The sequence below is a fragment of the Neofelis nebulosa genome, chromosome 9, assembly GCF_028018385.1.
Source record: "Neofelis nebulosa isolate mNeoNeb1 chromosome 9, mNeoNeb1.pri, whole genome shotgun sequence".
NCBI lineage: Eukaryota > Metazoa > Chordata > Mammalia > Carnivora > Felidae > Neofelis > Neofelis nebulosa.
In genome coordinates this window covers 82,935,950-83,222,046 of record NC_080790.1, presented here as the reverse complement: position 1 = coordinate 83,222,046, position 286,097 = coordinate 82,935,950, and the positions used below count along the sequence as shown (strand labels likewise).

The window sequence follows — 286,097 nt, the reverse complement described above, 5'->3', positions numbered from 1 at the left end:
AGATCCCCCAAATCAATTACTTTATAACCCTGGAGCAAGTATATATGGGATCATTTCCTAGTCCTTCTGTAAAGAGACCTATAGTCGTTTACTCAGGGAACCATCCACTGGGAACAGAAGGGTACCCAGATATTTCAAAGACTGTTGGACACAGGCAGGGTCTGATTTGACCTTAATACCCAGAGATCTGAAGGATCATCATGACTTACCTGTTAAAGTGGGGATATACAGGAGCAAAGTAATAAATTGATTCCTAACCCATGTTCATCTTCCTATGGGTCCATTGTCTCCAAAGACCCACCCAGTGGCCATTTCCATAATCTCCTAATCTATAATTAAAGCATATGTGTTGGAGGTTGGCAGAACCCCACACTTTTTCCTGGACCCATGCTAGCATAGCTTGGAAATCCAAGCTGAAGCCTCTAACACACCCCCTCTGTGGCCAAGATATTAAATTAAAAACCCATGGTACATGGCAGAGATTAATTCCACCCTTAAAGACCTAAGTGATATGGTGAGTGTGGTCCCAATAATATTCCACTGAATTCACCAATCTGGTTCCTATAAAAAGCATATAAATACTGGAGGTTAATAGTGGATTATTGCAAATTCACACAAAGGGTTGTCCCAATTGCAACTGCTACTTATATGTGGTACTATCTGTTAGAGCTGATAACATGGACTCAGGTACAATATAGGCAGCTATCCACTGTTGGATGTGTGTATTTTCAACCCTACTCAGAAGGAGAGCCAAAAACCAGTTTGTATTCTCATGGGAGGGACATCAGTATATCTATATGGTCTTGCCCCAAGTCTATGTTAACTCCCTATTCCTCTGTCATAATCTGAAGATAGCTGGGTCTTATAATCTTATGATTATGGGTCTTATGTATAAAACATCATAATGACATCGTTCTAATTGGTTGGATGAGCAAGAAATGGCACGTTTTTGGAAGCCTCGATAAGATGCATGGACAGCAGAAGTTGGGAGATGAAACAATACGAAGGTTCAGGGATCTGCAGCATCAGTGAAGTATTTATGCCCCGAAGATCTGGGGCATACCGAGACAATCCCTTCCAACTGAAAGGACAGAATGTTTTGTTTTGTACCTCTCATCACTAAGAAGCCACCCCAAGGCCTGGTAGGCTTCTCTGGGTTTCCGAGGCAGCGTATTCCACACTTGGGAATGTGTCTCTGATCCAGTTATCAAGTAACACAGAAGGCTGCCAGCTTTGAGTGGGACTCAGGTCAGAAGGGCTCTTCAACAGCTCCAGGCAGTGGGATAAGCAGCCTTGCTACGTCAGCAGACCCTGCGGCATTAGAGATACCTAGTGATAAAAGATGCTTTATAGGTTTTACGGCAGGATGGTGTAGAAGAATCACACCATGTGCCGCACAAAATGACACACCGTTTTAAAAACAGCTTTTAAAAATTTTGGCATGCTGCTGGGACCTCATAGCTTCTCACCACAAGACACCAAGTGACTATGTTGCCAAATTGTCTATCATGGGCTGAGTTCTTTCTGATCCCATTGAACCAGAAGTTTAGGTAGGCCGAGCAACGAGCAAAATATCGGATTGGTACATCTGGGACCAGGCAGGACAGGGCCAAAGAGCATAAGTAAACTGCACAAGCAGGTGGCATGGACCCTTTATTTCTAGAAGCCTTTAGGGATAGAGAAGACTTCCGTCCTTTGCTAGCCCAAGGGTACTTCACCATCCCTTGTTGATATTCCTAACTTTGTCTTCATCTTTCTAAATAGATTCTTCATTAAGAAATCCTTACTTACCAATATTTGAGGATTCCGTGGTCCCTGATGAATGCAAGAACGAATAACCTGCCTGAGACTACTGACGTGAGAAACCGCACTGACCTGTAGGACCCTTAAATTTTCATTGCTTGAGTCACCTGTTCTCTTACACATGTATGTCTTAACAAGACATCAATGGTCCTTGATATTTTCTGGTCACCTAGCCTTATCAGCATGCCATCAATGTAATCGCCAACGTATCCAGTCAAATGGCAAAATAACCAAAATCCTTGTAGTTGTAATACATGTGTTCGATGACTCAAGCTTTCAATGCTCAGGCAGTTTATAAGTCTGCCTTATGCTTTATTTCCTGCTTGTGTAGGTATTTAAAGATAGCTGGTGGTAACCAGGACTGTCTCGTGTCTATCCTGCACATGTGTGAGGACTTGTAAATCCCCAGGAATAGGTCATAGCTTTTTCAAGTTTCTATGGATTTCTCATTTCCCAGATTTTCCTTTCAAATTGTTGGCTAGTAATTGTTTACTGTGGCTGGTATCTCAGAGCCTTAGGCAGCTGTGATATTGAACAATTCCTGCTGATTGTATTTGACAAACACACCGAAGATAGAGTTTTTCCCACTGAACAAGGACTGAATCAGGCCAAATAACACAAGCCCTATGAATTGGACTTTTCCAAGGAGCTGTCAGACAATTCTCTGGTCATGGAGCTTTTTGAGAATGGGAGTAAGCCCTATGAAACCCCACAAAATCTGCCATTCTTGCCAAGAACTAGTAGTTTTTCTCGGATAAACAAATGATCTTCAGATTGTTGGAAGCTTTCAGCCCATTGTCAGAGCTCTGAAGATAATTTTGATAATTTTGCCAGTATTTTCATTGTTTTTTATGAAGGGAAGGATTCATGCAGTTTCTCCCTCGGCCATTCCCTAGTCATTTATCCTGGAATGAATTCATTTACCTTGATTTGCATCCTTCTAGAAGCCATGCTATTTATTTATAGTCATGGTATTTACTTATTTATAATCACAATATTTCACAAAACACTGTCCTGACAAAACTCATATTTTATAGTAAAATAAATGATACAGTATGCTGAAACCAACAGAATTCACCTATTTTATCATATATCCCACTACCCAGAAGCAGGATAGTGGAATAGTCAATTGAAGACTCAGTTATGGAGCCAGCTGGGAGAAACCACTTTGCGAATTTGGGTTATAGTCTTAAGACTGTGTGGTACATAGGCTGAACTAATCATCAATATGTGACTTTGTGATAATTGTTACTTGAATACATGGATCCAGGAATCGGAGATAGAAGTGGGATTGGTTCCTTGTCTCTCTCTCTTTTTTTAATGTTTATTCATTTTTTTTTAAATTTTTTTTTCAACGTTTTTTATTTATTTTTTGGAACAGAGAGAGACAGAGCATGAACGGGGGAGGGGCAGAGAGAGAGGGAGACACAGAATCGGAAACAGGCTCCAGGCTCCGAGCCATCAGCCCAGAGCCTGACGCGGGGCTCGAACTCACGGACCGCGAGATCGTGACCTGGCTGAAGTCGGACGCTTAACCGACTGCGCCACCCAGGTGCCCCTAATGTTTATTCATTTTTGAGAGAGAGAGAGAGAGAGAGAGAGCATGAGTGGGGGAGGGGAGAGGAGGGAGGGAGACACAGAATCTGAAGCAGGCTCCAGGCTCTGAGCTGTCAGCACGGAACCTGATGTAAGGCTTGAACCCATGAACCATGAGAGTCTCAAACCAGGCCATATTTACCCTGGGCTGCTCTCAATGAGTGAGCACAGCAGATGTATTTGAAAAGTCATTTTTACATACGATGAAAGATGGCAGTTGTCTCAGGATCATTTATTGATAGTATGTTTCCAAGTATGTGTGAGTTCATTTCTGGAGTCTTTTGGTGTTGTCCTAGTGGTCAAGGTATCTATCCCTTCACTAATTCTCCCTTAATTGCTACAGATTTATAAAAAGATTTGAGACACGATTTGACTAGTCCTTCAAATCTTCTCCTCCATCCTCCTCCTTTACAAAAAAAATAAAAAATAAAAATAAATAAATAAAAATTAAGTTTATTTATTTTGAGAGAGTGAGCAAGTGGGATGGGGCAGAGAGAAAGGGGAGAGAAAGAATCCCGAGCAGGCTCCACAGTGTCAGTGTCGAGTCCCATGCGGGGCTTGAACTCATGAGCCACGAGATCATGACCTGATCTGAAGCCAAGAGTTGGATGCTTCCCTGACTGAGCCACTCAGGCACCCCTCCTTCTACTTCTTCTTTGTCTTTGTCTTTGTCTGGTCTATCCTGAGACTGCACTTTTATATAAATTTATAAATACTTTTTTAAATTTAAAATTTTTAAGTCGAGAAATTCCATATTAGGACATGTTCATATTTTAATTTAAATTTTATTAAATATAGACACATTCAGGGAGAATTACTGTATTATGTTGGGTCTTCCTATCTATCCTCTCACCTTAATTGTTGTCTTCATTAATATCTTCCCCAAAACTTAGTAATTTTCTCCCAAATGGGCTGGAATGCTACTTTTTAAAGGAAAAAAAAAATCCAATGATGCCAAATCATGGTGTAAGTATGGAATAACAACACACACACTCTTCCTGGATAAATGGAGGATAGGGGAGCTATTTTTTTTCTTTTCTTCTTTTTTTTCATGAGGGCCTTCTATATACTCTTTGCCTGGGGTTTTACATGCATTATTTTATTTATTTCTCACCTCAGTGGAAATATTTTTGTTTCCATTTTGTATATCAATAAGCAAGGTTCAAAGAGTTATGGTAGTTTGTCTAAGTTCCCACAGTTGGAATGTTACAGAGCTGTAACTGGATACAACTTTAACACACCCAACACTGATGCTTTTTCCAACATACCAAATGAAACGAACAGTCAATAATGAAATAGGAGAAACCTTTGTAATCTTAGGACAGTTTTGCAAAAGCTGGGAGTAGCTTAAAAACAAACATAGGGATAACTCATGGGGTAAGAAAGTTTTAAACAGGCAATAAGACAAACTATAGCCTAAGACATTGGCTGTCACAATCAGGAATAATCACATGAAGGCCACTGAGCTGGATCAGTATACCACTTGGGTTCGTTAAGTGTCAAATCTATTGAAAGTATAAGATGGGGGCACCTGGGTGGCTCAGTCGGTTAAGCGTCCAACTTCCGCTTAGGTCATGATCTTGCGGTCCGTGGGTCTGAGCCCCACACTGGGCTCTGTGCTGACAGCTCAGAGCCTGAAGCCTGCTTCAGATTATGTGTCTCCTTCTCTTTCTGTCTCTCCCCTGCTGGTGCTCTGTCTCTCTCTCCTTCAAAAATAAATAAACATCAAAATTTTTTTTTAACAAGCCTAAGACAAAGGAGTCAGATTTGAATTAGTTGCAAATCTGAACAGTAGGCAGTAATGTAGATGAGGCTTATCAAGAAACTGGAATTTTCTCAGTTATAGCGTTTCCCGTGAGTTTTTAGCAAATGGGAATTTAAGTTCACAATATTAAGGTGCAAAAAAATATGTCATTTTGTTTCTAGATTAACTTCAACCTGCTCCAAGCACTACCGTTTTAGGCTTTCATTGTCTTTGAATTATTTTGTTGTCTGTCAGCTCATCTCAATTCTGTAAACTGTAGAAAACTGATAGCATTGAAAATAATTCGTGTCTGTAGATATGCAAGTGCATTCTGTCAGGTGAAAAGATAACTGATTTTTCTTCCCACCATGTGAAAAACTTATTTTGCATCTAGCAGTTCATTTTTGTATTCCTGACTGCCTCTTAAATGTGTGGTGTTTGGAATTCTTTAGACACATTGTATTGGTTCCCTCATGAATTAAGGAGTTAAATATATCTTTAACAAGTGTGCATTTTATTTCTGAGAGTTGTGACGTTACTTCTTAAAAAAACATTTGCCCCTTTCCAGGGTCTAGGTCATCTGACTCCAACGCCTACATGTTTCACCATAAAACGATGCTAACTCCTTCGTTATGGTAACAGGTAAAGTTTTTAGTGCAGTAACTACATCAGACACTCCGCTAACAGCTGGGAGAACATAAGCATGTTGCCTAAGTAAAGTTTTACAAAACCACAGGAAAGGATTCAGATTCGTTTTACTCCTGCACTCCAGCTCTTTTTTCTTTTTTTAAAAAAATTTTTTTAACGTTTATTTATTATTGAGAGACAGAGCATGTGCATGGGAGGAGCAGAGAGAGGGGAGGCACAAAATCCAAAGCAGGCTCCAGGCTCTGAGCTGTCAGCACAGAGCCAGACTAGGGGCTCGAACTCACAAACAGTGAGATCAAGACCTGAGCCGAAGTCGGACACTTAACCGACTGAGCCACCTAGACGCCCTTCCTGTACTCCAGCTCTTAAACATGATCTTAGATTTCCTCCTCCAGCTCTTTCGTAACCCCCCAGATTTTCTGCTTGATCAAGACTGATGCAGGGATCCATATTTCAGAGTTGGCCTCATGCCAGAGTCGCACTGCCTTCACGGGGTAGGTAGAGTAGATGTCTTTGCTCTTTATTTAGTGATGTGGAACTAACTGGGGAAGTTAAAGGGCTTGATCAGCATCACGTAAGTACTGAGGGAAGCAATCCAAACCTTCCAATTCTGAGATTCTGAATTCTATGTTGCTCTGTTGGAGGAAGAGGCTGTCAGGTCACCCCCCAGGCAGGTGGTAATGCCCAGCAGGAGAGCCGACTTCCGGGTGACCCGTCTCAACGTAATAATCCTGGAGTGTTCAGCAGCCCTGGAAGGACTGATTCTGTGGTGTTAAGCCAACACTTGACCACTGCTCTAAGATTTTTATATCTTACCATTTATTAGGGACACATCGATGCAGCAACATTTCCCAAGGCTTTGTTTATATCTGACATCCAAAGAGTTTATGGTCTAGAAGAGAACAGTGGGTGGTACACCAAGCCTTGCAAATAATTTATCAAATTTAAAGTTACCTTTCTGTGAATGAAAGTTTCCTGAGTCTACCCTAAATGCGAGGAAGGGTCTAATGTGATATAACCATAATCCTATCTTTTTTTCCCCCGACAAATTCATCCTACCTCTTCAAGCCATTATGAAACTTCTAGCCTGCTTGAAGGTACTCTCCAAATAACTATTTCCTTTCATCCTGCCTGGAAGAATTCCTGCCAACTCACCGTAGATGTCTTTTCCTTTTCAAATATTCATTTTCGTTCTTGCAATGGGTGTCCAGATATTTTTAACAAGAGCTGCCCGGAGCCCCGCGTGTCACAGAGTGACACTGCAGAAATTCCAGCTGTATTGTCTAAATTCAGAACTTGAAATTCAGCTCCAGGGGCGTGGGTGGAGTACAGCAACCATTGTTTGCTAAGCCTCGTGCTCTCACGACTGCTGGTTTGGACTGCCCTGCTCTGTGTGCCTTTCCCGTGGGCGTGGGCGTAGCCCTGGTGAGGACCTGTCCTTTGTCCTCCTGTTTTAAGACTATCTCTATTTTGGAGGACAGAACATTTATCCTCCCTTTCCTTTTTCAGACTGGTGTTTTTACGTCTGCATTCGTAACGCTGGGACATCCCCCCCTGCCCATACACACAACCCCTTTGGAAGATGGCACAGCGAGATAATAGGGCTGCCTCCTGAGCCAGGTCTAGGACAAGCACAAACTCCAAACAAGGGCAGCCTTCGCCGGTGAAACAATACACCAGTGAAACCCAGAGTCCAAGTTTCACTCGCTCTTAGTTACCCAGAGAAATTCCTGTGAGGAAACAAAATAAATGAACCACTGTGGGGTCCTTCCTTCCTTTTCCACGGGTCCAGGGCCACGGTGCTAGGTGACCCCTTATTTTGAAAGTTTCTATGTGGCTCGATTTCTACTATTTTCTTTCGTTCAAAGATAAAGTCCAATAGGAATAAAAATATTGGAATTATAAAAATCAGCTAAAGGATAATTCGCGTTCTCCTGTCATTAGACTTAATCTAAGATACAGACTCCCGGAAGCAACGATTTGGCCACAGGCACTGTTAGCTTCAATTAGCATTTGAACAGCAAGCCAAACAGCAAGGAAACTTGTGGTTGTGGAAGCAGTGCGTAAACAAGACCAGAACGATTACCTGATATAGTGAAGTGACCTTAAGAATGCAAATGATGGTGGCCAACAGCGAATTCATTTTTTAGGTTACTCAGTGTTTTAGGTTACCCAATGCTGTTGCAAGCTATGAAGGTGCTACTATAGTTTAATGGATAAAATTAGTGCCTCTGGGGGGCACCTGGGCGGCTCAGTCGGTTAAGCCTCCGACTTCAGCTCAGGTCATGGTTCGTGATTTCGAGCCCCGTGTCGGGCTTTGTGCTGACAGCTCAGAGCCTGGAGCCTGCTTCAGAGTCTGTGTCTCCCTCTCTCTCTCAAAAATAAATAAACATAAAAAAAAAAAAATTAGTGGCTTTGGAGTCAAACAGCTCTAAATGCCATTTGTGTCTTTGATGAACACTTGGATCAGCTGTGTGCCCTTGATGAAAGAAAGCTTTTCTGACACTCTGTTTCTTCACCTGTAAAATGGGGATAATAATCATATTACTTATTTCATAAGACTGTTATGAGAATTAAATTTTTTAAAATGTATCTGAAAAGTTCCTAGTAAAAGCCAGACACATAATTCGTTTCCAATCAATGGTATGCTTACCAAGCATATACGTACCTCTTTAACTACTAAAGTTGTTTAGCAGTTTAACAGTAGTTGGTCATTCTCCCAACCCCTTCCCACCCTCTCAGTGGGTTGCTGGTTTGTATTTCCATTGTGGGTAAGCAGCATGTGGAGATTGCTTGGTTGGGACCTCATTTGGGAATCAAGAACAAAGTTCTTTGGAAACAACTTATAATTGATATTCAAAAAAGCTCAATGTAAAATCAGACACAAAACATTTTAATTGTTATCAGAAAACAATCTTAATGCCAAGAATGATCAATTCTTCTCATGATATAATCATCCTTTAAGTTTGTAAAAACAGATTTTCAAACACATCACCTTCCACTGTATTTATTTGTCCATTTTAAAGCCAAGTTCTTTTTTGGTAGGATGAAGGTCCTCTGTTTCTTTCCATTGCATCTTTCCCCAGTGAGAAAAAGTTAAATTCTTAATTCTCCTCAGGGAGAAAGTTTAGGTCAATGGTTACAAACCAAATAGACCTGGTTCCCAAGGTCTTTGTTGGAAGCAGGGAGACCTTGGACCTGTTACTCGATCTCTCTGAACCTTCTTTTAAGATGGGACGACACTGCATCTATGTAGGCAAAGTACTTTGAATACTGCCTGAAATATAGTAAGCACTCTATGAATATTGGCTATTATTACTGTTCTATTCAAGACTGATCTCTTAGAACACAGGGTATATACCTTGATTTTAGGACCACCCATTTTAATTCAAGATCTGTATCACTATGTCTGGAAACAGAGTAGTGACTGTCTTGGTTCAGTTTACAACGTGGCTCATATTACTTTGTTGAATAAGCCCTAACCGGAAGAAGGCTGAGCAATGGAAATTTCGATTTCAAACCCATCATACTCACTTTGAGCACCCTTGGCTCAGAAGCTGGTTAGACTCTCAGAAAGAAAAAGAATTTATTCAATCAAATATTGTGCGCAGAGAAACAACATATCACTTGTTAATTACAGAAGTGACTAGCGCTGATCCAGGCATCTCTTTTATTCCCCTCGGCTTATGGCCCAATTAACAATTAGCAGTGACTGATGTCCTAAAAGGAAGCTTTCTGTCTGCACTACTGGCTTTTCTCAGGAGGAGTTACAAATAGGATACTTGACAGAGTTTAGTCATGAAAAAAAAAAAAAAAATTAAAACTACAAGAAACCACCTGTATTACTCATACATGAAATATATTTGCAAAAATTCTAGATAACACCAACACACTCACTGACTTTATTTATAAAGAAAAAAACAAAACAACTACTCTCCCTAATTTCAGGAAGTTATCAAATGTAATAGAAACTACTTTTTTCCATGCTGAAAATCCTTAAACACTTATTTAACTAGTTAATATTTATAAGTTAAAATAATCACTCTTTTGCAGAGGAGGTCTCTTATGGAAAAGACTCCAAGCTGAGGAATTAAACCGCATTGAATGTTTCCCCGACAAAGAGCAATTTTCCCTTTTTTCACAGGGTGCCTGTCATGATAAACAGAGGTAGGTCTTCTAAATTCACTGTCTCTTTGAGGATGAACCATGATTTGGATTGGACACCATGGTAACCATCCTCCAAACAAGAAAACACAATAATTTTGAGGTAATGACAAAAAAATTCAATAAGCTTTGCCGGAAAACCATGAATCCATATCCAGATCTGATCTCTGGTTTTGCTATTGATTGATGGATAGCCCCAAATATCCTCTATAATGTCATTCAAACTACTTCTCAGAAAAGTCTCAGGTGTCCATTATTTATACCTCTTTATGTAATTAATTGAATGTATGTCCTCTGTCATGAGTACATACATTTTGGCCTAAATTAGTATAGCTGTTAGTGATCAAGCTCTTCCTACAAAACAAGCACTAAGCTAAGAATTTTACAAATACTATCTCATTTAACCCTCATGATCATTCTCTGAGGTAGATAAGATTATCACCTTATTTATCAATCAGTACATTTCAGCTTAGGGAAGATAACCAGGCTGCCCACAGCCCCACAGCTAAAAGTGGTCTGACTTCAGAGCCTGAGCTCTGAACTACACTGATTTAAAAATCGAAATGATCTCAGTGGCAGGCATCCAGATAGGCAAGGAAGTCTTCTAGAAGCTTCCCTGCAGGCTGAAACCAAAATGGTAGGCTAAAGAGCCTAGCAGTAGTAGTCACTTCTTACATAGAGGAATGATAATTCTATCACTGAATTCCGGTGGCATTTCCAGACCTACTTCCCATGGCCCTTTAACTTTTTCTAAGAAGAGAAGCACAAAAGTATATGGCCTTCACGAAAGAGAGGGAAAAGCATGGGGGGAAGCATGACAAAGTGTCTGGAATGTCATCACCACTCTGCCATGGCGCATTCCTATCTACAGCCAACGTTTGTTTCTCTGGTAGGAGGCTGATAAAGACCGGGGAGGTCCCATGGCATCACGTCAGGTTTGGGCAGGGTGAATAAACATATCTGCCACATCCCAAACACCAGCAAACATGTAGAAAACCTTTCAGGTAGAAAGCTGCCATATAGGATACATGAAAGGAAATGCGACTTTACCCCATTTCAGAAGTTACTGAAACCTAAAGACCACTGAGGCACACAATAGGAGCACGTTTGAGAAAGGAAGAAAAAAAAGAAAAAGAAAAAAAGAAAAAAAACTTATGGAGGGAAGACAGGATTCTGTGGGTTGTGTGTTGGCTTCTCCGAGGTTGAAGATAAGAGGGCAAACTGCGAGGCTCAGTGGACCAGCGGCCAGGCCCAGGAGAGCCCCTCTGAGGGACTCCAACCTCTCCCCGAGCTGAGTCGGGAGTAAGCAGCAGAGCTCCCTCAACACTCCAGAGGGAACTTTCTCTGCTGCACGGCCCGGTGCCTGTTGGAAAAACTCATGATGTGAAACTGATACCCAAGAGCATTCTTGGGGCACCTATCACACGCTCAACCAAACCCCAGCGTGGGCTGTCGCCAGGAAATGAAGATCAGATCACACTGCATTTTGAAACAATCCTGGGTGACTAAGCAAAGAGGCCATGTCCACCATGAGCTCTCCAAGCTACCAGAGCCACCAGGACCACAAGGGCCCTCAACCTACCATACATTTCAGGAAGGCGTTCCAGGGCCAATTTCTAGACTCAGGCAGCAAGGGCCAGACACTGTCTACATGAACAGACGGCTTCGGGGCAAATGACTCATTTTGGCTTCTACCAATTAAAAGGGCAAGTTCCCTTCTATTCACTAAGTCTCACCATCCCTCTCCCACAGGGCACCAGCATCTCAGAGAAAAACAGAAGGATCAGATAAATTCCACTAATCCTTAGACTTTGCTGTCTGCTCTGGGAAGGGGCCTTCACAGTTTGGATTTCTTTTGTTATATGGAGAATCCAGCAAGGAATACAGTGTTCTCTACCTCTCAGGAATTGGCTTTGCATATGGCTTTGTAAAGGTGATTTCTGACGCCCCCGTTCTGTCGCTGTATCTTCATCTATAGTGTGAGGATAATGACTCCATGACTCCCTCTCATGGGTCATAAGGTTTTTCCGTTGCTTTGCCTGCTTGTTTGTTTAAGCAATAATGGGAAAACAAAAACGAAAAACAAAAACAAGAAACAAAAAACCAAACCCAGAGATCCCTGAGTTTTATAAATGCTTCTGTCCCTTTGGGCGGATTACTACTATCTGGTAGTAGATAATTTAAAACATTGAGACAATTTAGAAGCAGGCTTATATTTCAGATTCAGAAGAAGAGAAACAAGTGGGCTCTTTTGATTGGCATTTCTACCACTGCAGCAGTGACCACTGGCAGTTAAATGCCCTTCACAAAATATAAGTCCAGGGAAGGCCGTATATCCTTTGTCAGGCAATGGTGTCCACGGATTACACTAGAGAATAAGCCCACAACCCTTTAAACCCCTGAAGCTGCACCAGCCAGTTTCTCAACACCTCATCTTTGTAACCTGGAGAATAAGAACGTCTGACCATATCTTCTCCGACCTCCTTTTCAGCTGTAACAAAAGGGCATTGTTGCCCCAACATTTGTAGATGATCTACCATGAACAAGGCACTGTAACAACTAAGACAAAAAATGGATAAAAGCCAAAAAAAAAAAAAAAAAACCGCAAAAAACAAAAAACAAAACTTGAAAAAGGGTAAGGCCAAGAGATAAGAAACACAACTGATGAATGGATAAAGTTTAAAATGGACAGACTATCCTCCCTGTCCTGCAGACCTGGGTAGTTACACACACGTGTATAAGGGTAATTACCAGAGAAGTTCTGTGACACACCCAGTGCGGTGTGGGCACAGCCAGGAGGAAGGGGATCACTTCATTGCTTCTGATTAAGGGGATCAAAGCCAGTCTAGGCAGCCAGGTGCATTGGAAAACAACCTTTAAAGATGCATGGGATTGAATCAGTTGGGGATGGCTAGAGAAGTCAAAAATAGTAATGATAAAGGACATTATGGTTAATTGTTATAGATCAGCCATTTGGCACAATAAATAGCACTTAATAAATATGTGTTCATCTATAGGTGGCCACCAGAGAGAAAAGAGGAAGAGAGGGAAAGAAGGGAAGAAAGATAAAGTCATCTAGCAAAGTCAGTGAGCTGGAGTGTGAGAGGTTCAAGGTCAAGTCTGGGGGAATGATTTACTTTCCTGATGGAAATTAAACTGGGAAAGAGTTTCAAACTCTAGGGCACAGTACCGCAGCCTACAAATGCACATGTAATAAATACCTGTTGTTCGTGTCGTTGCTATTACATCCTGTTTATGGCTATTTTGTTTTTAAAATAAATATTCCAGTTATAAAATAGATTACAAGTCCATTGTTCACAAATTAATCCACTACTACATATCACATCTATCTATTATTGCTACTGATTAAATATAGCATTGTTATGGCAAATTTTACCTTTTCCCAGAAAAATAATTATCACATAGTGCATATCAAAATCAAAACTGAATACATTCTCTTGGGAGGGAGAACAACCAGCTTGTGAAAGCAGCAACTCGCCACATGACCTTGGGAAGGGTGTCCTTAGGTCCTTATTTGTAAACACACAGGGTTGGGCCAGATGATTTCCCAGGCCTTTCCCAGTTATAACTTGATTATAAGCTGCACAGGCATACAGTTAAGGTGAATTACTGACCAATCATACTTGTATCACAATACAGTTCATGGATCACAGACTTTTAGGAATTTTAGTAAGAATTCCTGTGATGATTAATATTTATCACCCTTGGGGACTTCATCTACAAAGTACACCAGCTAAGAATACAGCAGAGCCTGCAAGTTTGTTCCACGTTTTTCTCCAAAAAAATCTCCGTGCCCCTTATAGATGTATGGCTCAGAGGCTCCAAAAAATAAACTCAGTAGCCCTCTTCGTAACTCAGAAACTCCTTCTTCCACAACAATAGGAAGATGGACTCTTGAAATACATGGAGACTACTGTGTGGATGATGAAACTATTTTCTTTGGAGCAAAGGACTGTGGGACCTGTGATGTTGCCTAGTGGGTCTGTGCTCCCCTGACCATCTGGATCTGACTGCTGAGGTCTCCTCTCCACTCTCCTCTCCAGATTCAAACTCCTCATCTACCGCGTGGAACAGCGGTTTGGGCCGTAGCGCCTCCCTTCTGCCTCTGCCATCATGCTCTTCTTGGCTGGTGTTTCTCTGATAACCGAAGTGGGATGATTTCCCTCCTCTGGGTAAGCTCTTCATTGGGATGATCTCTGGCGTCAGCCGTCTTTCCTGAAGTATCCCTGCTCGAGAGTGTGCTTTGAACATGATGGGTGGGAGTTCTGAATCGCTGCTGTCATTGTCTAGGAAAATACGACAAGAGGAGGAAAGAACACAACTTAAGATCAGAGAGAAGACTTCATATCTGCATGGCAAGAACTCAGAGTGAAGAAGAGTCCTTCTTGATGTTCTAACTCTTGCATTCACCTGGCTGATCTTCTCTGCCCCAACGAGGGCACCCAATAGAAGCCCTGTTATGGGCCATGTTATAAATAAATAGAAATGCCTGGAAACCTGTGTATTGGGCTAGACTCCTGCAGGTAAGTAAGAGAGGTTTTGTTTTGTTTTTTTTTTTACAAAAGCAGACCAAGTGGCCAGTAGGCGCAAAGATGCATTGCACTGTCAAAGACCAACACTAAACCGAAGGTTCCATGGTTAACAATGATATGAAAATTTTTTTTTTTAATTTTTTTTTTCAACGTTTTTTATTTATTTTTTTTGGGACAGAGAGAGACAGAGCATGAACGGGGGAGGGGCAGAGAGAGAGGGAGACACAGAGTCGGAAACAGGCTCCAGGCTCCGAGCCATCGGCCCAGAGCCTGACGCGGGGCTCAAACTCACGGACCGCGAGATCGTGACCTGGCTGAAGTCGGACGCTTAACCGACTGCGCCACCCAGGCGCCCCTGAAAATTTTTTTTAAGTTTATTTATTTATTTCGAGAGAGAGAGAGAGAGAGAGAGAGAGAGAGTGAGAGATCGAGCAGGGGCAGGGGCAGGGAGAGAGAGAATCCCAACCAGGCTCTGCACTGTCAGCATGGAGGCTCAAACCCATGAACCGTGAGATCATGATCTGAGCCCAAACCAAGAGACAGCCACCTAACCAACTGAGCCACCCATGAGCTTCTAAACGGTTGGTTTGTTTTTTAATCAGTGCTTACCAGAAAGCATGAGATCTGAGTTTCATCCCTTTGACCTTGAAATAGCCAATCGTGGAACAGGGAGAGGAGAGAGCCACAGCAGAGAGTCATGTGTGGCAAAACAAGAGTGATTAGATGTCCTCCTTTCAAGGGAGGTAAAAGGGTGCACAGTTTTTCACTGGCACGTGACAGCAACGACAGTGGTAGGAATGTCCATGTATTGAGAACTCACCATGCACCTGCCATTGTGCTAACCATTTTACATCTGTTGTGCCATTTAGTCCTTATCGTAATCCTTGGAGACGAGTGAAATTAGCATCCTTATTTCAGAGGTAAAGCGGCTGAGGTTTCGAGATGTTAAATGACTTTCAGTATCACACAGTGAAGAAGATGGGACTGCAGTGTGCACAGAGTCTGTCCCACTGTGCATCTGCTCTCTGCCAGGCTGTGCCTGGCTCCCTGATACATGCCCTATGCGGGTCGGAAGGGTACACCAAGAGCGGAGGGAAGCCATTGGGTATCTACATGACATCCCCTCTCCGATGACCTTCTGAAAGGCCTCCTGGATGCCTAGGACATTGCCTTTTCCCTATTTCCCTGTGCACACATCTTCAAGGGAGTATTTTTCACAAATCTCTTTTATTCTCATTTCCTCAAGTTGTAACCTTATAAACTTGTCTTTCCTTTAAATATTCTCTCCAGACTCTAAGTATTTTAAGAACTTTAAATCTGAAAGCAGGGCTCTTTGTCCCACTCTCCATTCCCTCCTAAAAAACAAAACACAACACAAAAGAAGAACCCCACAGTAATATGCTCAGAGGTTTACACATGACAAAAGGTATTTAGTCATCAGAAAAATTTAAAAAAACCTGTTCGATGATGTTTTTCTAAATGTGATCGAATTATCCTGAGAAGGTAGCCTGGAAGTTGAGGGGGATAGGGGACAGGAATCAACTGATTTGAATTTAAAAAAAAAAATAGTTAAGTGTATTTGTCCATTTTTTTTATTACTTCCCTTTAATTTGTGCTCTACCATCTGGCCTGGAACACGAGTTCCTCTTGATTCTTTGCTGCTTGGAATATTACTTAAGAAAACAATGGCCTGGATGCTTCTGCCCTCAAGAGCAGTCCTTTGGCTCGCTTTCCTCTGCCCTGTCCTGGTTTCCAACCCCTCCTTCTGAGTGTATGCTCCCCTCAGCCCAAAGATCATAGCCGATGTTTCCTGACCACCTCTGCTTATTGAAAAGTGGCTTCCAAGCACTCCGAAGGGTCTTGAGCAGGTGACTTGCAAGATTCCGCTCATCTCAAGTCAGTAGATCTGTCCAAAAGGGGAGGAAGAGGGCAGCTGAAAGTGGAAGAGGAAGGAGGAAGAGTGGGGGCTGGGCTCTGTCCCAACTGCACAACCTCCCGCAGGTCAGCACTCAGGCCGGCAGTTCCAGGGAGAGATCAAGGGAGACCTTGCCGCAAAATCTGAATATCTGTTATTTTATCTTGCATTTTAACATTTGGACTTGGGCACCCGGGGGCAAGGTGAAGGAGAAGCGGAACAGTGCTTCTGCATAGGGCAAGGCAGAGCCTGATACCCAGGGGTTGACACTGGACCACCTCATACAATGTGTGCTCTTTAGAGACCCGGATCTGGGGTACAGCCCCCTCTCTTGCCTCTCCTCATGGTTTTGTTTTAATTCTGTTTAATAATGGTAATTTAAAATTTCCCGTTTTAATCTTTTCCCCCCATTGTAACCATTTTGGAGCGTACAGTTCTGTGGCATTAAGTACATTCACATAGTTTTGCAGCCAATACCACCGTCTTCATTTTTTCCCAATCCACATGGATTGTAAGCTGTCTCAGAGCAGAGGAGGGGTGTCTAGGAAGGCCATCTCTAGTCATAACTCCAAGTGAGCCTCGGCTCCTTGAAAAGAGCATTGGAAGAGTATGTGGAGCCCCAGACATTTAGAGTAAGGAATGCTCCAACACTGGAGAGCAGGGGACAGTGAGGAAGGCAAATGCTCCCCAAGTCACAGCCTGGTTAGTCAGGGACTGCCTGCTGGATGCCAACACTCCCTCCGTGTCCTCCCCTAGAGGCCCTCTGGCCATTCCTTGGCTTGTCCAGGTGCAGAAAGACTTCAAATTTGGGGAGAATGTGGATTCAAATAATTGTGCCCGGAGACACGTTGAGAACTATCTCAGTCTAACCCTGATTATTATAATTCTTGAAAACTTATTAGGGATAAGTGATCAAATAAGTGCCACTTTGAAAGGATGTACGCACCCCTATGTTTACTGCAACATTATTTACAATAGCCAAACTATGGAAGCAGCCCAAGTGACCATCGATTGATGAATGGATAAAGAAGATGTGGTGTATATACACGCAATGGAATATTCAAATCCTTTATGATTCGCTTGTATGTGGAAATTGAGAAACAAAACAAATTAACAAAGGAAAAAGAGACAGAGAAACCAAGAAGCAGGCTCTTAGTTATAGAGAACAAACTGATGGGTACCAGAAGGGAGGTGGGTGGAAGAATGGGTGAAAAAGATTAAGAGTACACATATCTTAAAGAGCACTGAGTCATGTATAGACTTATTGAATCACTATATCATGCACTTGAAACTAATAATAGTGTATGTTAGTTATACTGGAATTAAAATTAAAAACTTAATGAAATAAAAAATTAAGTTTGACTTCATTACTTACCCTTCTCATATCTCTAGGTGAACAACTATTTAAAAAAAAATTTTTTTTTAATCTTTATTATTTATTTTTGAGAGAGAGACAGCGTGTGAGCAGGGGAGGACCACAGAGAGAGGGAGACACAGAATCTGAAGCAGGCTCCAGGCTCTGAGATGTCAGCACAGATCCCGACGCGGGGCTCGAACCCATGAACCGTGAGATCATGACCTGAGCCGAAGTCGGATGCTTAACCGACTGAGCCACCCAGGCACCCCAGTTAACAACTATTTTTTGATAACCTAATAAAATTTTGAACCAGTTATGCACAGTTGAAAGAAAAAAGTGCATTGGGACTAAGACTTCATTCCATGCCTAGTTTAATTCATGTAGAACCAACATTTCTGAAGTGTTGTCTTTTCTTTCCAAGAACACCTCTATCTACCCATGTCAAGCCTTCTTTGATGTTCTTCAATAGTATTAATTGTCAATGGCTAATATTTCTTGCATATTTACTTGGTTCCAGGCACTGTTCTAAGAGTTTTGCATGCATTGCCTGGCTTCAGCTTGAAACAGAACTGTTGTATGTGGGAGGTACCAATATTCACCCCTTTACAGAGAGGAAATGGAGAAGTGGACTTTTATGTTTTCTTCATATAAGTCCTATATATATTTTCCTAGGGTTTTATTATGTTTACAGAAAATAAGAGTGAGATGTCTTTTAAGGCATCTATCTGAAGAATAGAATCCTTTGACCTAGTCATTTGATGAGTAACGTAAACACATTTCCAAATGTTAAACAACCTCCACTTCTGGAATAAATCCCACTTTGTAAGGTGTAGTATTTCTTTAATGTCCTGCCATATTGTATTTATAATGCTTTATTTAAGATTTGCACATGTGTGCTCATGTGAGTTTGCTATGTGGTAATCTCCTGCTACGGGAGCATGTGATATTGAAACGACATCATAAGAAATGACCATGAGAATTTCATATTTCCTATTCATTCAAACAATGTAAATAGCAACAGATTACTTGTAGCAGGAAGGTTTTTAGAAATTAATTATTATAAACCCTACAACGGTGCTCTTTTGTTTGTTCGTTTGCTTTGGTTTGTGGATTAGCTCTTTTATGACATAAAATGACACTAGTTCCAAGAGTGTGATCTAGGAATAGATGGCTAGATCAATGAAACACAACTGAGAGTCCAAAACTCTCTCAAGATAAATGACTGTAGCACAGCAAAGGTAGCATCTCCTCTTGGAGGAAAAGATGGGTTTGGGACAGGTGCATGGCCACTGAAAAACAATCTGAAGTGTGTGTGTGTCTAAATCTATGCAAAGAGAAGTCTCAGAGGGTTTGAGATATAAAGGGGATAATTAAACTATTAAAGTTCTAGGGAAAAACATTGAGTAAATCGTATTTTAATTTTTCTGTGGAAGACTGAGCAGACTTGACTAATCAGAATGTATATCTGATGGCAAGTATATCTAAAAACTAAAAGATAAATGTGAAACTGGAAGAGAAACCATTAGCAAAAAATATGAGACAATGGATGATATCCTTGTTATACAGTGTTCTTCCAGTTCATTGTAAGAAAACAAACAACGGAATAGACAAAAAAAAAAAAAAAAAAAAAAAAAAAAAAAAAAAAAAAGTGGCCAAAGGCAGAAACAGAAACTTCCCAAGAAGTAATAAATAGTTGCTTCCAAGAATGTGAACGATGTTCAACCTCACTAAAAATCAGACTCAGATTAAAATTAATATGATATACAAATGTTATCTTATTCCATCATAGATTACTCAGAAGTTTGACAATAGCCCAGTGATGGTTAAAATGACTGAAAGCAACCTTTCTCACAGACTGTTGTGAGAGTAAATTTAAATGTATTTCATTTTTGACCCCCAAATCTTGGTTCCAAGAAAACGCACTAAGGGAATAATTGATTATTTGTGCAAAAATCACAAAGTGATTCACAAGTGAGCCAAGGTGCTTATTAAATAAATATCATTGCTTACCTTCTATAAAAAGTCATAATACCTTAATATTTGTTAATAAGCATTTAGCGAAATAAGCTAGGATTATTTTATATAATTAGCTATTATTCAATCATAAAAGTGATTATTAACATTATATATATTGACATGGAAATATGTCCACAGTAGATGGTTGAATAAACTAGACAATTTATAAAAATTCCAAAACAATGACGATACTATGATTTTGATGATGCTGGGTTTTTTTTTTTCTTTCTTATATCAGATACAGGTGGGATAGGGATTAGGATAGTGCAGAGAGAATTATAGAAGAATGTTTACCAAAATGTTCTATAGTAATTATATCTTGGTATTGGGGTTTCACGTGCTTTTAATTTTCTTATTTTATGCTTTTTATCTACTGATTAGTTTTTATTTTATATCTAATATTAGTTTTTTTTATTTTATTTTATTTTATATCTACTGATTTAGTTTTTATTTTATTTTATTAGTTTTTAATTTTATTTTTACATTTTTAAATCAGAAGTAAATAAAATTCCATTTTAAAGAATAATTATATTCACTCTTCAAAGATTTAATTCCAAAATCCTGAGTTTAGTTTATTTGAATTTCCAATGTGTTTTTGTCTTAAAAATTTGAAAAAATAGATAATATGGCATATGATATATTACATATCACCTTTTGCTAATGGAAAAATTATTTTATATATACATTTGAAAAATAATAATGGCTTTTACTAGAACAAAAGGCAGTTTCAATAAATCTAAGAATTCTACGTAAGAATTAGATATTAAATTGGAAACATTTAATCAGTAAATTTGGTAAATCATTTTATTTATTTATTTATGAAATCATTTTAGTAAAATCTAACCAACTTTGGAGAATCTTGCTAACTTTTAAACCTTGGGTGAACCCCAAATATTTCGAAAAAGTGCCCATTTTACATCAGCAAATTATGACCCCTAAGCTATACCCAGCCTGTGCCTCTTTTCCTATGGCCTGTGAGCTAAGAATAGTTGCTACATTTTTAAACGGCTGAAAAAAAATTAAAAGAATATATTATGTCAGGGAAAAATTACGTGAAATTCAAATTTCAATGTTCATACATCAAGTTCTGAATTAGATTTAATGAAAACGTTGTTTTCTCTTTTTCTTGTCATATAAGTACCTACAAGATATTCTCAGGTTTGCCTTTTGGCCCACAAGCCCCCAAATATCTGCCCTCTGATAGAAGAAGAAGAGCCAGGCAGGCAGATTACCTGTGAGTTCAGCAACCCTCGTGTCTCTTCCTGCCGGCTGAGGGTGGCCATAGGGAAAGGAGAGGTAACGAATGTTTTTGGTACCAGCCTGTGGGCAGCAAGTGGAAAGAAAAAGCAGAATTAGGCCTGTGGTCCTGAGTGTCACGTGGAAAACAAAGTAACGGGTGCAGACTCACACCGGGCACCTCATTTGGATCACAGGTTCTCCTGTACTCCTATTACTCTGGTTTAAACAACATAGAATGCTATAGCCTTCAATATGTGTTTCCTTCCCCTCTCATGATCAAAGAGACAATTATGAACCCCTCAAAGGGACTTTTTGTTTTGAGAAAAGCATTTAGTTTTTAAATTTTTTTTTTTATTTTTTAGTTTACATGTTTATTTTTTTAGGGCAAGAGAAAGAGAGAGGGAGAGACAGAATCCCAAGCAGGCTCTGCCCCATCAATGCAGAGCCCGATGTGGAGCTCGAACCCACAGACCACGAGATCACGACCTGAGCCGAAAAGACGCTTAAGCGACTGAGCCACCCAGGCCCCCAAGCATTTGTTTTTTAATAAGGAAGACAGAATTATGGATTGTTGACATATATATTTTTACAGGAAAAAAAAAAGTCCATGGTCAGGAGATGGTCTGCGTTCTATTCACTGATAACGGGGATAATTATAATTAAGGGGGATAAGCCAATTAGCCTTTTTGTGTGAGTTTCACTGTCTAGAAAAAGGGGATAAAATGCCTATGCTACACTGTTCACAGGAATAGTTTGAGGACAAAGTAAAACACTAGAGAGCACTTTTATTCTTTGAAAACACAATATGAATGCTATGCCATGATATTGTTAATAATTTCCCAGGTACCTTTTAATGTGACCCAGTCAGATGCATACCTGAGGTAGGCTTTACTACAAGATCACAGGTCGACTATTTAGTTTGATTTTATTTTGAAAATAACAAATCGCAAAACTAAAATGTTTGAACAAGGCCACTTAACCCATCTCCTCTGGTGGTTGTTTACTATTATTACTATCGGCATCGTTATTATTACATTTGAGCCACTGAGGTTAGGGTAGAAATTAGAATCTGCTCCAGACCTACCCTTCGTCCAGACGTTCCAGTGAGATTGGTGGGATATGGCCTCAAAGAGAATAGTTCAGATGCACAGTGGGTGATACGAAACATGAGGCCCACGCGTCTTGGCAAGAACATATTCTTCCCTATATCTTCCTGGGAGAGAAGTAAGCTTCCTAGAGCCCGGTGCCCCAGTCCAGGGAGGTTTCCCTGGACTGCTCAGTACCTGGCCGCCATGGCATCCGGTCTAGACGCACAGTCCAGTGAGCGTGTTCCAGTCACTGACCCATCCTGGAGGCTCAACCTGACCAACCAACCCCGAGGCTCTGGCCCCAGAGGCAGGTTGTCTAGTGTCCGACAGCCTCTTAGTTTTGTATTCCTCTGGCCACAAGGTGGTGGTTTTGTCTCACTGCCACTGGCAGTCACCCGAGGAGGAGGCCCTGTGAGGGGCTGGCCCAGCTCCCAGAGCGATTCTACAGACCCCACTTACCGGCTTTCCCCATGGCAGGCTGTGGCCTTTCCTCATCCTCTCCCTTAAGGTATTCTGGCGGCGGATCAGAATCTCTTTAGCCTGCTTCTCGCTCGTTTGGGGTTTGAGGTTGTATTTGTTGTAGGACAAGGTCTGCAGAGAGAAGGGCATGTCAAATACATAAGGACATCTGCGTACAACCTTCAGCTTTAGGAGGCCATGGAAATGTCGCAGAATAAGATGACCCAAAAAAGAAGACACTGAAGATGCCACCTGAGCATCTTCAATTACAGAGGAGCGAGCTGTGGCCCCGAGAAGAAAGGTCTGTGACCAAGGCCACCCCCATCAGGACGGAACTGTGGTTGGAGCCTGTGCTTTCCCAGCTCGCGGAGCATTGTCCACCTGCACTGCCCCTCTGGTGTCCTTGCAGGAGTCCCGCCCCGACGGGCTCATGGACTTTGGCTGCTCCATACCCACCCTCTTTCGCAGGTTGTGTTCTTTATGCTCGGACGGTGGTGTCTGCGTGTTTGGATCAAAGGAATCAGAAAAATGTCAAAACTCCATTGGAAATCTCATTAAGGTTGCTATTCTTAAATTTTGCCGATGGAAGATGCATTCAAGATGTCAGCCAATGACTATCACCATTACCAGTTCAGAAAGGAAGAGGTCTTTTAACCAAACTGTAGGAAGGACGTAATCCATAAGCTCCGATAAAGAGCAGTCCTTTAAATGGAATCAATTATCTTTATAAAAAATTTCTTCCTTATTGCTTTTTTTTTAGAGAGAGACAGGGCACAAGTGAGTGAGAGGCAGAGAGAGAGAGAGAGAGAGAGAGAGAGAGAGAGAGAGAATCCTATGAGGGGGAGAGAGAGAGAGAGAAGAGAAGCAGGGCTCACCTGTAACAGGGATCCTGTTTTTAACCTAAGCGGGGCCCATGTTCAACTGAAGAGGGGCTTGAGCTCACCCCAAGCAGGGCATGAGCTCCCCCAAAGCAGAGCATGAGCTCACCCAAAGTGGGCCTGTGCTCACCAGATGCAGGGCTCGAACTCACCAACCTTGAGATCATGACCTGAGCCAAAGTCAGATGCTTAACCGACCCAGCCACCCAGACACCTCATCTTACTGTTATCAGGCCACTGAAAACCTGTCTTGAACCACAGACCAACCTTGGTTCTCAGATGTTTACAAAGTGCTTTGCTGGAGTTTCGTCTCTCCTTTCTTTTCAGTCAAAGTGCAGCAGTGAATATACTGTTTCCCCTGGGTCAGTGGGTCCCACAGGATAACAGGGTCAGGGCTACAAGCATTACCACTCCCGGTTAATGGATGCTGTAATAAGCATTTTCAATTCAACAGCAAAACAGCAGATGCTCTATGTGCCAGGTGCCATGGTAGGTGCAGGGTTTTAAAAAAATGGATACATTTGAATTATGGTCTTCAAAAGGCTCATGGTTTACTTGGGGAGTCCGACAAGCATATACTTTTTTGTGCTCAGGAAGAGATAAGATTTTGGGGTCTGCAGGGACTTACAGAGTATAGGCAAAGGACACTCATCCAGTCTTGTGAGGGAAAGGTGCATTGCACTGAGCTGTGTCTTGAAAGACGAGTGGATGTTTCCTCCAAGAAGAGGGAACACATGAAACAATACATAGCTATAAAAAATATGTGATGGGAGGTAGGAGGACTTGCTGGAGACAAGCTGGGAATTTATTTTCTACCTCAAGAGAATTTAGTATTTTATTCAAAGTATGGTGAGAAGTGAGACAGGTACAGGAAGGGGCTGGGGACAATTGCCAAGGAAGAAGATTCTGTCCTCTAGGCCAAAGGTCCCTTAGGTTAGGTGCATACATTCCAAGAGTTACAACAAGATGATCCCCAGTGTGAGAAAAAACAAAGAAACAAAACAAACAAAAAAACCCTAATACTTAGGTTTCCACTCATTTTTATAAAAAATACAAAAGAAATTAAGCCTTATTAGTGCTTTTCACGCAGGTTTATAATAGACCCCTGCGTGGTCAGTACATGAGATGGTCCGCTTTCCTGTTACAACAGAAGGGGGTGTTTGTAACAAGGAGGGGTTGACAACAGCGTCCTCATTGGTTCACTGGCTTTTAGTTTATTGTTTGTGTTTTAGTGTATATACAGCCAGTGAAGTAGATTTATGGCTGTCATTATCTACTAACTAATCCTCACAAAATAGACACTTGTCTAAAAGTAGATTTACAAAGAAGGCATAGGTTGGAGGCCAAGGGAACAATGAGGAGTCAGCAAAGCCAGCTTTCACTGTCTCCTTTTTTTTTTTTTAATATTTTAATGCTTTTTATTTATTTTTGAGAGAGAGAGAGAGAGAGAGAGAGAGAGAGAGAGAGAGAACACAGCGGGGAAGGGGCAGAGAGAGAGGGAGACACAGAATCCGAAGCAGGCTCCAGGCTCCGAGCTGTCAGCACAGAGCCAACGTGGGGCTGGAACCCAACAACCATGAGATCATGACCTGAGCCGAAGTAGGACACTTCGGCTGAAGCGAGCCTGAGCCACCCAGACACCCTTCACCATCTGCTGATAGGAGATCTTCACCAGCCACTCTTGACAAATTAACCAACCTGATAAACGCCTGCCTTAAAAAATTAAGTTTTGAAGACAGTTTGAAATACGGACTCTTATCCACTATCACTAATGATGGACCTCAACCTAAGTGCTCTTTATACACGGAGATATTAAAGAATGACATACGACACTATCAAAACATATTTTAAAATTAGGCATCTAGAACACCAAGACAGACTTACAATTTTTCATCAATGTTAACTTCATGAAAAAGTGAATTCGGGGTGCATGGATGTTTGTATACACACACTCATATATGTGTATCTGTACATATATATGTATATGTATATGTATATGTTGCTGTTAGGAATTTCCCACACCTTGACTTGAGGGCTGTACTTTAAGGAACATTTGGACACTTTTTGTTCTATTTTGTCTCATATCACATCACCCATGTGCTTATTCTTGCCTATCTGCAGGGAGCGTAGTTGGTCCTATGCATATAATGTATATGCAAGCTTCTTCCCTCTGTTCCTTCCATTTCAGCCTTTTAATGAAGGAGTTGGTAACTGTTTAAAGACCGTATTTCCCCCTAAAACTTGAGCTCTATGGGACAAAGTGCTAGAAGTGCATTAAATATTTGTGGAAGGGAACTCAAGTTGCATAAATGGTTTTCCTCCTTTGAAAGTGTGTGGGAATTCAGCGTGTGACCTGATCATTTAGGCCACATCAGGGGACTGCCCATCAATCTCTAAGTTATCCTTAAAGTCTGAGCTGAGGTCAGTCTCTTCCCTTGTAGGTTTAAAGATAACTTTTCTCAATTCCCATCCCCACTGTGTTCCAGAGAGCTTCTGTGTCCCAGAGGGCTGTCTCACTGGAAACCTCTAGAAGCTAGTTCTTCAGCTTGCTCAGCAGTGACAATCTGCTGAGGGCAGTGGCTTCAAACAGGAGTGGCCGGAGCCCTCCCAGGTGCAATAGACCCGGCAGGACCAGCTCAGCTTCAGATCAACTATATATCAGGATCCCCTAGAGTCAAACTGTGCACTCATTCCAGCCTTGCTCTGAAATGACTCCTGACTCCCAAGATGGCCTCTTCTGAGGTGTGGACTGTGAGAAATGTTCCAGCCACCAGCCCCACACCACATGAGGCCCACTGACCTATCACCCAGGCTAGAGACTACAGCCGTCACCTTTTGTGACAATCTTCAAAACTGTAGATTGCCCACTAGAAACAAAGGAGACAGACAGCTGTCCTGCATTGCATCTCTAGAGCAGTTTTTCCTTCAAGAGGGCAAGAGGACCACAGGGAAAAGAAGAGTCATATGACCTACGTAAAAGATGGTGAAGAAAGGAGACAGGAAGGGGAAGGACTGGTGAATTTCACTCTCTCAAAGTAACAAAAGTGGAGGCAAAAGCCATCTCAGGAGCTTGAAACTCCCTTCCATTTATTATTTACGTTCTCCCCATGCCACCTTCATGACCTATCTGCTTATTTGGGGGCAACAAGAAAGGAGGATGCTACGTGGCTTAGAAGGGAGAAGCCTGAAGACAGACTGAATAAGCACCCTTATAAAAGAAGAAAGGTGGCTATCTGGGAACCTGCATAAAAGGAAATAAAGACAGAATGGGTATTTGACCTCATTTTAAGCTGGGTTGGAGTCCCAGGATCTCCATCTCCATTTCTGGGCCTTTCCTTCAATTCAACATTCATAAACACGGGGAAAAGGCTATGCTTTAGTCAGCCTTCATCGAGCTCTGGCCCTCACTAAGCTAGCCGACCTTCTTCAAACCAGGAAGTTCTTAACAATTTATCTAACTATTTATCAGAATGTGATAGTCTTACTGAAACAGTTTCACTTGGAATGATTTGAAAGCTCTTGCATTTACTCTAAGCTTGCTATGATTGATGCTGACCTATATTCCTTCAGCAGGTGCAGAGTCTTTGCTGACACATTCCCCTTAATCACTGACCTTTCCAAAACGGGAAGCCAGAAAACATTCACTTTAACTGTATCGCTTAAGTCTGGAGTCATGGAAAGAGCACTGGGTAGACTGCTGGAAGACCTAGGTTCTTAACTTGGATTTTGTGTGTGTGACCTTCAACAGGTCAGATAAACAACTCTCCTAACCTCAGCATCTTCTACTTGAAAACGAGGGGCTTTCACTTGATGGCTTTTTTGGTCCCATCAAGACTATGCTCTATAACCAAGGGCCTCACAATGACCTTACTTATAATCATATCGTAAGAATTGGGATAGTCAAACTTAAAAAAAAAAATTAAAAACAAACAAACAACAACAACAACTCCTAAGTAGAGTTCACAGGCTTAAATGTCATTTGACTAAATCAAAATTTCAGAAGGACTCACCCACCGCCCCCCGGGAATGTTCTGACTATACACTTTGCACCAGTTCCCAAGTGGTAGTACAGACTCCATACCTTTATACAGAATTGAAAAATAATATGCCGAGCACATCTCCTTTGATGTAGGCGTTCAGCATTGTAGTTGCAACAACCACCTCAATTTTCTAAGCTCTATTACAGTCAATCAGATCAGGACAACTTGACTGCCATTGGCATCCCGCTACCATCTTTCTCTGTGGGGCGGTGAGTGAGATCCACTGCTTGTTCATCTCCGGAGGCAGAGGGAGGCCTGTTGCTTCTGGAAAGTACCAGGCTGCAGGGCTAGGGCAGCCTGACCCCTAGGGCCAGCAATTGGATTTGCATTCTTTTCTACACCACACGTGCCAATTTTTTTTTTAGCAGAAAAGTAACAATTAACTTTCTGTTCTCGCAATTAAGCAGAAAGAAGTCGTTTAGCAAGAAGGCTGCTGCAGAGGAGATAATGTGAATAAGAACTGATTCTTGAATGACCGGTTCCAAGGACAGGCCCGGGAACAAGGCAGATAGTCTATACACACCCTTTGTCGAACTTGGTACATATTGCGTGTCAGGATGTTTCTCATGGATTCCACGTCTTCAGGGGAAAGCCTTTTGATTCTGTGTATCCTCTGGGCCCTGCAAACATCATTGGAGGGAAGCCAAGCGTTATTCTTGCATCTTGGCAAGAGTGCCCCAGAAGTATCAACATACGTGTGGGCATTCTAAGTTCCAGAACCCCTATTTTTACATCATTTTTTTCTATTGTTTTAGTCAATTCATGTGAAATGTCGGTACGTGTGTCATGACTTACATTTTGAAGATAAGGTTTCCTCCCTATAGCTTTTATGTGGGAATTATTCTTTTTTTTTTTTTTTTAATTTTTTTTTCAACGTTTTTTATTTATTTTTGGGACAGAGAGAGACAGAGCATGAACGGGGGAGGGGCAGAGAGAGAGGGAGACACAGAATCGGAAACAGGCTCCAGGCTCCGAGCCATCAGCCCAGAGCCTGACGCGGGGCTCGAACTCACGGATCGCGAGATCGTGACCTGGCTGAAGTCGGCCGCTTAACCGACTGCGCCACCCAGGCGCCCCTATGTGGGAATTATTCTAATTCCTTTATTTAAAAGGGGTTTAAGGGGGCGCCTGGGTGGCTCAGTCAGTTGAGCGTCCGACTTCGGCTCAGGTCATGATCTCGCGGTCCGTGAGTTCGAGCCCCGCGTCAGGCTCTGGGCTGATGGCTCAGAGCCTGGAGCCTACTTCCGATTCTGTGTCTCCCTCTCTCTCTGCCCCTCCCCCGTTCATGCTCTGTCTCTCTCTGTCTCAAAAATAAATAAATGTTAAAAAAAAATTAAAAAAAAAAAAAGGGGTTTAAGGTGGTTACAAATCTGTTATTTTTTCCTCCATATTCATTACAAAGAGATATGTTGGTTAAATACAACAGTCAACTGTTAGAATATAAATTTTTAAAAAGATACTATAAAATTAAAATCGAATGTTTTACGGTTAGAGTCCACGGCAATAAGATTACTCAGTCAAGGCTGTACTTCTCTCATTTCAAACAGGTGACAAACAGCTCATGGGCATCATCTGCACACCACGTTTTGGATATAGCTCTGATCTAAGGGAGTGTTAAAATTTTGGAATTGGCCCTTCAGAGATTTTATATTTGGTTAAAGAACAGTTGTAAGAAACTAGAATCATATTTAGGCCATTTATATTCTGAAAGCCAGGCGAGCTCTGAGACACTGGGCACTCTGTGAGACTCTAGAAGCAGTTGACCGCTCCCGGCCTCCGCATGAACAGCTCCCCAGGGCTTCCTTCACCATGAGCCCTCCCCCTGCCGCACCCCCGAAAGGATTTAAAAATCAAGTCATGTCCAGGTTATCAGTCAATGCACAATTGTCTTCTGAGGATGTCAAAGGCATGACATCGCTATGTGCGGAATTCTCATGTGACAAATATATTTGATTTCAATCATTTCAATCTCCTGGCAGGAATTTCTAAAAAATGTTTCAGCGAATAAATAATGTATGTTCACTATAGAAAGTAAGAACAAAAAAGAGAAAACTAAGGAAAATTAAATCTGTCTTTTAATACTATCCCTTCCATTAATATCTTGGTATAAAACCTTACAGACTATTGATTTCTTTTTCGTTCCTTACCGCAGCTCTTCTCAGTGCATAAGGGTGCTGAGATGCCACTATCGCCATGCAGAGGTGTTAGGATAATTGATCATGAAGATAAGTAGTTATTGGTTTCAATACAGGCCACTTTTAAAGTATTTTTTCCCAAACGTTAGTAGCAATAGAGCCATAAATAGCAAGGACATTTTGCAAGTAAGTATTTTGGTACACTTTGTAAGTACATTTTGTAAGAACATTTTAAAAGTACAATTGGTAAAATGTCTTTAAGGACTTGGATACCAGATATCACAGTATGCCAGAATTTATTTAGCAATACTATTTGTAGACTGACTAATGCCCTTTCTACAAAATCCTTGAAATCAGAGTTTCTGTATCTCAGAGCTGCAAATGTCAACACTATTGATATTCGGTTACCACCCTTGGTGATCTAAACAGTCTTATCAGGGCATTTCAACCTAACTGTTTTAAAAGTCCTTGGAATAAAATCTATTCTGATTGAGGTACACCTACACATTCCCACAATCTGAGCACATTCTTTTGTTATAATGGAAGCAATCTCTTGCCAAGCAGAAACAACAGCTAATCAAAAAGTTACATTCCTATGTTCATAATGAGATTCACAACCAACTAGGAAAAAGTCATAAGATGGTCAAATTAAATTTGAGATAGCAGGAGATCTAACTTGGCACTCTCCCCGGTTTGTAATTGCCCACTTTGGGAAAGACCAGACTTAATTAAGGTCCATTCAGATGGACCACTATCTTTCATTGACCCACACTGGGAAGTTACAGATATGAAATTATACAGAGGAATTATTAATTTAGGCAAGGGGATACCTGGAGTTTTCTACATGCCACTCATTAGCAAAATCATCCCTGAAATGATCTTATTATCAGGAAAGGTACAATCCTTAGAAAAACAGAATGTTAATAATCTCTAGATCAAATAAGTTAAATTATAAGCTGAAAGACTTGTCACTGGAACATTTATTCATTATCCATAAAGGAAATTTCCATCACCTTAAATGAAAGCCCCGTGGTAATTTCATAGCTATTGAATCAAACTGGGAAAATCTGAACCTAAGTGTATTTCAATAAAAGCTTCATAATTCTCTTAACTTTTAAGTTTATTTATTTATTTTGAGAAAGAGTGTATGTGTGCATGCAGGGGAGGGGCAGAGAGAGAGGGAGAGCAAGAATCCCAGGCAGGCTCTACGCTCAGCTTGGAGCCTGACACGGGGCTAAATCCCATGACCATGAGATCACGACGTGGGCCAAAATCAGAGTCGGACGCTCAACCAACTGAGCCACCCAGGCACCCTTCTCTTAACTTTTTTAAATCAGATGCTATAATAATGTAAAAAGAGGCTTCAGTTCTAAACACAGCAATATAGATATGAACTCGTAGATGTTCTTATTCATGCCATAAAATGAATTCGTAAAAGATCAAATATTATCCCCTGATTCATTTGTAAGAACCCATTCTCTTGTGATAGCTTTACACGTGAAATCCATGAGAAACATGCTAAGGTGACTGGAGAATGTGCCCACTGATCAACTAATGGCACCTAACTGCTCTTCTCTAGTGTGGGTTCCTTGTGTCTTTGTAGAAAGGTCACGAAGATGGCCAACATTTAGAATGAGTGAAGAGTGGCACAGAAGAGGGCCCAGCTCTGCACAACACCATGTTCCATTATGGAGGTGAAAATGGCACCATTATCGTCATCCCAGAATCTTTGGTATAAGAACGCAGAAATGCAAACCTATACCTATCAACGTGTGATCGATTCAAAAATCCTTAAACTACAATAAATTAATTTGTGTTTTTTTGCAAACGACATGTTAGAATTATTTGGGAGTTTTTAAGTATGATGTTTTGAAGTTGTACAGTTGTAGTTTGTTATGCCTATAAATGTATATACTTTAATATCTCTTTAATATTGACCACATATTTTTGAAAGCTTTGACACTTTCAAGAGGTTGAGCCTTTATCGTCTGATACTTCTAAAAGCTTACCACTCCTTGGTAAAACGAGGTGCCTTGTATTGAAGCCAACAATCCCGGTACATACTCTACCTATCCCATGGGGTTGTTGTGAGGGTCAAATAACATAGTGCACGTAAAAGTAAGGGCATTTCGTAGAGTTAACACCATCTGCACAATGCTATTGACAGCTTCTGGTGGCGGTGTTCTCCTGAAGAGTTTGCAAAGCTAAACCTCTTGTAGAACAATTGCTTCAACTTCTAAAGACACAAATGTATCTGCATTTTGTTGTTATCGTCTCATACAGAATAATAAAAAGTGAGCTGGGTACACACTTCTTTTTCCTATGATTGTACGAAGGTTTGTTTTTAAGAAATTGGCTGCTTTGATCTCAGGAGAGGAATTCCTTCTGCTTGATGTCGTCCAGATTTCTGATGAGATCAAATAAATGCGATTTAAATACAGTTTAACTTGCATTAAATATCAGTTAAAAGAATCTCCTCTCCTACCCTAGTTTACTAACTGGTTTGGGCTACAGGAGGAAAAAAAAAGTCTCTAACTTATAAGTCTCTCTTACTAATCTTGAATCAGTGTCTAAAAAATAAGTGACTCGACAGACAGGATCCCTCCCAATAAAGCTGGCTTGAAAACTGTCTTGAGGTTAGAAACAGGGGCAATTGCTTGCAACCAGTGCAGTGTAATACAGAGATTCAAAATATGGTTTAACACATGATAGATTGCATTTGAGATAAGTGCCCCTACATTCTTAGACCGAGAGCTCACATAACTAGTAAGCAAACCAACTGAGGAAGTTCCTAATGGTCTAAAGCACCTGAACTTATCCAGGCCTCCTGCAATGCATTAACTCCCATTAGAGCAAGCCAAATGCCTGGAAACCAGAGGGTCACCTCTTATACTCTCATAGCTTCCTAGATTTTATGATTATGTGTTTGTAAGGCCTTTAAAAGAAAAAAAAGTTTATTTATTTATTTTGAGAGAGAGAGTAAGCACACTCGGGGGAGGGCCAAGACGGACAGAGGACCCTACGCAAGGCTGCCAAGAGATGTCATGACCTGTGAAATCATGACCTGGGCCCAAATCAAGAATCGGACGCTTAACCAACTGAGCTACCCAGGTGGCCCAGACCTTTTTTTATTAATGCCATGACCCTGCTAGGGTATGAGCTCCATGACGTGTTTGTTTTACAGTCCCTGGCCCATAATAAGTGCCCAAGGAACAGGTTTGGGCCTAAGGTGACGCCAAAAATGTTCAGTCAAATTAGTAGGATTGAAATGCAATAATTTAGAAAACAAAGGTCAATGCAGAGAAGAAAAAAGCCACGATGAATTAAATATCAGCACTTTAAATAAAGACAGAATCAATATTCCTGATTTTTTCCTCTGCCTTAGGCTCTAACATGGCTCCGCATGACATTGCCGATAAATATTTGTTAGCTCGCTGCCGTTTTAATATCAGAAGTTTCCTTAAAGCAAGCCATGCAGTGGGCAGCACCGAAACCAACCAACCAACCACAAAAAGAGTCTCACTGAGAAATAAGGCAGAAAGCTTTCTGTTCATACCAAGATGCCCTCCAGGACGCTACTTTAGATTTTTTCCAGGCCATGGAAGAAAGGTGAGGGTGTTTCTGATTCATTAGCAAGTAAGGGATGTGAGATAACACTCAGGCATGAGTGAAAATTTTATTGCTACCTGTTCTTCACCTGCTTTTCAAACATGAAGATACAGTTGAAGCTCACGATCAAGTGACTTTACCTACAGAAGATGACAGAATGCAGGTGTTCCTTATCTTAAATATGTTGTGAGTAGTTTGCTCAATTCATAAACTGCTTCTTGGAAGAAACCTGGAGATCCTTGACGGGGTGGGGGAGGGTGGTAAATTTAAGTAGCCCACCAACCACCACACCTCCGGCTTCCACCACTCATCCCTGAATCCCAGCTAGCGTCACAAGGTGCTGACCAGGTCTCTCCTCATACGAGGATGGAAGAGAAATGACTTATGGGAGAAATGCATATAATTTTTACTATAGGATTAGCAGAATCAAAAGAACAGCGGCTAAAGGGTAGCAATTAATCAAAAAGAGAAAGAAAGAGTCTTGTAAACCATGCCATAATTCTGTAAATTCACTTGCCCCTCCTTCCCAAAGAAAGGTGTCATACAACTGTTGCACACAACTTTTGCTAGAAAGTACTTTTCAAAAACTGGGTGACATAGGTTGAGCGTGGGCCAGACTACAAGCTGCCAAGACTCAGGTCATCCTTTTTTCACAATTCCTTTCTTTCAGTTTCTGCCTCTCTGATCCTAGTGTTATCTCTCAGCTGAACAATGAACGTGTGCCCTTGGAATTCTGGCATGTAAAGTCCAGATCAAAGGGCATATAGAACTTACTGGCACGGTACAGAAAAGGCTGCAGTACTGAGGATCCCAGTTTCTACCATCTCAATAGCTTGCTTCATTTCCAGCTTCTTGTACAAAGAGACAATGCTTGATTTGGGCTGGTTCTTTCGGATTAGGATTTTCCGTAAATATCTGTGATCAAACTTCTTAAACCTAAAAACAAAGACCAACAGTTTGACAATCTTTGATCTCTGTATGTGCTATGGAAGTATATATTTTTCTTAAAACAGACTAACTGTATTCTGAACACAAGGACAGTGCTGAGAATTCAGTCTCTGGACACATTAAAAAAATCATAGAATATGTATATATATATATATAATTTTTTTTTTTAAGTAAAGGAAGAATAGCCTACTGGCCTGAATACATTGAAAATCAACTAAACAAAAGGAGGGGACAAGCTGCAATCAGGGCAGAAAAGGATGCATAAGTGGGGAGCGGGGGAGGCCCAGCCCAGCCCAGCTCCAATTGTAAAAGAAGAAATGAGGGGTTGAGGCTTTTGAACAAATGTTTCATTCTAATAGCCTCCTGACAGTGGCAGCTGCTCTTACAGTAATACTGGCCTATTCAGCCAGAACCCAATAAATTTAAATGGCCCGGTAGTTACAGTAGTTTTGCCCATTATGCTGCAGATCATTTTGAATCCTGACAATTAAGGAGGGGCTGGGGGGAGACCCCACATCTATCCTGACAGTCTGAATGATGGAGAATCTGAATAGGCTAGGCGCTGATGGCCGCCGACTGTTGTAGCAAACCTCTGGCTGGCCCATTAGACTGAGCTGCACGTATGCATATGGTGCCTTCAGAGTTGGCCATTTGTTTGGGGTAGACATTGTCAACACTTCCAATCATTTTACATTCAAAGAGTAATTTGTCTGCCTGCTTTATTTTCTGGAAGGGAACATAACTCCCTGAGCTGCCGGCTTATTATCTGGTGATTGGTTTCCTGGCCTGTGAGGCGGATGGATGCTTTATCACTCAAGTCTCCTCCGGGTTACAGGCTGTGATACCTTATGATCTGTGTTTAGCTCGTGCCTGCTCTTGCTCCAAATGGGTCAAACCCTCAGCCTTCTTGTTTTCTCTCTTTCTTCACAAGAGGCTGTTGTTCCTATTTATTGCTCAATCTACCGACATCGCTCCCCACCCATCAGGACTTCTCTGACACTCTTCACACTGCGCTCACCTTGACTACTGTTCAATGCTAGTTGGTGCTGTTGCCCTTGCCTTACTTGCCCCATGGCTTCTCCTGATGTGCTGCGGGGTCATTTCCTCTGTGCCTTCCACTTCCTGATTCACACATGCTTCCCTTCCAGCCTCCCTAGAGACTTCTTCCAAATCTCCTCCTCTTCCTTACCTGCCCCAGAGGAACGGAAACTTCTCAGAGTCCTGTCCTCAGCTTCCCCTCTTCACACCCATGTTGTTACCTCACCTAGCTATTATTTAATTAAACATTCTTCTATAGTCTATGCATCTAACCATGGCATTGTTAGTCCCCTAGACTCGCTATCTGGAAATCTGAAAGTCATTCTTATTGCCTCTTTCCTAGCCCTCCTGGTTATATCCAGAGCCAGTCACCATTTCCACCTCAGAAATATTTCAGTGCTATTTCTGCTAATTCCTCATCCTTATGATTCTGAAAGCTCTATGGTTCATTGAAATCAGAAGAGGTCCTAAAGCCAGACCTGAATTCAATCAAGGTTCCACTGTAGAATAGGTTAGTTGATCTCTTGGAGTTGGTTTCTTTATCTTCAAGGAGAAAAATAGTGCTAACGCAGGAGATTCAGGATGTCAGGTAAGATACCATATATGAAACAGATAGCACAGTACCTGAGGCTTATTTTATGCTTGCAAGATGAAACTCTTAGACATCCATGTGAACATCCCTTACAGGTCTCCTTCCCCACAGTATCTGTTTCAAACCCAGCTTCCATATCTCTGTTGTTGTTTGCCTCCCCAAAGCCAAGTATGGTCATGTTATTCTCGTATTTAAAAGCCTTTTGAGGGGCGCCTGGGTGGCTCAGTCGGTTAAGCGGCCGACTTCGGCTCAGGTCATGATCTCGTGGTCCGTGAGTTCGAGCCCCGCATCGGGCTCTGTGCTGACCACTCAGAGCCTGGAGCCTGTTTCGGATTCTGTGTCTCCCTCTCTCTCTGACCCTCCCCCGTTCATGCTCGCTCTCTCTCTGTCTCAAAAATAAATAAACGTTAAAATAAATAAATAAATAAAAGCCTTTTGATCTATTAAAGGTCAAATAGAATTTTATAGGATTAATGGCTCTCTAGGACTCCTTAGCATTGTGCCACAGAAGCGTATCTCTGTCTTTCCAAGCTCTTGTCTTACCATGTTCCTTTCTCGGACTGTGTCCAAACCATGCTATGCTCTTTGTTGCCTTCACATTTGGAAATACTCTGCTGTTACTGCTATTGCTTGGCATTTTTTCCATTCTTCTTTGCCTGTAGAACACCTCATTTATTTTCAAAATGCACTCTTGTTTCTGTATTATAGCAGTTCTGTGCATTTACCTCCGTTATAGTGTTTCTTATACAGATCATCAGTATTTGTTGGAGCTCTTTCTCTCTTTGTTCCCCCAGGATCCTGTCTACCAAATTGTGAGGATCTTGAGTGCATTGGGTGCATCTTACTGCTCTCAATATCTGCCTTGGTGTCTAGAAAATTTGGTACTGATTTGGCTAAATAGAATAATATTAAATGATTTTTCACTGGAAGAACTATAGGATTTAAACTTAAAAAATCCATGACCTAGGTTCTAGATTGGTGAACATTCCCATAACTTAAGTTCTATTTTAACACTAGGAGGACTGCTAAAACTATAGTTTTTATCTCATAAAGAAAGCCCACTCAGAATGCAAACTGGTGCAGCCACTGTGGAAAACAGCATGGAGGTTCCTTTAAAAGTTAAAAATAGAACTATGCTCTGATGGCAGAATTGCACTAAATAACCCCCAAAACACAAAAACACGAATTCAAAGGGATACATGCACCCCGGTTTATAGCAGCATTATTTGCAATAGTCAAACTATAGAAGCAGCCCCACTGTCTATCGAATGATGAATGGATAAAGAAGATGTGGCATATATACGTGTATATATAATGGAATATTCGTCAGCCATAAAAAAGAAAGAAACCTTTCCATTTGAAACAACATCGATGGAGCTAGAGAGTATAATGCTAAGCGAAATAAAAAAGAGAAAGACAAATATCCTATGATTTCACTCATATGTGGAATTTAAGAAACAAAACAAATGAGCAAAGGAAAAAAAGAGAAAGAGAGACAAACCAAGAGACTCTTAACTATAGAGAACTAACAGATGGTTACCAGAGGGGTGGGGGTGGGGGGGATGGGCGAAATTGGTGATGGTCATTAAAGAGTATACTTGTTGTGATGAGCACAGGGTATTATTGTATGGAAGTGTTGAAATCACTATATTGTGCACCTGAAACTAATAATAACACTGTATGCTAACTAACTGGAATTAAAATTAAAAAGTAGATTAACCATACACACACACACACACACACACACACACAATAAATAAATAAATAAATAAATAAATAAATAAATAAAATGTAAAAAGCCCACCCATAAGCTCCCAGTTTCTCATGTAGGTGCCACTACTCCTTGACAGCCAGAATTTTCAAGATCTCGTTTCTCTTGGAATCACCAACATTAATATGTTGGCAATCTCTAGAAAGAAGACATCTACCATTCGGTTAATTCAACTACTACTAACTCCTACGTTTGCTAAATAGCTATGTTTAACTTATAAACTCTTATCTTCCTTATCCTGAGTGAAATTCTCCTCGGGGCCACAGAAGAAATACGCTGTAGACTAAATCCAGGGAGAGAATGTGTTCTGAAATGTGAGATGGTGGCAGAGGAGAGGGACATTTAACATTCTTACAGAATCATATGTGGAAAGGACCCTTGAAGGTCTTCCTCCACAACCTCCCTCCCCAGGGGAGGACTCTCCTTCCCAGGATCCTGACGATTCACCAAACTCTCTTTATAGCCTTATGAAGTCATGGTTGAGCTTCTCTTCTCACTGGGGAACTTCTTGTTTTAAACTTAGATTCAACTTGTCTCCTTTCAATCTGAAAGTTGTTCTCTAGTCTAGTTCTGACGCAGCCTCGGCTAAGTCAGCAGCCCCTTCCCCCTGAGTGCTCTCCTTTTTACAGGCTGGGCATTCCCAGCGCTCCCACCTGCCCCTTCCGTGCCACGGCTCCCAGGCCCTTCATATTCTTGGTCCCGTTCCTCTGGATTCTTTCTAGTCAACTGCTCAGTTTTCAGTGTAACGTTTTGAGGTTCCCCAGGCCACAAATAATCCTTCCTAAGTCAGCGAAACTGTCGGCCTCCTTACTTGTCTCTCACTTGGTAGTGGCTCCAGTGCCCACACACATCTTCAATTCCAGCTTTCAGGTGATCCATCAGCTGCCAAGCCAAATACAGGAAAATGATTGCTAGTGAAACGTTAACCCTAAAAGACACACAAGGAAAGCTAATACACTTCGGAAAACAAAGGAGGCTTTAATTTCCTGGAGTGTAGCCTCTTTTCTATCACCCCATTCATGTAACTGAAACTTATAGTGCCTTCCATCATAATTCAACTGAGTTTCAGGATTCACAGATCCCGTCGATAAGCTCCTTAATAATGTGCCTAACTTTCAATGAAAACAGGATACCTGCTATTTGCTTTGAATAATATTTTTCTAGAATGATTTAGAAAATGTCTCATTACTGAAATCACATGAATGTCATAACTAATTGTTCCTTTTAATTTCACCGCATTGTCAGTATCCAACTTATAGTTTCTGAAAATATAATTCTACAGATATCCTATAATAATAAAAAAAATAATAATAATATATAACAACAAAATTTATCTATCTGCCTCATCTTTACCTGGTTATTTTGTCTCAGTATTTATATTTCACCATGCAAGCCAATTGTACTAAATTTGCTTTACCCAAATTGCTTATAGGAATTTCATAAAAAAACAATAATCTCTTCAAAACTTATGAATTAGTCTTTATAATTTAAATTTGCAATCAATGAAATTTATGCTGACTTCTAAAATTTGTTTTGCAAAGTACATTAAAATACTAAATTAATTCTGAAATACTTAATTGATGTATTCTCAACCAATAATTGTAACTTTATTTGAGAAAAAATAAGAAAAGAGGGAATATCTATGTTCTATTGTCTTAGGTATACTATTTAATTTCTAAAAATAATGAACAGAGGGGATAAAGACAGAAACAAAAATCCTCAATCAAGTTAAATCATTTCTTATTTTAAAACACTCACTCCCTATCCCTTCTGTCGAGTATTTTCAAATGGTCTTGAAAATTTTGGGTTTAGATTTGGATGACTTTGGCCATAAAATTCAGGGCTGATTTTGAAAGGCTTCATCAGTTTCTCCAGCATTAGAACCATGAACTTTCAGGGATAAAAGAAACCTAAAGATTATCTGGGTCAATAATCCCCTAAAAGCCTGAATCTCCTATGCCAAGCATTCCCAGTCATTGTTTGTACACATCCATTTCACCTTTGGGTACGCCATAGCTATTTCCAGAATGCTCTTCATTAACTGAGCTGAAGTCTCTTTCCTTCTGTCTTCCATGTATTCGCTCTCATTTTTATTCCCTGGAGCCATACAAAATGGCATGCCTCCAACAGTGTGTTGAATTTAAACCAACAGGTAGAAGCCGTGCCCAACTTCATTTTCATCTTTGTCAGGGTTGAATGTTTTCACTGAAAACTGCCACTAGGCTGTTCCTGCAGAAGTAGTAGAAGCCTTTACCCTTTCGTAATTAAAAATTCCGAAAGAGCAGAGGATCCCATATTCCATTGGAACAATTATTTCAGAAGTACATAGGACAATTCATAATATTAGTCACCATGATAGTTTTTTGAGGTGTCACTTTGGCAAGGCTTGTCCCCAAGTATTATTAACAGTAATCTAGATGTTGGTGTAAGAATATTTAGTAGATATGATTAAAGTCCATAATCAGTTATCTAAAAGTGAGGAAAACTATCCTAGATGATCTGGGTGGGTCTAATTTGCTCAGTTATAAGGCCTGAAGAGTAGAGCCGAAGCTTCTCCGATAAAGAACACTCACAACTGCATAGCAGTTGTGGCTCATGCCTGAGAGTTCTGGTCTACCCTCCTTAAAGGCTTGTCCTACAGATTCTGGACTTGCTTAGTGAACCAATTCCTTACAACAAAGCTCTTAACATCTATATCTATATCTATATCTATATCTATATCTATATCTATATCTATGTATATGTGTATGTATATTGATATCTATATCTATATAATCTATCTATATCTACATCTATATGTATGTGTATATGTATATGTATATGTATATGTATATGTATATCTATATCTATATCTATATCTATATCTATCTCCTACTGGTTTTGCTTCCCTGTTGAACCCGGACAGAAACACTGCTAACTTGGACGAAAAGGGACAGAGAAAAGACAAAATGAAAGGGGATGGTTGGACCCCAACATTCTGCAGGCAAGAAACAAGCTGATCAAAGGAATGAGCTAAAAACATAGGCTATAGGTTATAGGGTGGAAGCTGAGAACCCAAAGAGTAGAACGCAGATTGGACTTCTAATCTGGTGGAACAGAGGTTGTTCCTAGCCCTTGAAACCAAGTGGACTTAGAAATTTGGATATGAATCCTTTTTCCCTTTAATTTCCCCTTTTTGTTGAAAAGGAATATCTATAACCATTACCCTGTGAGTGCTCAACCAGTGTATTTTGGGAGCAGACAACTTGTTTCTCGAGTTCCACAGGTTTGGCATTAAAGAGGAGCTGTGCTTCCGGATGGATTATACCCAGAGGCTCACTCCTCTTCCCTCATTTAGACGACTGGGATGCTGAGATTTGGGGCTTTTGAACTGATAAAATTTAGATGAGATTGTGGCCTTTGAGTTGACACTATAATGGGTTGAGACTTTGGGGATGTCAGGATAGAGCTCATGTATTTTGCATGTGGAATAGATGTGAATCTTTGAGGGGCAGCAGATGTGATAGGCAGAATAATGGTTCCCAAAGATGTCCATGTTCTAATCCCCAGAACCTGTGAGTATGTTAGTTTATATGCAAAGAAAAATCAAGATAGTAGGTGGATTAAGGGTTGCTAACCTTAAGATAGAAAGAATATCCTAAATTATCCACATGGGCCTAATATAATCATAAAGGTCTTTAATGTGGGCATGGAAGGCAGAAAAGTCAGTATCAGAGTGATGCAGCATGAGAAAAGACCTGACCGGCCATTGCTAGCTTTGAAGATGGAAGGAGTCCACGAACCAAGGAATGCTAGAAGCCTCTAGAAGCTGGAAGATGCAAGAAAACAGATTCTTGCCTAGGACCTCCAGAAAGACATGCAGCCCTGCAACATCTTGATTTTAGCCTACTGAGACCATTTTGAACTTGTGATCTCCAGAACTATAAGATAATAACTTTGTGGGGTTTTTTTAAGCCACCAAATTTATGGTAATTTCCTACAGCAGCAATCAGAAACTAGCACAAGCAAGGAAAGAGGCTATGTTCAGTGACATGGACACAACACTGCACCAAAGCTCTAGATTACTCCTACCAGTGGCAAAGGAAAACATCCTATTAAGTTGCTAATTATGATAGAAAACTTACACGAATATGAAGCTCTTCGTTGATGGATTCTTTTTTATTGGTCTTTTTAACATCCAGGTACCTGACCAGTGGCCCAATTGTAATTCCCTAGATCACAAATGGCAAAATAAACAATATTATTGTAGTGAAGATTCTCATTAAAGAGAGCAAATCTATTAGCAAAACTATTAGAGCTTCTACTGTTCATATCTTTGTTTTGTACTACCTGCTACTAGATAAATGCTCTACTGTTTACTTTAATTCTTATTTAATTAGTTCTGATTTAATTTTTTTCAATGAAGCAATGAAAAAAAGCAATGAAAATGGACATTGCTTTAAAACAGGAATTTAGTGCCATCCCTTAAAATAACTTCTCGCTAGTTTACTCCAGAGATATCTCCACCTAAAACAAAAACTTGTACTATCTAGTACTAATTGGAATCTTGTTTTCAGCAAAACACAGTAGAACGACTATCATTTGCCCGTTACCCAGGAATATTTTGATTAATATGTTTTATTGATTAAAAAGAAACATATTTTAGAGGTTAAAAGATGAACAAACATGATCTAGAAATATTTAAGAATTTAGCTGGAGTAATTGAGCACATGTTGAAAAATTAGAGTGTCCCTTTTTTGGGACACTATACTATTACTATACTAATTTAATGCATAATCCTGAAAGAATCTACTTATTTCAAATATGAAAGAAGTCTACCAACCTGAATAAATACAGTAAAATATATAACTACAAGAGTAGCAGTGACAAACATTTTCTTCCTAGGAAAAAGAGACAGAGGCAGCAAAAATGCAAGTGAAAAACTTCCAGCTCCTCGGACACCACTGTAGAAAATTATGCACTGGTCCTTGATGGAGAAGGGGAAAGTCCGAAACTGGTTACTGACATAGAAGAGAGCAAATACGCCTAGAAAGGGAGAAATATATATTAGAGCAGAAGGTTATGAATACATAGATATTCAGTACTAGGGAACCCAAGTCGTGCGCGTGCACCCAAGGCAACCTAATTCCATCATACCCATGACTGTCCATCCCAAACAGAATATCTTACAAAAGTTTTCACTTTTTGAGTAGTTGTGAACAATAGTGCTTCAGATTGTTACTTTCCTACCTTGTGTGTGTGTGTGTGTGTGTGTGTGTGTGTGTAACGAAATAAAATCTTGATACTTTCTCATATAGGAAATATGATATATTTTCTAATCTATACTCATAGCTTTTGCTCTGCCTTTCAAAACTAGGTAAAGCAAGGGTATTGCTTTGGGGACAGAAACATTTTTATCATCTCGTGTTCTCAATGCGCAACCAAAGGAGGTGTATAATTTTAAACATAAGAGGACTCTCTTAGTGATTGTGGTCTCTTCCGGGGTAAGCAAAACTTTCGTGGTTGGTTTGGTTCTTCCTGAGGTTCAGTGCAAACAAGAAAGCTGGCAAGGGCTTAAAGGGGGGGTTCTTACTGTCATTAAGTGGAAGGTGGAGGATGGCAGAGCTTGTTTAAAACACAGAGGTGTTTTCTACCACACTGACTTTCCATCCCCTTGTGGCCACGTGTCCTAGCTTACCACCGACACAGTGCTTCCTGGTGGGAAAGGTCCCTTCACTAAAGCTCTGGCTAAAGAGGAGGTTTTACTGTGGACCAAAGCTCTCGGTATCCTCCCATGACTTCTAAGCACACATGTCTCACAGCAAGCAAAACTTTTTGAATTTTTTAAAAAAATTCATTTATTATTTGAGAGAGAGAATGAGCAGGGGAAGGGCTGGGGGGGGGGGCGGGCAGGGGCGAAGGGGAGAGAGAGAATCCCAAGCAGCCTCCTTGCTGTCAGCATGGAGCCCAACAGGGGCTCAATCTCACGAACCCTGAGATCATGACCAGAGCCGAAATCAAGAGTCAGACGCTTAAGTGACTGAGCCACCCAGGTGCCCCACAGCAAGCAACCTGTGATACCCAGCACATGGACAGTGTGAGAGACAATAGAATTTAACATCTTTCACTGTGTTTTGTTTGTCCGGGCTCCTCCACAGACTTACTAGTCATGTGACCTTGGCTAAGGTTCTTATCTTTTGATGTGCTGAGTCTCTTTATCTGCTCAATGGAGGTAATGGTAGTATTCCTCTCAGAAGATAGATGGAAGATTTAGATAAATTTACTATCTATAAACCATAGAAAACAGGGACTTACAATGTTATAAGCCTTCCTGAGTGTGAACTACTATTAGCCACAAGGAGTCAGGCTGGGATGCTGGGAGGGGGAACTAGGTTCTGACAGCTGGCTTTGTCCCTCACTATGTCATGGCCAAGTCAGCCATTCTCTCGATGACTCTTCCACCAGCTAGAACATGAAGGAATTGTGTTGGATTGTCACCAAAGGCCAACAATATTGAGGTATCCATGATATTAACACTCTCTCAGATGGTTTATATTCCTGTAGGCTGGGCTGAAGCTTGGTGGTGTTACTTCTCTTGACATTAGAGAGTGTTAGAGTACTAGAACAGAAGGGAACTCAAGAAATTTGTTCATGCCTACCATTTTGTGGCTGAGGAGGAAGATTTGGAGCAGTTAAATGTCCATCCAAGGTCAGATAGCTGGTTAGTAACAGTGCCATGATTTGATTTGAAATTATAAGTTTACCTAATTACATAACATAGTTTTCTTAATTCTTTCTCCCCTGGCACCCTAACAGGCATATATATTCAGAGTAAGTTTTATGACTATTTTAATATTTCTGCATTCTTGTTATTCTTTCCTAGATTCTAAAACCCACTTGGGATTAATTTAAAATTGATATGTTCAAGGTAAGTTCTCAGTCATTTCCCATAATTTATCTTTCATTATAATTGGTTTAAAATGTTAGTCAAAGTCAATTAAGAAAATGCTTCAAATCCTGGTCAAAATCATTTTAAAATCAAACTGATTCTAATCAAAAGGCAGCACATATAATGTGGTCCCGTACTTAATGTTCTTGCTAGCCCCAGAAACATGAATGTTCAAGGTAAATAAGTAGCCTTTGGACAAGATATCTCATTTTGGGGGGCACCTGGGTGGCTCAGTTGGTTAAGCATCTCATTTTGGCTCAGGTCATTATCTCACGGGTGGTGAGTTCGAGCCCCACATCAGGCTCCACACTGACAGCACAGAGACTGCTTGGGATTCTCTCCCTCCCCCTTTTTCTCTGCCTCTCCCCACTCATGCTTTCTTTCTCTCTCAAAATAAATAAATAAACTTAAAAAAAAAAGATATCGGGGCGCCTGGGTGGCGCAGTCGGTTAAGCGTCCGACTTCAGCCAGGTCACGATCTCGCGGTCCGGTCCGTGAGTTCGAGCCCCGCGTCAGGCTCTGGGCTGATGGCTCGGAGCCTGGAGCCTGTTTCCGATTCTGTGTCTCCCTCTCTCTCTGCCCCTCCCCCGTTCATGCTCTGTCTCTCTCTGTCCCAAAAATAAATAAAAAAAAAAACGTTGAAAAAAAAAAAAAAAGATATCTCATTTTTTAAAATTAGGCATATTTCATAGGGGTGATGCCAGTTACATGATAGAGTTGCCTGCATTAGTTAAAGTAAGTACTTTTAAAAATACAGATCTACTTTCTGATCCTTGCGTTTTTCTACATCAAACACAACCTTCAACCAAAACCACCTGTATTATTTAGGGGAATGTTTCCTAACAGTACTGCCTTCCATAAAATACACTTAGTGAGATCTCACTTTTCCTGTAATAAAAGTGTAAATGCTCACAGTTTATAATCTATATCTGATTGAAGGTGCAAGAGGGGAAAATTGACAAAGCAGTGAAGAGCAAGGGAGAAATTCATTGAGTTATATTTAAACGTGTAGATGCGAAAGTTCTCTCCTCAAATAAGCAAGAAAAACAAACTTCTTGCTCCAGCCTTGCTGCAGTGCACAACCTTATCAGCCACTAATTGCTCTAAACTGACTGAGGGAGCAAACAGACACCATTCCAGGTCCCTACAAGGTGCCTATACTCCCTTAACCAGTAAAACCAGTTCGCTTCACCTCACTCCTTAGGCCATTACACTGCATAAAGGAAGAAGAGAAATAAACAAAAAGCAGCAGGCAGGAGCCCCTTGGGGGCCCTACTGCCTCTTACTAATGGCTCTCCAGATCTGGCAGAAGACCAGGGTGAAACAGATGAAGGCCCAGTTCCATTCGTGGTTCTTTCCAACGGTGGATACGCCCATGAAGATGAAGATCAGGGTCTCGCTGACGCTGCTCAGCATCTTCATGAAATACTTGATGGTCGTGTAGGACGTCTGAGACACGTTTTCCTCTACATACTTCTTCATTGTTACCGCGCAGGCAGTGATCCTGCAGAAGGAGCAGAGTCTTAGGAGCAGCCAGAAGATTTTGCCCCTCCACGCATAACTCCCTATTGGTAATGCCACAGATACACTCTTCCCATTTTTACCCAGAGAAAGCATCTTCTCCATTCCCCTTTCTGGGTGCATTTTCCCCATGGGGTTTTCTTTCTTACTCTTCTCCCTCCCCAAGGGGCTTGCACAAGTGGAGGGTGTTGGGGAAGGTGGGCGTGGCACGACTTCCTCACAAGAACACGGCATCAACCATGCACCAACCCGAAGCAGAACTGTTTCTGGTATAAGAAATGATCCAGTGAGGCTCTCGTTTCCCCCACCTGAGCAACGTTTCTTACAAGAATTTAATGAGAAATTTTTCATTTAAAATGTTTTTGTTCTAGAGCCACTAAGAAGTCCGGGGTGGGCGGCAGTTGGGGGCGGGAGAGGAGATACAACTTTGCCTTGTCTAAGTAGTAGGTGAGACAATAGTGAATCTAGATTTTACACTATTATATTTAATTAAAATAGATATTTCTATACAATAAAATTAAATATTTCTGCCTGAGTAGCTGGGTATGAGAATAATGCCATAGAGAAAACAACATGACCAGATATGGCGAGCCAAGTTAAGAAGCCTCATTCCGAGATCTATGGAAGGATAAACATTTACAAATATTTTCATTAGGAAAAAGAAATCTGGACTTCTGGTCTTATCCCATCTACCTAGTTTCATTCCACACTGATAAGTCCTGGAGCTGTGGTGTGATTTAAGGGAAATAGCAGAAGGCAGAGCTCAGGAATGACAGTCCTTCATGGCATGCTTCCCTCTACCCTTTAAAATAATGAATTTTTCGGGGCGCCTGGGTGGCGCAGTCGGTTAAGCGTCCGACTTCAGCCAGGTCACGATCTCGCAGTCCGTGAGTTCGAGCCCCGCGTCAGGCTCTGGGCTGATGGCTCAGAGCCTGGAGCCTGTTTCCGCTTCTGTGCCTCCCTCTCTCTCTGCCCCTCCCCCGTTCATGCTCTGTCTCTCTCTGTCCCAAAAATAAATAAAAAACGTTGATAAAATAATGAATTTTTCAAGGAAAAACAAAAAAGAACTATTGAAATAAGACTTTAACCTTGAACTTCTAGTTCTTCCCTGGATCAGCTCTTCTGAGCCTTTGAAATTGACCTTATAATTGCCATGCTCTGCTATGCTAAGGTAATTCAGGAAAAGAGCAAGTACAAATGCTCAGAGAACATATTTGTTTGGCAAAGGACCTGAATCCGATTGTACAAAAGCTAAAAAAGCCTGAATCCAGCAATACCTTTAAGGATTGGTGCCCAAAGCCCTGCCTTTTCAGATGCAAGTGCACACAATGTGGTCCCAAATTCTCTTTTATTGCTGTGAGAGTTGGTCCTTGGTTTATACTCACGCCAGGATGCCAGAGAGGTAGAGTGTCTCAGCGGCTAAGTAAGACAGGTAGCTGAACATGAAGACGATGAGTGGTTCGATTGCAGATATATTCTGAGTGAAACGTGTGATGAACGCAGAAATGAACCCAAAAATGACGCCAAAAAAGACTCCCCCAACCCCCACAATAACGAATCGGGCACATCCAGCCAAAATGTCGACAGGCTCAATGTCTTCAAATTTATGCATCTTTGTGAAGGCAATTAATATATTGTATAAGACCTAGGCAAAAAGAAAATTAAAGAAAAGAAACAAATTAGAAATGAGAAATACTTGACACAGATTCTTAACTTCGTGTCTACTTAAATAACACATAGCAATGAGTTACACAGCCATGAATATCAACAGGGCTAAAATCTAACTTTTAAATGTATTCCAAATAATTTAAATGTATTCGGTGACACTGGATAATTGTCTAACACAGCTTTCAATCACTGAACACCCACTCTGTGCCAGTCTCTTCGCTCAACACTCTGTGTCAGTTACCAGTTTATTCCCTCCCCGCTCAGAGGGCACCTTTCTATACGGGCTCTGTTACAAACAATGGAATTCCTTCAGCAAAATTTCTTTCTCCTTTCAAGAGAGCACCATGTCACAGGTTTCTCATAGAGGGCGCTGAAGGGACCCTGCGGAAGGTAAGAGTTTCCAGCAACTTCCGGTGGGAGGGGCAAGAGTCAGCCATGTGACTGGGAGGACTTCCTGTGGGTCCTGTCCGGGCCAAAGGGCATGGAAGCGGTTCCTCTGTCATCTTACACCGCTCGCTGAAGACAATCTGGCATGGCCCTCCTGCGGCATGGCTGTGGTCACGGGTCCTTGTGAGCAGCCCTCTGTAAACCCTCTCCTGGACCCCTGTCCGCACAGCCTGCTCCTCTGACCTCCCTGTGCCCCGGCCTGAGCCCAGTTTGCACTGCATGCCGTGCGCCACCCACTGCTGATGCCTGCTCCCTGCCTGCCCTCCTGATGGTGACTTGTTGTTTGCCCAGCAGCTCCATACCACCTCCTCTGGAGAAACCAGCCAGCTTCTCTGCTGCCCAGTGGCCCATCCACACCTTCCCCGGTGAGAACTGAACCCCTTCCGAGTCTGTCCTTCTTTAGGGGAGCCATCCCTCAGTCCTAGCATGCCAGGGAGCATCCCCTTATATCTTACAGCTATTTCTTTATTAGCGTTAACATGTTGATATTAAAATCTCTGTTTAACCTACTGTGTGGTTTCTATTTCTCAGTCGGGCCTCACCTGCTACACTTTCCGTACATGGCGTCTCACTGAATCCTCCAAAGGACTTGAGCCCCCATGTGATACACGCTTCCAATTTGCCTGTTAGGTCTCTACTCACGTCAACACTTATTTGAAATTACAGTGATCTAGGGATCACTAATTCATGTACTTGACAGCCCAGAAGTTAGACTGAGCTTCTGAAAAGAGGCAGCTGCCACACAGTTAATGAGACACACAGAACAGGTAAAGTAAGATCTCTGCAGAAAACGAAGGCCTTTGAGACTATCAGGCCCTGAAGAGTCCTGATAAACCATAGCACCTACCTATACTAGAAAAAAAAAAAAAAAAAAAAAAAAAAAATATATATATATATATATATATATATATATATATGTATATCAGAGCAGGAGCAGAAGCTATAACTCAAGGAAACAGGGTCAGTGATTATATTCTGTGTGCAGAATCACAGGAGTGGGCAGTCCCTCCGTCTATATCCCATTCATTTCCCCAGCTCACACTCTGTTCTCGCCTGACTTCTGGAATGATCCCCCACTCTGCAAATTGCAAGACTTGCCCAAGCCTGTGCCTTCCACTTCACTCTGACCTGTCCATTCCCCCAATTGGTCTTGGTCTGTCCTTACTGAAACACTCAGTGTCCTTCAAGGTTCCCCGACAGCTTTTGTATTCTGGCTTTGGCTTCACCCACAGGGCTTACCAGAACTCCTGGCTGCTTTGTGTACACGCTGACCCCCTGCCCGTGGTCTTCAATCTGCCGTTCCTTCCCCAGCCCTTTTCCCAGTCCCGGCCCTTCCAGGTCTGCTTTGCCCCCCACCCCAGTGACATCACCTTTATGATAAAAGATTGTCGTTATCTGACAGAGATGGGCAATGAAGAAGCCTAGGCTGGCTTCTTGTTAGGTTCACAATCATAAACCATCAAGGTATATTTAAAGCAAAGCCCCATTTCATTTTATTTGCATTTTTTTTTTCTAAGGAGTGCCTCACATTTGTTTGAGTGAGGTCATTCTCCTGTAGCAGAAACAGAACGAGCGGCTGGACTATAACGAGTATCTCTGTCCATGGGCACCCTAGGGTCACCATGTAAACTGTTAATACATTTCGTTGTCCATTTCTGTGTGGAGATAAAACATCTTATCCAGATTTACTTGATGGTATATGTCAATTATATCTCAATAAAGTTGGAAGGAGAAAGAAAAAAAATGGGATCGACAAACAGGTTTTTTTTTAAATTTTTTTTTTTAACGTTTATTTATTTTTGAGAGAGAGAGAGAGAGAGACAGAGCATGAACAGGGGAGGGAGAGAGAGGGAGACACAGAAGCTGAAACAGTCTCCAGGCTCTGAGCTGTCAGCACAGAGCCTGACGCGGCGCTCGAACTCACCGACCGTGAGCTCATGACCTGAGCTGAAGTCGGACGCTTAACCGACCACACCACCCAGGCACCCCGACAAACAGGTTTTAAATTTCGGTTGATATATCTGAAAACTTTTGCAGCAGAATTGTTTAAAAATGTGTGGCCTGTGGGGCACCTGGGTGGCTCAGTCGGTTAAGCATCCGACTCAGTTTTTGGCTCAGGTCATGATTTCACGGTTCGTGGGTTTCGGCCCTGAGTCGGGCTCTGCAATGGCAGCACAGAGCCTGCTTGGGATTCTCTCTCTCTCCCTCTCTCTCTGCCCCTCCCCTGTTTGCATACATGCTCTCTCTTTCAAAATGGTGTAGACACTATTCTTCTCTGGAGTCCAGTTGTTAACAAGTAATTTCTTCTACTTTTGTACTTAAGTCTATTTCTTGAGATAAGAGGTAGGAGTTGGGGCAGGAGCCAGTGACACCTGGGGTAGGGTGGGTCCTTATGCCCATATCATGTCCTTTCCTGGCAGTCTATAAAATGTACCATTGTACTACATCTCTGAATGATGAATTGGTGTTCTTTATCTAAGAAGAGTTTAATTATTCCATTCTTTCAAGTTTTACATATTTAGCTGATTACTGCTATAACTATGGGCATTCCACAGAACACCACACAACTTGCTTATGCTGTGACCAGTACTTAAATACTGTTCTCTGGATGCTGCCCATCCCCCCTTCCAGGTCCCCTCTCCTGGCAAAAAAAAACCACACACAGGGTGCACCTCATTGGGCCAAGCGTGGAGAGATTCCTTCCTACAATGATACCTCAGATCTTGCTCCCTGCCTACTTCTCTTGGAAAACCATTCCATTCTTCCTTAACCTGGTTTGGATCCTTGGGTGCCAAATATAGCTGTTCACTGGGAAAATTCTCTTGTCTGGCCCTCCTTTTTCCCTACAGAATCTCTGGACTTGAATTTCCTTTCTGAACCACAGACTGTGTATTACCTTCTTTAAGATAAAAGAGTTTTGCTACAAGATATTGCAGGAGTGGTGACTTTTCACATTTAGTCTTTGTATATTAAGTTATGAAGAAGGAGAGTTAAACAGAAAAAAATCAATTCAAAAGATAATAAATGGAAAAAACCCACAAGTAGTTCTCTGTTTTTTCTGGAAATTTGTGAGTTGAAAGCTGAAAGTCATTTGTTGTTTTGGGGTTTTCCTAATAATGGGTCTTAAAATATGATGGTACTTCTGTGTATAAGGAATTCTCATGCACTCTGCCATTTTACAGCCTCCAATTTTGTTCCATTTAATCTTCCCTTAAAGATCCTTTTGGACCTTTTTTTTTTTTTTTGACTCTTTTATACTGCCCTGATGTTACGGAAATGACAATGGGTTGTGTGGTTTCCTGTTCCTGCATGGCCCTCACAGCTGTGAGCACTTACCTTTAAATAGAAATTTCAGCCTCGACATCCTCTAGCCCTGGGAACAATAATACCTTTAATAAAGAGAATTTCAAGAAGAAAACAATATTATCCAGTACAGAATGGCTTTGGCTTTGGAATGTGAGTTGGCAGAGAGGACAGTCCTCAAAGTAGCTCTGTCGTCACTAATCCTCACATAGGGTGCTAGATACAGCACTAATGCACTTTGTTGAATGGGGACAAGGGACATGAGGAGGGTGTGCAGTGTCCCCTCTGCTCACAGGTTCACAGGCACCTTCCCTTCCCAGTACAGCTTTGACACATCCCCCCGAGTAAGAGTTTCCTAGAGTGGCTGCACCAAAATACCACAAGCTTGGATGGCTTCCGTCAACAGAAACTTATTCTGTTGAATAAGATTAAGTGCCCCGGAGGCCAGAAGTCTGCCGTCAAGGTGTTGACAGGGCCACACTCCTTGTCAAGGCTCTAGGAGAGGATATGCCTTTGCTTCTTCTTGGTTTCTGGTGGGTTGTTGGCAAGCCTTGGTGTTCCTTGACTTGTGGACACTCCATTCCAGTCTCTGCCATTGTCTACCTATGGCCTTCCCTTCTCCTCCACGCCTTCACATTGTCTTCTTACAAAGAGACTAGTCACTGGACTTAGGGCCTCCCTTAGCCCAGTGTAGCTCATTTTTACTAATTGTATCTGCAAAGAACTATTTCCAGATAAGATCCCATCTTGGGATTCTGGGTGGAACATGAATTTTGGGGGGGCACTATTCAATCCAGTACAGCTTCTATAAGCAAAATGACCTTCCAATGAAATTAACTTGTATTATGGACTAGCAGATTTTCATTGTAAATCTCTCAGGGCACAACTTCATTTTGAATTTCATGAAGTCCTAATCTGTGGCCTGTCTTCTCTTGATCCACTCTATTTCTTTAGAGAGCTTAGGGCACACGTTTTCAGGGTCTGGATTAGTTCCTGCCTTTTAATGTAATTAGTGGCCAGTAACCTACAAGCTTGCTTAGATATTGGAGTGTGGGCAGAAGATTATAAATAGGCTTGCTTCCTCTCCCAAAGAGATGCTTCTAGTGTATCATCTGCTAGAAGAGAAGAAGATGGGGAAGGTGAAAGGGAAGAAGCAAAAAGCTTGGTGCAAATTGGCTCAAGCGAGGACACACATACCCACCACGAGCCCTGTACATCTCTGCAATTAGGAAAGGAATTGCCTTAAAAAGAGAGAGGGAGAGTCTTGCTCAAATTTCAAACCAGATTTGCTTAAGAATACGCATGCTGCTGGGGCACCTGGGTAGTGCAGTCAGTTAAGCATCTGACTCTTGATCTCAGCTCAGGTCATGATCTCGAGGTTTGTTAGTTCGAGCCTCACATCAGGCTCTGCACTGATGGTGCAGAGCCTACTTGGGGTTCTGTCTCTCTTTCTCTCTGCCCCTCCCCAACTTGTGCATGTGCACTTTCCCTCTCTCTGTCTCAAAATAAATAAATAAACTTAAAAAAAAAAAGAATATGCATGCTGATGTGCAGAAATTTTAGAAAATATAAAAGTTCAGAGGAAAATCCCCACAAACCCAGTCCTTCCTAGAGAAAGCCACTCTAAATATTACATATAGATATTATAGTGTATATGTAAATATATTTATAAATACATATGTAAATGTGTAACATTATATAAACACACATGTATATATCCTTTCTAATCCTGCTTGTCTGTCTGCCTGTCTATCTATCTATCTATCATCTGTCTATCCATCCAACCATCTGTCCATCCATCCATCCATCCATCGTCTATCTATCTGCCTGGCATCTACCATCTACTTCTCTATTTTGGGCAGTCAGGACCCCTCAGGTGTCGGACTTCAGGGAATGAAACTGAGCAGCCAGCCACTGTACCTTGATTTCCCCTGCTGCCCTTAGGCAAGGACCTGGCGTGGCAGGGCACTGTGGCAGACCTAATCTTGGAAGGTGCAGGATTCCTCTGATGGGTGTTCTTAGCCCTGAAGACTCCCGCTCTCTCAGAAACTCTCTCAGAAATACAGTCAGACATTCCCACCCAGTTTCCTGGGGTCATTCTGCACGGTGGTCTGAGGCTCCCTGTCTCTCTGAGCTCTGTCCCCATCTTCTCTTACGGGAGTTTCCCCTATTAATCTTTTGTGCATCTAATGCCCTTTGAATGTCCGGTACGTGGCTGACCTGGACAATATCTAGTGATCTGTGTGTGTAACCACCATGTTTTTACCAAACAGTTATAACATTGGTCTCTTTTATTTAAGCAAAGGGAAGCCAGGTTCTAAGAAAAATCCTGGCTGAGTGAAAGAAAATTGTAACTTAAGTTCTCAAAATGCATGCAAAAGAAGCTTAGTGGTTGTATCCCAACTCAGTGGAGTTTATTTAGTCCAGCTTTACCTTCTGTTTGACCTTGGAGCAACCCACGTGCAGGTCCTAGAAGCCCTGCATGTTGCACTTTGGAGATGTGCTCACATCCGAAGAAGTGGAGCCAAGATGAGGAACCAGACATTCCACAAGGCCCCAAAAAGGCAGGTTTGAATGAGTGTTAGTGGGACTTGGGAGTTGATTTGACTCTCAAATCCAGAGGAAACACGGGGGATATGATTAAGACTCAAAGATTTGCATGTTGTTGCCACAAACAAAACTCCTCTGCATAGCTCTCCAGGTTATAAGTAGCTACCCAGTCTGTTGCAAGGGTCTGGGAAAGTCAGTTGGGCCAGCCCTGTCTCTGGACACCAGTATGCCCTGCCAGAAAGATGCCATGGTAGTTTCAGAAGCTAAAGTAGTACATATAATTTAAGAAGACTACATTTACAGACACAATCCATATGACTACATGAAAAACAATTCTTATCTTTCAAATTACACGGCTCTGGATGTCATTACAGTCGTAAAAGATTTTCTTTGGACTCATTTCAATCACAGTCGTGTGTGTATTTTTCACATGTTGGAGAGGAAATCTCGGCCAATGCTAAATCTCAAACATGCCCGTGGCATTCATGGAAACAAGATTAGATTTACCCTCTTCACTCAGGGTGGAGGTGCAATATTGTGATATAACAGGAAAAAAATATATATATATACACATATATGTACATGTGTATATATATATATGTATATATGTTTTTGTCCCAGTACTTGGTACAGAATTCCTAAAAAATCTTGTCATTTTCTGAGTGAGCCGAACATCCTTTGTTTTTCATAGTGGACCATTTTCAATGACAGCTGAGTTTATGCTAATGAAGTAACTCTTGCCTGGGTCCCAGATAGGTTCTGGAGGTGGACTGGTTGCCAGAAGAACCAAGCAAGTGTTTAGAAGGCTGTACCTTTCATCCCCACCCCATGACTTACAGGGAGAGGAGAGGGGTTAGTGATTGAGTTCAATAACCAAAGGCCAGTGATTTAATCAACCACGCCTATGTAACGGAACCTCCGGAAAACCCTAAACAACCAGGGTGAGAAAGCGTCCAGGTGGGTCCTGGGAGGGTGGCATGCCTGGAGAGGACATGGAAGCCCTGCACCCCTCCCCCCATGCTTTGCTCTCTGTCTCTCTTCCATTTGGCTCTCCCTGAGTTACATCCCTTATAATGAACTGGTAACCAAACAAACTGCTTTCTTGAGCTCTGTGAGCTATTCTAGCAAATTACCAAACCTGAGGAGAGGGTTGTGGGAACCCCAATTTTACAGCCAGTCAGTCAGAAGTATGGGTGGCCCAGACTTGCAATTGATGTCTGTAATGGGGACAGACATCAATTAGGGGACCATTGTATGGGACTGAGCCCTTAACCTGTAGGATCTGTGTTAATTCAGAATTAGTGTCAGAATTGAATTAAATTGTAGAAAACCAGGGTGGTGTCTGGAGAGTTGGAGAATTGCCTGGAAGAGGGAAATGCACCCATACATTTGGTGTCAGAAACGATGTTGTAAAATGAAACAGAGAAGGTGGCTCAGGAAATGGTTCTCCTATGTTGCCTTTAAGGAGCTCACCAAACCTCCCAAGGTCATAATTATGACGACCCTTTAACAAAATACCACTGCGTAAGTTTGCAAAACCCTTTCAACACACAAAATAATGGCTAAAAGCACGAGCCCACCAACCAAGTCTTAGCAGAGATGGAGAACTATTTTCAAATGTGCTGATGTTTTTTTTTTTTCTTTGTCAGATTTAATGAGGAGTAATTTATGTATGGTAAGTTTCATCTAAAATGAATATATTCTGACCATTGCATATACCTATAAAATCACCACCGTGGTCAAGAAATGGGAACAATTCCACGAACCCAGAGAGGTTCTTTATTACTCTTTTGAAGTCCTTCCTTCCCTCTATCCCTGACCCCAAGAAACCACTGATATACTATTGCCACTATAGATTAATTTGTATTTGATATAAATTGAATAACAAAGTATGGTCTCTTATGTGACTGGCTTCTTTAGCTCAGCAAAATGTTTTGGGGAGTTACCCATGTTGTTATAGGTTTCAGGGGCTCATTCCTTTTTAGTACTGAGAAGTATTCCATTAGATGGTTACAGTACATTTTGCTCTTCCATTCACCTGTTGAAGGACATTTGTTCCCCGCTTCTCCCACCACCCAGTTCCTACTATTGGAATATATATTGCTGCTATGAACATTTACCTACAAGTCTTTTGTGTAGACTTATGTTTCCATTTCTCTTGGATATATACCTAAGAGTCAAATGACTAAGGAGTGTGGTACATACAAGTTACAATTTTAAGAAACTGCTTAGTCCATACAGTCTGCTGTAATAGAATATCATAATCTGGGTGGCTTATAAACAACAGAAGTTTTTTTCTCACAGTTCTGGAGAAATTGGTGAGTCGAAGATCAATGCCCTGGTGTCTTGTAAGAGCTCATTTCCTGGTTCTTACACAGCTTTTCCTCCCTGTGTCCTCACATGGCAGAAAGGACCAGTTAGCTCTCTGGTGTCTCTTTTATAAAGGGCATTAACCCCATTCATGAGGACTCCACACTCATGACCTTATCACTTTCCAAAGGTCCCACTTTCTAATACTATCAAATTGGGAATTAGATTTCAACATATGAATTTGGGGGAGGGGCATGAACATTCAGTCTAGAGCTACTGCCAAACTGTCTTTCAAAGTCATTGGATCATTTTCCATTCCCACCAGAAATGTATGAGATTTCCAGCTGTTCCATATCCTTGTCAACACTTGATATTGTCAATCTTTATAATTCTAGAGACTCTAATGGGTGTGTAGTAGCATTTCATTGTGATTTTAATTTGCATTTTCTTGAGTATGAAAGATGTTGAACAAATTATGTATTTATTGATTACTTATATTTTACACTTTATGATATATCTTTTCAAATCTTTTACCATCTTTGAGTTACTTATATTCTTATTATTAAGTTATACAATTATTTATCTTGGATGTAAGTCTTTTCTGAGATATATGTATAGTGAACACTGACTCCTATTCTGTGGCTTACGTTTTTGTTTACTGAACTGTGTATTTTGAGTAGCAAAATTTTTTTTTGATAAAATCCAATTTATTATCTTTTTACTTCTGTTGCTTGTGTTTTTTTCTGCCTTTGTCTACTCCAAGATCATGAAGATTTTTTTTCTTCCATGACATTTATAATTGCAAATTCTACTTTTAGTCTACGATACAGTTTGTGCTAATTTTTGAATTTGGTTTGAGGTACAGGGTAATTCTCATATTTTTCTACATGGATGCCCATAGTATCGGCACAATGTCTTTCTTTTTCATTGGTTCGTTTGCCAAAAATTAATTGATCATATACGTGCAAGTCTATTTCTGGACTCTCTATTTCCCCCATGATGTCATATCTATTGTTTGATCAATATTTTGATTTTATTGCTTTATTATTATTGTGGAATTATAGTAAACTTCAAATAAATCTTTTGTCTTTGTTCTTCTTTTTAAAAATTGTTTTGTGCATTTAATATCGTTTGAACTTGCAGTCAGATTTTAAGATCAGCTTGTCAATTTCTACAAAAAAAATTCTGGGAGTTTTATTGGATTTTATTGAATTTACAGGTCAATTAAGAGAAAGCTGTCCTCTCTAATAATATTGAATATTCCATTAACAAATATGATATTATTTATGTCTTCTAAATCATGTCAGCAATGTTCTATAATATTCAGTGAAAAGTTCTTGTCTTGCACATCTTTGTTGAATTTGCTTCTATGAATTTTCATTTTGACAGTACTTATAAGTGGAATTTTGAAATATCCTTTTGTTGCTAGTATTTAAAGTCATTTGCCACTACTGTATTAAAGTGCTGTTGATTTTTGTACATTAGCCCTATGTCCTGTGACCTTGCTAAATTTACCTATTAATTCTAGTAGTTGCTTTCATCTTGAGGATTTCCTACATAAGTCAGCATGTCTGCCACAAATAAAGATATAACAGTATTCCACAAATACTGCTTCCTTAGTGATCTTGTATTAATGCTTTTTTATTTCTTGCTTAATAAATAGAAGTGTTGAGAGTGAATACCCTTAAGTATGAGGTTAACTCTGGTTTTTCATAAATATGCTTTGTCAGATCGAAGAAGTTACTCACTCTTTCTATCTTGCTAGGAGTTTCTTATCATAAATGGGTGCTGAATTTTTGTCCAGTGGTTTTCTTCATCTAATGATACAATCATTAATCCTGTTTACAGTGTGGATTACATTGATAGATTTTTTTTTCCAATGTTAAACTTGCATTTTCTGGTCTGGTACATTTGGTCGTCTGGATTTACTATTCTTGTTATATATTGCTGAATTTGATTTGCTAATTTTTTCCTTAAGTATTTTTGGACTATATTCATAATGGATATTGGTGTGTAGTTTCTTTGCATTATCTTTGCCTCATTTTGGTATTAGGGTGGAATTGACCTTGCAATGTGAGTTAGAAAGTGATCACCCCTTGTGATATCTATTTTAGCTGATATTAACATGGCCACACCAGCATTCTTATGCTTACTATTTGCCTGGTGCATCTTTTTCATTCATCTACTTTCAACTTATTTGCATCTTTATAATTATGTTGTGTTTCTTATAAATAGAATACATTTGAATCTTGTTTTATAATCAATTCTGGTAATCTCAGTTTTTCACTGGAGCATTGGTCCATTAATATTTAATGTAATTATTGTGACGAGAGGAAAAACTCTCTAAAAGCCTGATATACAAGGTAAACCATTTTAGATTTCTTTCTAATTGATGTAAGTATGACTATACATAAGCTTTGTTCAAACCAAAAGCCTGATTTATGGCTGGCCATACATGCAGTATACACTGGCTTTGTGAATGAGCAGCCTAAAGGAAAACCATCTTGTCTTGAGATATCTGTCAATGTTCTTACTCCCTGCATTCCTTTATGATAAAAAGTGTGATTCTCACTTATATGTTAATCTGTAATCTTTTGAGCTTTTACAAGATGTAAAAAAGTACATAACCCTGTAAAAATGGTTCATTCTCCAGAGTACTTTCTTCCCTGTGAAGAGCGTGTTTCCTGGGCAGCTGTCCTAACTTGGGCTTCAATAAAATTCTTTCTTTTAGAGATTCTAAAAGATTCAGTCAATTTGCATCCACCATTGTTATGATTAGATTTAAATCAACCACTTTATTACTTATTCTCTCTTTCCTTCCTCTGTTTTTCCCCTTTCCTGCATTCATTTTATTTGAATATTTTCTAGAATTCTATTTTAACTTTATTCTCATCCATACTTCTTTGCATTATGTTTACTGCTCTACAATATAAAGTTCTCACTCTTTTACATGATGCTTTGCATTAACATTATACCACTTCACATAAAATACAGAAATCTTATAACCATGTAGGTCCATTAAGTGTACCAACTTTTAATCATCCTTGAGAACAAAAGTGAGAAAGCTATTTGTTTCCACAATAAATCTCTGGATTCCTCTGATACTGACAGTTGAGGCCTTAATGATCAGTTATTGCATATTTTGTGGCTATGAACCCTCCTGGACATTAGAGTCATACTCCCGACCATGCTTATGGCTCCTTGTAAGGGTAACTTCTATGACATTGCATCTGAAGAAGAGGTAGCTTCATGTGACTTTCAGCATGAGACTTCCCATTCAAGAACAGGAGTAGACAGACCCCAGAGAAGCCCATTTATAGATGGGGACTGCCAGTGAAACCCTCTCCTAGTTTGGAGCTACAGCAACTGCATTTTCTGAGATGTACAGGGAGACTTGACTAGGTGTTGATGAATAGATACCATGAGACTAATTAAGAGATGATAAAGGGCCACAAAGAAGTATGGGTTATGAGGGCCAGAAACTGAATAATGAACACTAAGGATTAGAGTTTGGAGTGAAACTGGAATGATCTATAAAAAGCGGCAGATTCTGAGCAACTGACCAAAGCTGCATCCGTGGTGGGGCTCTGGAATGACAACGTGATAGTTATTAGCACCCCATATTTCTTTTTCTTTTAGGCACCTGATAGGATTGCACTTCAAGCTCCACCAAGTGTCTATGCCTGGCCAAGTTTTGAGTTTGAATACGTTTGGGGAAGAAGTGATTTATATTATTTATGAGATGGGGCACTTGCTAGCCGAGATGAGATTCCATAAGTCTTTTTTCCCACTGGTGCAGTGCCCAGCAATGTTTAATATGGTGCCTGCTCTTTAAGCCCAAGGTCTTGAGCAACCATGATGCATAGAGCCTTCTTCTGGCAAGTAGTGTAAACAAGAAATACGTCTGTTGTTTTAGGCCAACAAAGGTTTAGAAGGATGTTTATTACCACAGCATAACCTGGCCCTTCCTGACTATCAAAAAAGATCTATGAACTCTTGCTTCTGTTAAAATCAAACACAAATGGAAACCAGACTTGAAAATTCCCTAAGCAGACAAAACCAGTCTAGCCATACTAGCAACACTTAATTTAGCTTATTTTGTAAGACTTTCTTGGCTAGCCTGACCTGGGTCCCTTTTTGCCTATGCCTCTGAAAATCATTAGCAAAATTTAAATAATTCCCTAAAATTGATATGAAGTAACCACTAACCAATTTCCTTTCAATTTAAGAAAATTCTAATACTGTAACCAATCACTATAAAGAAAAGTATCTGCCTTTATGCTATATAAGCTGCTTTCTAACAACATACTTATGATCTTCATTCCATGTTTTGATTTGGGTGCTCCTGGTTTGCGAACTGCATTTTTGGGTGTATGCACAATAAACTTTTACTAATTACTACTGCAGTGATTCATTGGTTTTACTTCTGATTTTTTCCCTCAACTTTGGTGCTTCTGAAATCCTTAAAATGAGGTTGGTTCTAGTTATGGCTTTTATGAGACCTGGTTGTAAAGTAACCAGATTTATGTGTGGAAGTCTTAACTTCCAGTACTGGAGAATGTGACTAGATAAGAAGAGATAGGGTCTGTAAAGAGGGAATTAAGTTAAAATGAGGTCTTAAGAGTGGGGTTCTAATCCATTAGGACTGCTGTCCTTATAAGAAAAGGAAGGGACACCAAGAGGGTGCACAGAGGAAAGACCACCCAAGACACAGCAAGATGGCGGCCAGTTGCTAGTCAGGAGGAGAGGTCTCACCACAAACCAACCCTGCTGCACCTGGACCTCAGACTTCTCCAGGACTGTGAGAAAATACATTTCTTTTGTTTAAGTCTCCCAGTTTGTGCTATTTGTTATGGCAGCCCTAATGGACTAATATGGGATCCGTGTCTCCCTGATTGTCTCATGTTTCTTTTTAATTCATCCTCATTACTTGAGCTTGCTGTAAACTCAGTTTCGTAAAAACAAAAGCCTAACTAATTACTGATTCTACACACATGTGAAAAGCACAGAAAGTTCAGAACACAACACAGTACAGTAAAAATGATCCTTACTATATGTCAGATACTGGAAAGGTATGGAGAATATCATAAGGAAATGTATCCATCGACCTTAGAGGAAATTAAATAATGAATCCAGCTAACTTTCTATTTTGTTTGAATAATGAATCCAGCTAATTTTCTATTTTGTTTGAAGGGCCATGGGCACATTAAACTCTATCATAGAGCATTTCCTTGACAACCACTTGCTCTGACTGGCAAAGGAAATCAACTAAGAAAACCAACAATTACCTAGCAGGCACTGCATAATGACAGAAAAGACAGAAAGGAAGCTTTAACGTCACTCCTAAAGAAAAGAAATAGAAGATCTGCAACCATGGACAGGAGATTTAACATGAGATTTACCAACCCTCCTAGGGTTGATATCCCTGAATGTTTGTTACTTAGAACCTCAGAGAACAGAGACCAGGAAGTTGACCTGAGTAGACGTCAGAAAATTTAATAGAGAGAAGTACCAGTGGCAGGATTTTACTGATTAAATTATTATTAAATTAAAAAATGCTTTTCAATGGTTTCTAGGTATCTCAAACTCAGAAGGTCAAAACTAACTTAATAGTAATCACCCAGGCCCCAGCAACACCTGTTCCTCATCCATAATCCCATCGAAGGAAATCCCCAGCCTAGTACCTCTGAGTCAATGTCATCTTGTCTCCCTCACCCTCCCATCAACTTAGAGCAAATGCCCACAGGACTATCTTTCACCAACATTGCAGGAAAAGCAATTTAAAGGCTATTTAGGGGCGCCTGGGTGGCGCAGTCGGTTAAGCGTCCGACTTCAGCCAGGTCACGATCTCGCGGTCCGTGAGTTTGAGCCCCGCGTCAGGCTCTGGGCTGATGGCTCGGAGCCTGGAGCCTGTTTCCAATTCTGTGTCTCCCTCTCTCTCTGCCCCTCCCCCGTTCATGCTCTGTCTCTCTCTGTCCCAAAAATAAAAAAAAATAAAAAAAAAAAAAAAAAAAAGTTGAAATTTACTCATCACCTACTATGTGCCAGGCATCTATGTGTATTTTTTCACATCCTCCTCAAAACCACTGTCTGAGGTCAGATTAATCATCCCATTTTATACCTGAGAAAATGGAGACACAAATGGATTGAGTCACTTGCTCAAAAATTGTACAGCTTGTAAGGTTCACCTCCCCCTTACGCACAGAGCTCCCTACATTCTTGGCCAGAGGAAACTGTCTACTTGTATCTGAAGCCTCTCACCTCCTATCCTAGGAAGCTGAATGAAATGAAAGGAAATAAAGAGCTCAAAAGAGGACAAGAAAAAGTTGCTTATCGCCGCCGCTCCCCCTGCCCCGAAGAGTCTGTTCAAGTTTGTGCACAGCACTTCTATGGGAAAAGCTGAGCCTACCAAGTCCAGCCCGATGGACTGCATGATGTGGCATCCCTTAGGATGTGAAGAGAGCTCTGTGGCTTAGAAGCGCTCGTGTACATGGACTTCTATTAATAACACCCGACTCTGACACCAATTTTGATGTGTGTGATTTATCCCACAATACCAAGCAATGAACTCCACTGGAGATAGCAGAAGATCCCATAGATTAAGGACTCAGTCCACAGGAATGTCCTCCCCACCCTCGCTTCAGATGCCAACTACACGTCCTGGTTGTCACCTCTGCCTCCCACAAATAGGCTATAGATCGGAGGTCCTGACACCCCCTCCTCAGATTCTAGTAATTTGCTAGAGTGGTTCCCAAAACGCAGAGGAACATTTTACCGACTAGATTACCAGCTTGTTATAGAAGGATATAACTCAGGAATAACCAGATGTAAGAGATGCATAGGGTAAGATATGGAGACAGGATATGGAGCTTCCATAAAAATTAAAAATTTATTTTGAGAGAGACCAAACCCATGCAGGTGCACACATGTGGGGGAGGGGCAGAGACAGAATCTCAAGCAGGCTCCGTGCTCAGTGCAGAGCCCAACATGGGGCTTGATCTTACAACTGTGAGACCATGACCTGGGTCAAAACCAAGAGTCTGATGCTCAACCAGCTGGGCCACCCAAGTGCCCCAGTCCTTTTGGTTTTTCATGGAGGGTTCGTCACATAGGCATGCATGATTAAATCATTGGCCATTGGTGGTTGAACTCAATTTCCAGCCCTTCTCTGCTCCCTGGAGGTCTAGGGGTGAGGACTGAAAATTTTAACCCTCTAATCACATGGTTGGCTCCCCAGGAGACCAACCCCCAACATTAGGTGACTGGGGGGTTCCCAAATTTGCCTCTTTAACATAAAAAGGCATACCGTGTTGCAAGTGCCATCAATGGAAATTCTAAGGGTTTTATGAACTCCGTGCCCTGAGTGGGGATGGAGACCAAATATATATTTATCATAAGTCACAATATCACACACACCAAACATCCTTTACTTATTCCGTGACAGACACCATTTTCATGGTTAGGTGTGTTAACTCACTTTAATTCTCGCACACAACCTGATCTCCATTTTACAGAAAGGAAACTGAGGCCCAGAGGATAACTCACCTAAAGTCACACCGATGCAAGCTGTGCGGCCAGCAACTGAACTAAGGCATATGGCCTTGCTGTCTGTGCTCTTGGCCACACTTTACTGCCTCTTGAATGATGTTATTGGAGCTAAGACCCCTTTAAGGGAGGAAAGTCATAAACCAGAGAGAATCATGAAGGAAAATCCAACCCCACACAAATGTTTTCTCTCAGATCCAATGCAGCTTCCTCTGGCAAGCTGCTCCCTGTTGTCCTAGTTTGGTTTAAACCTGTCATCTCATCCTCACAACCAGCAAGGCTAATGGCTGTCCCTCCTCCATCAAGTGACTGCCCTAAGGGTTACAGGCCCACCATTCTTCTTCTCGTGCCCCATGCCTAGGCAGCCCCAGCATGGACAGGTGCTCCCTGAAGGTGTGAGAAGGAAGGATATTGGGACTCCTCTTTCCCACTGGTTTCATCCAACCTCTAGCATTTAGGGTCAGGGAGAAATTCTACTGTTAGGTGGTGGCAGCATGTCAGGAGAACACCCCTGTTTGCTCACAGCTTCCTTGACAAATCGGAATTCAAACTGAGTGTCACTAGGGAGTCAGGGAGGGAGAGCTGTGGTCTCCGGAGATGGCCAGAGCTGCAGGTCCCAGGGCAAGCACAGCCTTTGCACAGTCTCTCCTAGTCCCCATCCTCCATTCATTTATTCACTCTTTGTGCAGCATTCATTCCTGTGCATGACTCAGCACGCCTGCAAGGCTCAGTGCTACATGCTGGTCCTATGATGACAGCACAAGCTGCTAGGAAAGAAATCATGGGGGTCACCTGGCAACTGTTTGGCAAAGTTAGGCTGGCAATGGTATGACAAGATGAGATGAGATCAGAGGAGGGCAAGGAATTCCAGCATACATCGTCTGGAAATTTGGGATATAAGGCTAGCAACAAGCATTCATAATAAATAGGGGGGCTAACTGAATGAAAGGTAAAAGCTCTCCGTGAAAAACTGTTGCTGGGGATGGCTGGCTTGCAAAAGCAGTGGGAGGGGAACTTTTCACATCCCTCCAAAAGGGATGCTGAGCCACATAAAATAAGTTGTATTCAGGGGCACCTGGGTGGCTCAGTGGGTTAAGCACCTGACTTCGGCTCAGGTCATGATCTCGCAGTCTGCAGGTTCGAGCCCCACGTCGGTCTCTGTGCTGCCAGCTCAGAGCCTGGACCCTGCTTCTGATTCTGTGTCTCCCTACCTCTCTGCTCCTCCCCTGTTCATGCTGTCTCCCTCAAAAATAAATAAACATTAAAAAAAAAAACAACCTACACCATTCTGAAGGTTGTCCTCAAAACAAGTAATTAAAAAAAAAAAGGTTGTATTCAATAAATGACTTCCTGACAATCTGTATCTTTGTAATAAAAATGACAATGAAGAACATTAAGCATGTGGAGATCTGATAATTCACCTACAAGTCTCAAAGGAGCAAGAAGAGTCAGTAGGAGATGTGAACCCAGATGTCTGGGTCTGGGGTGTGGCTATCTCTGCTTTTATTTAAATTTTTTGTTTAATGTTTATTTATTTTTGAGACAGAGAGAGACAGAGCATGAACAGGGGAGGGGCAGAGAGAGAGGGAGACACAGAATCGGAAGCAGGCTCCAAGCCATCAGCCCAGAGCCCGATGCAGGGCTTGAACTCACGGACAGCAAGATCGTGACCTGAGCCAAAGTCCGACGCTCAACCGACTGAGCCACCCAGGCGCCCCTGCTTTTAACCACTACATACAGTCCTTTCACACCATGAGTGATGAGGGAGCATAAGGTAAGCTGAGAGCAAAGTACAAGCTTTCCCTCCCCCCCTACCCCCCCACCCCCGCCTCCTCAGGTGGGATATGTGTGACATTCCTCAGGCACTCCCGGTTGCCCAAGAACGAAGGAAAAGACAAAAAACAAATGGCTAAGCTGAGAGTCTCCATCAGTTTGTAAATACCTTGGTAATATTAGAAGAAAAATGCATTCTTATCAATAGCCTAAAGTCCAAGAACTCCCTACTGTCTTAATGTTAATGCTTTGCTAGAAGGAAAAAACAACCTTAGCTCGACAATAGCTAGACCTCAGTATCCTGTGAGTCTTCTTTAGCATATGAAAACCTCTTTGGAAACTTCCCTTTTGACTTTACCTCCCCCACCCCAGTAATATATAACCAGTCATTCTTCACAACCCCAGTTCAGCTCTTTCTGCCCACAGGTACTGTCCCCGTACTTTAATAAAATCACCTTTTTGTACCAAAGATGTCTTCAAGATTTATTTCTAGGCCGTCAGCTCCGAACAACCCCACCTCTCCAAAATCTCATCAATGGGGACAACAACCCCCCTCCACGCTAGGCTGTTCCGAAGCTTTAATAAGGAAAAGTATGTAAAACACCATCAATGTGAATGGCCCAAGGTCTGGGCTCAGACATTTTCATTTGCCCCCCTTTACCACTCTCTCATTCACTGTGGTCCTAGAGGACAGACTCTAGCACAGCAAGATGCCAAATGAAGATATCACTAGGGAAAGGAAAGGCAGAGGGAAAGAAAGCTGGAGGGAGAGAGGGAGAGGTGAGGGACAGCATGGAGTAGCAGTCAGGAGCAGACGTGCTCTGGGGCCATCTGCTTGGGTTCAGGTCTCAGGCCTGGCTTGTACTAGCCTTTTGGACCTCTCAGATGAGTTGGAGGAGGGGGGCGATGGGGAAAGACGGGACACAAAAGAAACCTTGGCAATATCGCCTTGTTGCTTATTCAGCAAATCGACCCAGGAGAACCAGGGAGGAACAATCTGCTTGCAGTAAGAACCATCTGCCTACAATAAATGAAGCAGTGCCATGTTTAAAACCAGGTACCTACGAACAAGGAGCCAACTACCATGCCGTGTCCATGAGCTGATATGATATAACAATAACAGCCAGGACTCACGGGGCACTCACTATACAAAAAGCTTAATATGAATTTTCCAGTGACCCTATGAGCTAAGTAATATTATCGACCCAATTTTATAGAAATGAGGCCCAGAGATAATCAGAATCTTTCCTGGAGCCACACCTTGGATTTGGCCAAATAAGGCAATTCTGTTTAGGAGGAAGAATGCTGGCTTCATGGCCAACTGGACCTGAGCCCAGAGTACTCATCGGTAACACATGGATTCTCTCCTAACCCTTCTGGCTCCATAAGTTGAAAACTCAGAAGGATGGGGCACCTGGCTGGTTCAGTCCAGTCAGTAGAACAGGCAGCTCTTGACCTTGGTGTCATGAGTTCGAGCCCCATGTTGGCTGTAGAGATTAATTAAAAACAAAATCAGAAAGAAAGAGAAAGAAAGAAAGAAAGAAAGAAAGAAAGAAAGAAGAAAGAAAGAAAGAAAGAAAGAAAGAAAGAAAGAAAGAAAGAAGAAAGAAGGAAAGAAAGAAAGAAAGAAAGAAAGAAAGAAAGAAAGAAAAAAGGAAGGAAGGAAGGAAAGAAGGAAGGAAGGAAGGAAGGAAGGAAGGAAGGAAGGAAGGAAACAAGAAAACTCAAGAGGCAAGAATAAAAGGAAAAAGGTTGGAATGAGACAGTCCTGTGTGTTCATGTCCAGACTGTCCTGGCAGCATGCCCTTGTTCAATTTATTTTAACTTCCTTTGCTTTGTTTTCTTCATCCGTGAAATGTGTTTGTTAATTCATGCCTCATAGTAAAAAGCAACAATTTAATAAAATAGTAAGTGTCAAAGTGACCCCATGCAGGGCCTGGATATAATAGCTGCACCTCTCTTCCTGCTATGGCTTTGGCCCTGAGATTCAACTGGGGATACTAGTTATCATTTTAGAGCTATTTGGGTTTTGGCTCTGCTCCCTCTGCCTATCACGAAGGGTGTGCTCTGGTGAAATATCCAACAAGAGGGAGAAACACATGGGGCAAGAGACCTGGAGAATCAGATTCATTGGTATTTCGACAGTTCTGGAACAGCTCCTCTTTAGTAAGAAAGCAATTCTTTAGTGAATAAAGATCTGGAGAGTTGTCCAATGTAACCCGCAAATCACAGATCGCTTTCCAGATGACTCAGACTTTCTGCTGAAAGAGCATGCTTATGACTGCTGCCCTCAGGAAGGCCCCTTCCTCAATGAAAGGGTGAGTTCAAGGCCCTTAGCTCAAAATACAACTGGACTGCATTAAATACCAGTTGCTTTCAAACTGCTTTCTAAATCTGGCCCTGGAGCTTCTCTGGTTTCACGTAGGGGCACAGAAGTGCCCGAGCACACACTTAATACTCACTGTGCTTTGGGTGACCACAGAGTGACCCAGGAGTGACGTGTGGGCAACCCCCCTGGAGCCAACACAACAGCAGCTTTGCCCATTGGAGGTCACAACAGTGCCTTCAGCAGATACTCTGGTCAGTTGAAAATTATAATTTTATTTTGAAATGATCATTTAAAAAAAAATGTCCAAGTGGAAACAATTTAACTTTGGGAAAATCAAACAACTGTCACTGGCCAAGAAACCCCAACCAGAAACCGAGCTGTGATTGGCTTTAGATATAAATTCTAGAGAAATTTCAGGGTGAAGTCAGATTCTCAAGTTCAGAGGCAACACCAAAGAAGCAACAGACTCCAATGTTAGAAATAGGATGTCCTGTGAAAATTATAAGAGGTGGGATTTAGAAAGTCATTTGTGAAGGAAAGTTTGAAGAATTACCCCGGAATGGACAGTCAAGAGGTGGCTTTGATGTTATCACAGATAAGCGCTCTCAGTGGCTCAGCCAGTGATGGGGGTTACAGTAAGCAAGTAATACCAAATAACTTAGATTTAAATGAAATCAGATTATCTTTAGGAGATGAAGTGTGAAATTAACACATCACGGTTTAGAGGGGCCACCTAGGAGTGGAATAGGGCCACTAACTCCATTATAACAAAACCAGAGGTATGAAAATATCTAAAGACCAAATGGTGGCGAAAGGTGATCTCAGAGCTTCAACCAGCCCAGTCTGAGGAGAGAACCACCCATGTTCTAAATGTATTATTGTTTTAGGTCAAGATACATCAGCTGCTCTCAACCTAAAGGTGAGAAACCATTAGTTCTCAAACGTTGGTAATCACCTGAGGTGTCTAATGTTAAAGTACAGATTCCCAGGGTCCATTCCCAGAGAGTCTGGGATGGGGTTTGGACATCTGAATATTCATCAGTCCCACCTAAGTGATTCTGAAGCACATGGCAGGAGGTCATTCCCATGGCAGTTCCATGGGCAGTCCCAATCTCTCCTCCCAGTTTCAGACAACTTGGCTTCCTGTGGAACTTGTCCAGAAGGAAAGAATGTGTAGCCCTGATGAGTCTAGCATCTTGCTGAACAGTTAGAGATTCTCATTATGAATAAGTTAATTGATGTCTGACTTCATGTATGGTTTTTTTCTCCTTCACTTGGTGAATCCATCCTAGATATCTTGGGTTACATTTTGAGAGCCTTTTGCTCCCTGCACTATCTATTTTTTGCATAAAGTCCTCACCATAAAATATTGTGTGCCTGATGAATTAAATAACTAATGGTAAAAGGGAAAAACATTAAAAAAAACACAATGTTTGCATGATCTCTGGTTGGGCATAATCTCTGAAAGCAAGATATGAAACCCACAGTCAACAAAAGAGTACATTAGGTTTGAGCTCATAAAAATTTATAACTTTTATAGGATAAAAGATACCATAATCTAAGAAAAAAAATTTTTTATTTATTTTGAGAGAGAGAAAGAATGAGTGGAGGAGGGGCAGAGACAGAGGGGACAGAGGTTCTGAAGCTGGCCCCATGCTGACAGCAGATAGCCCAATGTGGGGCTTGAACCCACAAACCAGATTGTGATCTGAGCTAAAGTTGAATGTTTAACCCACTGAGCCACCCAAGTGCCCCTAAAAACATTTAAGTGACACAATAAGGGAAAATATTTGATTTGTATGTAATACTCAAAAGTTTAAAATTTAGATAATTCAATGAGTTTCTACAAATCACTTGAAAATTAAAAAACAGCAAAGAAAAATGGACGAGATATGATACTTGCATACAATAACTGGGACATATAAAAAATTCATTATTTAAAAAAAAATTTTTTTTTAACGTTTATTTATTTTTGGGACAGGGCGAGACAGAGCATGAATGGGGGAGGGGCAGAGAGAGAGGGAGATGCAGAATCTGAAACAGGCTCCAGGCTCTGAGCCGTCAGCACAGAGCCAGATGCGGGGCTCGAACTCATGGACCGCGAGATCATGACCTGAGCCGAAGTCGGATGCTTAACCTACTGAGCCACCCAGGTGCCCCCAAAAATTCATTGTTTATAAGAAATTTCAGTTTAACTGAGCGTCCTTCATGTTTTTAAAGTCTGGCCACCCTAAGAGGATATGAACTTCCAATTTACAGAATGAGAAACACTAATAATCCAAGATCGTTGCAAAGATGCTTCATATCATCATACAAACTAAAACAAACAAGATTAACCCTTTTGTGCTCATTCAATTGGAAAACACTAAGAAGAAATAACTCTTATAGACATCGATAAAAGAAAACATGCATTTAACGTACTGTCTATGGAAATGTAAGACCATGTAGGGTTTCTGGAAAATTCTAGCAGCTATGGTATAACAACTAAAATTAAGGTCCAATATTGTGTACTACCTTGACATTTGGTAAAATGCGGAGGGTCCTGAGTGGCATAACTCCAAGTTCTGCTCCTCAGCCTGACCGCTCACTGGCCAAATAGCCCTTCCTATCAATGGGACCAGGCCCTATACTTGCTCATTCCTGAGTATCAGGCGTCAGTCTCCTGACAGCCTGTGGAATGATTTGAAACAAGCCAATCACATCATCCTGGGGGAACCAGGAGGTACCTCTCTTCTTGTTACCACAAAGCCTTACTCCCATATCCCTGATTGTTCTCTCTGTTCCCAAGTGCAGCACCCATGTGGCCTTGCATGGTGTGCAATGTCCTCCTCCCCTGGGCTATGAGTGTATGTATCTAACTGTTGTCATCTGTTTATTGTTGGGTGTCACTCCTTATCCCTGGGGGAAGAATCCTTCCCTCACCAACTGGATGAGCAGCATCTTTTAAATTTTTTAAGGTACCCACTTTTTAACCCAGAAATTTCATTTCCAAGAACGTACCCTATAAAAATACTCACGCAGAAACAATAATATTCATCGCAATGTTGTAGTTTTCAAAAGTGAAAATTTGGTCACAACCTGAATTTCTATCATCAGGAAACGGTTAAATAACTTACCATCAATATAATCTGGGAAATACTCCATAACAAATGATATAGAATGAATTGTTATATTTAAGCAATGCATATAATATAACCCCACCCAGTTTATGCAAAATAATATCTATCTAGACACACACACATGCACGCGAGCGCTCACATATGCATATAATAAAGACAGGGAGGGTGCCTGGGTGACTTAGTTGGTTAAGCATCTGTCTCTTGATTTTGGCTCAGGTCACGATCTCACCATTCCTGAGACACGGCATAGGGTTCTGCTCTGACAGCATGGAGACTGCTTGGGATTCTCTCTCTCCTTCTCTTCCTGCCCCTTCCCCCACCTTGCATCGCATGTGCTTTCTCTCTCAAGATAAATAAATAAACATTAAAAAAAAGAAAAGACAGGGAAGGAAAATGCCAAACTGATCAAAGGGCTTGCTTAGAGAGTGAGGAGAGGGGAAAGTGGAAGCTTTTGTGTTTTTATGCTGTGTAATTTTGTACTGTTTGGCACTTCTACGATAAAAATGCATTCCTGTATCACTTATGTGGTGTGATGTAAATTTAAAGATAAGAAAAGTTAGGGGAGCCTCGGTGGCTCAGTCAGTTGAGCTTCCGACTCTTGATATCTGCTCAGGACATGATCTCAGGGTCTGGCCTCAAGCCCCCCATTAGTGCAAAGCCTGCTTAAGATTCTCTCCCTCTGCTCCTCTCCCCCACTCATACAGTCTCTCTAAAATAAGTTTTGGGGTGCTTGGGTGGCTCAGTCGGTTGGCCGTCCAACTTCGGCTCAGGTCATGATCTCGCGGTTCGTGAGTTCAAGCCCCGTGTCAGGCTCTGTACTGACAGCTCAGAGCCTGGAGCCTGTTTCAGATTCTGTGTCTCCCTCTCTCTCTGACCCTCCCCCGTTCATGCTCTGACTCTCTCTGTCTCAAAAATAAATAAGTGTTAAAAAAAAATTAAAAAAAAATTTTAAAAAATAAGTTTTTAAAAAAGATAAGAAAAGCAAATCAAACTATATATAAAAGTTTCACAGTCTAGGGGAACCTGGGTGACTCAGTCAGTTAAGCATCCAACTTCGGCTCAGGTCATGATCTCGCAGTTTGTGAGTTCGAGCCCCGCGTCGGGTTCTGTGCTGACAGCTCGGTGCCTGGAGCCTCCTTCAGATTCTGTCTCTCCTTCTCTCTGTCCCTCCCCTGCTCATGCTCTGTCTCTCAAAAATAAATAAACAATTTAAAAAAAAAAGTTTCACAGTCTAACACCTGGTAAATGTTTGAGGTAATGTAATGAAACTAAGCAATGGGCTGACTTGCCTGAATATTCCAGCACCAAAGACGTCTTCTGGGCCTCAATGCCCTGTGTTGACAGCCTGTGAAGTTTTTCTCAGCTTCTCCCCAGAAGGAGTCCTTACGCAAAAATGCCTCATTCACATATTCTGTAGGAGTCATGTAATCAAGGCTGCTAACACAATTTTGCAAATCCTTTTCAACTCCCTTCCTATCTCATCTTTTATTTAAATTCATTATTGCATGCAACATGTTAAACACAAAACAAACGAAAAGCATATGAAGGGAATGAGGGTGAGGTCCAGTGAATGAGAGAAAAGAAAAATGGTAAAGTACGGATTATCCTAGTGAAAAGACCAGAAGAGCCTTTGACAACAGTTTCTTCTGGGAACCTGCTTTTAACTAAAAAATGATCTGTCCTCTCCTTTTCCTCTGTTTAAAGAAGCTATTTGGTTACTGAGTGACAAGCAGCATTAGTGAGCAATTATTTATTTGTAGCAGATCCTAAGAGAAGTCACCAGAACTTGGCTACACTCTATTGACCAAAGCCTGTTCCTGTCCTGCCCTGACGCAGTCATGCTCAGCCTTCTCCATTTGCCCAGAGGATGGACTGCTGTCTCCAGCTTCACCTGACTCCTCATCTCCCCGGGGACATGCTTTGACATCTCACCACACTAATGCCGTCATTGAGAAGGGCCTCCCCGAAGATCATCATGTAGAGCGGCTCATTCACACGCGCCTCCTCGAACACAGCCAGCACGGCCACAGGGTCCACAGCCGAGATCAGGCTACCAAACAGCAGGTTCTGAAGCAGGTTGACATCACTGAGGCCAAAGGCTTTGATCTGGCAGATGAGGTAGAGGGAGAGGCCAATGCCAAAAGCATTGATCAGGGCCCCCAGGCCTGCCCACCACAAAATGGAGCCAATGTTCTCAAAGAAGGGCCGGGTGGGCATGAAGTAACCACCCTCCAGGACAATGGGTGGAAGGAGATACAGGAAGTAGATGCTTGAATCCATGACAGGAGGAGATTTATGGTCAGTGCCAAAGATGATGGCGCCCACCAGAGCCCCAACGATGATGAGGAGGCAGCTTTCTGGCATAAGGCCTGGCAGTCTGTGGTAAAGATGGAAGCCTAGGGAAAAGCAGAGAACCACATTTAGGTGTTTGCAAATGAGATGGCTCTGGCCACTAAGCTACCAGGAGACTGGTATACAAGAGGCCATCTAAAACCAAGCAGAGAGGACCTTGGGTAGGCTGGAGTGCATCCCTGAGCCTCAGGTCCCCATGCATAGCAGGGACTGGAAGTGCTGTGGGGGCTTTAAACAAGATCCAGTACTTAACATGCCAGGCCCGGAGCAGGTCCCAGAGTGGTCCTCAGCCAGTCGTCCCCTCTCCTGCCCCTCCCTGCTTCCCCACCTTACAGGATCCGGGAGGGCAGTGGGGGAAGAGGAGAGAAGAGAGTGGAGTTCCTTTGCATTCCCGCAAAACCCACCTTCAGGGCTCAGGCCGTCAATCACAGTCACCTAAACATCAGCTTCTTCCGAGCCTCCCTTCCCCAAACCAATAAACAAAAATTCAGTCCTTTATTTTATTTTCCTTATTTAACCTATGACCCAGCCAGCTGGTCAGCCGCTTAAGTAGGAAATCAAGTCACAATCCCTGAAGCCCTATCAACTTTGCCCTCCTACAACCAGCTCCCTATTTCATCAGCTATGTCTCTCGGCCACGCCCCTAAAGACCAGCTCTTCCTCCCCATTTGTACAACCACTGCCTTTTTTTGAAGGCTCCTCATTTCCCATCCTGACTACTGCATTAGCTTCTTCTCCTATCTCACCCTCAATTCCCCAGTCCACTCTATTTCCTGCTGCCAGATGACTTTTCCAAACCACATGTATCTGATCATCTCAGTCCCCACCTAAGTCTCTGAAGGCACATAAAGCAACTCACAGATTTTTAAACTGAGGGCGTTTGGGAAGCATCCGTGGGCCAAGACCAACCCACTGGGAAGCACTGTGTATAAAGTGGAGAACCAAACATGTTTATTACAATTCCAGCTGTTGGTGGAATTTCAGAAATAAGACATTAACAAATAAGAAGACAAAAGCAAGGCAATGCATAAGTATACAGCGAAGTGTACATTGACTATTTCCACAAATATAAGAAGAGATCAGAGCACAGCAGGTCACTCTGGGGTTCTCTCCAAATCAATATCCCTCCCACCCAACACTATCCTTATATATCCATCCTACATCACAGCCAACTACACATCTTTTCCCTGCAGTACACCTTTCTAGTTTTCGTTTACCATTAATGCTGCCTGGGTTGTCTTTTCTTCAACCTGTTTAGGTCCATCTCAGTCTTCAAACCTTTCCCAACCACTTCCCAAGGAAATCATATGTCTTCCTCTGAATTACTGTATTATTTTTTCAGTATCTAACAACAATGTTCTCTATCATTTTTTATGCATGACTTATCTCCCCTGCTCACCTCCAGACTCTTCCAACTCAGACAGAATGACATACATTTCTATATCTCTCCAACGTACTTAGCAAGGTGTCTTGCCCACAGCAGCTGGTCTATTTGCTGAAAGAATCTATAAGTGTGTAAATGAATGATTGATCAGGTTAAATGTTCACCAAAGAAGCTTTTATATGGGAAGCAGAAGTTGAGCAGGCTGTTGGGGTATGACAAAGAGTTACATAGTTGGACAAAAGAATGGGAGAGATTTTAGGTGGGGAGAATTCCAGCGGAAGAGGAAAAGAGGTGGGAATGGCCCAGTCAGACATGTCTAACATTTATCGAGGAGGTCACCTGGCTGGAGGAAATTATGAATTGGATGAATATTGGAAGAAGAGTTGGAAGATGATTTTGAGCCATATAATAGGGGGTCTTGAGTTCAAGGCTAAAGAGTGAATATTTCTCCCATAGGCCACAGAGAGCCATTGAATGTCTCCTTAGGAAATTTAAGTCCAGCCATCCAAAGAGCATGTGGGTTTCCTTGATCACAGCTTTGAATTTCATTTATTATCAGCAGGCAGGTTATTATGATAGAATGTAATTAGTATCAAGGGACAATCCAAAACCACAAGCCTATCCACTGGCTTCAAGCCAGTGGCTTGAAGTAGGCTTTAAGGCCTCCTTCCAGAGTTTGAGAGTCCTGCTCTCTCCATTTCCTAATGATAACTTTCTCTTCCTCCTTCCCACCCTCCTCCTCCCTCTATTCTTCTTCTCCTTCTCTTTCTCCTCTTCCTCCTTCTTCTCTTCTTCCTCTCCCCTCCCCCTCCTTCCTCCTTCTTCTTGTCCTCCTTCTCCTCCTTCTCCTCTTACCCCTCTTCCTCTCCCTTCTTCTCCTTCCTCTTCTTCTTCATCTTCTTCAGTTAGTGCTTATTTTAACTACACTGAACTTTTTGATATGTAAAAGAGGTGGAAGAGTCTATAGTGTGATTTTCTCAGTCCCCGTGTCTTCCCAGTTTGGTCTTGCTTCCAGGAATTGAGTTTCCTGAAATGGATCCCACATGCAACTGCCTTAAGCTACACCTACGCAGTGGTAGCAGGAAGAGGTGCCATGCACTGTAAAGTAAGGCATTGTAAAGAGAACCATCATGTGCATTTCACACTGTACAACTCTCCTCCCTTTCACGATGGACAATAGAGTCAGTCACTTTGAGAGAGTTTACAGTTCCAGGGCCCTAAATTTAAATGGCCACAAATAACAAAGTCCTGCTTGAAAGTCAAAGATGGTGCTACAATTCCATTCTGCCCAATGACTCAAGGAGCACCCTTCTATAGTGTTCCAAGAGGTGGATCTAAAATAAAAGGCAAACAGAAAGTCTGAGGTGATTCTGTATTATCTTTGTTCTATAATTTTGTTCTTCTATAACACACATAGTTGGATGTTTTAAAAAAGACTGGGGGAGAGTTGTGATATTCTTCTGTCAGAGTGCCTATCAGGCAGTGCTAAATTCATCTGTTTTCCCCATTCAACTAGACCCTTGAGGCCAGGGACCATGGTCATTTCCACATACGGTATGGGCATTTAATAAATGTGTCTTGATAGAATGACTGAATGAAAGAATAAATGATAAATATAATGATTATCAATTATATTTTGATTCTAGTTTTATAATATAGAATCTAAGAAAATCTATATAGATTTCTTGCATGTTATAGTTCTATGTCATATTTTTTTGCCCCAGACACATGAGCCACCATATATAAAACTACAAGTCCAGTACTTGACATGTAAGAAATAAAAATCAATAAATGTGACCTTCTTTTCTTGTACAGTATAGAAGTAGTCTGAATCCTTAAAGACTAACAAGTTTGACATTGAACTTGAATAAGCATGATCCACCTGATAACCTATGGAAGTTATTTTTTTTTTCTAAAGTATGTTGCATTCCATCAACATGAAAAGCAAGATCATTTAAGCCAGTAGTCCTGTGAACAATACTGTCTTACCATCCTCTGAACTTCTAGGCATAGTGAGTGTGGACACATGAGATACTCTAAAACACAATCTACGTTTTATGACAACATAAAACCAAGGTCAAATATATCCTTTCTGCATTGCCCTGTTTAGAGAATGTAAACCTCTTTGCCACTAGAAAATCCTTATTTGCACCCAAAGAGGTCTTAGAAATAATCTCACAGCTGGGCACACGGAGACCTAGAAAGTCAAGGTGACTAGCTCGTCAGTGTCAGCTGTCATTCCTTGATTCCCAGACCTACTTCACCCATTACTGTGAAGAGGAAAGGGGTGGGGGGGGAGAGGGGGGGGCAGAATCTACAGCATTGTTCACAAAGGAAAACTCAAGATCCACATAAGGTCACTTTGAATGATCTCAGCGCCCATGTGGTTGCATGAAAGGTAGTAGAACCCTAGCTCTGAACTGAGAATGTTACCCTGTTAGAAAGCCGGTTTTACTTGAGCACTTTTTAGAAATAACATGAGACCCTTTGTGTAAGTTAATGATTTGACAAATCACACAAGAGTTCTTCACACTAGCAATTTCCATTCACTCTTCAGACTTTACTAGCTCATAATGATAAGCAGTTGTGAAGGAGCATCGAGTGAATACCCCTGTACCCCCGTCATCCCCAGGGAGGAAGTTAGATGAATAGATGGAACCCACAGTCCTGATCCCAAGGAGTTAACTGCCAGATCCGGTGGTTCAACCCATATTTCATACCCATGCTAGAAGAAAAGGGTAAATAAGCATCAAAATGTTTCGTGGATTCTATCCCAGTAGGACAATGTATCCACCCGAATAACAAAGTTCGTAACTGAGGCAAAGGAGATGTTATGCTTAGTAAGTGAGATAACTGCATCAGTTTTCTACTTTGGAATAAGCTGGTATTAAGGAGACAAGGGGGTGGAGTTAAGGATTAAATGGTCACAGAGTGTAAAAGATCACTTTGGTTTATGACACAGATAACCCTGATTAGAAATTAATCCATGAATTCGAATTCCTTTATTTCACAAAAGAAACCAGAGGTGCCCCACCGGCTCCATTTGCTCAGGCATAAACTTATATCTTACTGACATGTCATCTTCTATGCCCCCATATCCCACCACTGAGTGTGGTTGTCTTGCTCCTTGCTTTCTGTCAATCTGCAAGGAGCGCATGTCACGCTTTTAAAGAATAAACAATGGGAGTCATTTATGAAGCCCACAGTTACATGGCCAAGAATGAAGGAAGAGTATTTCACAGAAGAATCATTATGTGCTCCTAAAATTTCTAAGGAGCATCATTCTGAGACCTACAGGCCTTGCTCTATTTTTTAATGCACAGAACTTGAGATTTTCATGTGCCAAATAGTCACATGGTTGTCATCCTGAAACAAGAAGAAATCAAAACAACCCGGAACCCAGAAGTATGCTCAAATTTCAAAGCACAGTCCCGAAGGATTAAATGGCTTTACACAAAGCAGTTATGGCTTCCCCTTGACTCGAAGGAACAGATTTTTTTGATGCAATAGCAGTAACAGTTAAAATCCACGTAGTTCACCAGGGGCAAGGCATTTTCACATACATTATCTCATGGGGAGAACAACTCTCACAGCCAGGTGTGCGGGGACTTACCTATTTTTGCAAGGGATGCTAGAAGTATCCAGAGGGTGACCTCATAAGGAATTTGCACATAGTCATAATCCAGTGCAAAAACAGATATCTTCTCATCTGGCTCTGAGCCTGCAGCAGCAAACCGAACGTTAGGTTCACGCTGGGCAGTGGAATTTGTGGATTCGTTCAAATCAGAAGATGCTTCAGGACACTTGAGGGCCACCAGCAATAGCAACCAGCTCCAGGGACTGAAAGGCACAAACACTTGAAAACCCATGCTGTGGGCTTCCCTGACCCTGTATGTCATGGTGTGCCACACATCTGCAGTGAGGAGGGTTTCTAGAGAGCAGGGGCATCCACCTGGGTCAAGGGTAATATACGTACAGTCCGTGAGTCATTCCAAGAAGAGTCCGAGCATGTCATTGAGTTCTGAGTCCCTTAAAGGATTCGTGTTCAGATAACTCAGCTTCTGGCTCAAGTGCATCAGTCATTCGGTAGACTCCTTAAAGCCCAGGTCGCCTATGTGACCTTCGTCCGATCATGATCTGAAGAGCAGCTTAGGAAGGGGAAAAACATGTCTTCATTCAAAGCTGTTTCTTCACGTCACTGCACACTGGCTTCATCTTGTGAGTGAAAATTTAAAAAAGACACCAGGGTGTCCATTCCAGATATCACTGGAGTCCTTTGGCTAAGAAAGGAGTCCTTCCCTCTCCACCAGATCCTAGTAAGGAGCTACCTGTCTGTCCTGCACCTGATCCCGCTCTCCTCCCCGAGCTCTCTCACTTGTTTTGAATGGACAGGCTGCAGGTAGCTCCTGCACTACACTTAATTATTTGCTCTGATACGACTTTTGTAATGAAATGCTTTCCTTGAGTGTTTTCCGGGGGTTACACTACTGACACCTAGTGGGCAGCCTCAATATGACACCTCGGCGTGTTTAATGATGAAATGTTTAAAGGTGGTGGTGAAATTGTCATCCACACCAGGGCATTTCTGAGAATAAGGAAGAGCTATTAATAATTATGCCAGACCATAGACGTCAGCCTGGATTGTCCTGGAGTCGTATGGTCTCTATAAATTAGGAACGAGGAAGAGGAGAAGGCAGCATACACATTACTGAACGCATGAGTAGTAATCCAAAGAAAGACAGAAGTTCCAGCTTTCCATGAATTGTATGCGGGGAAAAAAAAAAAAAATGAACAGAAGAACAAGTTTCATGAAATACATCTAAAACCTAGTTTTAAAAAACTCCATGGCACATCCAAATTTTTCATTTTAAAGGATTTTTTTTTTTAATGGCCCCCTGGTTCAAAAAAAAGCTATACAACAGACTGTTTGACATTAACCTAATTTGTTACCTCTCAAAGCATCCTTACCTGAAAATGAGGAGGACAAAAATATCTAACTCATTGATTGCCTAGAAGCATTAAATAAGAGAGAACAAGCAAAGTATCTGGCATATTACTGGCACTTAATAAATGTTGGTTTTTATTATTTTTAATCACATTTCTTATTCTATATGGAAATAAGAACTCTGTTGCAATGAGGAATAACATTCAATAGAAAATGAGAATTATTGTTCATAAACAGTCTCAACGCCTCTTCTGTATCAAACTGCAGGATGAGTTATATATATATTTGGTTCATGTTAGTGAGTGTCGATGACTCCCATCCCCCTCCCCATACTCAGCAAAGATCACTGGAAAACGGAGACAGGACATGTTGAGGAAGGCTGGCATCTAGATGCAACATCTCAAGAAGGCACGTGTGTATTTTTTTTTCTCTTTCCTTTGCAGTTTGGCTCTAAAAGAGATCAGATTTAGTCACTAAACTGGGACCATCATGTTGACCGCAAGCAGGTCACCATATTGGGTCAATATTTTTTTTTCAGAAAAGATGATATGCATGGCCTTGTAATGGAAAACGTCCTTGGAATAGACACCTTATCTTCTTATTCACACTTGTACTTTTGTTTTCTGAAAAGAAATGGGAGAGGGTTTCCCATGGTGCTCCCTGCCAAGACCGAAACTAAGACTCGGAACACCTCTGTTCCTGGGCATTAATTACCTGCTTCACTCTAGGAAAGTCACTGTACCTATTTGAGCCTCAGGTTTGTTTTCAGCTATAAGATGAAACTGCACAGGGCACCCAGGTGGCTCAGCCGGTTAAGTGTCCAACTCTTGGTTTGGGCTCAGATCATGATCTTACAGTTTTTGAGTTCGACTCTCTCTCTCTCTCTCTCTCTCTCTCTCTCTGCCTGTCCCTCCCCTACTTGCTCTCTCTCTGTCTCACGATAAATAAATAAATAATCTAAAAAATAAGACATGAAGATGCTGTCCGTATGCGGTGTGTTTTCCTGCTTTTCCTTTCAAGTCTTCGCGAATGTATTAGCACCTGTTTAGCCTTACATAGTAGTGGAGAGCGCAAGTAATGTCAGAGAGGTAAGGCCAATGTAGGGAACAGTGAGGGGAAATCTTGAGTTCTAGAGCAGCTGACCACTTTGCCTTCCAGGTCAACGTCTGCTGTCTGCCTTGTCAATCCTTGGTACCACTTCCACCTGTTCAACAGCGCTTTCACACAGCGCCCTGGATATTCTTTCTAAAACGCCCTCTTCATCCCGGTTCTCTAGAAAACAGTGTGAGACAAAGCTTGCGTGAGTGGCGCAAACCAAAGGCAGCAGAAGTGCGAGGAAGAGGGAAACAAGAGAGAAACGTTTCCAGAATGGCAGTGTGGGGGACTCTCCAGACCCTCTCCCTAGTGGCAGGGAGACAACCATAACTGGGAACAACCAGTGAAAATAAAAATAACAGCCATTCGGGGGTGCCTGGGCGGCAATAGGCTATGCAGCAATAGGCTATGCATCCAACTCTTGATTTCAGCTCAGGTCAGATCTCACAGGTTGGGGGATCAAGCCCCACATCCAACTCTGCACTGACAGTGTGGAGCCTGCTTGGGATTCTCTCTCTCCCTCTCTCTCTCTGCCCCTCTCCTGCTCGTGTGTGTGCACGCACTCTCTCTCTCTCTCAAAATAAAGAAATAGACTTGAGAAAAAAAAAGAACAACCATTAAGTCTGTGGAAATGGCCTGTGGGCATACAGAAATTAAAGACAACCTTCTAAATATTGGTAAAACCTGGGAGAGTCTGTGGCATGACCTGGTTCCGGCCCCCGTTTCCCAGCCGAGTGTCAAGAAAACTCTACTCTGCGTGGGCACAGCCAAGAGGATGGGACTCCCTCTAACCCCATCTTCCAGTCTAGGGCTACAATTTCTACTCAGAAAGTCAGGCTGGCGGTATTTGTCATCAGTCTCCAACCTCCACCCCAACGCCCCACGTCTTGTGCTGCACAAGCTGTGTTGCAGGCAAGCGTGCCTGAGAGATCCCTTTTTCTGTACAGGTCCACTCACTTACAGGCTTGAAATTCTACCACAAGTGAGGCAGGCCACGAGTACTGGCTGCCAGTCACTCTCGCCCTTGCTTACTCAGAGGGCTGAGTTTCCACACCAGGGAAGACAAGCCAAGAAGACAAAGAGCTACTGTCCCTGTCCAGCACCTCCTTCATAAAGCAGGAGTGTCACTCGAAGAGAAGCAGAGTGCTGTCTCCGTGTCCCTTCCCAGAGTATTGGAGCTGAGTTTCTATTAAGGGGGGAGGCAGGCCATAGTAACAAAGAACTCCCTAAGAATCGCTAAGGGAACTGACTACTTGGAACAGAACGTAGGGAAGTTCAAGCCTAAGGGCACGGTCAACAACAATGGAGATGTAGATAGCACGAGTAAGAAGAGCTGGGAGCTCCATGATATCAACATGTGAAAAGTAGACCACTTAAAAGATAAGAGAAGAACTCTGGAGGGAAACAGATCAGAAGGCTCATCATGGGGTCAAAGGTCATCATGAGGTCAAAGAAGTGTCGAAGACTGGCTTCAAAGATGATCCTGCAAAGGGACCTGACTTTAATTGGATCCCACTGTGGGGCTAGTTAAGCCATGTTGAACACAATGTTGAACTCACTTGCAATTACAGGAGGCTAGCAGCTAGGTGCAATGTTAATAGAGACAGCAGACCAGGTGAAAGCTGAACAGGGAGATCAGCAAAAGAGTCAAAGAGGACCCTCTTCAAGCCACTGTCATCCTGGGTGAGAGAGGAAGAGGTCAGGGGGATTATGAGTACGCCCAAGACCGTATAGACTCAAGGGTGATGTTAAAGTCTGCATAGGGAAATAGACTTTATTGAAATAGTCCAGCCAAGTCGCTAAACAAATAAACAGAAAACCAAATCACAGTAACACCTGGAGTTAGGGGAGGGGGCAGAATCAGTATCAAGTATCACTGTAAGATGTTAAAATGCCCAGTTTTTAACAACAAAAATGTAAGACTCTATGCTGTCCCCAGAAGATCCACCGTTAGATTCGAAGATACAAGCAGATCGAAAGTAAAGGGATGGAAAAAATATACCATATGGCAGTACGGTAAGAAAGCTGGAGTGGCTATACAAATAACAAAACAAAACAGATATTAAGACACAAAATTTTACTAAAGAGGAAGAGGGATATTTTATAAAAATAAAAGGGCCAGTTTACCAAGAAGACATAACAATTATAAACATATCTAAACCAAGTGGGATTTGTTCCAGGAATTGAAGGCCAGTTAACTATCCAAATGCCATTTAATATAACATCATATCAAAAGAATAAAGAACAAAACCACATGACCTTTTCAGTAGACTGAGAAGAAACACTTAACACAATGTAATACCCCTTCATTTTAAGAACACGCAACAGAGTAGGAATGGACAGGAACTTCCTCAACATGCTGTAGCCCATCTATAAAAGACCTACCGCCACCATCATGCCCAATGGTGAAGGTTAAATGCATTCCCATAAGATCGGGAACAAGACGAGGAGGTTCACTTTTGCCATTTCCATTCAACATTTTACTGGAGGTTCTAGTAAGGGCAATGGACAAGAAAAATAGAATAAAAGATACATAGATTGGAAGGGGAAAGTAGAACCGTCTGTATTTACGCATGACATGTTCTTTTATGCAGAAAATTCTAAATAAGTGAATAAAATACTTTTAGATCTAATAACTTCAGCAAATTTGCAGGATATGACACCAACATATAACGACAAATTGTATTTTACTGTAACAACGAATCAACCAAAATGAAATTAATAGCATCAAAAGCTAAATTTCTCAGGAATAAATTGAACCAAGCGGTATAAAACTTGCATTCTGAAAAACGCAATGTTGAAAGTAGTTAAAGAAGACTTAAATAAATGGAAAGATATCTCTGTTCGTGGATCAAAAGACTTAATATTGTTAAGATGGAAATACTTCCCCAAAATTATCTACAGATTCAACACAATCTCTATCAAAATCTTGTGCCTTTCTTCTTTTCAGAAATTGACAAACTGGTCCTGAGATTTATATGGAATGTGCCCAGAAATGCCCCTGTCCAAAAATGAACAAACCAAACACATTAATTAATTAATTAATTAATTAATTAATTAATTAGTTTTAGAGAGATACTGTGTGGGTGTGTAAGCAAGTTGGGGAGGGGCAAAGAGAGACAGAGAGAATCTTATGTGGCCTTGATTTCAAGCCTCTGAGATAATCTGAGCAGAAATCAACAGTCAGACACTTAACTGATTGAGCCACCCAGGCACCCCAGTCAAAAAAAAATCTTGAAACAAGAGAAACAAAGCTGGAAAACTTATACTTCCCAATTTCAAAACTTACTAAAAAGCTATAGTAATCAAACTAATGTAATCCTGGCATCTGAATGGACATATAGATAAATAGAACAGAATTGAGAAATCAGAAATAAACCTTTTCATTTATCATCAATTGATTTCTGACAAGTGTTCCAACTCAATTAATTCAATAGGTGAACAATAACCATTTCAACACATGGTGCTAGGAAATCTGAATATCCACATGCAGAAGAATGAAAATGTACTCCATCTTTATACCATACATAAAAGTTAATTCAAAATGGAGGCACCTGGGTGGCTCAGTCGGTTGAGTGTCCAACATCAGCTCAGGTCATGATCTCACAGCTTATGAGTTCTAGCCTCGCGTTGGGCTTTATGCTGAAAGCTCAGAGCCTGGAGCCCACTTCAGATTCTATGTCTCTCCCTCTCTCTGCCCCTCCCCTGCTCACACTCTCTCTCTCCTTCAAAAATAAATAAGCATTTTAAAAAAAAGTTAATTCAAAATAGAGTATGCATTAATGTAAGAGCTAAACACCAAAAGTTACCAAAAAAACAGGAGTAAGTTTGGGTGACCTTCAGTTAGGCAAAAATGTTATTACATACACACCCCAAAACCACACCAACAAAAGAAAAAAAAAAACCCAACAGATTAAACTTCATCAAAATAAAAACGTTGTGCTCCAAACTATTCTATCAAGGAAGTGTAAAAGACCATTCACAGAATGGAAAAAAAATACTTGTAAATCACATATCTGATAAGGGACTTGTATCTTGAATATAAAAAGAGCTCTTACAACTCAATAATAAAAATATAAATAACCCAATTACAAAATGGGCAAAGGGATCTGAAAAGACATTTCTCCAAAAAAGATATGTAAATGGGCAATAAGCACATGAAAAGAGTTCCAATACCATTAGTCAAAAGGAAGATACAAATCAAAACCACAATGAGATATCATTTCATACTCACTAGAATGCTAGAATGTCTAAATAATAATAATAATAATAATAATAATAATAATAAATAATAATAATAATTTAACACATGATAACCAATGCTGCCAAAGCTAGCAAGGATGTGGTGGGAAGGTAAAATGCTAATGGAAATAAAAAATGGGGCTGTTTGGCTGTTTCTCAAAATGTTAAACACAGGGTTACCACACAACTCAGCAAATGAAAACATATATCCACTCAAAACCTTGTCCATGAATATTTTTAGCAGCATCACTCACAAAAGCCAATAAGTGGAAACACCCCAAATGTCTATCAATTGTTTGAATGGATAAATGAAATGTAGAATATCTATACAAGGGCATGAAGTTCTGACATGTGCTACAAAATGAATGACATCAGAAAAACTATGCTAAGTGAGAGAAGCCAGTCACAAAAGACCACGTATCACAAGACTCTGTTTATACGATGTGTCCAAGATAGACAAGTCTTTTGGATGCACAGCCAGCACTTAGCTGCATGTGGGGCTCAAGCCCACAAACTGTGGAATCATGACCTCAGTTAAAATCAAGAGTTGGACACTTAACTGACTGAGCCACTCAGGCACCTGAAATTGTACACTTTAAATGGGCAAATTGTACAAAATATGAATTACATCTCAAAAAGCCTGTTTAAAAATCTAGGAAATGAGACAAGGAAGAGAGCTCATTTGTTATTATTCAGCAGCTATAGCATCATAAGAAAACATGATCGGTTGCTTAGTCACATGAGATATCTGCCAGGACCCTTGTGGAATCACCATGCTTTGGAAAAGTCTATGGGACTGGGGGAAATAAGAAAGGATTTATCTGGAGTGTTCTTTTTATCCGCTATCTCTTATCGGTCCACATTTGCCCCGTTGGGTATTAATTCCTTATACGTTAGGATGTATTTACAGAGCACCCGTGAGAAAGCCAGGCAATACACTTTGTACTGCCGGGCTTCATATTGGCTTGGGATAGGAAGGGGCAAGGTCTAGAGGGTGAGCTACAGGTCATCGTAGCTGCTCATCCCTGGTTGTGAAAGCTGACCTCAAAGCACATAGAAAAGTTTCGGGCATCCTAGCTTCCTGAGATTATGAACCATCTGCTGGGTGAGAAGCTACCGTTCCGACAACAACTGCTCATGCACGGGCTCAAGGGCATCCGCCCAACAAGACCAATCTGATGTGGGACCAGGGGAGCAAAGGAGGTTACTGCAGCCAGAGCAAGTGGTCGAGACTCATACAGATGGAGCCCAGGAAATCCTGGGGGGTGGGGGGGGGGGGTGGGGGGAGGAAGGGGGTAGAGGTCGTGGGACATAAAACTGGCTCTGGTAAAAAGAAACAAAAAAGGGGCGCCTGGGTGGCTCAGTGGGTTGAGCAGCCGACTTCGGCTCAGGTCATGATCTCGCGGTCCGTGAGTTTGAGCCCCGCGTCGGGCTCTGTGCTGACAGCTCGGAGCCTGGAGCCTGTTTCGGATTCTGTGTCTCCCTCTCTCTGACCCTCCCCCGTTCATGCTTTGTCTCTCTCTGTCTCAAAAATAAATAAACGTTAAAAGAAAAAAATTAAAAAAAAAAAAAGAAAAAAAAAGCCTCTGTGGTCCATCTATTCCTTAGCATAATGTAAGTGGCTTGCAAGTTCTAACCCATGAGAACATCTCCAGCTCCACTTATCCGAATTTCTTGCAGTTCCTTGGAGACAAAGCCCTGCACTCGCCCTTCACACCTGCATAATTGAAAATGCCCTTTGACTGGGATATCTCAGTTCTACATCCCATCACTGCCCTTAATCTGAACGATGCATTCTGGTCCTTCAGGATTCAAGCCAGGAGCATCTCACTTTCTTCTACTCTGGAAGAGGGTTTCTCTTGGGACTTCGTGAACCTGTCTCCTCCCACCAGATGATGAGCTCATCAGAGCAAGTACCTCCGTGTTTATCTTTGAGAGTTTGCGGTGCCCAGTGCCTTGTCTGGCACAAAGGGGCTGCGCTTGGTTGACAGATATTAAAAATCCATGTTGCAATGAAAAGTTTTCCCCACTAATCTCAGTTATTCCACACTCTGATTTTCTCGATAAGGAAAAACTAAACTCTTCCTTCAAAGTTTCAGAGCAAACTCATTTCCTTCTAAAAGTCACAACTAAGGAAGACAACACTAAGAGGTCTTGCTGGAAAAGCTGCACACTGAGAAAACTTCTAAGCGAAGCAGTACCATGGGTGGTTAAGAACACGGGTTCTAGAGTAGATGATTTGGTTTCAAATGCCAGCTCTCCTCTTTACTGGCTTGGAAAAGTGACCTGGGAAAGTTGCTTCACCATTTTTGTGCCTTGATGTCGTCATCTGTAATGTAAGGAGAATACTAAACATAACAGTGTTTTTTTTTTTTTTAAGTTTATTTATTTATTTTGGGAGAGAGAGAGAACAGGGGAAGGGCAGAGAAAGGGAGAGAGAGAGAATCTGAAGCAGGCTCTGTACTGTCAGAACTCAAGAACTGTGAGATCATGACCTGAGCCAAAACCGAGAATCTGATGCTTAACCAACTGGGTCACCCAGGTGCCCCTAAACATAAAAGTGTTTGAGTATTGGAGTGCCTGGGGGGCTCAGTCGGTTAAGCTTCAGACTCTTGGTTTTGGCTCAGGTCATGATCTCACAATTCATGCCGTGAGCACAAAGCCTGCTTGGAATTCTCTCTTTCTTTCTGCCCTTCAGCTGCTTGTGTGCTCTCGCTCTCGCTCTCTCTTTCTCTCTCTCTCTTTCTCTCTCAAAATAAATAAATAAACTTAAAAAAGCGTTTGAGTATTATGTGGGTTGATATTTATAAAGTGCTTAGCACAGTGCTTGGCACATAAGAAACAGTAAGTAAGCTTTGCTTAAGAAAAGGGCAAGAAGAGGAGAGGAGGAGGACGGCGTTTCTTCATTCAACAAACATGATGAATTTGTTGTCATATGTCCTGAGGATAAGGGGAAGGAAAAGACGCTGTGTAGGGGAAAGAATATGTGATGTGTCAAGAAACACATTTTGCATCGTGCAGGTTTCTCCAACTAGAACCAAGAGGATGCGGTCATTTAGGAAGGGTCCAGGCAATTGATAAGAAGGAGACTTCAATTAGATCTGCATTGTTTAGCTGAAACAAATTCTTCTTTAGGAGTCTACATTGTAATAAGATCTATGTGAAAATTACCCGTTAATTTAATTCCTTGAGAAAGATCAATTGAGAAGTCTCAGGGCACTGTAGGGTGCTGGGCACCTATCCATCCACAGTTGTATATGGAAAGAGAAATTTTAAAAGGAAAGAGAAAAGAACCAGCTTTAACCTGCCAGACAGAGAATTGAAGGAATAATTCTGGAATTTTAGGTCAGCAGCAAGCTACTGAATTATCCGATGCCTTTGGTCTGATTACCCAGATAATTGGATTGGCGGTAGAAACCGGGCCTGCTCTGACCTTTGTTGCCAGGTCCCAAGAATCCCTGTGATCCTTGTCATCTGCTCTTGGAAACCCATCTACTCATATGGCCCAGTGGTAGGGAAGGAATGACCTGATGTCCTCTCCCCAGTGGATCCCTTATAATTTAAGTGACCATATCCGGTCCACCCTCATGGGACTAATTAAGGGTGGTGCACCCAGCAGAGGGATTGCCCTTCACCCAGGGCTCCAGCTGCACACAGCTGGAAGCAGAGTTTTGGGAGTTTGGTCTTCTTCCCTTTTCACCCTCACTTTCCCCAAGGCAACCTTTGTTTTAGGAGAAGATCCAGAAGAAACAAGGGTAAAACTGACACCATATTCTGTGCCTGCACACGATGAGTTAGAAAATCCCTTCTCTCCAACAGAAGTTTTAAACAAAATGATCAGCACATCTTTTCTTCCTTCCCAGTGTCTGGCAGTAATTGACTTTACCAGAAAGTATTTGTGCAGCACTTTTGGGACTGAAGGATATGTTGCTTGCCCCTGATGTCTTATTACCTTCTTATGGCTAAACTTTGTATTTTTTTTTTTAAGAGAAGAAGAAGGAAGCAGTGATAGACAACTGGTCAGTGCTGTCCAGAAACATGATTTTCTTTCTAAGCCCCTAGCTAGCAATTAAGCTGGATGGCCTTGGCTGGAGTTCTGGCGTATCATACCCCTAAATTGAAAGCCTGCATCCCGCACTGGAGTGAAGTCAAGAGCTTTGACCCTGCTTTCAGGACAAGAGAGCTGAGCTCTGTCCCTGCTCACTAAAGTCGACCTACTACTGCTCAGAGAAACAGAGGGGGCTGCTTAAAGGTTTAATCAACTCTGGGAGATTCCCAAACACAATTCCCTCTTGAAAGCTGTAAGACAGGACCGTGTTTCTGGGATATTTATGAAACGCCTAGCTCAGGTATAAGAGAAAGGCTCTTACAGCTTTTTGATAATTGAAGCAATTTGAATGGGGTTATGTCTTTTTTAAAAACTTATTTTGTTTTATTGAGATATAATGAATGTATAATTAATTAAACATTATATTATTTCAGGTATACAATGTAATGATCGAGATTTGTGTATATTGCAAATGATCACCAGGATGTCTAGTTAGTATCCATCCATACATATAATTACAATTTTTTTCTTGCGATGATAATTTTTAAGATTTCCTTTTTTAGCAACTTTCACATATATAATACAGTATTATTAACTACAGTCACTGGGATATACATCACATCCCTAGAATTTATTTATTTTATAACTGGAAGTTTATACCTTTTGACCATCTTCACTCATTTGTCCAGTCCCTGCCATTTAACTCTGACAACCACAATCTATTCTCTGTATCTATGAGTTCATGTTTTTATTTTTGATTTTATATATAAGTCAGATTATATCGTATTTCTTTCTCTAAGTTATTTCACTTGGCACAATGTCCTCAACATGCATCTATATTGTTACAAATGGCGAGATTTACTTCTTTCTTATGACTGAATAATCATTCCTGCATGTGTGTGTGTGTGTGTGCATGTATGTGTGTGTGTGTGTGTGTGTGTGCGTGTGTGTGAACACACTACATCTATCCATCCATGTATTGATGGACACTTAGGTTGCTTCCTAAGCAACAGCTCAGAGCCTGGAGCCTGCTTCAGATTCTGTGTCTCCCTCTCTCTCTGTCCCTCCCACACACTCTGTCTCTCTCTCTCTCTCTGTCAAAAATAAACAAACATTAAAAGAATTTTAAACAATAATGTTGCAATAAATTAGGGGGCATATACCTTTTTGAGTTAGCATTTTCATTTCTTTCAGATAAATACCCAGAGTGGGATTGCTGGAGCATATGGTAGTTTTCTTTTTAATTTTTAAAGGAATCTCCATACTGTTTTCTGTAGTAGCTGTAACCAATTTATAGTCCCATCACCAGGGTACAGAAGTTCCCTGTTCTCCACATTCTTGCCAACACTTGTTGGTTCTTGTCTTTCGGACAATACCCATTTTAATAGGTGTGAGGTAATATCTCACTGTAGTTTTGATTTGCATTTTCCTGGTGATTAGTGATATACAATGTATCTTCACGTTCCTGTTGGTCATATGTATGTCTTCTTTGGAAAAATGTCTGTTTGGATCTTTTGCCCATTTTTTCATTGAATTGCTTTTGGGGTTTTTTTTGTTTGTTTATTTTTGTTTTTGTTTTTTTTCTGTTTTTTTGCTATTGAGTTTTATGAGTTCTCTCTCTGTTTTGGATATTAACCCTTAGCAGATAGATGCCTTCAAAATATTTTCTCACATTCAGTGGGTTGTTTTTTCATTTTGTTGATGGTTTCCTTTGCTGTACAGAAGATTTTTATTTTAGTATAGTCCCACCTATTTATTTTTGCTTCTGTTGCCTTTTCTTACGGTGTTAAATCCAAAATATCATCACCGAGACTGGTGTCAAGGAGCTTATCATCTATGTTTTCTTCTAGAAGTTTTATGGTGTCAATTTTTATGATCAAGTCTTTGGGATCATGTCTTACTGTGGTCAAATGAATTTGTACACAGGATTCTTAGTACAAAGTCATTACAGAACCACCCAGGTAGGAGAGATTTTCATCAGAGTCAGGATGTTCTCTGTGAGAGAAAAGGCATCTGGGACACAAAAAAACAGGGCAGTGGTAAATTCAAGGGCCCAGGCATTATCTCTACCTTCTCCCCACTCACGGATGTGGCCTAACCAATGTTGAATTTGGTGTGAGAGCTAAAGACGCATAAGGTTTCTAAATCCCTTAAACCGAAGTCACGGATCGTTAGGGCAACTTCATGTAAGGTCCGAGGACCAAGACTAGTGGGGTCCCAAGAATGGTGCTATTTTGCCGAGTACTACTTTTTACTCTGCCAGGAATCTCATTGGATGGAGAAAGTGACTGGCTTCTCGTGATTAATAGAAAGCTAAAATTCTGGGGAAATCAGCCGCATTTTAGGCTGCATCTGCTCCTTCTGGGGCAGCCAACTTCTTTCCAGTGAGTTCAGTGTTCATGTGCAAGTACACACCGTGTGCGTGCGTGTGTGTGTGTGTGTGTGTTGCAAAAGAAAAAGACTGGAGATGTGACCTTTTCCCACCAATTAAACCCACTTGCAATGGAGTACCCATATCCACACAATCATAGTGGATCCCATTTTACTGAGAAATATGCTAATTGATGTGATTCTGGTGTATTTGGATCCCTCTCAGGAATCTCTACGTTCTGCTTCCCCAACAAAAGAGAAGAGCCATTTAGTTAATTTTAAGAGGAGGAAAAAAGACAGGCATGGGAAAATTAAAAAGAGCTCCTGTCAGAATAAGTTGTAAATATCTCTGGGGCTAACAGCGATGGATTTCTTCATTAGCAGTGCATAAAGTAGAACCCCAGGACTCAGTTTGATTCAATAATTACTGACTGACCTACTCCATCACAAGCACGTTGTCCAGAACAAGAAGGCAAAAGGAAGAGGTCATAGAGGAGAAATGAAGTGAAAGAACATGGAGGGACATGATGATCCTCCCCACCAAAATAGAACTGTTTCCATATTATTTTCTTTAACTCTGAAGATCACGACAGTTTCAAACAGCAAAGCCTAGGGCGAGTTCTCTGAGATATTAAGAAGGGAAACAGAAAAGTCTTTGCCTTATATTAGTCAGGACAGTTTAGGCTTTGCTGTGGTAGTAAATAATCCTGGAATTTCAGGGGCTCAACATAGCAAGTCTATGTCCCACTTACACTGCAGTTCAAAGTGGGTTGGGAAGCCCTTCTTTTTTTTTAAGTTTATTTATTTATTTTGAGAGAGAGAGTGGAGGGAGAGGCAGAGAGAGAGAGAGAGAGAGAGAGAGAATCCCAAGCAGTCTCCACATTGACAACGCAGAATCTGATTCAGGGTTCAATCTCACAACCATGAGATCATGGCCTGAGTCGAAATCAAGAGTCTGATGCTTAAGTGACTGAACCCCCCAGGCGCCCCAGCAAGCCCTTCTTTATCACAAGGAAATGCCATCTCAGGCTGTGGACTCCAAGGTCACAATGGCAGGGGGAGACAGTATGGAAACATGATACCTGCACTTACTTGCCTCAGTCTAGAGACCGCATATCATATCCATTCACCTTCTAGAAAAAAATTGTCATGTGTCCTCATCCAACTGCAAAGGAGGCTGGACAAAGTGACCATCCCGTATGTTCAAAAAAACGAAATGATCTCGGTGAACACATAGCAACGTTCACTACACCCCTGCAGTAGCTCTAATTAGACTCAAGGTACAATTATGTAAGTGATCATCCACCCACAACCGAATGGTGGTTTGTAAATATTTTCCTTTGGAATCTGAGCAGGGGAAGTGAAAGGGACTCTAGGGAATACGATCAGGCACCGGTCAGAGAAGAATAAAGACATTTCCTGCAGATATCTTCGTAAATTCAACCTGTTCAACAATCCACTTATAGCCGGAGAGGTTGTGAAAAACTTCCAGACATGAAATGAGCCAGATTCGAAACGTAAGAATAGCCAGTATGTGGTATTTAAATGTGCTGTGGTCAGAAACCTGCTTTTGTATAGTTTTATGTTTTTAAATAGTTATTTATTTATTTATTTATTTATTTATTTATTTATTTTGAGAGAGGGTCAGTGAGGGAGGGGCAGAGAGAGAGAATCCCAAGCAGGCTCCACTCTGTCAGCACAGAGCCCAACACAGAACTCATTTCCATGACCACAAGATCACGACTTCAGCCGGTATCAGGGGTTGGATGCTCAACCGACTGGGCCACCCAGGTGTCCCTGTAGTTGGTTTTAAAGAGGTCACAGAAACTCACCCAAGGGTGGGTACAAGGAGATGTTAGATGGGGCTTTTGCCCTGGACTTTGAATTTTGGCAGACATCACAAATTTAAGGACTGTGAGTGACAGTTGCCTTCCTGGTCCACACAGAGGTGTTAGACAAAGGTGTTAGCAAGTCCCCTGCAGGACTTTCTGAGGGCAGCTGAATTGCCAGATCATAACCCTCAGCCACCAACAGAAGGGGAGCCTCAGCCCTACTGATGGGGTTCTTGAGCAAGCAGCTAAGAAAAAAATCTTGAGAATTCTTTGGTGCAGAAGGTGATTTTATTAGAGCATAGGGACAGGACCCGTGGGCAGAAAGAGCTGCACTGGGGTTGTGAGGAGTGACTGATTATATACTTCTAAATTGGTGGGAGTTAGAGAGAGTGTAAGTCTCTAAGGAATTTGGAAGCAAGGCTTTCAGGACCTTGAGGGGCTAGCTACTGTTAAGATAAGGTTGCTTTTCGACTGTAATGAAACAAAAACGTTAAGGAAGTAAGGCGGCCATGAGTTCCTTGAGCAAGGTCACACTCTGCATGTTTCAGGTGTCTATCATCAGGTTGCAAACTGTAAGGAGATTTCATTTAAGCTACATTTCTCTTGCCTTTGTTTCCCTCATCACTATCACCAGGGAGAGAGCCTCTAAGAGAAAATCAGAGGTGGGGCTTATCCGCCAGCTGGAAGACTGACATCTGACAATTCACCCCTACCACTCCTAGCTGAAGGTATGCAGAGCTGAAGAATTATCATTCTCACAGCATCCTTGGGGTTTGGATGTAGAAGAGTTCAAAACAATCTTGGGAGAATGTGGCATTTTTCCTTTGGGATTCAAAGATCAGACGGGTGCCTGACCCCTCAGCAGAATATCGCTGGCAGTAAGACATCAGCTGGAAGAACCACGGTGGTGGGGAAAGTGGGCATCTGATTCCTCCCGAGCCAGGTGAATCACGCTGAAAGAATTGGCCATCAGGGGCCATCAGGGGCCATCAGGGGCCAGTGTATGGGGCAGGAGATGAAGGGGATCCCGAGAGGGCATCACCTGCTGCAGGTGCACCACAAGCAGTGGGGGTCCTGGTGGGGCTGCGGGGGAGGGGAGGTTGTCCAAACAATTCACCAGAATGCCTCACCCAGAAGGAGCCTGCAGTTTGGCATCGGGTAGAAGGAGCAGCATTGTACTGTTCAGAGAGCATTTCAAAGAACACCATCTGAGTTCAGATTTTTTCCTCCTCCTCTGCTTCCTCCCCCATCATAACCCAATGAGGAAAAAGACAGAACAGGCAGGAGGACAGGGAAAAGTAGATTTCATTCCTCTGTCCCATTGCCGGTCTACAGACTCACAGGTTGGGTCTCAACCAGGGGAAAGGGAGAAGTTTGAGCTGGATTCAAAACTAAAGTTTTGATATTAGGTTGGACTAGACTTTTAAACTTTTTGTTTTAAAATGAAATAGAATACAATTAAAATAATGGAATACAATGGAAGAAAAATAAGCTATAATAAAGTACAGCCATCTGAGTGTTAACACACGTGTAGGTTGACATAATCCCCAAGACAAGCAGGTTCTCGCCTTTCATGTGTCCCTTTGTCACACCCTTCTTCACCTCCAATCCCTGGAAACCACAGATCTCTCCTCTGCCACAGTTTTGCCTTTTTGAACAAGTCAGATCAATGGAAAAAAAAATGTAACCATTTGGGATTAGCTTTTTTGCGACGCTTTAAGATTCACCCAGGTTCTTGCATCTCAGTAGTGGACTCTTTTTTACTGCCGAGAAGTATTCAATCTTTCTCATGTACAGCTATTATTGACTTGGCCTGTGCCAGTTATCACTTTGTTAGCTGTCAGCCCCGGATTCACCATTCAGTATCTGCTCTGCGTGATGGACTAGAGAGTTTTGGAGAATTTATCCTTTACAGTGAGTGCAATGTTGAGCTCCGTCAGTAGAGGGGGCTGGAGGGGCATTGCATGAGGGTCTTCCTGAGTCCAGGTGCTGAATGCCGCATTTTTCTTGCTTGAGCTGTATGGACCATCAGTCAGCAGCGTGGGTGTGTGAGACATCTGTGGGGCCCTACCCAAGCCGTGCACCCAGAGGAAGCAGTCTCTCTTGGCCTAAGTCAGGTGGCCACCTGCCCACGGCCTCCTGACATGGACACCACCCTCCAATTCTTCATGCCCAAGGTGGCACTCCACATGCCCCTGTGCACCCCCACACCAGCTGCAGCTCTCCTTTGTTCTCCGAAGCTCCCGACACTGTGTGTTCCAGACCTCATTCCCCCAGCCATGTCCATGTCTCAGGTCTGTCCGCCAGCCACGGTTTGCCATGTCCCAGAGGTCTGCTTGCTGTCTTCCAGCAACCGTGGACCAGCTCTGACACAGGCAACCAAGAGAACTTTGCCATTCAGTGGGCAGTACCACACTTTCTCTACCAACATCTGAACCCCAGATGGGAGAAGGGCCCCCCCAAGTCTGTCTTCCTAGTCTCTTTTGGCCCTGATATAGTCTGGAGTTCTATTCACGTGTTTTACTCTCTTATAGCCAAATAATTCTTTATATTAAAACTTCCCTTTTAAGACTACTGTGTGGTTTCTGTCTTCTGATTGGACCCAAACGGATACACTAGTTGAAGGTCACTGAGTTTTTTCCAGATATTAATGATGATGAATAGAACTGCTATAAATATCCATGTACAGGTTTTGTGTGCGTGTGAACATAAGTTTTTATTTCTCTGGGGTAGATTATCTAGGAATGGGATTTCTGGGATACATAATTAAGGGGATTTTCACTTTATAAGGAATTGTTAAGCTTTTCTCAGGGTGCCTTCACCATTTTTCATTCTCACCAGGAGTGCATGAGAGTTCCAGTTGTTCCAAATCATCACCTGAATTTGGGATTGTCAGATTTCTTTTCTTTTTCTTTTCTTTTTCTTTTCTTTTCTTTTTTCTTTTCTTTTCTTTCTTTTCTCTTCTTTTCTTTTCCTTCCTTTCCTTTCCTCCTTTTTTTCCCCTTTTTTTAATTTTTATTTTTTGGCCATTTTAGTTTGTCATTTTAATTTGTGTTTTTCTAATAGATGATGGGTTTTTTTATGTGTTTTTTGCCATTTGTATATCAATGAATTGTCTAAGTTTTTTGCTTCTCTTTAATTAAGTGGTTTGCTTTTTATTATTGAATTTAGAAAGATCTTTATATATTCTGGATCCAAGTCTTTTGTTGGATGTGTGATTTTTCAAATATATTCCACCAGTTTAAAGCTTGTGCTTTCATTTGTTTAATAGCATTTTTCTCAAAACAAAAGTTTTTAATTTTGTCAAAGTCCAATTTATCAGTCTTTTTCTTATAGTTCATCTTTTGGTGACATATCTAAGAACTCTTTGCCTAATCTCAGGTCATGTTTTCTTCTAAATGTTTTATAGGTTTAGGTTTTACATTTGGACACATGGTCTATTTTTGAGTTAATGTCTGCATAAGGTATGAAGTTCATCTTATCACATATCTATGCCCAATTATCCAACACCATTTGTTTAAAACTCTGTCCTTCATCACTGAATTACTTCAGAAACTTTATCAAAATTCAACAAGCCATATTTGTGTGGGCATATTTTTACAATTTTGACTCTGTTCCATTTTATCACTTTGCCAATATCACACTGTCTTAATTGCTGTAATTGTATATTGATTTATAAAATTGAGTAATGTAACTCCTCCAACTTTCTTTTTCAAGTTGCTTTGGTTATTCCAGATGATTTACTTTTCCATATAATTTTCTAATCAGTTTGCCTGTATCTATAAAAAAAATCTTGCTTGGATATTGATTGAAATTGTATTAAATTTCTAAATCAGTTTGGGGAGAATTGCTGATTTGAGAATATGTTGAGTTTTTATGTAAATGCACATGCTATGCCTCTCCATTTATTCAATTGTTCTTTGATTTCTTTCATAAGAATTTTGTATTTTTCAGTGTACAGAACATCCACACATTCTGTGGATTTATCTCTTAAGTAATTCTTTTTGGAGGTAACTGTAGTAAATGATAATGCTTTTTAATTTTAGGTTTTGAATGGTTTATTTCTAAAGATAGAAATATATTTGATTTGGGGCACCTGAGTGACTCAGTTGGTTGAATGTACGACTCTGGCTTAGGTCATGATCTCACGGTTCATGGGTTCGAGCCCTGAGTCCAGCTTTGTGCTAACAGCTCAGAGCCTGGAGCCTGGTTCAGATTCTGTGTTTCTCTCTTCTCTCTGCCCCTCCCTCTCTCTCTCTCTTTCTCAAAAATAAATAAACATTAAAAAATAAAAAATAAATAAATAAATATATTTGGTTTCTTCATTTTCATCTTGTATCCTGAGCTCTTGCTAAACTCACCCATTAGTCCTAGATTTTTTTTTTTTTTTTTGTAGCTTTCTTCCTACATAAAAATTCCTGTGTCAGGAATGAGGACAGTTTTATCTCTTCCTTTCCAAACTACATGCATCTTATTTCTTTTTCTTGCATTATTGCACTGGTGAGGACTTTCAGTACAAGTTTGAATAGGTTGTGAGAGCAAACATCCTTGTTTTTTTCCCCAATGTTATGAAGAAAGCAAACAGTGTGTCACCATCAATAATGATCTTAGCTATAGATTTGTGTGTGTGTGTTTGTAGAGTCCTTTATCATAGTGAGAAAGTCTGTTGAGATTTTTCATGATGAAAGGGTGGTAAATTTTGTCAGATGCTTTTTTGGAATCGGTTGATATGATTATGTGAAGTTTCTTCTTCAGGCTGTTAATATGGAGGGTTATATTGAAAGATTTTTCAATATTAGACCAATTTTGTACACCTAGGATAAACTCTATTTGGCTATGGTATATTATTATAGTTATATATTGCTGGATTCACTTTGCTAATATTTTCTTGAATACTTTTGTGTCGGTGTTCATAAAGGACTTTGGTTGGTAGTTTTTTAATACTTTGTTTGATTTGGTATTAAGAAAATTCAGGCCACATAACATGATTTTGGAAGTGCTCCCTAATTCTCTATTTTCTGGAAGAAATTGTATAAAATTGGCGGGGTTTTTCCCCCTCCTTTTTAAGTGTTTGGCAGAATTAGGCAGTGAAAACACTTGGTTCTGGAGATTTTGCTTTTGGAAATTTTAAACTGAGAGTTTAATTTATTTAATAGTTATGTGAAATTCAGTTTATCTAGCTGTGTTTTGATAGCTTTTAGGGTTTTTTTTTTGAGAATTTGTTCATTTCATTTAGGATGCCAAACACATGTCCATTGCCCATATGGTTACCCATAGTGTTCCCTTCTTATCCCCTTAGGGTGTGCAGGGTCTGTCGTGTTACCATTCATTTCATTCCTGATATTGGTAATCTGTGTCTTCTCTCTTTTTTTCTTGATCAGCGTTGCTAGGGATTTATCAATTTTATTGATCTTTTCAAAGATCCAGCTTTTAGTGTTGTTAATTTTCTTATTGTTTTGTGGTATTCAATATAATGAATATAATCAATTTATATCCTTATCTTTATTATTTCCCTTCTCTCTTGCTAAAGTGGAAATTTAGCTTATTAATTTGACATACTTTCCTTTTCTAATGTAAGTACTTACCACTTTAAAATTTTTTTAAATGTTTATTTATTTTTGAGAGAGAGAGAGAGAGAGAGAGAGAGAGAGAGAGAGAGAGCATGAGCAGGGGAGGAGCAAAGAGAGGGGGAGACTTAGAATCAGAAGCAGGCTCCAGGCTCTGAGCTGCCAGCACAGAGCCTGATGTGGGGCTCGAACTCGTGAACTGTGAGATCATGACCTGAGCCAAAGTCAGACACTTAACTGACCAAGCCACTCAGGTGCCCCCAAAATTTCATTATTCTAATTAAAATTTTTTTCTTTGTTTGCTTTAGTTGTTTCCCAAGGCATTAAAATAAAACATACTTATGTTTTCATTTTCAATTTAGAGTCAATATTTTATCATTTCAAGAGATACGTAGATAACCTTACCACCATATAAGCTCCCCTACCCTCTCTCCTTTATGTTGTAGTTAACTTACATATTACCTTAACTTACATCGAAAACCCAATCAGAAGATGTAATTTTTTGCTTTCAATGGATTATATCCTGAACATTTTAAATATTCTGTTATGCGACTTTGGATCTTGTTGAAATCCTACGTAGAATGCTATTTTTGTTTAGCAAGCAATTGACCCAGTTGGATTCAAGCCCCAAATTCTAACCAGCCTTGTGGTTTCAATGTCTGTTCTATTTCACTGTCTTTCAGTTCTATTTAGACTTATTCCATATATACACCTTTCAGTGGTCAGTCTGGAGCTCAGGAAGTAGTCTATCCTATAGTTTAATTCTCAGAGTTTATGGTATTCTATTTTTGGTCAGATTCTTGCATATGCAGCTTAGGGATGAGCCCGGGAATTTGCAAGGAACTTCATGGGTTTGCTTTCCTGACCACCTTTCTGTCTGCAATCTCTATGGCACTTTCTGGTTCTAGAGGCCTCTTAGCCTTTTTATGCAGTTCTCTGGCCAGAGTGTTGGTGTGTGTATACCCTACTCTGCAGTGCACTTCCCTGACTGCTTCTGTCTCCACACCTAAATGGTAAGAGGACAGAGAGAGCAAAAAATCAAAATCAAAAAAGATTTACCACACTCTCTTGGTATCAAAGTGGACAGTTCTCCTTCCACAGAGATGTAGGCCCTCAAGGGCCCCCTTTTTGTTGGTGCCACTAAGAATATAAAAAGGAAAAAGTACGAGAGTGTTAGGAAACTCCTTTCTCAGTCTTCAAGGTGGGACAAGAGGGCTCCTTCTGGAACCTTCTGTCATTACTAATGTCCATTTGTGGGATTCACAGTGCACTGAGTCCAAGCCAAGGGATATTGGAGGAAAATAAAGTCATGGAACTTTGAACTCTTGTCTTATCATTCTGCTTTGATTTAGCTTCGGAAATCCTCAAACTGATTTCGCAAGCATTTTATTCAGGTTTTATAGCTGCAATGAGTGGGAGAGAGGGGGTGGTGTCCTTCCTACTCCATCTTACCTGGAACTGTGATCTGGAAATAATATAAATAGAAAATGTAGATATTGAAACCCAGAAGAGACCAGGACAGCTGTGAGATCTGCCTGAGGAATCATCCAGGGTTACTAAGGAGTACTCTCCAGTGTGTGTTAGAGGTAGGGTGACCATCATTCAAACGAGGACACGTTTTCATTAAAGTTAGGCACCAGGTGTAAACCGGAAACAAGTCACCTTATCTAGAAAATGTAGGGGTGCCTGGGTGGCTCAGTCGGTGAAGCGGCCGACTTCGGCTCAGGTCATGATCTCGCGGTCGGTGAGTTCGAGCCCCGCGTCGGGCTCTGTGCTGACAGCTTGGAGCCTGGAGCCTGTTTCAGATTCTGTGTCTCCCTCTCTCTGACCCTACCCCTGTCTCTCTCTGTCTCAAAAATAAATAAACGTTAAAAAAAAATTTTAAAAAAGAGAAAGAAAATGTAGAGAGAGAGTTATACTCTTTTCTCATTGTATTTCACTGAGTTCAGTTGTTTGATTACCATTAGTCTCCTATGTAGAGAAAATGTGCTTCTGTTGCCCACTTTGTTTTGATTGATTTGCATGTAAGAAATGTAAATAAACCTTTGTCCTAAATGCTAATTTGTTGTCTTCAGTGGATCTACTAACCTGGAAAGAGTGCATTCTGTAAATGTTAGGCCTAGAGAAGTGCTTTTCTTTTTTTTTTTTTTTTCTTTTATTTTGAGTATATATACAAACCTGAGGCTCAGTTTGAGTTTCTGTTAAGCTTAGAACAAAAGTCTGGACTACTGGATAGATCGGTGATAGAAAAATTTATTTTAGAATAAAGTAAACCCGGGTAAACTGGCCCAAAGAGGTTTCTGAGTCTTAGATCTCAGAGAGCGGCTGGCAGGAAAACCAGGGATTCTGACCATCACCATAGCACAATGGCACAATGACAGTGTGGATTCTTCCCCACTGAGACCCTACAATGAGCCTTCCCACAAGAAACTTCCTCCAGGAATAATATATACCTTTTAACTCATCTTTAACTTTATCACTGAAATTCCCAACAAGGATGTTTCTCGGTGCCAAGGCCGCAGTGGTTTTTATGATGTGGGAGCCTTTGTGGAAAAAGAGCTCAAGACCATTTCATACAGGCTCCAAGCGGTAGCCAGATGACAGTGACTTTTAGCCACTCTGAACTTGGATCGCGTCCGTAGCAGTGACTGTGACACATTACATCTGAATGAGTCCAGAAGTTGCTAGTCTTTAGGCTCAAATGAATCATTCCACTCAGGCGAGGAGGACAGAGCATGAAGCTTTTATATCCCTACGTGACTAGAACACTGTTTTAACTCTAGCTGGAACTGGAATCCCCATAAGGAAAACAGACTATGAGAGTGAAGTCCACCTTTTCTCTCCTGGTGCTCCAGCATCCTGCCTTGTTACTTAGGACTCCACTGAGATCATTCGGTCAGGAAGCACATACAAGGAGTGCCAGCCTTGATGGGCAAAGAGCTCAGACTAAAGCTCTGTTCAAGCTCCATTCTTGCTGTCTTTTAACCAGTTTCTACATTTACTTACCAAACTCTTACCTTGGCTGCTAGCTCTTGTCACTGTCTTTCTACTTTGTACGTATGTGCTGGCCCATTCCTTGCCTCCTCATTGGCCTGAGCATTTTGGCCTAGTTCGTTCCTACTTTCAGCGGCCCAGGGTAAGGTTGGGGACCTCCTGCCCTGCACCAAGGCCAAGGGGATGAGGAGATGCTGAGGTTAGCCCTACTCTGCTCTCCAAGACCTGTGTCTAGCACAGGGCTGCACTGCCCACCAGAAGGGTCTCCTTCCTCTATTTCACCTGCTTACAGGGGGTGCTTCTGGCAGGGACAGAGTAGAGATTGACTGGGGCCCTGTCTGCCCCTTGCCCCCCCCCACTCCCGCCCCGGTGTCTGCCTTTCCTACTTGCTTTCTGTGTTCCAGAGTTAATGGGTGGACATTGAATAAAAATTGTTTTGTTTTGCTTTGTTTTTACAGGGAAGCTTTAGGTAAAGTTCAAATCAATCGCTCCTAATAAAATAATATTTATTTGGTTGCAAATATATATAATTTATATGTACAGTCCATAGTAGATATGACAGCCAATAGGTAGCCCAACGCAGAAGCGGCTGTATCTGCCACTTCTGCTCAGACCCCTTGGCAAATCTTAAGAGCGTTGTGTGCTGAACGTGTGCATGTGTCTGCAGAATTTACTCTTCCTCTGTCCAGAGGAAATCAGAAGCTCTAACCACAGTTTCGGGGTCATTGCTTTGCCTGTCAGGCTTGCTCGGGGTCAGCAAAACACTCTCCATCTTATGTCAGCCCGATTCATGCTCTGTGCTCTGTCCATCAACGTCTCTACTCGCCCAGGGACTGAGGGCAGGTGGTTCAGGGTCTGCTTTACCATTCCGTAGGCTGGGAGCTCCTCCCAGTGGCTTCTGTTTTACGGAGTCATTTCCAGTGAAAAAAATTCAGGCATAATTCTGAGATGGTTCCTTCCACCTGAATCCTTTGGAGTTTTTCACCGGCATGTGGTAGCGCATCTGAGTCCAGAACCTGGAATTGGGAGGGACCGATTTTAAGCCTCTCCAAGTGACGGTGGGCAAAACCCGGAGAGCTTTTTTCACCAGATGAGGTAGAGACTCTGGCTCTTGGAAGGAACAGAACTTAATTAAAATTAGTTTCAGTGTTTGGTCATCCAAGGCAAGATTCACGGCTGCTTGTAGTTCAAAGACACTGGGTCCGTTGACATAGTTGGGACTCAAGATAAATATTCCTCTTCTACTTTTCTTAATAATGTTTACGATGTCTTCTGCATATGCTGGAAATAAGGAATTGAATCATTTGCTATTGTATTGCTGAACCCGGAGTCTCGATAATCCCAAATCTCCCAGATCTACCCAGAGGGTTCCCTGCAAAGGTTTTTAGGGAAGGAGGAAAGGAAGCTTGGTTTGCTATGTCGCCTTCTCTGTATCAACCCTATGGGCAGTTGAAGATACACTCAAGTATCCGGGGGCTCTCTACTCTACATTCCTCTCTTTGTGCTCTGTCTCTTCAAACTGTCACTCCCTCTAGGAGAAGACCTTGTTGGCACCAGTCAGGCTGGGATAACAGAGGGGCATGGGATGTCCCAGGCTCCCTGGCGGGGTGTCCGAGGCAGAGGAAATGGGGGGAAGGAATGATGTCTGTACATCTGGTGAGTGGCAAGAACTGTGCCCTGCCTCACCCAATGCTGACACTTGTGGCCAGCAGCATCCTTTTTTTTTTTTTAATAGATAGATTTATTTATTTATTTATTTATTTATCTATCTACTTATTTATTTATTTTCAAATTATATATACTATTTTTTATTTTTTTAATTTTTTTTATATATGAAGTTTATTGTCAAATTGGTTTCCATACAACACCCAGTGCTCATCCCAAAAGGTGCCCTCTTCGATACCCATCACCCACCCTCCCCTCCCTCCCACCCCCCATCAACCCTCAGTTTGTTCTCAGTTTTTAAGAGTCTCTTATGCTTTGGCTCTCTCCCACTCTAACCTTTTTTTTTTTTTCCTTCCCCTCCCCCATGGGTTTCTGTTACGTTTCTCAGGATCCACATAAGAGTGAAAATATATGGAATCTGTCTTTCTCTGTATGGCTTATTTCACTTAGCATAACACTGTCCAGTTCCATCCACGTTGCTACAAAGGGCCATATTTCTTTCTTTCTCATTGCCATGTAGTACTCCATTGTGTATATAAACCACAATTTCTTTATCCATTCATCAGTTGATGGACATTTAAGCTCTTTCCATGATTTGGCTATTGTTGAGAGTGCTGCTATAAACATTGGGGTACAAGTGCCCCTATGCATGAGTACTCCTGTATCCCTTGGGTAAATTCCTAGCAGTGCTATTGCTGGGTCATAGGGTAGGTCTATTTTTAATTTTCTGAGGAACCTCCACACTGCTTTCCAGAGCGGCTGCACCAATTTGCATTCCCACCAACAGTGCAAGAGGGTTCCCGTTTCTCCACATCCTCTCCAGCATCTATAGTCTCCTGATTTGTTCATTTTTGTGGCCAGCAGAGTCCTACAAAGCAGGGAGACCACCTGTTCAGATTGACAGAGGTGACTTCCTACAGGGGACCCAGGAGCAATATCTTGTTCTGGAAGGCATCCCTAGGGCCCACTAATTTTTTTTTTTTTCTGAAGATGGCTTATTCTTGGATGATGCAGCACATCTCTGCAATGCATGTTTTTCTGTGTTGTTGCCTAACATGTTCTAAGCTCATGAAATATTCCAGAGGGTGTATATCCCAACAGAAGGAATAGCAGGGAAGCCCATAGAGCACTTGCATTCAACTGTTCTTTTTGTTCTATATCTTCTCTTGGCTTATAGGACCTACCTCCTCCTGGGGCCACATCTCTTTCAAGCAAACACAAGTTGTATCCATATTTGTTTTCCAAAACTTCAGGGAATAGATTCAGGGCCAAGTATTCCTCATGCAGAGATGAAGTGGCCTCACTCTCAAAAGAGCTCCATTTCGCATAGGATACGAAAGCATCAAATACCTTTTTATCTGAGGAAGAGAAATGTTAGGAAAAAAAAGTCAGCCATTTACGTTTTTCTCACTATCATGGCATATCTACACGTGCTTGAGTCATATGGCAAATGGGCAAGAATTAAGTGCCGGGCTCCTTACTGAACTGATTTAACAATAAAAAGCAGCAGCTGCGCCCAATTCAGAATCACACTGCTGAGCCGTATCGATTGCCCAACCAAATTCGAATTCTGATTTATGACGCGGTCCTGCATTTTCACTGAGGTCAGATCAAACAGTTGCGGCTTCTGTGATTAAATCATATTAGTCAGGGGTTCCTCTGGGTTTTTTTTTTTTTTTTTTTGCACTGCAGTGCTGCTGTCTCATGAGTTACACATCAAAGAAGAGTCTGTTCCATCAAAGCATGATAATATCCAGCAAGCGGAGCACGGCCAAGACCCAGCACCTTGCACGTGAACGAGAGAGCTGACGGCACATGTACCTCTATTAGAATCCCCGCCGTGTAAAATGAGATCATAGTAACTCCCTGGCAGACTGTCTTCAGGGTTGCATGATATAACGTATATAAAGCGCGTGGTGTCTGGCTCACAGCAGGGCACAAGATAAATATCCACCCCCCCCCCCCCCGCCTTCCAGATGGGAAACTCTATTTATGAAACTTGTTTTAGGATATTTGTAAAGTCTCATGTGCCTCTGTTGAGTCGATTAGTACAAGTGCACGTTGATTACTGGGATGTGCTACAGAACTAACCAAGAGAGGCAGAAAATCTCAAAAGTTCGCTCATGGGCTTCAGAGTCTGGACATACCCATTCGGTGTCATATTCCAGTGCTTTGCACAAAGGCTGGCAAATAGCAGTGTTACAAAATAGCAAACAATAGCGCCGGTGGCTGATGTGATGGGCAGAACGCTTGCTTAATGTGGACGGAAGAAGAGGCCTTCCGGGATGGAAATGCCAGCAAAAGAAGAAGAAGAGGGAGTGGAGGAGGTCCAGGAGACAAGAAAGAGACCCAGGAGGCTCATCTGGGAAGTGCCTCATTGCCCAGGTGGGAAGGAGGAGGTTCATGGGGCATGGCCGGCAGGAAGTGCTGTGCAGTTTAAATGTGTGAGACACCACAGTCACCTCGGATTCCTTCCATGTCCCTGTGAAACTCCAACAGGCTTGGATTTTTCTATCATCTGGAGACATTTACATTTCTTTAGTAAGAAAATTAACAAATGGGAGTATTAGAGCTCTCTTAGGTCCTCTGCAACTCTGACATTCTGCATCTCTCTAAAATTTTGGATATTCGGCACTAACTTCAAAGGACACAGCCGTTTTGCTGTAAAACATTAGATTAGCTACAGAGGGCACTGAATCACCGTGCTTGAAAACCGGCGTCTGTGTCCTCATCAGGGTAGTGTCTTGTGCAAAGTAAAAAGAGAAAGGGCAGATTTAAAAGTGTCACAGTTGATTGGCTCTTTTGTACAAGCTCTAGAATCTTAAGATAAATAACATTTTAGTAAAGGAAATATAAATCTTTTAGGGGGATGATTGAGGCATTGGCTAAATAATTTGTTCAATTCAAAAACGCTAAGAAGCTAATTAAAAAAATAAATCTCAAAAAACACTCTTGGCTGAAGGGTTTCTAGCGTGAATTTTCAATAATTAGTTGAAAGGAAGGTATGATTGATGCATCTCGACTTCTCCTTTTCCTGTAAATCTGACAGCTTTTCGCTGCATTCCCGGCGTGGGAGGAGCAGCGGCGTGGGAATTAATTATCCCAGGCAGGTAAGTAATTATCCCCGGATTCCAGCAGAATGGATGCTGCCCTTTGCAAGCAAGAGAACCATCCAGTAAAACAGTACACCTAATCTTAGAGACCTCCAGGGCTAGAAAAACACACCAGCAGCTCTTCTATTCTAAAGAAGCACTATCATCCTGTCTCCTGGGGAAATGGGCAGACAGCTCCATTAATTGTAATACCGGTTGCCTTTTACAGAATGTCACATGTTCGGGGACATTGCCACCATCTTCAAGCCCCTCATTTTACAGATGAGGCTGAGGTAATAGCTAATGGGGGCTCTGAGCCAAATCACCTGGGTCCAAATCCTGAGTTCTAACACCATCTTGCAGTTCGGTTTTGGGCACGCGATTTTACGTCTCTCTGTCTGATTGCAGGATTCAAGTGACAAAGTAGCTAATACACCTGACTGGCATGGACTGTTTACCACGTGCTAGATGCTGTTCTAAATGATAAATATTTCTTAACCCAATGGGTCCTCATAGATTTCATCGTGATTGTGATCATAATCCCTTTTTCCAGAAGAGGAAACTAAGTCATGGGGATGTTAGCTCATCTGTCATATTGCGTCAGGTTGGTGAGCAGAGAGATTGTTTTCGAGCCCAACATGCTCTGCAATAGCATCGTTGATCAGCAAGATTCCTGGAAACTGGAATGAAAAGAAATTTTTTCTCCACCTGTTCCCAGTTCTCCCAGGTTGAGCCACCACACCTGGAAGGAGGTTTAAAAGGCTGAGGGGCATGACTTTATCCATCAGGGAACATCCATTTCTTGAGCTTCTCCCTCTAAGTCTGAGAAGAAATGTCAGAGGCAGGTCGGGGTCACCTTACCCCCAAGTGTCTCATCCTTGCTCTGGTAGGTTCGGTACAGCAGCACTATTTCAATCCAGTACATGTAGAGCAGAGCACCTGTGGTCAGCACGCCTGCCAGGCTCATGACGGTACCAAGTAGGATGTAGATGAACACCACTGGGGGAAACACGGTAGCCATGAACAAATGTCTCTGCGAGACCACATTTGGGCTGACGCTGTGGGCCCGCCCAGCGCCTTCTCAGGCTCTATTATTTTCTCAAAATCACTGCTCTTGGGAGCATTCCTCTTGACTCTGGAAACACTTAAAATCGTATCTTGAGGGAACTGTCTTACAATGAACTGGAAAGAACCCACGGGAATGGCACGTTCCTGAACAGGAAACGGATGGGGAAACTAATCATGGTCACTTTTAGTTATTTTTCCCCCATAAACCTCCACAAAACCCATTCGCATCCTTCTCATTGCATATTATAAATTATCTTCATGCCCTATCTTCCCTACAAAAGTCTAAACTTCCTGAGGCCAGGAGGCACACGTGGCTCGGTTTCACACTCTTCACGGTACCTAACGCGCGAGAACTTTCACACGCCTCTCCTGACGGGAGCCCCACTACAGAGCATCCACAACACCGAGCACAAGTTTTGTCTTATTTAAGCCTCACTAGCTGTCAAAACTTGCTTGTTCTGTAATCGGTTCTTAATTGAATGAATGAATGATATCAACTCCATCACGGAGTATCTTCTTAAGGAAATTTCAAAGCTATTCTTTATCAGGAATTTCCACTCCTCCTGTCAAAGACTGTGGTCTGTGATACACACATATCACTCTGAGCAGTGAGCAAGATGACTCTTCTCTCCTCCACTCTCCAGTACCCTACCATCATGGTCTCTGGATTCAGAAGCCAGGAAAAGAAAACCCTGAAAGGGAGCTAGGTCCTAGCACAATACCTGTTACACAAGACATGCCCTTCAGGTGTTTGTAGAATAATGGATGAGTGAACGAATGAATGAATGGATGGCAGGCTTTTCCAACACAGGCCCCGTACAAAGAGTATTAGTCAAGAGGACCAGTTCTGGATCACTGTGATGTGATTGCGATTACTAGTAATGTGTCCTTGGTCAAAGTATTAAATGGTTTAATATGAGCAAAATGCATAATGTCTGGCTTCTCACAAATGTTAATTGCTATCATCATCAACATCATCAGCAGGATATTTCTTTAGGAAAATTCCTCTCCTTTCAGATAAAAGCAGTTGTGTGCCTTCTGCGGCCACCTTCCAGGCTTACCTCCTTTCTTTTCTCTCAGCTGGATGGACTGGGTCGTGTTCCCGATGGAGTTCTGGGCAAAGCAAACAAACTTCCGGTGAAGATCCCTCTGAGTGACTTCTTTCAAGTGGACAACACGCTCTATAACGTCATCCTTTTTGGTGTATTTAACTCTAGGAAAGAAGGGGAAATACCCCATTCATTCAGCAGCATAAATTGACCACTTTTGCAGTATTTGGAATTCTTATTAGTGGCCAACAGTTTGGATTTCGGGAGAGCTATCGGATCAAAGCATAGAAGGAGATGCCAGAAGACCATAAGATGGTCAGAGGGGGTTCATTTTTGATTATTGAATCTTCTGGGCATCGTTTTATGCATCACCAGAATTTAATTTACTGTGGGCCTCATCTGACCTCCATTACTCGAAGCATTCTCCTTGAAAACAGACTATAATAATAATTTAAGAATAATGTTGAACATGATGCACTTCCACCAAGGGCTGACCATGTTTCTCTGCTCACTCATTTTTTTTAATGTTTATTTATTTATTTGAGAGAGAGAGAGAGAGAGAGAGAGAGAGAGAACAAGTGGGGGAGGGGTAGAAAGAGAGGGAGACACAGAATCTAAAGCAGGCTCAATGCTCCAAGCTATCAGCACAGAGCCTGATGCAGGGCTTAAACCCATGAGCTGTGAGATCGTGACCCGAACTGAAGTGGGAAACTTAACCAACTGAGCCACCCAGGCTCCCCGTCTCACTCTTTTTTTTAACATTTATTTATTTTGAAAGAGAAGGAGAGAGTAGGGGAGGGGCAGAGAGAAACGGAGAGAGAGAGAATCCCACTAGGCTCCATGCTCAGCATGGAGCCAGATGTGGGGCTTGATCCCACGAACTGTGAGATCATGACCTGAGCTGAAATCAAGAGTCAGACGCTTAACCAACTGAGCCACCCAGGTGCCCTTGTGCTCACCCTTTTTAACACTAAATGTAGACTATCAAGTCTCCTTCATTCCTCACAGGAACCCCCACGAGGTAAGAGTATGATCGTCCTAACTTGGCCAGCAACACAGACCAGGCATAGAAGGTAGGTGACCGTGCATGGTCACTCTGCTTGGAAGTGGCAGCCCATGCCCTGGGTCTGGGCCATTCTGCCCCATCCAGCAAGTTGTAAGTCTCAGTATTTATGCACAATTTGTGTTCTCTAAGGTTGCCAATCTACAGTCTCTCTTTACTAGCTAAGGCATCTTGCCTGGGTGGATGATATTTTAGGCTGTGTTGCTTGGAGCCCTACAATACCAACACTTATTCACTGAATATTTCCTACCAATCAGGAACCGTGATGACCGTCTCACCTCTACTGTGTCTACTCCGTACAGGGACCTAGTAAAGTGGACGTAAGTGTCCACAGATTAAAGATGGTACAGTGGAAGCTTACAGGGGTCAAGTGTCACATTGCCAGGGGGTGGAAAACAGAAATCCAAACCCAAATAAGTTGTGTGACTTCCCTTGTCTTAGAAGCTCCTGATAACTTTTATTGCTGTTCTCAAAATTCATCCTTTATTTTTTCGTAATGACATAAACTTTTCAAAATGATATTACATTTGTTCATTGAAATCTTTTTAAAATTCAGAAGGACGTGCTTAATACACAGTCTATTACTGTGGAACGGATCTTGGAAAGATGAGGGACTCTGTTTTTTAGTGACAGGCCTGACCAATCGGATTGAAACCCGTAATCCCGCCAGCGGCCGGAGTCCAGTTTTGTGAGGCACTGGATAGCTCTGAATAACAGAGTTTTCCTTTCTATTGAGCCAACTGTCTTCCCCGTAAATTCTGTCCACTAATATGGACAACAAACTAAGCCTCGTTTCCATAAAACACTGTGGTTTCCAAGTACTTCAAGATATCTCACCTCTGCATTTCCTTTTCCAGGTTGGATTTCTTCAACTATTCCTCGCTTCACATATTTTTGGTCAGAATCCTTATTATTGTGCATTTTCCTCTCCATACATTCCAGACTGTTAATGACTCTACATATTTGGATCCCTGAACTGACCACTACTCTAAATGAATGGCACTGGGAAAAATGGGGTGTGGGCAGAGGGCAGCATTCTTTCCCATTGGTTGGACGTGCTACTTCTCTTCTGCCTTCCTGGCTCGGTATGTCTGTCTTGTCAGCTTGATGTTTAAACGTCAAACTGTTGCTATAAACTCAGCTTTAGGGGCACCTTGGTGGCTCCGTTTGGTTGAGCGTCCAACTTTTGGTTTCCACTCAGGTCATAACTCTCTGTTGGTGGGATGGTTCGTGGGATCCAACACGGCTTGGGTTCCGTGCTGACAGTGTGGAGCACACTTGGAATTCTCTCTCCCTCTCTCTCTGTTCCTACCTCCCTCCCCCCTCAAGATAAATAAACATTTTTTTTAAAAACCCTGAGCTTTCAAACAGCTTAAATATTTCATTTTATGGCCCTATTAAGAAACTGCTTCTGATCTCAGGGTTGAAAAGGATCCTGCACTTTGCATTTCTGTCCTTTTCTATTCACCACTAGTTGGCGCCAGTGGCCACACCATCAACTGCGCGCCTGTTCATCTCCGTGAGTCCATTTTAGAGGTTTCCAAAGGTGTTTTAAAAAGTGTTCAGTGTAGGTTGCAAAGAATATGGTCTGCTAATTTCCTTCTTACCTTTTCTGCTCAGGTGTTGGAACTTCCCACTCCTGGTCGGAATCTTTAATGTACCATTTTATTACAGGTTTAAAATCTCGTTGGTAGCCAAATCGTGCCGTGCAGTTAAGAGTTAAAGGCTTTCCTGAAAATGAGAGAGACACACAAAATAGGAAGGAAGTCCGTGAGGACACTTTGTCCTGTGCAGGAGGAAGACGCCATCCGAACACTGTTCACTGCTGCAATCACGTTTGCAGGATAAATAGGTGTGCCAGAAATAACCAAACATCTACCGGTCTCTCATTCACAAGCAAATAAGACCAGGTATGTTTCTCTCCATTGAGCAACACTTAACATCTCAGACTTGTGACTCTTTGGTCACAGCGCTAAGAATTCTGATGTGGTTTGAGGGCAGACACCAGGAAAATGAGGAGTCCTCTCAGTGACCAGCCTGGTCTTCTAATGCTGCTATTGAGTACATAATGTGTCAATAAAGAACATTTTACTACTAACCAACATTTGCATATTAACTTAAAATCGTGAGGTTACTGTAATGTAGTTTAAAGAAGGAATTATTTAGATATTCAGCAGTTTCTTGAACAATGCACTAGGGGTGGGCATGCATGTGATGACACTACCCTTTTCCTACCCGCTTTTTCTACAAGCGGTCTCCAGATACACTCTGCCTCAAATTCAATATTTTCACCATGAGATGGTTAAGGACTCCATTAAAAATCATCTTCGCACCTTAATAATGTCCCCCCCCCCCGCCCTTTAGGGTTTTCAAATTCATTGAAGCTGTAGGTAACTTGGCTATTTTTGAATTATTAATGTTTTTTTCTTTCCTCCTTCCTTACATTCTTGTGATGCTGTGGGTATTGCTAATGCTATACCCTGATACCGCCACCTAGTGGTCTTTTACCATAGTATCTATTTTGACATTTATTTCTATAAGTATAGATGTGTTAGCATTTAAAAGAATCTCTTATTTTCTTGGAACAACCAGCACTTGGTTTTAAATAGAGAAGTTCTTATTTGGCTGTGTGGGGAAAATGTAGATGTTACTGAAGTGGATAAAATAAAAGGGTACCAGAGAAAAGTCACTTTGCCCCTCTACACAAAAAAGACACCACTTGGGAGTACAAATTACTCGGGCAGGAGATGTAGTGTTCCTCCATAGGTATCTTAAAGCCCACACCGAACACCACGTTTTTAAAGGTTAATGCTCTTCAAGGTGGTAAATCGGTTACATTTACAGATTTAATCAATGGACCTAATATACGTAACCACCTGTTTCTGGGATGAGTAAGGAGAAATCTAAAATCTATTGAACATGACCAGTTCACTAGCCACCTAACATACATTATCCTACATTTCTCACTGAAACCAGATGAGGTCAGTTTTCCTTTGTCTATTTACAGATTTAAAACCTGAGGCTTAGAAAGATTAAATAACTCTCTAAGGTCAACAAACTAGCCAGTGGCTGAGTCAAGATTCACACGGAATTCTGTTTGACTTAAAATCCCAATGCTTCTTTCCTTAATACGCCACTTAGACCTGCTCCCAGAAGCACAATGTCATTCAATGGTGATAATACAACCCACCTTACCAAGTTCTACTTCCAGTGTGTCCTTGATGGGGTCCAGAATATCTGGCTTGAAAATAGTGTCTTTCACTAAAAGATGAAAATAGTGATTATTATTTGCATTGGGAAATCAGAAGGCCTCCTTGCTGAAGATGTGCGTGCAAAGTAGCACTTTGATCTAAATGCTTTGGCGCTCCCTCTTCGATTTTGGTGCATTGTCTACAAAGTTAGTAGGAACTCAGGTTTCCACATGAAAAGCAAGCCTCCAAAGATGAGCGTGACATCAGGTTGCAGGTGCTAGTGAAACATTAGTCCCTGATAAATCCTTGTCCTCCCGGGTGTGTTTTCTTCCACACCAGCCCTGCTCAACTGCTACAGACCTGAGCCCCCATTCCTGTCTTCTACGACATTGCTTTTTGGTACCATCTGGCTGAGTAGTCCGGAAGAAGAATGCACTTGAGAAAATGCCCACATCAGCCAGACCGGAGGCCACTCCTCCATCCTTAAGTTCATGGTTTATTTCAAGATAAAAGTGAGTCCGACCCTCCATTACTCATTTATGCCTGAGTTTCTGGCCACAAACTGTCAAATAGGGCTCTGTGGTCAGACTTCCTCCTGAATATGGCCCATCTCCTGATCAAGGAAAATTCATCACCTCTGCTCTGGACATTGTCCTCTTACTTCTCGGGGACCTTCAATGACTCCATTATCTTCCCTGTATATTTCTCTCTCACTCTCACACACACACGCACGCACACACACACACACACACACACACACTCTCTCTCTCTCTCTTTCTCTGGGTTTCTGCCCATTGGCGTTTATCCATGCTCAGTCTCTTCATTTTAAAAGAGAAAACATTCCCTATACCTTATGTCCTTGTCACATTCATGCTCCTTCCTTCCAAGCCAAATTCTTGAAGGAGCGATATGTGCTCACCTCCTCCATTCTGTCGCTTCCCATGGAGTTCAATTCCTGCCTCCATCACTCCACGGAAACTGCTTCAGCTAAAGTTGCCAGTGACGTCCTTGTCCCTAAATCCACTGGACACAACTGAGTTTTTCTTCTGCTTTATTTCTCAGCACCTTCGGACACTGTTGGGCATGGCCTCTTAGAATCCTCTCGTTTTTCGTTCCCTGCTTCCCTACTTTCCTGTTTACCTTCTGCCTCTCTGCTCACTTCCCTGTGTGTTTGGGGGCTCTTCTTCTGGGCTTCTCGTGAACATCAGTTCTCTCCCTTGTTCTCTGCTAGTGGTCTTTTGTTCTATCTACTCTCGCTGGGTGGTACCGTTCATTCTCTAGAACTGTTCCCTACTAAAGATCTTGAACCTTTAAATGATCTCTCTCCTCCATCATCAGTTTCACTTCCTTTACAGCTCCTATCCCCACTCTCCCACTGGTACTCACTAACTTATGTAAATAATGACCTCCGTTGCCCTTCCCAAACCCAGCGATGAGTTCTCAGACCTCACCCCTGACGCAGAGCGTTACTCCCTCTGCCCGGAGATACTTTAGCCACCATGCCCTGGGACAGTTTCCCTCTGTTCTCACACCCCTGCTCCACCCCCTTTGGGGATCCCTTCCCTTCTCCCAACCTCTCCAAGTGTTGCAATGCTACAGTCCTCGGTTCCAGGCCTTCTTCTCTCTATACTCACTCCCCAGATGAGCTCATTCAGTTTTTTTTGCTTTAGTTATTTATTTTTTTAATGTTTTTATTTATTTTTGAGACAGAGAGAGACAGAGCATGAGCAGGGGAGGGGCAGAGAGAGAGGGAGACACAGAATCTGAAGCAGGCTCCAGGCTCTGAGCTGTCAGCACAGAGCCCCACGCGGGGCTCGAACTCACGGACTGTGAGATCATGACCTGAGCTGAAGTCGGACGCTTAACCGACCGAGCCACCCAGGCACCCCCAGTCTTTTTGCTTTAGATATCATGTTGACCACCCTCACATTTACACCTCTGGCCCTATCATCTCCGGACTGGTTTGTCCAAATTCCTCCTTGTCATTGTGATTTGGATCACCGAAAGTCCTTTCGGACGTAATGTTTAATTTCTTCCTTAGACCCTCTTCTCTTGCAGCCTTTCCTGTTTCATGAAATGGTGTCACCATTTACCATCTTATCCAGGCCAGAAAACAAAAACATCCTTGGTTTCCCTCTTCACGCATTAAATCCATCATCAAGTTCTGTGGATGCACAAACAAAGCCGCTCCTCACCTCCTTTGCTAAGTCTGTGCAGTGAGCGATCAGAGATATCTTCCAAGAATGTGCATCAGACCTGCTGTGTAAGTTCTTATGTATGCCATGCAAGGCCATCCTCCATCAGTGTCCAACAGAAAATCCACCTAGTTGCCCAACCTAAAACCCAAGTCTCTCTCATCCTGGATCCCTCCTTTTTCCTCTTCCTCACTCCCAATTTCCAAGTCCTTTCAGCTGTACCCTCTCCGTAGTCTCTGAGTCTGTCCACATCTGTCCATCCCCACTGCAGCTCTCTGCCCGGAACGGCATTTTCCCACCTTCCTTGGGCTGGTTGGTCCTCACCCGTCTGTTCTTGCTCGAGCGTGGTATGTCCAGGTTTGGGCTTAGTGGGTCTCTTGTATGCCCCACTGCTTCCCTTTCTCCCCACTCATCATACTGTCTAGTGACAGCCTATGTGCCCACAAAGTGGGAACTTCCGGGTGATCACAGACAATGTGTCCAGGTATTCGTTCTTACAGCCTGAGCACCAAGCCCAATGCTTGATACATATTAGATGTCCCACAAATACTTGTGTGAAAATGAATATGTGAAAAAGTGAATGACTGAGGAAGACAGGAATGATGACAGAGAAGGCTTGGTCGAAAGAGACGCAATCGATGTTGCGGGGAATCCCTCGGGCGAGCGAGAAAAGCAGACTCAGCCCCTGAAAACTTGATGGGCTGAGTGGCATGTCCGAGGGAAGAGGAATCACACATCCCTTGGAGGGGGCTAGCGGCACAAGTGGGGTGCTTGTGCTCTAACTTCTCCTCCAAGGAAGAGTCTAATGTAAATGTTCATTGCTGAAGTCCAGGAAAGTAGGCAGAAGTGGTTACCTTGGCCTCAAGGTGTTTAACGTAATTTGTATCCTACACTAAAAGAAGAAGAGGTAAAAATAATCGATATGTTTACTAAGAGCTAGGTCAACCATTCTGTAGCTCTTTAATATAAAGCATGGATGACTGACCCTGTTGTGTTTTGACAAGAACCATGTTTAAATTAATGACGTCGTATAATTTATTCATGTGGATACTTATAAATCTGGGAAGAACGGCTCAGTGAAAAGACTGGGCCAAAATAGAGCACAAAAGAACAAACCCAACAGACCACCAAACATATAACAAGGTATTAAACTTCATTAGTACTCAGAGAGATGTAAATTGGGATTTAAAAGGGGGGAGAGAGAAAGAGGTCTCACTTGACACCAGTCAAAAAGTCTGTAAACATCAAACATTATTTGGTAATAATGAGAATCTGTTCTTCACTAAGGGGGGTATAAACTGGCAAAATGATAGAATAGTACCATGTGTTTTTAACACAAAACACATTTTGTAATATAAAACGATATTCTATTTTAATTTTTTAAGTTTATTTATTTATTTGAGAGAGACACAGACAGCATGAGTAGGGGAGGGACAAAGAGAGAGAGAGAGAGAGAGAGAGAGAGAGAGAGAGAGAGAGAATCCCAAACAGGCTCCATGCTGTCAGCACAGAGCCCGATGCAGGGCTTGAACCCATGAAACCAGGAGATCAAGACCTGAGCCAAAAGCAAGAGTTGGATGCTTAACCCACTGAGCCATCCGGGCGCCCCCAGTATTCTATTTTATTAATGGATATATACTTTTGTCGAAAAGCATAAAGACATAAATGGAAAGCATATAGGGTACATAATTGGACTACAGCTGGGAAGAGAAGGAGCAGAAAGGGGTAAGAGCATAGGCCTCAATCTGTCTCTGCAATGTCTCATTTCTTTAAAGAAAAAGCAAGATTCTAAGTGTGCAGAGAAACAGTAATATGTATTAAAGCTGATAGGTTCATGGTGCCACTGCTGTGTGTGAAATATTTAAAATCATTTTTTAAATTATTACAAAAACTTAGCAGGATTCATCAGTGCATGGAAAACCCAACTTGTGACAACATGAATATGATCCAGAATGAGGCCTTCCTTGGGGGACAGAATCTAGATTTATGGGGAAATTAATGTTTTCCCACATTTAAGGCTTCACGTGACTACCAGTATATGATTATCTTTTTTCTTTCCCAAAAAGGAAACCATTACTAAACCGAAGGAAGATAGCTTTAATTGGGTAATAGGGGTTCAAATCCCAAATCTTGAAATGAAAAATCTCACTTACCGATGGTTGTCACTTGGACAACAGCTCTGACTGTCCATGAACTTGTGTTATCTGAATCAGTGTAATCACATACATATATGCCCTGGTCGTGGTCATAAACTTCATCCACTAGGATTGAGTTGCTCCTTTCTTCAGAGAGTAGTTTTCCATTCTAATCCAAGGGACAAAAAAATCAATAACTTTCTCTAACCAGAGAATTGTTAGTAATATTAGTCAAACTTATAGAAAAACTTCATAAATAAGGGCATCACCCAAGTATGAAGAGCTTCTGTTCAAAAACTGTATTGGTAAGAGTCTTATTTGTTAATGAGAGGCACTTTCACATGCAATTACGTTATCTTTTAAGATCAAGGCACCAAATCTGACTAATCTTCCAAGAGTTATGTGGCCTAGTATTTCCCAAAACATGACGCAGAACCCTGAGAATATTCTAGAAAACTCACAGTACTCTACATAACTGACATCTCAATGAATTTTTTGAAAACATGTATATTTATGGTTATAGAAATTGACATAGTTTTGTGGTGGGGACGGGCTAATATAAAACTTCCTGTTTAAATAAATTTCACTCTTGGGGCACCTGGGTGGCTCAGTTGGTTAAGAATCTGACTTTGACTCAGGTCATGATCTCACGGTTCATGGGTTCGAGCCCCACATCTGGTGAGCACGAGCCCTGCTTTGGGTGAGCCCCACCTCTCTCTTTCTCTGCCCCTCTCTCACTTGTGCCCTCTCTCTCTCAAAAAAATAATAAGTAAATTTCACTCTAAAAAAAGGTGAAATTTATTTTTTTTAAGGTGAAGTGTAAATTTAAAATATTAAGTAAATAACTAAACAGGTGTACAGACATATGACAAGGAATGACCAGTGAGTGAGACACAGTGAACTCATGGCGGACCCAAAGTCACGTGAGAACTAAAATGCAATTATGAACATTTCTCTCCCTTACTCAGCATATCCTTCAGGGATGCTCTTCTAAGGTCTGGAGTTCTCCCCCGGCTGCAGTTGCCATTCCTTCCTGGTCTCCTTTCCTGCTACTGCCCCTCCACTCACTTGCCATTCCCGAAATAACCATATTCCTTCATCAGCTACCCGTTTGTAAGTCTCTCCCAGCACTCTCTCCCCCTGGGTAGGCTGCAGCTCAGTCCTTAACTCCAACTCAAAAGGATGATTCTCACAGAGAGAAGAGGGTGATCACACACTCCCTGAGCAGAACCAGTCTCTTCGTGCTCCCAGACCTCCATGATCGTGCATAGCCCTCTGATCATAACGATGTGTATAGTTACCTCCTTCTCCGAAGTTGTGAAGACCAGCCTTTGTGCCAAGACACATAACTGCTCCTACACACACTGGCAGGAATAAACACAGATCCCTCCTTGCAGAGAGCACTCAGTCTAAGAAGGCAGGTCCCAAGCAATAAGCCAGACTGCAATGCACTTGGGCGACCTTGCCTCAACTCACAAGAAGCAGGGCTACTCCCTCCAGGCCAATCAGACCTTAAGGAGTATGTAGGAATCACTCCATTAAGCTAAGTGCCTTCTCAGAAATATTTGAAATGGAGACTATATATAGGAAATAGGGCCAAGGTGAAGAGGCTGATGCATGTAGACAGATTTGGTCTTTGTGTCTCTACTATATGGCAAGCAGGCCAGGAATCGTAAGCTCTTTGTAAACGATGCATGTTTGAAACGTTTTGAAGCGTGAGAATCATGTAAGTTATCAGTAGGGGCTAGGACCTAGTAGGGGCTCAAAAAATCTTTGTTGAACGGTTGAGTATCCCTTTGCCAATAATTCTGTAGCCCCTAACCTCCATGTAGCCCATGGCCTTCCAATCTCCAGCAAATAGCACCTGGAGTGTGTGTCTTACCACACAGTCCAAAGCAAAGACATACACAGCGAAATCACCTAGTATCTATACAGATTATAAAATTCTTTCTCGTGTATTACCTCATATGACTCATTCCAAGGACTCTCTGACTTGGGTTGCACAGGCTTTGGGAGGAAGCTGAGGCTCTGGCGTTTGTGTGTTGTTCTGTATCACAGAGCTAGCAAGTGAGAGGGCTGAGGGTCAATCTGAATTTTTCTGACTCTGAGTTTCATGTTCTCATTGAGGAGTTTCCCTTCTGTTTCCCTGCTGACTGGTAGGAGCAGGGTTTCCCCACTCCAAGTCTCTGGTGTGGTTCCTGTGGCCCAAGAAGGAACTTCAGTAGATTGGCAGGGAGACCAAGGTGGGGGGTCAGAACTGATCAGAGAGGGGCAGCTGCAGGCTGCAGGAAGTAAAAGGAAGCGAAGAAATGGGGCAGATAAGGTTAAATATCAATCAGCTGATCTCAGGGGTCAAGAACCCCTTTTCAGAGCATGGGGTAAAATTCAGAGCTAAAACCCTAGACAACATACATACAAAGAGCAGAAATTGCAGTGGAGGTGTTTCATGAGTCCCATGAGAAAGTAATGGGGAGAAGATGTAGTCGTGACCAAGACCTCAGCTAAGCTGCAGGGAAGATGGGTCAAAACAAGGTCAACCTGATTTTTTTTTTCCATAAAAAGAAAAGTATGGCTTCATATGTATTATTAAGGCTTAACAAATGGGGCGCCTGGGTGGCTCAGTCAGTTAAGCGTCCGACTCTTGATTTCGGCTCAGGTCATGATCTCATGGTTTGTGAGTTCGAGCCCCACACTGGGCTCCGTGATCCGTGCGGAGGCTGCTTGGGATTCTCCCTCCCTCTCTCTCTCTCTCTCTCTCTCTCTGTCCCTCCCTCACATGTACTCTTCTCTATCTCAAAATAAATAAATAAACTTAAAAAAGAACTTAATAAGATGGAACTAAAAGGAAACATCAAAGAAAACGGATAAGGGAGAGGCAATTTGTGTCGAGAATGATGGGAGACCCATTCTGGTCAGACGATCACAAATGATTCCAACAGAAAAGAGGGGTGCTAATAGGGCTGTTTTGCTCAGCCGTGAAACAGTCTTGGAACAAAATATGGAAGGAGGGGCATCTCCAGTGTGAACCTGTATGAATTGGGTAAGTCCGAGACAGAACTGAGGCATACAGAAAAGAGGAACACATGAAAATAGAACTTTTAAAGGTATGTGCGAAGCCAGAAAAACAAAGGAAATGTATTCTAGTAGGACTGTTCTTGTAATATTACCCTCTAATATCACCAAGCTCTAATACTACCGGGCAGTGCAGCCACTCCAGGGAGTACTATGCATATGGTGCTGCCTGCAGTTGGGTGACACTGTCGAGCTCCTACTGGGGCTTTCACTACCTAGTCTGGGAGGACTCTCGGCATGTACATCTTCAGCCCTATCCTCCCTGATGGACTTGACGTTTTCACGTCTGTTTTAAGGATTCGTTATGTCCAGATCTGTGTCTGTGACCTCTTCTCACCCATCGTTGAATTTACTTCTATTTTGTCAACTTCCTAAATGCTGTGAGTATATTTGAGCCAGAAAGACCCAACATATGAGTCATCTCTTTCACGTTTCCCTAAATATTTAATCTTGTATTTAATTCTGAAGATATCACTGGCACCCACCACCTTCTTTCTGTTCCCACTGCTAGTTCCCTAGATCAGGATTCACCCTTACAAAGTTCAATCACACCAACAGGAACCCCCCAATAACCATACCACATAATCAACCTACAGCCTCTGTTTCCAGCTCTAACCCTAACTACACCTCTCGGGAACTCTCCGCTCCCACCATGCTGAGCCACTCACCGTTCACAGAATGTGCCCCTCGTGTTTCTGTTTTCCATTGCCCATGTGCCTGTTCTTGCAGCTTCCCGGTCTCTTGCCCCAGTCATCAACTGGTAACATTCTACTCAGACATAAATTTTGTACTAGTGCTTACCTCTTAATTGGAAAAGGGTACATTATGAACAGTATAGACTGATGAGCTAGATGCTAATCTCTAGCCAAAATCTTGAATGGGTTATTTGAACAGATGCCTATGAACCCTTAAAAAGGAAACGTTGGTTAACATCAGCCAGCTCGCACTCACTGTCAACATTCAGACCGTGGCATGTTGTCTGATCATTTCCTTCCACGATAGAATGAATAGACCAGAGCCTCAGAGGAATACAGGACTAAGTAGATGTTCTGTCTCCACTGTAGTGACTGACTCATTTGGAAAATACTTTGACGGTGTCTTTGTTAAATAAGATGTATACACATGGGCTGAATGAGTCAACATTTAGGTGCCTTTTTTCAGTTAGTTGAGTAGTAATACCTCCCAAGTTGTGGATCAAGGGACCACGTATAACTAAAAGGATCGTGCTAGAATCAATAGCTGAGTCGACGGGCTGTTCAGTGCCAGTCTTTTCAGTATTTTTGCTAAGACCTGTCATGCCTGCCTCTCATCTACAAGTCACGCAAATCTGGGAGTGATGGCTAGTATGGTGGATTTCAAACTCAGAATTCCATCCTCTTGATATGCTGCCAAAACCAACAAATTTGAATTTAACAGGAATAAATGTGAAATCATGAAGACGAGTTACAAATTCTACTCAGCACAAAATTGCATTGGCCTGATCGCAGTGCTTGTGAGAAAACGACAGCAATAACAACAAAAAACACAAAAAACTGCTTACCTGCCAACTACGAATGAATCAACCACATAATGGAGCTGTCCCAAGGCTAATGTCATCCAGACCACATTGATACACTATTCAAAATAAGGAAGAAAGTAGCCTCTGTTTTCACTATGGGTTAGGCCACATGGGGGTTATAGCACTGAACAGATGTTAGGAAGTTGTGCAGGATTTTGAGCATTCTGAAATACCATAGTGAGAACAACAAAAGGGGGCCACTGTAGGGACCTTGAAAATACTTTCCAAAAATCTAATCGAAATGATCTTTACTTCTTTCCTATTGGGGATCCCATCGATCTTGGGTTCAGCCAGTCTCAAATACTCACCAGTTCTCAGAATGCCAGGCAGCACTAGTGACTACAAGAAAACTAGGCCAAAAGGAAATGGGAAGGAGAAGTGGCCGGTCTGCGTGTGCACATTCCATTAAATGCCCGGCCAGAGACGACGCAGCAGCCACGTCATCATTGTGGCGAGTGAATGTGGCATATGAGGGAGATTGTCTTAAACCACCAATGGAAAGGGTACTCAGGGCACAGCTCTAACTGACAAGAGGCCCCCAGTGGTGTCACTGACACCTGTATCTCGGTGCCAGTGCAGAAGGACCTCTCCCAACGCCCTGTTATATAATTTCTCCCACGTCACAGATTTCCTTAGCTGGAGAGCAAAAAATGCCCTCTCGTTCAATGTCATTGTCATTTATTTCAGATAAAGTCTGTTGAGGCCATTTTTTTATCGTATTTTTAGAAATTAGCAAAATGCAGAGGAAATGTTCTTTGAATAAATACCAGATAATTCACTTTAATTCTGACTTCTTGGTCACTTAATATTTCAGTGAAGAATCTCCAAGCCTAAATTTTTTGATGTGTCTATTAAAAATATTTTGAAAGCCCCTAGAGCCTCCACCCTGTTGGATATGCATCTGGCAGGTGCATCCCTGATCAGGAGTTTCGTCTGAATTCAATAAATGCCATGTTCTCCTCTGCTCAGCCAGTGTTTAGCACCTGTCATCTATTCTGAGATGGCTTAAGTGTGACCTGCCCACCACATGAGCACCTGGGGCTTAGCATGAAGAAAAGGAGCATTGCGTATTATTTGCTGCCTAATGTCACCAGTTCTGGTGATACACTCCTTCTGTGAGGTCTGTGACTTTTCAGGTTACTGCGTGTGTGTGTGCGAGCCAGCGTAGGTACGTGTGTGCGTATGTGCATATGTAACATGCGCGCACGCGTGCAATTAGGAAACACGACTTGAATGATAACCTCCCCAAATTTGCATCAGAAAGTACAATTTTAAGGAGCGCCATTGCTGGCCCACTTTTTGGCGGATGCCTATTCACCACCGAACACACCCTGAAATTTGCTGTCAAGATCCGGGAGAGGGGAAATGAAGCTTCTTTCTGGGAATGCCATATGCCTTTCGGGTTTAGTTTACAAGTACAATATATGCAGAAAGCTAGCAACTACCGTGTGGCTTATGCTTACCTGAAAGTGAAAATAGCTTTCATTTCAGGGATACTAATCATTGAAAATTCAAATGCGATTTCATCTGAAATAACTAGGGGTAAGCCTTCTTTACTGGCCTAGGAACAAACCCACCTTGCCATAGTCAGATTTGTCTTCCTGGATCACAAATAGTTTTGAACCACGGGAAGTTTTATTCTGAAGAGAACTGAAAAGAATAAGCAGAACCGTGGTCTCTTCTGGCTAACCTCATTTTAGAGATGATGAAATTAAGGTGTTTCTTAAAATTATGATTTTACTGAGGCCGGCATATTTTCATTGTCCCTTCAAAATACAAATGTGAGACCCAGAGCACACCACTTTTCCTCCTTGTGTACTTATTTCCCCAGTGGACACGATAACACCTGTCTACCCATCGTCACCAAGTCGACGGAGAATCCAGTGATGAAATGTCTTCCACACCATGGTACCTGTGCCGCCATGACCCTGATTGCTGAGCCTTGGAGTGCATAGAGCCACCAGGTAAACATGAGCCACTTTCTTGACTGATCACTGGCGATTTAAAACGACATTTTTATACTAACAGATGTATTTTGAAGTCTAACTTAAAGCTTTGCAGGATGTTTGAAGGCAAAGTATTGGACTTCCAACAATTATTGCAAGCGTAGGAGGCAATTTAAATTCTATTCTTGGTTTCCACCACCAAGGGGTCAACTGTCAATAAGGCTATGTTGAAGGAGACACCTATGCAGCATTTATATATCGGCTAGCACTTGGAAAAACTGTAAGATGTAATGATAATGTGAAGTGTTTTTGTTATGAAGCTTACTCACATGTGGTTCATAACCCGAAATGATTAGGAAACTTGCCTCTTCCTTCCCCCTCCTCCCTCTTCATCCTCACATTGCACTCCCCACCCCCACCCCCATCTCACCTGCGCAAGACACTCGTTACCCCGGCCTCCTGTGTTTGCTGTAACTGCCCTCTCGGATATGCTCTCTTTGGAAAGTGTTCCAGTCTGCGATTTCATTCAGAAACCCTCCAGGATTCACTTGTTGGGGTCTCCCTTCCCCCGAGGAATGCCCACTGCTTTCCAAAGACAGTACAAATGAACCCACTTGGCCTTCTGTATTGGCAGATGGCCCTAAGGTTATGTCTCACCTCATGTGTAATACACTGGTATTCTAGAAATTTTTCTGGCACTGATCAAAAAGACGGTTCTTACGATGATAATATCAGACTCTGGCTACCTAGGAGAAAGACCACTTTAGGGATACAGGCCTTCTCTGTAGGCACAAGGTCAGTATTCACAAAGCTCTAGACCTCAGGTTCTCAAACCCACGTTTCCATAAAGTACCTATGGAGATGTTACCGTGAAAACCATATTCTCACATCGGTTTTGGAGGAGTCGCTCTTACCTTGTACCAGGTCACCTCTGAACTTTGGGCATCACGTTGGCAGTTGAAGCTGGGGCAATTAATATAGGCAGTGCTGCCAATAAGAAGTTGTTGCTCGTGTGATACGAAGTTATTTGGTACACATGATACATTGGTCTTAGGCTTAACTTCTAAGATGGTCTTGACACAACAGGCCTCACCCTGAGGGCTCCTAGGAGAGTTAACAAGGTCTTGTGAACGTAGAGGTTATATCCAGGTAATATAAGATTTGGGAACGTTTTCTCATAAGAATGCATGCGGGACATACCAAATCCTGGGTCTACAGATATACGACCCAGCATTATGCATTCCTGTGGTCGAAAAGTGTAGGATGCTCTTGTCCTGGATGATGTGATGATAGTTGTTAGTTATTTCCCCTAATGGATTTCCATTCTGAGGTTGAAAGTACCACTGGACATCAGACAGATCCTTACTACCACTGCAGGGCAAGTTTTCAGGGGCTTGGGTTGGTGAGAGTTGACTTCTGTGGTGAAAATGGGATTTCTGTGACTCTGTGAAGTCACAAAATAAGACAAACTTCTCACTCCCTGAAGAATATTCCCAAAGAAGCTTTTTGGTGATGCAATCTGAAAACCACAAGGAACAAAACAACAAAGAGATACATTAGAAGATGAAACTCTCCCTTGGCAATGATCTTTTTGGATATGCCACCTAAAGCACAAGTAACAGAATAAAAAATAAACACGTAGAACTACATCAAACTAAAAAGCTTCTGCACAGCAAAAGAAATGATCAAAAAAATGAAAAGACAACCTATGAAGTGGAAAAAATATTTGCAAACACTATGTTTAGTAAGATATATCTGATTAACATCTAAAATGCATAAAGAATGCATACAACTCAAAAGCAAAACCAACAAAAACAAACAAACAATAAACACCCAAATAAGCCACTTAAAAATGGGCAATGAATCTGAATAAGCGTTTTCCAAAGAACATATACAATTAGCCAACAGGTACGTGAAAGGCTGTTCAACATCGCTAATCATCAGGAGAATGGTCTTGACATAACAATCACTATCACAGTGAAATATCATCTCACACCTGGGAGGATGGCTTATCAACGAAAAGACAAGAGATAAATGCTGGTGAGGAGACGGAGAAAATGGGACCCTTGTGCACTGTTGGGATTATAAATTGGTACACCCACTGTGGAAAACAGTACGGAGGTTCCTCAAAAAGTAAAAAATAGAACAATGATATGACCCAGAAATTTCATTTATTGGAAATGTATCTGAAGGAAATAGAAATGCTCTGTTGAGATGTTCTGCACCCCTATGTTCATAGCAGCATAATTCATGATCATCAAGATATGGAAACAACCTAAATGTTCATCAAATGAATGGATACAGAAGTTGTGCACACACACGTACACAATAGAATATTATTCAGCCATAAAAAAGAAGGAAACCCTGCCATTTGTAGCAACATGGATGGACCTTGAGGGCATTATGCTAAGTGAAAGAAGTCAGACAGAGAGACAAATACCATATGATGTCACTTATACATGGAGACTAACAACAGAAACAAAACAAAAACCAAGCTCATAAAAAAAGAGATCAGATTTGTGGTTACCTGAGGCTGGGGTGAGGAGTGGGGGAATTAGATGAGGTGGTCAGAAGGTACAAACTTCCAGTTATAAGATACATGACTGGTGGGAATACAGTGACCACAGTTAACACTTCTGTATGATACATCTGAAAGTTGTTAAGAAAATGGATTCTGAGGGGCGCCTGGGTGGCTCAGTCGGTTAAGTGTCTGACTCTTGAATTCAGTTCAGGTCATGATCCCAGGATTGTGGGATCAAGCCCCATGTTGGGCTCTGTGCTGCGTGTGGAGACTGCTTGGTATTCTCTCTCTCTGTGTATGTCTCTCTCTCTCTCTCTCTTCTCTCTCTCTCTCTGTCTCTTCCCCTCTCCCTCACTCACATGCTCTCGAAGAAGAAGAAGAAGAAGAAGAAGAAGGAGAAAATGGATTTTGGGAGTCCTCATTACAACTGAAAAACAAGGAAATTTATTTTTTCTTTTTTTGGTAGCTATATGAGATCATGGGTATTAACTAAACTTGTTGTGGTAATCATTTCACAATATATGTAAGTCAAGTTATTTTGATATATATCTTAAATTTACATAGTGCTATATATCGCTTATATCTCAACAAAACTGAAGGAAGAAAAGATCAAACTCTAACTTACATTTACAAACAGTGCTGGATTTAACAAGGGATTAAGCTCTTTTGTGTGTCTGTCCTCTTCACTGTTTCCATTTAGAAGTTCATGTTCTAACTCCCTCTTCATGGACTTGAGGGGCCACCAGCCATAGCAGTTTCCTGTTAGAGAAGGCTGAACCACCCCTCGTTCATCTTCAGCTGCTCCCACTGAACACCCAGCTATTGTAAATGGGTTCCTCACTGATGTGTGGTATAAGCTGAAAGCTGTTCACCCCAGTCATTTCTCTCCCTCTGCACCCGTCTAACAATAAGAAGGAAATGCTCTGTATTAACAGGTCAAGTTGCTGATATATCAGAATATCTGTCACTTTATACTTTGACCACAAGACACACAGTGTTAACACGAAAAGTGAAATCCCTACCTGAAATATTCAGTCCTTTAGTTCTCTCTCCTGTGACAAGCCAGAGAAATATCCAGCCCAAATAAAGCGTCATTCTCCCTGGGTCCTGTCATCACTTGAATGAATTTGTTCCCTTGCCAGGCTGTGGTACGTTGTGTTTCAGAGCTCTTCCCTGAGAACCCTCTTCATTTCTGTAAGTCAAGAGGTGAGAAAAGGAGAAATCAGAACCAGTTATCAAAATGCAAGTCACACAGGAAGCTTTGAAAGGGCAGGTCACACCCAAGCGAGCCTTCCCATGCCCACAATAGTGTGTGGCAGTCTCGTTGAACGTGTCATTTCTTGTACATCTAAAGGAGGAAAAGCAGCGTCTCAAACTCATGGCAACCACTTGGACCTCTGCACCATACCATGTGTTCTTTTGGTGCCATTTCTTCATGGAATTCTCCTTCTGTCCCTCCCCCACCCCCTTCCCTTTCCCTTTCCCCTCCCTCTTCTTCTTCTTCTTCCTCCTCCTCCTCTTCTCCTCCTCTTTCTTCTTCTTCTTCTTCTTCTTCTTCTTCTTCTTCTTCTTCTCCTCTTTCTTCTTCTTCTTCTCTTTCTTCTTCTTCTTCTTCTTCTTCTTCTTCTTCTTCTTCTTCTTCATGTTATCACCTAGCATGCATATTTCCATGAGTATTTTGGAAAAAGTTAAGTGAAACTTTTCCAGAAAAGGGGACCCAAATTGATTGAAAATGTCAGGTTCTCCACAGTTAGGAAGCCTGTACTATAGCTCATATGTATAAAATTTGAGAATGTCCACATGTCTGTTTTATTTGCTTTTATTAGTAGTTGTAATAGCTGTTAGAGAATAGACTCTCTTCTCCCCAAATAAGAAAGGAAAAATGGTCACTGGATATCAATATTATTGTCTTACTCTGTGTGTTACTCCTTGGGGTTGTTAGAATAAGGAAACTTTCTCCTGAACTTTGCTTAAAAATTTGTCCTAAAACATTCCCATGCTGTCTTAGGCTCTTTAAAGTGAAAGTGGGGATTGGGGCATCTGGGTGGCTCAGGCAAGAGTGCAACTTCGGCTCAGGTCATTATCTCATGGCTTGTGAGTTCGAGCTCTGCATCAGGCTCTGTGATGACAGCTCGGAGCCTTGAGCCTGTTTCAGATTCTGTGTCTCTCTCTCTCTCTCTGCCCCTCCCCCACTCTTGCTCTGTCTCTCTCTTCTCAAACATAAATAAATGTTAAAAATAAATTTTAACAAGTGAAAGTAGGGGGTTGAAGGGGTGGGGGGAATGGGTGATGGACATTGAAGACAGCACTTGTTGGGATGAGCACTGCATGTTGTATGTAAGTGATGAATCATGGGAGTCTACTCCTGAAGCCAAGAGCACACTTGTATACACTGTATGTTAGCTAACTTGACAATAAATTCTATTTAAACAATTAATTTAAAAGTAAAAAAAACAGTACTAAACATAAAAAAAAATTAAAGTAAAGGTGGGGTGGGGAACAAAATAATCCTCTGAAATAGAAAAAGTAAAGGAGCAGATCACGTCAAGAGAGAATGAGAGCCCTGCCCTGAGTTCATGGCACTTTTAACTCCCTTGTTGATAGGGTGGCCATTGCAACTTTCAAATGAATTATAAGAGATGCGAGATAAGGATATTGGGTGTGGGTCTTAGTCCAATGGGCTGCTATAATAGAATACCACATAGTGGGTGGCTTATAAACAACGGAAATCTATTGCTCACAATTCTGGGGGCTGGAAAGTCCAAGATCAGGTCACCAGCATGGTCGTATTATCCTGAAGGCCCTCTACTTAGTTCGTAGTGCCTTCTCACGGTGTCCTCGGGTGATAAAAGGTGCTAGTGATCTCTCTGGAGTCTCTTTTATAAAACACTAATCCTATTTATGAAGGCTCCACCCTTATGACCTAAGCACCTTCCAAAGGCCCTACCTCCTAATACTCATTATTAGTGATATCATCTTTAGAGGTTAAAATGTCAACATATGAATTTGGGGAAGAACACATTCAGACCAGAATAGTGTGTGTAATATTTGATTGTTGTTTAATGTTGTTTCGAGCAGAAAATAAAAGTAATTTTTTTATATGACTGTTTTCATCTGTCCTTTTAGAGTCCTGAACTATTGTCACTAATGTAAAAATTACTCTGTATTACTCTGTGGGTTACTCTTGGGGTGGTAGGTATAAGAAAACTTATCCCTGAGTTTTGTCTAAGAATTCCCCCTAAGACACTCCTATACTGTCTTAGGCTCTTTAAAGTTGGGAGAGGGGGTGGACAAAATAAACAGTAAAATCCCTGTCCTCAAGGATCTATCACAATGTGAAAAACAATGTTGTTGTTGTTTTTTCATTTTGAATTCTTTGTTTTATTTTTTAAATTTCACTGACACTTTTATTTCATGTCAAAAACATGTTTTTGTGAGAACAATGTTAAATAAAAAAAATTTACTGACACTTACTGTAAGTGACAGTAAGAAATACTTTTATTCAAAACTATTGCAATAGGGTAGAGAAATCAAGCTCAACTCAGAATACAGCAAGGACGAGCGAGAATTTATAGTCAAAGAACAAGGTGAGGGGGTCAGGGGATGGAAAGTTACTAAAGAGACATCAAGGGTAGAGAGATTCTTACTAAATGGATCTAATGGAGTTCTTGCTCAAGATGAATCAAGGGCTTAGATATCAAGGATGGGAGAAGAGGACTTTTGATCAGATATCAAGTGTAGAAGGATGATTTAGCAGGACGCTTTGCTAAGGCTGGTCTGGGCAGACAAAACATATGACTGGGGCCAGGGTGGAGGCTTAGTGGAGAAGAGGTCTCAGAGGAGCTGGACTAAAGTTTGGTCAAGAAGAGACCCTTTGTTAGGATGCCCATGTGACTTAGTTAGTTAAGCATCCAACTTCAGGTCAGGTCATGATCTCACAGTTCATGAGTGAGTTTGAGTCCCAAGTCAGGATCTGTGCTGACAATGCAGAGCCTGCTTCAGATTCTGTCTCCCTCTGTCTCTCTCTGCCCCTCCCCCTGCTCATGTTCTCTCTCTCTCTCTCTCTCTCTCTCTCTCTCTCTGTAAAATAAATATACAGTTAAAAAAGAAAGAGAAGAGTGTCTTTGTCAACATAAACATGCAAATAAGCAATACAGAAGAATGCATTACAGAAATAAACACAGTGATGACAGAAAAAAAGTAAAAAGGAAGGAAGAAAAGACAGACAGAAAAGACAAGAAAAGAAAGAAAGAAAGAAAGAAAGAAAGAAAGAAAGAAAGAAAAGAGGGAGAGAGAGGAAGGAAGGAAGAGAAAGGAAAGAAAGGTTACATGAAATGTCACTTGGCCCCTTTAAAAGTCTCCCCCCAATATCCATATTCTTTAGGAAGCTGACAAAATCAATCTCTTTCTCTTTCAACATCTAACCAGCCAACCAAGTTCCTCTCCTCACCCCTCCCTGCCTTGCTGCCCTTCCTGCAACCACTGCCTCCACCCCCCAACTTGCCCAGGACCTTTCTTTCCAGGTATTCCCATGTTTTCTCATAAATAAATGCTTGACTTTCCTCATCTTATAAAATTCTTCATTTCAACTAGTTTCCAACACACACACACACACACACACAGACACACGAACACACGCTATTATCTCCCACATCTTCAGATGCCGGAGAAGAAAGTGATTTTAATATCTATAATTTTTTGTCAATAATTACTGTTTCCCTAACAGAAATAGTGAGCTTGAGCTGTCTTTGGGGATCCAGTTGGAGCATTGCGAAGACAGCTGGGTAGGACTCAGAAATTTTTCTGTGGGATGCCTGGGTGGCTAAGTTAGTTAAGCGTCCCACCTTGGCTCAGGTCAAGATCTCAGGGTTCATGAGTTCAAGCCCCGCATCAGGCTCTTCCCTGACTGTGTGGAAACTGCTTGGGATTCTCTCTTTCTTCCCCTTCCGCCCTCAAAATAAACAATTAAACTTAAAAAATGCTTCTGGGGGTCAGCAGCATGGGGAAGCATTCAAGCCAGGAGCATCTGTAAGCTGCCAGGAAAGGGAAGACACATTTCCCTAAAGAACACCAGCCTGGCAAGGGTAGGTCAGGGCTAAGGATGAAACGAAATAAGCCGAAAAAGGAAGAGAAGAAACAGAACACAGAGACTATCTTCATCCTAAGCACAGAGAGAGTCTGCAAGGAAGATGGGATGTTAGTGTCAGAAGCCACCGAGTAGGCACAAAATGGACTGAGAAATGGCTTCTGGCCTTGGCTCCAATAGATCAGATCAGCTTGGGCAGGGGCCAGGGCTGAGTTGACAGAGAGCAGGGCAAGAAAAAGAAGTAGTGGGAGGAATGTGAGGGGTGGGGACCAGCCGTGAAGTCCACAGGCTGCACACACGGAGCAGAGAAGCCAGAGGTGGTGTTTGAGCGCTTGTGGACAAGGGCAGAGCGTATACACCATTTGGGGGAATGAGTTTGCAGGCTAGCAGGTCAGAGTGAGGAATTAGGAAGCGATAGAATCCCCAAAACCATGGAGAAAGCAGGACTGGGTAGGAGGCATGTGGCCATGCATAGCAGTAAGGTCCATTCAGACAAGTTTGCCCAGGTGGGGACCAGAGCACAGGATGTTTCCACCTGGCCACTGACCTGCTGAGAAGAGAGTGTGCTCAGGGGGCAAGAGGCTTCATGAGACGGCGGACACCTTGAAGGGAGCCAGGCACAGGGACTAGAGTCACTGCTTTGTTTATCCCCATTGGTGGCTCTTTTTATAAAGACTGTGGTCGAGGAAAAAGGCAAGATCAGCAACTGCCTTTTAAGATGTGGCCTCCCCTTCGCCTTTCTTCCCTTTGCCTCATAGAATAATCTCTCCATCTCCAACTTCTAGAGACATCTTCCTAAAAAGCAAACCTGAGTGTGCCATTTTCATGCTATAGACTTCACCAGCTCCACTGTATGTGAGACACCGAATTCATCCCGACCACCATTTATAAAACCCTGTGGGACTTGATTTGGCTCTCTCATGTCTTATCTTGCATTTCTTCTCCAGAGAGACCCTCTCTGGCCATTGGCATAATAAGCTCATCCCTCCCTCCTCACCACTGTACTGGCCAGCAACCATCTTTTATTACTCATTTTATATTTGTCTTAGTTCACATTACTGTCTCAAAATATGTTGTTTTAAAAATTTCTTCTGGGGCGCCTGGGTGGCTCAGTCGGTTGAGCATCCGACTTCGGCTCAGGTCACGATCTCGCGGTCCGAGCCCAGCTGTCTGGGCTGACAGCTCAGAGCCCGGAGCCTGCTTCTGATTCTGTGTCTCCCTCTCTCTCTGCCCCTCCCCCGTTCATGCTCTGTCTCTCTCTGTCTCAAAAATAAATAAACGTTAAAAAAAATTAAAAAAAAAATTTCTTCCCCGGGGCACCTGGGTGGCTCAGTCGGTTAAGTGTCCAACTCTTGATTTTGGCTTAGGTCATGATCTCACGGTTCAGTATTTGAGCCCCATGTTGGGCTCTGGGCTGACAGCACAGAGCTTTCTTGGGATCTCTCTCTCTCTCTCTCTCTCTCTCTGCCTCTTCCCCACTCATGCATGCTCTCTCCCTTTCTCTCTCTCAAAATAAATAAACTTAAAAAAAAAAGTTCTCCCTCAACTAGAATCAAAACTCCATGCCAGTGGGAACTGAGTCTGTCTTTTCCAGCCTTCATGCTCTCTCCAGGAATAGTGGCTGGCCAACAACAAGACCTTAGTAACTCCTTGTTGGTAAGTTATCCACACCACACTGTAATTGTTATTTCATATACTGTGTTCTCCCACTAGACTGGGAGCTCCTTAAGAACAAGGATCCTGTTTCAGAAATCTTATCTTCAAATCCTTGGACAAAGCTTTGTGTATAAATCACGATCAGTTCTGTCATCCAGATAAATACAGAATACTTCGAGAGGAGTCAGAACAAATGCACATCAATCTAGGTTTGACCATTAACTTGCTGTGTGACTCCAGTTAAGATACTTAGCCTCTCTGTGTACGTCAGTTTTCTTATCTGCAAAATGAATTATTTGGACTGTGTCAGTAGTTCCTTCACCTTAGAGCTAGAGAATCAGAACTTCTGGGGTCTAAGATAGGAAATGTGTATTGTTTTTAAGCTCCTTGGCTAGGGAACCATGAGAACAGGATTGCTAATATCATTTCAGCTTTAACATTTCTGTGATTCCATGTTTGAATATCCAAAGCCTATAGCAAATTAATTACCACACCTAGCAGTCTCCAGACCTCAGAAATTTCCATCCCAACCAGAGCCAACAGAATCTCTCTCCATGATGCACTCACCTGCTGGTCTAGGACTTCAGGTTGCCTGGAGCTCTTTCCATGCTACAGCTCTCTCTGGGACATCGTTTTTGAAATTTTCTTGATTTCAAGAGTCACCTGGAATACTGATTACAAATGCAGATTTCTGGACTCTCCAAATCATATTAAATCAGATTCGCCAGGAGAACATTGGAATCTACCTTATAAACGAGTGTCAGGACCATCACTATGGTCCAGGGAGCATCCTCGGGAAGCCCTGCTCAAGAAATAATAGAGCTTGGGGAGGTGGGTCCGGGCTGAGTTATAACAGCTGTTGTCAGCACTGGTGGCAACTGAACAACACAAAGACAACCCTATTCTGGAAACCCCATTTATGTGGGTTAACATACTGTGTGGCTTGTTTGTCAATGTCTGCTCTTGAAGACTATTTAACATCTATGTGATGACTCTCATTCCACCATCACCAAAACACTTTCACGAATCATATGGAATCACACAAGAGGCATAGTATATGCTTTATTGGGCAAGGACAACTTAATCTAAAACAGTCTGTAGAGTCTCTGTTGATGGGAGTTAAAACCATGGACAGGTGTCACTGAATATAGTGCACTGCTCTCATTTATTTTCTGGTCACAGATGGGAAGATGATTGTCCTTCACGTTTTACTGATGGACCACCAAAGCTCACATTGTTTGAAATAGAAGTCCCCAATATTAATGATAATCACACATCTGGTAAGTATTAGAAGAACATTATTCCAGATTAATATTTCCAGATTCAGAGGTCTCAAAGCCTCTGATTATCCCATCACTACATGCTATCCTGTCACAGAAGAAGACAGGAGGCCAACAGGGCATCTTCAAGTATCTGACGTGTCTCTTCTCCAAAACATCTCATACCTGCTTTTTGAGAGGCACAATTCTTTTGTTAGAAGTTGAAGATTCCTCCGCCTCCATTGGTCAAAGCTACACCTTCAATTATCTTTGGTTGACAATGAACTAAAATTTTTGCTGGCCTAAGTTTTTGATGAGATAAGGCGAAAGAGAGGAAAATGTTAGAGAAGGTAAGTGTCAACAGAGCTTTAGGAAGGAAAATCTTACTGCCAAAGATAAACAAAGTACTTTATAATTGCTCACGGGATCAGCAGTGATTCTACACTGAGAACACAAGTACACAGAGAGATATGGTCTAGGACAATAGTAACTGTTTAATTCAATTAATGTTATTATGATTTTCACATGGTCCATGTGAGCTTTATACCTGATTGGCTGGGAATTACAGAAAACCCAGCGTGTAGTGCCTGCTCTCACTCACTTGACCTTATGATCTTATGATCAAGCCAAGATAAGGATTAGAATTTGACAAACATCTTGAGTCCTTTTACTCTGAACCTGTCCCACAAAATGCTCAAATCATGGTACATAGGTATATTTCATAACCATCATGTTTTTATAAAGTGAAGACTCCATAGATAGGAAGATCTCAATTTTCTTAGATGGCAATCTGTTATTTAAAAACCTCATGAAAAGGAATTGTGTGAGAAATTCACTTTGAAAATTATTTAAGTTCTTTTCTCAACTTATGTTTTCTGGTTAGGAAATCTAGTGGGAAAAATGTACTAATTCTTACCTTATTTTCTGTGCTGAAGACAGAAAAAAAGAGGAAGGAACTTCAAGTCCTTATTTCAGTAACTGCCGGCTTTTGCATCCGAAGAACGTGTAAATAATATCCATTTTCAAAGGACTCTACTATTATTTCGTCCTAGCCAGAGAAATATCCGGAGGACATGCAACAGCCGTCTGGCTCACACATGCTTGGAAATAATGAGTTATACCTGGAGGACAAAAGAAAACTTTTATTAGTTTGAAAATGACCATCGTCTTTGCCAAATCCGTGATCACACAGAGAAAAATCAAATTAACTACCTGTATCAGTAGAAGGAAATGTGCTGAAGGTGAAGCATCTGAAACTCTTCTCTGACCCACCTCCTCGACTAGATAAGGTTTGTGGTCAGGTTTAGTTCAAAGAATGAGTAAGCCTGTTTCCTTTACAGGGATTTCCTGTAAAGAATATAGCACTCAATTTCTCAACTGTGTTTTTTTTTTTTTTTTCATCTTGTAACACTAACCTCTGAAAGTGTAAGCCTTAAGACATAAACTTAGGCCTTTCTTATGACTAACTTATTAACTCTGGAAAAGGAAAAAAATAGTATCTCTCTGACGCTATTTACATAAAGCAATAATTTATTGACAGAGAGGAAATAAATTTAAAGTTTAAAATCACCAAGGTTTTCGGTACCTGTTCATTAATATAGAAAGCTTCAAAATATAACATATAATTAAGAGCACCACTATTCCTTTGATAGAACAACTAAAATCACTTTGTAAGGATTCTGAGACCACACGGTCCGAAAGAGCTCTGCCTAGAAAGCATGTTGGTTAAGCCTTGATATTGGCTTCCCTTAAGAGTCTCATATTCTTTTTTTTTCTTTAGTTTATGTATTTTGAGTGAGAGAGAGAGAGAGAATGAGCCAGGGAAGGGCAGAGAGAGAGGAGAGAGAGAATCCCAAGCAGGCTCTGTGTTGGCAGTGCTGAGCCTGATGTGGGGCTTGATCTCAAGAATCGTGAGATCATGACCTGAGCTGAAATCAAGAGTTGGACGCCCGACTGAGCCACCCAGGTGCCCTAAGAGTCTCATATTCTAAGAAAGATAAGGCCGATTCATCTGAGCGCAGCAGAGCCCCACGACCACCTCTACACATAACTGGAGGAGAACATAAAACACAAGTAAAAACTAAGTTCACTTTGGGATGAAGGCAAAATGAGTGTTTACCTGCGGTTAGGGTAGAAGAGGGGTTTAGCAATTATAGCCAGGAATGAGCCCTCAAATGTACCTGCCACTAATCATAAATCTGTGTGGGATTCCAAGAGAATGTGACTGTTTGTTTGTCTGTTTGTTTTTCAGACCTATTGCAGGAGAGGTCATAGGAAGCAGCTGAAAGGCATGTAGAACTCCAGGCTCCCAGTGTCCTATGGGGGCAACACAGTGATGAGAAGAAAGGCAGGAGACCTGGAGGCTGGGGAAAGGATGGAATGCTGGGGGCCAGCATGGAAGGAGAAAGTTCAACATAAGGCGATGTTTATGACAGGTATGAAATAACTTTTGAATTTTTTTTAATGTTTTTATTTATTTTTGACAGAGAGAGAGAGAGAGAGACAGAACATGAGCAGGGGAGGGGCAGAGAGAGAGGGAGACACAGAATCCGAAGCAGGCTCCAGGCTCTGAGCTGTCAGCACAGAGCCCGACGCGGGGCTCGAACGCACAGACCGCGAGATCATGACCCGAGCTGAAGTCGGACGCTCAACCGACTAGGCCGCCCAGGCGCCCCTTCAATAACTTTTGAATTGAACTGGATTTGAGTCATGTGGAAGTAGAAGCAGTCCTTCTGAAGTTTCAGAATCCTAATGCAGACCTCGACACTGAATTTGATCACCTGAATAGAATTTGAATAGGCTTGCAGTTGATGAACTATCCTGTATGGGCCTTCCTCTGTCCGCCTCGTGTACATTCTGCTTTACATGCCCAGAAGCTGAGTCTATGAGCAACACCCAGTGTTCATCCCGATAAGTACCCAATAAGCTTTTCATTTTGATGAGGTCCCAATAGTTCATTTTTGCTTTGGTTTCCCTGGCCTCCCGAGACGTGTTGAGTAAGAAGCCGTTGCCGCCAAGGTCAAAGAGGTTTTTGCCTGCTTTCTCCTCGAGTACGTTGATGGCTTCCTGTCTTACATTGAGGTCTTTCACCAAGTTTGAGTTTATCTTTGTGTCTGGTGTAAGAAAGCGGTGCGTGTTTCTTTCTTCCTGATGAACTTTATAATTAGCATGATTAACTCCGCATGATTTTATTCATATGTGGAACTTGAGAAACTTAACAGGAGACCGTGGGGGAAGAGAAGGGGACGAAATAGTTTTAAACAGAGAGGGAGGGAGGCAAACCATAGGAGACTCTTAAATACAGAGAACAATGCGCTGCGCTAGTTTGCATTCCCACCAACAGTGCAACAGCGTTTCCATTTCTCTACATCTTCACCATCATTTGTTGTTCCCTGAGTTGTTAATTTTGGCCACTGTGACCACTGTGAGATGGTATCTCAGTTTTTTAAGAAGGTGGGGTGGTAGAGAAGCCTTACCCCATACAAAGAGAGAAAGGACAGGGGCAGGGCAAAAGAAAAGAAAAAAAAAATTGACCAGGCAGAGAATCAGAGAAGCTATATGGCTTAATCCAGAGAGAGAGAGAGGAAAATAAAGAAGGAGATACAGAAACAGTGTAAAAAGAATAGATTAAAAATGTCTGCTTAAACAAAACAACAACCAGAATAACTAGATTAGAAAAGGGAAGAAATAAGAGGAGGAAAAGGAAGGAAAAAATATATATGTGTATATATACATATATATACGTATATATATTCTATAATACTATATTACATGTTTATAATATAATATAATATAATATGATATGATGTAATGTAATATAATATAATATAATATAATATAATATAATGTGTGTGTATAAAATAAGAATTGACCAAGAATCAAATCAGAAAATGCAAAACTGCTGGACTGATACCTTGGAACTGGTGGCCTGGAGGAGGGGCTGTCTGGTTTGGTCAATGTCAATCTAGCTCTGGTAGATAAGCAGCTACCAGAGGTAGGAGGTCCCGCCTCCACTGTGGGCCCCTTGTCCGGTGCCTGAAGCCTCACCTCGTTGGTGATGGGGAGAAAAGCGGCAACACCCCAGCCTCCCCTCCCCAGACCAGGTGTCCCAGACCACTCTGTTCAGGCTGTCCTCACAGTGCCACGGGCACAAGCCGGCCGGTTCTGTTCTGCTCCACAGTCTCCTGTGCCTCTCAGGATGCTCGGCTGGGATTCAAACCCTGATGTCTTAAAGGATCCTGCTCCACGTGCCCTGGGCCCCGGGTAGTGCCATTCTGCCCCACGGACAAAGGGCCTCTGGCTGGGTGGCGTCTGCAGGGTCTTTTGTCCTTGGAGCAGCTATATGCCTTCTTCCCACAGCTCTCAAAGAAGGGGATTACTCTCTCTTACTGCGCCTGTGAGCTCATGAATGAGCCCAGGACTGGCTCCCCTCCTTCCCAGGCACTGCAACAGGGAAGCTGGCCCCAGTCCAGAGAAAGTCCCCCAACCCTGGATCATGTTAGAAATTGGTTCTTTCTGTTTTTTTTTTTTCCATTCCCCAGTCTGTGGTTTTCTCTGGTCCAAATACAGTCCTACACTTCCATAGCCTCTCTTTCTCTTCCTTTTGTCTCTCCACAGAAGGGGATCCCTCCCCTCCGTTCCTATGCCAGCTATTCGCGATCATGTACCTATGGCCCGCCAACTTGTCCCCGTGGTCCCCTGGAGATTTTTCTGTCACTCTGTAGCCCAGATTCCTGGAATTCCAAGTCTTCTGGCCTCAACACTGTCGTGTTTGAAGGATGAGGGAACTTTGGGTCCCCCTACTTCTCTGTCATGTTGGCTCCTCCCAAAGATTTAAATTTTAAAAAGTGAATCTATACAAATATTGGAAGAATGGGTAAATTCTCTCTATAATCAGGAAATGGGTAAATGCCAATAGCAAAATAGAAAGACAAGTGATAAATTGGAAAAACAAAATATTTGCAACGTACATTGCAGTGCCTTAAGGCCTTCTATGTAAAGAAGTTCCAACAAAGATCAATGCCTTTGCAGAAAAATTGGCAGAAGCTAAGGGATAATTACCCCTTACGTTGCTAATGGGAATACCAAATGACAATCCCTGTGAAAAGGAAGTTGGCCATATTAGGCCAAAGTATGCATGCATTGCCCTCTGACACAGAGATCCTACATTTAGGAATATATTCCCCAAATATTCTAGGGAAAATGTGAAAAGATGTATGCATAAGACTACTGTTCACAACGGTATCTAAAATTGCAAAAAACTGGAAACATTTGATACTGGCCAAATAAACTGTAGTACAGCCACACAATGGTGTATCATGTAGCTATAAGAATGAGAAATAGCACCATAGGCAATTAGGCAGTGATTCTGGAATATATTCTGAAATGGAAAAATAGGGTGGAAAAATTGCTTCTGATATCCTACCATTTGTCTGTATGAAGGGAGGGGATTTAAATATGTATGCATTTTTATTTACATTAAAAATGGAAGGCTACGTTGACATTTTTAGAAAGCTTTGCCTATAGGGGAAGGAACAGACAAATAGGGAAGGGAATAGAAACTGGAATTTTCTGCATATCTTATTTTGTAAATTGGCTCTAGAAGGCTGTAGCTATTTTTGCATTATTATAAAACAAAACAAAATTTTAAGAAGCAAACCCTAAAAATCAAAATCAAAGGAATCAAACTGTTTATTGGGTTGGCAAAACTGTATCAAGAAGAATAATTCCAAATGGTTCTATATCATAAGAGCCTGACTTTATTATATTCTGATGGGATATTCTGAAGGTATAAAATACCACCCCCCAAAAAATCTCGAACTGTTTTTACTAAACAAAATGTATATGGCTGTGTTAGTATTATGAATTGTTCTGAGGCTATTACGTTTATTGTAGGGTAAAGCAAATTAATAATGACGTCGGTTCTGGAGGACTCAGGTGCCCAGAAGCAAGTGGCTTTTCCAGCCCTTGGCAATTCCACAGTATGGGGCTTTCCCTCAACTTAGACTATAGACTAGGTCAGGAACTGGCAGCTGTAAGCAGGAGTTTCCAGATTTGGCAGATTTCTTCCTGTCTATGGCAGGATCAGCAGCTCCTTTGGTAGCCCGGTGCCTTGTGACTGTGAAAGATGTTCTTGGAAGATGAGCCTAAGGTCGGTTTCTTTTCCTCTCTAAGCAATTCTAGAATTGTCTCTGTTTAAGATTTTTAAAAAAAATTTTTTGAATGTTTATTTATCTTTGAGAGAGTGGGAGAGACAGAGATCAAGGAAGGGAGGGGCAGAGAGAGGGAGACACAGAATCCATAGCAGGCTCCAGGCTCTGAGCTGTCCACACATAGCCTGAGGCAGGGCTTGAACGCATGAACTGTGAGATCATGACCTGAATCGAAGTGGGAGGCTTAACCGACAGAGCCACCCAGGCTCCCCCAGCCGTCTCTGTTTAAACTAGCTAAAGAAGATTATGTCCATTACATCTAAAGCATGACCCATTCAGAGATACCTTATTTTGTTAGATAAAATCGTTATGTGCAACCTCAACATAAAAATGGGTAAAAGCAATGTTGCCCTGATTGAACTATCTTGAAGGCATGGCAGTGGGAAGAGAGCTGGGGGGAAGCTCACCTGTTTCCCCCTCACTCCACCCTGCTGCCCAGGATGGTCCCTAAGGCACCATGAGGAGCCCTAGGACTCCCCCAACACAATCTGGAAGTCTATTCTTAACATGTTCGCCATTAATTATTAAGCACACACATTACATTATAGATCTTGATATATGAATGGGTATAACATAAATTACATTGCCTGGGGATGTATGAGCCACCACAACATAGGCTGTAAAGAGACAACAGCTTGACATCACAAACCTCACACAGAAATGGAGACGTTAGTTTTAGAGCCCCCAGCCTGGACTGTGATCATTATCAGTGTCCCACCCATGGCACACATATACCGTTTCCTGTTAGATTTGTGGCTTGGTCACCCTTTGAAGAGCCCTCCAGTGCTCCTGAGCCCATCTCTTAGAGTAGCTTCTGCTCAGGAAGTTGGCCTCCTCAGAGGTTGGGTGTCCTCCCTCAGATCTGCCTTGAGCACTGGGTTCGCCAGTGTCCTGCTTTAGGCAAGTATGTTGACAGCTGGAGGGAAGTTCATCCCCTGTGTGCCTGGCCGACAGTCCTGGCCAACCATCAGCATCAGCATAGCATGAGCTCCTAGTACCCGTCAGAGGCCCAACTCCCTGAACCTTGGCAGATGCCACAGCAGACATGCTCCAGTCAAGTGTACACTTTCATCCTGTGAGGGCTGGAGTGCCATTTGTCCCCTCCATCCTTACCCTAGTGTCCTAGAAGAAAGACTGAAGAGCCTTCATATTCTTTTGTCCTTCTTGGAGGTAGTCCTAAGCAGCCACGCTTCCTCTCTGCAGGCCGTGTCCTAGACTCCCCTAGAATAAGTTGCCTTCCCGGGAAAGTGCCAGCACTTCCAAAAACTCATCTCAAGACTTACTGCCCAACAGGCAATTCCAAAGAGAAGAGATGATACACCTGTCTGCCCCTGCCTGTCACACTGCTAGTCGTGTGACCTGGGTCAATCCCCGGACTTACCCTGTTCCTGGCTTTGAACTATGTGGGTAATAAGCTCTCTGCTTTAAAAAAATATAACTCTATGTTAATAAATGTTGCAGCACATAGTAGACATACATGGAGTAGTTTATCCATCTTGGATGGCTGGCTATTCACTGATTCTCTGAAATGGACCCCACCGTTTAAGGACACCTGAATCCACAGAAGAGAATGCCATTATTCTACCAATAATAGCTATTTGTTGGTCCCAGCTGGAACTGTTTGCACTTAGACTTAAAAATATGCACGCGAATTAACTGGCGTGTGAAGAGCTAATTCTTGTGCTGCGTATTGAGTGGCTTTGTGGCTTTGTAGAAGAGAATTCTCTTTTTGCTCCTGGATGGAAGGTAGAACGAAGAAGGTACATACAAAGTGAGTTGACATAAAAAAAAAAAAAAAAAAAAAAGGCAGAAGAAGATAGATGTAGAAGTTCATTTCGAATGACCCATATGTTATTAAAACAGGTAGGGGCGCCTGGGTGGCGCAGTCGGTTAAGCGTCCGACTTCAGCCAGTTCATGATCTCGCGGTCCGTGAGTTCGAGCCCCGCGTCAGGCTCTGGGCTGATGGCTCGGAGCCTGGAGCCTGTTTCCGATTCTGTGTCTCCCTCTCTCTCTGCCCCTCCCCCATTCATGCTCTGTCTCTCTCTGTCCCAAAAATAAATAAAAAACGTTGAAAAGAAAAATTAAAAAAATAAATAAATAAAACAGGTATAGACATCTATATTGAGAATGAGGAAGGGGAATGTTCACATAAGTGAAAAAGGCATCCAGAGACATTTCAAAATTAAGGGCACTGGACCAATGGTTTATTAATGTCTTTTAAAACATATGTTTAATGTACTCATTTAACACACTTAATGCAAAACTTAATAATAACACACTTAATATATTTTACAGCACACATAATAGAAAAGCAAAATCAGTCTACATAGTAGAGACTTTGATGATAGCAATAACATTTCTCTTGACTGTATGTTTTCACACATAATTAAATTCTTTTACTTTTTTATCCATCCAACTAGCACACAAAGTTTTAAACTCTCCAAAAAGCAAATCACTGTCTACCACTGAAAATCTAATAAAATCTTTTTTTTTTTTTTTTAATTTTCAGCAATATCTACCACAGCCGTTTTAAACAGTCTCTGGTTTAAATCTGTCTGGAACATTCAGGCTGCATCCATATAGCCTAACCAGGCTTCCAGATCTACCCAAATCTTTCCTTTCTGTGTAAGGCAGATATTTGTCACTCACTCAGTGATTTCCATGGACAGCCATTATTGCTGAGGCCACCAAGAAGGCCCACAGGGCTGTGCTTGCTTTAGGGAGACAGACACATGTCTCCCAATGTCAAGTTTCATGCCTCCAAGGAAGAAATCTCTTTTTCCCTATTGATGTGCTTCTCCCATATGCTTCTCTCCATGTACAAATGTCCTCAAGTCAAAACCGCCTTCCTTCCAGATCTCTTTCCTTTTCCTGCTCTCTGGCTAGTATTTTAGTTCACTGCTAAATAAATGAGCTAACAATTAATGATGACAATTAATAGTGACAATTAATAATAATAATAACAACACATGAACTATTAAGTCTGGACCAGGAACTGTGGTAGGTACTTTATTCATTTGGTTCCCCTATGAAGTAGGTACAATTACTCTAAATTCCAGTTTTACAGATAAGGACACTGAGGCACAGACCGGTTAGAAAAGATTCCAGGGGCCACACAGAAGTAAGTAGCTAGCACAGGATCCGAACCCCAGCATCTTGACTGCATGGCTCATGCTCGACAACCATGCCCTGCTGCCTCCACATTAACAGCATTTAAAATATATAATTAAAAAAAAAAAATCAAGCAAGTAACTTTTTTTTTTTTTTTTTTTTTTTTTGCTGTGGCTAATGAATAACAGTGGCTAACAGTGAATATGGGAATATGGAAAATCTGGTCTGGCACCATCCTGTCTATAAACATTCCTGTTCATTAAATCAACAAATGTTTTAGACCAGTTTTGAAAGACCCTGAGAATGATTTCAATGAAAATGTGTGTCTCAGCATTTGGGGAAGTTCCCTCCAAACAGGCCCAATTAAGCAAGCCCTGTGCAGTGCTTTAGGGGGGTTCCAGTAACTGCGGGTCTGTAGCTGTGGTCAGCACACACCGAACATGTCCTGAGGCCAAGGACTTGGCACACCTCAGTCCCCTACTCTGCACACAGTCCCACCCGCTCTCTGCCCCATCCCAGGCACTCTCCACAGTGCTTAGAGGTAGGAGGCACTGTGGGGAAGTGAAGGCACCGTTGCAGTTACTACGTCACCTACAGGATCATAGAAAATGCCACTTCATCAATGAGAAAGAATGAAATATGGCCCTCTGTAGCAACATGGATGGAACTGGAGAGTGTGATGCTAAGTGAAATAAGACATACAGGGAAAGACAGATACCATATGTGTTCACTCTTATGTGGATCCTGAGAAACTTAACAGAAACCCATGGGGGAGGGGAAGGGGGAAAAAAAAGAGGTTAGAGTGGGAGAGAGCCAAAACATAAGAGACTCTTAAAAACTGAGAACAAACTGAGGGTTGATGGGGGGGGGGGGGGGTGGGAGGGCGGGGAGGGTGGGTGATGGGGATTGAGGAGGGCACCTTTTGGGATGAGCACTGGGTGTTGTATGGAAACCAATTTGACAATAAACTTCATATATTGAAAAAAAAAAAGAAAATGCCACTTCATGAACTTAAAATCCTTTAGTTCAATCATGAGCATTAAAAACGTGAGGATGTACCCTTTTTGTAGGGCATAAGTTCCTTTGCTTTGTGCCCAGCCTCACCGTTGCTGAATATGGATTGAGAATGAGCACCTATAGACAGTTACGGAGGAGGAAGAAACAGAAGAGGTCTGTTGCTTTTGAATTCTGGGTTCCACTGGGAGCACATGACCACAGCTCAATGTTTAGTCCTATCTCTGGCAACCTAGTGATGACTTTCATCTTCAGACTGTAAGTAAGATTTTCAGAGAGCCACATATTTTTAATAGTGCCCTTTGTTAAAAATAGGCTCCTCCGCTCCGAGCCCAGAGCGTCAAGAGCTCTTTCTTACATTTGGCTTTTCTAAAGATCAGGACTGTGAAAGAACAGGGAAGACTTCAGATTCAGTTCCACGAGACTTGACCACTTTTGCAGGCATCAGGTACAGAAGATTCTTCCAGAACCTTGAGTTATATGACAGAGGTTTATCAGCGTTCCACTTCAGAACTCTGTGAGATTTCAAAAGCTTTAGTGATTGGGGGAAGAATGTGAAGTCACTGACAGGTGTAAATTCAATTAAGATGATTTTAATTTTCCTTTCTACCAGAGCTTCATGGAGTCCACTTTCAAGTTCATACCTGACTTCATTAGACATGTAGCTTTTACTTAGGACAATGATCAGTCTTCGGCTTTTCTCTATCAATGAGTGGATTTCATCAACAATAGCTGAAAAGGCAAGATGTGGCAAAGTAATTAAAGAGAACTAAAAGAGCAGACAGGAGATGAAAATCATTTTGCACAGTCTAATTCTGTATTATTTAACTTACTTCACTAGTAAGTTTTTCAAGACAAACCATTTATTCTTAATTCTATACACCTATGGAAAACAATCATCTAGATAACAATAATGAAGTTGGCACTAATTCTATGCCACTCCCTCTTCTAAATGTTTTATGTATATCAACTTACTAAAGCATCATGATGATCCTATGAAGAAAGTATTGTCATCACCACCATTTTACAGATGAGGAAGCCAAAGTGCAGAGTGGTTAAGTAACTTGCTTGGAGTCACACAGCTTGTAAATGGCAGAATCAGAACCTAGGTGGTCTAGTTCTGGAGCACCTGTTCCTAACCATCATGCTATCTTGCTTGCCTCTCCACAGGCAGGGAGGAGCACACTAAAGTCCAAATTTAAAGATTATATATCTATATATCTATATCTATATGGAGATAGATCTATATGGAGATACAGATATATAGATATAGATATAGATGATATAGATAGATATAGATATAGATATAGATATAGATATAGATATAGATATATAGATAGACATCCATCCCACAATTAGTCCAGACCAGAAGCTGACAAACATTCTGTAAAGGGCCAGATAGCGAATATTCCAGGCTTTTCACACCATCTTTGTCACACTGCTCATCTCTGCCACGTAGCTCAAAGGCAGCCACAGACAACACATGAACAGATGTCACCTTGCTGTGTTTCAACAAAGGTGACAGACTGGATCTGACCCGTGGGTGATGGGTTGCCAATTTCTGGTTTAGACCTCTACCCTTTCTCAAATAGACGTTTAATCCAAACTAATTACAATTAAATATATAACATTCTTTATTTTTATATAAGAACCGAGAAGAAATCTATTTGATTAATTAATTTATTAAAAATTAGTATGCTTTCTCCTTCTAATTGGTAGTATTTTCCCTTTCTCATTTGTAATCTGGGTGGGTGGGAGGGGACCACAACTATTCCTTATTTACGGAATAAGGGCTATGTTTTCAATGCCAAGCTCAGATTTTGGCACAAGGCTGGAACTCAGTATATGTTGCATGAATGGATGATAGTGACAATGAAAATATTTATACTGTATCCTTGGTAATGCACCAGCCCCCAAAACATTCTGACGCAGATTTCAGATATTTGCTCTGGAAGACTTCAGAGAAAATATAAGGAAATGTTACTAAATTTCTTGGCTTCAAACTGGAATTTGCTTCAATGTATGTTTTAGGGTTGTTTATATTCATATACTAGTAAAAAACTGAATTTCATGACTAAAATCCGACATGAATCATCAATCTCCTTTTATTCACCCTTTTCTGACCGTAATTTTCACACCAATGCCAACCCAACAAAGAATAAGTATTTTCTGGTAAGAATGAACTGTGTTTACAGTGCAGAGAATCCCGTTCTGCTGTATAAAACATTACCAAAAGAGATATTCCTACTGTGGGGCATCTCTAGATAAATGCCTCACGACAATGCCGATTCTGGGCCTGGTTCTGAAAGTGGAATGCCCTTTCCCCAAAGGTTCAGAGAAGTAGGAAGCACATTGAAGAGCCTGGGGCCCAAAGAGGTGACTCTCAGAAGTAGTGTACTTAGCTTTTTTGTCACTATTGATTCTACTGGTTTAGCTGGTCACTTTTGGTTTAGAGAATCGCGTTCATTTGTTTTTAAGGCAAAACGGGGTTGTTTTTTGTAAGGCTGAATTATTCATCTTTTACAAGGAAAATCTCTCCACCAGTTCCCTCTCTTGTATTCCCTTTCTTACCTCCTCCAGGCACTACATCCCTTTCATATATGCATAACTTATACCCAAAGTGTTTCTCCAACACCCTGGGCAAAATCTCCACAGCAAAGGTGTGCTCCTCTCCATTTTCGGGTCCACATTCTTTTAGGTAAGACACAAAAGCATCATATGTTTTCCCATCTAGGAAATAAGGTTTACTCTTTTAATTACAGTGCAAATAAAAGTTTAAGTACGAATTTGAGCAAAAGGCATAAAAAATGGGAGTGGAACCAATGAAAAGGAAAAATGAAATAGAGCATCTATCTGTACAGCATCTATAATCAAATCGTACACATTAAATATGTACTATTCCTTGTATATCAATTGGAGCTCAATGAAGCCATTTAAAAAAGAATAAAGAAAATATTTTTTCTAGAAAACAAATTAAAAATTAGAGCAAGAATGCTTAAACTAGGTAACCCGTAAGGTCCATCAAATATTATTTTGGTTCTCGGAGTCTTTTTAGACATTATTCTTTATCTATGACTTTTTAAGTTGTCAAACACAAGAAATAAATTCATTATTAAAGACAAACAAAAAATAGCATCACCAAATCTCATATGCTAATCAAGCAACCAACCAGAAAATTGTTTTTTTGCATGTACATTAAGACTCCCCTTTTTGGACACTATAGAAGGATGGAGATAAACACTAGATCCAGGAGCTCAAGGAATTTAAAGGCAGTTAAAGCCCAGGAGACCAAATATACCCTCAGTCTAGAACTGGAAAGCAAATCTCATCTTGGATTTCTTGTATCACCTAATTCTACAGCATCCTCATATGTCTACTCTCAGAATGACTCACTGGAAAGCCAAGACAGAAACAAAGCTGAGAGTTTACATGGGCAAGTGAGAAGAGACAATAGAGGTGATTTCACAGAAGACCATGTGGGAAGGGAAGGGGAAAAAATAGTTACAAACAGAGAGGGAGGGAGGCAAACCATAATAGACTCTTAAATAGAGAATAAACTGAAGGTTGATGGGCGGGGGACGGGGAAGAGAGGAAAATGGGTGATGGGCATTGAGGAGGGCACCTGCTGGGATGAGCACTAGGTGTTATATGTAAGTGATGAATCCCGGGAATCTACTCCCCAAACCAAGAGCACATGGTACTAGATGCCAATATGAAAACTTCCAGTCTATTGAAAGGTTTTCACTGATAATAACATCTGCTCCTATTTAATTCCTGATAATGAAGCGCTTTCAGGAGGTTAAGGCGACAAAGCCAAGATGAAAGTGTTACCTAAGCAACAAAGACCATTGTACTAATTGGGTAACCACAAAATTACATACATCTCTGCCTCCTCTACCTTCATCCAATCTGTTTGAGAAGACAAAGCAGACAGACCCAACAACTTGAAAAAGTTTACAAAGAACACATTAGCAGATGCCAGACGGTGTGACAAAACCAGCAAAACAAACAGAATCAAAACAGTCAGACACTACAGCGTGATCTCCAGGGGACACGCTTTCCGAGAAAAAGAAATTTTGAGCCAAGTCCTAAATGATACAATTGATGCTAACTGGGATTGGTAGAGGAAGAAGGGGCATTGGGTGGGGCGTGGTCTACGCCTAAGCCGTGACAGTTTGTTAGATGGTACAGGAGTTAGATGTATGCTTGCCTGTGTTATTGGAATCATGAACTTGCTACTGAGTTGAAAGCTAAATATCGCTGGGTCCTTTATGAAAATCTAATAGGATGAAACCATTCCAGTTCCATGTTCTTTGTGGTGCCACATCATGCATGCTCAACAATTCAGCCTGGTACCTTCAATGGCTCACAAAACAACAATTTCTGTTTCTGGCAAAGCTTCTTCAATTCCACCTACAGCAGTTCAAGTCAGAGCCTACTGTTGATTTAAAGCAATTGGTTGGCAGAATCGCATGCATGCAAAAGAAAGGACAGGGGCGCCTGGGTGGCTCAGTGGGTTAGGCATCTGACTTTGGCTCAGATCATGATCTCCCGGTTCACGAGTTTGAGCCTTGCATTGGGCTCTGTGCTGATAGCACTTTGGATTATCTCTCTCTCCCTCTCTCTGTGTCCCTCCCCCACTTTCCCTCTCTCTCTCTCTCTCAAAATAAATGTCAACTTTAAAAAAAATGAAAAGAAAGGACATTTTGGTAAAAACTGTAGAATTAATATGCATATCGGAGGTAGGAAAAGCTGGTATAAAAAAAGAGCCAGTTCCTAGTTTAATCAGTAAGTGGGTCCCCCAAGTAATTCTGTTAGATTGCTGTGAAATACAGCTATTTATTAGTGTAAGAGCTAGTGTTTCCATTAATAGTCATTATGTCAACGATTAGAATAGGCGCCAAGGAGTAAGAAATAAATAAGTACACTTTTTTAAAAGGTACTCTTTTTTTGTAATCATGATGTAACTAATTGCAATAAACTGGAAAGACAATTCAGCCAAATTTATACTGTAATATGCAAGTAATATAGCTTTACTCTTACCCATGGAAAATTAGTTTTTCAACTATTAATTAATTTTCAAATGCCTTATTTCAAGCAATTCTCTTCTTGGTTTAGCAAATCTTGTAATTTATATTCTAATTTACTTTAAACCCAGGTAATGAACGGCTTGCTGGCTTTGATAACAAAGTAAAGTGCTTAAGATAAGGTATCGGAAAGCTAATAATAATTATTTGGGGTTCTGTATAAACGAAGTCCTCATGTGAATGGGCATTTGGGACTTTAAGGAATCAGGCCAGAGCTTCTCAAACTGTGTTCAGCGAGTGACCATGTTTTCATTTAATTTGACTGGCTTGGGTTGATGGTTTTATTTCCAGTCCTTCATAAACCAGTACTGAAAACATTCTTGGACATTGCAGCAATATCAATTGGCCAGGAAAGTTTAAATTTTTGCACTTTATCTCCATTTCTGCCCTTTTCCACAACTGATCTCTGTCATGGACCACACTTTTCAATATAGCTGATGTAGAGCACATCTGTAAATGTTTCCATGCACCGCCACATTGGGAGGTAGGAAGCGTGAACTGAAAAAAAAAATGTGGATTGGGTCAAACACAACAACGAGGGGGAAAAAATCTTAGCTGAAGATCAGAAAGAGAGATATTAGTGAATGCTCATTTTAAGATACTTTCTGGTCAATGCAAGTAGAGACCTGTTCAGAAAGGGCCAACAAGAGACTTTTCGGTTGTTTGCAGCGTTTCTCTCCATCTCCCAAATTGCACACACACAGGCTCAAAGCTAAATTAATTAGCTTTGCTAATTTTATATTATCTTTTAAATTTATTTTTATTTTTGAGAGAGAGAGAGAGCCTCAAGCTGGCTCCGTGCTGTCAGCGCAGAGCCCAACACGGGGCTTGATCCCACAAACCATGAGATCACGAACTGAGCTGAGATCAAGAGTCAGATGCTCAACCGACTGAGCCACTCAGGTATTCCTAATTTTATATTATTAATTACAAGTTGCAAATGTGAAAAATCTGAGACTTCTTTCATAACTTGAGGAGAGGAGGGTCTTTCTACTTCTGATCACAGATCTAGATTTAAAAAATCCATAATAATAAAAATGTACACCTGAAACTAACATAGCAGTGTGTTCAATTATCCTTCAAGAATAACAACAAAAAAAAAATCTTCCACATGTGACACTACTATAAGCAAAGTCAAAAGACAGATTACAATCTGGGAATAACATTTTCATTTCATATTATAGACAACAGGCTAGCCTCCTTAAACTAGAAATAGCTCCTAGATATAAACAAGAAAAGGAAAGGCCAACCACCCAAAAGAAAAAATGGCAAAGGCTGTGAATGAGTACTTTGAGAAAAGAAGTACAAATGAGTCTTACACAAATCAATAGTGACTCTTGCATAGGAAGCGAAATGGCAAACGAAAACTACACGGAGATACAACTATTTACCTATCAGATTGGCACATACTCAAAAGGTTTTGGGTAAGGTCATGGGACAAAAGTGACCCCATTCTTTGAAGGTGGCAGTGGTATAGTAATATGGGGGGCAAATTGGCAATATCCGCCAAAGTAACAATTGTGTCTACCCTTGGTGTTGCCAGCAATTCCACTTAGGAGAATTCTTCCTTCAGTTATACTGCCCACAGTTGAACCGATGACTGTACAAAACTATCTGTCACATCATTTCAGTAATAACAAGTTGTTTTAAATAACCCACAAGGTGACCAAATAGGCAGTGAGACAGCTGCAGAAATAAAACACTGGGCAAGCCTAACAACTGAGAGACTTTACAAACTACTATAGAAGTGCATCCAAGGCATATTAAATCAAAGTTAAAAATAGTGTACCTAATATGCGAACATTCGTTGGAGCGGAATTTGATTCTATATTGGTATTTGTTCGCCTATACTGTCAATGGTGGATGAAGTGGGAAAAACAGACATAGGATAGGATGACAGGGAGATATTCTGCTGTATCATTTCTCAGACTTTTTGTGTTTTGAACTATGTGTGTCCTACACACACACACACACACACACACACACACACACAAGCAAGTGCAATGGGGTAGACTGATTTTTTTAAATTCAGTAGCCATCTTTCTTTTTTATTAAAGTACACATAATTCAGTAACTGTCTTGAAACTTGAGGACTTCTTTAAATCACCTTTAAAAGTAGAGAAACCTAGGCACAGAGTTGCCACACAGAAACAGCCATAGATAAAAACAGGCAGTTCTAGGAAACTGGAACCCGGGTCATTTGACTTCTAGTCCGGGGTTCCTGTAGATACATCATGCAGCCTTCTTTGTCAGGTTAAAATAATGAACCATAATACAATTTAATTCCATTGAAATGAAGTTTATTGAACGTGCATATTGTTTAAGATGCCCAGATTGTGTGTGAATAACGACAGCTCATGGGCACAAGCATCTCACAGGCCATGAAGAAGGACGTGACATGCGTGCATAAAACAATTAGAGAACAGTTTTTGGCAACATATGAGCAAGCACAAAAAAAGGTGATACAAGACAAAACTTGTGAGGGATACTGCGTTCAAATCAATTTTTCCCATGGACAAACCTCTACCACACATGAAGTATAATCAAAATGAAATGAAGATTAATGTTTCTTTATTTGGTTTCTTTTTAAAAATTTTTTAATGTTTATTCATTTTTGAGACAGAGAAAGAGTGTGAGTGGGGAAGGGGCAGAGAGAGAGGGAGACACAGAATCCAAGCAGCCTCCAGGCTCTGAGCTGTCAGCACAGAGGCTGATGTGGGGCTTGAACCCACAAACCGTGAGATCATGACCTGAGCCGAAGTCAGACGCTTAACTGACTGAGCCACCCAGGTTCCCCTCTTTATTTGGTTTCTTAATGAAGTAAGAAGATAAGAAAATCCAGCATTGTGATATTCATTACCTGTTAATGTTTCATCTTTTCTCATGAAATGTCTATAAAATAGAGCCAAGTCAACTCTATAAATGACACCCATTATCACTAGGCACACAACTACCACTGAGATCAAAACAGCCACAATCATTCCTCTGGTGAAGATGTAGCCTGGGATATCAGCCATATCTTCTAGAGAGGAAAAGAAAATGGAAATGATTAATGAAAGATGGTTTACCAGTGTCTCCCCCCATCTTACCTCATAGTTGTCAGTTTTTATATTTAGCACTAATCCCAGTTGTCTATCCAATGCATTCCATTCACTTAGTCCACATTCCTGCCTTTGGTCTGGAGTACTGACCTTTCTACTCCGATTTTTAAACAATAAAAATGTGTAAAAGGATATTCAGAGACCTGAATGGAAAGCATTGTGATATAGCCTGTCCCTACTTGGGGAAGGCAAGGATGATAAGATACCAGGGTGAAATGTCCAGGGACCCAAACATACATCTCAGCTGGTATGTTGAGAACATAAATGGAAGTACACAGTCTTGAGAGAGCAAGTGCTGACCTGAGCTCGTCTGGGCTCCCAGCCTGGCTCTGTCACTTAGTTTGTGTCCTAGGGAAAGTCACTGATTCCCTTCATTCTTAGCGTCTTCATCCATAATATGAACCCATTTCTGAGCAGCTATTGGGCCAATGGCCCTGGGTTGTATTGTATTGGTGGAGGATGGAGGGGGGTGACTCTGGAATGTTCCATCAGGTAGGCAGTGAAAAATTTTAGGAGTCCGCAGATCTGAGCCATCAACTGTCCACCTGCCAGATCCAGGGACTGGTCCAAGGAAGGGAAGCCTCAGCTAATCTTGGTTGAATACATGAGCACACGCAAGGGCCGCCTGTGCCCAGCGCCGAGCTAAGGTAGGCTGGAGGCCGCAGTACCTAGTATCATTAGCCTCACCCTACACTGAGCTGCAAGCGTGCCTCCCATCGTTATGGGTCTGTGAGGGCTGCCATGACTGCCTCCCCCATGACACTCAGCTACATCTCTGTCTCCGGGCTATATCTGCTCCGCTCTCTTGGGCCCCTGGTGCTTATCTAGGACTGCAATCTGATCGAGAGCAAAGGATTAGAGTTTGCGTTTTCATTTTCTGCATGAAATCAATGCACAGGGGACTCCGGCAGGGGACTGAGCCCCAGTTTAGCCTGAATACCTGTGACACAAGGCAGACAATTTCACCTCTTGGGAGCTTGCTTCCTGGGGTGTAAAATGAAGGGAGTGGTGATCTTTGAGGTATCCCTCAGCAGCAACTTTCTAAGCTTCCACAAACTTCCAAAGTAAAACTTGCTCATACCTTTTTTCAACAAGACAAAGTTTATGGTGTCTGTGCCTCCCTCGCTGGCCACAGTGCAATTATATGAAAATTTTAGATTTTTTGCATTAATATTCTCAATTTTCAACATTCTTGACACATACAATTTGCCGTCCAGAGCCCTGTAAAAGAAGAAACAATTCAGTGACAGGCTTTGTTCATTGCCAGCAACATTGCTCATGAGGGAGGAATTCATATGCACAAATACTCAAAGGCAGTGGCTCTGTTGGCCCCATGGAACCTTCTCTTTCTGGTGGGTCCTCAGAGTGTGGGCCACCACAAACCTCTGCTCCTCCGGGAAGCATCAGGGTGGACAGAAACAGCCCTCCTGAGACCACTTGGGGACGACCCTGTGAACCGCCCAGAATGAAAATGTCTGGAAGGCAATGATGCTAAGTCCTCTCTCAATGATTTTCCCCTATTTCTCCTCGCCCAACAGCTTAGCGTTCTTCCCATGGGAAGGTCTCCACCGATTGTGACAAAGCTGCAAATAGTTCAGCAGAGATACAGATTCCTATCAAGCTTGTCCATGCCATCCTGAAGATCGCTTTTATTTTGTTCAGCATCGAAAACAAACTGAAGAATGACACTATTGTCAGATGCACCTGCAGGCATATGAAAAATACCAATTAAGCTGTTCAGCACATGTCAGAAAATGACGTAGACAACCATTAGCAGCAAGCTGTCTTTCTCTTCTTAAAAGATCCAAGTTGTCCTGTTGTCGATGCAAGGCAACTGCTCATGACATCTGCTTCCCCGTCAATGACAGGCCGTGAAAGCACCATGTCAACCAGCACTCCCCAGGTGCGCTCACTCACCTGCCGTGCCCCTAGCAGCAGATGCCTCTATTCTTGGGACATGGCACCCTCTGTAGCCTCCAACTGTGTCAAATATAATTTGAACATGATTCTGTAAAGAAGTCACCAATCCAGAAATAGCAACTATCTCATATCAGTGAAAAATCCCGAAGTAAGGCACAAAAGGCCAGTAAGAAGCCAAGACAGATGACAGAAAAAGCACAGGCATAACTCTAAAGAAAGACCACCTTACTCTTAGCTTAGTTTGAGCTCCATTGCAGATAGTTTGGTGAGTTGGTCTTCTATCCCTCCAAACAGGAGCAACAGATCGCTAGATGGGGGAAATGCAGAACTCCAGGGGAGGTTCGATGCTGAGGATAAAGACACAATGGCAAGACAGCCCTGCAATTCAGCTGAGTTACTAGTCACGTGCCTACTACAAGCAAGCGGACAGACCTTGCACCATAAGGAGCTTGCAGACAAGTGTTAGCAAAAATCAAGAGTTGTTGCTGTGACATCAAAGAATTTTTTTAAGTGTAAAAAGCAGAAAAAAATCCTCAGAAGTGCAGCTAAGGTAACAGATACCTTGGGATCCCTACTCTCTACCACCTGAGTATATCAATACAATACTGATTAATGACCCAAAGTCATTCAAAAACACTCAAACGACCACAGGCTTAGCACAATTTTCAAAATCCAAAAAACTATGGCCTAGGTAATCCCTCTTTTATCAGATGCTTAAGTAAATTGCCCATCCCTATCAGATCCTGACCAACCAAAAGCTACTTTTTGTAAGGCGATGTTAAAAAACCTCACTGACCTTTTTCTAGTTTAGATCTTAGCAATAGATTTCTGCATAATCCATCAGCCTAGCACATGGTAATTATCATTATAAAATATGTAAATTATAAATTAAAATTTAAACTTATCTCAAACACCCAATCAGCCATTCAGGACTCTCGTGTTTTTTATAGCATGGATCTATGATACAATGTGATTTGTATATATCATGATACATAATACATCAAATATACGTACCTATTTTTTTTTACGTTCTCTTCATGTACATTGGGCTCCTTTCCATTTTCATCCCACAAGTTCCAATAAATCTGATCCTTTTCGTTCGCCAAAGCAGAGCAATTGAGGTTTACATCTTTTCCTACGTAAAAGTTGACAACCAATATTCTGATCTTACAGACTCAGAATTCCCAAAGGTATAAAATTAATATAATCAACATATATTAACTTAATACATAGAGCTAATGTAGTGCTACCTCTCAGAAAGAAAAAGATAGGCTTGGTTTTTAAATTTTAAAACATGTATAAAGCAGAGAAATTAGGTAGCAATTTTAAGTCATCCACAGCCTATGAGTTGGTTTCGCTTCAAATGTCTATGTTTAAATAAATTATTAAAACTTAGAGTGGCAAGTGGGCCTTCTTTTCAACATACAGTTTAGTAGGTAGTGTCGGGGCAACACTCCCACAGCAACTTCTAGAAAAACAAAATGGGTAAATCACACAAAATTAAGTTAGCCAGCAATTAAAGACATTAAAGTGCAGGGAAAACAAAGAGAAACAGCCGGGCTGAAAACGCAGCCAGGAAGAAGCCCTTCCAGGAGGAGCTGAGATAGCTGGCCATCTAATTCTTTGGAGAAATTACTTTGGGTTTGTACAGCACCAGGGGAATCTCCCAGAGAAAAGAGAGCCCAGGAGAATTCTGACAGCCACACGGGCTTGCAGAATTATTGCCAAGGGCTTGGACAACACACAGGAGGCTGCAAAGGTTCAAGGGTCTCTCCTACAGTCTCACAGTACTTAGGGGAGAAAGTCCCACTTCCGGGAAGAGATGTACAACAAAGACAGGACTGAAATCCCTGCATGCCCCACCCCACCCCATAACCTCGCTGCAGGGAATGCCGAAGGAAAGGTTTCAGAGTCACAAAAAATTATCCCAGACGAGAGCAAGGCACTACATGAACAAATGAAGAGTACAAGAAAATACAAGTATTTCAGTAAATATAAAAGAATTTTGGTCACCTAAAGCAATAACAGTGCCAATCTATTGTGAGTTTTATCACATATGCAGTAGGGAAATACGTAAACTAATAGAACAAAGTGAGGTAAGAAGACAAAGGAAATACAAGTCTCTAGCACAACTTTTTTTTTTTATGTTTTTTTAGTTTTGACAGAAAGAGAGAGAGAGAGAGAGAGAGAGAGAGAGACGGAGCATGAGCGGGGGAGGGGCAGACAGAGAGGGAGACACAGAATCTGAAGCAGGCTCCAGGCTCCGAGCTGTCAGCACAGAGCCCGACGTGGGGCTCGAACTCACAGACCGCGAGATCATGACCTGAGCCGAAGTCGGACGCTCAACCGACTGAGCCACCCAGGCGCCCCTCTAGCACAACTTAATGAAGGACACAAAAAGGTATAACTAGAAAGAAAACAAATCATATTAAATGAAAGAAAGAAAAAATACTTCATGAATCCAAAAGGAAGGGAGGAATAACAGGAACAAATAACACATAAGGCAATTAACAAACACATAGCAAGATAAGAGGCTTCACAGGATCACCATCATTAAATATAAATGGACTGAGGGGCGCCGGCATGGCTCAGTTAGTTAGGCACATGCCTCAGGTCATGATCTCACTGTTCGTGGGCTGGGGCCCCGCAAAGGGCTCTGTGCTGACAGCTCAGAGCTTGGAGCCTGCTTCAGATTCTGTGTCTCCCTCTCTCTCTACGCGCCCCCCCCCCCCCCGCCCTACTCACTCCCTACCCCTCTCTGTCTCTCAAAAATGAATGAACATTAAAAAAAATGTTTTAAATGTCAATGGACTAGACACTATACAGACTGGATTTCAAAAAAGATCCAAATAGATATAGTTGACGTGAAATATAGTGCATGTGTAACTGATTTACAAAGAAATGTTAAAAGGATATAAAAAAAAGATAAAACATGCCAATCCCAAACAAAAGAAAACTGCTATGGCTGTCTATTACTAGAGAAAGTAGGCATTTAGGAAAGAAGTAACATGATAGATAAAGAGAGAAATTTTATAATGATAAAGTGTCAGTTCAACAGGCATCAGTACGTATGTGCCCACAAGATAACCTCAGCATGTATAAAGCAAAGATTGAACAAAAGGGTACGGAGACAAATTAACCATCGTAGATGCAGATGTTAACATCTCTTTCTTTAACAGATAAAGAAAACACATCAAAGATTGGTTACAATATACATGATTTGAACAATGCCATTAGCTAACTTCACATAATTGGTATTTACAGAATGATAAAACCAAAACCTGCAGAATGCACATTTGTTTCAAACACACTGGGAACATTCATCAAGACAGTCACATTCTGTTCCTTAAGCAAGTTACTACAAATTTCATCAGACTGAAATGATACAGAATACAATCTTGGACCAGTATGAAACTAAACTGGATATCAATAACAACAACACAAAAACTAGAAAATCCTCCAACTATTTGGAAGTTAAAAAGAACAAATTATCCATAGATGAAAGAAGAAATCACAAGGGAAGTGTTTTTTGTTTTTTGTTTTTAATGTTTGAACCAAATAGTAATGAAAACACAGCATACCTGTATTTGTTAGAAACAGCTACAGTAGCGATTAGAGGGAATTGTAGAGCTTAAAATTCATGTGCTACCAGAGATGATAATTGAAATCAATTATCTATGTCTCCATGTCAACAAATGAAAATTGAGGTGCAAATTAAGCCCAAAATGAGAAGAAAGAAATAACAAAGCTAAGTTCAGGAATCAATAAAAATAAAAAGCAGGCAATCCACAAACACAAAAGGCAAAGTATCTAAGCTACGCTGGGCATCTGTGGTCCCACAAATGATTGTGACAGGTGGTGGTGGTCCAAAGATGTGGGCTTAGGAAACAGTCAACAGAAACTTGAACCCCAGCTTCACCACTTTTTATTGTTTTAACTTTAGACAGATTTGTGAACCCTTCTGGGCTTTGGTCATTTAATCCATTAGATGGGAATAATACCCCTTGGAGTTTTTTGGAGGATTGAATTCAAGAATGTTTTTCTGGACGCCTGGGTGGCTCAGTCGGTTAAGTGTCCGACTTCGACTCAGGTCATGATCTCAGGTCCGTGGGTTCAACCCCACATCGGCTCTGTGCTGACAGCCCAGAGCCTGGATCCTGCCTCGGATTCTGTATCTCCCTCTCTCTCTGCCCCTCCCCCACTCACATTCTGTCTCTGTCTCTCAAAAATGAATAAACATTTTAAAAAAGAATATATTTCAAACACCTAATACAAAACATGATTTAGTATACGTGAATTTCTTCTTTTCCTTCCCTCCTTTCCTTATGGAAAGGAATTACTCAACTGGACATGTTGATTTCATCAAGACCTGTCTGGATGGTCAATTAAGTCCATTGATTCAAAGTCCATTGATTAATCAGTCAAATATTCAGAACACAGGATAAGTCTGAATCATTTCTCCAGAGTGCTCTCTTCTAGGGTTTTCGTCTTTAAAAATAACCATAAAGACTATTAGAGAAAAGCCACAATGGGGTGACCAAAACCCTATGTAAAAACCACAGGCACGTCACATTATAGAACTTATAATGTTTTCAACATACTGTTCATTTTCATCAGCCTAAAAATGGCAACATTCAAACAATGACATACTTTCCCTGCTTTTCTAACTTTCCTCACTAAATCTGGTATGTGTTATGCACGCACAATATTGGTGAATCATGAATCACATTTAGCCTTGGAAGACTCAATTATGCACCCCATTCCTAAATGTGGAATACATGTATGTCAACATATACCTAATTCCACCTTCACACGGTTAAGCTTTGGTCCAAGAAGAACAGGAATTATTTTACTGCGATCTAAAAGTGAAAAAAAGAAAAGAAAAATGTTTCAGCGTTGCACTGAGCTTCTCTAAGACAAGTTTTTGTTGCAATATGCTTATACGATGTAACAAAAATTCTAAATAGTCATCACTATGTCATATTTTCATTAAGTAATGGTTGCAGCGAATATTGTTTGTTTCACTTTCCATCAATGCAAAGCTAATGTAACTGGAGGGAACACACTAAATTTTGTTTCCTTCAAATCTTTGGCTTCTGCAGCTATATGGCAGAGGAAAATGTTCATCCAGGAGGGACAACCACATCTGTAGGATTTAGATGCAAAGTCACTGGGAAGTGCCTTTCTGCTCTTTCTTCCTTCTGTCTGCCCTTCTCAACCCCTCGAAGATGGATTTATTGGGCACAGGGTCTCTATCCGTGCTTTGGCAAGACACTCTCTCTCAGGTGCCAACCCTCCCCTCATAGGCACTAAAGGAAGCACACTTTCAGTTCTGTGCTCTCGATACCTCACTTGCCTCACCTTAGCCCTGGCCCTGCAAGGTGTCCACATGTGTGGGCTCAGCTCTACTTCTGTTCCCGAGTGGCTTCTGACCTTGACCAGAGGTACATAATACTCTCCACCCCAGCCTCCCTCTAGTAATGTTTCAAAAGTAAATGATTCCCCTAGCAGCCTCCCACTGAATGTTCTCCTACAACCTAGGACAGCTGATAGCTGCACAACACTGAGAGCGCCTGTGGTCATACATTGAAATTGCTGTTGTCAAGTTCTCGTTACTCTTCTGATCAGCACTGGCAACTTTCCTCATGACCTAGACTCTCCCTTCTAGCACATCTGGCACCCCTAGGGCATTTACAAGTAACCTCCAGAGCAGCCTTCCTGGGACATACCTGTCCTCAGCAAACACGATGCCTGAGGACAAGGAGTAAAAGGCAACCCAGGAGCTCTCCCACAGCGCCCTCACCTACCTGAGCTCTCTCAGAAAGTGTGATGCTGAAGAGTGAAGGGTTGAGACGGGAGGGGTGAATGTGTGGGTGAGAACTGGAGGATGAAACTCGCAAAGTGAAAGCCCAGGTGAGTCGGATTTGGTTCCTCTGGGGTTCAGAGTCTCTGGGCAAGCCTGGAATTGCTATAAGTGGACAGCGGGACCTGGGACGCCCCCAAAGAAAGAAGGAACTCTCGGCCTTGAGAGTATGGAGGAACATGAATCGATTCAAGGACAAGGGGGCAAGAGGTGATTTTGCTGAGAATTGCCATTGCTTATCTTTCTCCGGATCCATTTTCTTCCCCCCTGGGAAGAGGTAGTGTCAAAGGGTATCCTTAGGACAGGACGTCTTTAAGACAGTATGCCATCTGCTAAACCTTGAAGTATATCGGGGCGCCTGGGTGGTTCAGCCGGTTAAGCGTCTGACTTCAGCCCAGGTCATGATCTCACAGTTCGTGAGTTCAAGCCCCGCGTCGGGCTCCGTGCTGTCAGCTCGGGGCCTAGAGCCAGCTTCTGATTCTGCGTCTCCCCGCCTCTCTCTGCCCCTCCACCGCTCACGCTCTGTCTCTCTCTCTTAAAAATAAATAAACCTTAAAAACAATTTTAAAACTTGAAGTATATCATTGGAAACCCCAAGTACCCTGTCTCCAACGTGCTTTCCTCCTCATCCGTCATGTCCCACCTCTAAACTCAGCTCAGAGTCTCCTGTCTCCGATCTATCTCTGGACTCCTTCTGCACCCTAACATCACACAGATGTGTCCGGTTTCATACGCTAGGTACTTCTATGTGGCTTATCACCTCTCCTGACTATTCCTCGAGAATAGTGTAGAACTCACTTCATTGCTTATTTCCCTGTTTCCTTTACCTCCTGATGCTCAATACAGTTTATTGAATACAGGCACCCTCAATAAAATACCTGTTGAGTGAAAGCATACACTGAACAACAAAAAAATCCACAAATTACTCGAATACAAGATAAGAGGGAGACATTCTACTACATACAAGTCATTTACTATCGCCCCTCCCCACCACCAATCTCTCCAGGGTGGTGAATGACGCCCAAATTATTTGACCCTATATTTGAGCTAGTGATGGGGTCACGACTCCCAATAAGTTGCCTCTGGATTCTTATGCTGGGTTAGAAGAAAGAAAACTCTGTTTCATAAGATACATTTCTTTCTTTCCAATTCTAACATTCCTCTTACCTCCGACGATTGTTACGTTGATGGTTTTGGTGACGTTAAATAGTTTTCCATTATGAGGGATGGAAAACACACAGGTGTAATATCCCTGATCTTCAAACTCTGCATTCTTCTGTAAAACTGGGTTTGTACCATTGTTTATCTTTTTACAGTTCTGTTTTGTGAAAAAAAAAATCAAGTTAAAATATTTTAAGTAAAAGCAGTATCATATTACATTAATTCAAATTTTAGAAATACTTTTATAGAAAAAGGGAAACAGGACAAAAGGTAGAAATTTCTGAGTCGATATCCCAGTGATTTGGCATTGCCTGTAGAGCAACAATGAAACGCAGTCCCATTACCTGTTATTATTACTGTTATTAATACATGCTGGGAAGTAGAATATAGGGGGAACTATAGCTGCTTCCATCATTTTCTTTTGATCTCTCTTTTACACACAAAGAGGGGAAGAGGTAAAGATAGAGGGAGAGGGAGAATGGAGGGAGGGCAGGGTGGAAGAATGGAGCACAAGGAGGAGATAGAGAAAACTAAACAACAACAAAATCCCTGCTTGGGTGAAACCTTTCTGCATTCGTAGCAGTTTTAATCTAACCCATGTACCCAGGAACACCCGTGGTGGGGGTAGTGGAGATAGGAGCAGAATTACGCAGAGACCTGAGTACCTAACTGACTACCCACCCCCCCTTGATGTCTTCCACAGAAGACAGTGGACTGATCAGAAATGTATCAAGAATATTCAAATATGTAGGCACACACAAACATGTCTCTCTGTCACAAATTTCCATATGGGTCACAGGAATGAATAATAGGAAAAAAGCCACCTTCTTCAATCGAGCCATCGGTCACCCATAGAAAAGGTTCTGAAGCAATCTAAGGTCCAGATACGGAGAACAGGAACTACACTGCTAAACTTGACTATGTGATGCTGTTCCTGCAAACGCCAACAAGAAGAATGTACTGCGCACATACTTCTCTTGAACCTGTCAAAGCTGGCAACAACTGGGGCGAGGCCCAGAGGTCACTAGGAATGGGTTTGTGAAGCACCCACATGTGTCCCTCAACTCAGTAAATTGTTTCTGTGTATGACAAATTTTTATAAACCCAAACTGTGTTTTTGAAGGCACGTTAAAATATCAATGTCTCTTCGTTTTTACTTCTAATCAGTTGTTTACTGATTTAGCTTCCTTGCTCTCCTCCCCTCAGGTATGCCACAATCTCTAAACAGGCTGAGAATATTGAAGTGGTTAATCATCTAGCTAAAAATAACCTCTCATAGATCTCTCTTCTACATTTAAACATCCGCATGGTGACATTTCTTAAAACCTAGTGCATGGAACCTTACAAATTTATATTTATTGTCAAGTATTTGCACACTTGACAGGAAATAGAATCAAGTGAACTCAGGACTAACTCAGACGTTTGGAAAACATGTGGGTAAGAGCTCTCCTTGAAAACTCACAAGTAAACAGAGGTCAAGCAAAATATGCAAACAGAAGTTTCTAGGAAATCATCTGTGGCTTCAACTTTCCAAAGGGCTTCTGTCTGGATCACTCTCCCATACAGCTCATTAAAACTTCCATGACAGGGGCACCTGGGTGGCTCAGTCGGCTAAGCGTCCGACTTCGGCTCAGGTCACGATCTCGCGGTCTGTGAGTTCGAGCCCCGCGTTGGGCTCTGGCCTGACGGCTCAGAGCCTGGAGCCTGTTCAGATTCTGTGTCTCCCTCTCTCTCTGCCCCTCCCCGACTTGTGCTCTGTCTCTATCTGTCTCTCAAAAATAAATAAAAATGTAAAAAAAAACACAAAAAACAACTTCCATGACAGAGTCACATTTGTTCTCCTATAGAAATAATATAATTTGTGTTATGTGTCTGCATGTATGTATATTATGCATGTGTATGTTACGCATGTGCATACTGTACATTTGTATATAACACATGTGTGACTGCATATATAATATCCACAGTACTGTCTACAAGAGTTCTTACAATTCAAGTTATACCAGCTGAAGAACATAGGCAATCCACAAAAGAGATAATACTGAGATGCAATAAAGATATAAAAATGTTTAATTTATTATTAAGAAAAGAAATGGGGAAAAACCACTAAAAATTACAGAACTTCTGCATGTCATATTTCTAAATGTTCTAAAGGTACGACTTCTTGGTGTGGTAGTGGTGGTTGAAAAAAGCGTTTTGAACTAGCATAGCTCCCCAGAGAGGAGCCAGCTAATGCACAGCAAAAGCTGTAAATGTGCTCATGGCCATTGATCCAATTATGCTACTTTTAGGGATGCGATTAAGCAATAAAATTGTGCATACACCCTAACAGTTACAGGAATGATATTTATTCTAGCCTTATAAACAATAGTGGAAAGTAGGAAACTAACAAATGTCTAATACCAGGGGATTAATTAGATGCAAGTATAAAGCACAATGGAATCCCAGATTTGGAAGAATATTTAAAGACACGGGAATAATCACAACATAATTTGTAGAGGATAAAGGAAAAATCCAGGCATAAAATACCACTTTTTATTTTTTAAAAGGTTTTTTTTTAAATACCACTTTTTAAAAGTAGATGTTGGGGCTCCTGGGTGGCTCAGTCAGTTAAGCCTCCGACTCTTGATTTTGGCCTCAGCTCATGATCTCACAGTTCGTGAGTTCGAGCCCTGAGTCGGGCTCTGTGCTGACAGCATGGAGCCTCCTTGGTATTCTCTCTCTCCCTCTCTCCTTCTGCCCCTCCCCCACTTTCTCTTTCTCAAAATAAATGAACAAACATTTAAAAAATAAAAATAAAAGTAGATGTTTACACACACACACACACACACACACACACACAAACCTTAAAGTCTCTGGCTGGTGGGATCATGAGTGAGTTCTGCTAACTTCATTGTCCATTTTTCCATCTCCAATTTCACAAAAGGAGCTCATATGTTTAGGGGGAAAAGTACATCCAATGGAATTTAAAAATGTAAATATACGTGGCAAGAGAAAATGCAAATGCTTAAGCTAGCTAGCAATCCTAAAAATCAATCTACCAAAACAGAAGGGCAAGGAAGGAAGGGCAAGGAAGAAGGAAGTGTTATGTTCACTGAACAGTTCGGATGGGGCAGGGGCTCATTTTAGCCACCCCGCCTGGCACCTGGCTCAGAGGGGTCGGCTAAGCTGTGTGTGTGGTGGGGGGTCATGCGACCTGCATGTGATGAGACCAAAATGCTCCACAGCCATCAGATTCTTACTTTGGAATTTTGTCCTTTGTTTCCTCAAGTCTTTTATTTTTAAGTTTATTTCTTTATTTTGAGAGAGAGAGTGTGCAGCACACAGGAGGGGCAGAGAGAGAGGGAGAGAGAGAGAATCTGCACTGGTGGTGCAGAGCCTGCTGTGTGGCTCGAACTCACGAACCCATGAGACCATGACCTGAGCCGAAAACGAGAGCCGGTGACTAACTGAGCCACCCAGGCGCCCCTTTCCTCAAGTCTTAAGTTAAAATATTTTAAAAGCATTACCTTATACAGTGAAGTTCTATTGGCCAATGGTTGAAAGTAGTCATGTTTACAGGCTACGTGCAAAGATTTCTGAACTTCTACAGTTTTACTAGTTAGTAGTTTTTCAACAAAACAGCTGCCATTACTTCTTCCAATGACATTTAATTTCCATTTACGAGTATCATTTCTATGAAATAAAGGTTTAAAGATATTTTATTAGTACAGAGACTTTGCAAATACCACCTTTCAGTAGCCAATGAAATTCTTTCCTTATTATTATATAAAGAGACTTATTCATTGACGCCCAGACCCTGCCCCGTTTTGGCCCTGTGCAGCAAGAAATGTAACAATTGTCATGGGACACAGGCGAGGGGCGGAGAAAGAGAAGAACCTTAGCGGCCCTACACCCACACCCACACCCCCCCCCCCACACACACACACACACAAACACCCTATTGCATACCATATATTATAGATACCAGGACAGAAATGTTTAAAACTTCAGTGAGCTTTGGAGATGGACAAGTTCAAAGATTCTTAACCCAGGATGGGACAGTGGCATTGGTTTCATGAGGTCCACAAACAAACTCCTGAACTTGTTTTCTGGAAGTTTGTATATATGCATTGGGTTTTATATTTCTCTGGGCTGTTTCTTCCAATCCTTTTCTCTTACTGTTGAGTAAACCCAAGTCTGGAGCGCCTTCCCTCACCGTAGCTGTAGTAGCACTTTATGTGCCTTACTGAGCAAAAGTTAGTTTGAATAGTTTTATTGTTGTTGTTCCTTCTGATTAGAAATTAGTAATCTGGAAGAGGAAACAACTTTAACCATGTTTTTATAAAGGATCTCCTTTTTTTTTAAGTTTACTTATTTTGAGAGAGACAGAGAGAGCAGGGGAGGGGGAGAGAGACAGAGATACAGACAGAGAAAGAGAGAGAGAGAGGGAGAGAGAGAGAGAGAGAGAGAGAGAGAGAGAGAGAATGAATCCCAAGCAGACTCCTCGCTATCAGTGCAGAGCCTGATAGGGCTCGAACCCATGAACCTGTGAGATCATGACTTGAGTTGAAATCAAGAGTTGGACACTTAACTGACTGAGCCACCCAGGTGCCCCTAGAAAGGAGCTTCTAAGAAAGGAAATGTTTGCAACCTGATGTTTGTTTAACTGAACTACAGGGATCCACATACTAAATACAACAGACGTGTGTTAAATTGTCCTGTGTGTGTGACACGCTTGTACCGACCACAGGCTCTTACAGCCCCGACTCTTACGTCTGTGGTAGCATGGGAGGAAGACTAGCACTCACTGAGCTCCAGGGATTGTACTGAATATGTACAATGGAGATGGCTATTTCCCTTACTTGTGATAAGAAAGCTAAGCTTCATGTAGCAACAGGGCCAGGATGCAAACGCACATCAGCTCGGCCCTCAAGGACAGGACTGCACTGCCCAATACTATGCTTTCACAGTCGATGTGACTCTGGCCCCTCCTTTGGGTATGCATTCATACAAGATTGACCAGGACTGGGAGGGAAGTGATAGGTGGGCTGACAGGCTGTCCTGAAGGTTAAAAGCAGTAGGTCAATGGCCATGGAACATAATAGAGCTACCTGGCCCTTGAAATGGATTCGGAATCCCGTTGGTATCATCTTCTTCTCAAGTGTGTCTACTGTTTCCCCTACTTCAGCCCCACTGAGCTGAGCAGAGACCTATTTCCAGATATTTCTATCCCGTCACTTATGAGGAAGAGAGTGCATGCATATTTCCATCTTATCAGGTCATATTGTTCTCTACCTCTGCAATCCTCAATTCCTAACACTCAGTAAGTCCCGACTGGTGGAATGCTTCTGTGTCCCCGCCACCACACTGTGAGTGCCAGAACAGGCAGATGCCGGCCTTGCTAGAGGAACTCAAAGGATGGTGTGAAGCTGAGGCCAACTGACCCAAACCTGTGATCATCTGTGTTCTCATACAAGGTCATCCCATCCTGGTTGTGGAGCTACTCCTGCCACACAGGAAGGGACTTGAAAAGCTCTGGGCCATTCTTCTGAAGCCCCTTACCAAGCCAAGCTTGCTGTTTGTCAATCCAGAACATGATTGAGACATGATTTGCATGTGCTTTTTTCCTCTGTCTTCATGCCCTCCCCTCTACCACTGAAAACCCCCTCTCTCCTGTGTCCCCTCCCTTCTTGGTGGATTTTCCCCCTTAAAATTTTATCTGACTTTAGGATTAAAGTATCAGTCTCCAGAAGCATTTGATTATTAGCAGAAGGCTCCCTAGAAATGAAAGGATTATGTTTCTAATGGGGGTGGGGGTGTGGAGGAGGATTCCAGGGATGGAATCTGGTCTTTGAAGGATTCCACACAAAATTCCAAAGGCTCACTCATGCATGTGCACACACATGCACACACACACATACACACACACACACACACACACACACACACCCCTCTGAGGCAAACCAGTGCACCATATTTGAAAAAGCCCCCATCTTCAATGCCTCTAGGTGTCCAAACAACCTGTGTGGGTTCCCATTTATTTTCAAAACGATTGTCGAGGCTGTTCCTCATACCATCACTTTTGTCTCATGTTATTCGTCAGCCTCAAATACCCTTTAATGTTCGTCACCACAGCCCCTGAGTCACCTCATTGTTCCTGGCCTCTTGCACCCTCTTCCTGGTTCTCCACACGTCTCTGACAGCCTATCTGTTGGACTATTCCAATTTTCCTTCCTAACCCAGGCTGTGTTCCCCACCTTCCATATCAGAAAGACAGTTAATGCTTTCCCTCCCTGTCTCTAAGCGACATTTGTAGGTAACTGTCTCTTCCCCTCCATGTGCTCCTTCTGTCCAGTCTGGAATGCTTCCTTCAATCACACCTTTATTCAGTCAGGATTAAGGAGATTTTTTTTTACCCCATTTGTGAATATTCATTCTACATTAGTGTGAGAAGACCCAGTTGTGATCCATTTCTGGAATCATCTCTCTTAAAAGGTCACATAAAATCCACTGCTGGTCAAAACAAACAACAGAAAGAGTTCTCAAATTTTCTCTCTGACTCCTGGGAGTTCCTATGCATAAAAACAAACCCAAATGACCTCATTTTATGTAAAACCACAGGAGCAATAACAAGGTTTCACTGTGATATCTCACTGCGCTCTCAACAGCACTGTTGACGATGATCGGGACCCACCCCAGAAATGGACTACATCTGCCAGCACACCACCACGACTCACCTGGCCCTGAGCTATCTTCCACAGGTCAGTCTCACATCTCCATAGAAACATACGTATACACCTACGCAAGTACGCACAGTACATCACAAATGTGCCAGATGAACACTATGTCACCAACACTACTAATCCATCACATAGAGCCCTGCTTGTCCAAGTTACTCCTTCCCACCTCACCAAATAATGTATAAAGAGAACCCAGCTCAGTGATAATCACTGACGCAGCGGTTGCTCTCATTTCATAGAACTTATGACTCTTGATGAGGAGCGTCCTGGCGTAGACTGGAGCGGTCTGGCCTGCGAAGGCTGTGCAAAGCCCTTTCAGCGCTGCCTCTCCCCCTGCCCCTGGCTGTAGGCTTGTGATTGGCTGCAAAACCCACACACTCATCATGAACACTACGGCCTTGTCCCCAAAAGACCCCGAAACACTGAACTAGGATGTGTCTGTATCAATTCCAATCCCTCTCCTCAGCCTGCGGATATCACCCAGGAAGCTGAGGCTACCCCCTTCACTGCATGTTCATTACGGAGCATCACCAATTAGTCCATTTGGCCAGCAACTCTAGATAACAGGAACAGTTGAGTTTTAAAATGAATTTCATCTGATACCTACTTACCTTTGATAAGGATCCCCTGAAAGAAGTATTAAGGGAATCTTTCATTAAGATCACTAAGAAGATAGACACAAGGGCAATATTTAATTTGATTTTCCAATGATGAAGTATTGATTACATGCTGGAAGAAGAGTAGGGGGGAATAAATGCATGGATTATTCTTTCAGACTGCTGTATATGTGACTGGCTGAGCTAAGTCTAGGGGTGCTACGAAACATACTAACACAAAGAGAAGCTATACTCACCCCATTTGGAAAAAGTAAGATCCACTGTCCTCCAACTCAACTGGCCAAAACTCCAAAACATAATCATGCAAAGTAATTCTGGGGGAACTGCTTGAGTTTAGCTCAATGCGTCCATGTGATCCACTGCTCTTGTACCATTTTATGGTGTTTTTTTCACTATCGTGCTCAGATGCTGATGAGCAGTATCTCAGATAGAAAAATTCCCCTTCCACTGCAGTGATGCTTTGACGTGAAATACATGTTTCTTCATAAGATTAGCAAAGGAAAAGGAAAAAAAAAAACACAGGTAAATTCTTTCTTTCCTAATGCATTAGGAGAATAAGCCAGGTTAGTAAGAAAATTGTAAGCAATCTCAGTGTCTCAGTCTGGTGGGTTCTCTCATCTTAGGGTCAATCTTTCCAACATCAGAGCACTTTCAGGACGTAAAGGAAGACAACATTTCCAACAGCTTTTCCCAAACAGGAAGGTACCAAAACTTAACCTATCATAACTGAAAGACAGATAAATGTAGTGTAAGCTTTTCAAAGAAAACGCTACACATTACAATTTCCTTGTAAGGAAAGCCACAGAAGTCACAATGTTGCCACATCTACGCCCAAACACCCCTAGCTGGGGAGTCTCCGTAGAAATGAAAACCAGAAACCAGGAGGCCTTAGAGTTCATCATCTGCCTCAGCAGAAGTGTCACCTCGCCTGTTCTCAACCAGCCTACCTAACCATTTCCTGGGCAGAGAGGGATGGTTAAGGGGCTCCTATGTAGCTTAGAGCGTGTGTGAGTTCATTATCTCTCCAGGTTACCACGTGGATCATCAAGAATTGATTAATATAATATCACTCCAAATCCAGGTATATGTCACTTCCCTCCTTGAGTGCTTTTGCAAGCTGTCTCTTTCTCTCTCCCTGCCTCCCTCCCTTCCGCTTTCCCAACTAACCCAGATACTCTAGCTTTGGAAATTTATCTAATTCTGTCAGCTAACAGAGTCATCATTCCCGTCCTTTTGAATTTGTGATAGTTCAAAGTCAGCCCTCATGGACCCTTTCCATATCCTGTTTTCCAGTGGCTGCTGGGTGCCCTTTTACTTTATTGAAGTATAATTAACATATAATAATATCAGGTGCACAACATATTGATTCAACAATTCTATACGCTACTCAGTATTCACCACGGTAACTGTGGCCACCGTCACCATACGATGTTATTAAAAATATTATTGACCATACTTTCTATGCTGTACTTTCCATCCCCGTGACTTACTTATTTATTTTTATTTTATAAATCATAGTTTATTTCTGTGCTTAAAAGAAATATTTTATATATCATACATTGAAATAATTATGCTTAATAATACTTTCTATGTTTAAAATAAATATTTTATATATCATATATTGAAATACTTACATATTTTATATATTTTAGTAAAATTTTATATAGTTTAATTTATAAATTATAGTTTATTTCATAGTTATTTTATAACTGGAAGTTGTAATCCCCTTTTTCTATTTCACTCAGCGCCCCACCTTCCCTCGGGCAACCACCAATTTGTTCTCTGTATTCAAGAGTCTGGATCTGTTTGTTTGCTCATTTGTTTTGTTTTTTAGATTCCACATATAAGCGAAATTATATGGTATTTGTCTTTCTCTGTCTGACTTATTTCGCTTAGGATAATATCCTTCAGGTCCATCCGTGTTGTCACAAATGGCAAGATCTCATTCTTTTTTGTGAATGAGTAATATTTCATCACATGTTCCCACACTAATTTATATGCCCACAAACAGGATTAACTGAATTTTGCGAATGAGAATCCTTAAATTAACTATAGCACTTCGCGGAAGGCATGGAGAAAATGCCTCCTCCATACTTAGGGTCTATTTCTCAAAGCAGTTGTTTGGTTTTAATTTGATGTCGTTAACCACAATGTAAAGAGGAAGTGGCTGAAATGGTAGACATATTCTTTGAAAACATGGATGTCAAATCTACCTCAAAGTACAAGTGTTACTGAACACCAACCTTGTGTTTGGTGTTTGGTATAGAAGCTCCATTTTACATTTCGGTCCTTCAACGTAGAAGGTGTGATACAGGTGTAAGTGTTAGTGTTAGCTTCAATTGACATCCGAAAGGGTGGTATGTCCAAAACAATGTAATTTATTTTCCTGTTTTAGAAGTACGACACACATAAAGCCGTACAATATGTGCTCTTCTGTGCCTGGATTCTTTCTTACATCATCATGTCTATGATAGGCATCCATGTTGCTGCATGTAGCAGTGATCTGTTTTGTCTTATAGTTAGGCAGTATCCATGCCGTATCCAGTTGTGTTTGTATATGATAATTTAGCCATTCTAGTGGTGTTAAACATATGGATTACTTCCAGATTTTGGCCAGTCTTTTAAAAAAAACCAGAAACTTCCATAAACATCTGTGCCTGTGTTGTGATAGACATATCCACCATTTCTTTTTGGGAGTAGTTATCCTTTGAAGAACCCTAATCTGGATTACATTCTTTCCAGGGGTAGATGGTTGGAGTTGGAAGTTCACACTCTCCTGGCAACTAATGGCTTCAGCTACTTAATCCTATGCTTAACACTACAGGCCTTGTTGATTAGAAATGGTTTTTGGGGGCGCCTGGGTGGCTCAGTTGGTTGAACGACTGACTTCCGCTCAGGTCATGATCTCGCGGTTCGTGAGTTCGAGCCCCGTGTCGGGCTCTGTGCTGACAGCTCAGAGCCTGGAGTGTGCTTCAGATTCTGTGTCTCCCATTCTCTCTCTCTGCCCCATCTCTGCTCTGTCTCTCTCTGTCTTTCAAAAATGAATAAACATTAAAAAAAAAAAAAAGAAATGGTTTTTGGTTGAAAAAAATGACTGGAATTTAAGCTGTGCAGACTGCCCAGGCAGGTACTCACTCCCATTCTTACATGAACAGAGAGTAAGAATCCAAAAGCGTCAACAACCTAGACCCTTTGGAATGATATCTGTGTTTGGAATTGTCTTGAGTTTGGACAGTAAATAGGATGCTGTCACTCAACTTCTACTAGGTTAAATGAAACCTCATGTAGAATACTGTCGTACTTGCCTAGATTAAAGCCTTTATGAAGGTTCTCTGAAAGGACAAAGAGCTGGGACCTTAGTAAACTTACAGAATGGGTGGTCTGGCTGTTTCTGAGCCTGAAACATGTTTCATTGTAATTTGGGAGCAAAGTTAGTTATTAGTATATGTCTACAGTGCAAGGTGCCCATGATGCACACTTTATTGCACCTCACTTTTTCACTCAGCAGTTTCTAACAGAGGATTCCATACCAAGAGGAGCAGATCCACCTCCTTCAACATCTGGATAGTATTGCACTGTATGGATCTCAATAAAAATGGATCCACTTTAAGTAAATATTAGACAGGAATTATTTGAAAGTATCAATTTGTTCTCTCTCGAGCAGTAATTCTCAGAGTTGGGGATATGGGCTAATATGCTTCCCTCTCCTAGATGACAGGTCAAGGCAAATCGGTATTGGCATTCCCACTTTCTCTTCCAAGGCATAAGGAGAACCTTGCTTATCAGTCATGTGTCTCTTCTCCAAAGGATCGTAATGAGACCCCAGAGTCATTCTCGATAAGTTTCCAAGTGATCACTGCTATTGCTAATCAGTTAAAATTGCTATCTGCCATCTGATATAAAGACTACATGTTTTCCCTAGTCTACACAGTCTTTCTTAGGTACTCCTTCTAACTCGAATATTTCCCTCAAGACCTGTAAAGTCTTCCCCCTCACTGTCTTCATCACCTAAATAATAAGATGAACCTTGGCCTCCGCGTTGGCAGAAAAATGTGTATAAAACTTGTTAAATATCAACAATAAAGATGGGTGTGAACTCCAGTTTTCAATAACACAAAGCAGAGTTTCACCTCAGACAAATGTAATGTGTTTCCAGACACGATCCTGCTCTCTCTACATAAACTCAGAGGACTAAATATTTCCTTTTCAGCAATCCCATATGATTCTTTACTTGATTTCATTTCTACGAACGTTTTATTCTCTATGCCAGGGACACGAATTGGTAACTCTCAAAGTAAAATTTAAAACCACTAATGTTAATAAATTCAGCATTTTCAGTAGCCACCTCCACATAAAAAAAAGTGAAACCTTGCTCTTCCCTCTCAACTACCAATGAAGTATGTCCGTGAATGATTATAATTACTTACCTGAGGTGCTTGTAAACATAAGTGCCAAAAGTGTTAAGAGCAGTTCTATATGACGCATATTTAGGATTCTGCTTCCAGTGGTTTCTCTGGAAAACAGAGCAAGATGGGTTCAGCCAAAACTTGCAAACAAAAGTATACCTGTCTCATGAAGGAGATTTTAAAACATCTTCTGGCATGCAAACTTTAAAAAAATCAGCACAGTAAATTTCCATATCCCTTAATAGAGTCACCAAGTGTTCTCAGAACTTTCAGCCATATAGAATTCATCACATTTCAAGGCAGGAAAAATTCCTAATAATGCAATTTTCTAATACAAGAGAGTCTGCTGTACAGAAAATCTACTATTCTATGAAAGAACATTCTGTGAAGTGCCAAGATATGTATGGCAGGTCTACTCATGTAGGTGTGTGTGTGTGTGTGTGTGTGTGTGTTCTTTTTTTTTCTCATCACACCAAAATGCTCATTGTGATCTTCATGTGTGGCTTGAATTTTTAAATATCCATCTTTCTTCGTCAGAACTAAGTTCTTGATAAGTTAGGAATTAAGTCTGTTTTGTCCATTACTATATCACTAACATCCCAGCACACAGTCGTACAATGCTTAGTACATAGTAAGGACTAATGCTCATTCCAGAGGAACAGGTGTACGGATGTGTGCATGCATGTGTCTATACACACATGCCCACATGTGTTTATTTTAGGGAAACAGAGACAAAGCAAGAGTTTCCTACACTCCAAATGCCTAATCTACATTGGGTCAATGAACTCAAATCTGTGTTGAATTTCAGTCGTACTCTAACCCATCTTTTGTCCTGTTAATTACAATTTTAGAGAGTAGGACAGGGGAAGGGGGCAGCGGGGCTCTACACCTGGGTTGGCATCTCCAGCTGGAGTCTCGACCAACAAGTTACTTAACCTCGGGCAAGTTACTTAAAAGTCTCAGAGACTATCTGCTCATTACCAAAGTGGAGATGATAAGAAGGCCTATGACCAAAATTACTGAGTGATAGAATGAGCTAATGTTTGCCAAGGCTTTCTGGATGCATAGTGGCCTCTCAGTCCCAAATAATTCTCTTACTAACTGCCATGCACCTCCCATACTTAAAAAAGAAGAAAAACAGTTAACATCCAAATCCTGGATGAAGTTTAAGGGCTATGCAGTCAGACCATTTACATCAATCTTTATGAATAACATCACAAAGCAAAGCATCTGATGTAATTTCCAAGAGATAATAATCAGTCATGTAAAGGGTTAAGTAGGTATGGAAAGTACCAAGTGTTCAAAATAACTAAATTAGAATATTTCTATGGTTCTATGGTTTGAAATCAATCCCCCACCCACACGCACACACACGTATTTATTATTACCTATCTATTCTCTTACCTTGGATAGAATGAAACGTGTTGTTTCCTCTGGTGAAGGTTGACACAGCCTTATAAAGGGCACTGCTATTTTTTCTTGGTTTTGGTTTTTGTTAATTTTCAAGGTCTACTGAGAGATAAAGTTACTAAGAAATAATCTAGCATTGTGATGAGTTAACTCTGAGTTTCAATATGAATTATGTTAAGATCCCAGTATACAAATTAGCTGATATTTGCACTGCTCTGTGTATGTAAACATAAAAATTTTATTGTGCTTTCATGGATTTAAAAGATTAAGATATTAAATAATAGAACTCATTTCCAAAAGAAAAGCTATTCTGGAAATGTCACATTTGGTACCATGTGTAATGTTGATTTTTTTTTTTTTTTTGCCTTTCCATAATATGTGAATTTCTTTCTTCTTTCTTTCTTCCTTCCTTCCTGCTTTCCTTCCTTGCTTCTTTCCTTTCTTAAAAAAAATTTTTTTTTCTGATTTCTAAAGTATTATATGTCCAATGGGGGCATTTATAAAATGAAGATTGAAAAGAAGAACATAATCTCAATATGCAAAATAATTTAACATGTTTCCTTGTGCTTTTTCTACATATTTTTTCAACTAATTAGGATTATGTTTAAAAAGTTTCATATCCTGCATTTTCCACTCATTAAATGAGCACCTTCCTGTGTCACAAAAATGTCTTTGCTACCGTCATCTTAATTGCTACATATATTCCTTGATATGAGTCTAATTATAATTTATAAGATATATTTGATTACAAAATAACCCCATGGCCGTCTTCTCATGTCAGACGATATGTATCAGTTTTTGGAGCATGGCCTCTGGGGCCAGACTGGCTGGATTTGAACCCTCATCCTACTCTTTATCAGATGAATAATTAATTAAAGAGTCCTGCCTTTCCTATGTGTTAACAGCATAGTTATAAGTATGGGTCCTCTGTGCAAGCACTCTGTGGAAATCTAACAATATGACTGCTTAGGAAGTGCAAATATATGCAAGCGCACACACACACACACACACACACACACACCACTCTCTCCTCTTCCGTTGTGTTTTATTTTTCCATTCATAGCACTTATCGCTAACGGATACACTTTATTTTATGTTTGTTTATTATCTGCTGAATTAACACACACATTAGATTCATTAACTATATGCAGTTGGGCATCTTAGGTGATCGCCTGATCCACTGTTACACCCGCATAATCTTACTTTTGAAATGCTTCTTAAATCATGACATCTTGGAAAATATGTTTTAACAGTGAATGTGAAGTCTACCTTGAGCTTAAAAAAAAGTGATAATAGTAATGCCTGGGTCCCCACCCAGACACCTGAGGTACAGCCCAGGCTTCCTGATTGCTAAACATCATCCAGGTGATTCTAATATGCAGCCAAGGTAGAAAGACACTAATCTAGGGGGCTTATTTGTATACTTAAAAGTAAATTTAATAGATCACAAATATACACATTTAACGATAATATTTATTATTTAAGACATTAAGTATCTGTGCATATATATGTATGTGTATATAAGTGAGTATCTATGTGCACACACACACATACACACACAAAGAATACTCACAAACTTCCCCTAAATCACCAAATGGAATGAAGTTTTCTCTAAACGAAAAAGGTTCTCTTCTAAAAATTGTGTGACTTAGAGTGAGGATACAGACACAAGCCAACTGTTTTCTCTGAACCCAGGGTAGTACCATCCAGGGCCCCTGCAGAGTGTCTGAATGTTCATTCCTGAGTCCCTGGGTCTGTCCAACTGCCCTGCTTATAGACCCCACCCTGAGCAAAGTGACCATTCTCTAGAAAAAAATAATAATAGTTCACAGAATTTCTGCTGAGGAAGCTGAGACTGGACCAGGTGAATAGGTCCAGATTGTAGAAAGTTACACTGACCCACATAAATAGATGTAGATTGCTTCCGTGAAAATCACCCTGATTAGCAAAACATAATTGAGTACCTCCTAAGATAAACTGCCTTGATGAAAATCTTAACACCAGTGATTTTTAAAATAACTTTTTCTCTACAGTGTTCAATGCCTAAGTCTTTCACTCAGCCTTCGAGATGACAAATCCACCAAATGCAAAGAGGAAAAAGTGATCTTGGACATAAAACACACACATGTGCACACGTGCGTGCACATCCATGCTTCCACTCCAAGGAAAGCAGCATTTATGTTGAACGAGGGTTGCCCTGTGCAGGGCCAGGAGAATCATTCCCATTTCATAGTCTTTTCCACAGACACCTGCTGTGATCCTTCTGCTTCCCCCACCTCCACCTGTGCCTGTGCCAGTCCTGCTAATTGAACCCTTCCTGCTTCTAACTGTCGGCTCCCTGAATTCTAACAGCCTGGCTCAATGGTTGCCTTCTCAAGGAAGCTCTCCAACGGCTGGTGCCCCCAGACACATGCACACTTGTACCACACTGCATTCCCGTTACTCCTGATTCATCCCTGCTCCCTGGGACTTCCCTGAGGCCAGAGACCCTGTCTTTCTGTGTTCCCACACCACTTGCTCAGAGCCTTTATATGTTTTTGTGCCGGTGGGAGGGGGGAGCAGTCATACCGTCCCAGAACCTGCATAAACCCAGTTTCTCCCAAATCTACACCCTCCCAAACCACCCAAGGACCTTGGGTTGAGATGTGTGCCCCAGATCCCAGCGTTGCACAGCACCAAATGAGTGTTGGTGGAGGTTCCCAAGAATAGACCAGGGGAAGGGGGTGAAATTCATACAATCACCTCAGGTGTCTATATCTGCCTGGGATTGCCCAGTCATTAATTTGTCTCATAACTGCAGTGCAATTTGCTCGGGGTTCTCACTCCTGGAGGCACCTCGAATTAAAGGCAAACATTTTGGAATCAGAGAAATTTTGTTGTGAATCTGTGATCTATTACTTAGTAGCTGGATGCCCTTGGATAAATAACTAAACATCCCTGTGCTTTGGTTCTCCTCCTTTAATTAAGCATAATGATAGTGCCTACTTCATTTGGCCTACAGGAAGAATAAATAAAAACAGTGCATCTAAAAGTTTTCTACGCCATGACAGACAAGAGCTTAATAAGTGAAAACTACCAAATATTTTAGCCATTTTCACTTTTTCAGGAAAAAAAAAATTGGGGAAGTTTTAACCTTTAAAATTATACTATCAGGGAAAGTTGATGATGCTGTCTCACCAACTATTCATGTGTGTGTGTGTGTGTGCATATATATGTGTGTGTATATGCAGACACATGCACATATATACTCAATATTTATATACATATCGGTGTGTATATATATATATATATATATATATATATACAGTCCTTACATATGGTGACTCCACTTATAATTTTTTTTTTTAGTTTATGATGGTGCAAAAGAGATACACATTCCGTGGAAACCATACCTGGAACCTTGAATCTGTATCTTCCCCCAGGCTAGTGTTACGCCCTAGGATCCTCTCTAGTCCCAACTCCTAGTGGGCCAGGGGTTCAGGAGGGTGAACAATAGATGCACTTACAACCATTCTGTACCCAGGCAACCTTTCTGTTTCTCAGTTTCATCACACTATCCGATCAACTGAATGAGATACTCAACAGTTTATTATGAATCAGGCATTGTGATAGAGGATTTTGCCCAGCTGTAGGCTACTGTACGTGTTCTGAGCACCTTCAAGGTAGGCTGGGCTAAGCTATGATGTTCAAAAAATAGATTCATGTTCCAGTGACTTAAGATATTTTCAGCTTAGGCTGGGTCTGTCAGGACTACCCTCATCCTAAGTGGAGGCAGACCTGTACACATAATGGCATACATACTAAGCTGATCTTGTTTTCAGAACCCTGGCCCCAGGAGGCTGGGTCGCCCTTTGCCAGGCGGGCTGGCAGCAGAGGGGAGGGGGCAGGGGGTGAGGATGGCATCCGAGCTCCGCTTCTTACCTTCAGAGGGGAGTCCCCGAGGCTGGCGCGGGGGCGGCCGTCCCTCCTCCACCCTGGTGGCCTCGGCGACAGAGGCAGCAGTTCAAACAGCAGGTGAGAAACTGCAATCGCCGCCTCCCCAGCGCTGTGAAACACGAAAGGAAAGAGGAGCCGCAAGTGTGATTAAAGATATAAGGCAACTAGAGAAGGTTGGAGGAAAAAAAAGGGGGGAGGGGGGACAAAAAAAAGCAGAAGAAAGAAAAAGCGTCCGGCAGCCGCCGCGAAGGCTGTAGGTGGGACGCTGCCCCTGCCCAGTGTCTGCAGTGCTGGAAGTGGGGCGCTGCTGGGTCCCGCAGAGTGTTCCAGGTCTGGGTTGCTCCGATCGAAGATGCTCCTGGTCGAGGTTTGCTCCCAGTGGGGGGGGGGGGGGGGGGGGGGGGGGCTAAGGGATGAGGGGAATCCTCCCAGTCTGCGGTGCTCCTCTGAGGGGGGTACGCCCTGGCGCAGGTGTTCCGGCCCCGGAGTGCTCCTTGACTGGGGCGCCCCTCCCAGAGTTCTTGGGGTTTGGGCTCCTCCACCTGGGCGCCCCGCCTCTGAGTTCCGGGAGCTGCTTGATCGCGGCGGCAACTGCACACAGCTGGAAAATCCCGCCTCGCCCTTGCACGGAGATCGGCTGCGGTCCCCGGCGGGGCACGGCGGGTCTCGGGAACTCTCGGCTGGTGGGCGGTGGCCGAGGGACCTGCTGTGCCCTGGGCGCTCGGTGCTGCTCTTGCACACCCTACAGGCCGCCGAAAGGTTTGCACCAGAGTAAAGTCAACCGGCCCGTGGGGCAGAGGGGCACCGTTTGTGGTCAAGGGGAAGGAGCAGGGGGTGGGGGGCTGTAGACAGGAAAGAGGCCAAGTAACAGCCCCAAAATGACAGGACGGCTTCTAGAAGTTACCCAAGGTGAGGAGGAAGCCATTGTCTGAAGCACTGAAGCCTCAGACCTGTGCGGAGGCCGTCTGCCTGTACTGGGGGTTGGAGCGGGGGGGGGGGGGGGGGAGGGGGCGGTTCTCTCCTGGGAAGTAATGGAGAGGGGTCAGAGGTGTTGAACTGAAATTTTAAATTGTTTAGAACAAAAGAAGGGCAAAGGAGAACTCGTACTCCTAATTTTTTGCTTTTTTGTTTTAGTGTGGTAGAACTCAGGATACATTTTTAGACTGATCTGTGGTAGGGTCTTTCCAAGAAAAGTGAAGAACGAAACCATGGCTGACAGGAAGAACGTTTAATGAGACAGTGGTTTTCATCCTTTTTACTCGGTCAAAATAATTCATCATATAATAAAAGAGAATAATCATATAATTATCTCAAATGCAATAAGAACAAGCATCTGACAAAATTCAACAGGCTTTCTTCAAATAACACTAGGAATACTGAGAATAGAAAGGAACAGTCTTGATCTGATAAAGAATGTCTATAAGAAACCTGTAGGTAGTTTCATCATTAATACCGAAACACTTTGCTTTTTTTTTTCTAAGATGGGGAACAAGATAAGGATGTTATCTTTCATCTGGGACAATCCTGTTGTAATAAGCAAAGAAATAAAAATAGAAGACATACAGATTGGAAATGAAGAGATAAAACTACTGTTTTTGACAGACAGTCGATTTCATGATCACCCTTTGGAATTCACAAAAGAGTTACTGGAAATAATAGGTGAGTTCAGCAAAACCATGGAATAAAAAGCCAATATACAAACTCAAGTGTAATTCTATATACTAGTAATGGAAATTTAAAAAATGAACCTTGTTAATAATACCACGTATAATACCATAAAAATTAAATACCAGGGTATAAGTCCCTTGAAACATGTACAAATTGTCTACAATGGAACCTACAAAATACTGCCAAGAAAAATGAAAGACCTAAAAATTGGAAGATTGGAAAGACCTAAAAATTGTTAAGATATCTATTCTGCACAAACTGTGGAGTTTATATAGTCTATACATTTTTGACTCTATACGTTATAGAGTCTATATATTTCATGCAATCCAAATCCTAGGAGGAATTTTCAAAGAAATCGAGAAACTGTTTCTAAAATTTATGTGCAAATACAAATGATCTAGAATAGTTGGAACAATCTTGGGGAAAAAAGAACAAAGACTTACACTGACTTGAAGGTTTACAATAAGGCAATACTAATCTTAACTGTGATATTTGCATGAACATATAAACAGAAAATAATAGAGAGTAGAGTAATAGACCCACACATTTACAGCCTATTGATTTTTGACCAGGGCACCATGTCAATTCAATGGAGAAAGAAAATTTTTTTCACAAGTGTTGCTGAAAAAATTGGGCATCTCTGTGGGGGAAAAAAATGAAGCTTAACCCTCCCCTCATCCTATATACAAATATTAATTCACAGTGGACAATGTGATCATAGTGAACATAAAAGCTGGAACCGTAAATACTTCGTGAAGATCCATAGGAGAATATCTCCATGATGTTGAGGTAAAACAAACAAACAAAAACAAAAACAAACAAACAAAAACTTAGGACACATAAAACACTAACCACATAAGAAAAATTGATCAATAGGATGTTATCAAAATTAAAAATGTCTGCTAATCAATGATTTCATTTAAAAAAAGGAAGAGATAAGGAGGTAAGCCTGGAACAATTCTCACCTTACACCTATATGAAGAGGAATTTATATACAGAATATATTTTAAAAATTTCCACACCTCAACAATATGAAGAGAAACAACACAATTTAAAAATGTGCAGAAGACTTTACTTTCATTGAGCAATACATGAATCTTATTGGTGAATAAGGTCATGAAAAAGGCTCAACATCATTAATCATCAGGGAACTGCAAATTAAACCATAATGAGGTTCATTTGTCACCCACTGAAATAACTAAAATGAAAAGAAGCCTGACAATACCAATCATCGGTGAGGATTGACTCAATCATAAGAGCAGTCTCATACATAACTGTAGGAAACATGAAATGGTACAGTTTGCCAATTTGACAGTTTCCAAAAAGGGACCAGTTCTAGGTATTGAGCTAAGAAAAATACAAACACAAGTCCACAAGAGTGTTCACAGTCTCCAGATCCACAGTAGGTACAACATGAAACCACCCATGTGTCCACCAACAGGGATAGGTTAAACATACCGTGTACAGCCATACAATGGAATACCACTCAGTAATACAGAGGAACAAACTACTGACACATGCAAAACGTCGATGAATCTTCAAAATGTTACATTGTGTGGAAGTAGGGAGTCACAATGCTGCGCGCCTAACTTTACTGATAGAAATTTCAAGATCTGACAAAACTAATCCATAGAGATAGAAATCAGAACACTGCCTCTGAGGAGAGGGATTGACTGGGAAATGGAAGGATGGAATGTCCAGGGGTGATGGAACTATTTCTATTTTGTTTGGGATGATAGCTACACAAGTATGCGTAATTGTCAAGACTCATCAAACTTAAAATCTTGCCTTTTATTGTATGCAAATTTGACTCAAGCAAGAGCAATTCTTTGTGTCTTTATAATTCACCAGAATTTAAACCCGGGTCATAAAGTAGACACATCACTGGTTTGGGCTGTATTCATTGTATTTCACACTACCTTGTGTGGTACATGAAGCACTTGTCACTCTGATGGTACAGATGAAGGAAGCGAGAGAGGTCGGTGGTACTGCTGACAGGAGAATCCAGGCTTCTGGAAGTTCTGCGGTGTCTCTGTGAGCATATGCTTGGAATCCGGCTATGAGAGCTGAGAAAGACCTCAGAGCTCTTCTTCTCCATCCTTAGTTTGCAGAAACCGAAGCTCAGATGACTTGGGAGGTGGTGTGTAAATTTGGGAAAGGAAGCACTGCAGAAAAGAGCTCAGAGTTGCTCCTGGGACCAGCCCTGTCTGGGTTCTGTGAAGTGTTCCCCTTGTCCCTCCCCGTTCTAACTCCATAAGATAAGTAAGGAGTATGCTTGATTCACCTGAATACCCCTCCAGAGCTCTTCCTCTCCCTGCCCTTCTCAAAGAGATACTCAGCTCATGTTCAGGAAATGTAAACATTGAATACTTGCAAAGCAGCATATAATACAGACAGTTAAAATATATTTAAAAAGAAAGTGTATCAAAAACAGGGAAGAGATTATTATAAATTCCTTGTTGTGATATCCTATGTACGTACTTGCTGTAGAAAGAGCCCAAATTGGTCTCCATGCTGTCAAGTAGCTAATGCAAAGAGGTAAATAAAATCAGTTCCAAAATTCCCTGTGTCCATCCACCAAACAAATGTCTGTAAGTCTAGGTGGGTGGGGAAGCAGGATTAAAGGCACATCTATTCCTGATGGCGAGGGTGGAGAAATATCCTTCAGAGGCGCTCATTGCGAGAGGACTTGGAGTATCATCCACGCTTCAAAAAGCACAATGAGATGTTGCCATTTATTGAATTCTTCTCTGGTCCAAAGAGTCTTCTTCTACTTTTTGATTCGCACATAAATACAAAGAGTTTGGTATGGTTTATTCTCACGTTACCTAAGGTAATTTTGGAGAAATTTTGGAGAAGTTGAGTAACTTACTCATAGTCACACAGCTGGTTGAGAGCAGAGAATAGATTGTTGATTCCAAATTAGGTGATGCTGACCAATCATTTATAGGGCATCCTTCTCACAGGCTTTTTTTTTTTTTTTACTAATTCAATGAAATCAGATGTCACCACAGAAAAGCACAATAGCCCACCAGCATAGGGAGAATCAGATTTAGCAAATAAAAATACAAGATTCACAGCTAAATTTGAATTTCAGATCAATTTCATATGAAAATTCATTCTTGGAATTCAACTTTAACTGATGTCTTGCAATTTATCTGGCAACCTTAATCCAGGGAGTATAGATTCAGATTATAGGGTACATAGAAGGATGGGTAACTGCAGATCCTTTAGGCAACCTTCCAGAAATATGATCTCTTTTCAAGCAAGGCTCAGTAAGGCATTGAGTGACAATGCAAAATTATACTTGCTGTCGAGGGTCTGGAGTGCAGTTTTCTTTTGTAGCTAAATCTGAAATCATACACATTTTAAAGCAGCTCAGCTGAGGGTAAGATCTCCATCCACCTGTAAAATCTGAGCTCTGACAGGACTCCCAGCCTGAGAAGACACTGCTGAGTTCCCAATCCACTGATGGGCTCTGTGGCCCCTGAGGCTATGTGAACTCCTTCAAGGAGTGGTCTTGACTGCATACCTTGACATCACTTTTGTCAAAGGGTTCTGTCAAAATGCTTTACTAATTTCATAGAAATGTTACAACAAACCAACTTCTCAAATTAAAAAATAAAAATAGGGGGCGCCTGGGTGGCTCAGTCGGTTAAGCATCCAACTCTTGGTTTTGGCTCACAGTTTGTGAGATTGAGCCCCGCATTGGGCTCTGTGCTGACAGCCTGGAGCCTGTTTAGGATTCTTTGTCTCCCTCTCTCTCTCTCTATTGCTCCCCCCACTCTCTTTCTCTTTCTCTCTCTCTCTCAAAATAAATAAACAAACATTGTTTTAAGTTCAAAAATTGTAACTGGGAAATATAAAATATGCTGATATGGTCATTGCAAAATTACTTATAATGATGGCTATTTAAACTCAACACAACTCAAATATACAACAATAACTAATTAGGCATGTCAGCTGTGGCACAACAGTGAAATAGAACTCTATGAATAGTTAAAATGTTAAAATTCAAGTGACATGTCAAGTGTTTTTATTATGATGTTAAGTAGAAAAAAATGTATAAACCCTACACACTGTGTGAGCTCAGCTATATTAACAGAACATTTAAGTACAAGTTAAAATTTTTTTAAATACGAATTTACCCAAATGTTTAAAAGTCATTATCTTAGGATGATGGATTTGTGGATAATACTCACTCTTTTCTTCTTTGATATTTTCTGTTCTTCTGTAACTTTTAGAGTGAGAAAAAAATATTTCTAAAGAGAATAAAAATATATCAAAGCGACTTTAGAACTGCAAATACTGATTGTAATGGCAGTTGGGTAAGGGACCCCAATAGTATCCACAATATTGAGATGATAAAACTTAGCATCCATTAAAATAAAATATAATAATTTTTGGTAGGTTGGAAACAAGATTTGCTGCTAATATTCTGCTTGTGGGAATCGGAGTGTTCTTCACGGTTACATGAAAATTTCGCTCTAATGCTTTTCGTTTGTTCAAAATGTAGAATATTGACAAGGAAAACGGGGCAGGAGAACAAGAAAGAGAGAGAAAGACGGAAAAAAGAATAGTGAAAAGATCCTAGGTCTTATGGAGAAAGACCAGCAAAAGGAGAAAGGGAAGGAAATGTGGGGTGAAGAGAGGGGGAGCGAGGATAAAAATTTCGGGGCATTTTGCATCCACCCAGAATCAGGAAGATGGAAGTAAAGTTGCTAGATGAAACCTGAGGCCTGAACACCCTTGACATGTCCCCATTTCTCATGCCTCTGCTCCAGGGTCTGGCCCAGGGGCGTAATCCTGCCAGAAGGAATGCAGATCTAGGAATCTGGTGCACCAGCACATCAAAGCAAGCGCTATTGCCCCTGGGTACTCAGGGAAGCCCAAGTGGATGTCTTCCTTGAGGGTTTGTTTGGCACAGGCATGTGGTACCTCACGTGCTTCCAGAACTTGGAATTCCGGGACTGTTTGTTGGCCACATCATCTTCCTTCCACTTGATGGTACCTTGCATTTCCATGACGTGCTTGAGGGAATCTTGGAGCTCCCCAAACTGCATCCCTCCTGGCTTGCTCAGACCCTCTAATTCTATAAGAATCACCTTGGAGTCGTTCTGGATGAGGGCACTGTGCAAGGCGATCTCCTGCTCATAGGCAAACTCCCTGCAGTGAGTGATTTCAGGAGTCAGGATAAAAATGTGCCGCCTACTCTTTCGTATGTTGGTTTCCACTGAGGTGGCTGCATCTGGGGATAAAAGACATGGACCAGATTTCCTGTTGATGCATTTTTAAGTCTAATGCTTTGATCATAAATGTTCTGAACTTTAAAAAACTGTTATTGTTATAGCCTGCCATGAGATTCTGACACTGATCAATTCTTTATTCAGGAAAGTGGGAATGAGCTTGGATGGACAACTTGTGTTGTCATCACTGTCAGAACATCAGTCCCAAAGCCTTCTTCCTTCCCAGGTAGAGGGGTCCTAACTAAAACAGAGTCCTTGGAGTTAAATGGGAATGTAGAGATGTTTAGCAAGAGACTTAGAATTCAAGTTCATTAACTACATGTTGCCCTCTTCGAATATTAGCTTATGTGTTTAATAAGGCTTAGAACTTTAACTCTTAGGAACCCTTGCTTCTCTGAACTGATTAAAGCCTCTAGGGGAGTCCTGGATTCGTGTCTTTCCCCAGGATCTCTGTTTTAGAAGCTGATTTGATCCAGACTAGAAAAATCTTAAGGAAGACCAGATCCCCTTATCAAGTTGGAGTTAATACAGCATCAACTCCAAGATGATAGCAGGTAACTTCTGGACAGACTTAGAAAGAACATGTAAAATACTCAGCTCTCACCGCAAGGAGGTAACAGCACGATCAAAGAAGCTTAACCATGAATGAAACCACTCAAGATATTCCTAGAGGCTGGCAGCTGAAAGACTGCCAATTCACGGAGTGGGAACTAGGGAAATAAATGTTAAATACTGCCAGGTAAAGACCTTATGTTGGTCAGGATCCCAACATAAAACTTGGCATACTCAAAGGACTGACTTAAGAGAGTTTAATCAAAGGTCAATTTATAAAAGATGTGGGCAGACCCAAGGGAAATCAATGAGAGATACCTCAGAACCCCCAACATTAGAAATAACACAGGAGGCATTACCACCCTCCAGGTATGAAGGGGAGGAAGCAGTTATGGAACCTAATGAGTATGAAAGCAGCTATCAAGAGCCCTTGCTTTGGGAGAAAGGAGCCCAGCCACCCTGGCAACCTCACAAGATGCCTGCCTCTGACCTGCCCCCAGAGCTCCCTCTTGGCCAAACTCAGCGTGGAGCAGAAGGCAGGGGTGTGATGGATTCCATAATGACCAGCCACCCAGGGCCATTGGATGGAGTGGGATGCAGAGTGGATTTGAAGGAGCAAACAGAAGATGCCTAGGAGGGGAAGAAATATACTGATGCAGGCAGTCATGATCTTTTTCTAAGGGAAGAGTGAAGTTTGGTGTTGTTTTGTTAGATCTGATTTTATTTTGGTTGAAGTAAGGTCAGAAGACTTCCCCTTGAGGGAGGGGAAGTAGGAAGTCTTCTCACATGAAAACCAGCACAATGCAGGCTACACGAGCTTGAGCATCAGCGAGCTGTCTGGAGCGAGACGGAGCTACAAGTGAGGTCAATGGATCTCAGAAAGAAGAGATGAAGAGCTTGCAGCCAAGTGTAGCAGGTGCTGTGACATCACGAACAGATGGAATCCCTGCAGCTTCCTGTGCTGGTGTGTCACATGAAAAAGAACATTCGAGCACCATGACTTGCTCCTCTCGACTGGCCTGAGTAGCCAAAGGGAGAGTTGGAGGAGGGAGAAAGAATCCAGAGGAAACTTGGATTACATTTTCCTGGATTGTTCATTTTATAAGCCTCCCAAGCCATTATGGGGTGATTAACATTGCCCAAATAAATATTCCAGGACAAACCGGCTTCACCTTCCATGTATTCCTTTAAATCTATAGATGCTGAATCCCTCTTTTCAGTGGAAATGCCAGGTTAAGTTCACAGTCTACTAAGCATTTGCTTTATTGGAATTACCCTCATGATGCTCCTGCCTCATTCATATTCCACATGCTTCCTGGTCCCTGAGGAATTTGAGAAGGGCCTTAAGGAGGGTTCATGGGTACTTGACATAAATGTAGAGAGACAAGGAGAACCGCTTCTGAAATGCCAGAATTACTCTCAAAGGTACATGGAATTGACTACACTTGATGAAACAGAAGACAGCTCTAGTTGTGAGAATATACATCTGCAAATGTTTCCCCTATACAAGGAAAATCATAAAGACTCTGAGGCCTTTCAACTATTGTAGCCAATGCCTCTGGATATTAGAACAAAATTCTTTGTTTTGTGAGTCCTCTTTCAATTCTTCTAGAGAGAACTAAGAAATGTCAGTTATGTTAGTGGTGGATGTGGAAAGTAAGTAGGGGCAGTGCTTTGCTAAATCCACACCGCAAAGACAGCTTACTGTGTCTTCACGTCACTGACACTCCTGCGACAACGTCACGATCGGTTTGCCTATGGGGGCAGGAGGAGCAAAGAGTAAGTATCTCCTTCTTCCAGAGCAATACTTAAAAACCCTGGTTTTAAGGCATGGAATAATGGTTGCAATTCCCTATCCAACACAGGGAGAAGACCACCTATCTCTTAGGGTTCTGACGAATGTGAATTTCTGTCCTTAATGTATTTTTTTAAGTTTATTTTATTTTGAGAGGGAGGAGGGGCAGTGAGAGAAGGAGAAAGAACCTCAGTCTCTGTCCGGCGCATAGCCCGAGGCAGGGTTGGATCCAGTGAAACATGAGCTCATGATGAGCCGAAATCAAGAGTTGGTCCTTTGACTGAGCTACACAGGCGCCCCTGTCCCTGATGTATTTTGACAGCTTTACCTTCTCCAGGTAGCACATCTCTCCCATAAATGCATAAGTTATAACCACATTTATTTTCCAGAACATCAGGCAGAATCTGGTAAACAAAATATCCCACAGCGCTGGCCCTCTCAGGACTATTTGTATAGTTCCGCGGATAGATAACGTAAGCATCGTAGATCTTTCCATCTGAAAATGAGAACAAGAAAAGCAACTTTATTACTTGGTTCTCCAAATTTGACTCTCGCTAGACATTCTTCACTCGATTTTATGGTTGGTGGTGATTGTATCCCACCCCCCAAAATATTCTGGAATCCAGAGATGGTGAGGACAATCTACTGCTACAGAAAGTCATCAGAAAATCAATCTTAATCCTAAAGTTCACCTCTTCACTGTCTCACACTGAATGAGAGAGAATAGGCAAGAGTCCGTCCAGTTTAGCTCATCACATCATATTGTCAAGTGTGAGTAATAATTTATTGAGAAATATTTATAGTCATGGATAGCGAGTTCTTCTGCTGTTTGGGGCAGATCTCAATTTTATCTTTTGTTTTCTCCGTGCTTACCCAAGAAACGGAAATGCTCAAGTAGAATTTTTTAAAGGATCTGCATTTCCCACAAATCGAATAATTAGCCCGAATTGAGAGGACCATAGGGAAAATGTAAAATATATCTTCATCCAAAGGAAAGAATGTGTTCTTGTTTAGCGGGGCACAATTGTATTCTTTCATGTGTCTACTTATGTGCATAGATAGGACTCTTTGTGGAATGGGCTTTCTGGCAAAATACACCCGCATTCTGATGGCCCCTTCTAAACTGTTCACTTCTGGAAAACGGGAAAAAATTTTTTAATGTTTTAAATTCCATGAAGTTTCACCAATACACATTTTCCAAACTGTTTAAACCACTCTGGGCTTGGGGCAGATTCTGTTATTTAGTAGGAACAGCAATCCTGTTGGGAAGGAAATCTGAGGTGTTGAGATGAATCTCAGAACCATGAGAAGCAACAAAAAAGGACAGAAAATGGCTATTAAGTGAACTGAAAAAAAAAAAAAAAGGTCTACTTTGAATACATTTATCAGCAAAATCTGGATTTAGTCGACAGCTGTTAAGAGATCAACAGACAAGTAACCATCAGCCATTATGGATCCTTTTCTTTTGAAGGAAAATTTGAAACTTGCCACTTACCATTCCTACTTTTGTAAGGTCTAGCTATGTCTCTCCAGAGCAGAATAAACTCAATCCAGAACACTTTTAGCATTATCACCATGATATTGATTAGCATTAACAAGATGCTAAATCCTGTCAGTATGTAGTAGGTACTTTGATGGTCAACTATTCAAAAGATAAAGGGAAGACAAAAATGATCACTATTGTTTCTAGAACAAGGTAAAATAAACAAATATATATGGATGCTGACCTCCATTGGGCATATGAGAGATTCATACAAAAGATGCTTCCCTGGAATTTTCATGGCTGCTTTAAGAATCAGTAAGTGGGGGCGCCTGGGTGGCGCAGTCGGTTAGGCGTCCGACTTCAGCCAGGTCACGATCTCGCGGTCCGTGAGTTCGAGCCCCGCGTCAGGCTCTGGGCTGATGGCTCGGAGCCTGGAGCCTGTTTCCGATTCTGTGTCTCCCTCTCTCTCTGCCCCTCCCCCGTTCATGCTCTGTCTCTGTCCCAAAAATAAATAAAAAACGTTGAAAAAAAAAAAAAAGAATCAGTAAGTGAACATTTATGGAGCACCTACTCTGTGCAAGGCTAGGCATCGTAGGGGATTCTCAGAGCAAAAAAGGTGTCAAGGCCAGTGGAAACTTAACTAAGATAGTAGGTAAAAGTGCGATTTTAGCTGGCAGAGGTTAAGAGTGCTGGCTCCGTGCTGGACTGGGCAAGGAAGCCTTCCTGCAGGAGGAGGTCCCTGAAGAATACGTATGTTTTAGAGAACTTTAAAAAGAAAAAAGAAAAATGTATTCCTGGCTACAGTGGATGCTATGAGCCCGAGGGCAGAGATGTGGTGTGTGTGTGTTCTGAGGAACTAGAGTGATCCATTTTGGGGAGTTAGAGGCAGACACAGTAAGAAGTATGTGTCAGGGCGAGGTTCTGACCAGACTTGAGATTCCTGTCAAGGTATTTTGTCTTTACTGTAAAGGTCACGGGAGCCCCTGATGAGTCTTGAGTGGAGTGTTAACAACAAAAGTGGTTTATAAGCAAGATTCATCCGAACGTAGGGGAAGGTTTGTTTCTGTGGGAGAGGCTGTAGGAACTTAGAGTAAAATTGATGGGAAGCTTCTGTAATACTTGGCAGTTAGAGGTAAGGAGGGCTCAGACTCCTGTAAGAATGAGAAAGGAATGGATGTACCTGGTATTGGGGCATGAAAGAGAATGAAATCAACAGGTCTTGGGGTCTTACTGCATCTGGGGCTGGGGAAAGCAGGGAAGAAACAAGAACCTTGTAAGTCACTAAAGCATCACTGATGGAGAAGTCAAACTACTGGGGTTTTAGGTTCTACACACCCCTTACTTTTCTCATGGTGGACATCATTTAGCCACCATTGAACTGGGTCCTGTACTCACTTCTGCACAAGGTGCATATGCAAGATGGTTCCCATTTTCAATACTTATTAATAGTATTCTTGGACATTTTAGGTTTACTTCTCTCTTTGGAATTAACTATCTTCTTACAAATAGTGCCCCTGAAAGATGAACGTGAGAAGGACCTCACATAAGATTTGATTCTTACAGTGTTCTCCCTGCATTTTCACGTGACGTCTCAAAGCATGGGTTCCTAGGCTTGCCATAGAAAATTTGTGACTTATCCATAGTCACAAATTCCTCCCTTGGCTCATCGGCCTGCTGAGCATCCAGCACCATGAAATGAAGAACGGCCAAGGTGAAGTGATTCAAAACCAGGGAGCAGAGGGTGTTGCTGAAAATTGGCAGAGAGTTTACTGACTGCACTGTCATTAGTGTAATAATAGACACTCCCTAAGTAAAGCATTTCGACAGGATTGTCCACACCCTGCCCCAGTTCACTCTCTCTAAAGGTCCTACCTAGGCACACTCTGGGGGTGTGGAGGTTTTGGTGAAGTAAGTGTGCATGTGACCGGCTGCTTTCAACAGGAGGAAAGAAGTTAATCAAGTCAGTAAAGGAAGTTGAAGTCCCATACCTTCCTGTTAATGTAATGATTAAACACCAACTACTTTCTGAAGGTGTTTATAAACAGAAAAGCACTGTCTAAGTTGGAATCCTGGCTCTAACTAGAATATTTGGTAACTTATTCAACCTCCATTTGCTTCTGTTTCCTTCGCTGCAAAATTGGATGATAGTAACAGTCTCTTCTTCATGGAATATTGATCGAATAAATGAGAAATTTAATGGGAAATAAGTAGACAGGTTCAAAGGAAACAATGAATAAATGTGTACTACTATTCTTATGAGTATCGAATATTTATTTAATCACATTGAATAATATGGGAACATAAGCTTTTAGAGTTTTGGTTTTCTAAGCCTCAAGGCAGTGTTGTAATTTCTTTTATTCTGTGATTAGAAATAAAGGCATTCATTGTGACGAGCTACTGTAGCAACTGTTTTTGTTTAATTTACACAGTTGTCAAAACAGAGTGTATCTATGTTTTTTGTGGTTTTTTTTAAGATTTTATTTTTAAGTAATTTCTATACCCAGCATGGAGTTCACACTCATGACCCCAAGATCAAGCGTCACACGCTCCACCGACTAAGCCAGCCAGCCCCCGCCCCCCCCCCCGAGTGTAACCATGTGAATTTGAAGAAAAACAAGAGAAACAGAAAATACAAATAAACTAGAAGGAAAAAAGTCACCAAGTACATGTAACGTGAAAACAATTCCAATACACAGGTAATGAGAGAACATTCATAAAGTGACAATATAAGCTTCACATGGGGATAATGATGCAATGGCAGTGTCAGGGCAGAGACTGCAGTTTCCCCTTTCCTTGGGGAACCCATGTGCCCACTACCATCACATTACCCTAACATGACGTCTTGACATTGTCCATATGTCCTGGGGTGACTCAGTTATAACTGAGAAAGCTGGAGACCCACGGAACTCAATAGCACTCAAAATCATCCAGGGAAGTCATGATTCTGTTTGTTTGGTAACAAACTTACAAATTGGTGGTTGAAATCTACATTAAAACAAAAATCCGAAGCACCACCTCAGGCAGAGACTTAGCACGAACATATCAAATTGGTGGCCTCCGTTTTCATCGCTCCCAATTTTTTTCCATCAGGTTGTGCTTCTGTGTTTATCCAAATTAATCGGGGCTATATCCCACTTAGGGGTATAAACTGAGGGTTCAACTCTCCCTTTTGCTGTTTGACAAACACATTAAATAACTTCCATGTCGCTGTACATGGAATTACAAGTGTAAAAATACCATATTTTTCTCCCCGCCCATTTACACCAGATTAAATGCATCATCTAACGAATAGGATGTCTTTGCCTGGAAATGTAAACAAGTGAGGAAACTGACAGGTTCTCAGGAAGGATATGTTTGTAAAACTATTTTTGCTGACATCATTGCCTGTGGGGACACACCGACAGAGTGGAAGGAAGGAACAGACTGCCCCTGAGAGGAAGAGCGTGTCATCACTGACATTGATTAACAATGTCTGGGTCAGGTGATGATAAGAAGCACAATGACTCTTAGACGGTCTGTTTTGGACTCTTTACACAAATGTGTCCTCCTGTTACCTATACCCAAGACAGATCATTTGATCATTCTCTACATCCTGCCCCCATATGCCACTGATTTTTTGTGAAAGGGAATGTTACATTTTAAAAGATTATATGTAGTGTCTGAATGTAATCTCTTGAAGAGTAGTCAGTTTCACATTTTTGTTATGACCATATTTTATTGCAGCAAATTATAATGAAGTCATTAAAGGCACACTAGATTCAGATGAAACTATAGGAAAGTTACAAATAATCTGGCCCTTTCAAGTTACAGGGAAGGTTATTCAACCTGAGAAACATAAATGTAAACTGCTGTTTTGTGGTATAATTGAGCCTTATCGCTAGAGCAGTAGAAATGCACAAAAACAGTTTTCCTTGATAACTTTGGTGTGCATTCGCTTATTCGTTGGACCGATTTTTATTGGACACATGCTAGGTACCAGGCACTGCCCTACAGACTGAGCACACAAAGATGGGTGAGACGCCATTCCTGACCTCACAGAGGTTACAGTTATGTTCAGCAGACTCTCAGACAAACTTTTATAAGTGTGATGAGTGTGGAGACAGAAATAGGGTCCTACAGAAATACCTGGAAGGAACATATACTCCAAACTGGTGGTCACGGAAGGCTCCCCGTAAAATGCAGCACCTGAATTGCATGTTGAATAACAGATACAATAAAGAAATGAGCCAAGCTATCAGACTTCCATTGAGTCTCACCTATATTTAGACTGGTAGTTACTAGAGGTGGAGGGGGAAGAAGTATGAGAAATGTGTTTTGGTTTCTTTCTTTTCTTCTTCTTCTTCTTCTTCTTCTTCTTCTTCTTCTTCTTCTTTTAGTTTAAATAAATTAAATTTTGGGGGTGCCCGGGTGGCTCAGTTGGTTAAGCATCTGAGTCTTGATTTCAGCTCAGGTCAGGTCATGACCTCGCAATTTATGAGATTGAGCCCCACGTTGGGCTCCTTGCTGACAGTTTGGAGTCTGCTTGGGATTCTCTCCCCCTCTCCCCCTCTCTCTCTCTGCTCCTCCCCTGCTCATGCACCTGTGCCCACACACACTCTCTCTCTCAAAAATAAACTTCAAAAAATAAAAACATAAATAAATTGAATTTTTTAAAAGACAGAAGAAGAAAGACATGTAGCCAAGCAGTGTATGTGGTGAGATAAATGATAGTCTATCTGTATAATTGAATACTAAGAAGCCATTAAAAATTGTATTGTAGACGAACATTTAATATCATGGGAAGACTTCTACTATACATTAAGTAATTATAAAACAAGCAATAAAACCCTCTATGTAACTACAATAAAAACATGTTTATAATCAAAATATGTCTGAATAGAATTTATATGGCAGTACAAAGGCCTAAGAATAGCCAAGACGATCTTGATGAAAACAAAATTGGAAGACTCACTCTATCCAAAATCAGGGTTGATTATAAAGCTACGCTAAGTGATACAGTATAGTATTAGCACACAAATAATTTCTTTTAAAGGGACAGAACGCAGAGGTCCCACACTTTTTCTGGAAAGGACCAAAGAGTAAACACTTTAGGTTTTGCAAGTATAAATAAATAAATAAATAAGCTATAAATAAGTTTAAATAAATTTAATATTTTATAAAATTTAACAATGATGGCACGTGATGTCTTATTAAAAAGTAACATCTAAGATCTTCTTACTGGAGTGGGCAGTAATTAAGTGCTTTACCTTTTTATCCACTTTGCCAGCTTCACTAACAATTTCTTTGTGACAAAAAAAATTATAGAAGAGAACATGTTTATAACATGTCATAAAAGTCATGCAACAAACAACATGTTCAGTTTACTCTTAGTGTGTTGTCTTTCGTATACAGTGAGACAGAGAGAGCTGATGAAATCGGGAGGATGGCCGAGGAAGCAGTTGGGTGTTAAAGAGGAACCAACAGGAGAAGGTAAGGGGTGGGGGAGGAGGAGGGGGAGGAGGGAAGGGGAGGGAGGGAGGAGGGAGAGAACAGAGAGGAGTAGGAAGGAGAGGAAAGGGAGGAGGGAGAAAAGGAAGAGGGGGAGGAAGGGAAGAGAGGGAGAGGGATAGAAGGAGAGGAAGGGGGCTGGAGGAAGGAAAGTAAGGATAGGAGGAGGAGGGAGAGGAGGAGAGGGAGGAGAAAGAGGAGGAGGAGGGAGGTTGGAGGGAGAGGAGGAGGGAGGTTAGAGGAGGGGGAAGAGGAGGGGGGCAGGAGGGAGAGGAGGAAGGGGGAAGTAAAACAGAAGAGAGGCAACTAGGGAAACCAGACTACAAATGGTCAGTGATCTTAAGAGGAAAAACACAATGTATGAGATGGGCCTCTTCGTCTTGAGAGACTCCCCATGGAACCACATGCCAACACATTGTTCTCCAAGAAAGTGATTTCAGCTGACAGTTGATGCAGCTAACTTGGGTGGCCAAAATCTTAGAAACACTCCTTACTTGGACTTCTCCGCTTTAGTCTTATGGTGTGCCGTGTCCAACCGTGCAAATTCAGAGCCAGGCAGTCATACTCCACAGATAAATCTTCTTCTCTCACAGGCTCTATTTTTAAAACGGTGCTCAGACAAGTCAACTCATTGCTGGAACTAAGGAGGCAACCTGTTACCTTTAATGCTTGCTTTGCAGTTGCAAATTGTGTGGGAGGAGGAGGGGATGTTTTAACTTCAGTATAAAAATACCTTTGATTTTGCTCCCGGTCCTCGTGAATTCTTGGTTCTCCAAAGTTTTGAACTTTGCTTCCATTCACCTTCCACAGGATGCCGGCCATGATCTGAGAGCCTTTCCCAAAGCAAGCGGAGCAGGGTATGCTTGCTGGTTTTCCTAGATGAGAAGTGAAGAAACTCACCAATAACATTCAGTGCTGCCAGTAGTATTGCATTTAACGTGAAAAAAATCGTTGAACGCCTGGTGTGTGCCAGGAATTGATTCCATACCCCTTCCTCATCCTTAGCCCTTCTGTGTCCTTGCCTCCACCCACTTTGCTCACAGTTTGGAGGAAGCTCCACTCACACTCCCCTCTCACCTTCCATGGAAACTAAAAAGGTGAATAATTCTGGTTTCACCAATCAGACATTATAAGGTGGGGCTTCTTTTTACTATAGATTGGAATTTCTTTTTAACTTCTTTCTTCCAAACCTTCCTCCTTTTACCAAATTCTCTTCATCTCTCTGTAAGTCACCTTGTTGGTAAAACTATATTTTGCTCGACCCAGCGACAGTCCCAGCATTTAATCATTCAAGAGTGCTCTCCATTACTACCCCTTGTACTTGAGACTTCCTCTGCCCAGAACTGAAAGCGTGAGGGCTGCCCCCTGCTTGGGACAGGCATTCAGGCATCCCTTACTGAACTCTTGGTTCTGGACTCAAGAATTCTGCATCTGAAGAGGGATGAGGGACGCAGAGTGTCTCAGAAGATGATAAGGGTAGACACAGATGATTAAAACACAAGGTATTCTACTGTTCTATAGAAAGGTTGACAAATGACATGGAAATACAGAAGAAGAAGGCATTCCAGACTTCTCTGGACTGCTATGCCGCACACAGAAATGGTTTCTTTGGACCTCATTAGATGGAGGCTCTGGTGGTGCCCATGGTAGTAAGGAGGGCGGGATGGGGAATGCTATTTGAACTCAGTGTTGAGAGATGAGAAGGAGGAACAACATGGACAAAAGCAGGAAAGAATGTGGAAATGCTGCCAATCGGTGTAACAACTGTGAGGTGGTCGGTGTGGAGGGGACTCCAAGGCAGGTGGGGTTAACAGCTTCAGATGGGCCAGAATGTAGGTGAAGACTAGTTCATGAAGGGACTTGTTTTATGGACCAAGAACTTGAGTTATATCTAATTTCTAGTGGGAAACTAGTGAAGGCAGAGATGGGCAGAGTCAGAAAGCCTTGGTTCTCATCCTTCTATCACTGATTATCCATAACCGTGGGCACATCATTGATCCTACCTGAGCCTAAGTATCCACAAGCATAAATTGGAAACAATATCTACCTCCCGGAGAGAAGTAAGAATGAAATAAGATAGTCTGAACTGCAATACAAATGTAAGTGCTGGGTATTCCTAATATTAACAAGTGCCTGGTGGATGTTTCTACATGTAACATTTCATTTAATCCCCAAGATCCATCGTGTTAACGGCATGACCCATACTTGGAGAATCCAGACCAAGCGTCACATGGAAGGATTCTCCAGGTAACATTCACAGCAGTCTTCAAGTTTTCTTACCAATTTCCACTTCTTTTATTTCATTTTGTGGAGGGGCTATAATTACTGGAAACAAAGAAAAGCCTTCCTCATCTTAAATCAAAGACAAAGAAAATATAAATATTAGGATAGCATTGGATGGTCATCAGTATAAAGCTTGTGTTTTCATATTACTATCTTATATCATAGCAATGTTTTTCAAATTTTTCTGACAATGACCCATGGCAACAAATACACACATACACAGACACACAGAGACACACAGACACACACACACACACACACACACACACAAATGAAAAAGAAAACATTCAAGTAATACTTTCTCTTATGACTTATGATACTCTTTTATATTTCCTATTCTCTTTTATATCATTAAAACAAATATTAATTAATTAATCTAACACGTTAAATTAATTACATGGGTTGCCAATTGCTAGAAAACTACAATTCTACAGAAGAAGCACAACATTACAGGAAAGAAGCTTTCAAAAGTTGCATGAAATGCTAGCATATATAAGGTACTGAGTAAATGCTTGTTGAATGAAAAAAAGTCCTATGAAAAAGATAAACATGTAAGCCCACACTTCTGCTCAGAGATTTCCACCGTTGTGGTCCCTTCTGTAAGGAAATTCTAACTTCTGTGGCACGGATGCCTCGAGTCGGGGAAGGGGAGTCTTCTGAAATACTGCTACATTCTGACCTTCCTTGATTCTCATTTATTTCAGGATCGTGTGATTAAGGTCCCCCATGATCTGGTGTTTAATAGTGAGAGACACTAATAACAATGTGGTCTGATGGTGCTTATTTTATATGATAGAGCATCAAAAACCTCCAAACCTTGTCTTCACGCTTGCTTTCCACTGAGAAAGCTTCCACACTGACCAGTGCTACTTCATCCTATATCTGTAGATCAAGTGATGCTAAAGACACCGTGACTCCTTATAGATTTGACATGCTTGACTGTGAGGGATTTCCTCTGAATAGACTTTTAAAGACTTAAACATTTGAAAACCAGCTTTTAGGATCAAATTAGCTACTTGAGGTCATTGATAATGTTGGACAAATTGCAAACCAGGATTATGTGAAATGGAATGGCATCACTTATGTCAAGGGGTTTTGAAATGGAGCCAGGAGGCCATTAAGGAGACGGGCCCATGTCCCCACTGGTGGAATCATGAACGTGTAACCTGACTAAACCACAAATATTCCAAGATGAAGCCCAAACATCTGCAAGTTGGTACAATAAAAGACTTTGCTTGTGTGATAGCCTTAGGAACCAATGATATTCAGTGAAGATCAGCCTCCTGCTGCCAACATGCATCAAAATTCTTTGTAAACAATGTATAACAGGCATTCCCTCTTTGCTTTAAAAACCCCTGACTTTATGGGACTCCTGAGTGGCTCAGTGGGGTAAGCTCAAGGTCATGATCACGTGGTCTGTGAGTTCGAGCCCCACATCAGGCTCTGTGCTGACAGCTCAGAACCTGGAGCCTGCTTCGGATTCTGCGTCTCCCTCTCTCTCTGCCCCTCCCCAGCTCGCATCCTGCCTCTGTCTCTTTCAAAATTAAATCAACATTATTTTTTTTTTAAAAACCCTGACTTTTGTTCCCTAGTGGGACACTATGTGGGTTCTACCCAAATCTGAGTACCTCAAATTTGCAATTCTTTGATCCCGGATAAACACTCTTGCTTACTCACTGCCTCCTAACAATTTTAGGTTGAGAATTAAAAACCACCCAGCAGTATCTCTATAGTCCTTTGTAGCACTTCTAAACTTCTAATCTAGTTAGTTATATTAGAGATTAAACAGATTTTTTTCTATTTACAGAGCCTCTGACAACAAACTGGGAGAAGAAGAGTTAATCTTGCTCTCCAAATACGTGTATTATCATACCAAAAATATTTATTAAGTTGGCATGCCGATCATGCTGTTTTCGAAAAGTGAAGTCATAGAGGAGAGAACCAGTCTGGCTTTAGATTAGTAACATAATCTCCCCCTAAAATTTCTTAAATCTTGATCGTGCATTTAGAAAAGCTCTTTGTGCTATTATAGAGAATGTGCAAGATAACATGAAGCTGGAGGGCATCTTAGGGACCATGAAGCATAGTAGCTCCCCGGTATCCCCGGGTTCACTTTTCAGGGTTTCAGTTACCCATGGTCCACCTCTGTCCAAAAGGTTTAAATTGAAAATTCCAGAAGTAACGCATAAATTTTAGCTTGCTCACTGTGCTGAGTATCACGAGAAAATCTCACAATGCCCCACTCTGTCCCACCCAGGAAGTGAATTGTCCCTTTTCCAGCAGATCCACATGATATCTGCCACATGCCCATTAGTCACTTAGTAGCTATCGTGGTTATGAGATTGGCTGTCATGGTATGACACTGCTCGTGTTCAAGTGTGCTTTATATTACTTAATAATACCCCCCGAAGCACAAGAGTGATGATGGTGGCAATTCAGAAAAGTCAAAGAGAAGCATTAAGCACTTCCTTTAAGTGGAAAGGTGAAAATTCTCAACTTCACAAGGAAAGACAAAAAAATCATATGCTGAGTTTGCCAAGATTTATGGTAACTTTTATTACAGTATATCGTTGTAATGGTTCTATTTTATGACCACTAGTGTTGCTAATCTCTTGCCACATCTGATTTACAAATTAAACCAGATCACAGGTATGTATGTATGTGTGAGAAAAAACATAGTATATACGAGGTTCTTCAGTACGATCCCTAGTTTCAAGCATCCACTGGGGGCTTTGGAATTACCCCTGCAGATAAGGGGGTCTTTAGTACAGGAAAATCAACAAGAAGGGCACAGTTTCTCCACATTATTTTTTTTAAATAATCAATTTTGTTAAATTCAGCAGCTTACCGTTCACTGTGAGTGATCTGGTCGCTGTCACGCTATAATTGACTCCATTTTCATTGTGGATAAATTTACATGTATAATCACCTGTGTCCTTGCTGGTTGCACCGTCAATCAGCAAAAATGTCTTGTGTGTGTGATACCTGTGTCCTTGAAGAGCTTTACAATCCTGAAATTAAAAAAAACAAAACAAAATAAAACAAAAACCTCCCTTCCATTTCCAGTAACTCTTCACTTGCAGCTATCCTGTGTAATGTTATCTATTTCCCCCAAGTTTCCTTTTACCTTAAACCACTCAATAGGTGCCGTCCAGTTGTACAAGTCAATCGTAGGGCAATATATTTTGGAATTTGTTTCTGATCCAAATGTTGTTGAATACATCAGATGATCTGGAATATTGCAATTTGGCTGTTTTTTATATATGGTGACGTTCACATAGCCAGTCTTATTGAAGGGAGGGCTACCAAAATAAGTCAAACGATTTTAAAAAGTTACTCAGCATTATGAAATAACCTCATCCCATTCTAACTTTTGCTGAATGCTACTTTTGTTCTTCAAACAGTTGAGGTACAGTGGTTCTTTCCTTATTTAAAAGTATGTATTGAAATCTAGAATTTTAAATACTTTTTGCATTGCATTTGAGAGCCAACATAGCCTCTGTGGTAGCCCTGAATATTTCCCTCACTATTTCTTTATACACTCTATCAGGTGCCATGCCAAGAACAGGATATTATAAAGATAGTTAGTGTTTATTGAGAGTTTACTATGTAGCATTCATGGTGGTAACACCATATCAATTTATTCTCATAAGATGCTTTGAAGTGTGCTATATTATCATGTGTATTTTATAGATCAGGAAACAGAGGGACAGAGAAGTAGTTGTTGGCATCACACAGCTAACTAGTGACAGAACACGAATTTGAAACGAAAACTGGTCTGACCTCAGAACCTAGGTGGCCAACCATACACACCCTGCATTCTGATGTAGTTCATCTGACATATTGTATGTACCAAACACAGGTCCAAGATCAAAACATTTAACAATATGTATGTAGGGTAAGTAATTTGCAGGCACACAATCTTATACAACCCTTTTCAGCTTACCTTTCAGGTTTAAGGGACTAGTAACTGCCTTATGGCACCCACCATAGGCCTCTTTGACACTCAACATCTAGATTACTGGGTCTTTTATCTGGTTTGTTCCAACCAAAGTGAATGATTGCTCTCAGTTCTCTTGGTCACTAGGCAAGCTAGGTCTTGTCCTAATTGGGCTACAAATTCATTCTTGCAATTCTGCCTCTACATAGTTCGTAATCACCCAAACCCCAACCCAATGGTGTTCCTAGAAGGACTCTTCTATTCAAATCGCTCTATAAATTCAACTGTTCCAGAAAGGTCTAGAAAGGGAAGGACAGTGAGGACAGCTCAGACCATCAACTATCAAAGAAAAGGGAGCAAGCCCAAAGATTATGGGTGGCTGCCTGGTACCTTCTGATAACGCAAGTATAAATTCCAGAATCGTTGACTTTGGCTGGGAGAAACTTAAGACGTTCCCCTGAGGCAAGTACATGATTTCTTTTCTGGGTAGTGATACATTTGTTGGTTTTTGAGTAATACCAATCCACAGGGTATCGAGATCGTCCTTGCCTAGGACATCTCACGATTAAAGCCTCATTTTCCAGGCCCCAGGATGATTTGCCTGCCCAAAACAAAACAGAAACCATCAATATGATCCTGAAGTGATCATCATCTAAAAACATTGTAATTCCTATATTCTATCCTTCTAGGATGAAATTTAGAAGTGGGCTATTCTTTGTGACACTTTCACTGAGAAAGAACAAGTAAATGATTAAGATCTTTTATGAAAGGTTTCAATGGGTAGCACAGACGAATGAATTAACTTGGAGCTCAACCCCCTCACCCCGGCCCCAGGGGAGAAGCAGCCACATCTACGTCTACAAAGCCTACTGCGGGACAGCAAATGCTTGCAGCACCTGCCGCGTGCAGACAGCATGTGGAAGTTCGATGTTTATAAATACGTAAAACTAAAATCATGCTGTATTCTGAAGAATTTGTCCCATTAGATTTGCAATAAAGAATGATCGAGGAGCATAAACGAGTTTTCCAGGTTCCGATTCAACTGGAGCAACCAGGAACAAGCGGTGTGAAACAAGGCAAATGTTTTGGGGATTACTTAATTTAAAATTTTGACAATTTTCACTGAAGAGCAATACTTACTAAACTTAGCTGCTGTGGAATGTACCAGAATTGTTGAAAGTGCCAAGACCCAAAGTCGCATTGTCAGTTCTTCAATCCAGAGCAAGTGTTGGTAACTAACTGTTGAGATTATTCAAGGCGAATCCGTGACATGTGATGGTAAAGGTCTCTCCTAGGAGGTAGACGGTGGCCCCTGAAATTTATAGCTGGAAAGCGGTTTCACTGTCTCAACTGAAACATAAATCATACAAAATCACAAGCAAAGTATTTATTGCCAAGATTTTTGCTATTTCAATACCCCCCCCAGGAGAGTTAATCAACCAACAGCTATTTATTAGATATAAATATGTATCACAGCAGGGTTTCAGGCATGAAACACTGCACTTATTCCTACTGAACCTTAGGGTCACATGGGCCTTACAGGGGTCACACTGTTTCATAGTATCATGAGAATGTACTGGAAGAAGCTGAATTAGGAGGAAAGAAAACTAGTTTCCATTTTTGAAACAAATAAAAACTATAAAATTCCACAGACCCTAGAAAATACAATATTATAAGTGGTAACACAAAACCACACATTTCCACCCAGGCTGGGGCCTGCCTGCACACAGGCATGACCCACTTGTAGGCACACATGCAAAGAGTCATCACAAAGCAGTTAAAATTATAGGAAAGTGACAGGGAAAACATTAATCAAGTAATTGCCCTAAGCCCTACACCAAACCCTCAAAAATGCACCCCTGCCTCAGCTTGTCCCCAAGCTTCACCAAAGTTATTTCAAGAATAGTCAAAGGTCTGTGCAAAATAATTACATACTTTTCTTTTTTCTTTCCAGCAAGGGAATCTTTTAACTAGGTGGTTTTTTTCTTAAAAAGTCAGGGAAGGGAATTGAACTAATAGAAAAACTGACCAATAGATCAACTGACACAACAGACCTTAATATAATACTTCAAGGAAGCACATTTCCTGTAAACATCAGTCTTTTCATATTATGTGTATAGAAAAGTTGTTATTGTAAACTTTAGATAAGTAATTGATGCTTACCCAAACTGAAGGACAGAAGGGAAGGGACTCCAAGTCAATGACTGAGCTAAGAACAGCTTCCACCTCTTCTGGCTCCTTCCTTGAAGAGTCCTCAGGTGCATGAACTTTCTCTTTTATTTTGAAGGGGAGGCAGCCAAAGACATCCTACCATTCCTCACTCCACCCACGATGAAATGTGATTTTTTAGCCAAAATCCATGACTTGTTCAAAAATACTGGTGCATCATGTACCAAGAATTTTTGTCTTTGTTACATAAATATTTAAACATAATGACAACATTGAGTAATCCCTTTAGAGGAAGTAATCCTATCATCTCCCCTTGGTTTGGCATCAGTTTCTCAAGCTAAGTAATGCTTGTCTTTTACTGCCCTAATAATATTTTTAACCAATTTATTTATTTTGAGAGAGAGAGAGACCACGTGCGCTTGAGCAGGGAAGGGGCAGAGAGAGAGACAGAGACAGAGACAGAGAGAGAATCCCAAGCAGACTCCATGATGTCAGCGCAAAGCCTGATCTGGGGCTCCAGATCATGAACCTTGGGATCAGGACGTGAGCAGAAATCAAGAGTCAGAGGCTTAACGGACTGAGTCATCCACGTGCTTCTGTCACCCTGGGACTACCCAGTTGATTCTAAATGATCTTGAAATCTTGGGGCCTTGAGTCTGCCTTTCCCAATATCCCTTGACACTTCATTTGCCAGACATTAGCTAAGCATGCTCATCCAGTTTGGAGAGCTTTGGTGCAGAGAGTTCCAAAAGCAAATGAGGGGAAGCAATGAGAAGTAAGCCAGACTTTATGGAGGTTTGTAAATGCTCTGCTTATGGTCCAGACTCATCCAAAAACAGATTCCAGCTTCTGGGCTCCTCACATGTAAGTCCCTGTAAAGATCTCAGTTTGGATGGAAAAGGGAAGTTTTTCTAAGGAGTTCAGGGACATAGAGATAAATTATGAGTAAGAAGGCTCCTCAAGGGGCCTGATAAAGACCATAACCTTCGACCCTTGGGCTCCATGTAAAACAAATGTTAATTGCAAAATTAGATTTCAGCTACACGCAGCTGAAATGCTCTATTATGAGTAAATTCAACTCACTTTTAAAACCGACCACATCCCAGAAGCATTCAGGGATTAACTGCAGACCGGTGTCATACCGTAACCATAGTTGAGCTCTCTCCAGAACTCGCTCTATGCCAAGATACAGTTCTAAGCGACTTAACATTTGTTAACTCCTTCACTGTCCCAACACCCAAGAAGGCAGGTGCTATTATTATTACTATTCCTGATTTACAGATAAGGACACCGAGGCACAGAAAAGTTAAGCAACTTGGCCAAGTCACATGCTGCTAAGACACAGAACCCAAGCAGGTGGGCCTTAAAGACACCTAACCACTAGGTCACACTGCCACGGGTGAGCAAGGTGAGGAGGTGTTGCTAACGAAGAGTTCTAATAGGTTTTCTTTACCCCACACTGTGGCCGGCAAAGCTCTTGCACAGGCTTGCCTACCTGCTTGGGGATACAGTCATAGTTTGGACATTGGCCACGTGCTCCGAGAGGAAGAAATGCAAAGTCCTGTCACGGCTAGGAGATTTTCCCTGAGATGTTTCGCGTAAATTCGGGGAATCGGGTCTGCTTATCTCTACCCTCCTTTTAGTTGTCCAGACTCTTATTATCAAGATCGTATGAGTTTCATACTGACACCACAGAATCAGGAGCAAGTGGGCTTGGAACAGTGCCCAGGATGTGGTTAAACTCCAGATAGCATTTTGTTACATAAAATAGCATGAACTTGAAAGTTCTTATACATGAATATGAGCTTTTATTTTGCATACTAATATATGATTCAAAAAATTTTATTAACTGTAGGCGTTTTTCATGAGACTAGACCACATTTGCATTGGTTTCCTAGTTTCAAATAAGATTTCTTAGTTCAGGGGTACTTGGGTGGCTCAGTCAGTTGAGCGTCCAACTTCAGCTCAGGTCATGATCTCACGGTTGGTGAGTTCGAGCCCCACATCGGGCTTTGCGCTGACAGCTCAGAGCCTGGAACCTGCTTTAGATTCTGCGTCTCCCTCTCTCTCTCTCTGTCCCTCCCCTGCTTGTATTCTCTCACTCTTGTTCTCTCTGTCTCTCAAAAATAAATAAACATTAAAAAATTTTTTTAAAAGATTTCTTAGTTCAAAATAAGGTTTAGGGGTTCCTGGTGGTTCAGTCAGTTAAGCATCCAACTCTTGGTTTCAGCTCAGGTCATGATCTTGCAGTTTGTGAGTTTGAGCCCCACCTTGGGGCTGCGTTGGCAGCATGGAGCCTGCCTGGGATTCTCTCTCTCCCTCTCTCTCTGCCCCTCCCACTGTCTCTTTCTCAAAATAAATAAATAAACCTAAAAAAAAAAAAAGGTTTCAATTAGAATTTTAATACAGTTGTGAAAACTTACAGAAGCATTTAGTAAAATCTAACGACTATTGTAAGATAATCAACTAATCCATTCAACAGTAAAGTCCTGGGGCACCAGGGTGGCTCAGTAGGTTAAGTGTCCACCTTCGGTTCAGGTCATGATCTCACAGCTCATGAGTTCAAGCCCCACATCGGGCTCGGTGCTGACAGCTCAGAGCCTGGAGCCTGCTTCAGATTCTGTGTCTCCTTCTGTCTCTCTCTGTCCCTCCTCTGCTCACACTCTGTCTCACTGTCTCTCAAAAATAAATAAACATTAAAATTCTTTTTAGAAATTAAAAAAAATAAAGTCCTTTCATCTAAAGTACAGTACAGCGTGCTGCTTATCAACAACGCCCTTCCAATTTTACAGATTAAAATAAAACCCATGGATGAGACTGGTTAAATCATTAGGCCAAGCTCATCCACTTGTGGCTAGGGTTAAAACCAAATTTGTTGAACCTCAAAGCCAAGGGTTTTTTTTTTTCTTTTTTTATTCAGTGTCAACTAAAAAAGAGAAAGAAGACAGCAGTAAAGCTTTCTTTCTTATAATTATGACTGGGTTATTAAACAAAAATAACCTAGTCTGATTTCCTGAAAGTTTCTTCTTTATAAATCACTAAGCCACTTTGGCTTCTGACCACCAAGACCCCATCCAACATAAAAGTATAGTATTTCATAGCAACTTAGTAAGACAAAATGTGAAAGGCAAAGACTTCTAAAAACCAGAATTTGGGGCACCCATAAGTTTCTGTCAAGTTAAGAAGAAACTTTTCTTTTTATTATTATTTTTTAGTGATTATTTGTTTTTGAGAGAGAGAGAGAGAGAGCACGACAGGGGAGGGGCAGAGAGAAAGGGAGACACAGAACTCGAAGCGGGCCCCAGGCTCCACACTGTCAGCACAGGGCCTGATGCCGGGCTCAAACTCATAAACTGTGAGATTATGACGTGAGCCGAAGTCGGATGCTCAACCGACTGAGCCACCCAGGCGCCCCAAGTTAAGGAGAAATCTTTCAATGTCTGCTTGTTTCTGTAGCGGATACCCTCTTCCTCTTAAGATTTCTCAGAACTACTCTCCATTTTTAAAAATTAATCTAACCCAATTTGGCCATAACTGCTTTCTGATTTTTTAGTTTAGCCATAATTTTCATCTGATTTGGGATTATAGTTTTGAAATCTCACGTGTCCCTATTTCTAATCTAATTCTCTGACATTTCTGCTAAAAAATGAGCAAAACCCAAAAAACCTTTATTTCCAGAGTAACAGCTAGCAACTTGCATTTGGACCGTGGCACTCAAATACTGCCTAGCTTAGGAGATACCCTGCAAGACTTCTCCATTTGTCTTGGCCGGTGTCATAATTAGATCAAGACGTATGTCTCACACTCCAGAAATGGCCATGGTCTTACTGTAAACCATGTCAAAAGCCAGGACATTTTTGTCATGTTACACGCACGTGAATCCAAGTGGGTCAGGTTCTCAGTAATTCTCACAGGAATAAGCAAAGAGGAAATCTTCCCCCCATTTTATTCGAGAGATTTAGGATGCCACGTTCCTCCCATTCTCCCAATGGCGTGTTCGTAGGGCCTACAACCAACAGAGGTAGACCCTGTGTGGCAGTGGGTGGCCTGGCCTGGGTCTTGGGAGAAGGTTCTGGGGGGCACTCCATCCACCGTGGCACCTTGGGCCGATTCTTCTTCGCCACACTTCAAACTCTAGGAGCTCTCAGTGCTCCTTCCCTGCCTCGCCCCTAAGAAAAGCACTTTCTCCCTCAGTCTTCTTCAACCTCAGTGATGGCAACTCCGTCTCTCCAGCTGCTCAAGCCAGAACTCACCCTGTGTAATTAACTCTTCTTTTCCTCACACATTTGGCCTGCAATCCACCAGGACACCCTCTGGCTCTCACTTTCAAACACATCCTACCTGCCAGCACCTCCCCCCATCTCCCTAGCCACCACCACCTCGTGCCTGGGCTTTAACGATGGCTTCTGTCAGTTCCCCCTACTCCCACTGGTGCCCCTCTTCAGACTGTTCCTAATATAGGGGTCCAGAGATTCTGTTAAAACCCAAGGCAGATCATCTAGTCCTTCCTCACCCAAAGGAAGAGCCGATGCCCTCGCAGCAGCTCTGAGGGCCCACACAACCTGGGGCCACCTATCACCTCCCCAGTTCCTCCTTTCCAACCCTGTGTCCTCCAGTTACCCACCAGGCTAACTTGCTCATCTCCTCCAAGTCAGTGCTTCTGTGGTAACTTCTCGAAAAGCCTTACCCTGACTACTCAATGTTCTCTTTTTCTTTGCTTCTGAATAGCTTTTTTTTTTAATTGAGCTTAAATTCACATTACATAAAATTAATCGGTCTAAAATGACAATTCAGTAGCAGTTAGTGTATTCGTGATGCTGTGAACCACCACCTCTGTCTAGTTCCCAAATATTTTCATCACTCCAGACAAACTCTCACTCCCATTAGTAATTACTCCTTCTCCGGCTCCTAGCAACCACCAGTTTGTTTTCTGCCTCTCTGGATTTCCCCCTTCTGAATATTCCATATAAATGGAATCATCAAGTAAACACCTTTGATGTCTGGCTTCTCTCATGTAGCATAGTGTATTCAAGGTTCATCTACGTTGAAGCACGTGTCGGTACTACGTTCCTTTTAGTGGTTGAGTGATGTTCCATTGTGTGAATATCCCACAATTTGTTTATCCAGCTATGCATTCATGGACATTTGGGTTGTTTCTGCCTTTGACTATCGTGAATGGTGCAGTTCTGGACATTGGTGTCAAAGCATTCATTTGAGTATCTGATCAATCAATTTTAAATTGCGATATTCACACCCCCCGCCCCCCCCCTCCACGTATTCCCTATTTTCTCACCCAGCTCTGGCCTTTTTACTAGGGCACCCCATCAACGTTTAATTTTCTACCTATGAATTGTGTTCCCTGTTTGTATTCTGTTTCCCACCACTAGGATGCGAGCTCCAGAAACGGAGAGATTTTTTGTGAGTTTTTCCCACCGACACAGCTCACGTGCCTGGCATAGGACCCAGCACCAAGTAGATACTTGAAAATGTTTGTCTGGAAAGGAGAGGTTTGTTTACGAATCTGAATAGGAGCAATGTCCTTTCTGCCATATTTTTACATCTCTTCCTTGAAACTCTGGCTTTTCTATTTTATCTCACAGTAAGGTGAGGCCTCAGTCACTCTTGGACTATCCCATGAGAACTCCTGGGGCAAGAAGAGAGTGAGCATCTTACAAGCCAGAAGGAACTCTGTGGGCTGAGGACACACAGGAGAGAGAAACAGAGGTGCTGGCCATATGAAAACTAGCCAGCAGGCGTAAGTTGGAGAACTTATATAACCTGACTTTAAGACTTCATATAAAGCTGTAATAATGGAAACAGTGTTGTAATGGCATAAAGATGGACATATAGATCAAAGGATCAGAAAAAAAGAGTCCAGAAATAGACTTAAACATATAGAAATTGATTTTTGATAAAAGCACCAACATAAATATACAGGAAAGCATGGTTTTCAACAAACGATGATGGAAAAACTGGCTATCTGTATGGCTGGAAGATATATCTTTACCTCACAATATACATAAAAATAAAATCAAAATCAATCATATTTGTGGAAATTGCATAGTCGAAAATCTTCATAATTTTCCTATTGGAGTAGGACAAATATTTCTTAGACTAGATACAAAAATCACTAATCATGAAAGAAGAATAAATAACAGAATGTACCAAAATAAGAGCCGCTGTTCTTCGAAGGACATCATTATAATTTGAATAGACCAAGCCACATGCAGACAAGATACAACTTATATGGCTGATGGAAGGCCTGTATCTATAATTTATAAAGGTGACAAAATAGCCGAATTAAAAAAAGAGTGAGAAAGAGACTCAAATTGAGATTTGACAAAATACACTGATGGCCAAAACACACATTAAAAAAAGAGAAAATTAAATAATTGAAGCTACAATGATAATCCATCTCATGACATTACAAAGACTGAGGATTTCAAGTTTTGGCAAGGATATGGTGCAACCAGAACTCCCATATATCACTGGTGGGAGTGTCAAATGATAAATGGCCTCGGAAAATAGTTTGGAAGCTTCTGGTAACTGCTTACCATATGACCCAGAAATTCATCTCCTAAGGATTTACCCAAAGGAAATAAAAACCTATGGCCACAAAAAGACTTATACACAGATGTTCATAGAATCGCGATGACCAGTAACACGTGAATGGAGACACTATTTTACACTCATGATAGAAAGCTACTCAGCAATACAAAAAAAAAAAAAAAAAGAAAGAAAGAACATTATGAGTGGATTTAAGAAACATTAGGTTGAGTGAAAAAGCCGGGAGTAAACGAGTACACACTCTATGATTCCATTTCTATAATGCTCTAAAGTGGCAAAGGTTAATTAGTGATTACCTGGGATGGGAGATGCAGGGGCCAATTAACTGTAAAGCAGAATAAACAGAAATTTATGGGATGATATCTGAACTGAGATGATGATCTCATAAGGTATACATCTGTCAAAGCTAACTGAACTTTACACTTAAAATGTATTCTTTTTATCGCACGTACATTTATATCTCAATGAGTTGACAAACAAAACATAAAGTTAAGGAACATCTACTCTGTGACTTAGCAATTCCACTCTTAGTATTGTCCCAAGAGAATTAAAAGCACGTGTCCACAAAACACTTACAAAAGAGTGTTTATGGACGCCACATTCATGTACCAAAAACAAAATGATTCAAATGTCTACCAACCAGAAGAATGGATAAAGAAAAGGTAATGAGAAAGAAGAGAATTACTGGTACAATACCATGATGAATCTCAAAAAGATCACGTTCAGGAAGTTTAAAGCCCTGCCCCCCCCGCCCCCAAATTACACCAAGCAGAAGAAACTAAACATGCAAGAGTACATATTGCATATTATGCGTCTATAAAGCCCAATGGCAGGCTAACTAACTTAGACTAGGAATCATGAAGCATGTGTTTGAGATTGTGAGAAATTGGTGGGTAAGAAGTGTGGAGGAAACTTCTGAGAAGAAATGCTTCCGGTGGTGTTTGGGATGGTGATTACATCAGTGAATATTACCATCAAATCTTATTCAGTGTTTGAGATCTATGGTTTTAATTGAGTGTTAGTTATTTCCCAGTATTTTAAGACAAAATAAGGTCATAGTCTCCCAAGTATGCAATAGGAGAAGCACTGTACTGAAATCAAGAGACCCAGATTCGTTTCCAGTATACCATGAGAAATTGCCTCAGGAGGTCTTACCCATATTTAGTCATCAAACCTCCCATAATAAATGATCTCTAGAGAAAATTGGTTATGTTTTCTTTTTGCTTTTGTTTTGTTTTGGTTTGGTTTTTTCTTTGAGAATGATTCCAAGAATGAATCATCCAGGGCAAGTTCTGTGGTCTTTTTCCAAAAAACCTCAGATAAGTTTCCTTTCTGAATTCATTTCAGAATTTTTCTGGCTAAGATTACAAGCAACCAGCTAGGTAGGCTTCTGCGTAGTTTCTTGGGTGTGAGTGAAGGTGATGCTTGAAATATTTGATGAAAGTAGCATCATGTAGGCACTGACCAGTTACAAGGACACCGGCCACTGCAGAGGAGCTGGGCTTAATCCTGTGGTTTCTGGATTATGAGGAGGTCACAGGGGAGCACAGTGGAGGGTTTGGGGTGGGGAGCTGAGGTTTCAGCAATAAGGAAATATTTCAGGGTTTTAGTAATTACCATGGTTGTGCACACCTATTCTGCGTCAACAGAGCTTTTAAGAGCAAAATCCTGAACCCAGACCTCTAGTGGGCCTCTTAGGTGTCGATCACTGCTTCAGATACTGGGGGTACAGCAATGCACCAAACAGAATAAAGACAGACAAAAAGACCTGCCCACGTGGAATTCACATCCTACCTGAGAAGAAAGACCGTAAACAACACAAATAGGTAAAGAATATTTATAAAACATTTTAGGTGGTGTTACAATAAGGCAGAAAAAAAAAAAGCAGAGGTGGGAGGGAAAGAGAGTTGGAGAAATGCAGTTGCAGGTGGTGGGGTGGGGGTGGTCCCGGGAAGGCCAACCAGGAAGGGGACATTTGATAAGCAGCCGAAGCAGAGCCCAGGCAGAAGGGCACGCAGTGTGGAGGCCCTGAGGCTGAGCAGGCCTGGTGTGTCTGAGGAGCAGCAGGGAGCCACGTGGCTTGAGCCAAGCTAGAAATGGCAGAAAAATAGGAGCTGAGGTCAGAGAGGTCTGGTGACAAAATGCTGCAAGGCTCCGTGAGTCACCGTAAGCACTTTGATTTTTACTCGGTAGGATAATGGAAACCATTAGAGGATTTCAAGCCAAGGATTGACCTGGGTGTTGAGGAAATGTCCTTAAAGAGGACCAGGGATGGAGGAGAAGAACAAGTCAGGAGGCTATGTGGTCGTCCAGGAGAGAGGGAGATGGGAGGGTAGGCCATGAGACAAGGTTGGAGTCTGGATACATGTTGACATATTGCTGACAGGATTTCTTGATGGATAGGCTCCGGGATGTGAGAGAAAGAGAGCAGCCAAAGTGATGCCAAGGTTTGGCCTGAGCAGATGGACAAAGGGGTTGCTATTCGCTGAGATGGGGAGACCGCAAGTGGAACAGGTTTTGGAGTCAGATCAGCTCCGTGTGGGACATAATCAGCTTGACATATTTATTAGACATACAACTGGGGATGTCTAGTCAATGGTGGGGTACTTGCTTCTGAAGTTCAGGAAACACATTCTGGCTAAGAATACAAATTCAGGAGATGTCAGAGTGTAGATGAAATGAAGTCCGTGAGACTAATAAATGAGATCCTCAAGAGGGAAAGTAGACAGGCCATGAGGGCACAAAAGAACAACTTCTTAGTTTCACCATAAAATTTCCCTAAAAGACAAATTTTACTCTCTCTGCAAAGTACTGGAGAAAGGTTGAGACTTCAGCATAAGTTAAAATAAGTTTTTAACTTCAAACCCTCTCTTCTTTCTTTTTCTTGTTTGGTTTGTTCACTTGATTGTTTTGTAAATGACTTGATAGAATCTGAATACACTCTGGGAACACGGCCTTACTTGTTCTTTAAATTTCAACTTGTTAATAAATAGGTAAGATTGTAATGGCATTCTGCTATTGTCATTGTCTCTGATTACCCCCATGTCCTTGTTAAAGCTGGTGTCAATCTTCAGTCTTGACCTTCCCTTGAAGGAGTCTCTGTCACAGGCAAGCAACTTCTCCTTCATTTTCCTGCAGGCCCCCCACTGGCTGCTCCTTCATATCCCACCCCACCTCCCCCCGCCGCCACACCTCATGGTTTAGTCCTTGGGTGTCTCTTTTTCTCTACCTGCATTCATTCCCCATGTGATGCCGTCCAGATTCTGTTGGTTCCCAGGTACTTCCCAGGTATAATCTGAAACCAGGCCCCGTACATGGAGGACAGGGGGAGGCTGAAGAAAGAGGCAGGCCACTCCAGAAAGGTAGGTGGCAGTTGGCAGTTTTAATGAGCAAGGGAACTTCGTTATGGAGTTTATAACGTTGGGTATACCAACGTTGGGTAGCAATACCCTTGTTGGGTAGCAACAGGACAAATAGATCTCTGTACCTGCCTGCCAAATCTGAAGAGTTTGTCTAAAGGATTTGACTGGCTTCAGCCATGTACACCGTCCAGATGGTCTCAACACCACATGGCTCTCTCAAGTGCATGTCCTTGGAGCAGCCTCTGGTCATGGATAAGACAAGCAGGACCCATATTCCAAGGAAAGTGGAGGGGGTGAGGAGCCTCAGTTCCCAGGCTGAGTGTCAACCAGCAGTCATATCCTCTCAATGAGCTCCCCCAACAGTTTCCCTGTTCTGACCATTGCCTATACACTGATCATACACTGGCAAACCTGTTGTTCAGACTTTCCCCCTGAACTTCAGACTCAGGTATTCACTGCAGATTTGACAACTGCACTCTGGGTCCTCGACGTCTCAAAATCAACCTGTCAACTTTGAATTCCTGCTCTTCCCACCAAAACCTGCTCTTCCGATAACCCCTATCATCTTAGTTGATGGTAACTCCATCTTTACAGCTGCACAGATAAGAATCCCTGGAGGTCTCCTTATGCCTCGTTTTCTCCAGCACATTCTCTCCAATCCATCAGCGAATCCTGCTGAGTCTATTTTCCAGATATATTCAGGGCCCAACCACATGACCCCTTGTCTTGGCCCTCACTGGTGGTCCGGGTCACCTCTGTCTCTTGCCTGGACTACTGCAATCGCCTCCAGAGTCCTTCCCTTGTCTCTTATAATCTACTTCCATAGCAGAAATCATCATGAACATTTTAATCACTCCTCAAACCTCCCTTTCACTCAGTGAAAGCCAAATTCTTTGTAACGGACAAAAAGGCCCTCCACAGTCTGCCACCCTTCACACTTCTTTGATTCAGGTTATTCTGTGTTCTTGCCCTCATTCCACTCCATGAACACCTTTCCCCTCCCTCTTCCTTAAACGCTCCACACTTGCCTCCCCCTCTGAGCCTTTGCGCCAGCTTGAGACTCTATCCTAGATTCCCTTCTGCCAGACATCTCTCCGGCTCATTCCCGCATTTTCTCCATAATGAGATCTGCCCTTTGCACTCCCAACCTCCCTATTCTGCTCTATTTTTTCCCGTGGCTTTTATTACCTTCTAACACACTAGATACCGGACTTAGGCATCACATATGTGTATTTTCTGCTTTGTTCCCTTACATATCCCAGAGTAGGTCCTCAATACGTAGCTTTTGAATGAACAAATGAACAAACCTTGTTAGGTAAGCTGAGGATTCATTTCCTCTCCAACTAGATTGTTACTGAATTGAATCCTTTTGCTTTTAAGGATGTCATACTTAAGGATACTTTCAATTATAAAGGTGGAAGTAGAAATAGGAGGTGGGTGAATGAGCCCTGCGTTTGGCTCAGAGGCCAGGGGCACAGACCACGCTGACAGATTGAAAGAAGGGAAGGGGCGCCTGGGTGGCTCAGTTGGTTCAGCGTCTGGCTCTTGATTTTGGCTCAGGTCACGATCTTAACAGTTCGTGAGTTCTAGCCCCACATCAGGCTCTGCACTGATAGTGTGGCATCTGCTTGAGATTCTCTCTCTCTTTCTCACTTTTCCTCTTCCCCACACACTCTCTCTCTTTCTTAAAAAATAATAAACATTAAAAAAAAGAAAGGAGAGTTTAAGCGGAAACACACATATACCAAAAGAGAGAGAGAGAAAAAAAAGAAAAGCCAAAGGAGTCATGTTTGACTTCAACCTCCAATTTGCTCAAAATACTCCCTCACAACAACAGGAGGCAAACCCATTCTAAGATCATTTATTTGTTCATGATGATTTATTTCAAAATAAATTTTATTTTATGAAGCTTAATATAGATCACATTTTGAAAACATTAATCTTCTGTTTTATCTTTTGAAAGGTAGTTTCTCTGATGTCTTTTAAAAGTTGGTATTTATGTAGGCAGTGATCTAACAGAGACTTGTTGGTGGGAGGGGGGCATGCTTAAATTTCCAGGAAACAATGCTCAAAAAAATCAAAATGAAGAGAAGGTACATTTGAACATTCCAGCCCAGAATCTACCAGAACTCTGCACAAGGAGACAAAACAATATGAGAGAATTCACAACTGAACGCTTTGTCTTTATCTCTTTGCTTATCATTCCTACAGAGTAGTGAATGAGTTATCCCAGAAAACTTGGATAACAAGTTTTAGTTAAAAATGTGTTTTATTTGAGAGAGATAGAGAGAGAGAGATAGAGAGAGCATCTTATTCAAGAGAATGATTTTTTTTTTCTTCTAGCATTTAAGGTTACTGCTCAGATGGTGAGCTGAAGACATCAGCTACCAGTGTATAATTAGTCAAGCTTCCAGCAGGAAGTGGCTGAAAACTTTCTGGCCAACTAAGGATGCAGGGTGAAGAGGGCTTCAGAAAGTGCTGGTTGGCCCTGGGAGTGGGCAGAGAATATGAGGAGCAGGGAGAGGGACCAGTAACCTCAGATGAATTCCCATCATCTCATTTTCTTTCCTCAGGGATAAGTCCCCATCCTGGGATTCTCAGTTGCGCGCAATGGGCCAACAATGTGGAGGTTCCAGTGCACAGTGACTCAACCCCTCAGTCCCTTCATCTCCTTAACTACAAGGCTTCTGAAAGGAATGTGTAGGGAAGTCTCCGTTGCCATCTTACGGTGGCCTCAAACAGGCATCTAATATTCATACTTTAATCACGTTAAGTCAAAAGACATAAACGGTCTTAGACAGGGTCAGCAGTTGTTGAAATTCGAAGTTATCCATCTACCAAGGGAATGAGGTATAAGGACTGGTTTAAATCTCAGTTACAATGTTATGGACACTGTCTTTATTATGTTTTTCCATCAGGGCACTGTCCCCTTTCACCTGGCTTAGTCACATATGGCTCCAGATCCAGTCCCAGAGATTCAACCCAACCCTTTTCGTGCTCATAGTCTTGCTGCAGTGAGCCTGCGCTCTCAGCAGCATTGGTGTGGCATAGGAGTTGAATGCACAGGGTTTGAATCAGCTAGAGCTGGGTTTCACCCCTACTTCACAAATTATCCTAAGGTCAACAGGATATGGTACATGGAGAGCACTTGGCTCAGGGTTCTGCACAGAGCAGACTCTCAGTATATAGTTATTGCTGCTACTGCTCTGTTATTACAAGTGTGCTAAAAAAAAAAAACCAATTGTGTCTCAGACAGGAAAGAGTCTCCCCACCCCTTACCCAGGTCCCCTTGGTCACCCCACATCTCTAATCTCCCCTGAGTCTGCACCCGGTCTTCAGTAAAACTCATAAAAGAAAATATAGGGAAAAGCTTCATGACATTAGTCTTGGCAACGATTTCATGGATATGACACCAAAAGCACAGAGAAATTGACAGAAAGCAAGAGAAAAATAGTGGAACTACATCAAACTAGAAACTTCTGCAAAACACAGGAAACAATCAACAAAGTGAAATGGCAATCTATGAAATGGAAGAGAATATTTGCATACCACACATCTGGTAAAGAATTGATTTCCAAAATATATAAGGGACTTTTACAATTCAATAGGAAGAAGAAGAAGAAGAAGAAGAAGAAGAAGAAGAAGAAGAAGGAGGAGGAAAAGGAGAAGAACCACCCAATTAAAACATGGGCTAATGACTTGAATAGACATTTATCCAAAGAAGACATACAAATGGCTAACAGGTACATGAAAGATGTTCAATTTCACTCATCATCAGGGAAATGTAAACCAAAACGACAATGAGATAACACCTCCCACCTGTCAGGATGGCTATTATCAAAGAAACAAAAGATAAGTGCTGGAAAGCATGTAACACTGGGAAATAGAAATAGTGATCCAACAATCCCACTTCTGGGAATTTATTGGGATCTCAAAGAAATATTAGCTGTCCCATGTTCATTGCAGCACTATTCATAATAGCCAGGATGTGGAAACAACATAAGGCTATGGAGAGATGAATGGGTGAAGAAAGTGTAGTATAGACATACAATGGAATAATATTCAGGCCGGACCCTGAAGATATTATGCTAAGTGAAATAAACCAGTCACAGAAGAACACATATTACATGGTCCCACTTATGTGTAGTCAAATACATTGAATAAAAGAATGGAATGGTGGTTTCCTGGGCCTCAGGGGAGGGGGAAAGGGGAGGTTGGTAATCAACAGGCATAAAGTTTCAGTTAAGTAAGATGACTAATTTCTAGAGATCAGTTGTATAATATTGTGCATATAGTTAACTATTCCAGATTGTACACTTAAAAGTTTGTTAAACCATTAAGTCTCATGTTATGGATTTTTAGCACAATAAAATAAAAAAAAAAAAAATTTAAGACCCCTGTTTAGAATCCAGACGACCTGCCTGGCCCTTTCCCTTCTTCTTTCTGGAAACTGGACTTGGTTACTGTTAGAGTTTTGTTCCAGACCAGAGGGCTCTTTCCCTTCCTCCTGAACTATGACCCTGCCACGTGCACGCACTTCTACATACATGTGCTACACTCACACGATTTCAGCCTCACAACTGTTGGGACACTCCTGCATTGCACCTACCCACTACAGTGCATTTGCCCTTGCATAGTAATGTTGCTTAAAACTTTGGAGACTCACTCCTTTGAAGTTTTCTGTTTCTTTAATTACAGAAAACTGGGAAGTGTGGAGGGGTGAGCAGAAAAAGACAGACCCTCACAATCATATGATGAGTATTTCGAAGGACATAGATGAAGAGCTCACCTCCTGGAGAAGCAGGTATCTGCTACCCACATCCCCGTAAGCTACTGGTCCTTGTCTCCAAATGTAGACACGTCTGGCAGGAAACTACTTTGGGACCAATCACCTCATCTAAACAACCTGTTCAAGAATAGAGAGAACCCGATGTCTTGCTGGGGATTCTGTAAAGTTCAAATCAGCATCCCTGGCACCCCGTCTGCAGGGCACAGAGATAATAGTTCCCGGAGCGGGAAAGGAAAAAAATAATGACAATGACGAGGGCTGACATTACTCAGCTTTTACTATCGGCTAGGTACTGAACTAAGTACTCTGCATCCATTTAATCTTTAGAAACCACCCTTGGAATCTGGCATTAGCATTACCATGTGGGTTTTGTAGGTAAAGAATACAAGAATTAAAGAGGTTAGATAAATTGCTTGGAGTCGTGGATCACATAAGTTTAAGAGCAGGGATTAAATGCAATTCTGCACGGGGGCACCTGGGTGGCTCAGTCGGTTAAGCCTGACTCTTGATCTCTGCTCAGGTCATGATCACAGGGTCATGGGATCAAGCCCCACATTGGGCTCCATGCTGCGCATGGAGTCTGCTTGAGATTCTCTCTCTCCCTCTCCCCTTGCCCCTCCCTGCTCGCTCTCTCTCTCTCTCTCTCCCAAATAAATAAAATTAAATAAATACCATAAAAGCAGCTCTCCACAATTCCAACATTTTCTGTCTCAAATACTTGACACAGAATAACAGACATTGGATAACAATATTCATATTGATATTTGGGGGACAATGACAGACGGTCAGTTTGGCCTTGAGTGCTGATAAAAGAACCATTGCAGCTACTGGCAAGCACCCCTCCCTTGTCTCTGCTCCTGGAAGAAATTATTGGGAAATCTGACACTCATTGGGTAGGGCGGGCTTTGGGGGCCAGCTCTGCCATATTTGGATCTGCACACTTTGTTGGGCAGCCTCCAGAGAGAAAGAGAACAGAGCCATCAAGCAGAGGTTCAAAGCAGGCACCAATGACACACGTGAACTTGAACCAGTTATTCACCTCAGCCCTTCTCCTCACACGCACCACTTGCTTTCCATCCTGTGTTTCCTTCTCCCTGATGGCTGACTTCCCATACAGCATGCCTCTTCCTTTCCCCTACTGTCCTGAGGCTCCTAACTTCCTGAGTTCTTTCTCCTGTCACCATCTGAGATTCCACATCTGTATTTTCGCGGAAGAATAGTTGGAATACGTGCACTCTGCATGTACAATGCAAGGCCCCTTGCTTTCCCAACCTCCACCAGATATTTTCCAACACAGGAGGCTAGAGTACCATACTGTACAAACCAGACTACAAAAGACCCATCAATCTGTAACGAGATTTTCCCATTGGTAATACTACTCTTTTTTCATAAACAAAAAATGGATGGCAATTATTATTTTTAACCTGGATTTTGCTTTAAAATTCCATTCCCTTTGAAATAAAAGTATTAAAAAGAAAAACAAACAAGGGAACTTACCATCAGGAAGTTGTACTTGAGCTCTTTCTTCCCCAACTTTCTACCAACAGAGTTTATTAACCCTGAACGCCAATTCCTCTAATAGATCTCTGCTAAATACAATAGCCACTTTTCTTTAAAAACTTCCCATTTTCTTTATCAGTGAAGACACAGGAACCACATTGCTGATAAGCTGAAACTGATGAACTGTGCTGTTCACAAATGGGGACTGCAGTTTTCACATTGTCTATTTCAAAGATCTCTGATGAGTCTACCCTCCCAATGTTACGTTATCTCCATAGATGGTTACATTTCACCTTAAGTAGACTTTGCTTTCTCTGTGGGTGACTTTCTCAGCAAAACCTCCCTGACTCCATGTAGGTGGCCTGTCATTCATTGCCTGGAGAGTGGGTTGGCAGCTGTAACTTCCTGAAAGCTGCAGCTCCAAATTCAAGGATGCATATTACTGCAGCAAGTTTTAGTGCTGGTGCCTCAGTGTCAATGGTTTGAAAACTCCAATATATATCGGGTGCTTAAGTGTGCACCAGGCTCTGTGTGCAAGGATTTTTGCACATGCAATCCCTACACTCTTCAGAGCCTTATCAGAGACTCAGGGAGGCTGACACCTTACCCAAGGCAACAGGCAGTACAAGGAAAAGCCAGAAAAATGCAAAGCTTCTGTAACTGGACTTTTTCCATTTACCACCAAATGGCATGTCTCAGATGGTTGTAATACAAATCTGTGAATACATATTACAGTTATTAGAATTCTGGATGAACCAACTTCAATCACTTCCATGATTTTGTTTTCAAAATGTTGGTGACTTTCAAACAATCAGATGTACCATCTGTTAAAGAGTTCTCTAATACAGTAGAGAGAGCATGAGTTTTAGATAAGTTCTGGTTTTTCTCTTACCAACAACGTGGCTTTGGGCAAATTCCTTAATCTCTCTACATCTTTCGTGATAAGGGTGTTGTTATCAATATTAAATGAATAATCTGTGTAAGGGGGCAGCCATATTAATGGATACCGATGGCTTTCTGCCCTGCCATATGCTCAACCTATTGTGCTTATCACAATTGTACTAAACACACACACACACACACACTCACACACACACGCACACTTCAAAATTTGTTTATTTTTTTCATGGTTGCTTCAAGACCCCAACTGCACCAAGGCAGCCAAACTGCCTTTTCTCCTTACCTATGGTCACTGTACATAAAAGATGAAAATTGACAGCAAAATCTAATTACATGTTGCATGATCTTTATGTGGAACATGCTTTTCCAGGAGGTCATCTATCATTTCTTCTCCACTGTTAGAAAACTGGGAAAAATAGCCTCAAAGAAACTTACCCATACTTATTGATGTACCCAACAGGCTGGCAGGCACTGTGAGAGATGTAAGAGAAATATAAGACTAATTTCTGACCTCAAGGAACTTAAACTTTATGAAAAAAATTAAGGTGTGAGGGGGGGAATGTAGTCTTACAAATCTGAAAATTTTGAGCTTCAATTAGACAGAAATTTACAACAACCTGAATATTTCTTAAAAGTAGGGCAGGTTATCAAGAGACCAAGTCATTTTTCTTCAAAAATGGAATTTTAAAAATCCTCCTGGCATGGTTGAGCTACTTGTCCCAACTCTAGATTTCTTGATATCCTTAGCCATCATGTGAGTGTTGAGACGGAAGCATTTAAAATCTGCTGCGGAATTTATCTTTCAAAGAGACTGTTAGCTTTGGTATGTGCGAACTTGATGGTTATCAAGATGATTAATGGCATTTTCAGTGTTTCCGTCAACATTTTAAGAAATCTGAACTTCAGAAAGGCCGATGTCTATCAAGGTCCATCAAGTTTATTTGGAGGAAGATAGAGGGGCCTCACAGCCATGGGCAGCTTCAGGAAGTTTCTCTTTAACCATCCCTCGATCTCTGAATTCAGCAGAGTAAAGACTAGGAGGCTGTGGAAGAGACAAGAGTTCGAACCCCTCAAAGGTCCCTCCCCGAGCCTGAAGATCCTCCATGGTGCACTCCAAGTGTGACTCGCCCTCAGGCCACACCCGTTAAAAATGACTGGACTCCTTGGAGGTGACCCTTCTGAACAGAAGTACCCCATAACCAATGGGGGGTAATGCTTCTCTATGAGAGAGCAGAGCAACATCTGTGATAACTCACCGTTCAATGCCATGGAAGGAAACCTCAAAACTGGCCAAACTTGTTCATATGAAATGAGAACAACCACTTGGCACTGAAGAAGAACTGAAATGTGTGTGTGTATGTGTGTGTGTGTGTGCGTGTGTGCACGCACACATGCACGCACATACACATCCCAGTGCAGGTTCGTGTGTTTGCATGTGGGTTTTGTCCACATGGAGAGGACATCTTAGCTCTGCACCAAACCAAAACCAGCTTTGAAATGTCAAAAATCTCACCAAATTGCCAAAACGGAGAGGTTGGCTGGTCCTTGCCCCTTGGAGAGCTTGGAACAATTGGCTCAGACAACCAAATGACAGCAGGTCTTTCCTGTGATGTCCACTAATTCCTGGGCTCATTATGTCAAGGTCTCCTCTGTCCCTGGCTGCTGCCCCTGGAGTCCCATCTCTGTTCTGGTTGTCATCAGCCTAGAACTCAGTTCCTTTTCCAGTGTGCACAAGAAATCCCTTTACACCAAATGGTTGTGAAACATGGTGCACCAAGTTAAGATCTGTGCAGCCCATGGCAGATTTCATGGCCTCCTACCGTCTCTCTTTCATCCCCTCTCTCATCCGTTCATCACTGCCCCTTCCCTCACAAAAGTGTGGCACTTTGTCCCAGTGCCTGTCCTCATATGAGCGCACCCCGAATGCACCAAGGTTCTAGGCAGTTAAAAAGGTGGCACCCCCCCCTTTTAGAAAGAAGCTGAAGCTTCTGGATTGCAAATCTATTTTCCTCTCTCACATCCACCTTTGGCTCACCTTTAACTCCTCATGAGCACCCTTTTCCCCCTTCTAGCACCTTCTCACCTCTTACCTGGTTGCCACAACCCATTGAATATGTTGACTAGCACGCCTTGCTGCTTTATTTTCCCAAGGAGCAGAGAGTTACTTGAAGAATAGAAGAGCCTTATAAAGACTAAATCTGAGTAACTTAAAAAATAATCTCAGCATCTATGAAAAAAAAAGAAAACTGTAGGAGTAGTGTTTTAACCCAGAAAACCCAAATCAAATTGAATAGGTAGCCAGAAACTTTACTTCCTCATAAAACTAGCCTTGTGTGTCTCTAACTTTCCTTTCACGCTTGGTCCCTGTTCTCCTCATCATATTTAAGAGGAAATCAAATTCAACCTTATTTCATATTCATACTGTTGTAAGTTTTTTCAGATCTTTCAGGATTGCAGAGATAGGTATTTTGTTTTAATCTTCAGGACTTTAATTGGCTGTTCATGATTTTATTGAAGCAATTATCCTTAATAATTGTCTCCTGCTCATCCTAATCTAATCGATGCAAGTTAGAAGCTTTGGATTATAGTACTCTTTCTCTTTTTTCAGAAATTCAAAACTGAAACAAAGCATGAAAGCATGAAAGCATTACTCCTATTCCAAAGTTCAAAAAAAGTCCTTGTTTGGCAGAGTTAACAGAGATACTTTGAGACCTGAGCAATGGGACATACGTTCAGCTGGAAGAAGAAATAATCTTGAGCTGAAAAATTAGATTTTTATATTCTCTTTCTGTCTCTGTTTCTTTCTCTCTCGTACACACATACATACATGCACACGTGCGCGTGCGCACACACACACACACTCCTTCTCCAAAGGAAACAATGAAAAATATTTAGTCAATGACTTCTATAAAATACATTTAGATTTGCTCCATGGTCATGTGTCCCCTGCCAGACTTGAGCAGTTTAAGCAAAAGGATGAGCAACTGGGTAGCTAGAAATTGTGAGGTCCCAATAAAAAGCACCTTCAGTGGGTGTGGCAACCAGCCTCCAAGATAGCCCCCAATGATCTCTGCCTCTCTTGTGTAGTGCTTTCCCACACCGTACCAGGCAGCTCTACGTGGCCAACAAGATATGGAATAAGTGAGCACTTGCCACCTCCAAAATTGGGTTAGGGCTTGCTGTTGAATCACTCATTCTAAGAGAAGCCATGCCATGAACAGCCCACAGAGAGGTAACATCGCCTCCTGCCGACAAGTCACATGAGTGAGTTTGAGGGAAATCTACCAGGCGCAGTCAAGTCTTCAGCGATGACCACTTCTGGCCAACAAGGTGACCGCAACTTTATGAAAGAACCCAAAGTAGAACCACGCAGCTAAGGCACTCTTGGATTCAGAAAACGTGTGACATAATAAACGTTTCTTGTGCAGGCTACCAAATTTTAGAGTAATTTGTTACACAGCAGTAGGTAACTACTAGTTGATAATAATAGGTCCACAACTGTTTTCCCTGTGGTTCTATCAATGAGGAGGTAATAGGGGTCCTTGCTAGTATGAAATCATTTAGTCTCCATGGGTTTTTGCATTCTATTTCCCTTACAAAAATGCAACCTCTACTCCTACATAATAGGCTTTTTGCTCTCTGTGTTGTCAGAACTTCCTATCTGAGAGATTGTTCCACTCTTTAAAGTCCTCCTCTCCTAGTGTCATCAGATCAACTATCCACACAGGCAATCTATGTCTTCAACAGACCTTTGTCCACTTATCAGAAGCAAATAAACTCATTTTATCATAGAAAGCAACATTTCATTGTGTTGTCCTTAAAATCTAGGATTGGTACCATGTCCGTACTGGTCAGCAGTGGCATCTGAGAGCACTCGAGGGACAGATCTCTAAAGACAGTGAGATGGCCCACATGTGGTTACCAGGAGCACAGCCAGCAGAGGTCAGCAAGGGCAGTGGGTGGGAGCTGGGGCCCGGGTCTTGGGCAGGGGGTCTGTGACTTTGGGCAAACAGGCTTTGTCTTGATCAGAAATGTTCTTACTGTGATGTGATACCTTCCTCTTGTAGTGGCCTTTGCTCCTTGGAATCTCAAGCAAACACAGTGAGCGTGTAAGAGGAAAATCCAATTCTGTAGGTCATGTCCTCCATATTTCCCCTGTGTGGTGGCCCTTGTTCTCTGGTGTCTCAGTCACTTCCCTTACCTTTTAATGTTGTCAGAACACAAGAGGAAAGCCAGCTGTAGTCGTATTCTCATTCTTTCCTGTTATCTAAATAAATGTCAACATTTTCCATTATGACCCTAGGTCTCCTAAACCTAGAAATCCAGAAGCAAGCTTCCATCCGGGGCTCATAAAGGGTTACACATGGCCTTTATTTGCTGAAATTCTTGACCCTTGTGAATATTCATAACAGATGGTCTTCTGAGATCAAGTCCAGATACTTTGAAGCATTCCAAGAAAACTTATATTTACTGAGAAAAGAAAATTGAGAAAGGAAAGAAGGGGATTTCAACAGAGACCACACATATACATTTTCAGGAAATCACTTTACTCATCCTCTCAAGGTTGTTTCTTTGCAGGGTCCTGTCCAATTCTCCTGAAATCAACTTCCTTCATCAATTATATGGTTTTTTTAAAACAAACAAACAAACAAACAATTATTTGCCAACATACTTCCATAATACGTAGCTTGTACTATCTAACAGGTACTATCCTTACATCTGAAGCACAAAACAATGGAATATTGGGGCACCAGAGTCATTTTAAAATCATGTGTTCCTGGCAATATAAGTTATGTTCAGAGTAGAAATTTTGAGTATTTCTGAGTGTTATCCCTAGTACTCACAGATAATAACTTTGCACATGTTCATATATTTCTAAGTCCTACTTCTGATAGTGTGTGTAGAATATAGTTGTGCAAGATACATATAATTATGCATAATATTATATATATACACACGCACAAAACCAATAAGACATGAAAGAGACAAAAAGGAAAATAAGGAAAAGAAGTCGTGTTATGTTTTCATAAGAGATAATAAATCATAATAACATAACAATGTAAAACACAATAAAAATCACAATGAATTCTTTTGGACTTTGACAAAATAATTCTAACATTAAATTGGAGAATAAATAAAAATAGCAAAACTAGCTTTTTATTAAGTTCTCATGTGTTCTAGGCATTGGCTCCAGCCACCAAACTAGCATCACCATACTAAACTTAGAAACTAGGGCCTGTTGGTACCACCACTTTCTAGATAAGGAAACTGGGCCATGAAGAAGTGAATAAATTTGCTGGGTCCCCTGTCAATCAGCTGGGGAGGTGGGATTTGGACTCAATTACCGGGAAAGCAAAGTTTACACTACACCCAATATCTGCACTGCTTCTCAGCTTTCCAGGAATACTTGAGAAAATGAATAACATTTTCCAGGAAAATGTTAAAAAATAATAGAAGGTTAAGAGAATGGGTGTTGGTCCTTCCAGATGTTCTCTCCTGGGCCTACCATTGTTCAATAAAGTTTACGTAATTAAAATAATGTGGAATGGCCACAGGAGGAGACAAATTGCTTAATGGAACAGAATAAAAAGTCTAGAAGCAGATCTCAACATGCAGAAGAATTTATCACAAGATGGTAAAACAACAACATATCAATTCTCGGGGCAAGAATAGGCTTTAAATAAATAGCGTTAAGAACATTTTAGATTTATCTTAGCATTGTAAATGTTTTAATGTAAGCATTGTAAAATATATTATGATGAGAAAAATAAAGTTCAGTTGATGAAAAAATTAAGTTCCAAGTGAATTAAAGGTTTAAAAGTTAAGAAAACTTAAGCTGTGAACAAACAGAGTAAAATATTACCTTGGTTATGAGGTGCAAGTAATATTTGACTTTATAAAGCACAATGATAAAGACAGAAACCAAAATTGCAAAGGTCAAATCAATTTCATTACAGCTGAATATACTATAAATAGCAAGCCTGGGGAAATATTTGAAATTTATATATTCATATATAGCTTATAGAGTTTATATATAGACACACACACATATACTTTCTATACAAATATATTTTATAAATCAATAACAGAACGCATAACTTTAGATTTTAAATTGTCAAAGGACATAAATAGGCAATACACAAAAGAGATTATAGAACTTTTCAATAAGCTAATTACAAATATTATGCCTCAAAACTAACCAGGAAATACACATTAAAATCCATAAAAGTACCTTTTCTACTTATCGAATTTGTAAAAAGCTTTACAAAACTACAATATCTGATACTGGCAAAAAGTGCAGCAAGATGATGGATATACAAACTGGTACAACCTTTCTAGAGGGTAAGTTGGACACTGGAATAAAACTCCTCTTTAACTTGGTTATTTGTTTTCTGTTAATATATTTGAAGAAATCATGGATGTTCAAAAATATTGAGCTTTTCACTGGCCATGTTGTGGATAAGAGTGGGGAAATAACCATGCACCCTAATTGACTGAATAATCTATGCTACTCCTACCTAATAAAATACTTTGCAGTCATCAAAAATCCTATAGACTAATGACGCTTAAAGAAACACAGTATGTTTGTGACATATTTTAAGTGTTTCAAGAACAGGTCTTGTGATTTTCACTCCCACTCAAGATGAAGTAACAGTGACTGGATTTACTCTCCTTCCTAAAACAACTAAAAGTTGGACAAAATGTATGAACTGACAGCTTTTAAGATACTGACATGAGAGATGAGAGGCAAAGGAGATCAGCCCACGGCCCCTGGGGCTGATTGCCTGCACACTTTCTGGGCTGTAGCACGGGACTGGGAAAGAGAAGGAGCCCAGCAATCCCGCTGAGTTGAGGTGTCAGAGCTGGAGGGTCTGGAAAGGCCAAGGTCAAGAGTTCAGGGAGTACTGCATAGAGAGATCTGCAGAGGGGCCCCACAATTACTCAGCGTGATACTGAACAGCTCATGCTTATGAGGAAATTATCTGAAGCCAAGGAAAGGAACTCCCAAAATGACGACAGAGAATGGTCATCACAGGTCACAGAGAGCCAGGAATAGTACCTATTCCCAGTGCATGATATAATTCATGATATAATGAAATGGAAAATGATATAATTCATAAGTCATCAAACTCAGCCTATTTAGAAAGATTTCATCTCATCAGTAATGTACATTAACCTTAGCCTAACTACTGCCCTGGTTACACGCGAGGAAACTTAAAAGGAAGACCCGGGAGGATCAAACTATTTCCGTGCAACTTAACAGTGATCCAGAGCATAACCGAAGAACAGCTATAGGAACACAAAAATACCTAATACCCAGCAAGTTAAAATTAATTTTTTCTGACATCGAATCCAAAAGTATCAAGACATGAAGGAGCTGAAAAATACTACCCTTAAGAAAAAGAAAAGACAATCAATAAAAACTGACCCAGAACTGACACAAGATGGTAGAATCAGTAGAAAAAGTCATGAAAGCAGCCAATATATTTGACTTTCCCATGTTGCAGAAAACGACATGAATGATTGTGTTAAGTGGATGGTAGGTTGAAAAACAAAAACAAACCCAGGGGCACCTGGGTGGCTCAGTTGGTTAAGCATCCTGCTTCAGCTCGGATCATTCATTCATGGGTTTGAGCCCCCCCTTCAGGCTGTGTGCTGACACCTCAGAGCCTGGAGCCTGCTTCAGATTCTGTGTCTCCTTCTCCCTCTGCTGTTTTCCCCCTCCCGTTCTCCCTCTTTCTTTCTTTCTCTCTCTCTGTCTCTCAAACACAGACAAACATTAAAAAAAAACTTTTTGTAAAAAACCCAGATAGCTCTTGCTGGTAAAAACGAAAATATTTTGGAAAAAAAAATATATGGGAATAAATGGGAATAAAAAAAATGTATGGGAATAAAGATTATACAAAAGGAAACACAGAAAAAGATTATACAAAATGAAACACAGAAAAAGGACCAGAAAAAATAGAACATCAATGAGTTGTGGAAAAATGTCAACTCATGTAATGTAAGTGTAATTTGAGTCTCTGAAGGAAAGCAGCTAGAAAGGGGACGGGAAGAAAAAAGTTATTTGAAGAAGTAATGGCCCCAAATTTCCAAATTTGATGAAAATTACAAAAACCCTAAGTCCAAGAAGCTCAGTGAAACTCAAACATTCAAAACAAGTAAAACTACCCCAAGGCACAACAGAATCAGATCACTCAAAATCAGTGATAAAGAGAAACGCTTAAAAGTGTGGGGGGAGGGACCAAACCATGTTACTATAGAGCAAGAAAGATAAGATTATATCAGATTTCCTGCAGGAAAGAAAATAGGAGATCAAGGTCTTTGCAGTACAATAAGAAAAAGTCACTTGAGAATCCTTGACCCAATGAAAACACTGCTCAAAAAAACAGTACGATGAGACATTTCCATGGAAAGTCCTTCACAGAGAGAAATGATGCCAGATGTAAAGCTGAATCTACACACAGTAATGCAGAGCACCAGAAAAGTGAACTGTGTGGAGGAAATACGAAGATTTTTATTCCATACTATTGAAATCACCTAAAAGATAATGTATTGTCTAAAGAAAAAAAAAATCACCAGGTAATGTGAGGTTTATAATATGGGCAGAAGTGAAACATATGAAAACAATAGCACAAAAGCCAGGAGAAGAGAAATGGAAGGAAGTATACTGCTGGGAAGCTCTCTTCCGGTAAGTGAAGTGGTAACATATTCCCTGAAGGTAGACTGCTATTTAAAGGGGTGGAATACAAACACTCAAGACACCACTAAAATAACAACAGAGTAACAGTGAAGAGCTTAAAAAGGAGGAAAATTGCTCTCATTAAAAAACATGCAATTAATCCAAGTCAGAAAATGGAGAAAAGAGAAACAAAAAACAGTCGGCTCAAATACAAAACAAATAGCAAGATGAGCCCCTTCAACCAGACCATCCCAGTAACCACATTACATGAAAATGGTCTTGAACACACCAACTATCACATGGGATTCGAAAAGGAAAGTCCAGCAAAAAACTACCTATATGAATCCAACTTTAAATACTTTAAATACAATACAAACCGGCTTAACATAAAAGGAAGGAAAAAGTTGCACCATACTATACCATATCAATGCCAATGAAAACATAGCTGGTGTGGCTATCTTAATATCAGACAAAGTAGATTTTAGAGCAAAAAAATATCATCAGGAATAAAGAAGGCCACTTCATAACAATAAAAGAGTCGATTTGTCAAGAAAGTATAGCAACAAACCTAGATATTCGTGCTTTTAAGGATGGAGCTTCAAAATACATGAAAGTAAAAATGATAAAGTTGCAAGGAGAAATAGAGAAAATCCTGAATTGGAGTCAGAGATTTCAATATCCCGATCTCAGTAATTGACAGAATTAATAGAGTATCAGTGAGGTACAGAAACTTTGAAAAACACTGTCAACCAATTCGATCTAATTGACACCTATAGAACTCTCCAGCCAACAGCAGCAACATATTTATTCTTCTCAAAGGCACAGGGATAATTTACTATGATAGACCATGTGTTGGCCCTCAAACAAGTCTCAATAAATCTGAAAGGTTTTGAGGCACATACAGAAAATACATTATCTGACAACAGTAGAATAGAATCAGAAATCAACAACAGAAAGTTATCTAGAAAATCCTCAAATATTTGGAAGCTAAATAACACACTTCTAAATAACCCGTGGGTCAAAGAAATTGAAAGGAAAATTCAAAAGTATTTTGACTGAATGGAAGCAAAAACATAACATATCAAAATTTGGGAAACAGTTCAGTGGTACTTACAGGAAACTTTACAGCACTAAATCAGAAAAGAATAAAATCCACCAATCAATAGTCTTGGCTACTACTCAAAGAGACTAGAAAAAGAAGAGCAAAGGAAGACAAAGTAAGCATATGGAAAGAAACAATAGAAATCAATGTGGAAAACAAGGAAATAAAACACAGAAAAACAAGAGAGAAAAATCAATGAAACCAAAAGCTGGTTTGTTGAGAAAATGAATAAAGTTCATACATCTCTAGCCACATTGACTGGGGGGAAAAAAAGAAAGAAAGAAGACACGAATACCAATATCAGGAATGCAAGTTTCCACAGGTATTAGGAAGACAGTATGAACAATGAAAATAATAAATCAAATTTTTAATAAAATATTTTTTATGAACAATAAGAAATGGCATATTGATACATGCAACAACATGGATGAATTTAAGAATAATTGTGCGGAATGAAAGAAGCTGGATGAAGCTAGATGCTGCCTGGTTCCATTATATAAAATTCTAGAAAATGCAAGCTAATTTACAGGGACAGAAAGATCGGTGAATACCTGGGGATGGGGTGGGAGGAGTAGTAGAGAGTGATTTCAAAGGATGTGTGGAAACTTCTGGGTGTAGTAATATGTTAATTGTTCTGATTGTGGTGATGGTTTCAGAGGTTTATCCATGCATCAAAACTTACCAGATTGTACAATTTCAATATGTGTAATTAATTAGATGTTGATTGTATCTCAGTAAAGTTGTAAAAAATAGGTTTCAAATGGAATATAGGTTAATAATTTTTAATAACACATACACTGGCAAGTCCATATGTGCACACATGCACACAAACGTGTATACATGCACACACACACACGCAGAAAGTGCTGTTTGAGACAATAACTCGAAACTCTTAGCAATTACCTGCATGAGTTGGAGTGTAAACGACTTGTGTTTTCTTCTTTCTCCCATTGGATTTCTACTTTCCAACAGTGAAATGTGTTATTTGTGAACATGTATTATAACAAATATGTTTCTGACTTTAACTTGTGAAATTTTATTTATTTTTTTAAATGTTTATTTATTTATGTTGAGAGAGAGAGAGTGTATGTGAGTAGGGGAAGGGCAGAGAGAGAGAGAGAGACAGAGAGAGGGAGAGAGAATCTCAAGAAGGTTCCACATTGTCAGCCCAGAGCCCAACGTGGGACTCAAACCCATGAACCGTGAGATCATGACCTGAGCTGAAATCAAGAGTCAGATGCTTAACCGACTGAGCCACCCAGGTGCCCCATTACTTGTGAATTTCTAAATTACATTTCTATACATTATGTCTACATGATAGTGATGATGAACACTTTGGTCTCCACTCTAGGAAAATACACCTCTATTCCTGCAAAAGCAGACCCTAGAACAGATACGAATCCAAAAGTTTGTGCTGTTCCAAAGTCAAGGATATAACCATGGGTCAAGTGTGATTCAAGACCAAATACCCTAAAGCAAAAGATAATACTAAGATATCCCTGTTTATATCAGGAGCGTTCCTGTTTCTTGCACACACACACACACACACACACACACACACACACACACTTTTATGATATTCTCAATGAAGGGACATTGGCAAGTTTCTGAATTTTGGCTCTGAGAGGTGGAAGGTCCACAGAAGATGTCCCAGATAAACATAAAAGGATATGCAACCCTTCTAAGTCCAGGCAAAATGACATCTAAGCTAATTTAGACAACAAATCCCCTTATTGTAAAGGCTCAAGGAAAGGAAATTATGGCATGATGTATGCCTCAGTAATGGCATGTGAAGTTTATTGTCTCTGTGGCAAATTCTTCCTCTGGTAACCTTCTGTAGTCATTTAAAACCAGTTTACAAACTCTGTTCTCTAGTCTCCTCAATGTAATTTAAACCTGATTGCCAGTGGTCAACCACCTCCATTCCAGAATGTCCAAGCCCACGTTGGCCAGGACCGACAATGAACATGGATCCCAGCTATTCAGTCAGTGCTAAAGTGACCCAGGGGACAATATGCAAATAGAACAAATGTTTCCCATACACCTTCTACTGATTTACTGGAGAAACTTCTATTATGCATGCTCCATATTCCTGGTCATTGTTAGATAATAAGACAAAATAATTGGCATTTCCTATCTTCACAGAGACATATCTAGACTAGTGACCATGATAAAATGCACAAGAAAGCATCAATGAAAAGATAGACCTATCATCACATAAACATTTAAAATTTTATATGTCCATATAACCCTAGGAATAGTGATATCTCCCAAAATCTGAGGCTTTCTGGAATGAAAATGTTAACTCTTTCTTATCTACAGTTTAAATAAATACATTAAACAAATTAAAAGGCAAATGAAAACTGGAAGAAAGAAAGGTTCATCTTATATGTCAGTCTTTACTATCCTTGATTCATTAAGAGACCATACCAGTCACTAAGAAAAATGATTTCAAAAAAATTAATCATCTCAATAATTTACAAAGGAAAAATGCGAATGGCCAATAAGTACGTATAAAGGTTTTGGGCCATCAGATGAAAAAGACATTTAAAACAAATACTGTATGTTTTAACTACCCATGAAATAACAGAAAATATATATTTTGGTCTCTGTCCCTGGTTCCCAGCACAGAGCTCCTGAAATCCTTATAACTTCCTAAGTGAAAAGAACACTAGAAGCATTGTTCTATTGAACGTGGGTTCCTGGATGGGGACTGGTCACCAGGAAGATCAAGCCATGATTAGAAGCTTGGATTCTTCAGCCCCACTCTCTCCCTATCCTTCAGATAGGAGAGGCTGGATGGAAATGGAGCCTCCACAAAATCCCATTAATAGGCAGTTCAGATGGCTTCCAGGTTGGTGAACACATGGAGATTCAGGGACAGTGGCACACTCAGAGAGCATGGAAGCTCCTAGCCCTTTCCCCATACTTCCCCCTACATGTCACTTTCCAACTAGCTGTCCCTGTGTTATATCCTTGTGTAACGAACAGGTAATCTAGTAAGTAAAATGCTATTCTGAGTTCTGTGAGCCACTCTAGCAAATTAATCAAACCCAGGAAGGGGATCGTTGGAGCTTCTGGTCTATAGCCAACTGGTCAGAGGCACGAACGACATCTGGATTTGCAAGTGGTGGTGGGTGGGGGTAGGGAGGCAGTCTTGTGGGACTGAGCCTTTGACCTGTGGGATCTGATGCTATCAGAGAATTGTTTGTTGGTGTGGGGAACACTCCTGCCCACGACACACACACACACACACACACACACACACACACACACACATTGGAATTTGGTGTGGGATCCTGATTAGTGCCAGAACATTTTAGTACCAAATTGGTAAAGATCAGAAAAAATCTTAATGTTCAGCATAGGAGTAAAGGAGCTAACTTTCCAGGACTCATAGCTGGTTGGAGGGCCAAATCAGAGAGCAAGTCTTGTGTTTCTTTCACCAAAGCCCCCGTCAGCCAAGAGACATTAGGTAAAAGAGCTTCTGAGTTTCTCAACAGCTGCCTCTTACACTTAACAATTCAAGGCCAACTGTAAAAATGAAACAAGAGATTTTGAACGCTGTTTCATAAAAGCTCCCAAAAAGACAACATTGCACTTTTAGAACCCAGCTAAAGTATTATCAGATAACCTTCCTGGTAAGATGGATTGTTATCAATTGGCATGTGCTCAAAATACTCAGTAGAAGTCAAAGTTGAGAAAATGGAGAAGAAATCTTGAACAAAATACAAGTTAGAGAATATCTACACCCAACTCACTTTTACAATGAAGCCCAGTGATGTGATAGGATGTGTCCAAGGCCATATAGCTAATTTGTGACCAAAGGCAGACCCAACAACGCCACTGAGTCAGAGCTCTTCACACAAATAGTTGACACGTGTCTTTTGAGCTTCCCTTTCTCTCCGGGACCACTGCTCCACCCAGGAACCTCCTGTCTAATATGGAGGAAGTCACTTAAATTCTAATATAAGTCACAGACGCCTCATCTGTAAAAGGGGGATAGTTCCAAGTCGTTGAATGGTATAAAAAAGATAATATGCAAAAAAAAAAAAAACCTAGCATAGTGTCTGGCAATAGTAGAAATTTAACTGTTAGTTTCCTTTCCATCCGTAAGACATTATTCCCAAATGACTGTAGACTAAGCATTTTAGAGCACAGATTATACTAGTTAAGCTAACAATTACATGTACATTGGAGCGATAAGAAAAATGGGGGAGAACTGAACACACAGTTAATGGTGGAAATTCATATGGAGAGGCTATTTTTAGGAAGAAATCACTTCTTGGTTTCACATGGATAGCATGCTTTGCCTAAATATAGGATAATTCCTCTTTCTACAAGCAAAGCCTTCATGCTGGTGCTTAAGCAGTAGCAGAATAAAATCTTAAACCAATTATCTCCACAGAAAAACATGTTATATTATCTACAAAATAAATACCAAGGTTCTTGGCTAACTTCTGTATGATAAGCACTGGTATCCATATCACAAGTTGAGCAGAAACAGTATATATTCTCCTTTAGATGAGCTACCGTGTAGAATCAGTGGGAAATCAGTTCCCTCCAAGTGGATGAGAACCACACCCTGGGGAATGATGGAACAGCCAGCTGTATGGAATCCAGGATTCTGAATTACTTTCTGAAGCATACCCATCTGCCAGCCCCAGAGCCCCTGGCTACCCGTACACTGTTATGTGAGAGAGGAATAAATGTGTGTCTTGTTTGAGCCACTCTATTTGGGTTCTCTCTTTTTTCCATCCTGACTAATGCAAAAGGTATCGTGTACACAGAGCGACTAAGCTATGTGGATCATGACTAACAATACGAAGTACAGCTTGCCTTCGAGTGTTTGCAGTCCCTTCCCCAAGAGTAAAGGTAAGGACAGATAGAGGCCATGATCGTAACAGGGAATTAAAGCTTCTTTAAGGTCTCTAATTTTCTATTACAACTTCTGTTCAGTCCATTCCTTTTGCAGCCAGGTGTTTGAACACTTTGCTATTCACCAGAAGCTCTGCTAGGCGACTTTACAGATTATCTCACTTAATCCTCACCACAAAACCCTGAATGTCCTTTGGCTTGTAACACTCCAGACATCACTCTGCAAGGGAGACTGCTTGCCTCATTTTGCTTGCTCTGGGCTCCAGCATGGTGACTCTAAGATGTGAATGCCATTATAGCAGTACTAAATATCACTATGTAGCCATCACGGCTTCTCTAACTAGGGACATTAAGTCGATTTCAAACAGATTCGTTAGCAAGACCTGAACACACACGCTGAAATGAGTAGCGTGTGCAATTTATACTTTGCCTATTTTTATACAATTTGTCAATACAATGCCTTTGGAATTGTGATCACATATTGAGGTACATCCATGAGGTACCCATAAATAACTGGGTCACTTTTTAACAATCGTTAAAAGGCTTGAGGCACTAGAAATACAAGCCCCACATTTGGCTCATTGGTATTTAGACCAGGGAGGAACATACACACACATTTGTGTAATGAAAACCATGACCACAGTATAATTTTTGTGTGTTAAGGAATCTGCATGCTTGAAATTATGTATTTGTAATCCTGAGAAATTAACCTATTGGAATGACAGACCTATAACTCTATTTCAAAAGGCACAATTGAGGGGCACCTGGCTGGCTCAGTCAGCAGAGCACACAGTTCTTGATTTGCGGATCCTGAGTTTAAGCCCCATGTTAGGTATAGACCTTACTTGGGGGGAAAAAAGGTATAATTGAGCAATTGATTTAGACTTCCAATTTTCAGTGGAATTCTTACTAAGCTTACTTATACATAACATTTAATTTTATATATAGCATTGGAAGCTCTGAACTTAAATATATAAGAATTAATTAATATAAGAATTAAATACTCAAAGTACTTAAGAAAGATTATTAAATATGTTCAATTTATAAATGCAGTTTTAAAATATTTGAAGATCTTTAGTTTACTAAATTTGTAAATGGAGTAACCTGGTGTTAAAGTTTGCTAAAATGTGCTAGACTTATAAATGGCATAAGATGATTTTAAAGGTGAACTCTACCCAAAATAAAGCCGATTTTTAAAATTTCTAACTTTGACAAATAGAAGATTAGTTTTGAAACCCAAAACAAATTCTGACTTGTCTTCCGTGCCCAAAAAAATTGCCCTTGGGGCGCCTGGGTGGCTTAGTCGGTTAGGCAGCCGACTTCAGCTCAGGTCATGATCTCGCGGTCCATGAGTTCGAGCCCCGCATCGGGCTCTGTGCTGACAGCTCAGAGCCTGGAGCCTGTTTCAGATTCTGTGTCTCCCTCTCTCTGACCCTCCCCTGTTCATGCTCTGTCTCTCCCTGTCTCAAAAATAAATAAACGTTAAAAATATTTTTTTTTAAAAAATTCCCCTTAAAGGCACTTTAAAAAGTTCATCTGACCAAGTTTAAAGGACACACTTGGCATCACTAAGGATACAGAGATAGACCTAAGTCACAAGTATTTACCAGTGGGGTTGCTCTGCTGGTTCTGACAGCTCAGCAATGTCCCTTTGTTCCTTCTTTTTTTTTTTTTTAAGTTTATCTATTTTTGACAGAGAGAGAGATAAAGAGACAGAGCATGAGTTGGGGAGGGGCAGAGAGGGGGAGACACAGAATCTGAAGCAGGCTCTAGGCTCTGAGCTGTCAGCACAGAGCCCAATGCGGGGCTCGAATTCACAGAATGGCAGATCATGACCTGAGCTGAAGTCAGACGCTCACCGGACTGAGCCACCCAGGCGCCCCTGGTCCTTCTTAACTATAGAGAACAAACTGATAGTGACCAGACAGACGGAAGGTGGGTGGGGGGATGGGTGAAATAGATGATGGGGGTTAAGGAGTGCACTTGTGATGAGCACCGGGTGCTGTAAGTATTGAATCACTAAATTGTACACCTGAAACTAATATTAGACTGTTTGCTGACTGGAATTTAAATTAACTAACTAACTAACTAACTAAATAAATAAATAAATAAAGCGTTGCTACTGGTCCCATTGATGAATCTTTCACTGTTGACCCTGGGGGATGTTTGCAGGCACCATATTTCTGAGTGGATGCTATCTATGTTCAGACTGCAGGGATCTGCTTTGATGATGGCTTCTCCAAGAGTCACCACAAAGAGAGTTTCGAAAGCTCTTTTGACAAGAAGAACCTCTTGCTGATGGCATCGATCACAGCCACAAATGTGCAGCACATAACATTCCCTATGCCACACTCTCCATGGAACTACTTCCCCTAAGAAGTGGTTAAACCTTCAGTCATCCGACTTAGAAATCCTGGGCCGGTTATACTTCCTCACCCCAACCCTCTTTCCTGAACACTCCTCTTTCCTGGCTCCCTTCCTTTTTCTCTTGCCTCTTCCCACATTCCTTTCTCTGAGCTTTTATTCCTCTCTTCCCCCCCGCCCAACATCTTTAGTGCCCCTTCTCTCCACTCCCAGACTTGCCAGGTGTACTTCTTGCCTTCTCTTATTCAAGTTCAAGTCTCACCCTCTTTGATGATGAAAACTACTGTTACTGTTCTCCATCGAGATATATTTCCTCATACAAAACAAAAATGCTCTTTCTCAACATGAAACCAGACGGCTGCAACAATTTAGCTGGATATTTACAAACACCGGGAACATGGTCTATCGTGGAGCAGAAGATATCTGATGGGTCAAGTGGTAAATCACGCCGAGGGAGGACAGATCTGAAGAAGGCTTTGCACAGTCAGCTATGATGTCGGGGGCCACTATGAAGTACCAGAAAGATTTGGTGCTAGATTGAGAGACATGCGTTTGGGTTATAGCTCCACCACTTAGAGCAAAGCAGGCTTTCTGAACTTAAATCTAGGAAATAAAGATAATGATGGTAACGAATAGAACTGGGGGATTTAGTGAGAAGGACACTGTACAAAATTAAAGAGTTATACAATCATAAGGTGTGGTTCCTATCTCATTGATCTATTTCTGGCCCGGATGCTCATTAAAAGACTTGTTAATCCACAAGGGATGTTGCTTTTGTTGTTGTTGTTTTTAAATGAATGTGTGTTTATCGTTATAGACTCTTAATAGTCAAGAGAACATTTACTCATTCATCATTTATATATTCACCATTCTTTATGAGGGCATGTTTCTTTATAGTCCCCTGCAATATGATTTCAGATGACCTGGGAAGACACCCCTCCACCAGTACTAATATGTCATTTTTTTTTTTAGTTAAGTGTGTATTGCTGCTGCAATGTAACTGTATCCTGACATACAGGAGGCTGACACAATTATCTCCTATCAGTCATTCACATTTGAGTATGAATCAGTACATACTCGTTTTCCTGCTTGACACCTAGGTGAGAGGGGTTTTAGTTAGAATGTATTCCTAGAGCAGTATTTTTCAATTGTGATTCCCAGACATAATTAATCAGAGTTGCCTGGGACTATCTGTAAATAAGAGATTCCTGGAAAACTTCCATTTTACAACCATGCCTCAAGCCTGCCCCATGCTTCTGTTTCCAGGGTGAAAATAGTCCTGTCAGAAACAAATAGAAACCATAACCCAAAGAGGTTTAAGACTCTCCAGCTGAAATGTGAATTTGGAAAAAAAAAAAAAAAAAAAAAGAGCTCTGAGGCCAAACCAACTTCTTCTCTTCAGAAATTCTCAGTCTTTCCACCCAATGTTGCTTAATTGAGAAGCACAGTCATTTCCCCCCCCCTGGAGTGATGGTTACATGGGGTTTGGGCTTTCTGGAAGCTATAAACATAATAGACTTCTAGTTCTGGTGAGTGTCAGCTGGCATAGAACCTGTATCATAGACCCTCCAAGAGAGTTCTCTGAGTGAAGCTAAATCACAAGACGCTGGAGGCTCTTTCCCTGACTCTGGACCCAAAGGTTCTCTGTGCCCCCAACAGGCCTTCAGAAGCTGTTCAGCACACAGGCCAGGGGACAGACTGGGTTTCAGGAACTGGTTTCAGAATCACCCTTTTGTTAATGATGCCCACCTGGGCCGCTTGACAGGACTTTCACAGGGTGGTTCCAATCTGGACTCCCTGACACTAAGGGTGAGTGCTGAGCCCCGCTGTTGCTGACCCACTTCTCATGCTTCCATTTCTGTGGCTTTACTTCCCACCCACCGGTTCCTACACTTTGAACAAAGTTCACCTCTACTCTGCCTCAGTCACACTTAGGCGGAGACATGCCTGGGAGCCCATCTGTAATTGATCGTCCTTGGACTTAAAAGTTGGTCTTAGAAATTTCTTGGCTGGCCACCCGCTTCCAGCTTGCCACATGTCTTACTCTTCCTAAAGCTATCCTTTGTCCTGACCTTGGCCATCCTCTTCCTCAGCCCGTTCCTGTTCACACAGGCCATTTGTCACCCCTCCTTCCTTCCTACCCTGCCCCACACCGCTTCTTAATTCTGTCATTCACCTTGCACGGTCTCCCTATCAGATTCCCTCCTGTGCCCATGCCACCCAGCTCTCAGCTTCAAGAACATACCCCACCTTCTTGGTCTCTGCAGACCAGCTTGTCTCCCCATTGACTGTGATAACACAGATGTATATTTCACTGCACTTTTCTTCAACTCAAACTCCCTTTATCTTTTTCCATTTTTTCCCTTCAAATGGGATACAAGTGTTTCCCAGTCTTCCCTGCTCTCAGAAAAGCTGGAATGAAGAAGAATGTTCCTCAGCCATGCCACTCCCTGATCTACCCGAAGCTTGCGTTCTCAACCCCATCAAAAAAATAACGCCTACATTCATTGTTCCCGATTTTTCAAGACCCCACTCGCTGTTTACGGTTACCCCCACCTGCTTGTCTCTTAAAATTGTTCTCATCGAAGGTTGCAACACCCTAAATACAAAATCCAGTGGGCTCTTCTCAGTCTGCATTCTCCTGAATCCGTCTTTAAAGCATCATCTTTTGGAGCTCCCCTTCCATGCTAGGCACTAACTTCTTCCCACGTGGCGATTATGTGGCAAACACTGTGCCATACATTTACATTCTCTTGTACTTTAATCTTCATGATGATCCAGAGAAGAAGCTATCATTTCCCTATTTTATAAGAGAGGAAACAGGCTTGGAGAGATGAGGTAACTTGCCTAAACATACACCTCTATCTATAGAACTCCAGTGCCATGCTTTGAACCATCAGACAAGGGCACCCCAAGTCAAGTTGCTGCTTTGTCCTGGCTCTCCTCTCCTGCTGCCTCACTGACTCCTCCTTCTAGCTGCCCCCCTCTCCCTGCCCCCAAGTGCAGAAGGTTTCTGTTTTTATAATGGTTCTCTGGCCCCCTGACTCAACACATTGGAACTCTCCCCCTTTTCCTTCATGTTCAACTAGGTGCCAAACCTTATTGATTCTAACAACACGGAATCTTTTTCATAAGACCTCTTACCTTCTGCTGCCAGCATCTGTCCAGGCACTCATCACCCATAACCTGCAGCATTTCTGGGGCCTTCGCTCGTTTCCTGTGTACCCTGTGCTAAGCTGACTCATTTTTCCAATACAGTCATTCTTTTTTTTTTTTTTAATGTGTATCTATTTTTAAGAGACAGAACATGAGCAGGGGAGAGTCAGAGATAAAGAGGGTGACAGAGGATCTAAAGCAGGCTCTGAGCTGACAGCAGAGAACCTAAGTGAGGCTCAAATTCATAAACAATGAGAGCATGACCTGAGCCGAAGTCAGGCACTCAAGAAAGTGAGCCACCCAGGCACCCTTCCAATACATTCATTCTGTGGAACAGCAAAGACAAAAGACAAAAATGAGTGGAGGACCCCCAATCTGAAGTCAACATAAGGTTTACTGGTGTTTAAGATATATTGAAAATAATGTGGGACGCCTGGGTGGCTCAGGCGGTTAAGCGTCTGACTTCGGCTCAGGTCATAATCTCCCAGTCTGTGGATTGGAGCCCTACATCAGGCTTTGTGATGACAGTGCAGAGTCTGGAGCCTCCTTTGGACTCTGTGTCTCCTTCTGTCTTCCCCTCCCCCGCTAGTGCTCTGTCTCTCCCTCCCTCACTCTCAAAAATAAATAAACATTAAAAAAAGAAAATAATTTAAAAATAAATAGTAGGACACCTTTTTAAAAATTATTTTTGAATTTTAAAAATATTTTTTAATGTTTATTTATTTTTGAGAGAGAGAGAGAGTGTGGGGCTTGAACTTGGGAACAGCGAGATCATGACCTGAGCTGAAGTCAGACACTCAACCGACTGAGCCACCCACATGCCCCAGTAGTAGGACATCTTCTAACAAGCCAATCTGGAAATCATATTATCTCGAAAAATGCAATTTTGACTCAAAATTGGTTAGAGCTCAGCTCTCATGCAACTCTGTAAAGTTAGAGATTACTTTGCAGTAAACTGATCAGTGGGGTGAGTTTTTTTGTTCCCTGTCTGGTATGTAAGATAACACAATGGAAATGGCTTAAGCAATTTGGTATCCACCTTCACAATATTGTCTCAACAGTCCCTTCCCCAACTTCTTATATAAACTCCAGTTTCTCATAACCCTATGAAATTAGTTCCGATGTTCTGCTGTTCCCCCCATGAATTAAACTTTGACAGATACTATCTACGCATATGAGGATTACGATTTTAACAATTTTGCAATTAGAGAATCATGCCTTCATATATGGAACCTATTTTCAGAAACAATCTCACCACCCAAACTGCCAGCAATAGAATAGAATTGAAGAGTCTGCCCATATATTACAAAGTATGGCATAAACCATGAGAAGCAATGGTATATACTACTCAGGTGTCCCTATTAACTGCTAACAGGTTCATTTAGAATCACATCTTCCCAGGCCCATGCCCAAGTGTTGGATACTTACATAAAAATCTCTCAACTACATTTTTTGAGAAGCCATTCACACATTGTTCTGGAAAATTTCTGAAACGTGCCAAGCTTTATACAAATTCATCTCTAAAAAGCCATTTTCACTTCTTCGTGTACTCTTTCACTGCTGAAACTAAGTGTTTTTATATACAGAATATGTTTTCTGAGTTCCAATTTACATACATTCATGGGTGTTAATGTTCAGCACTATGATTTTTTTGACAAATACATAAACCTGAATAGCCGATGCCTTGGTCGAGATATAGAACATTTCTGCTACCCCTCAAAGCTCCCCTACGCCCACCTGTACTAGACACATCTTGCTAAATAGCAAGTTACCCCCAAACTTAGCAATGTAAAGCAACAAGCTTTCTGTTTTATTACCTCACATGATTTCTGAGGGCGAGGAGTCTAGGAGTGACTTAGCTGGGTGGTTCTGGCTCAGCATCTATCATAAAGCTTCAGTCAGGTGGCCAGGACCACAGTCCCTATGGACTTGACTGGAACTGGAAGATTCATTTCCAAGCTCGCTCAGTTGTTGGCAAGAGGTTTGGTTCCTTACCAATGCTGGCCTCTCCACAGGGATGTTCACAACACGATGCAGAGTCCCAGAGTAGTGGAGAGAATGAGAGAGAGGGAGAAGGAGAAAGAGGAAGAGAGGGAGGGAGGGAGGGAGAGAGAGGGAAAAAGAGAGAGAGAGAGAGAGAGAGAAAAAGAGAGAGAGAGAGAGAGAGAGAGAGAGAGAGAGAGAGACATTATAAGACTCAAGCTATAACCTTAACTCAGAAGAAGCATTCCACGCCTTCACTTTTGCCTTATTCTTTTGGTCACACAGACCAAACCTGGTACAACATGGGAGGGAACCAAGGGGAGAAATCATGGAGGGCCATCTTGGAGGCTGGTTACCATACCACTTCAGTCAATTTCGACTACTCCCAACCCCTTGCCCTCTGATGGAAATCACTGCTCAGGTTTCTTGCATCATAGACTCAACTTGCTCTAGAATTTCATATAAATAAAACAGACATTCCTTACTCTCTTGTGCATGGCTTCTTTTGCTCACCATAATGTTTCTGAGATTTATTCACGTTGTTATGGGTTTCTAGTAGTTCATTCCTATTTATCGCTGAGTAATATCCTATTATATCGATGTATATCAGTTTATTTGTTCTCCTATGGATAAACTTCGAATTGTTCATAATTTAGGGCTATTCTGAAAAAAATCAGCTAAAAATATTCTTGTACAAGTCTATTTGTGAATACATGTTCTCATTTCTCTTAAATATATACCTAGAAATGGGACTGTGGAGTCAAAGGGAACATGTATATATTCTGGATGGATATAGATATAGATATAGATATAGATATAGATATAGATAAAAAAACCATCAAATATGAATTTTTGTGAGTAATTATCCTGTTCTCTGGTTTGCTTATTCATTTTCTTAACACTCACTGTCTTCCAATATGAGAAGTTTTGATTGATTGATTGATTGATTGATTGATTATCTACTGGATCCTAATGGTTCTCTAGGAGTGGCCATAACTAAGCTGGATCTATGATTTCAGCTCTGTGAACTGGGCTCTGAAAGGGTACAGAAAAGGCAAAGTTGGCTGCCCCAATGAGGGATTAAGGTGTTTGGGCAGCACCTTCCAGATCCCAGGATCATTGGGCTAGGACTTTAGCATTCCTGGGAAAAGACCCAGAGATCCAAATACCTCCCAGAGACTCTGGATGCAGGTAAAGGCTGTCAACACAACCCGCCCATTCCCCTGCCAGGTGGTCCCCACCTCATCCCTCGTTTTGGCCCTTTCAGAGCCTGGATGTGAGAAGTGGGACACCTGGACAAGGCTGGCAGAGACATCGCTGTACTCAGGGGCAACCCAGTGTGACACGAAAGTAGGCATGAGGGTTAGAAGTGTGCCGCATCCTCTCTCTTCTTTGTATACTTAACCTTGAATCTGTGCTTTAAACTTGTTTTTACTGGTCTGGCAGTAAAATCAAATTCAATAACGAGCCCTCCTCCTCACTTGTTCCAATTTTTGAACTTGTTTCCAGACGCAAGTCTTCTTATGGAAATGTTTTCCCATTGTTCTATTTGTCAATTACCAGAGCAGTGGCTGTCTATTTAGTCCATGCGCGTATTTGATAGGGAGAGATGAATTTTAGAGTCAAGATTCTTGGTTTCATTTCTTAAAGTCCTCAGAATTTTGATTTTGTTTATAAATTGATTTAGTGAGAATGGATATCTTTACAACGATGAGCTCTTTTGCTGACACGCAGCATGCCATTCCAGGGATTTAAGTCCACTTTCATGCTTTTTAAAGAGATTTTATACCTTTAGAGATTTAATCACAGAAGTCTGTCAGATCTTGTTCAAGCATTTGATGTGCATTTATATTTCATGCCATCGGTAATATCATTTTTTATTTATCCCCAAAGCCATTGCATTTTTTAAATGTGTTTAATTTTTAAATGGGTTATACATGCGCAGTAGAAACATTTTTAAACGTGCTTTCATTTATATCTTCTGTCCTGTCCTCTCATTTAATTCTTCTAACTCATTGTACGATTTCTAATGATTTTTAACAACTGTATTGAGGTGTAATTTAATTCTACAGAATTCACTTATTTTAAGTGTATAATCATTTTTTTGAGAGAGAGACAGACAGAGAGAGAGAGAGAGAGAGAGAGCAGGGGAGGGACAGGGCAGGGAGAGAGAGAAAATTTTAGGCAGGCTCCCCACCCAGCGTGGAGCTGACCTCACAACTGTATGATCACAACCTGAGCCAAAATTGAGAGTCAGACACTAAACGAACTGAGCCACCCAGGCACCCCTAGAATCAAATGATTTTCAATGAAATTAGCAAATTGTGCAACCACCATCATAATCCAATTTTAGAACATGGCCCTCACTCTAACAAGACAGTTGAGGCCCGTTTACAATGAACCACCCCCTGGCCCACTCCTAGTGCCTGGCAACCACATCGGCCTTCTGTCTCTCTAGATTTGCCTTCCATGCACATGGAAACACACTATGTGGTCTTTGTGCCTGACTTCTTCCACTTAGTAGGATGTCTGGGAGGTTCTTCCATGTTTACTATGGATCAGGACTTCGCTTCTTTTTATCGCTGAGTAGTATTCCATGCAGGGATGCACATTTTGTTTTTCCATTCACCAGTTGATGGACATTTGGGTTGTTTCCACTTTGGGCTATTATAAATTAATAATGCTTCTGTGAATATTTATGTGCAGAAGTTTTTAATTTTGATGAAGCCTAATATATATATTTTTTTCTTTTCAAGTTAATGCTTTTTGGGTCCTCGCTAAGAAATTTTTGCTTACTCCAAGGTTGTGGAGTGAAATTTTTCCCTTTGTTCTTACAGGAGTATTATATTTTTAATTTTTACCTTTAATCTCCAATCCATTTTATCTTTTTAAATTTTTTTAAAGTTTTTTTTAATGTTTATTTATTTTTGAGAGAGGAAGGGAGAAAGAGAGAGAGAGAGAAAGTTGGGGAGGAGCAGAGAGAGAGAGAGGGAGACACAGAATTCAAAGCAGGCTCCAGGCTCTGAGCTGTCAGACTCAAACTCATGGACTTTGAGATCGTGACCTGAGCTGAAGTCAGACGCTTAACCCACTGAACCACCCAGGTGCCCCTCCAATCCATTTTAAATTATAATGTAAAATATGAATCTAGGTAGATTTTTGTAGAGATATTTAGCTCTTATATTCCTATTTGTTAAATCTTTTTCTCAATAAAGTATTTTGGTGTCTTAGTCAAAACTATATACATGTGGATCTAATACTAAAATCAGGTATTATGACTTTTCCAACTTTTTTTTCTTCAAAGTTATTTTGGCTTATTCTAGATTTTTTATGGTTTTATATAAGTTATAGAATCACGTTGCCAATTTCTGCAAAAAAAAATCTTCAGGAATTTTGATTGGAATTGCATTAAATCAGTAGATAAATTTGAAGGGAGCTACATTTTGTAATTTTATATTTTCAATGCATAAACATGTTATATATCTCTTCATTTTTTATATCTACTTTAATGTCTCTCAACAGTGTTTTGTAATCTGAAATGTAAAGATTTTACACATACTGTAAACAATTTTTTTTTTAAGTTTAGTTATCTTGAGAGAGAGAGAGAGAGCAGGGGAAGGGTATAGAGAAAGAGGGAGAGAGAGAGAGAATCCCAAGCAGGCTTTCCACTATCAGTGGGAAGCCCAACACAGGGCTCGAACTCATGAACCATGAGACCATGACCTAAGTAGAAACCAGGACCCCTCTGCTTAACCAACTGAGTCACCCAGGCACCCCATATTCTTTAAAAAAAGAATTATTTTCTAACTGTTCACTGTCAGTATAGGAAAACAATTATACCCATATATTGATCTTATATCTTATGACCTTGTAAATTCACTTATTAGCCTTAGAAGATTTTATGTTTTAGATTCCTTTGAGTGATTTTTGTTTTACATACACACTTATTTCTTTGGAAAACAAAGATAATTTTACTTTTCCTTTCCAATATTTATGTCTTTTATCTCTTGTCTTATTATACAAACTAGGGCCTCTAGTATAATATTGAATAGAAATGGGAAGAGCAGGTATCTTGCTTGTTCTTAATTTTAAGGAGAAAATATTTACCTTTTTACCATTAAGTGTAAGTTTGGGTTTGATCACAGTTGACCTTTGAACAATGCAGGGTTAGAGAAAATATATTTACAGTACTACACTGTATTTGTATACAGGGAAAAAGTGTGTATAAATGGACCCAGGCAGTTCGAACCCATGTTGTTCAAGGGTCAACTATAGTTCTTTTTCTATCTTCTTAAATTAGATGTTTAGGTCACTGATTATAATCCTTTCCTTTTCTAGCATAACTTATGAGTACTATAAATCAGAACTATGTATTTCTTTCTATGCACTGCTTTAATTTTGTCATACAAATATATAAATATAAACACACACACATTCTGTTCCCTGTATTGTCTAATTTCTCTTATAATTTTTTCTTGGACCCCCTGATTATACAAAAATGCATTGCTAAAAATCCAAATAATTTAGGAATTTTCCAGATATCTTTTTGTTATTCTAATTTAATTCTCTCTTGGCCAGATAACTCACTCTGTATAGTTTTAATACTTTTAAAGTGTTGAGACTTGTTTTATGATGCAGAATATAGTTTTATCTTGGTAAATGGTCCACGTGCACTTGAAAAGAATATTTATCCTATGGTTACTGGGTGAAGTGTTTGTAAAGGTCATTTGGGTCAATCGTTTGTTGTTATCAACCTTTTTATACCATGAAGAGGTTGGGTGTTTTGGGTGTATTTTATGATTAGGAGTACATTACTGAAAGAGAATTAAAATAATTTCCAATTGTGATGGTGGATTTGGTAATTTCTCAATTCTGCTCTGGAAATTTTTGTTCACTGTGTTCTGAAACTCTGCTTTAGGTGCATATACTTTTACAATTGTTCCTTTTCTTTTCTTTTCTTTTCTTTTTTTTTTTTTGATGAATCGCCTCTTTAACATTATGAAATGTCTCTTTCTTTGGTAGTATTCCCTGTCCTAAAATCTACATTGTCTGACATTACAATAGCCACTCCAGCTTTCTGATAGAGTTCACGTGGTATAATTCTTCCATTTTTCCACTTTCATTTTACTTGTGTCTTTTTACTAAATTTGTGCCTTTCAAATAGCATATACTTGGGCTTTGCTGTTATTACCCAGAGTGACAATTTCTCTCTTTAATTGCAGGATTTAGTGCATTTATTTTCTTTCTTTTTTTTTAATCACTCTAAAATTCTATGATTCTGTAGTATAATTACGTTATCTTGAGTAGATTGGGATCCTACTCATTGGTAATGTTATGGATAGCCTAGACACTCACATGTCTTTCTTCTATTTGCTTCATGCACACAGTGAACTGAATTCCCATTAGTTTCCCCCCATCTTCATAAGCCTATTTTTTTAATCCAGTTACTAGCTCCATATTACCGAATCAACTGTGAATATTTATTCAGGTCGCACTCAAAATGATTATCTTTATCGGGTAAAGAGCCAGAATTTACAACATCCTTTAAATGTGTTTGTTATCCCAATGTTTCCATAGCCAAATGCTTTGTTTTAGACATTCTCATTACTTTGAAAACTTATTTCAAGACAGATGTGGTAGCTACATGGAATTATACACATTCCTAATATATTTTTTTCAAATACGTGCAGAATTGAATTACTGAAGATTAGTTTTGAATTTGCAAGTTCGTTTTGCAGTACAAGAAATCAAAAGCATTGTTAGCACAGATATTCTCATTCAAGAGAAGCACCGTGCAAGATGATATGTGCCACCACGACTTCATTTACTTAGTAACTACACGAGTATTATCTGAACGACGCCAGAAATAGGTATTATTGGTATTGGTATTATTTATTACCCAGTCTAACAATTTCTGTCTTTAACTGGAAAAGTGAATATTTTAATGTAAATATCAATCTTGTTGGGCTTGTGTCTATCATCTTGCTATTTTTTGTTATTTGTCTCCTATTTATTGTTCTTTATTCATCATTTTCTAGCAGCCTTTGGATTAAGTATTTGAATATTGTGTCTTTCCCTATTGGCTTGTGATCTCAACTTCTTTGTTTTATTTTTATTGGTGCTGTGGGTTCCTAGGGTTTACAATATGCATTGTAACTCTTCATAGTCTACCTTCAAGTAGTTTATGCCATGTAGATAAAATGAAAGAACACTAACGTGATATATTTTATCTCCCCCTTTATGCTATTGTTGTAATACACATTACTTGTACATGAATTGAGGCCCTACAATACATGGTCAGTTACTTTTCCCTTAAAAAGCAAACTATGCTGGGGCGCCTGGGTGGCGCAGTCGGTTAAGCGTCCGACTTCAGCCAGGTCACGATCTCGCGGTCCGTGAGTTCGAGCCCCATGTCGGGCTCTGGGCTGATGGCTCAGAGCCTGGAGCCTGTTTCCGATTCTGTGTCTCCCTCTCTCTCTGCCCCTCCCCCGTTCATGCTATGTCTCTCTCTGTCCCAAAAATAAATAAAAAACGTTGAAAAAAAAAAATTTAAAAAAAAAAAAAAAAAAAGCAAACTATGCTTTAAATCCACTATCAAACAAAAATGATTTTGTATTTACCCCCATGTTTACCATTTTCTACACTCTTCATTCCTTCATGCAGATCTGAGTTTCCACCTGCCATCATTTTCCTTTACCCTGAAGAACTTCCTTTAAACCGCCTTTTCACAAAGGTTTGCTGGTAATACATTTTCTCAGTTTTGCTTTGCATACAAATATTTTTTTATTTCACATTCCTTTTTAAAAGATATTTTCCACGTACATAAGATTCTAGGTTAGCTGTTTGTTTTTTTCTTTTGGCATTTTACAGATGTTGTTTCATTATTTTCTGGCTGGCACTGCTTCTGACAATAACACAGCAATCATTTTTACCATTCTTTTATAAGTAATATATTTTCCTGCCCTCTGGCTTAAATTTTCTCTGTATCAGTGGTTTTCAACAAGTTGATGCATTGCCATTGTTTTGTATTGCTGAGCTTCTGAGAATTGTGGATTTATTTTTTACATCACATATTAACATTTTATCATGCTTATTTCATTAAATATGTTTGTACTTAAACCTCTTTCCTCCTTCTGAGACTCTTGATATTGTGTTAGACTTTCCATATTGTCCCACAAATCCCTGAATACCTTTTCTTTCTTTTCCACCATTTCTCCTCCTTTACATACATACTACAGTCTCTACCCTGTCTTCAAGTTCCCTGATTTTTGTTTTCTTCTGCATGATTCAATCTACTGTTAACCCCGTTGAATGACTTATTCATTGCAGATATTATATTTTGTTAGTACAAAATTTCCATTTGGTTCATTTTTTTTTTCTTTTTCATTGCTGTCTCCCTATTTAGATGTCCTATTTGATCCTTACTATGGTCACATTTTCCTTAAAGCTCGGAAAGTAATTAAAATAGATATTTTGAACATCTTTGCTTATTCTATCATCTCTCTCAGATCTGTTTCTATTTCTCTTGGTTTGGGGATCACATTTTCCTGCTTTTCCAAATGTCTTATAATTTTTTATTATGTTTTGAGAATTTGGAATGCTATGCTGTTATGTGTCTTACTATTTTCCTTGAATTGTGAAACTTATTCTAGGAAGAAGTAATTTACTTGTAGATTTGCTTAATCCTCTGAAAATTTATCATAAATCTTTACTCAGGTGGGTCTAGAGTAGACTTTGCTCAGGGTGGGTTACCTCTGCTTCCTACTCAGAATTTCAATAAGGTCTCTCCTCTTTGGCTCAAGTAATGTGCCTGCTATCCAAAGTCTGACAAAAATTTTTTTCATAAGTATTCTCCACTTCTCTAATTATTCATGGTAAGAAGGCTAGTCCAACACCAGATACTCTGTCACGGCACTGAAAAATCAATTTTGATTACAGCAGTCTCCTGCTCAAAATCTTTTAGATCACGACTATTTACAGAATAAACTCAAAATTCCTTAGCCTGAAAATCTGATTCAGTATGCTTTATTTCCCACATCTGTCCTTAAAATATTTTCTACCAGGAAAAAAATTCATCTTTTCAGCCTCATTTTTGGATCAAAGTCTTGGGTTCAAATCCTGATTGAACTTTGGTTCTCCAGTCTGTAAAATAAGGATAAGAACCGGGGCACCTGGATGGCTCAGTCGGTTGAGCGTCCACCTTTGGCTCAGGTCATGATCTCACAGTCTGTGGGTTCGAGCCCCACACTAGGCTCTGTGTTGACAGCTCAGAGCCTGGAGCCTGCTTCGGATTCTGTATTTCCCTCTCTCTCTGCCCCTCTCCTGCTTTCTCTCTCTCTCTCTTTCTCAAAACTAAAGATGTTTTTTAAAAATTTGAAAAAAGAATAAGCACCATACCTACCTCACAGGAGTTGTGAAGAATAAATACCATAGTTGACAGAAAGCACCTAGTATAGTGTCTGTCTTATCAGAGACACTTAACCATAAGAAGTATTGATGCACCTGCCCTCTGATGTGCCCCCAAGTAGACTGCAATTTCCTAAAGAATAGACGTAACTATTTCATCTATTTACCCCTCCCATAGCCTAAATCCATGCAATAAATCATAATGGTTAAAAACATTGGCCTTGTAACTAAACCTCCCAAGTTTATTCCTTTATCCTACAAGGATATACTGATGTCATATGAGTCAAAAAACAAAGATCCATGCGAAGCAGCAAGAATACTATTGGGAGCAAAAACAGACATGGTCTCTGCCCCAGTAGAGCTGACAGTCTATTGTAAGAAACAGACACCAATGAGACATTTACCAAAAATAAAAACAAACAACAACAAATAGAGCAGGCAACGGAAATCGTGCAAAGCACCATGGCAGGAAGGAGGATGCAGGACGCAGAGAACTGAAATCAGAGGGCAAAGGCTGTGTGTGTGCTACAAGACGAGGGTGGAGAAGCCTGGTTCAATCCTTGAGGTCACGTTAAGAATTTCCATCTTTAGCTTAAGAGCAGTGGGACACAGCTGAACGGTTTTAAGTAGGGAGATTACTCTGCCTCTGCAGCGTGAAGAACAATGTAGAAATGTACAGACGTAGCTGGGATATATCAGCGTTTCAGTTACTATTGCTGCTCAACAAATCACCCCCAAACTTCTCAGCTTCTTTTTTTTATCAAGTATAGTTGACATGCAATGCTACCTTAGTTTCAGGTGTACAACATAGTGATTGGACAAGTCTATATGTTAGGCTACACTCACCACACCTGTCACCATAAAATGCTATTGTGATGCCATTGACTATATTCCCCGTGCTGTAACTTTCATCCCCTAGAACAATCATTTTATTATGTTGATTGATTTAGTATTTCTGAAACTTGGGCAGACAGGGGTGGGGCTGAAGGTGGAGAGAGTAGAAGGTGGAGGGAGAAGGGGCATAACTTGCCACTGTTCCATGATGCCTGGGAACTTTACCTTGAAGACTTTTTAAACTGGGAGGGCACTGGTGGCTAGGGTCTGGAATCATCTAAAAGACTTGATCACTCACTTGTCTGGGCTTTGGCTGAGATAGTGCAAAAATTATAACTGACGACCAAAATGCCCACATGTGACCTCCCCATGTGGCTTGGCTTCCTGAGAGCATGGCCATCTAAACTTCTCAGGGCTCCAACATCAGTGTTATAGCAAGCAAGATAACGTTGCATTGCCTTTTATGACCCGGCTCTGAAGTGACACAATCCTACTTTAATGAGACTTTGTTGGTCAGTGCAGCCCCAAGTGCAGCCAATTTCAAGGGCATAGAACCTACACTTCACTTCTCAATGGGAGATGTTATCAAAGAACTTCAGGGCAATGTTTAAAATACCAAAATCAGTAATAATGTTATTTCAATAGAGATGGTGATAGATGAGGGTAGCTTAAACCAAAGTGGTGATAGCAGAGGTGGAGTACAGTATTTAAGATGTAACATTAGCAGGACTTGGTGATACAACAGATATGAGGAAAGAGCCGAGGCTTTCAAATTGCACAGCAGAAGGGATGGTGGTGCCACTTACTAGACTATGGAACAGAGGAAGAAGACTGGAGCTTGCACATTCCGGTCTGCGGGAAGGATAACTTGAATTGGCTTGGGAAATGATGAGTTGGGAGAGACTTTGAGACATCGCAGTGAAAGTCAGGTAAGCACCTGAATGTATGGACTCCAAAGAGACATTAGGGCGGGCTAGGGGAATTATTATTTTGGTGGTCTTTGACATCAAAGATGCAGGTGAGATCAGAGAGGGAATACAAAGCAAAAAGTAATGAGGGACAAGCATAAATCTTTGAGCAACTTTAACATCAACGACTTTGGAGGAGACAGAGGCTAGAGGTGCCTAGAAGAGCAGTCAAGGAGTTAATAGAAAATGAAGAGTCGCCTGCACCTCAAAATCCCAGAAAAGAGAGGAGCGAAGGAAAGGAGAGTGGTCAAGTGTCATATGCCGAGGAGAGTCTAGATGAGAAGAGGTCTGAGGATCTAGTGCAGGGAGTTGATTACTGTGGATGCTGAGATTTTTTTTCATACAGTTATGAGTGCACAATGGAAAATGAGAAGAAACCTGTCTGAAATGGAGGCAGAAAAAGACCCAGGGCTTTCATTCCACAGTCACCACTGAACCCAGCGTGCTCAAAGCCAATGAGTGATTTTGCCACCATTGGCACTTCTAATCACCCTGCCTCTATAATCTCTCTTCACTGAAAAAAGCCCCTCTTTGTTTACACTTTATATTTCTCAGCAAACATACACTTCTTAGAAAACCCTCTTCTGTGTTTCATTTAGCTGTCCTCTTTCACCCACCATTTACCTGCAGGCATCCTCCTGACTCAGTCCGGGTCCCATACCCCCTTTCCCCACATCCACTCTCCCCCCCATAGCCTCGCTTACCTTGAGATGCACACCTGCCCACAAGGTGGCTGCCTAGACACACATCTCCATCCCAGATGTTTCTTCCTCTGCCCAAGCTTTTTCTGGCTGTTTTGAAGGCCAAATGCAGATGATTTTGTTGCTGAAGCCAACAATGTACCCTACCCAAAGTTAAATCAAATGAGTCCTATAAACTCTTCTTGCCATTGGTTCTTCCCTATTTCTAGTTCCCCGTATCTCAAATTCTGATGCCACCTTCTGCTTTTTGCTACCTTCTGGCTTCCTGAGCTCATCTCTGCCTTTTTGCCTCTCATGTGCACATATATCCAGGGCAGTCTCCTGCATTCTCCTGGATTCCCACGAATTTCTATCTTCACAATAACCCAGACCCAGTGTTAACACATACGTGGCTCTAAGAGCCACCTATCAGGCTCCCTGATAACAGTTGGTCAAAGTCATCTTCTTGACATGTTACTATCCTGTATGTGACGGGGTGATTAAAATAGAAAGGGGAAGTTCCAACTGGTTGTCAACGCTGACCCTTTTGCGCGGTTCCCTGGAACACTATGTTTAGAATTCTGAATCCCCATCCAGATTCTTGCAAGAATTCCAAAGTTGGCTGGTGCTATTTGGTATTTTGTTATTCGTTTTGCTCTTTGTAAGAATTAACAGCCCCCGTTGCAGGTCAAATGCAATCCTCGGTAAGAACATTGGATGAAATAAAAGTAGGCCTATATTGTAATCTCCATAAAAGGGTTAGGATCTTGCCTACAAATTCCAAAAATTCTATAAAATATGACTTATTAATGCGTGTTAGGAGGTGATATGGCTCAACATTGGCTCTTTTGTTTCTTTTACATTATTCGTCTCCTTTATATAGCTACAGTTATCTTAGAGACCTACTGGTTACAAAGAGCTCTCAAAAGGAATGCCTGATCCAGAAAATTTTAATCTATGGATCAGCTATAACCCACCAGCTCCTCCTCAGGTTGTGACAAGCTGTCCTCGTGTTTTGCCTGTGCGCTAAACGATATGGAAACGTAGAATCTGTCAAAAGAAGGACCACCTTGAGAAAACACATCCCTGGAGATCCAGCAACGCTCTTTACAGCTCTTTACGCTTTCACCAGGTGAAATTTCATCACGTTCGTGTGCAAAACAGGCAGGGCCAGGACTTGGGTACCAGAGTTAGACAATTCTGAGAAGGGTGTCTCTGGCGACTGTCATATTTGCAATATCAGTGTGAATGCATCACAGATGCTACTGCACAGCCATATTATAGACCCAAATTTGGTTATAAAAACATGGCACACAAATTTTCAAAGATTTATAGTTAAGGTTGATGATAGTAATGTGCAGTTGTTTGTTGTACAACTCAATTGCTGTTGCTGGTGGAACAACTTTGGAAAAACACATGTGATATTAATGAAAGCATAGAGTGACCTCTTGGTTTGACCCACCAGCCCTTGGTGTTACTGGAATAATTTATCCCTGGACACTTCCAATAGATTTTCCAAAGTGTTATATGAAGACTCTATTAAGCACATGTTGTCTGGCACAGGGTAGGTGCCCAAAATAGTTGTGCAGAAAAATAAACGCGCTTTTTCAAAAATATCTTTGCCATTTACTAAAGACAGAACCATTCATTGATTGCTTGCCTCTGATGAGAAGCCCTCAAGAAGAGTTACCTATTCTGCTTAAACACGTTAGTAAGAGCTAACACTTAGGATCACTTGCTATAGGGCAGACACTTTGCTGAGCACCTTATCAGTATTATACGCTTCCTTCAAACCAGCCTATGAAGCAGGTACTGCAGGTGCTTTCTAGGATGAGGGATCTGAAACAGAGAACGTTAAATAATTTCCCCCAAATAACAAAGTTAGTAAAAACTGAAGCTGGGGGGCACCTGGGTGGTTCAGTGGGTTGAGCATCCGACTTCGGCTCAGGTCATGATCTCACAGTTCATGAGTTCAAGCCCCACATCGGACTCTGTGCTGACAGCTCAGAGCCTGGAGGCTGCTTTGGATTCGGTGTGTGTGTCTCTCTCTCTCTGCTTCTCCCCTATTCACGCTCTGCTCTGTCTCTCTCTCTCAAAAATAGATAAACATTAACAAATATAAAAAAACAAAGAAACAAAAACATCCAAAAAAAAAAAAAACTGGAGCTGGGATATGAACCCAGGCAGCCTGCTCCTGAGCTTAATTTATCCAGTGGTTTGCAGTTTGTCTCAGCTAAGCACTGAAAGTAAGTAGAACCAGACCGAAACCAAAGGTTGAGGATGACACAGAGGAGGCAGATGTTAGGTTAAGAAAGAAAAGAGGGATCTTCAGAATTGCACTCCTTCCATTTGAAGAGGGCTGAGGCCAGATGTGACTGTAAAAAGCGGTCAAGGCCAGATATGACAGGAACAAAGGGATAGCTTACAAATAGGAGTGAACCAGAGGCGTCTGGAATATTCTGGAAAAAAATTTTCCAGTTTTATTGAGATATAATTGACATAAAACATTGTGTAAGCTTAGGGTATACAACCTGCTGATTTGATATACATGTCTATTGCTCAATGATTATCACAATAAGGTTACCATAATAACACATCCATCACCTCACATAATTACCTTCTTCTTTTGTGTGTGTATAGTGAGAACAACTGAGATTTACTCTTTTAGCCACTTTCAGTTATACAATAGAGTATTGTTAACTATAGTCACCATATTGTATGTTAACTCTCCAAAACGTATTCATCTTATATCTGGATGTTTGTACCTTTGACCAACATCTTCCCGTTTCCCTAGGACCCCAGGCTCTGGAAACTACCATTCTACTTTCTGTTTCTATGATTTTAACACTTTAGATTCTACATATAAGTGATACCGTATAGTATTTATCTTTCTCTGTTTGATTTATTTCACTAAGCATAATGCCTCAAGGTCCATCCATGTTGTCACAAATGGCAACATTTCCTTCTTTTTATGGCTGAAATAGATTGTGTATATAGAGGTGTGTGTGTGTGTGTGTGTGTGTGTATGCCTCATTTTCTTTATCCATTCATCTACAGATGAATCCTTAAGTTATTTCCATTTCTTGGCTATTGGTTATTGTGATTAATGCTATAATGAATATGAGGGTGCAGGTATCTCTTCAGGGTAGTGACCTCATTTCCCTTAAATATATACCCAGATGTGAGATTTCGAGATCATATGGTACTGCTGTTCTTAATTTTTTTGAGGACCCTCCATACCGTTTTCCACAGTGACTGCACCAATTTACATTTCCCACCAATAGTGCACAAGGATTCCCTTGTCTCCAGAACCTCACCAGCATTTGTTCTCTCTTATCCCTTTGATAATAGACATGCTTCCAGGTATAAGGTGATATCTCACTGTGGTTTTGGTTTGCATTTCCTTGATGATTAGTGATACTGAGCACACTTTCATGTACCTATTGCCTATTTGTATGTCTTCTTTAGGAAAAAAAATCTGTTCAGATCCTCTATTTTTAATTGATTTTTTTTTTTTACTATATCTCTTCTGTAACAAAGAGGATCTGAAAATCTCCTCTGCCCTTGTGCACAGTAAGCATACCAGTGGGAGAAGTTCATGTATGCATATTTTAGGCTGAGGTCTGACAAGACCACACCCCTCACTGCACCTGCACCTGACCTCCTCAGGTCTCCACTTCAGATGAACCCTCAACCGTGCCAATGACTAAGGAGTCTGAGTCTCCCTTCATTGCTGACTTCCTTCTTCTCCCATGTTGGGTCCAAGTTCTCAGATACCTATAAATCACTGAACCAGATGCCCACTTGAAGGAGATAAAGCAGCAAGCAGAAGCTTTGAAACTGTTCCACCTCCTCTGCAGGTCAGATTCTTTGCGAATTAAATCATGTGCAGACTGAACTTGAGTTTGCCCTTTTGACTCCTCGGGACTCCTCAGAACACCTTTGGAGTCATTCCCCGACATCACCATTCTGGCTCAACCCTATGCCCCTTCTTTTTTTTTTTTTTAATTTTTCAAAAAATGTGTATTCTTGAGAGATAGAGACAGACAGAGCACTAGTGGGGGAGGGGCAGAGAGAGAGAGAGCAAGACAGAGAGACACAGAGTGGGAGACACAGAATCCAAAGCAGGCTCCAGGCTCCAGACTATCAGCACAGAGCCTGACGTGGGGCTCAAACTCACAAACCACAAGATCATGACCTGAGCCGAAGTCAGACACTTAACCAACTGAGTTACCCAAGTGCCCCAACCCTGTGTTCCTTCTTGATTGGGTTTTGAGGGTACTAATCCTCTCTAGGTCCTAGTTATTGATGAACACATATAAGACATCTGCTAGAAATCTAGATCTAGAGATATAGCTAATGTTAATAGTAAATCTAGATTAGGGAAAACAAGTAGAGCCTCTTGCCTCCTTCCTCAGCACAAACCTTGGAACCATAAGACCCTAATTTACCTTCCTGACTCCATGGGCAAGGTAAGCCTGTGCCTGCTATATAAAGAGAGGGAAGAGTTAGGACAGGAAGAAGGGAACAGAAGGGAGATAAAGAGTGACCCACTGGGGCGCCGGGGTGGCTCAGTTGAGCGTCCAGCTTCGGCTCAGGTCATGATCTCACGATTCATGAGTTTGAACCCCACGTTGGGCTCTGTGCTGACAGCTCAGAGCCTGGAGCCTGCTTCAGATTCTGTGTCCCCCTCTCTCTCCGCCCCACCTCTGCGTGTGCTCTGTCTTTCTCTGTCTTTCAAAAATGAATAAACATTAAAAAAATTTATTTTTAATTAAAAAAAAAAAGAGTGACCCACCCTGAGAGAATTTTAGGGCCACAGATCCATCGTCTCAATAAGGTGCTGCTTGAAGGTTAGCCCCCAGTCCCATCAGTAACAGAAGCCCTTGAAGGGAAACATGAGGAAGGGTGGATAAGGCACTTTCTAACATTCTTAGCTGTTAGTTCTCTTAACTCCTCAGGCTTAGCAATCAAGCTTGTGACTCACGCCTTTGATATCTTCTTTGGGAGAAGAGATTCGTGGTTGATTGGAGAAGTCTTGCTTCCTGTTTTGAGGCTGTTTCACTACTCTGCTGTTCCTAGGAGAAAGAAGTTCAGTTTGGGTACCCAGATAGCTCTGCAGGGTTCAACACTGGGCATTAAATGTATTTCCCAACTAAGGACAAAAACCCATGGCTTTATCTCCTTCTAGTGTTAAATTATGCCAAAGGCAATATCCATGTAGACCAGAGGACATAAGCGATAAACCAGAATGACAATACAATAATATCCCAATTCCAGGAACCACAAAAGTCCCAAATTTAAATTATCTTCCATTATTAAGGTCTTGAGAAGAAATTGACCTTCGATCAATGTGCCCTGAATTAAAGACCAAAAATCCAAATCATTTTCTACTTACTTTTCTATTCTGACATTCAACCAGGAGAGTTCTGGGATCCTTTAGCATCTGTTTGGTCCTTTTCTACTAGAAACCCCTTCAAAGTTTATCTCATCCAATGATATCCTTCACGGTATCTTATTTTCCCAAAATGCTCCATGGCCATAGCATTTTCACATCACCAACCCCACTGATACTTACAAAATTTCAAAAACAAACCTCAGCCATTACAAGTCATATCCCAAACAAATACAATTGATTCTCATTATTCACAGTGACTTTATAGAACATAATCACTGATTTTCAAATACTGATTTTCAAATACTTCTTGTGCATAGAAACACTAGACAACTTCAGCATCAGGCTTGGGGTCCAAGTTAAGCAGTGAAATCACCAACAGAAAGCACAAAAAAATGCAAAAATATTGGCACTAACTGGACCACAAAAAGGACCCTTGTTTGCAATGTGAAAGTTGAATCAAGAAGGCAGAGCATTGCCTTGTTCCACATCAACTGGGAGCATGCACATTGGGTGAGTTGAATTTGTGCTTCTGTGTGTGTCCATAAATACTGCAACAGCACCATAAGTATTGATTTCAGCGTCACAAATAAATTTTAGCAAATAGGGAAATTCACAAGTATGGAATCAGTGAATAAGGAGGATGAAGTGCATGTTCTCACAGCCCAGGACACAGTGCATTCCAGACCCACGTTGTGTCACCCTGCAAAAACCACAAAAGATATCTCAATTGCCTGGAGGAAGGAATGTAGGCAAGGAAATCAAGAAGAGCCAAAATATGGAAAGACCCCAGATGCCCATCAACTGACGAATAAATAAAGAAGATGTGGTATGTTACTTGGCAATGAAAAAGAATGAAATTCTGCCATTTGCAACAACATGGATGGAACTAGAGTGGATTATGCTTAAGTGAAATAAGTCAGTCAGAGAAAGGCAAATAACATATTATTTCATTCATATGCAGAGTTTAAGAAACAAAACAGATGAACATAGGGGAAGGGAAGGAAAAATAAGGTAAAAACAGGGAGGGAGGTAAACCATAAGAGACTCTTGAATACAGATTACAAACTGAGGGCTGCTGGAGGGATATTGGGTGGGGGCAGGGGCTAAATGGGTGATGGGCCTCAGGGAGGGCACTTGTGATGAGGACTAGGTGATGTATGTAAGTGATGGATCACTAAATTCTGCTCCTGAAATCATTATTACACTACATGTTAACTAACTTGGATTTAAATTTTTAAAAAAGAAAAGAAAGAGAGAATATCTTTTGCTAGCCTTACCAAGATGCTTATTCATCCGTGACTCTTTCTCAGTACCTCTGCCTCTGAATGTCCTCACGTGTGGAGGGAACCTTTCCTCTAAATGGTAATTGTGGCACGATGCTCACCATGTCCTGAAGGAAAAGAAATCCTCGTCTGTACCCAACCTTCTTTCTCACTGACGGAGCTTTGGGTCTTGTTATGAACCACACAGAACCTCCCTTGGAGGAGGTCTGACAGCGACATCTGAGAGACGAAATCCAACACCAAGAACGCAAACCACGTGGCTTCAACACTTCAGCACTCAGCACTCAGAGCACTCAGTTCACCAGCACTCTGGTGTACTTCAGAGATCACCAAGGGGTGAGCAGAGCAACCAGCCAAGAGGTCCCAGCTTGCCATGCAGATGTCATTGTTGTCCTAGAAAGTGTCTACAAGGGAACTCCAAGAAGGCTGGTCTGTTTTAGCCCAATACGTACTTGCATAAAGGAGAAATTCCTAGGGCACCTGAGTGGCTCAGTCAGTTAAGCGTCCAATTCTTGATCTCAGCTGAGGTCATGATCTCATGGCTCATGAGTTCAAGCCCCACATTGGGCTCTGTGCTGATGGCGTGAAGCCTGCTTGGGATCCTGTCTCTCCTTCTCTCTGCCCCTCCCCTGCTTGTGCTCTCTCTCTCAAAATAAATAAATAAACTTAAAGAAAAAAGAAGAAGAAGAAATTCCTTAGGCTAACCATCAGCCCCTTCAGATAAAGGAATTCTGTGATGCATTCACTCCAAAAATAAAACAAGAACTTTAAACCTCATTGGGGTTATTTGACTACATGTATAACACCTTTCCTTTCCTACTAGGGAAGGGTCCTTTTAGGAGTTGACCTCATCAAAGAGTGATTTAAACTCTGTCACCAAAGGGTGCCTGGGTGGCTCAGTGGGTTAAGCCTCCAGCTTCTGCTCAGGTCATGATCTCATGGCTTGTGAGTTCGAGCCCTGCATCGGGCTTTCGGTTCTCGGGTCAGAGCCTCCTTCAGAATTTCTTTCCCTCTCTCTCTCTGCCCCTCCCCAGCTCATGCACGTACGCTCTCTTTCTCTCTCTCAGAAATAAATAAACATTAATAAAACCAAAAAGTAAATAAAGGCTGCCGCTGAACTTAGGAAAGGATATAAAGCACTCTCAAAGCGCTTGTGTCCTCTTGCGGGGCTGGAGCCGCCTTTAATCTTCAAATGCCAAGACACTAGATATAGGGCCGCCTACATGAGCCAGTAATAGTATTTTTGTTATTGATTAGGGACCAAGAAGTTCCATGATAGTTGTTTTACTTGTATGGATCAAAGCTGCTTTTAGAAGGTTTTTTTTTTTTTTTTGGTGGGGGGGGGGAGCGCTTTTCTGTTCCCTTTTCAGATTTTTTTTAAAAATGTCCCCACCATCTATGCAAATTATATTACATCACATTCCCTGATCACATCATATCAGCAAGCTGCCCAATTCCTTGTTACCTCAAGTGACAGAGTACCCTGCAGAATCTAACAGGAAATGTCTGAAGGAATTCAAGCCACTGGGTAATCACATAAGGCTGCGGAAAGCCGACAAGCACAGAGGTCAGGAACAGACTTTGAGGCCAGACCAGCAATGTAATCTTGGGCAAGTTATTTAGCATTTCCAAACCTCAGTTTCCTTATCTGTAAAATGGAGGTAACTATTACAACTTCTTAAGATTATTGCCATGATGCATGAGAAAATGTAAATGTAAAACGCTTGGCCCATAATAAAATCTCCACAAATAGTAGCCACTCTTTTTTATGCAATAATGTATGGCTTTTTCTTTTTTCTTTCTGTCCTTCTTTCCTTCTTTCTTTTCTTTCTTTTTTTCTTTCTTTCTTTTCTTTTTTTTTTTAAATTCCAGAGAAGTTTCCAGCCCCACCTCTTTTGAAAGACAAATGGTTATCTTGGAACGGATTTTTTTTTCTCTTGAATGAGGTCACTTGAGTGCCCTCTTAGGTATGAAATATAGGTGAGTTGGCAATCTAATTGAAACTTCTTTTTAATGGGCCCTGAGTAGCTGCATCTGTGGGGGAATAGACCTTGCTACAGAGAAACCTAAGGGTTTCTGGAAGGAAAGAGACTGTTCCCAGGGATTCCAGGGTAGAGAGGCATAGTGGTGGGCAGTACGGTGACCCTACATGAGGCCCTCAAGTTGTGAGCACAGACTGGTGACCAGAGCTCTCAACACATTGGTTGTCCATTGGAAAACAATGAGTGCAAACCAAATAAAGTGCATCTCCGAGGCCAGCAAGTACATCCTGGCAAGTAAATACTGAGTGCATCACGGCCACCTCAAATGATGACTGTGTGGAAAGGACCACTGTGGCATCAGATTCCATATCCCCTTTAAATGATGAAGCAGATACTATCTGCAATAACGGAAGGGATTTTTTAAATGAAGAAAAGCATGCTATTATTTAAGGATGTAATTTTGACCAAGAAGCAAAAATCCATATTGATTTTGCACGGCCATTGAATACGAAGTCCACTGGGGAGAATTCCCTTCCAGAATGACTCATTGTACTCGCAGAATCTTTACGCAACAAAGTCTTGCATCTGTTGTCAGATTACTGGAGCAAGAACTGCTGACAAAGACCATTCATTTGCGTATAGAGTATGCAGACAGGCATCTGACTTAAGCCAAGCTACTCTTCCTCGTCAGCCTCGGAGAGACTCATCAGTCTGAAAACATCAGGCAAACCACTCCAGAAGCCCTGAGCCAGAAAGCTACTGGGGAATGAACAGAAAGCTTCTCCCATTTCTTAATTTTCAACCGGTCACCTCATGTTCGACTAGAGGAGTCGGTTCTAGGGATTTACTACTAGGTCAATCTTTCCACAGACTGAAACTCAGGTGACAACTTATGAAGAAGAAAGGTCAGAGTGTAGATGTCTCTCATGTCCACGGTCCAATCACCACACCCAGGGAAGTAGTCTTTCTAGGGACTGGGGAATTGGATTAGTGGCTTCCTGCTACGTTCCTAATTTAGGGTCAGAAAGTCAATGATAGGGCAGGTGTTCAGCTGATACACTATGCCATCAGCACATTGACAACCATGACATGTACCTTCATGGTTAAAAGGTAAAGTTGAGAAGATCCGTAGTCATTGGGAACATTTTCTATAGGACCAGCGATATTGCCTCTTAAGCTACATCTGAGTATTCAACAGAGCCCCAAGGGAGGAACTAATATTTCTTCTGTGATCACAGCAGCTGCTGAAATCAATACACTCAATATGTCCACATGCACTAGTTAAACACAAAGATAGCTCCTCAGCCCCTTACAAAAGAAATCAATGGAGAAGAAGGGTGTTAACACTTTCCAGGGAATGCTGTGGTTTTAAGTCATAGTAGCTGCCATTTTTTTGGAGACCTTTCTATACGCCAGGCCCTGAGCTAAACTCTTCACATATATTAGCCCATTTGTATGCTAAAGACAACTCTGAGATTAAGGTATCATTAACACCATTGTGGTATGGGAAACTGAGGCACAGAGAGGTATCAGTCATATCCTTAATAAGTGGGAAAGCTAGGATCCAAGGTTCAATCAAGTGGACTCCAACACCTGACCTTATGATTGACACTGTCTCCAAAATCTTTGTACTTATTGTCCACTTCTCACTGTCTTTTAGGTGAGTGTCTTTGGTGCCAGAGTAAGGAAGTAGAGCATTGTTTAATTAGTAACATAGCCATCACAAAATTATTGCTGTACCTTGTTGGCCTTATGTTTGTAACTGATGCTCAGTAGCCCTGAATAGATCACTGATCTAGACATGTTATGAGAATAGACACAGAAGCTTCCTGCTATCTAGAACTTTCTGTGGCAAGACAGATGTATTGGCAGCATTTGCAGAGACAGATAAGATATCTCAAGAGAAACGCAGTTGCTTAGAGATGTATAAATATCATGTGTCCCACAGAGTAGACTATTCAAGAAGTGCATTTGGAAGCCAAACGTTAAAATGTTTCTGGAAATGACAGAGCATCTCAGAATTCTCTAAGTCAACATTTTCTGAGCTTTCTTAAACACAGAACACTTGAAGATAATAACACATTGACCCAATGCTGTAAGAGAATACAAGATATTTCACATGCTTAAAGTACAAAGCAAAGAACATGTTACAGATGAATTACGGTTAGCATGTTCACCTATGGCTCACCATTCTTTAAAGGTGTAGGTTATCTAAAACTAAGAGAAGTACAAAAATGAAATGGAAGCTTTTTCCCTTTAATTTGATTTTAAATGTATTTCACAGGGCACATATCTATGGCATTATTTGTGTGTTTATGCAGGACTTAGTAGAATATTTGAGGGATAATAGTGATCCAAGGAATTATGGCTGAAGAGAAGGAGCTATGCAGAGAGAAGAAATGTAGATGAATAAAGGAGAAATAGGAAAGGGTTCTCACTTTAGCCTATAGCACTAGGAAACTCAATCTTCACTGTGATTAAATATCAGACTCAGTTTAGGTTCTAAATTTTTAGGGTAACAGTATAGAGAATCAGAGGTAACCAATGAGAAGGTGAGATACCAGTTGGAAGTCTCCTGCAATAATCATTCTGACCAAGAAGGGATAAGGGATTAAATTTAGAAAATGGATTTTAGAATGGAGTAGCAAGGAAGAACAAATTGTGTTTCTTTGTTTAAGAGTAGAGTCAGTTTTATTAAGTTATTTTGCACCAGAAGGGAAAGAGAGATGGGAGTTTGGGGGACACCCTTCAAACAAGATGGGTTGGTGCAGAACAGAGATACCAGATATTGGAGGAGGACCAGTTAGTGGGAAAGGAATGGTGGGTTCGCCTTTGGATACGCTAATTTTGAGGTGCTGTCTTGACGTGGAGATGTTGGAAATATAAGTCAGCAAGATTATGGGCTAGACTTATTAAGTCTCAGGATTTCTCCATGTATGAATTGCAGTCACGTCATGGAGATGATCGAGGTCACTCAGGAAGAGGGCAGAGCAAGGACTGCAAGGGACAAGGATGGAGCCCTGGGGCGCATGGAACTCTTGTTGGGCAAGAGGGCGAATGGCACCCGCACAGGGAAGGGAAAGACAGAGAAGGATAGAGACATTTCCATCAGCAGCTGGTGCAGTCACTAATGACAGTATTGAAAGTGATTTCGGAGATGTTGAGGATGGCATGGACAGGACAGACACAGTGGGTGGGAAGGAAATGCTAGAAGTGAGAACATTAAGTTCAACGTGTGGCTGTTTGCAAATGGCAATAAGTGCAAAAGACCACCAGCTTCTCTTCTCAGAGACACGAAAAGGGGGAGATGGAGAAGCCCCCCCCAGGAAACAGAATGCACTCAGGAGAATCAGCTAAGCCCAGGTGCCAGAAAGAATATTTTCTGAAGAATTTATGGGTGAAGGCAGTCTACCAAGAGTGGACCATGCTATCTGTCCTCTCTCCCACTCTTCCAGCACCCCACACCGAGCTACTTCCTCGCATCTTCAGCGTTCAGCTTAGATGACTTCCTGAGGAATCCTAGACTCCAACTGTCTCCGTTTTTTAATACAGCCTTATTTTCCCTATTGTGCTACTTTTCAGATACGTAATTTGTTCAAAATCTCTTTTCTTCTAGACTGAGAGCTCCAAGAGGCTACGAAACATATTTAGTGTCTTCACTATTGTATCCCCACGTAATAGAAGTTCAATAAATAATGTGTGGAATGGATGAATGAATCAATCAGTCTCTAGGGATCCAAGTTCACAGTGGAAAGGGTTGGTCTGGGAGGCAGCACTGGGAGAAAAAGTGAGCAGGGAGGTAAAGTAAGAAAGCATTAGAATGAGCTGCAGAAAGCAGTGACTCAGAAGTACATGGATGTTGGTTTGTGAAGAAGGACTTGAATGAGAGGCAACTAGTTTCTAGTGCCTGTGATTCCGGTCTAAAGAAAGGTTTGCTTTGATAATTAGTAGCATCCAAGGTAGGATGACACTCACTGATCATGGTGCAGGCAGGAGGAACAGGGTATGAAAAAAGCCTTGATGCTAGAGGACACAATGGGGAGGTCTTGCTGGCTCCTATAAGGACTTTATTTAGCTTTTACTCTGGTTGGGACAGCGAACCTTTGGGAGCTTGAGGAGTATGATCTAAAATCTTAAACCGGTATTAAAATTTCTACTCTGGCTGATACACTGGGGAGGGTGTCAAAAGAGGAAACAGGAAGAGCAGCAGCTGGGGACTACAGTCATCTAGATGGCAGTTTGGGATCAAGATGTATGATGGGGTCATGAGAAGTGGTTCCATTCTGCATATAATTTGGAAGTAAGCCAACCAGACATGCCCTTGGTTTGAGTTTGGGTGTAAGGGCAAGAAAGAAGGAAAGGGAGACCCCACGTTCTCAGCCTGAGCACTTGGAAAGATACAAAAGGCACTGGGGTTCCTGGGTGGCTCCATTGGTTGAGCGTCCTACTTCAGCTCAGGTCATGATCGCACAGTTCGTGGGTTCGAGCCCCGTGTCAGGCTCTGTGCTGACAGCTCAGAGCCTGGACCCTGCTTCAGATTCTGTGTCTCTCTCTGCTCTTCCCCTGCTCATGCTCTGTGTCTCTCTTTCTCTCAAAAATAAAAAAAAAAAACATAAAAAAAATGTTTAAAAAAAAAGATACAACAGGCACCAATAAGAGAGGATAAGAGATAAGAGAGGCTGTCGGTAGGGCAGGCTGGGGGAGGGGCTGTTGTAAATATATTAAGTGTGAAATGTTTATTAAATATCCAAGTGGCAAGGTTGAGTAGACAGTTTGGAGCTCAGGGGAGAGCTCCAGGCCAGCGATATAAATTTGGGACTTTATCACCCCACTGATTTTATTTAAAGTCATGAAACTATTTGGGGCGCTTGGGTGGCTGAGTTGGTTAAGCGTCCAACTCTTAATTTCGGCTCAGGTCATGATCTCACGGTTTGTGAGTTCCAACGGTGTCCGTGCTGTCGGCGCAGAGCTTGCTTCGGACCCTCTCTCTTCCTCTCTCTCTGCCTCTCTCTCTCTCTCTCCCTCTCAAAATAAATACATAAACATTAAAAAAAATAAAGTCGTGAAACTATTTTTAATTTTAAAACTTTCGTACTCTTTTCCACAATGGCTCTCCTACTTTACGTCCCCACAACAGCGCACGGGGTTGCCATCTCTGCGCATCTTTGCCAGCACATATTATCTTTGTTGTTGTTGTTGTTGTTGTTGTTGTTGTGATTGCTGTTAGTAATGGCAGCCATAACAGGAGTGAGACAGTAGCTGTATGCAGTTTTGATTGGCATTTCCCCGAGGATTAGTGGGATTTTTTTTTTATATACCTGTTACCCTTGTGTATGTATTCTTTGGAGAAGTGTTTATTCAAGTCCTTTGCTGGTTTTTAGTTAGGTTATTGATTTGTCTGTGTTGCTATTGAGTTGTGGAAGTTCCTTATATATTTTGGATAGTAATTCCTGATCAGGCATATGGTTTGCAAATATCTTCTCCCTTTTCACAGATTGCCTTTAGCGCTGCTGATTGTTTCTTTGCACAGAAGGTTTTAACTTGATGCGGTCTCACTTGCCTGTCATGTGATCCAGCAACCACAATTTTGGATACATATCCAAAAGCATTGGAATCAGAATCTTGAGCAGACCCTTGCAACTCCCATGTCCATTGCAGCACTATTCATAATAGCCATCACCTGGAAACAACCTTAATACCCAGCAACCAATGAAGAGATAAATAAATTGGGGCTTATACATACAATGGAATATTATTTAGCTTCAAAAAGAAGAAATCCTGCTATCTGTGACAACTCGGATGGACCTGGAGGACATTACACTGAGTGAAATCAGCCAGGCACAGAAGGACAAATACCGCCGCCCCCCACTGACATGAAATATCTAAAATTGTCAGACTCACAGAAACAGAAAATAGAATGGTGCTATCGGGAGCTGGGGGGAGGGGGAAGTGAGGAGTTATTTTCAATGGGTATAAAGTTTCAGTTATACAAGATGAACAGGTTCTGGAGATCTGCTTTACAACAGTGTGCCTGTAGTAAGCATACTGTATTGTGCACTTAAAAATGTATGAAGAAGGTAGATCTCATGTTAACTGTTCTTGCCACAAGATGGAAGGAAGGAAGGAAGGAAGGAAGGAAGGAAGGAAGGAAGGAAAGAAGGAAGGAAAGACGGAAGGAAGGAAGGAAGGAAGGAAGGAAGGAAGGAAGGAAGGAAAGAAGGAAGGAAAGACTGAAGGAAGGAAGGAAGGAAGGGGAGAAGGAAGGAGGGAAGGAGGAAGGAGAGAGGGAAAAAAGAAAGTTACAAAATTAGATGAGATAGAGAAGGCAGAACGAGCCTATGGCAAAAGCCTATGGCAACGAGCCTATGGCCTCAGGCTTTGGCCATGAGAAGGCAGCAGGGGAAAGAGTGTCCCAGGGGAGACCCAGTGAAGAGGTAATGGGGGTTCAACAGAGGAGCGTCCTCTGATCCAGGGGACATCATTGAGGATGAGAAAGCGTCTTTGCTTGATCCAAATTTAGGCTCCTGAACCTTCTCTTAGGCCTGTCTGTACACTTCCCTGTAAAAACCAGTTTTAGCCAGAACCTGGCTTCATCAGTTTAGCTGGAAACCCCCACCCTCAATATTTGATGACCTCATGTCTGATCAAGGTTCTTCACCCTTCGCCCTTCCCCAAATGATGTCTGATCTCCCCAACCTGCCTTCAGCAAGATTCTCGTCGGGTAGGCTTAGCCAGAACCTCCCTTAGCCCTGATGTTTCCCCTCATGAATGTTCCACCCACTGATCCCCACCCTTCTCCCTGGCTACAAGTTCCCCCTTGTCCTTGTTGTGTGAGAGGCTGAGTGCCATCTCTCTCCCCGACTGCAAAACCCCCCTTGGATTGGACCCCACGTTACCATCTTGAACTGGTGCCATTCAATATATATATATTTTTTACTTTAACAAAGATGGGGGATGAGTTTCAGAGAAAACAGAAAGGGTCTTCAAGGGTTAAGGAGGGCCAAGAGATGGAAACAGAATTGGAGATCTCTGGGGAGCATGGGTAATGCAGCCTGTCGGAGACAGTGTGATCTGGGAGACATGGCTTTCTGGCAACTGACTCAAGTGGGGGTAAAGGGGTGAGAAGCTGAGACCTGAGGTCCCAAGGCAGATGATGGAGGTGAGGCCTTGAGACTAGGGAGATGGAAAGCAGGGGAGCCAGACCGCATAGGAGGCATGGAGGAGGGGGAGATACAGTCTGTCTCTGAACACATGGGTCCCCTCTGCACCCCTGGCGGTGGAGGTCAGTGGCCCTAGGAAGGTACTCCTACCCCGAGGTACCGGGGCCACTCCTGACCCAGAGAGGTCAGGAGGCTAGGAGGCTCACAGGAGCTGCCCAGTAATGCTGGGAAGAAACTTTCAGGTGAGTCATTTGGGACTCCTCCATCCCCAATGCAGCCTCCTGTAACATCCCCCAAAATAGTCATGTTGTCAGTCCCAACTGGGTTACCCAGTCCAAAAGGATAATAAGGAAAATGTGAATGAAGTTGTGAAGCCAGCAGCATCGGGAAGCATAAAGAAGTTGACACTTGATAGAAGGTGGGGTGAGCAGGCGGGAAGGAGAAAACTGGAGATTCCCCCGGACCAACCAATGTGCAGCTTGTGGGCTGGACTCAGCAAGCCCTGAATGGGGATCGGAAATTTAGAAGGGCAGGAGCACTGGGTTGGGGGATGATGCTCAGCAGGGCTGTGGCCCCCTGCAAGGCTGAGTGTGGTCTGCAGGGGGAGTGGGGGTGGCTCCCCCTGCCGGGGGAGTGGGGGGCGGCTGAGAGCTGAAGGACCAGTGACCGGCGCTCCCCTGGATTTCTCACGGCGGTGCCACAACTAAGAAAGACAATAGCGAGACCCATCTCAGGACAGCCCATCTCTGCGACCCAGCCACCATCCCCCAGGAAGGTCTACCTCTGTAGCAACCACCCTCCAGCTTTGGTACAGATGTCCTGTGCCCGTGTTTGGAAGCCGCTCCTCTACCACCAAGTGGAAGCTCTGGGTTGTATTCTTCTTACGAGCAATGAAATGTCGTTGTATCCCAATAAATGTTCTAAGAGTGAATTGTGTCTAGGCCCTGGGCTCGCTTTTAGGAAACTGTGGGCGAGGTGACAGGAACAGGCATCATCAGCCAAGGCCTGGGCCCATGAAGCAATCCAGGGTTCACGAAGTGGGCCACCATGGAGCAGGGGAGTGGGAGAGCCAGTGGGCCTGGGTCTGGGGTGGCAAGAACACCTGAAGGCCCATGTGTGCTGGCAGGACTCTGTATATGGGCATGAGGCCAAGATCTCCATGTACTGCCGGCCTCAGGACTGGCCTGGAAGCCAGCAGCCAGGCCAGGGCTTTCAAAGATCTACCCGAGCCGTGACAGAAGCGAGAAGCTAAGAAACAAGGGTGGTGCTGACTGTTCTTGTGATTCTGACATGTTCTTCCTTATCTGTTTGACTTGGCCGTCTGTGTGGTGAAGTATCGAGAATGCTAAAAATATGACTCCCTTGAAACTTTTTGGGGAACCTTCCAAGTCCAGATACTTCACATATTATGACACGAAAAGATAGGATTCAGTAGGGAGACAGGGGAAGATTAGGACCTGAGGTCCCTGGGTGGGGAAAAAACTAGTATTTTGGAACAATGTTGGGAGCATCTGACCACAGCAAATCCCCTTGGACGTAAGGTCTCTCTTAAGAACATAACAGACACCCCCTCAGGTTCGCCTCAGGAATTTGACAATCAAAACACCTAACTAAAATAAGTCAACCGTAAAACTTACGTTATACACGGGACAGTATGACCAGTCTGACCCCTCACACAATGGAGTCGAGTCAGTCAGGAATGAACAACCCAGCACCTAGAGCTATCCAGCCAGTAGGGGTAGAACCTGAGAAGGAAAAAGGGGGAAGGGAAAGGAGGGCTGACCAGAACCTTATAGAACAAGACCTTTAGTCGGGGGCATTCACTTTCAAACGTCCCCTCTCTGGAAAGAGAGCTTTCCTACTATTCTTTCTAATCTTATATCTAATAAACTTTGGACCTGCTGCTCATTCTGTGTCCACCCCCTCCTTCTTTGAAGCGGTGAGACAATGAACCCCGGGTACTGAGGTGAAAAAATCCTGCGACGATATGATAAGAAGCTGCCTCCGTCTCAGAGCCCAGGTGGGGTGCTTGCTTACTGTGACCCCATCTGGAAACAAATCACTCAAAAGTAAATGCCACCCTCCACTCGAACACTGCATTTTCTGTCCTATTATTGTAACTATCGGTAGCCATCGTTGGCTGAATGCTCGTTGTACGACAAAGGCTTTGCTAAACCCCTAAGCTTCACTATCTCCTTTATCACACGGTAGGAAACGCTATCCTGATTTTGCAAGTCAAAAACCTGCAGCTTAATAAAGTAAATTAAGGGTGGGGGTGGTGGGAGGCGGTGCGGGGTGGGGAACGGGGGCTGAAATTCTGGTGTCCTCAGCTCATACCCTTTTTTTAGTATTGTGATAAAATATACATAATGTAAAATGTACCATGTCAGCCAGGTTCAAGTGTCCAAGTTCATTTGTGTTAAAGTACTTTCAGACTGTAGTACAAGCATCACCACCATCCATCCCCCAAATTATTTAACCTCCAAACTCTACCCATTAGATAACACCTTTCCATTCCCCTCCCTCGCCCCCAGCTACCACTGTTCTACTCTCCATCTCTATGAATCTGACACATCTACGTCCCTCACATAAGTGGGGTCATACAGTTTTAATCCTGTGACTGGCTTATTTTACCTAGCGTAAGGTCCTCAACGTAAGGCAGAGCCATAGGAGAGGGTGGCTTCAATCCCACAACCCCTGGGTGAGGGGCCCGCATTTTTCCACTGTGCCACTCTGATACTTAGGCCCGCGTTCTTGATTTTGCGATGGACGGTATCCTGCCTGAATTGTGTCCCCACACCCCCCAATTATAGGTTGAAACCCTAACCCCCGTACTACCTTGGAATGTGACTGTATTGGGAAATGGGACCTTCAAAGGGGGTAATTAAGCTTAAGCGAGATCATGTGGTGGGGCCCTAAGCCATTGTGACAGGTGTCCCTAGTAGAAGAGGGACATCAGGGATAGGGTACTCCTGGAGGACAGGCCATGTGAGGACCCGGCGGGAAGGCGGCTGTCTGCAAGTCAAGGACAGAGGCTCTGGAGAAACCAAACGTGCCAGCATCTTGATCCTGGACTTGCGGCCCCCGGGACCATAAGAAAATAAATGTCTGTTCTTTAGGCCACCCAGGCTGCGGGACTTTGTTATGGCGGCTGGAGCTGACTTCTATAGACACGGCTCTCTGTGTTCACAGATACGAAGGCCAGTGTCACACTGCGGCCTCCTTGACCTGGCGGCAGTCCTTCCCCTGTCTGATCTGTGGGCATGGACCACGGGGGTTACCTGATTCTACGTATCCCGCCCAAAGGGATGTGGTTTCTGAGCCTTTCCGGGGGCTGGCACTGGATGACTTTTCAACGTTGTATGTTTCCAGCACTGCACCTGGCCTCCATGAAGGTGGTTTCACTGGCCCCAGTAGCCTTATTTTCACAGAGGGGACCTGTTCCCATGGCCTGCAGCACCACAGAGACGTCATGGCTTCACCAACTCTGTGAATCATTCCTCTCTCCAGCCTGCTGCTTTGGGGCACTAGAGGGGGAAAAACACCTCACAGAGAAAGTCACGCGGCCCGAGAAATGAGCCTCTACCTTCTGAAGGGAAAGTTACCAGTCTCCCTAATAAAAGTACAAGACTCTTTGACCTCAAATTCAGAGTAATTCTTCTATACTTTTCAATGCTCTGTGTTTAAATTTGCCACTCAGAGGTGCCACAATCTGTGTCTCATCTTGCTTTTCGGCAAAACAAATAGAATTTTTTTTTTTTTTTTTTTTTTTGGTTCTAAGACATATAAATTCTAAAACAGAGCCTCCACTTGGTCCAGAGAAACTGGAGGCCCTGAGAGACGTTTCAAAGCGTAGAGCGAGCTGGGGGGTGGAAAGTGTGTTCCGTGAGGGGGAGAGAAGGTGCTAGAAGAACCAAACAATTGCTAGAAGAGTGTCATCGGGGGCCACCCAGGAAACTCACTGAGGAAGATTAGGCCCCACGAGTGGCCTTGGAAATGTGTGGCCCAACACAGGGAAACTGAGTAAGAGTGAGAACACCCATTACTGAAAACGCGATTCATGAATTTTCATTTAAGAAGAGCTCAGGAGAACATCAGCCACGTCGATGAGGCATGGGTTCCCAGACAGATGTTTCGGCCAGAAGCCAAAGAGGGTAAAGACAGAGATTCCAGGCAGGCGAAAAGTCTTCATGCTTCAAAGAGGAGAAGAGAAATGGGTACAGGGTTCAGGGAGTAGTGACGAGGCTGAAGGGAATAGACGGGTGTGCAGTTGGAGGGTAGAAATTAAAGGTGAACTGAAAATCAAAAGGGGAAATCTTAGTGCAAAGAGGTCAAGGCAGGGGCAGCAGCCACAGCCTCTAACGCAGAACAATCACAGAAGTGAGGCGACAGAGGGCGTCACTTGTTGGCCGAGGTGCAGGAGGCCCCGTGGCCAGGATCAATGACAGCCCAATGTCATCTGTACTGGTTAGGCACTCGCCAGCCAAGTAACAGGAGTTACCTGTGCCTATCATGGACCGGTTCGAGAAGAGGAAACCAATGAAAAGGAGAAAGCGAAAATTTTCTGTGTACCCTGGGCAAGATACATCCCTCTTTGATCACTTGAGAATGATAAAGGGGAAGTTCACGGGCATCAGCAGCACAAGGACCTTGCATTTGGCAGTGGACCCAGGATGGGCTTCCCGTCTGGTCATGCCTCTTCCCATTGCCCAATCCTGGTTTCTCCCCCCGCTTGCGGAATAAGTGCTGATGGACCTCCCTTCATTTGCTGACCAACACATTTACAGAATGTAGTCAGTAGGCGGGTATCAACCCGACATCTGCTCTGGCCAGGCCCTGTGTTATATGACAGATACTCACTGGAGATGGGATGGCAAGATCAACAGAGGTTTCTCTCCACAAGCAGGGTAACACGTTCATGTGAACCCAGCTGCAGTGAGAGGGCCTGCCGTAGGGCTGACGAACCCTTCTCTTCCCCCCTGGCTTGTTTCCCTTTCGTTCCCACAGCATCTTCCCAGACTTTTGGTTTGTTTGGCTTGCACCTCTATCTTGAATCTCTGGCTGTGAGTCACTGGTCCCACTTCCTAGCCACTGAGGAAATGGACACCATCTGATGGGTCCCCACCTGCCTTTCCCAATGCAAAATTTCTGGGATTTTCAACCGTAGTCTCCCTCCCCTCCCCCCGCAACTCCTCCTCCCAGAGAAAAGTGCCTGTTTTTCTAGAGTTAGCCCCTCCCCTTGCGTGCCGGGTGTGATCTCTCAATCCCACCAGCCCTGAGTGCAGTCTTACCTCTTAAAGGGTTCCTCCCTGTCTCATCCTTATGTCTCTATGGGCTTTCCCACCCGTCTCTACAGTTGGTGCAGGCTCCTCGCCCTAAGGAAAGACTTCCTTTACATTCACTTTCCCATGCGACTGCCGCCCTCCCTCCACCTCTCCTTCCTTCCCGCCCAAGCGCTTGCCCAAGGCCCTACCCCAGCCTCCGCCACCCCCATTGCACACCCACTCCTTGGACCCTTAGGGTCTGATTTCCGGAGTCCTACTTGAACTGCTCGCTAAAAGGTAACTGAAGACCTTTCGAGTGACATGCAAATCTCAATTCTCATCTAGCCCCCACTGGGACCATTTGACGCTGTGACCACTTCCCCTTTGAAACTCCAACCCACACCCCACCCCCTTCTTGCTCTCCTTCCCACCACTGATCGTTCTTTCTGGATTCCCACTCTGATCCCTCTCTCCCCCTACAGCTCAAACGCAGGTGTGCTTGATCTTCCATTACTTCTCTCTCCAGGGACGCTCATGGATTCCCACACCTGCAACCATCAGCACATGCAGGTGGTTTTAAGACCCACATCCAGGTGGACCTTCTTCTTAGCACCCCTTGCTTCACCTTACTTGCAACTTCTTGCATGCTACCTACACAATATGCATTGTGTTCACCCACTTATTTTATGACTCCCTGACATTGACCCAATTCAGGCCTTTATCTTCTCACCAGGACTACTGCAATGGCTTCCTAATTTTTCTCCACATCTGCCATAGTCCTCATGCACTCAATTTCGTTTCCTTCTCGAAAACCAGCGATGGTTCACACAGCCCATAGACTAATGTCCAAATTCATTGCTTAAGAGTCTTCGCTCTGGATGCATGAGTTGCAGACTATGGAGAAATTATTTTGCCTTCTTTGAGTCTTGATGTGGTTGTAAGAGCAGTCGTTCAGGTTGTACACTGCACAAGTATGCCCAGATGACGGAATCCGTTAACACTAAAATCAAACTCATGCTCCAGCCACCAAATCAGTGGCCTAGGCCGAGTCTCAGTCTGGTCAGAGTAGGAAGAAGTCTTTCCCTAGTTTCCCCCAAAGGTTCAGGAAGGGCTGGGACTTCCCAGATTTCTTCCACAATACATCCATATTCCTGCTGCTACCTGACACTCAGACTCAAATCTTTTATTTTTCCCAAGTGTACCAGGTACTTGAATAGCCAAGGGTGAGTTTCCATCATCTCTGCAGCAGTTTGTTCCTTTATTCTGCACTTGGGGAAAGCCTCGTCCTCCAATGCTCCTTGGTCTGGGAAGGCTCTGTGCATCCCCCCAAATTGGAACTTCCTCTTTAGTCCACATCTTGGTTGCACATTGATTGAGGACTGTGCCACTCTGGCTTGGACTGTGCTTTTGGTTGGGAATCCATCTCCTGCACTTGGTTTTGGGTGATGTGATAGCAAACCCAGAGTGGAGCCCACTCATGTTTGCTCTTTTGAGCTTAGTATTCCCAGAAGACCTGAACTTGTCACTAAGCACTATGGGGGTTACAATCTGGAAGACAAAGGGATAGAGCAGAGTTTAAGGAGCAAACATGTATATTTTGAAGGAGGCAGATTAGAGAATGATTTTAAAATAGCTGTCTGAATTAAAGCGATAGTACAAAATAGCCCTGGGTATACTGGAAAAACACAGATGAGTAAAAGAAAACCAAAATGACTCCTAATCCCTCCAGCCAGAGAGAACCGTTATCATCATTTTGCTCTATAACCTTATAGATGTTATTATATATTGATGATCTACCAAAAATAAAATGAGATTTATGTGTTACTTACTACTTTACTTGGTGTATCATGAGTACTTTCTTTTTTAAATTCTTTTAATGTTTATTTTTTTATTTTTGAGACAGTGAGAGAGAGAGAGAGAGACGGAGCACAAGAGGGGAAGGGGCAGAGAGAGAGGGAAACATAGAAACTGAAGCAGCTCCAGGCTTTGAGCCATCAGTACAGGGTCCAACGCAGGTGGGGCTCAGACCCACGAACTGTGAAGTCATGACCTGAGCCAAAGTTGGACGCTTAACCAACTAAGCCACCCAGACGCCCCTATCATGAGTATTTTCTGACGATATAAAATATTTTCTATGGGATTAATATTTTTAATGTCTGCATAGTATTCCACTGGGTCATTGTACCATGATTTATTTAAACATTCCCCAAATAGGGAGATTTTCATTTTGTCTCCATTTTATGTAATGCTGTAGTCAACATCCTTGTAACTATCTGATACAACATAACTTTTCTCTTAAGAATAAATGCCTTAGTGGGGCGCCTGGGTGGCGCAGTCGGTTAAACGTCCGACTTCAGCCAGGTCACGATCTCGCGGTCCGTGAGTTCGAGCCCCGCGTCGGGCTCTGGGCTGATGGCTCAGAGCCTGGAGCCTGTTTCCGATTCTGTGTCTCCCTCTCTCTCTGCCCCCCCCCCCCCGTTCATGCTCTGTCTCTCTCTGTCCCAAAAATAAATAAAAAACGTTGAAAAAAAAAATTTAAAAAAAAAAAAAAAAAAGAATAAATGCCTTAGAAAGACAAGCGCTGGATCACAGGCCAGGTACATTTTTAAGACTTTTGATATCTGTAACTAAACTGGCCCTGGAATCTCCACACCAACCTAACCTTCCCATTGGAGACCAGCGACTTGCCAATTCCACCACCCTCACCAAAACAGGTGTTTCAGATCACAGATGTTTAAACCTGAATGTAGTCTAAGAGATGACCCACAGCAAGGGTCTCATACCTGTCTGCCACTGGACCCACGGGGACCCGGACAGGGCATTGTGTATCTATCAAGCTCTGCAGGTGACGCTTCTGCACAGCCAGGTTGGAGAACCACTGATGAAGTCCAAACCTCACGCTCCCTGTTTGAGGAAACTAAGGGCCAGAGACCCTTCTGGGGGTCTTGTTTAAGTTGGCCCATTGGTGGAACAAAAATTAAAATGTATCCAAAAGACAAAGGAAAGGATGCTGTTAGATGGGGAATGAAATGATAATCATTTTGCAGTGAATTATGGATAAGAGAGGCAGTCATCCCTAGGTGTTTATAGTAGAAACTTCATTCTGGGTCTGCAGACGATCTAAGAACATAGAGAAGGAATGCTACTCTTTCCTCCATTTCATGGAGGAAACATCCCCAGAAAATTGGCTTATCACCATTTGTTCATCTTAAACTTGCATTTTTAAAAAGTTTTTTAAGTTTATTTACTTATTTTGAGAAGAAAGAGAGTGAGCGCATGAGCAGGGGGGAGCAAAGGGAGAGAGACAGAGAGAGAGAGAGAGAGAGAGAGAGAAAGAATCTCAAGCAGGCTCCTCACTGTCAGCAGAGCCTGACACATGGCTCGAATTCACAAACTGCAAGATCATGACCTGAACTGAAACTAAGAGTCAGACACTTAACCAACCGAACCACCCAGATGCCCCCAAACTTGTATTTTTTTAAGTCTATCCTTTTAAAGATATTTTTATGTTTATTTATTTTTGAAAGAGAGACAGAGCACAAGTGGGGGAGGGGCAAAGAGAGAGAGGGAGACACAGAATCTGAAGCAGGCTCCAGGCTCTGAGCTGTCAGCACAGAGCCCGATGCGGGGGTCGAACTCATGAACGGTGAGATCATGACCTGAGCCAAAATCGGGTGCTTAACTGACTGAGCCACCCAGGTGCCCCTTTAAAGTCTATCCTTAAAGGAAAGGGAGGAAAGGAACATACAGATAAACTCCTACAGATAAACTATGTGTGAATTTATTTTTTTTAAATAAAGAAAAGTTATTTTTACAAAAGCTGCAACAAATAAATTTGTGTCAACCCAAAGAAAAAAAGACAGAAAAATTCATTTTTAAACAAAAATCAATCCTGATGACATAAGTCAAGTAACCGTTTCTTGGTTGGGGGAAAAGCCGTGCATTTGCAGATGAAAACATTTCCCAGGAGGAGAAAAATACTGTAGCTTTGTGGCTTTAAGAGTCTTGAGTGAGCGGCATTAGGGCACAATTGGATTTTGTGTCTATTTTAGGGTACATCTAACTCAAGTGTAAGAAGCCTAGACCCTGTGACCCGTCATCGCTGCAGGCGTGAGCACACAGAGAAGAATCATGAATCCGTGTGTGTGTGTGTGTGTGTGTGTGTGTGTGCGTGTGCGCGCGCGCGTGCGTGCAGTGGGCAGGAAAAGCTGAGGAATCTTGCCTGAGACGCGTGGTCTTTTAGAGACCAGCTGAATTAGCAATTGCAACCAATGGCTGTTCCCAGTTACCACTTTACAAGAAAAAGTGATTGCAGCACCCTTTTTTTTCTGAGAAAGGAAGCATTCTCAGAAAGGAAAGAGAAGGTTTTTTTGCTTTGTTATTTACTGCTGTCAGGAGATACACAGCTTGTGGTTTCGAAAGTCTGAATTGCCTATCACCAAATCCACCTTACCACTACCACTAGTGAAATGAAGCGTTTCTTTCTTGAGCGTTGATCGATCAATGCGCAACTTTGTAAATGAGCACCCTCCCCCTGCATTGCCCTGAGTGCCACCGGACACAGCCTGGGACCCCGAGGAGCTTAGGCTACGGAATGGGGAGTGAGAGCGGGTTCACATGTTACCCTGCAGGCAAGACTCCAACTTCCCTCAAGCTTTGCACAGGAAGACAAAGAACATTCCCAGAAGCCACTCAGCTTGCTGATGCAATCAGGCCAAAGGAAAAAGCAGCCAACGGTGTTGGGAGAAACTACAACGTCTTCATCCGGGAAATGATCTTTTCCCTGCTTTGGGAGAGTTATGATACACTTGGCACATCAGAATCCTTAGGTGACCACCAGGACGACACTCCTCAGGTGGTCCCGAGGGCTTCTCAACCTCCGTCCAGCTGACACTGGGGCCCGGTAATTCTTGGTTGGAGGGCGCTGTCCTACGTCTTGTGAGGTGTTCAGCAGCGTCTTTGACCTCTACTCACTAGACGCCAATAGCTGCCTAAATCCCCCAGTTGTGACAACAAAAAATGTCCCCAGACATTGCCAAATGTCTCCTGGGGCACAATCACACACAGACACCCCTCTCCATTCGAGGTGACACTCCCTGTTTCCCAGGAGACCACGCACAGGCAGGTGAGGAAAACATCGGAGAGGGGGACCTAAGAAAGGACAGGAGAACAGAACGATTGTCTGTCTGCCATATTAAGAGAAGAGCAAGCTGGCCGGTAACAACACCACCAGCAGCCACAGCGTGAGACACTCCAGTGTTCCAGTCTCGTGTCTTCTTCCCCAAACATATCCATGAGTAGGTGTTGGTCTATCTTAACAAAGGCTCACCAGTATTCTTCTTGGTTTTGTTTTTGTTTTTTTTGTTGTTGTTGCTATTTTGACCATTTCTTTTTTTTTTAATATATGAAATTTATTGTCAAATTGGTTTCCATACAACACCCAGTGCTCATCCCAAAAGATGCCCCCCTCAATACCCATCACCCACCCTCCCCTCCCTCCCACCCCTCATCAATCCTCAGTTTGTTCTCAGTTTTTAAGAGTCTCTTATGCTTTGGCTCTCTCCCACTCTAACCTCTTTTTTTTTTCCTTCTGCTCCCCCATGGGTTTCTGTTAAGTTTCTTAGGATCCACATAAGAGTGAAAACATATGGTATCTGTCTTTCCCTGTATGGCTTATTTCACTTAACATCACACTCTCCGGTTCCATCCACGTTGCTACACAGGGCCATATTTCATTCTTTCTCATTGCCTCGTAGTACTCCATTGTGTATGTAAACCACAGTTTCTTTATCCATTCATCAGTTGATGGACATTTAGGCTCTTTCCATAATTTGGCCATTGTTGAAAGTGCTGCTATAAACATTGGGGTACAAGTGCCCCTATGCATCAGTACTCCTGTATCCCTTGGGTAAATTCCTAGCAGTGCTACTTAAGCAGTATTCTTAAAGTCACCCAGACTCTCTGTCACCAGGTTGGGGTCTGAACCGGGTCCCCCATGCTCCTTCTATTGCTATAACAAGGTATAGAACTAATGATCGACTGTGGAATTTTGAACAAAACAACGTAAAATGGTGTCACACTAGAAAGGTCCTAGATCACCAAAAGGAGCAGTTGACTTTTTTAGATGCGGGTCACATCCTTCTCACTGATTTTGGAAACTTTTTCAGAGGCAATGGATATTAGCTTTGAGCAACAATATAAATTTTAGGGGGGAAATGATTAAGAAGGCACAGACAATATGGAAGGAAATAGAGTAATAACAAAACAACTAGTTATGGCCTAGTAAGAAGCTTAAAGATATAAATGTGACATTTTTAGAAGAAAGAAAATAGAAATTCAGGGGAAACTTCTTTTTCTTATGTAATAAGTGGCGCTTCCAGAGGCACACCCAACCAGAAATTAAACTTGGGTGTATGTGCAAGGAATAATCCTCTTAACTGAGGGACTTTTCCACCCTGTCATAAGGTAAGTGAGGATAAGAAATCACTTGGGATTCCCTGTGAGACCATACTCATTTGGAAAGTCATATCACCTTTCACTCACGGACAGTGTCTTCCCTTAGAAGAGTAGGACCCAGGAAAAGAGGAAGAGGGGAAGGACTTTCTTGGGGGGAAACGTTGATCCCACTTGGGAGAATGAGTTATGGCCAAAGAGACAGAGCACATGGTGGCCCTGGTCCGTAGGGTGCCTGGGTGGCGCAGTCGGTTAGGCGTCCGACTTCAGCCAGGTCACGATCTCGCGGTCCGTGAGTTCGAGCCCCGCGTCAGGCTCTGGGCTGATGGCTCGGAGCCTGGAGCCTGTTTCCGATTCTGTGTCTCCCTCTCTCTCTGCCCCTCCCCCGTTCATGCTATGTCTCTCTCTGTCCCAAAAATAAATAAAAAACGTTGAAAAAAAATTTAAAAAAAAAAAAAAAGAGCCCTATGTCTAGCTCGGATTACTCTCAAAGGGAGAATCCTGCTTTGAAAAAAAAAAAAAAAAAAAGGGGCGCCTGGGTGGTGCAGTCGGTTAAGCGTCCGACTTCAGCCAGGTCACGATCTCGCGGTCCGTGAGTTCGAGCCCCGCGTCAGGCTCTGGGCTGATGGCTCGGAGCCTGGAGCCTGTTTCCGATTCTGTGTCTCCCTCTCTGTCTGCCCCTCCCCTGTTCATGCTCTGTCTCTCTCTGTCCCAAAAAAAAAAAAAAAAAAAAAAAAAAAAAGTTGAAAAAAAAAAAAATTATGCACGAGAAGGACACCTGATGCAGCATCCACTGGAGCTGCCAAGGCAATAATCACAACCTCCGCCATGGTGTTCTGGATGCATCCTACAGGGACAGCTTTGTTAGTGTGGGTAGAACCTCACCTCCCTGCAAGGCTATCCCTGTGTCTTCCACCAGCCCATCATCATAGCCACCTGGTAACTTATTACAGACCTCAAAATATTGGTTTTCTGTAGCCCAAACCTTCATCATCTCATGCCCTCGCGGTGACAGCACACTCACCAGTCCCTGAGCAGTGAGGAGCATGGGTAACAGACATTAAAGGTGAGGGTCCCTTTCACATTTGCCCTCTGGAAAAAGGCATGCTGAACGACCTTTGACCCGTGACCCAATGATGTTTGACTGGACATAGTACTGTAGACCTAACAATTGTAAGGAAAGTGATTTGAGAATGTGCAAATCAGGCGCTAAAGTAGTCATAGAAAAATTATCATCTTGCTTCTCATGCCAATGGAATTGTAACAACAAGTACCAAGAGATTATTTAACAGGATATTAACAAATTCTCTGGCCAGGATGCAATAAAACTAGAAATAATTAACAATGTTACTGCAAAGGCAGCCATATTGGTCCAAATGAAAATCAAAACTCAAATATCCCCAAGTTAATAAAATCATAACCAGAAGAATGTCACATATTAAATTTCTGGAAACCAGCCAATGAAGAAAAACAAACAGAAGTTTGGTAACATACATACCTCTTGTATACACAGAAGATACCAGGAAACTGAGTAAGACTCCTTGAAATGGCCCAAGCCACCACATTAAATACCAACTCCATCTAAAGACAAAAGAAAGATGTTGGGGGCTGGAGGAGGGGCACCAAGGGGGGTGTAGTTATGGAAAGTTATGAGAGAAAGTGCAGTAAACAAAAGTAGGTTGCTATGCAGACTTAAATAGGGTGCATTCTCCACCGATGAGAGATTCTGGTGATTTAGAGTCATACCTCTCTTCCTGGTACAGAGTGGGAAACGTACAAATAGAGAGTCCCCTTAGAAATGCGAATATTCCTTACAAAAGGGTAATTTCTACTGTGTTCAGGGCTTCTCTCATTTCTTAAAAATAATCAGCTCAAAATAATCCATGGGCCCAAGGCGGCACATTCTATAATTCTATCCTTAGACGTTAAACCTGTTTATTGAACTCAACTCAAAATACCTTTGAAACACAAATTGGTTCTATTACTAAGGATGTTTCATGCTTATAGTTTTGGTCTTCAGTCAATTCTAACAGTCTGCTTGAAAATGGGCACAAAGAAGCTTAAAACACAGAGATTTTCGAAAGTCTTTATTGGTCGGTCCTCTGTTGAGATCTCTAAGACACAGTGGGTTCGCTATAGTGGCCTGCACTAAATTTTCTTGTTTTATTGTTCAAAGTACTCTGTGGCCTCTGCCCTTCTGCTTATCTCTAGCATCAATGATCCAAATCTCTTTCTGACCTTTCTCCTCTTCAACGGTTTCCTCTGAACTCCCTGCAAAGGGGTGCCTCGTGATTCTTTTTTCTCTTCTACGGCATTTGCTTGTTGGCTTTATTTTTTGTTTTCCTTTTTTAAAAGAGAGGCATCTTATTAGTGAGCCCGGTGGTTTATAACCACTGGGGGAAAAAATCAACCCTCTTGTTCAAGAACAATCAGGAGTAAACAAACTTACCTCTTTACATGTGAGTTCACACATGGTCGTGGTGGTAAGGTGATAAGCAAATCAGGGCTTCCTGGCCAGAACAAACAAGTGCATATCATCAGTAGAATTTTCTCGTTATGTGTTTACCGTCTATCCTACATGTCTTAGGCAGCAATATCAAACAACTTGAAAGAAAGAAAGAAAGAAAGAAAGAAAGAAAGAAAGAAAGAAAGAGAGAAAGAAAGAAGATAGAGAATGAGAGAGAGAGGGGAGGGGAGGGAAGGAGGAAGAAAGGCTCAATTACGTGCCAAAAATTCTAGTTCATGATTCTAGTTAAAATAAAAGACACAACTCTGACAACCATCCGAGAAGGCCACTCCCATAGTCTCCCTTCTTTCAGACAACCAAAGCAAAACCCAACACATCAAGCCACCATCACAATCAAGAATTGGCCTCGTTGTGGAGAGCTGCTCTGGCACAATGCCACGTTTAAACCATCTCTGTGGTATGATTGAAGCAGCATAGGGGCAGCAGAAAACATTTCCCTCCTTCTCTTCTAAGTTCTTTGGCTGATCTAATAATTACATTGACATAAGACAGATAACAGGAGAAAAAGAAATTAATTTCATATGTGCAGGAGCCCCATAAAAGTAGGAGAACCAAAGAAGTGATCAAAGCAAGCAACTTATATACCTTTTAGATAAGCAGTAAGTCTGTGATGAACTCACAAGGCCGAGAAGTTTGGGCTTGAAGTAACAAAGCAGTGAAGAAGTAAATTTTGTCCATGCAGCTTTCTCAGCCGTAAATTCCTGATCTCTGGTGAGAAAGATCCTTCTACCCTCCTTGTACAGAGAGGGTACCTTTCACATGGGAAATGTATCTCCTGCTTTCAGGGGGACAAAGGAGGGTACGAGTGACCTTCTTGCACTGGCTGTTTCCCAAGTGTCTTTAGCTCAAGATAATATGCCAAAAATGGCACTTCAGGGGATGGTATATTCTTCTCTCCTTCAGGAGTGTTTAAACTAGCTGTTGAGGAGAGAGAGAGAGAGAGAGAGAGAGAGAGAGAGAGAGAGAGAGACTTCTCTTTATTTGGATGTGTCAGATATAAAAAGGAAAACTTTTAAGTGTCCCCGGTGGTCCCAGTCGGTACTGAGATGGGCTGTGAGCACAGTCTGGACACTCCACTTTGGGACAGGTGACGGTGGAGAGGCACATCATGGCAATCCCCCCTGACACCAACGTGTGCCTGTGCTCAGCCTGCATTGTTGTGATGGCTCAGCTTGCTCCTAGTAGAAAGTTGTTGTGATTTGAAGCATCATTTCAACAACCCCAAATGTGCCCTTCCCCACTCTCCCTCACCAGCCCACTGATTCCCAGAAGAGAGCCGTTGACAAAGAACGGAACTACTCCAAGCTGTTCCATCGGAAGCAGATCAGCTCTCATTCATTTATTTACTCCCATGATTTGTGGAGGGAGGGGGCAGTGAAGGACGGGCAGGGAAGCATGACATTGTTGCTTCAACTTGAATTTCATTTTACTGATTATTAAAAGCATTTATTTGGCTAGGTTACACCAAAAAGATACATAAAAGTTGCTTCTGAGCCATTAAGTCATTTTATAATTTAAACCAAAACATCCTCATCATAGAAGCCCCAAACTTAGTATGTTTCTTTTATCTCTTTTCCAAGGGGAGAAGCTCACAACATTATTCTGGAGAAAAATCTGCATTGTTTATGGTTGGTATTGATCAGAAAGAAAGTCTAATGGGAAAGACGGAACTATGGAGGAGGATTACATTTGTCAGAATTCTTTCAACTGCAAGAAACAGCGACCCAACTTACACAGAAATGAGGAAGAGTTAACTCCTGAACTTGAGAATTCTGAGGGAGTTTAAGCACAGCAGGATCCAGGATCTCCAACAACGTCATAGGACTTTCTTATTCTTTCTCGCTCTCCCTCCCCTTCTCTGATTGTGCTCATCTGTCTAGCTCTTCATTTTTGGCATGACTCTTTCTTGATTCTGACAAATTCTATGCTTATGGAAAGAAAAATTGCCACTGGCACATCTACTTCTGAGAGAGGTGCTGCAGGGGGTCGGGGGGACAGAGAAGGAGAGACAAACATACAATTTTCCCCACTTAGTCCAGCTAAAACGAAATTCTGAACGCTTCTGGCTTACCCATCCTGGGGCACAAAGCTATTGTTGAACTATCTGCAGACCATGCAGTGTCAGGACTGACCAAGACTGGATCATGGACCATGGGATCCATATGTATACAGGTGGTAGTTTCCTAATGGAATCAAAAGAAGG

The 286,097-nt window shown here is 41.7% G+C and overlaps 4 protein-coding genes across 14 annotated transcripts; all 4 read right to left on the bottom strand.

Moving 5' to 3' along the window:
* Positions 1-8,663: 8,663 nt before the first annotated feature.
* SLC9A4 (solute carrier family 9 member A4) lies at positions 8,664-79,197 on the bottom strand. Its single transcript, XM_058684569.1, has 12 exons — positions 78,436-79,197; positions 73,019-73,482; positions 47,428-47,687; positions 45,808-46,025; positions 42,416-42,618; positions 41,718-41,804; positions 38,405-38,475; positions 34,019-34,180; positions 28,024-28,120; positions 22,583-22,714; positions 21,029-21,116; positions 8,664-14,262 (listed from the first exon to the last, which is right to left on the bottom strand). The coding sequence occupies exons 1-12, from the start codon at positions 78,719-78,721 to the stop codon at positions 13,907-13,909; spliced, it is 2,424 nt and encodes an 807-aa protein (XP_058540552.1). The 5' UTR covers positions 78,722-79,197; the 3' UTR covers positions 8,664-13,906.
* A 23,207-nt stretch (positions 79,198-102,404) lies between these two features.
* Positions 102,405-135,820, bottom strand: IL18RAP (interleukin 18 receptor accessory protein). 3 transcript variants are annotated; one of them, XM_058684566.1, is made up of 13 exons: positions 135,684-135,820; positions 135,388-135,592; positions 133,780-133,883; positions 127,493-127,662; positions 125,150-125,468; positions 124,864-125,053; positions 117,392-117,542; positions 113,048-113,113; positions 111,460-111,583; positions 108,802-108,953; positions 107,534-107,671; positions 104,765-104,938; positions 102,405-103,196 (listed from the first exon to the last, which is right to left on the bottom strand). In XM_058684566.1, the coding sequence occupies exons 4-13, from the start codon at positions 127,563-127,565 to the stop codon at positions 102,847-102,849; spliced, it is 1,737 nt and encodes a 578-aa protein (XP_058540549.1). In that variant the 5' UTR covers positions 127,566-127,662; positions 133,780-133,883; positions 135,388-135,592; positions 135,684-135,820; the 3' UTR covers positions 102,405-102,846. The 3 variants fall into 3 exon arrangements, with proteins under 3 accessions (XP_058540549.1, XP_058540551.1, XP_058540550.1); XM_058684568.1 differs by having other exon boundaries at positions 102,405-102,931; XM_058684567.1 differs by lacking the exon at positions 107,534-107,671.
* Positions 135,821-142,866: 7,046 nt separating this feature from the next.
* Positions 142,867-179,141, bottom strand: IL18R1 (interleukin 18 receptor 1). Of its 6 annotated transcripts, none has more exons than XM_058684562.1 (13): positions 179,018-179,141; positions 177,839-177,921; positions 175,091-175,195; positions 173,708-173,793; positions 169,517-169,760; positions 165,451-165,616; positions 161,948-162,098; positions 159,714-159,776; positions 155,932-156,052; positions 154,079-154,218; positions 152,757-152,918; positions 147,381-147,539; positions 142,867-145,541 (listed from the first exon to the last, which is right to left on the bottom strand). In XM_058684562.1, the coding sequence occupies exons 4-13, from the start codon at positions 173,763-173,765 to the stop codon at positions 145,186-145,188; spliced, it is 1,620 nt and encodes a 539-aa protein (XP_058540545.1). In that variant the 5' UTR covers positions 173,766-173,793; positions 175,091-175,195; positions 177,839-177,921; positions 179,018-179,141; the 3' UTR covers positions 142,867-145,185. The 6 variants fall into 6 exon arrangements, with proteins under 6 accessions (XP_058540545.1, XP_058540544.1, XP_058540542.1 ...); XM_058684561.1 differs by having other exon boundaries at positions 177,839-177,931; positions 179,018-179,135; XM_058684559.1 differs by lacking the exon at positions 177,839-177,921 and having other exon boundaries at positions 175,091-175,198.
* A 5,339-nt stretch (positions 179,142-184,480) lies between these two features.
* IL1RL1 (interleukin 1 receptor like 1) lies at positions 184,481-254,282 on the bottom strand. Of its 4 annotated transcripts, none has more exons than XM_058684557.1 (11): positions 253,852-254,282; positions 202,627-202,836; positions 201,877-202,087; positions 200,674-200,848; positions 200,395-200,557; positions 197,544-197,615; positions 195,997-196,138; positions 195,758-195,903; positions 189,789-189,935; positions 188,622-188,789; positions 184,481-185,948 (listed from the first exon to the last, which is right to left on the bottom strand). In XM_058684557.1, exons 2-11 carry the CDS (start codon positions 202,685-202,687, stop codon positions 185,563-185,565), a joined length of 1,671 nt encoding a protein of 556 aa, XP_058540540.1. In that variant the 5' UTR covers positions 202,688-202,836; positions 253,852-254,282; the 3' UTR covers positions 184,481-185,562. The 4 variants fall into 4 exon arrangements, with proteins under 4 accessions (XP_058540540.1, XP_058540539.1, XP_058540538.1 ...); XM_058684556.1 differs by lacking the exon at positions 253,852-254,282 and adding an exon at positions 219,871-220,544; XM_058684555.1 differs by lacking the exon at positions 253,852-254,282 and adding an exon at positions 203,650-208,033.
* Between the last annotated feature and the right edge of the window lie 31,815 nt (positions 254,283-286,097).

What these genes read in the sequence shown, in the direction of transcription:
- SLC9A4 (XM_058684569.1), bottom strand. Translation starts at nt 78,721, where the DNA reads ATGACATACAGGGTCAGGGAAGCCCACAGCATGGGTTTTCAAGTGTTT. An exon ending in TCAATGACGGCATTAGTGTG is followed by an intron (nt 47,688 to 73,018) that starts GTGAGATGTCAA and finishes CTTTTTGCCTAG; the next exon opens with GTCTTATACAATATATTAAT. An exon ending in GCCTTTTCTGTACCGTGCCA is followed by an intron (nt 28,121 to 34,018) that starts GTAAGTTCTATA and finishes TGATGTTTGCAG; the next exon opens with GGCCCAGAGGATACACAGAA.
- IL18RAP (XM_058684566.1), bottom strand. Translation starts at nt 127,565, where the DNA reads ATGACGCTTTATTTGGGCTGGATATTTCTCTGGCTTGTCACAGGAGAG. An exon ending in TAAAGGACTGAATATTTCAG is followed by an intron (nt 125,469 to 127,492) that starts GTAGGGATTTCA and finishes TGTGGTTTTCAG; the next exon opens with ATTGCATCACCAAAAAGCTT. An exon ending in CAAGGATGAGACACTTGGGG is followed by an intron (nt 104,939 to 107,533) that starts GTAAGGTGACCC and finishes TCTCTTCCTCAG; the next exon opens with ATAAAAAGGTATTTGATGCT.
- IL18R1 (XM_058684562.1), bottom strand. Translation starts at nt 173,765, where the DNA reads ATGCGTCATATAGAACTGCTCTTAACACTTTTGGCACTTATGTTTACA. An exon ending in CCGTGTGAAGGTGGAATTAG is followed by an intron (nt 156,053 to 159,713) that starts GTATATGTTGAC and finishes ACTTTTACGTAG; the next exon opens with GAAAAGATGTAAACCTCAAT. An exon ending in CTTTGTCTTGTTGAAAAAAG is followed by an intron (nt 152,919 to 154,078) that starts GTATGAGCAAGT and finishes TTTCCTCTCTAG; the next exon opens with AAGATATGGCTGATATCCCA.
- IL1RL1 (XM_058684557.1), bottom strand. Translation starts at nt 202,687, where the DNA reads ATGCGACTTTGGGTCTTGGCACTTTCAACAATTCTGGTACATTCCACA. An exon ending in TTCCACAGCAGCTAAGTTTA is followed by an intron (nt 202,088 to 202,626) that starts GTAAGTATTGCT and finishes TGTTTTGGGCAG; the next exon opens with GCAAATCATCCTGGGGCCTG. An exon ending in TATACTTGCGTTATCAGAAG is followed by an intron (nt 200,849 to 201,876) that starts GTACCAGGCAGC and finishes TTATTTTGGTAG; the next exon opens with CCCTCCCTTCAATAAGACTG.